The sequence below is a fragment of the Schistocerca gregaria genome, chromosome 2 (genome assembly GCF_023897955.1).
Source record: "Schistocerca gregaria isolate iqSchGreg1 chromosome 2, iqSchGreg1.2, whole genome shotgun sequence".
NCBI lineage: Eukaryota > Metazoa > Arthropoda > Insecta > Orthoptera > Acrididae > Schistocerca > Schistocerca gregaria.
Window position 1 is genome coordinate 929,771,849 of NC_064921.1, and position 288,358 is coordinate 930,060,206.

Sequence of the window (288,358 nt, forward strand, 5' to 3'; positions counted from 1 at the left end):
CTTTTGTACTAATACGTGTAAAGGTTGTGATGTATTTTGATAAGCACTATTGACTAATGCCTGTAATAATAACAAGGCGAACGCGTCCACTCGTCGCCACCTATTTCGTCCAAATTTAGGATAAATGCAGTTCTTGGCCAGAAATGAAATGAAAGTGACACAAATGGAAGCTCCACATAGCCAAGAGGTTCATCATTTTTTTTTAAAAAAAAAGTATCATTTTTAGCACGGGTCGGATAAGGCATGAGCCACTATGTTTGGTTAGTTTCCAGACAGTGGCTGGCGCAGCTTAAAGAGAGCAGAATGGTAATGCGAGGGTTGTGTGTCGACTCCATGTGCCAAACCTTTTTTTTTTCTCTTCAGTTTTTAAGTTACACTGCAAGTAGACCGAAATAATCCTCAGTATATTGCATGTATCATGAAAAAGAATGGCAACGGAAAATATGGAACTGTATACATTTCCGGGAAGAGACAGTAAGGCGGGCACGAGAACTCTGTGTATAAAGTTTTATTATTTTACATTGATAATTTACACATACTGGGATGATATTCATTGTAAAAGTAGGTGAAGCAGAATTACCCTCGCATACAACACACGTTATAAACGCCGCATTTTTACAATTGTGTGTCTGCTTTAAAGTTTCTATAGAAAAATGAACTTGGTTTACATTCATAAAAGGTTCGCTCTAACCGCAGTTTGGTACCAAACCAACAGTAACGCACCATTCCGTCAAATATTGGTGAGGCTAGCTGGCGATGTATATTACAATACAATACAACGGAGTGGAATGTATTTTGATGCATTCTGGGGATGCGATTTATATTTGTCCCTCGACAAGAGCAGATTCCAAACAGTTTGATCAAATTCTTTGCCTGACGACAAAAATAGACATCACGGGGCTGCACAAGCCCAGTGCCTTTGGGGGCGGAGTGGATTGCTTTAAGGATGCGCGATGACAATCCTTCTTCATATTGAAAAATCTCATCGTATTGTTGTGGATTTGTCACTCCGCGACTCAGTTAACGAAGAATATTTGTTCTCCTGCCCGAAGGTCTATATTTTGAATCCTTAATTTTCCTTTGCCTTCTCATTTCATGCCTCTTATGAAAATATTAATAAATACAACACTCTGAGCATCATTTCCTTGCAGTGTAAGTAACGTAAAAATAAAAAAGGTTTCACGTAGGGACACGACCGAATACCCTCAGAGTTCCCACTTCTGTCACTTTTATTTCTGGGCAAGTCCTGCATATATCATAAATCATTCACAAATTTGGAGGAAATGGTGACAACGAGTGGGCCAAACAGTTGGAAACCGGAAAGTAGCAGGTTGTGAGCTCCTCTTGTGTGAGGTCTTACGTTGCCATGGAGAAGGGAAGTTCGTTTGCATCACCTCGAATGAGAGTGCCCACACGTTCAAACATTGCAGGAGTCACAGCTACGTGGGATGATGGTGGTTAGCGTAAAAATTCGGTGTGTGGCTCCGTGAAACAATGTCAGTTATACTGTTGAAAAGAAAAACTGCGACAGTTGTAGGGACGAAATATCAAATCTCAAAGAACGCGTGTCTAATTTACAGTATCAGTTCGTTGAAGGCGGATATCAAGAAAATTGAAGAATGAAGTGTACTGAACACGATAAAATGACTGCATAAATTTCGACATTGTGGGAGAACTGGATGCAAGCAAAATTCAACACACGCAAACAGGTAATTCAGGGAATGGGAAGCTGTGAAGGGAACATACTCGTAAATGTAGTGCACGAAAATCACTTTCAAGTTCTTTCTACTACGGATTGTTATAGTGTTCTCAACAGTTCGATTGTACCACGACTTTGTCAATAAGGTAGAACATGGAATATTTCCGCCGCATTTAAGTAAAAGATCATATGCGAAATTGCTCTCAAAATTTGCCACCGACAAGCTGTTCGCCTGAGACAAAATCATAAGTGCCAAACAAGACCTTGCTCACAAGAAAGATAGGCAAAAAGTTGGTTAGCTCCGAACAGAAAAACACGTAAAATTGAACTGTATGCAGACAGACTAGGGCGAAGTATAGCCACTGAATTTCGGCGGACAAGCAGTCAGAATTTTAATTGCTTAATGAAGCCAGGAGCGAATTTCAGTGCTGTCACGTCAATGAGTCAGGGAAAAATTTCCTCATTGAGCAAATAGTACTTTTCCATTTTCCTGGCAGGATCAAACGATGTCACAAGGAATGAAGAAAAGGATCTTTTAATCTCGTTAAAAAGAAAACTGTATGAGCTGAGAGGAACAAATGTTATTGTTTCTTCAGTGTCACGTCGTTGCGACTTGAGAGAATGGTCTTGTGTAAACAAAGAAGTTGAAAGTGCAAATACAAAGATGCAAAATATTTGCGGGTTGTCTGAAAATATAGCACTTGTGAACGTTAGCAGTTTGGGGAAAATATTCCACACAACACACGAATTTCATCTAAATAAACTTGGAGAAAACATTATAGTAACAAAAATATTGGATTTAGAAAAAAAATCTCAAACGTGCAGTGTCATGATATACTTCTCATGAACAAGAAGTGTGTGTTACCACGAGATGCGAATGTCAAATATGCTGTCAGCGAAACTACACCCCTCCAAGACAAATGTGAGATTATGTTAACGCAGGTGAACATCCCAAATGCAAGCACCTGACGGAAAAGCGCAGTAGTTGTGGAAGAGCAAACACGAGAAATAATTGAAACAGCAGCAGCAACCAACAACAGTAGCAGTAGCAGAAGCGACAACTGGAGCAGCCGTACAGCACAGCTTAAGGAGGAGCAAAAGGCAAAATACATCTGTGTCACTCAATGATAATTTTTTGTGGTTTCAAGGCAGTAACAAAACAAAAATGTGAAAAATCGGCCTGCTAACTCACAGATAAGTCACAGTAACATCTTATTTTTAAACGTTCAGTGTCTTGAAAGTAAAGCTGAAATACTGGAAGGGTCATTTCCACAAAATAAGTATTCTTTCCTACGTTTATCTGAACATTGGCTTAAACCAGGAGAAATAGAATATTATATATGATAAGGTTATAAACATTAAAACAGCTTTTGCAGATCTTAGTAACATAATTTCGTACTGTTATCTATGTTTCAAATGTAATAGTGTTTAGAGCACTAGATTTTAGCTAGGCTGAAATTACTGTAATCATATGTGATGTAACGAAACTTATCTTGGTACGTATTTACACTTCCCCTGAATAAGATGAAAAAACCTTTTTTAGATAATTTAGACAGTGACTCTGCTGCATAACAAACTGAAAACGATATGTAACTATAATTGGGGGAGCCTTTAATTCAAGCCTTGATGAAACATGTAACAAAGCCAGTGTAAACGCGTTACTGCAGATGCTAAGGCAGCACAACTTCCATCATGTAAATTTAGAGCCGACAAGACTAAAAGTGTGCTGAGATAATGATTTTGCCAACTGTGCTCATGATATGTACTCCACCTGTACAATGGAATTTGATTTCTCAGACCACTCCACACTAACAGCAGAGTTAAGACATTTTACGAAAGGGAATGGGAACAAGGCTTACAAAAGTTATAAAAATCTAATACCTTAATACCAACAAGTTAAGACATTTTACGAAAGGGAATGGGAACAAGGCTTACAAAAGTTATAAAAATCTAATACCTTAATACCAACAAAAAACAATCTCAGAAAACTAACACACCAGTTGAGCATAAAAACTGGGGTGAATTATTTCAAAGATGTGATTACAATGCCCAAACAATTTGTGAAACAGTCCAAAACTACTCAATAGCTGTGTTAAAAGCTCATGTTATTCCAAAGAAATATCATAAAACAAGAGAGGGTAAATTGTGGTACGCCAAAGAGTTGGAGAAGTTGAAAAATAAGCTACTGCTGTTAAAGCGCCTCAGCGAAGTAAATAATTTTAATGAAATTAAGGAGCTCGATATAAGCACTAAGAAAATGTATAAGAAAGAGCTACAACTCGCTAAGCAAAGCAACAACACTAATATCATAAAAAGTGTAAAAACCAGTACAAAACAGCAATATCAGGAATTAATACTGTTAAAGGCGAAATAAGAAATTTTGATACGATAGTCCCAATACCAACAGATACGTGCAATAAATATTTTGTAAGCTGTGCTGATGAAACCAAAAAGTTGATCAGTGAACCCAATGTAAAGTTGATCAGTAAAGCCAATGTAAGACGTATAGATTATCTTAAGACTACAAACGTACATCATGATCAGGACAGACCTTCATTGAAACACTTCAAAGAGATATAACAAGCTCAAGTTCTTAAAATTGTCAATGAAATTCATATAGCAGAAATAGTTTTAATATGCCAAACAATCAACTGAAAGAAATAATATATTACATTGCACCACCATTAACATATTCTACAAACTTGTGTCTCATAGAAGGAGTTTTGCTGTCCTCTCAAACTATCCAAGGTGTCTCCAGTCTTTAAGAAGGGTAGCAAATCTGATCCAGCAAACTACAAGCCTGTTTCACTATTTCCAGTGCTAGCCAAAGTCTTTGAAGGCGTAATGTATCAGCAGCAGATGTATGAGTACCTAGAACCAAATGGTATGTTATGTACATCACAGTTTGGTTACAGAAAAGAAAATTCAACTATACTTGCCATAGAACTCTCAGTGGGAGACTTTTTAGCGGCATTCAAAGACCATACTCACATAAAGGTAATTTTATGTGATCTGAGCAAGGCCAGTGACTGTGTTGACCACTCTGTTTTGCTCTCTAAACTTCAGTACTAAGCAGTATGTGACTTAAGTTTAAAACTCGTCAAACAATACCTTAATAAAAGAAAGGAGGTGGTGAGTTCAGGAAGTCATCTGTCAAACACACTTGAAGTTCAACAGAGTGCCACAGGGATCTAAATTAGGACCACTTCTATTCCTTGCCCATATAAACGACTTACCAGAAAACATAGACAAATATGTATGCAGATGATACTACTTTTCCGTCTGTAAATCATATATCTGATAACCTTGTTAATAGTGTGAATTTGGTAAAAGAAAATGCTACATCGTGGTGTAATGCAAAAGGTCTACTATTAAATGAGAAAAAGACGCAGAATATGTGGTTCAATCTATCAAAGACCTGAAAAATAGAAACACAAAATGCAAAATTTTTTAAGTATCGTACTTGACAATAAACTAACACGAAACTCTTGCACTGAACACATAGTGTATAGGCTATCAAGAGTGGCATATTGACTGAAGAGATTGATGTGCTGTGTGACATTTCAATATGTAAGGACGGTCTACTTTACTTTTTTGTTTCAATCCATTTTCAGGTATAATTTAGTACTCTGGGGAAACAGCAAAAAATAAGTGAAATTCTTGTGATCAAGAAGAAAGCAATCACAGTAATGGCAAAGGTAGATGATAGGACACATTGCAAACCATTGTTCATTAAATATAGAGTATTAACAGTTATTAATCTATGTGTTGATAGTATTAACTATATACTTGCTGAACTACCGAATTTAGGTTTAACTACAACACAAAAATCTCTGCTCTTGCCACAAAGTATATTAGCAATAAATAACAGCAGTCGTAAGTACATGGAAATTAAAATATGAGGGTTGTCCAGAAAGTAACTTATGATTGGTCGTGAAATGGACACCACAGTAAAAACCCGACGAAGCTTTGCACAGGTGTATTGGGTAGTGTCTCTAGTATGACCGTCGATCGCATCAAGACGCTCTTTTCAGCTGGGAGTGCACTGTGAGCGAGTAAAGGTGCTTAGAACAACGATGCCTCCTGCCAAGTAGATGGGCCCGCTGAGTCTTCGCCTAAATGAATGCAGCCCACCTAACACAACTGCCACGCACTTCCTTCTTCAGGGCAATCCTCAGCTGCACTCTGCAGGGTCAGTGAAGACGTTCCTGCAGCCTTTTCAGTGGGAAGTGTTTGATCACCCACAACACAGGCCTCATTGGCTCGTCCTTAGTATGATCTCTGTTCACATGAAAAGCTGACTATGAAGACACTTGGGCACAGGCTAAGCGCTCTACACCAGCGTAGAAAGTTATCAGAAAGCACAAGCGGCTGTCTTCTATGACGATGGTGTTGGAAAATTGGTATGACTCTCTGACAAGTGTCTAAGTCGGAGCAGCGACTATGTAGAGAAGTATCTGGAAAGTGTAGGTAACTCTTGCAGATAATATGTTTCTCGTTTTCACTGTGGTTTCCATGTAGCTACCGATCGGAACTTACTTTCTGGACAACCCTCGTATATAACAAATTGTCTAATCATGCCTCAAGAATGCCAGTGAAATTATTTAAGGAAAAGCTATACAACTTCTTGTTAACTAACCCATTCCATTCATCAGAAGAATTTTTAGAAATACCTGAAGTTATAAAAATGTATTTTATAAATTTAATAGGTTAAGTGAACTGATGGAGTCTATTGCATGTAATAAATCTGAATGACCAAAGATGATGACAGACGCCTCGTTCACCAACTCACTATCCTTTTGTTCACTGCCAGGTCTCTGTAGACATCCTACAGGTGCCTGTAAATATCTGTGATGCTCTAGTATTCCGCCAAAAGAAACTCAGTGACTGCTGTCTGCTAGGAATGAATCTCCATTAAGGTACCATCACATGTGTGGTCAGTGTTCCTGTCTGTGAAAGTTGTAAACGTGTACGCTAATTCTCATAACAATGAATTAGAACATAAAGACTTGCTTTAGAGGAAGAAGAAGAAGCAGCAAAGGGAAAAAAGAAGAACTATGTGCTTGGAAAAGAAGGCCACTACACTCAGGGTCTTATGAATATTTTAATATAATGCAGTACACGTTCTGTGGACTTTAGAACAAAATAGAACCAAAACAAAGAAAAAAACGCTTTCTAGAGACTATTGCCTGGCTGTTTTTAAAGGTAAGCTAAAAACAGACTGAACAGAAGAAAAACAAAAGAGAAGGTTTAAGAATAGCATTACTCTTTTATTCTTTTAGCAATTAGAACATGAATACATAATTTAGTAAAAAAAATATACTCAAATTTCTAGAATGAAAAGGAAAACAAATAAGGACAAGTCAGTGAATTACTTTCCACAGGTGGAACAGATGGTCCTGATGAGGATGTGGGGGAGCTTTGAGGATAGTGGCTTTGAGTGTTTATAAAGGAATTGTGTGAATCTCTTTGCTGATGCACAAGCTGCTGAGTAGGGTTTAATGACTCCTTTTACACAAGTGAAGGATATAGTGTTGAAACAGATATTGGTGAGGAATTCAGGGATGATGGAGAGAACTGATGGATTGGCTCGTTATTCATGAGTTGCTTCACTTCAAACTTCTGTATAATTGAAAAATCCTACTTTTAGCTTGATAAAAAGTAGTGGTGCAACGATTTTCAGGTCGGTGTTACACTGGGCAGAAAAGTATCAACTGGGTTTTGTATTTTCCTCTCCATTACCTGTCTTTTAGCTTGTTTTCCAGCTTCTTTTTGTGCCAAAATGTAAACTGGCTTGACGCAGATTATTGTGGTTTAACCTCACGCTGAAGTATGCGTTTCAGTGGCGGTTTCATAAACATGTTCTTCTTATTTGACGTGACAGAATAATCAGCTGAGAGCGTCTGCGAATGCTGAGCGCGATCTAGCACATTTTGTGCTTCACTACCCTGAGTTGCACAGCCTACCGTCGCAGGTCCGTCACGTGAAAAATTAAACAGAACAAATTCCGTACTGCACGCTCGCGGCTCACTGACGTCTTTCGAGCACGGCCCGGTCGCTACATTTACTTTAATGGTACATTTCATCCTCTGGGTGACGGCCGAAACTCGGACTTCACAGACAAGTGTGAGCAGACCCTTACAGACGCCATTTTGAAGGTTACGTGTAGCCCCGCCACCTATTGGGACTTTATGAAACTATAGGAGTTGAAGCGGGAATATTCCACGATGACCCGCAACAAATTTATCATTTTTTTAAGCGAAGTTGCCCTGGCTCACTCTGAATTTGCTTAAGAACATAGGATGACTTCATCATATTCACTCACTCGGTTGCGGTTACAGACAGACTAAATGCTGATTTATTTGCTTTTACCAATACTTGCACCAGTCTTGCATGCTTGAGACCGCTAAAATTCAATCAATTTGTTCGTTGCTTGCGATCTTACTCAAACAGAATTCTTTATGATTGTGACACAGAAGCTAATCAGTTTGAGGCGATCAGTACATCGATTACAACGAAACTTACATATCACCCCCCCCCCCCCCCCCCCCCTACAACCATGTTCTTTGCCATTGGTGGGGAGGCTCGCATGCCTCAGTAATACAGGTAGCTGTACCGTAGGTCCAGCCAAACTGCGGGGGTATCTGTTGGGAGGTCAGACAAACGTGTGGTTCCTGAGGAGGAACAGCAACCTTTTCAGTATTTTCAGGGGCAACAGCCTGGATGATTGACTGATCTGGCCTTGTAACAATAACCAAAGCGGCCTTGGCGTGCTGGTACTGCAAACGGCTGAAAGCAAGGGGAAACTACAGCCGTAATTTTTCCCGAGGGTATGCAGCTTTACTAATGGATAAAATTATGATGGCGTCCTCTTGGGTGAAATATTCCGGAGGTAAAATAGTCCCCCATTCAGATCTCTGGGCAGGGACTACTCGGGAGGACGTCGTTATCAGGAGAAAGAAAACTGGCATTCCTCGGATTGGAGCGTGGAATGTCAGATGCCTGAAGGCGCAGGTAGGTTAGAAAATTTAAAAAGAGAAATTGATAGGTTAAAGTTAGATATAGTGGGAATTAGTGAAGTTCGGTGGAAGGAAGAACAAGATTTCTGGTCAGGTAAATATGCGGTTATAAAGACAAAAACAAATAGGGGTCATGCAGGAGTAGGTTTAATAGTTAATAAAAAAATAGGAGCGCGAATAAGCTACTACGAACAGGATAGTGAACGCATTATTGTAGCCAAGATAGACACGAAGCCCACGCTTACTGCAGTAGTACCAGTTTATATGCTAACTAGCTCCACAGATGATGAAGAGGATGATGAGGTAAAATAAATAATTCAGATAGTTGAGGGAGACAAAAATTTAATAGTTGTGGGGGACTGGAATTCGATAGTAGGGAAATGAAGAAGAGGAATAATAGTAGGTGAAAATGAACTGGGGTAAGGAATGAAAGAGGAAGCCGCCTGGTAGAATTTTGCACAGAGAATAATTTACTCGTAGCTAACAATTGGTTTAAGAATCATGAAAGAAGGTTTTATATGTGGAAGAAACCTGGATACACCGGAAGGTTTCATATTGTTTATATAATGGTAATACAGAGATTTTGGAACCAAATTTTAAATTGTAAGACATTTCCTGGGGCAGATATGGACTCTGACCAAATTTTATTGGTTATGAAATGTAGATTAAAAATGAAGAAACTGCAAAAAGTTAGGAATTTGAGGAGATAGAACCCAGATAAACTGAAAGAGCCAGAGAGTTTCAGAGGAGCATTATGGAAAGATTGCAAATACAGGGGAAAGGAATACAGTTGAAGAAGAATGTGTAGCTTTGAGAGGTGAAATACTGAAGGTGGCAGAGGATCAAGTAGGTAAAATGTCGAGGGCTAGTAGAAATCCTCGGGTAACATAAGATATATTAAATTTAACTGATGAACGAAGAAAATATAAAAAATTGATAACTGAAGTAGGCGAAAGGAAATACAAATGTCTAAAAATGGGACTGACAGGAATTGCAACAAGGCTATGTAGGAATGGCTTGAGGATAAATGTAAGGATTTTGAAGCATATATCACTAGAGAAATGATAGATAGCACATACAGGAAAATTAAAAAGCCCATTGGAGACAAGAGAACCACGTTTATGAATATCAAGAGCATAGATGGAACACCAGTGCTAGGCAAAGAAGGGAAGGCAGAAAGGTGAAAGGGGTATCTAGAGGGTCTATACAAGGGCGATGTGGTTGAGAACAATATTATGGAAATGGAAGAAGACAGAGATGAAGATGAAATGTGAGATATGATTCTGTGTAAAGAATTTGACAGAGCACTGAAAGATCTAAGACAAAAAAAGGCCCCAGGACCAGACAACATTCTATTAGAACTACTGATAGACTTGGGAGAGCCAGCCATGACAAAACTCTACCATCTGGCGAGTTATATGTATGAGATAGCCGAAATACCCTAGGACTTCAAGAAGAATATAGTAATTCCAATCCTGAAGAAAGTAAGTGTTGACAGGTGGAAAATTACCGAACTATGAGTTTAATAGTCACGGTTGCAAAATACTAACACAATTTTTTTTAAAGACGAACGGAGAAACTGTGTAGAAGCCGACCTCGGGAAGATTAGTTTGGATTCCGTAGAAATGTAGGAACACACGAACCAATACTGACCTTACTACTTATCTTAGAAGATAGATTAAGGAAAGGCAAACCTACATTTCTAGCATTTGTAGACCTGGTGAAAGCTTTTGACAATGTCGACTGGAATATTTCCTTTCAAATTCTGAAGGTGGCAGAGATAAAATACAGGGAGCGAAAGGCTATTTACAATTTGTACAGAAACCAGCTGGCAGTTTTAAGAGCCGAGGGGCACGAAACGGAAGCAGTGACTGAAAAGGGAGTGAGACAGGGTTGTAGACTATCCTCGATGTTACTGAATCTGAATACTGAACAAACAGTAAAGGCAGCAAAAGAAAATTTTTGAGTAGGGATTAAAATCCATGGAGAAGAAATAAAAACTTTGAGGTTTGCTGATGACACTGTAATTCTGTCAGAGACAGCAAGGGACTTGGAAGAACAGTTGAATGGAATGGACAGTGTCTTGAAAGGAGAATATAAGATGAACATCAACAAAAGCAAAATGAGGATAATGGAATGTAGTCGAATTAAGTCAGGTGATGCTGAGGGAATTAGATTAGGAAATGAGACACTTAAAGTAGTAGATGAGTTTTACTATCTGCGGAGCAAAATGAATGATGATGCTCGAAGTCGAGAGGATATAAAATGTAGACTGGCTCTGACAAGGGATGCGTTTCTGAAGAAGAGAAATTTGTTAACATCAAGTATAGATTTAAGTGTCAGGAGTCCGGCCCCAGTAGCTGAGTGGTCGGCGTGACGGAATGTCAATCCTAAGGTCACGGGTTCGATTCCCTGCTGCGTCGGAGATTTTCTCCGCTCAGGGACTGGTTGTTGTGTTGTCCTAATCATCATCATTTCATCCCCATCGACGCGCAGGTAGCCGAAGTGGCGTCAACTCGAAAGACCTGCACCAGGCGAACGGTCTACCCGCCGGGAGGCCCTAGCCACCCGACATTTCATTTTTCAGTGTCAGGAAGTCATTTCTGAAAGTATTTGTATGGAAGCGAAACATGGACGATAAATAGTTAAGAAAAGAATAGAATAGAAGCTTTCGAAATGTGGTGCTACAGAAGAATGCTGAAAATTAGATGGGTAGATCACGTAACTAAAGAGGAAGTACTGAATAGAATTAGCTAGAAGAGGAAACTGTCACAACCTCACAAAAAGGAGAGATCAGTTGGCAGGACACGTTCTGAGGCAGCAAGGAATCACCAGTTTAGTGTTGGAGTGAAGCGTGGAGGGTAAAATTCCTAGAGGTAGACCAAGAGACGAATATACTAAGCAGATTCAGAAGGATGTAGGTTGCAGTAGTTACTTGGAGATGAAAAAGCTAGCACAGAATAGAGTAGCATGGAGAGCTGCATCAAACCAGTCTCAGGACTAAAGACCACAACAACAAGAACCACTGTGAGGCTAACAACCCCTACCGCTCGGGGGGGGGGGGGGGGGGGGGGGTGAAAAATGGATCGTAGCTCACGACGCGCAAATAGCCCGGCTATATTCATCCAGTATTTGAGAATGAGAGTACTTAATAACTGGCAACCAATTTTACATATAATTTCAAATATTTACGACACTTTTTTCTCTGTGACACCCCCCACAAAATGATGAAAGTAAAAAGGCTTATTACTAAATACATTTTCGCTGTTCATGCAGTAAAACTGCCTCGTCGTGCATGACGTTTTAAGTTATTACTTCTTTACTATTAACTCCATTTGCAACAAAACATTGTTGACAGTATTTACATATACCACTGAATGTACTTACAAAAATATACCATTGAACGACACACAGTTCAGGAGATATGACGTCTCAAACACTGAGATGAGTGAAAAACTGCCATATCACGCATGAAGTTTTAATGTATTATTTGTTTACTTCTGATGATATCCACATGTAACTGTAAAATTATAACATTGTACAACAAATAGTTCAGGAGATACGACGTCATAAATATTGAGCTACGTTAAACGGAAGTACAGGGCGGAAGTCGCTAGAGATACAGGACAGCGGTGGGACTCCAACCTAACCGTCACCCGCCATACGGCCGACAACCAGGAGTGAAGGTCCGGGGTGCCATTTCTTTTCATAACAGGACACCTCTGATTGTCATCTGCTGCATCCTAACAGCACTACGGTGCATTCTACTACACCCCGTTTTGTTGCCCGCCATCTTGGGCTTACACTTCAGCAAAATGGTTCAAATGGCTCTGAGCACTATGGGACTTAACTTCTGAGGTCATCAGTCCCCTAGAACTTAGAACTACTTAAACCTAACTAACCTAAGGACACCACACACATCCATGCCCGAGGCAGGGCTCGAACCTGCGACGTAGCGGTCGCGCGGCTCCAGACTGTAGCGCCGAGAACCGCTCGGCCACTCTGGCCGGCTACATTTCAGCAAGATAATGCTCGCCCGCACATGGCGAGACTTTCTACTGCTTGTCTCATGATTGCCAAAGCCCACCTTGGTCAGCAAGATCGCCGGATCTCTCCCCGTTGAGAACGTTAGGAGCATTATAGGCACAGACGACCAGCCATCTCCCGATATTGACGATCTAGCACACCTTCTCAGGGGGATATCAAACAACTCCGACAACCACTGCCACGCAGAATAACTGCTTGCATAAGCCAGAGGTGGACGAACGCTTCACTTGCTTTCTCAGTTTACAGTGTTCTTCCTCTTGAATAATCCATCCAATTTTTCTGAAATTATGATCATTTGTTTGTCTGTACACGAACATCACATCTACAGAATTCCGTCCCATTCCGATAATTCCTTCGTGGTGTGTCCTTTTTTGTTTTTTGTTTTTTTTAGAGTGTATTTCTAGTGAATTAGTCGCACTCTTTGTAGATCTAAGGTCAATTGCAATCTCTTGACTTACGCCATAGCAATTGCTTTAGGTGAAAATTCCATCGTAACATATGGCTCAAATGGCTCTGAGCACTATGGGACTCAACTGCTGTGGTCATCAGTCCCCTAGAACTTAGAACTACTTAAACCTAACGACATCACACACATCCATGCCCGAGGCAGGATTCGAACCTGCGACCGTAGCAGTCGCACGGTTCCGGACTGCGCGCCTAGAACCGCGAGACCACCGCGGCCGGCTCGTAACATATAAACTAACATTTGCCGTGGTACAAGTTAATTCCAACAACGCTTTCGGCCACTACATAAAATTGCTCGAAATTGTCTGTCCCTTTCCTTTTCAATCGTTCTACTTACGTTTACTCTATAAGCTTCCTTGGTGTTGTTCATGTCTTCGTATTTGGTTTCTCTTTTAGGAATTATCCTCAGCTTTACAAATATTTGTGGGTAGTCAAAACCATCACTGATTCACAGTGACAGAAATTTTTTGGGGGATGATTCCCATGCACTAACCCTGATATGAGAACGCGGCACATCTTAATTCTGACGGCTTTTTGGGAAAGCATTTTGATGAAGCGAAAATTCTGATCAATCGATTATCCTAGAGAAATTTTCATGTAGCTTTCTGGTAACTGCGGTAACTGCATACGTGACCTCTGTAACTCCAGACGTAACAGGAATGAAACAGACTGAGGACCTGCCGGCACGACAAAAAACAAGTTACACATGTAATTTTAGAGAAAACCACGAAGAAGCACAAGTCGTCGTTTCTCAATGTCATCAACGTATCTACGTATCAGCGCACTGAACCGAATATACAGGGTGTTACAAAAAGGTACGGCCAAACTTTCAGAAAACATTCCTCACGCACAAAGAAAGAAAATATGTTAAGTCTTCAGGTCCAGATTGTATACCGATTAGGTTCCTTTCAGATTACGCTGATACTATAGCTCCCTACTTAGCACTCATATACAACCGCTCGCTCACCGATAGATCTGTACCTACAGATTGGAAAATTGCGCAGGTCGCACCAGTGTTCAAGAAGGGTAGTAGGAGTAATCCATTTAACTACAGACCTATATCATTGACGTCGGTTTGCAGTAGGGTTTTGGAGCATATACTGTATTCAAACATTATGAATCACCTCGAAGGGAACGATCTATTGACACGTAATCAGCATGGCTTCAGAAAACATCGCTCTTGTGCAACGCAGCTAGCTCTATATTCGCACGAAGTAATGGCCGCTATCGACAGGGGATCTCAAGTTGATTCCGTATTTCTAGATTTCCGGAAAGCTTTTGACACCATTCCTCACAAGCGACTTCTAATCAAGCTGCGGAGCTATGGGGTATCGTCTCAGTTGTGCGACTGGATTCGTGATTTCCTGTCAGGAAGGTCGCAGTTCGTAGTAATAGAAAACTGAAGTGATATCAGGTGTTCCCCAGGGAAGCGTCCTGGGACCTCTACTGTTCCTGATCTATATAAATGACCTGGGTGACAATCTGAGCATTCTGTTAGACTGTTCGCAGATGATGCTGTAATTTACCGTCTAGTAAGGTCATCCGAAGACCAGTATCAGCTGCAAAGCGATTTAGAAAAGATTGCTGTATGGTGTGTCAGGTGGCAGTTGACGCTAAATAACGAAAAGTGTGAGATGATCCACATGAGTTCCAAAAGAAATCCGCTGGAATTCGATTACTCGATAAATAGTACAATTCTCAAGGCTGTCAATTCAACTAAGTACCTGGGTGTTAAAATTACGAACAACTTCAGTTGGAAGGACCACATAGATAATATTGTCAGGAAGGCGAGCCAAAGGTTGCGTTTCATTGGCAGGACACTTAGAAGATGCAACAAGTCCACTAAAGAGACAGCTTACACTACACTCGTTCGTCCTCTGTTAGAATATTGCTGCGCGGTGTGGGATCCTTACCAGGTGGGATTGACGGAGGACATCGAGAGGGTGCAAAGAAGGGCAGCTCGTTTTGTATTATCGCGTTATAGGGGAGAGAGTGTGGCAGATATGATACACGAGTTGGGATGGAAGTCATTACAGCATAGACGTTTTTCGTCGCGGCGAGACCTTTTTACGAAATTTCAGTCACCAACTTTCTCTTCCGAATGCGAAAATATTTTGTTGAGCCCAACCTACATAGGTAGGAATGATCATCAAAATAAAATAAGAGAAATCAGAGCTCGAACAGAAAGGTTTAGGTGTTCGTTTTTCCCGCTCGCTGTTCGGGAGTGGAATAGTAGAGAGATAGTATGATTGTGGTTCGATGAACCCTCTGCCAAGCACTTAAATGTGAATTGCAGAGTAGTCATGTAGATGTAGATGTGTCCGGAAACGCTTACTTTCCATGTTAGAGCTCATTTTATTACTTCTCTTCAAAACACATTAATCATGGAATGGAAACACACAGCAACAGAACGTACCAGCGTGACTTGAAACACTTTGTTACAGGAAATCTTCAAAATGTCCTCCGTTAGCGAGGATACATGCATCCACCCTCCGTCGCATGGAATCCCTGATGCGCTGATGCAGCCCTGGAGAATGGCGTATTGTATCACAGCCGTCCACAATACGAGCACGAAGAGTCTCTACATTTGGTACCGGGGTTGCGTAGACAAGAGCTTTCAAATGCCCCCATAAATGAAAGTCAAGAGGGCTGAGGTCAGGAGAGCGCGGAGGCCACGGAATTGGTCCGCCTCTACGCATCCATCGGTCACCGAATCTGTTGTTGAGATGCGTACGAACACTTCGACTGAAATGTGCAGGAGCTCCATCGTGCATGAATCACATGTTGTGTCGTACTTTGTAAAGGCACATGTTCTAGCAGCACAGGTAGAGTTTCCCGTATTAAATCATGATAACGTGCTCCACTGAGCGTAGGTGGAAGAACATGGGGCTCAATCAAGACATCACCAATAATGCCTGCCCAAACGTTCACAGAAAATCTGTGTTGATGACGTGATTGTACAATTGCGTGCGGATTCTTATCAAGCCACACATGTTGATTGTGAAAATTTACAATTTGATCACGTTGGAATGAAGCCTCATCCGTAAAGAGAACATCTGCACTGAAATGAGGATTGACACATTGTTGGATGAACCATTCGCAGAAGTGTACCCATGGAGGCCAATCAGCTGCTGATAGTGCCTGCACACGCTTAAATGGTACGGAAACAACTGGTTCTCCCGTAGCACTCTCCATACAGTGACGTGGTCAAGGTTACCTTGTACAGCAGCAACTTCTCTGACACTGACATTAGGGTTATCGTCAACTGCACGAAGAATTGCCTCGTCCATTGTTAGTGTCCTCGTCGTTCTAGGTCTTCCCCAGTCGCGAGTCATAGGCTGGAATGTTCTTTGCTCCCTAAGACGCCGATGAATTGCTTTGAACGTCTTCCTGTCGGGACACCTTCGTTCTGGAAATCTGTCTCGATACAAACGTACCGCGCCACGGCTATTGCCCGTGCTAATCCATACATCAAATGGGCATTTGCCAACTCCACACTTGTAAACATTGCACTGACTGCAAAACCACGTTCGTGATGAACACTAACCTGTTGATGCTACGTACGGATGTGCTTGATGCTAGTACTGTAGAGCAATGAGTCGCGTGTCAACACAAGCACCGAAGTCAACATTACCTTCCTTCAATTGGGCCAACTGGCGGTGAATCGAGGAAGTACAGTACATACTGACGAAACTAAAATGAGCTCTAACATGGAAATTAAGCGTTTCCGGACACATGTCCACATAACATCTTTTCTTTATTTGTGTGTGAGGAATGTTTCCTGAAAGTTTGGCCGTACCTTTTTGTAACACCCTGTAGTGACACTCCGTCCCAAATGGCTAATAACAGTAGCTTAAAACAATAATAATTATTATTATTGACCACATATAATGAAAGTAAAGGTAAATTGCAATACTGACACTGTCCTTTAACATTTAATAACAAATTAATTACAATTGTGAACATTCGGAGTTTATACCCGTGGATATACGCCAGCTTTTGTCGGCACAGTTGGTATTACTTACAATGAGGAATCCGCGGATTTCCTTTTCCACGCACACCTCAAACGATAACAGTGATTACCACGCACAGTTACCACACATCTGGAAAGCGAAAATGGTTCGGTGATTGATTTGGGGGAAGGGACCTAACAGCGAGGCCATCTGTCCCATTCCTTCGGATTAGGGAAGGATGGGGAAGAAAGTAGGTTGCGGCCTTTCAAAGTGAAAATGGTTTATTTGTGTCTCAGTAATCGGGAGTAATCAAAAACTTGGAAATGATGGCAGAGAGCCACTAACATGTAAACCTAAAATGGCAGATGTCTCATTTTTTTATGATTTTCCCATTTTCACTTATTACGAAAACCCTGAAGGCAGGTCTATCTTTCTATGTTAAAAACGGTTGCGGTATCTTAACTGCAAGTAAGTTTATATTTTCCTTTGTATCTCCTGTGTATTTTGTTAAAAGTTCGAATGTTATGGACATCTGTCTTTTCAACAAAATCCTTAATGTTACCTCGTTATTGAGTTGGCAAAGCATTTAGGCATCTGTTAGCGGAGAGTACAACAATGCATTATAGTTGACAGTACTTGGCCCCAGTTAGTCCAGAGCGCAACAATGCATTATAAAATCTGCATTACTGCGTGCCGAGATTGCTGATCAACTCTCCTCATTAAGTATGGTAATGCTGTGTTCTGGAATGGAAAACACGGAGAAAACTCATGAAATGTAGTAATAAATAAGTGTCTTTCTTCTTTCCCGAAAATTCATTCTGATGGACGCCTAGTCTTCTAACAAATGACTATTCAAATGTTTATTTCATGATACAATCGTGGCAGGAATTGTGCAGCTAACTTTTAGCCCTTGAATGCAAATAATTACGAAATCTACGGTAAACTAGTGTCAGGAATCCTCATAAATGCTACGTAATAATTAAATTAACAAACTAATTTTATAATGTTTTTTGACTTCCTTTTGTCTGTCGCGGAAGCTACCGTGGCGCCGCACGAATTTACACCAAGGCTGCGGCAAGAACCCGTGCGAAATACGACAGACGGGGCCATTGATGAGAAAAACTGCTCCCGGATTTAATGAAGCGGGTTCACTCTCTAGCGTGTCACACTATCCAGATAATCTAAAGTACAAGTCGCCTACTTCGCTTTACCTGTGAGACACGGTTCACCCCCACATTCCCAGAGTCAATAATTAAAAGCTCTATCAATTTTACTAAACGGCTACAATGGAAACCGCGGCACGGACCTGAACCCATTTGGAGGTTGCCTATCTAACCGCTACCAACGGCTAACAAAAATTTGATTTTCAATACGTCGCGTAAATATTGAAGGAATTTAAAATTCTGTCATTATCTCTTCATTAAGAGGTATAACCTTATGTTAAAGGCAAGTATTACAGTTAGAAACTGTGTTTTAGAAAATGTCTGTTAACTTTGCTCTATTGAATTTAACATACTTATTCCGACCGGTTTCGGTTCTCAACCATTACCCAGGGAAAAGCAAAAAACAATATATGGTTTACATTTCATATGTCATGCTTTTCCCCAGATGATAGTTGAAACCCGAAGGCGGTCGAAATTAATGTGTAAAATTCAATAGAACGAAATCAATATGCATTTTCTATAACATATTCATGCTGTAGATTGTCGTCTAAAAGGAATATTAGAAACAGTGTGTTTATCTCGAGGCAATTTAATTGATGGCGCACAAATTCCCGGAATTTTGATCCAGTATTTGAGAACACTTAGCGACTTCCACCAAAATTTGTACAACATTTCAAAACTTTTAGAAACTTTTTCTCCCTTATCTCCCCACAAATTGATGAAAGGAAAAAAGTTTATGGCTTACTACATTTCCGCTGCTGCTGCAGTAAAACGGCAATCTCAGGCATGACGCTACAATTTGTTACTTAAGTATTACCAACTCGATTCGCAACACAGTTTGCAGACATTGTGCTAATATACCACTGAATGATCCTGTACAATTATCTCATTATACGCCACATAATTGAGGAGGCATGAAGTCATAGGCATTTAGATGCGTGAAAAACTACCTTGGCTTGATATGGTGAGCAGTAAAATCTCGCCATAAAACGTTTTAATTTATTACATTTTTACTATTAACTCTATTGGTAACACACTTTGCAGACTATATCAACACAAATCACTGAACGTACCTGCAACATTATATCCTTGTACAACACGTACGAGGCCTGTTCAAAAAATTCCGGGGCATTCGTGATTTTGTGCCAGTATTTTGTTGGAGCGAAATGCTGTTGGCGTGTGCACGCCTTTATTTACTGTGTAACGCCGGAACTTTCATTGTTGTATCTCTATTAGTTATTGTTCAGTGCTGTTTTGAGTAGAAAGTGGTGCCGCACGGTTTGAGACTTTCGAGATGGCAGAGTTAGAGGGGCAACGCCTCTGCATTAAATTTTGCCATGTAACTCCAGATAATGTTTACGGAGACACACCAAATGATGCAGGAAGCCTACAGTGATGAGCGCTTAAACCGCACTCGGTGTTATGAATGGTTCGCACTGTTCAAAAATGGCCAGAGGGAAGGTAAAGATGACCCTATTCAGGACGCCATTCGGCGTCTACCGACGAAGCTAATGCCAGGAACGTCAACAAAATTGTGAAAGTCAGTCGGAAGAAAGACTGTCCGAGAAGCTGTAGAACAATGAATCATTTCAATTGGATCATGTCACGAAATCCTGGCACAGCATCTGGGAATGTATCATGTTGCCGCCATGTTCGTCCCACAGCCCATTAGTCAAGACCGGAAAGACCTTTGCCTCACACTCTTTGAAGAGCTTTTGGATCGCGCAAATGAGAATGAGATGTTCCTTTAACAGAATCATAACTGGTGATGAGACTTGGGTCTACAGTTATGATGTTGGGACCGAGGTTCATTTTTCACGATGGATCGGGGAAGGTTCTCCAAGGCCAAAAAGAGCTCGTCAGATCAAGTTAAATGTCAAACCCATGCTGATAGTTTTCTTTGACTTTGAAGGATTAGTTCATCAAGAACTCGTGCCACAGGGACAAACAGTTAATCGATGGTACTAAGGGGAAGTGTTGCGACTCCTGCCAGAGAATGTGAGAAGGAAACGGCCTGAAGTGTGGCGAAACAATTCATGGCTCTTGCATCACGGTAACTCACTCCCACGTTCATCGCTGTTGGTGCTTGACTGTTGCACAAGAAACGAAATCACTGCGCTGTCTCGTCCTCCTTACTCTCCAGACTTGTACCCTGAAGATTTTCTCTTATTTCCAAAGTTGAAAACTCGATCGAAAGAACTAATATTTGCAACGATAGGCGAGATAAGGAAAAGTCGCAGACAGGGCATCGCGCGATCCAGCAAGAAGCGTACCAAGACTGCTTCCGGAAGTGGAAACGGTGTTGGGAGCGATGCATCAATTGTGGAGAAGAGTATTTCGAATTAGACCATGCACAATAAGTAAACGGTAAGCGTAGGAAAATTTCGTGGGCAAAGTTCCGGTATTTTTTGAACAGACCTCGTAGTAGAGGAGTATGACATCATGAACATTTAGATGCGTGAAAAACTACCTTTAGCTTCAAATGGAGCGCAGATTACCCAGTGTATATACATCCAGTGTTTCATACTTAGTGTCTTCCAACAAACTTGAACTGTACTTTCAAACCTTTTCTAAAATAATAATGCTTAAACTGTTTTTTAAGAGAGGGTCCGATTCTATAAAGAATTGGGGTTTCCCCTTCCAGGTAAGATTCGCAGATTCGATCATCGAACTGGAGTATGTACACCGTTAACAGCCCATTCACCGCTTCCAGCTGGTCCCACACAACATATCGACAGTACAGTTACAAGTCAACAGGGTAAGACACACATAAAAACATCACTCTCAAATTTGCGCCTAAAGCAGTGAAATTTATGCCTAGCGAAATACGTCTCGTTCACTAAAACACTACCGCCCAGCCAGCTACTGCTTCCGAGCTGTTCTGAGGTGTCTGTCTACCAAACAAGACCACGATCGCTAACACGCAACACCCGCAAAAAAAAGACAGAAAGGTGCCTGAGCAGAGCAGTACTTTCGCGCCCAGGAACTGTTGATCACAAAGGATCATCTACTCTCGTTTTCAGAAGTACGCAACGAAAACATCACCTTACCTCAGAGGACACAAGACTTCTACACCTCACTAGGCACCCAAGCCGTCTCCTTGATTTCATGAGCTGCATAATCGGCCTACGTACTTATTTAAAATATCTGTCTTTCAGCCAATCAGGGATCAGGTGCAAAAAGTAAGTATTGTTTTCCATTCCCTTGTCTCTGCTTATAGCGCTCCTGCACCTAGCAGGACATAACAGCCCTTTCTGCAACGGCCAACCCAGTCGGCTCCAAACGGCCACCGCTTAGAGGATTAGGGAAAATCCAGCCGATCCTCTACAAGCCAAATTCAAACCTTCTTCTAGTAGCTGAAAACTGGCTGAGGCGACTACAATACTGAAAGGAGGCTGGAACACCTGGGCAGCTAGGAAATGAGGTGTTACAGTGCTAACGAAGTTGCAAAAAATGAGGCCGAAGTTGCTATTCGCTCATTAAGGAACATCCTATTTCCTTAAAAAATAAATAAATAATTTTGCTGTGGGAACATCACATAGACACGTCCTGGAGCATCAGTTGTGTGTAATTCACGAAATTCTGCGTGTGAATAGGATACTACGTACAACAGTAAAAGAGCATTACCTAAAGACAGAGAATTATACACAGAACTTGGACTTCATCTGAATGGGGCTGGCAAAGAATGAATGGCCAAATACAATGAAGAGCCTAAGAAACTGACACACCTGTCTCATATCGTGAAGGGCACCACGAGCACGCAGAAGTGCCACAACGCGACCTGTCATGGACTGGACTAATGTCTGAAGTAGTGCTGGAAGGAACTGTTACCATGAATCCAGCAGGGCTCTCCATAAATCCGTTAGAGTGCGAGGGGTTGGAGATCTCTTCTGAACACAGGGTGTATAGAACCGGGATATCCGGGGAAAAACCGGGAATTTTTTTATCCGGGAGAATTTTTCATTGTTTTAGTCTCAGCTAAATTTTTGTAATTTTGACTTGTAAGAATTGATAGTCTGACAAAGAATTTTATTGTATCCCACTACTGCAGAATAATCCTGTAGCAATAACACGTAAACGAGAAAATAAAACCAAAATAAAACACAAGTTGCAAAGGAAATGCCCCATTTACAACATCAAAACAGTGCACACACAAGCGCCTGCCAAAAGCAAAATGTGTCAAAGGCCTTAGGTCGAAGACTGTGGAATACTTCAATAACAGCAAACTGTTTGCGATGAGCGTGACGTCATAACCCTTTACTTTAAGTTCGTTTTCAGCAGTTGGCAGCGGGCGCTTGCGCATTTGAGTTGCGCGTATGAGCAGCGTATGGCTGCTTGTTGGGTGGCTGCCGCGGTAACAAGAAGCAAACATGGTACCCAGAAAAAATTTTCTGGCGTGCTCAAGCTAGGGTAACCAACTCTCCCGTATTTAGAGGCATTTTTTCACAATCTCCCGGCTCCTGTATTTTCAGGCTCAGTGGCCGTTTATCTCCCGTTTTTAACTTTATTTTTCTTATCACCTACCGGTATGTAAAAATATTGGTTATATTCCTACTTAGGTAGTAAATTTGATAATAGTTTAAAGAGTTTAATCCCACTATTTCTAAAAACGGAATTGACATTCAATGACATGCATGAAGTTGTAGAACATCTTAAGCTGGATTGCATTAACGAAGATGAATTATATGAGGAGTTTTGTAGTTCTAATGATGCAATGAAATGTGCTGTCTCTTTATATGGTAATGTTAGCCAGAAATGGATACAGTTTTTACAACTTTGAAATCAAATAATGTTAATTTTGAAAACTTCAGTAATCTGGCTTGTTTTGTTATGAGTATACCAGGAAGTAATGCTCACACTGAGAGAGTATTTTCTCTTATGAATAATAAGTGGACTGATGTAAGGAACAGAAGTAGCACAAACTTAATCAAATCTGAACTACAAGTTGGCATGAATTTTCCTTATCCGTGTAGTAAATTTTTTGAATTTGCAAAAAATGGTGTAACACTACTGACTGTAAGTAATTGTGATGTGTAAATAAATAGTCTACTTTTACAAATACTGCTCTTTGATTTTTGGCGAAATTTTCCCGTGCTATTAATCTCCCTTATTTTTTGTCAAGGATATAAGAATCTCCATTATTTTCGTTTAGAAAAGTTGGTCACCCTAGCCCAAACTGCCAGATCGCGCCTGCGCAGAGCAGTTTCGGTTGTAGAGGGAAGAGGGATAGTGACTCGTGTTTGCGTTCAGTGATTTTGCAACTTCTTCTTCGTTCACAGTTCACACATCAAATGGAAACAAAACGGATTTCTGTGGCCGGGAGCTATCAAATGAATTAAAATACATCCACAGAATTGTAGAAGGCTAAAATATGTTATTAGTTTCAGTTTTCTGGTTTTATTTTATTTCCACGTTTTTGATAGTCAACAAAAATGAAGTTATTTTTGTCAGTTTGCTAAATAAATGTGGTTTTTATTAATCTTTTCCACAGATGCAATCAATTTATAAGAGACAAAGTGTTTCATTCCAAACTATTGGCTAGTTTAAACTGTTCACTGGATTTCAAGTGGACATTTTCATATTCTAGTATGTATGGAATTATGCCATAATAAAGAACCGAACTTGGGACAATATAGTATTGGTACTCTAAGGAAATTTGCGTCCAAAAAAGCACACTGGAAAGCTTGATATCAGGTTGGGGCCTACTTCATTGTAAATCTGGACATATGAATGTTCCATTTAAGCCAAAGTATGTATTTTAGTATGGTTTACGAAATTACTATGCTCTTGGAACATACTCTGATGTCCTATTTCTTTTATGACGTAATGTAAGATCTATCAATGCTATATATGTACGAACATACGAGCTTCTTATATGTCATCATAGCTGCTGGCGCGCAGTAACGTCTGTTTTCTGGCGCTCTCTGGCAGATGTTGAAGCGAATGTGTAAGAGGTCGCGGAAAAATATTGCGAATGGTTTTTTGAAAAGCTTTATTTTCAAAGGAAATTTGCTTTTACGCAAGATGAATTATGTTATGTGTGAGAATTGGCAACAAATATCTTAAATCACAAATTGTTTGGCTGTCATTTAAAACTAGCACTTTGAGTACCAGTTACTTAGAATAATTTATTTATTTATTTATTTATTTATTTATTTATTTAACCTGGCAAGATTAGGGCCATCAGGCCCTCTCTTACATCTAACCAGGCATTCTACTTATTTTACAGTCATATGTTTCAGTAGGCATGTTAAACTACATCTAATACAAAAAGTGAGATAAACAATTAGAAAGGTACACCTCGAAAAATACATTATTGAAGAGAAAGATTTAAGATAGGAGTGCTGGCAGCAGGGAGTATGAGGGAGACTCATGGTGAAGCGAGGAGAAGAATAGAGAGACATGATGAAACATAATTAAGGAAAATATAAAGGAAAAGGAGACTGCGTGTCTAATAGAGATAGATGAAGAGGAAGACATCTCAGGAGCAAGATAGGAGACACTAGCTTTGCTATTTGACAGATGAGAGGATTTGCCTTGCACATTAATTTTGTGGAGAATTTTATGCGGATGATAGTAGGAAATGCTTCAACTTCTTCTTAAAAGCAACAGGAGATTGAATTTTCCTCAAGGTAAGGGGCAGTTTGTTCCAGAGGCGGACAGCGGCAACTGAGAAGGAGTTTGCAAAAGTTTTTGTTTTGTGAGTGGGCACAGTTAGGATACCAGATAAGAGTGACCTCGTGTTTCGATTATGATGGTATGACAGGATTTTAATCTCTGAAGCTAGGTACTGGGGTGCTTGCGCGATGAGGAGTCGGTGAAGTAGACATAGAGTGTGGTAGTCACGCAGTTTGTCCGGCCGCAGCCACCCTAGCTCGGAGTATGAAGCACTAACATGATCATATCGGCGAATGTTGCAGGTGTAACGCACACAGGCATTCATGGTTAGCTCTAGCCGTCTTTTGTTTTCACTACTCATGCCTTGTTGAATCACATCACAATAGTGGAGGTTCGGTAGAACGAGTGCTTGCACGAGCTGGCGTTTCAAGTCCTGTGGGAATATGTTCCGAAACTTTTTGAGAGCATAGAGACAAGCAGACGTTTTTCGGCACACTGCGACTGTATTCTCCGCCCAGTTGAGATGCTCGTCCAAAGTTACACCCAAGTTCTTCACTGTTTTCTGATATGGTATTGGAGTACCTTCGAGCAGAATAGGAGGTAGCCGTTCGCGGAAATCTGAACTTATTAATTTCTGATGGGCTATTAAGATTACTTGCGTCTTTTTTGCATTTAATTTAAGCCCCAGGTTTTTCGCCCATGTCACTACTGAAGACAGATCATCATTCATCAGAGCGATTGCAGTGTTTACGTCTTCAGGTCTGACGCTGAGATAGAGCTGGAGGTCGTCGGCATAGAAATGATGTTTACAGGAGGACAAAACCGACGAAATATCGTTGACATATAAAGAAAACAAAAGTGGTCCTAAGACTGATCCTTGTGGCACTCCCGAAGAAACATGTTTCCAGGAAGATTTTTCATTTGCGCAGACAACACATTGCTGTCTGTCTTTTAAGTAGCTTTCAAACCATCTCATTGCACTATCCGAGAAATTAAGCTGTTGCATTTTTCTGAGTAATATGTCAAAGTTGACAGTGTCAAAAGCTTTGCTGAAGTCCAGTAGCGTCAATATTGTTGCCTTTCGATTGTCGATGGCATATTTCAGGTCATCAGTTACTTTAATTAGAGCAGTGTTTGTGCTGTGATGTTTACGGAAACCGGATTGAAATTTGTCATATAGACTGAATTCATGCAAGTGTTCAGTGATTTGGTCATGAACAATATATTCCAGTGCTTTGGAAACAGCAGGCAGTATGCTAATTGGTCGGTAATCACTAGGCAGTTGCGGGTTTTCGACCTTAGGGATGGGTCGAATTATGCTTCTTTTCCATGCAGTGGGGTATATTCCGTTCACGAGGGAAAAATTAAATATGTCAGTTAAGACAGGTACTAAGATATCGGCAACATTCTTAATCATGGTTATACCGATACTGTCGTTGCCTATTGCATCAGAAGAGATTCTCATTATTGCTTTTCTTGCCGTATTTGTTGTTACATGTTTTAGATGAAAGGTATCGTTGTTAGTTATCCTGTTTGGGGATTCTTGTGGACGGAAATCATCAGCCGTGCTGGTATTCAGAGGTGCAGAGAAGAATTCATTTAATTCGTTAGCTGACACATGAAAAGTAGTTTCCGATTTTGCCTTTCCGACCCCCAAGCTACGGAGATTCTTCCATAGAGTCGTGGGTGTCAGATCGCTGCATACGAGGGAGCGAGCGTGCCTGATTTTGGCATTGCGAATGCATTGTTTCACTCTGTTCCGTAGCTTTCTATATTCTTCAAAACGTTCGGGTTTCGGATCTGCCTTGAAACGCCTGTGGGCAGCATCCCTATTAGTCATCATTTGACGTAATTCAGCTGTCAGCCATGGAGCAGGAGATTTTCTTACACGGACTGTGCGCACAGGTGCATGTTTGTCATAGAGGGCAGTGAGTTTATCACCAAGTTCATTAATTTTGCCGTCGATTGTAGGTTCTCTGATTATTTGATGCCATGAGATTTCTGAGCAATCGGCTGTTAGAGCGTCAAGGTCAATACGTTTCATGTTCCTACAAGTTATGTAACGCGATTTGATCCTTGGGGGCTGCACAGAGTAGGCCAGGAATATTACATCATGTGCTGAGAGGCCAGGGGCCGATGATTGACCAACATCTCTTACTTTGTCAGTCTGTTTCGTTGCGATCACGTCTATAAGAGTATGACTGTGCGCCGTATGGTGTGTAGGTTGTAATGGAAGAATGTTCATGCTATTGCAACTAAACAATCTTCTTAGGTTTATTGCGGAGGGAGTGTCTCTTAGCAGGTCTATGTTCAAGTCACCCATTACGATGACATGTTCGTATTGACACTGAAGTGAATATAATTCCGACTGGAAAGAACTCATTGAGCTTATTTTTGGCGGCTTGTACACGACGCCAGTCAAGAATTTCCGACTTTGTATATTTATTTCAATGAACATGAATTCAGCCTCTTTTTCTTCAGCAGGATTTGACGTACATAAGACTTTCGCTTTGAGATCTGTTCGTATATATGCGCCGACCCCGCCACCTCGCTTTTTTGATCTGTCTGCCCTAAGAAATGTGTACCCTGGGAGATGAATAGATGCAGAGGATATGTGTGGTTTCAACCACGTTTCGGATAAGAGGATTACGTGGTAGTTTAGTTGGTGGAAGAGGAGGCTAAGTTCTTCGTAATGCGCAGGTAAAGACTGAATGTTGCAGTGAGCTGCTAAAAGCTCGGACGCGTTCCGCTGAGCAGCCTGGAGTAGGGTGGCAGACTGGTTTGTCCCTTTGTTAGGCACTACCTGCCGCGAGGGGCACTGACCGGTGTTTCCGCCAAGTGACATATTCCAGGGGTGTCCGAGATTTTGCGCGCCCTGTTTGTGACTCCGCGAGAGCCGAAAGAAAAGCGACTGCAAGAGATTTCCTGAGGTTGCGGGAGTATAGAAAATGGATTAGTGGTATTCGGTGCAGGGAGAATATGACCAAAATGGTGACAGCTGTGTGTCACTGAGTATCCTATGTCGTAAGAGGAAAAGTGTAATTAGAGTATTTGAAACAGCTTAGGGTGGAAATAAGGGAAAGAGGAGTGATTTAAGAGGCCGATGCTGCCAGCAGAGAGAAGAAAGCTTAATATTTAATAGAGTATCGTAGGAAGCTAGAATTAAATTGAAATTTGCTAAAGTGATACTGATAGTAATTTTTGTTATGCACAATTTAAACCGAAGAGATGGTTGACTAATGAACTAAAGGAGAGACAAATAATTGCAATAGAACTATTACAGAATGGAAGAGAATAAACTGAGAAAATGAAAAAAGTATTAGCAGTAACTAGAACTAAGCAATGGCTACAGCTAAAGACACAAAAATAGTAAAAAGTTAATACAGTTACAAAAACTAATGGCGATTAGTTGAAGGTACAAATAATTGAAAAGTTAATAAGTTACAAAAACAATTAGTTGAAGGTACAAATAATTAAAAAGTTAATACAATTACAAGACTATATCTGAGTATAGGACTGTTAAAATTTGAAAATGGTGTTAAGTTTGACTTTTGGCTCGAGTAGGTTCACTTAATACTATTTAGTTCTGTCATGTTTGTGACTGTCTTCTTTCCAGCTGCAGTCTTAATGATTACTCTGCCATCCTGAGTCCACACATTCTGAAGACCGAAATGGGATATGGCACTGTTTAAAATCTTTAGCCGCTCGTGTGTCAGATCTTCCCTTATTGTAATCCCTGTCCTTGCTAACTTCTTCTTCTGGGTAAAGATCTCAGCCCTTTTTCGGTACGACACAAATTTAATAATTATTGGACGAGGTTTGGTAGCACCTGGTAGTTTTCGTCCCACCCGGTGGCTCCTGTCAATGTCTGCCTTTGTCACTTCGACGCCTAATTTTTCACGCGCAACCTGTATAAGCAGGTTGTCCGTGTCTTCTTCTTTATTTTCTGCTACTCCAAACAGTCGTAGACTATTTCGCCTTTGGTACTGTTCTAGCTCGTCTGTGGCGGCAGATAGTTTCACTTCCAACTCTCGTGCCTTTTTCTCGTATTCAGACACAGACTTTTTTAGTGCTGTAATTTCGGCAGTATTGGCCTCAACAGTTTCACGCATTTTGGCCAATACTGCTGCCGTTACAGTATCTGATATGGTGCCTGCTATCAGATCGAGATTGTTTTTATCGCGAAGCGCAGCGTTTACCTCAGAGCGAACCAACTCCGCTATACCGGGAGCCGCGGCCGCACCTTCCGCCAGGAGCAGGCCCGCCGCACCTGCTGCTTCCCCGCTGCTGGACGCGCTGCTGTTGATTCTTCTGTTTACCATTTTCTCGCAGATATTGGCGGAGCACAGAAAAAAATAGCACTACTGCACAGAACACTGTTGTTTACACGATTTCCACTTGTACTAGACAACACCACCTGCGAGAACACCTTCGAATTCGACTAAATTTCGCGAGCCGAACTTAACACGTGTTACACTGCAGCCGCCATGTAGAATAATGTCGAGACCAGAAGACCAGACATTGTCATTGTTCAAAAATTTAATGGCACATATGGGTGATGTATCTTAAGGGGTAACACATGCTAAAAAGACCAATATTATATGTAAAAGCTAAGCTTTTCTTGTTGCTTATTAATCTTCAGAATCAACATTATATGTGAAAGGTTAGCTTTTCTTGCAGCTGCACTATGTACATTAATTTAAACCATTAACTGTTCCTGTTTGTGTGTTCACACTAGTTATCAGTGATGTCTGTTTAAATGCTTTGGAAAACTAATGTGCTGTGTTTGATGACATTCGAATTTACACTTCCATAATACGAAAACACACTGCACATCTTAATATGAAAATATGCAGCGCACATGTTGCAACACATCATTGATCTTTTCAATAGGCGTTTCTTTTTTTGTTTTTAGTCCCCTTACCGTGTTTCGTTTTTAAAGTGCCGAGAAATGCTGGTATACAAAACCTCCTCCTCTCAAGGGATTTGCATTTTTACAGCTCCGAGGGAAAGTACACTGTCGCTTATAATGGAAAAAGCGCATTTTCACGTTGGAAGAAGTGTACTTTCACGGGGGAAAAAAGGGAGTTTTAACTGGGAGATTCGGGAAAAATCCAGGAATTTTTTTCTCCTTGTCCATGTGTATACTCTGTATTTAGTTTCATCTGAGTGCTTCGGCAGTTAGGTTTTAGAATCTCTGTGTATTAATCTAATTTTTAGATACAGTTCCTATGTTTTCTTAGGGTCTACAGTAGAGTTCTGCAGCAGACGTGGATGGTTCGTTTATCTGGGTAGTTTAATTTTCCACAGTCTTGAGTATGGATAGGGACTGTGATTGTTGTGTGCGGATGTGAGTCGAGTTGGTGACACTTTGTTCTCAGCTCCAGGCTGTGATGGCTTGAGGCTGCATTAGAGGGGCACCACTGTTGTGGGCTGGCCGAGGGGATCCAGTGGGTGTCCTGCACCTCCGAGTCCTCCAATGTCGCGAAAATAGTATGATATTCAGGCACACAATGTGAAATTACATATGTTCTTGTAATCCCAGAGTCTACAGATGGATGTAGGAAGCAAGCAAGGAAGAAGGTCGGGGCCAGAAACAGGAATGCCTTTGTGCCAAGGGGAACCAACTCTGACTTTGTACAACAGTTCAGAGAGTCACTTCGGTGTATGCAGGGGCAGATGACTTGTGACCGTTGGCTACCATGGATGACTGCCTGACATCACAGGAAATATATAGTGCTACAAGGAGTATATACAGTGCATGTGCTTATGCTGTCTGTCTTCATGGTATATGTAGAAGTATCTTGTGATTGGTAGCTATATGCATGATGTAAAAGGGCGACTTTGTGTGGTGCAGGATACGAACTATATGTTTACTACATCAGTATGGTACGTGGAGATCAGTTTCACATTCAAATATTCAAGCTTCCGTCCTCAGTGACAGAGCAGTGTAATTGAGCGAGAGTCTTTCTGTATCTGGCGATCTGTAGGCCACTTTTGCAGGGCTTAACTGTCAGTGCAATATGGCGATCTATACAAAATAGTTTTGCCAATGAAAGTCTCATTTGCAGAAAGAAAAAGGCGGACAATGCTTCCACACCGACCACATCAGCAACTCGGTGGGCAAATTCAGTAAGAGCCAATCAAAATGCTCCATTCATTCACAAGACATCCTTTGTTCTTGGACATAGGAGTCTCCACATAGCGGTGAGAACGTTTGCTGTTTTGGAGATGTTTGTTGAAAGCAGGACTTAACGATTTACCGGAAGGGTAACACGTGATTTCTGGTTAGGAGCGTCATTTCGTGTTATTCTGGGCTATTTTCGTAAACAGCTCCTGTTAGTGCAAGGATTTCCATGTAGACAAGCTCAGATATCACGAAAGCTCCTACAAAAGCAATTGTTAACTATTTCTGCAACACTTTACTATTTCCATGAGAGACTGGTATGTGATGGACGGGCCTTGCTGTGAGGAGCATCAGGAGTGATGCATCATGTGTTTTCCTGGGGAGACATTGTAAAAGATTTCCATGGTGTGTCCAGAGGGAGACTTGGCTGTTATATACATAGACATAAGACGTGAGTATAACACTGACAACCTTCTAGCTGCACCTGCAAGGTTGAGCCACTATTTAAACATCTCACTGAGGGTGATCCACTATGCGAACATCTCGCTGGACTGCAGGTACAAAGGCCGGCGACGGTGCCTAGGAAGATATATGTTTTGACAGGGATTTCTCAGGTGTCAATTATGAAAGGGATGCAGCCTCCTCATGCTTGCAGAACCCAAATGGATACCTGTGTGTGGCTCAGCAGATGACGGCCGTGTCATCACTTTGAGGAGGCCGCCGGTGCATCCTGACTCCTGGCAGTGTGTGCGGTGGCACTCTGTGTGAACCAGTGGTCAGGGGACGGTGGGCGTTGCGTGTTTCACGATCGAAAGTGACGGGTGTGATGGGTGTTTCATGAAAGTATTCCTTGCGTGATCAGAATAAAAAGAAGGGCGATCGATTTAATTACTTCTTACAAGACCTGCATCTTTCCAAACAGCAGTGAACGATAAGCAAGAGAAATCCAACCCTCGCAAACTGATTTTTAAATAAATAAACAATATACCCTTGAATTTCCCTTCGTGAGATCCCTCCTCTCCTCTGCAGAGCCGCCAATATCCACAGAGGAGGGGAGGGGGAGAGGTGGGGATGGGGTGGCAAGGAGTGGGGGCATCGATTTCCTGAAAAATTCTTTAAGTAAATAAATAAACTATATTCCATACACTTGAATCCCATAAATTGTTTAAATAAATAATTTTCCACACACTGTCTAAAATGTTTAAACAATATTCCATACACTGCAATTTATTTCAAGACAAATTCTTTGACTAAATAAATAAACTATATTCCATACACTGCCATAAATAAAACAACATTCTATACAAGATCTAAATCGTTTAAACAATATTCCAAACACTGCAATCACATTCCCTCCAAATGACCAATCAACTGATCTTTTTCCCACCAGTTTCTGGGAGGGAAGATGGGAGGGGATGGGGTTTACCAGAGGAGGAGAGTCAATTAATTGATCAATTTACTTAAGTAGTCAATCAAATTGTTAAGAGTGAGAGAGCTGTTACAATAACTCAGACCTGAAAGTGTACATGTAGCAGTGAGGGGTAGGGTGTGGGTCGGATATGTCCTGGGTGGCGGGGGGGGGGGGGGGGAGATGGGGGAACAATAGGCTAAGGACCTGTCAATCAAAAGGAAGGATCCTCTTAGCATAACAATAGGTTATGGACCTGTCAATCAAAGGAGGAGAACAATAGATTAATGACCTGTCAATCAAAGGATAACATTAGGTTTTCCCTTGACTGCATACCTGCCCTGATATAGGCAACTTGCAATAACAAAATGTGCTGATGCCCTTGTTGCCCTCCTACTGGCGCAGCAGCCGGCAACGCCTATATAACAACTGTCTAGTGTCGTTGTTACATCGGTTACTGCTGCTACATTGGCAAGTTATTAACATTTAAGTGAGTTTGAACATGGTGTTACAGCTGGCACATGAGCGATAGGACTCAGCATCTCTGAGGTAGCAATGAAATGATGATTTTCCAGTATGAATATTTCATGAGTGTACTGTGAATATCAGGAATCCAGTAGAACATCAAATCTCCAATCTCGCTGCGGCCAGAAAAAGATCCTGCAAGAATGGGATCAATGACGATTGGAGAGAATCATTCAACATGACAGAAGTAGAAACCTTCTCCTAATTTATGCAGATTTCAATGCAGAGCCATCAACAAATATCAGCGTGCAAAACCATTCAATGAAACATCATCGATATGGGTTTCTGAGCCGAAGGTCCGCTGTTGTACCATTGAAGATTGCACAACACAAAGCTTTATGCTTTGCCTCGGCCCACCAACACCGACATTGGACTGTTGATGACTGGAAACATGTTGCCTGGTCGAGCGAGTCTCGTTTCAGATTGTAGTGAGCAGATGGACATGTACAGTTATGGAGACAACCACATGTATCAAAGGTGTTCAAGCTGTTGGAAGCTCTCTAACGGTGTGGGGGGAGTGCAGCTAGAGTGATATGGGACCCCTGATAGTCTAGATACGACTCTGACAGGTGACACGTACGTAAGCATCCTGTTTGATCACCTGCATCCATTCATGTACATTGTGCATTCCGACGGACTTGGAAAACTCTAGCAGGACAATGCGACAACCCATACGTCCAGAATTGCTACAGAGTGGTTCCAGGAACAATAATCTGAGTTTAAACACTTCCGCTGGCCACTAAACTGCCTGGAAATGAACATTATTGAGCATATCTTGGATGTCATGAACGTGCTGTTCAGAAGAGATCTCCAACCCTTCGTAGACTTGCAGATTTATGGACAGCCCTCCTGGATTCATGGTGCCAGTTCCCTCCAACACTACTTTGGACATTAGGTAAGTCCTTGCCATGTCGTATTGCAGCACTTCTGCTTGTCGATACTACATGATATAAGGCAGATGTACCTGTTTCTTTGGCTCTTCAGTGTAGTTAACGCCATAATAACCAATTTTCGTAATATTTAATCATTACATAGTACTGAACGAAAACTTAATTAAATGCACTTCTTTGAGTTCCTTTCTTCATCCCAGAGACCACACTCTGCAGGTTGCTCTTTTCATTAAAAAAAGATATGACGTCTTTTTGATGTCTCTCACAATTTCAACTACCACATGATCGGCTATCGACGAATATAAATATTATTTCTAAACAATTCACTGGAAGCCAATTTAAGCTGTTCTCTTAAGGTCCTGACTAACCGCACACATTCGCTACATATTCGGAAAAAAACGAACAAATATTTGTGAGGAAAAAAATACATATTTCATTGTAGCTCGTTTCAGTCGCAACATTTAAAATTGTGCTGTTAGGTTACAGCCTAACCACATTCTCCCAAAATACTATATATTCCGATATAAAGAGCCAAATATTAGTGAAAAGGCAGAATGTGAATTTTATTGCTGCTCGTTTCAGTCGCAGCTATTACAGCTATACTCTTCAAATTTCACCCTAACCACGCCTTCGAAAAACGCCACACAGTCGTAAATAAGCAGCGAAGTATTTGGGACAAGGAAGATATGAATCTTAATGCCCCTCTTTTCGCTCGCATTAATTTAAACTGTTCTCTTTTGTTCCTGCCTAACCACACAATCGGAGCCAAATATTTGTGAGAAGGAAGACTATGACTTTTATTGCTGCTCGTTTCAGTCGGATAAATTTAAGCTGTCCTCTTAGATTCTTGCCATACCACATACCGGGATCGCTAAATATTTATTTCATACTACGTTCTCAGATCAGACTGAGTGTGAGTAACATCAAATATTACAAAATATGTTTATATTACATTCAATAGAAAGTAAGAGAATGTGTTAACAATGCTAACATGAAAAAAATTGCGTGTAAGAGGATGCGAGCCAACAACTTTCGACATCAGGAACCATGACGTTATTAATTATACTAGCATTGAACCATGCGATGCTTAACTCCCTTTGTGCGGCTGCTCCCAGCGGAGGTTCGAGTCCTCCTTATGGCGTGGGTGTGTGTGTTTGTCCTTAGGATAATTTAGGTTCAGTAGTGTGATGACCTTAGCAGCTAAGTCCCATAAGATTTCACACACATTTGAACATTTTATCTCCCTTCTTCTTACCATATTCTATCTTGAAGCCTTCTGTCGTTGATGCATTATTAAGCGACATTTAATGATAACGGTGATGTGTTTGTGATAAATTTTCAGTGCTCTGTTACACTGAAACGGTTTACCGCAAATTACAAAATAAGTATGTTTCATTCTTAATTTGTAAATTATTGACGATAATAACTCACTCTTAAGAAAGCACTCTCATATGAAGGCATCAACCTTCGATAAATAATTACGTGAAACTTTATTATAGTAATAATTATAATAAATCATTCCAGAATGACGTGATTTTGTGACTCTCCGGTAAGTGCGCATTAAATCTTATGAATGCTAACGAAAGTCGATACCTGAACATGCGGTCGTCGATATTGTGTTCGACGTCAAAATGACAAACACATTGCTGGAATTATTGCCAAGGAGTATTACCCACTCTTTGCAGGGTCCATGGAATGCTACTGAGATAAAAATATAATGGTAGTGAAACATCATAAAGGCAAACAATCGAACGACGATGGCGAGGGTGGATCAGTCAAATAATCATGGCAAATAAAAAACCACAACCAGTTTCATGCAAAATTCTAAAAGTATGCAACATTAACTGTTCTTAAAGTCGTGAGAGTAAATTAACAAAATTCAAAGTTTTAGCTGATCGATTGCGTGTACTTCAAGCTGAGAATGGATCGTGTTTGCATTTCAGATTACTAATTATTTGAACAGGTAACGCCACATTTATTATTTATATTAGGCGGTAATTTTTGTTAGAGACATTTGATGATGTTCTTATGTGATTGCTGCAATATTCTTGAGTTCTTGCTGTTGGTAAATACTGAAACCTAACTTGCAATTCGGATACAGTAACTTTTGAAATATTATCGAATGCTCTGTAATAAACAACTTTTCCATTTTATTCTGAGCTGCACTTTAACAACACTTGAATTCCATTTTGTAACAAAACACCACACATTTTCTGCCAAAACTAAGTACATTAATTACCGTCCATCACTTCAGTTACTTTTACTTAAACACAATTTCCACTGTCATTACACAACTGACAGTACTGCCCACATACGGTCGCATCCGCCATCACACACATAAATTTTAACAGTGTCAGGAGGCTTCGACATTATAAGGAAACAATATTTTAATTAGTTTGCAATAACGAATTATGCGTGTAAAATTTCTTACGAATAAGATTACTCTTGTCAGAAAACTTAAACATAGTTCTTACGATTTTAGCATCAAATACAGACACTTTCACAAGTATTACATCATCAGTATGGTATTTTTAACAATCAATTTATTTCAATATGTTAATTTTGAACATAATTATATTTATGAGTCACTTTCTTACAATTGCCATAGTTCATTAGTACAATTCTAATTATTTTATACAAATTATTGATTACATGTTCTATTTAAGATTATTAATTAATGTGTGTTTATTTTAAGAACAGCTGGCTTGGTCTTCTTGCAAATCCTTGAAGGATATAGTTCTACTGAAGTAATTTTATATATAGGGTACAAACGATAAATGTTTACAACATAGCACAGTGGTGTAGAGGAAGTCGAGATGAACAATTTTATTTACAGCACTTTGTGGTCTATCAAGTACAAAAACTAGCTCAGTTTGGCTTACAAAAACCGTACAGTGCATGTGCGACGAGAGATATTTTCAACATTCTCTGTTTCTTTGTGTAAACTAGTAGCCGTAAAGAAAAAATGAATATGATCTTTTTTGTAGGAATTTTTTTGCAGTGATTTGTTTTCGCTGAAGGTCGTGGTATTTTTGTTACTCAAGAAAAGCAATTAAGAGTGACCTTCAAAAGCATCCTCACTCCCAAAAAACCCCTTCCCCACCACACCAGTCAGAACTTCGAGTATGTTGTTCATATGGCTCTCCTTCCTACCATTGCCTAAAAATTTGCGAAAATACGAATTAATTATCACGTTTAACCTTTTCTTATCTTCATTGACTGTGCTGTTATGCAACTGGCTTGATGATCTACTTTTTTTAACATTATTAATCTTAACTTTCCTGTGAAGGTAATGAAAGAAAAACGACTTCATAAACGTTATGCAAAAGCTATTTAGGTTTGCCATTTGATCTAAACTTAACCCTTACGTACATAGTAGTATCGTGTTAAGAAGGCCAAACAAAACGATTTAATTAATAATTTTTCTACTAAAATTCACAAGATTGTGAGTTAAAATTTTCACAAACGTCATGTCTACAATTTTTATCTGCACAACTAAGCTGATGGCGTATTAGCCCAGTTAATGAAGACTAAAGAAAGGCTGAATGTCTCAAATAATTCGTGCAGTTCTAATACTTTGGATAGCAGTGGGAAGGAATGCTATAGGTAATAACTCTTGAATAACTGAATACCGCAGTCTCTATAGAAAACAAATCTCAGAAAAAAATTAAACTGCATGAAATTTTCTACAAAAAAGACGTTATTCATTTCTTCTCTAATAATATGGACGAACAGATAGAGAGAACACTCAAAATCTCGCGTTAAGCGCTTGAGCCGTAGCTGGCGCCGTTTTTGTAGGCCAAATAGAGGTTTGTAGGCCACTAGGGACGAACTGATCAGGTTATGAGGGTGTAGGGTGAAGACAGTTGGCAAGCTGTGTTAAGGAACAGGGGCCACACAAAGAGAAAAATATCTGACAGTTTCATCATTGGGACAAACAGTAGAATTGCCTTGCTACCTCAGTTAACTAAAAGAAGCTCAGACAGATGTAAGCATAGTTAATACTCAACAAACTTTCACTGGGAAACCAACTGTTTGAAAAAAAAACTAGAAAGAAGGTGGAAAGTTCTGTTGTAGGTAGTAGCCATGGAAGAGTTGGGGCCAGGTCTTTCAGGAAAAATCAGGCGACAGGTACCAGGCCACAAGATTTTTCAAGCCTAGTGCATGTCTTAGCCAAGTGATAGAGGATGTAAGATTATTGCGCAAGGATTTTACAAGTGGAGCAGAAAATAGTATTGTTAGGAATCAGGGTTACAATATTGAGTGTGACCTGGTAAAAATATCATCTGTAACAAACCATACAAATGTTGGTTTTATTCTTGCTTTCATACAGTATGATTGGTCCCAATTGAACAACTCTGTCAGGAGTGTCAATATGGAGCTAGGTCAGCTGCTTCAGGAGGCTACTTTATGGTTGGTTCCTGTTGATGCTACTGGGAGGTGGGACTTCAAAAGGCATGGCCTGAATCTCAGTAGGAAAGGGAAGGATATATTGGCCAGGATAATAGCAAAATCTGTAAATGGGAGGGGGGACTGTAATTCATGGGAGTAGCACTTTTTTAGACTATTGTCAGTGTCCAATGATTCAACATTGAATGAAATTAAGCTTAATGACAAGCTCAGACAGGCAGGTACTAGAAATGTTAAAATATCATAAGATTATCATAAAAGTACATGGAAAAATTATGTCAGTATGCCTATGTCACAAGATTCTCATGAAAGCACATGTAACCAGAGACACTATGTAGAGAGGAGGGGTTTCATATACAATAAAATTTATCATAGTGTGAAAAATTTAGAAACTAAATTTTTGTTGTTCAAACCAGCATATAGAAGCATGGGAATGCGAGCTTAAAATAAAAAATGGTACTTTTAGAATTGTAGCTGTGTATAGGTTGCCATTGGGATTTTTTCATGAAAAACGTGTATTCTTTGTTGTGCTATCTGTTCTACAGAGGGAAGCAAGTTGTTTCTGGGGATTTCAGTTTAGATTTTCTGAAAAAGTCTGACAGAAAGCTTGACTTTGAAGTATTACTTGGTTCTTTCAATTTGATGTCAGTTATTGATTTTACTACTTGACTAGCACAGGAAGGAAGCAAACTGAAGTATAATGTTTTTATAGACCAAGATAAGTTTAATCAATGCAAAACAGTCCTCCAAAATAGTGCAGTCAATTAACAATTTAACAATGGCAAGTTTTAGGGAAAGCTTTCAACAGTTAGTACAGGGAACCTGATGCTAATTTAAAATTTAACCTATTTTATAATATCTTTGTTGTCTATTTGAAAACAATATCCCTAAAAAATAGTGAATCATAATTGTAAGAAACCATCTAAAAAGCTATGGCTTACTAAAGGGATAAAAATATATTGTAAACAGAAAAGTAAAACGTATCTTATACCTAGAAGGAATGATAATCCAGAAATAATCATACATTATAAAAAGTACTGCACTGTATCAATAAAAGTTACTAGAAAGTCCAGGAGTATGTGTATTATGTCTGAGTTTTGCACCTCTGATAATAAAAGTAAAACAATTTGAAATATTGTTGAAATGGAAAGAGGGCATCTGGGAGCACAGAAAGACTAAATTTCTATCAAACTCGATAAAAAGTTTGTTAACAAAACGTCAGAAGCAGAAAAAATTTAATAACCATTTTTAAGTAATGTAGAGAAAATAGGATTCTGTTATTTACTAGAAAATGCAAGGCTGTAATAGAAGAGGCAAGTCCTATGCAATTTAATAAAACTGAAATTCAACCCACCTCGCCTACTGAAATGAGGAAAGTAGAAATTCACTCAAAAGTAAAAGTTCACATGGAGTTTATGACCTTTCCAACATACTAAAAGCTTGTTCTCAACAGATTAGTAGGATTTTCAGCCATAAATATAATAGCTCACTAAAACAGAACATTGTTAAACAATTGCATAAAAATGTGATAGTTCTGATGCTAACAACTACCACCAATCTCACTTCTGACAGCTATATCCAAAATTCTTGAATGAATAATGTATTCAAGAGTAGATTCACATATTTGTAAAAATGAAGTACTAACAAAACGACAATTTCAATAGAATATCCTATATATGCTTTCACTGATCAAATATCAGATGGTCTGAACAACCAAACATCACATACTGGGATATTTTGTGATGTCTCAAAGGCTTTTGACAGCATGAATCATGAAATTCTTCTAGATAAGCTTAAGTGTCGTGGTATGAATGGAATAATACAGAAATAGTTTAGTTCATACGCAGAGCGAGATGGCGCAGTGTTTAGCATATTGGACGCACATTTGGAAGGACTGCTGTTCAAACCAGCGTCCAGTCAACCTGAACTGGTGTCACAGAGCTCAGGTTTGGATCTCTTATTGTTCTTAGTATATATTAATGACTTGCACTGTATGTTCAGGAAGATGCAAAGCTAGTTCTTTTAGCTGATGATACAAGTGTTGTAATCAAGCCCAAAAAACAAGAATAAGCTGAGGAAATTGTAAACAATGTCTTTTAGAAAATTATTAAGTGGATCTCTGCAAATGGACTCTCACTAAATTTTGAGAAAACACAATACATACAATTCTATACAGTGAATGGCATAACCCAATTGATAAATATAGACTTTGAACAGCAGTCTGTTGCTAAGGAAGAATTTCATAATTTTTGGGTGTGTGCATTGACCAGAAATTTAATTGGAAGAAACACATTAATGATCTGCTGAAACGATTAGGTCAAGCTACTTATGCCATTAAGCTTATTGTAAATATAGGCCTACTGTGCCTATTTTCATTCACTGCTTTCATATGGCATCATATTTTGGGGCAATTCATCATTAAGAGAAAGAGCATTAATTGCACAAAAGTGTGTAATCAGAATACTAGCTGGAACCCACCCAAGATCACTTTACAGACATTTACTTAAGGAACTTGGGATATTCACCGTACCTTCGCAATACATATATTCACTCACGAAATTTGTTATTAATAACCCATACCAATTCGAAAATAATAGCAAACTGCATAGGTACAACACTGGAAGATAAGATGATCTTCATTATTCTGGGTTAAATCTGACTTTGGCACAGAAAGGGGTAAATCATGCTGCACAAAAATCTTTGAGAATTTACCAAATAGCATTAAAAGTCTGACAGACAGCCAACCAGCATTTAAAAACAAATTAAAAGAATTTCCAGATGACAACTCCTTCTACTCAATAGATCAATTTTTAGATATGTAGTTGTAGCTGTAAAAAAAAAAAAAAGAAAAAAGAAAAAATTATATTGTGGAAAGGAAACTGTCATTTTCCACATCATTAAGAAATTCAGTATTCATGATCTATGGAACAAGTGCTAAGGTAATGTAATGCAATTGTCTTAGATCAAATTTTTTGATTTGACATCCTCTACACACAGTGGTACATTGTAAATAGTTATCTTTTGCACCCTGTACATAGCATTAAATATCATTTTACAATTATTGGTGTCAATTGAAAGTTAAAATATGACTATTAATGTATGTAATGGAATTGTGATCTATCATATCCTATATGAGACAAATGTATGACAGTATGAGAGTCTCTGTCAGTTACATTTTGAGGAGTGAAAAGTGTTTGACATGGTGTGCCTCCTGCAAAATGGTAAGAAACAATGTGGGATCGGTTGCCAGATATGTGAGTGGTTCAAAGACTCTTAAGTAACACAAGGGGCATTCAGTAAGTAATGAAACACATTTTTTCTGAAAGCAGGAGGTTTTCACTCAGGATTCCAATACACCACATTATTTCCCACTCTTTGGCTACAAAACCTTATTTTTCAATATAATCTATGAAATAGCCTTAAGCCACCTTACTGGGAGGCCTTGTATCCCCTCAGGGTGCCACTCTACTGTTTGATGTAGGAGCCACCATCTTGCTAGATCAAAAACCTCACCATCATCCACTTACTGCTTCCCAAGGGGTGCACCCTTCCTTGGACCAAACACATGGAAGATAGAAGGTACGAGATCTGGGTCGAGGGTGGATGAGGACGAACAGTGCAATCAAGTTTTGTGAGCTCCTCTCAGGTGCACAGACTTGTTTGAGAGCTTGCAGTGGCATGGAAGAGAAGTTCTTTTGCATTTTTGTGGCAATGAACACGTTGAAGCCGTTTCTTATATTTACTGAGGAGGGTGTGTGCAGCCAGTCATCACGTGAGAGATCGGAGAGATTTTCACAGTCTAGATGTGATGATGCCAGGCGCCTCGCCCATCGACTCACCCTGCTTTTGTTCACTGTTAGGTCTCCACAGTCATGCTGCAAGCGCCTATGAACATTTGCGATGCTGAATGACGGTTCTTGCTTGCAATGCACCTTCGTCACAGACGCCAATTTGAAGGTTACGTACAACGCTGCTGGTAACAGGAACTTCGTGAAACTTAGGGGTTGAAGTGGAATTATTCCACGATGTTGCACAACAAATTTTGCTTGTTTACACAGAAATTGGCTGAGAAAAAAAGTGTTGCGTTGCTTATTGAATGCCCCTCGGCGAACCCAGAACGTTTTTCTTGCAGCGAGTGTTCATCAGAGACCAGGGTATCGTCAGGAGTGCCCCAGGGAAGTGTGATAGGACGGCTATTGTTTTTTATGTACACAAATGAGTTGAAGGACTGGGTGAACAACAGTTTGCAGCTGTTTGCTGATAATGGTGTGGTGTAAGTTGAATGACTATAGGGGGATATAAGGTGACTTAGACGAAATTTGTGGTTTGTGTTCTAACTGCAGAAAAATGTAAGTTAATGCAGATGAGTGGTAAATCAATCCCTTAATGTTCGAACAGGCATTAGTAGAGTGGCTGATACAGTGACGCTGGTTAAATGTCAAGATGTAACATTGCAAAGTAATATGAAATGTAACGAGCATATAACGGCGGTAGTAGGGAAGGTGAAGGCAAATTGTCGACTTTGGTTTATTAGGAAAATTTTAGGAAAGTATGATTCATCTCTAAAAGAGACCTCTTATGGAAAATTAGTGCAACCCTGGAATCCCACCAGTTCTGATTAAAGCAAGACATCGAAGTGGGCTGCTAGATTCTTTACCAGTAGGTTCCATCAACACGCAGGTATTACAGAGATACTTCAAAAACTCAAATGGGGCCTATTGTAGAGCAGGCGACGTTCTTTTCGAAGAACGCTATTAAGGAAATAAGAGAACCGGTATTTGGAGCCGACTAACACAACGATTCTACCGCCGCCAACTTACATTTCGCATATGAATCACGAAGCTAAGAGAAATTTGGACTCGCACAGAGGCAAATAGATAGTCGTTTCTCCGTCGCTCTGTTTGCGAATTGAACAGGAAAGAAAATGACTAGTCGTGATACAAGGTATCATCCGTTACGCCCCTTACGGTGGCGTGCGGAGTATGGATGTAGATGTAGAATACAAGGAAAGAAAACGTAAGGAAGACCCCAACTGGCAAACCCATAAATCATGCTGGAATCGATAAGTATGTCAAACGAAGGAGGTAGGCTGTAATAGACAACAATCGAGAATTGCCAGCCATTTAAAGGCTGATCATGAAGAAGATAAAACTCCCTAATGATGACTTGGAAATGTGCTATTCAATGATAAACTGTAAATAGCTTGCGTTAAAACAACGAATTTTTGCCTACAGACAGACATTTGCAAGAGTCGTTGCCCCACAAACTAGCGTTGCAAAAATGTGTCCCTCGACATATTAAATAATGGTTTACACCCTGACAGTGTCGCATACTTTGTAACCGCTGTCGCAACTTCACACGATGTATCAGAATGCAGTATGCAACAAGCAAGAAAATAGCTGCCTCCATAGTAAGCAATCAGCCATTTACTTAACGCAAAAATCACAACCTCCAGATTTTTACTATTTTTGCATTTAAAGTGTGTATCTCACTGCTTTTATGTCAAAATAGGTGAGAGACTCTGAATTAAAATTTTCGTTTTGAGGTATGTTGGAAGATTAGCTTTGAAACCCTGTTTATTTCACCAAAAGTTCTCTAAGAAATTTTTACCTTCTGTTTATTTCTTTTGCTGTTCGTTCAGTAATTGTATTCAGTTAGCCTAATTCCTGAGATTGTTAATGTATGTAATTTTACAATTTTGTTTTTGAAAGAAAAGTAGTTCTCGAGTTCCCAGCCGCGTCCCAAATGCGGTCTCCTTTACATGTGAACCACACTTTCCTAATAAAGCTCCCAATAAACTAAGGTCGGCCATTCTCCTTCCCTACCACACTTCTCACATGCTCGTTCCATTTCATATCGCTTAGCAACGTTGATCCCAGGCATTTAAACGACTTGAATGTGTCAAGTAGGTCAGTAATAATACCGTATCCGAACATTATAGGTTTGTTCTTCCCTCTCATCTGCTTTAAATTATATTTTTACACATTTGGAGCTAGTTACCCTTCATCAGGCCAATTAGAAATTTTGTCTAAGTCGTCTTCTACTTCCTACAGCCACTCAACTTCAGCACCTTACCGTACACCACAGCATCATCAGCAAACAACCGCAGATCTGCCCTCCCCGTCCACCATATCCTTTATGTACATAGAGAACAAAAGCAGTACTATCACACTTCCCTGGGGCACTCCTGACGTTAACCTTGTCTCTGATGCACACTCGCCGTCGAGACAACACAATGGATTATATTGCTTAAGGAGTCTTGATCCAGTCACATATCTGTGAACTTACTCCATATGCTTGTACATTCGTTAACAGCCTGCAATGGGGCACCTTGTCAAATGCTTTCCAGAAGTCAAGAAATATGGAATCAGTCGGTTGTTCTTCATCCATAGTTCGCAGAGTATCACGTGAAAAAAGGATAGGCTGAGTTTCACACGAGAGATGCTTTCTAAAACCATTCTGATTCATGGACATTAGGTTCTCAGTCTCAAGAAAGTTTGTTGTATTCGAACTGAGAATATGTTCAAGGAGTCTGCAGCAAAACTAAATGACCTGGAATTTTGCGGATCCATTCCTTTACGCTTCTTATATATTGTCGACCCCCCCCCCCCCCCCCCCGGCCCCCATGAACCATGGACCTTACCGTTGGTGGGGAGGCTTGCGTGCCTCAGCGATACAGATGGCCGTACCGTAGGTGCAACCACAATGGAGGGGTATCTGTTGAGAGGCCAGACAAACGTGTGGTTCCTGAAGAGGGGCAGCAGCCTTTCCAGTAGTTGCAGGGGCAACAGTCTGGATGATTGGCTGATCTGGTCTTGTAACAATAACCAAAACGGCCTTGCTGTGCTGGTTCTGCGAACGGCTGAAAGCAAGGGGAAACTACAACCGCAATTTTTCCCGAGGTCCTGCAGCTTTACTGTATGGTTAAATGACGATGGCGTCCTCTTGGGTAAAATATTCCGGAGGTAATATAGTCCCCCATTCGGATCTCCAGGCGGGGACTACTCAAGAGGATGCCGTTATCAGGAGAAAGAAAACTGGCGTTCTACGGATTGCAGCATGGAATGTCAGATCCCTTAATCGGGCAGGTAGATTAGAAAATTTAAAAAGGGAAATGGGTAGGTTAAAGTTAGATATAGTGGGAATTAGCGAAGTTCGGTGGCAGAAGGAACAAGACTTTTGGTCAGGTGAATACAGGGTTATAAATACTAAATCAAATAGTGGTAATGCAGGAGCAGGTTTAATAATGAATAAAAGAATAGGGATGCGGGTAAGCTACTACAAACAGCATGGCGAACGCATTATTGTGGCCAAGATAGACACGAAGCCCACGCCTACTACAGTAGTACAAGTTTACATGCCAACTAGCTCTGCAGATGATGAAGAAATTGATGAAATGTATGATGAGATAAAAGAAATTATTCAGATAGTGAAGGGAGACAAAAATTTAATAGTCATGGGTGACTGGAATTCGAGTGTAGGAAAAGGGAGAGAAGGAAACATAGTAGGTGAATATGGTTTGGGGAAAAGAAATGAAAGAGGAAGCCGTCTGGTAGAATTTTGCACAGAGCATAACTTAATCATGGCTAACACTTGGTTCAAGAACCATAAAAGAAGATTGTATGCATGGAAGAATCCCAGAGATAGTAAAAGGTATCAGATAGATTATATAATAGTAAGACAGAGATTTAGGAACCAGGTTTAAAATTGTAAGACATTTCCAGGGGCAGATGTGGACTCTGACCACAATCTATTGGTTATGAACTGCAGATTAAAATTGAAGAAACTGCAAAATGGTGGGAATTTAAGGAGATGGGACCTGGATAAACTGACCAAACCAGAGGTTGTACAGAGTTTCAGGGAGAGTATAAGGAAACAATTGACAGCGGTGGGGGAAAGAAGTACAGTAGAAGAAGAATGGGTAGCACTGAGGGATGAAGTAGTGAAGGCAGCAGAGGATCAAGTAGGTAAAAAACGGGGGCTTCTAAAAATCCTTGGGTAACAGGAGAAATATTGAATTTAATTGATGAAAGGATAAAATATAAAAATGCAGTAAATAAAGCAGGCAAATAGGAATACAAACGTCTCAAAAATGAGATCGACAGGAAGTGAAAAATGGCTAAGCAGGGATGGCTAGAGGACAAATGTAAGGATGTAGAGGCTTATCTCACTAGGGGTAAGATAGATACTGCCTACAGGAAAATTAAAGAGACGTTTGGAGAAAAGAGAACAACTTGTATGAATCAAGAGCTCAGATGGAAACCCAGTTCTAACCACAGAAGGGAAAGCAGAAAGATGGAAGGAGTATATAGAGGGCCTATACAAGGGCTATGTACTTGAGGACTATATTATAGAAATGGAAGAGAATGTAGATGAAGATGAAATGGGAGATACGATATTGCGTGAAGAGTTTGACAGAGCACTGAAAGACCTGAGCCGAAACAAGGCCTCAGGAGTAGACAACATTCCATTAGAACTACTGACAGCCTTGGGAGAGCCAGTCCTGACAAAACTCCACCATCTGGTGAGCAAGATGTATAAGACAGGCGAAATACCCTCAGACATCAAGAAGAATATAACAATTCCAATCCCAAAGAAAGCAAGTGTTGACAGATGTGATAATTACCAAACTATCAGTTTAATAAGTCACAGCTGCAAAATACTAACACGAATTCCTTATAGACGAATGGAAAAACTGGTAGAAGCCGACATCGGGGAAGATCAGTTTGGATTCCGTAGAAATACTGGAACACATGAGGCAATATTGACCTTACAACTTATCTTAGAAGAAAGATTAATGAAAGGCAAACCTACGTTTCTAGCATTTGTAGACTTAGAGAAAGCTTTTGACAATGTTGACTTGAATACTCTCTTCCAAATTCTGAAGGTGGCAGCGGTAAAATACAGGGAGCGAAAGGCTATTTACAATTTGTACAGAAACCAGATGGCAGTTATAAGAGTTGAAGGACATGAAAGGGAAGCAGTGGTTGGGAAGGGAGTGAGACAGGGTTGTAGTCTCTCCCCAATGTTTTTCAATCTGTATATTGAGCAAGCAGTAAAGGAAACAAAAGAAAAATTCGGAGTAGGTATCAAAATCCATGGAGAAGAAATCAAAATGTTGAGGTTCGCCGATGACATCGTAATTCTGTCAGAGACAGCAAAGGACTTGGAAGAGCAGTTGAACGGAATAGATATTGTCTTGAAAGGAGGATATAAGATGAACATCGACAAAAGCAAAACGAGGATAATGGAATGTAGTCGAATTAAGTCGGGTGATGCTGAGGGAATTAGATTATGAACTGAGATACTTAAAGCAGTAAAGGAGTTTTGTTATTTGGGGAGCAAAATAACTGATGATGGTCGAAGTAAAGAGGATATAAAATGTAGACTGGCAATGGCAAGGAAAGCGTTTCTGAAGAAGAGAAATTTGTTAACATCGAGTATAGATTTAAGTGTCAGGAAGACATTTCTGAAAGTATTTGTATGGAGTGTAGCCATGTATGGAAGTGAAACATTGACGATAAATAGTTTGGACAAGAAGAGAATAGAAGCTTTCGAAATGTGATGCTACAGAAGAATGCTGAAGATTAGATGGGTAGATCACATAACTAATGAGGAGGAATTGAATAGGATTGGGGAGAAGATGAGCTTGTGGCACAACTTGACCAGAAGAAGGGATCGGTTGGTAGGACATGTTCTGAGGCATCAAGGGATCACCAATTTAGCTTTGGAGGGCATCGTGGAGGGTAAAAATCGTAGAGGGAGACCAAGAGATGAATACACTAAGCAGATTCAGAAGGATGTAGGTTGCAGTAGGTACTGGCAGATGAAGAAACTTGCACAGGATAGGGTAGCATGGAGAGCTGCATCAAACCAGTCTCAGGACTGAAGACCACAACAACAACAACAATATACTGTCGCTTGGAACTTTGTGCTGGGCATGTGATTCACGATAAATTCAAGATAGGTAAGGGGTCAAAGCCATAGAGTACTCTTGTAAAACTGACTGGGATTCCATCCAGACCTGGTGACTTATTTGCTCTCAAATCCGTAAGTCGTTTCTCTAAGCCATAGATGCTTATTACTGTGTCGTCCATAAAGGAGTCTGTCCGATGGTCAAATGACAGTACGCTTGCACGATTCTCCTGCGTGATAGGTTTCTTGAACGCGAAATTTAAAACCTCGACTTTCTTTTTCCTAACTTCATCTGCCGCACCAGACTAGTCAACAAGGGACTGAATGGAGGCCTCGCACCCGCTTAGCGATTTTATATACGACCAGAATTTTCTCGGGTTCTCTGCCGGATCTTTTGCTAAGGTGTAACGGTGGTAGTTGTTGAATGCTTCGCGCATAGATCTTTTAACAGACGCACGATGCTCTACTTACCTTTGCTGTCGTTATTTGTGCATTCTCTGTTGAACCGTGTGTGCAGAAGTCCCTGATTCCTCATCACGTTCCGAATTTCGTTGTTAAGCCATGGTGGGTACATTCCATCCTTTATCCATTTACTAGGCACATAATTCTCCAGAACACGATTTACAATATGCTCAAACTTTGTCCATAATTCCTCTATATCCATCTCACTGGAACTAAGTGCTGTCAGTTCACTGTCTAAGTAAGATGCTAACAATAGCTAATTTGCTGTATTAGTAGAAACACTCTCCTAGTCTTCCTGACTGATTAACTTCCGTAACCGTAGTTGCTGAATGACACGACGATCGCTAATCCCAGTTTCTACACTGACACTGTCGATAAGCGCTCGCCTACTCGTAGCTATAAGATCTAGGAGATTTCCATTGCGTGTGGGCTACAGAGATAACTGCTCAAGACAGTTTTCAGAAAACGTGTCCAACAGTATTTCGCACGTCTGTCTGTCTGCACTCCCCACAATGCATTCATAGCCATACCAGTCTGCACTCGGTAGGTTTAAGTCGCCTCTAACTAGTATTACATGATCGGGGTATTTACACACTACTGACCGCAACTATGTTTGAAAGACTTAGAACTATCGCAATGAAATCGAGTGGTTGGTAAAAACATTTAACAATTAACTTGGTTTCACGTAGACCTGTTATACGCAACCAGATAACTTCACTGCCACACATAACTTCGACCTCAATAGAGACAATATTTTTGTCAACTGCAATGAACACCTCCCCTCCTATGACCTTCGATCTGTCATTCCGATATGGATTCCACGACTCGCTAAATATCTCAAAGCTTTCCACTTCGGGGTTCAGCCAGCTCACGGTTCCAAGAATGATTTGTGCAAGAATTTTCCTTCGTTACGAGTACTTCGACAGTTTACTGACAGAACTTTGACAGTCGAAGTGTCTATACTTTGAACTGGGTCTGGCTTCCTTTCTTATGTATCGACAGGTGAGTGTTTATCAGAGCACCTCAAACTACCGCCTAGCCTAGAAAACATTCATGTGCACTCCACAAGTACGCTGGTACCTGAGTAGCTGCTTCCTCTGTGTAGTGCACCCCTGGTCTAACAATGGGAGTCCTAAAAATCCCCACACGATAACACAGGTCTACAAATCTGCAGCCAAGGCAGAGTCGACGAAGCCTTTGGTTGTGACTCTCGACTCAGTTCCAAAACAAAAGGACCCCAATCAACTCTGGGAACAATGCTGCAAACCGCGAGCTCTGCTTGCACGCCATGCATGGGCCAACAGTTTTCGCCACCTCCGCCAGCCGCCTTTATGAACTAAGGATGGTCTCAGAACCCATGTGACAGATGTCGTTGGTGCTAACATGAGCCACAACTTACAGACGACTCTACCCTGCATACTCAATAGCTGCATGAAAGATACTTCCATATCTCGGATGAGGCCTCCTGGCAGATATACTCAGCGCCCATTATCTTTCTTTCCAGTCCTGAATGCTATCTGCCTAAGAGGCTCCATAACGCTCCTAACGTTGGAGCTCCTGATAACTAGTAAATCCCCCCCCCCCCCCTCCCATGTGTGTGCTTTGACCTTGCTGAAGGAGGGGCCACTTACCCACTCACAGGCTGAATGGGCGAGGCCCAGCAGCCAGTCTCCAAATTGTCCCTCCACCCCGAGCGACGCGAACGAGTTACCACATGCTACTCACCTTGCTGTAAGGGCAGATCCGCTGCTTTGGGTGCACTAGGAGGTGCCTTGGAAGCAGAGCCCATGGGCAAAACAAGCCACAGCTGAGGTGTTCCACGCGATGCGCTAGATTCCCTGACACTGCCACACCCCAAGGCAGTAGCCTGAAGGGGAATGACCATAGCCAAATGCGCATTTAGCTGTTCTCGAACTGTCGAACTGAGGTCAGTTCCTCCTGTGTTCACACACAGCACTCACACATCCTAACCATCCTAGCAAAACTAACTGAGGAAGTAAACAATGATCCTAGATATGCAACTTGCTACCTTCACAATGTATCACCACTGAGCTATGTAGCTGGTTAATCAGTGAGCAACTATTGCTGAGTGAATTTACCCTGACAAAGACGCGAGACTGAACCTCTTACACAGAAAAACATGCACGAAATTTAATAAATATTCTTCGAGGAAAACACAGAAAAAGATAGACACTTAACTTGCCGCTCTGTAGATGTGAATCTGCTGAGAGCTGCTGCCTGACTCATGAGTCATTTCTACGAGTTGGTCGATTGCAACAGTGACTCATTGATATTATAGTCATAGAATACTTCATTTTTTTCCGTTTTGTGAAGTGCTGAGTTTTACGTTTCTGAACATTTAAAGCAAGCTACCAATCTTTGCACCACTCTAGAATCTTATCAAGATTCGACTGATTAGTTATGCTGTTTTTTCAGATAGTACTTCATTATAGATATAATTGTCTGCAAGGTCATTAACATACAATATGAACAGCAATGGTCCTAACAAACTTCCCTGATATCGCATCAACCAGATCCAAGAGTGCCACTCACTGTATCTGTAACAATATTCACTGCTAGAATGAGATTTTCACTCTGCAGCGGAGTGTGTGCAGATATGAAACTTCCTGGCAGATTAAAACTGTGTGCCGGACCGAGACTCGAACTCGGGACCTTTGACTTTCGCGGGCAAGTGCTCTACCAACTGCGCTACCCAAGCACGACTCACGCCCCCTCCTCACAGCTTTACTTCTGCCAGTACCTCGTCTCCTACTTTCCAAACTTTACAGACGCTCTCCTGCGAACCTTGCAGAACTAGCACTCCTGAAAGAAAGGATATTTCGGGGACATGGCTTAGCCACAACCTGGGGGATGTTTCCAGAATGAGTCGTGCTTGGGTAGCTCAGTTGGTAGAGCACTTGCCCGCGAAATGCAAAGGTCCCGAGTTCGAATCTCGGTCTGGCACACAGTTTTAATCTTCCATGAAGTTTAATATTCACTACAGCAACCTGCTGTACTTTAAATACCTCATCTGCATACAAAAGACCCTTTGCGTGTCTGACAACGTTACAGGTTCTGCTTCCTGGTCGCCTGCAGTAAAATCTTGTGATGCCAGAATTGTTTCAGTCTGGGCTGGGCTAATATTTACGTTGCCCTTATCGTTCATTACTGCCAATTTGAACAGATTAGTCTAATCATGAGGATCCAGATCAAACAAATTACTTACATGTTCATTTGAGGACAACTTTCTTGGCCTGTGTTTGTTGCTCCAGTGCTTTCATGCTACCTCCACTGCCTGCATAACTCTTCAGTGTCCAGCACTGCCTCCATATTAAAAGTCTAGCATCCTTCTTAACATTATGATTATTATTATTCATTTTCTCACCACCATATAGTGCTATTTCTAACATAACTTCACCTCTTCCTTCCACGGACATCACTCGGGAGAAAATCTAATTTCTTGGCCGCTGTCTCTCATGACTATCAATCTGCTGCTGACTGCCGCCTTGCCTACTATTATCTGATTTTTGTTACTCAACTGATTTCCACGAACATGGAAATTCTGCTGATAATCTTTAACATCTCAGTGGAAGTGCACTCGATCACATTTCTGTACTTCCTACAAGTTTATTTCTCCCCTGTTGTTCCCATTGCTTCTCTGAAATCCTTTTCCCCTGTTTGCGGTAGCACATGGTGTTGTCCACACACTCCACAAAATCAAGGAAAACTCCTGTCGTATCTGTGAGACATTCGGTGGAGGATGCAATTGGGGGGGAGGGGGAGTCGCCCCCACCCCCCACCCCCTTGCGGGCCACCGGCATTGCCACTAGAGATGGGGGATCTGCTCCTGAACTGATTCATAGAGTTGAATCTTTCAAAGGAGTGAACAATCAGTGATTCAGAAAAAAAGAACGGTTGCTCCAAACGTTTCCCACAGCAGAGAGAGAGAGAGAGAGAGAGAGTTGGAGCAGACCAGGGGGGCCTCTGCTCTCTGCTGGTCAGAGCACATAGCACACAACATAGCCTGCGCCGGCCTCTGCCCTGCTTGTGCCTTGGCTGCCTGCATTGTGCGTGGCCCATTGGATTTTGTGTTTCACATATGCCGTGCCGTCTCTGTGCTTCCTCTGCCGCGTGCAGTGTCTGGCGCACCGCAACTTAGCATCGAGCTCTGTCGGCGATCGTTTCAGTCGCACGTCCTGCCCTCTGGGCAGTTGATGCGAGCAACAGGACAGAGAGCCTCCTAGCGGAGAACATAAGAACTACTTGCAACAACCTGTTCACAAGAGAACGGACGATTTGTCTCAGAGCGAGTGACTGGTGGCAGTTCACCGCTCCCCCCACCCTCAGAACTCGCCCGCTCAAATCTCACCCCACCGTTGTTGACTCTAACCAGAGCGTTGAGCAAAGCAACTCAGGTGTCACTCTGGTCTCTGCGGTCTTAGCTCACGCAGTAATACAGATCGCGGCTCGACCTGCTTGACTCAGTGCCTCTGCATCAGAGTTCGTCTCTACTGGATACTGTTCTTCGTAGTAATACCGGAATGTATATTACATAATTATGTTATGTATACATCATTTGTTTTTATTTTATTTGAATTTGTTTAAACTGATCAGAATAGATTCCTGACGACTCCTCTGACTATGGGATTTTTTTTATTATGAACACTCGTATTTATGCTTTACTTACGCAAAATGTGATACATCAATATTTTCCTTGTTTTATTCTGTGCAAGGCTATATGCAAGCATCACTTTGGACCAGTCAAATTTATATTTTTTTTTTTCTTATTGTAGTACGGATTTTGCGCTTTTAGGCATCTTCAGAAGGAAACGTTCACTTTAAAAATATATGGCTTGCGATGTATTTGTAAGAGGTTAATGAAATTTTAATACATTATAGCCAAATATATTGTTAATGTAAATCTCAAGTTACAACATTTTCCAATCACCCAAAGAAAGTTCTTATTATTTTCTATTGTGAATGAGTGGTGAGTCATGAAAAAGAGCTAGTTCACTTCAGGGAGTGAACAGCTCTGATCTGATCTCTGAAAAGAACAGTTTTGCCCATCTCTAATTGCCACCCGCGCCGCCCCCGCCAGTCAGCCCGCACGCTGTTCGTTCGTTTCTTTCGTCAGTCGAATGAATCAAGTTATCGATTAGTTGTACTTTTCTATGTAGCACACGCGTCCGCGTCATCGTACTTTATACGTTTCTGTCTGGCACACAGGTAGCTAACACACACTTACGAGAAAAGTCGCTGCCATTCCAGTGATCTCGATACGTTATTCTGTCTGACATTTATTCCAGAGAAGTCGTGGATATTCTGCTGTTCTCTTGTACAGAGAACCTACGATACGTAGCGTTATAAATACGGACTATTCGCGCGAACAGGAAGCTAGTTTACATTCAGAAGCAGAAACGTTAACACTGAGGAATGAATTTAACGAAGAGAACCACAATTGAAACTTTTTTATATCATAAGATGGCATTGTCTTGTGTATGTATCTTATCAGTTTAAATGAAACTTTCTTAAACTTTGCATGTGATTTGATTATTTTTTATTACGATAAAAGTAGAGGTAGCTCAAGATATCTTCAGCGCCCCTGTATCCGCCACAAGAGACAGTGGACAAGGTCCCACAGTAAACAATCTTCAAAGTAGAAATTTCCGTAAGAGTCTCTATCTGCTTGTCCAAGTACATTAACTTCTGCAGTTCATACTGGCAAAACTCTGACATTCTCCCACAATTTCTGCTGTAACAAGGCCCAATCAGATAAGCTATCTACAATTGCAGCTGCTTACCTACCCCTCTCCCCCTCCTTTCCCCACTCAATGCTTGTTCACCAGAAGAGCCTCAAATGCAATGTAATCGCAGAGCTGCTGCACCTTGGTGGTTTTCAGTGTAGTTTTTTCTCATGATCTTGAAGACAGTGCTGATTAGATTTGTTCTGTTCAGCACTCTTCCACCGTATTCTTATTCCTATTTATTTGAAACTGTCGCCTCCTCTTTAATAACTGTCTTTTTTCAGTAAAGATTTTCTTCTTTTTTCCCTTCTTCATGCCTCCAATATCTCAATATATGTACTATTTTGCCTTATTAAATATTTGTCTCTTTCATCTTATGGTACTATCTTTATTTTGTAAGTGCTGAACTTGTTGCTTACTTCGAGATATTTTAATCCTTTCACACCCAATGGGACATACAATTTTATTTCCCTGTGTTCACAGGGAAAAGGAAGTCTGACCTATGTATGGGATTGTGTCCTAGTGTTGAGTGTATCAATTGTTAGGAGCCAGCAGGCTCAATGTTTGGCACCTAATGCGTGAGCTGTCGCTTAATGTTTTGAGTTATGCATTGTGTGTATTGTGTTTTGGCGGTTTTATGTAATTTTTTCCTATCTGCAACAGATAAGCTCAGTAAAGTTATTCATTGTCTCTTTTACACTGTTTTCTAGAAATATATCATTTGTGCACATATTTATTGATAAAACCTTTGAAGTGGTTTAGTGGTTTTGCCTTATGACCATTGTGTTCAGAGAGATTCTGTTTTTGTGCCTTTTCTTCGCATTTTTCTGTCAAAATTTTTACATTTACTGTATGTTTCATTCGGTGCTGTGATATTGTCTTGTTTCGCTCGATTTTATATGAAACGGAAAATTTCACGAACTCCCAGCATTTCGTGATGGATTCTCGCCTTCTCCTCCTCTTTATATTTCTTTCAGCTTGAAAACTGTCTTACAAAATCAAGATGAGAATAAAGTTGGTTACGCTCTCCTCCATTAGTGCAGTTTTACATAATGAAATTGTTTCCTATTGCAACGTTTAAAAGAAAACAGAGACGATGTCAATATTTGAGTGACTTATCACCAACAGTATATCGAACCGCTCCATAGCTTCTAACAAATGTTTATTCTGCAATGGATATAGGGCCGTATACAGCTGAAGTTCTACCAACTATGTTTTTTTCCTTGTGATGAATATTGTCTCTTTCTGGATGTGAAAAGTCGACAGAACTTTAAATGCTTCATTAGTTTGGACTTTGTTTGAAATATCGAAGATATTTACTTAGTTTTTTCTTACAGATCCAAATCTGAAGTAAGTAAATCATTTTAAGTGCGATGTATATGTCTGACTGCAATCTAGGAAAAATAAATTTAGACAATCATTTATTACACCTTTAGTCCAGCTGGGACATATATGTACCACTTAAAATAAATAGAATACTATAAAAAACAATAGAAATTTAGAAACATGGCCCCACTCAGTATCCATTCCAAAAGCAGAAAACCGATTATTACAGTAATACGTGATTTTTAATTAGTGCGATTACGAAAGCGCTAAATAAAGTCTTGTGATCTGCATTTGTGATTTCCTGTGTGATGAATCTGTAGAGTGTTCACATAAATAGGGGGACAGATCGGCTACTGTATGATGACACTGTTGCAAAATCACTTGAGACAGTGACTACCATATCTCCTATCACTTATGACTCGAGAAACGATCAGAACAAGACAGTCCAAGGAATGAGAGCTAATATGGAAGTTGCCAACAAGCATTATCCCCATATGCTATCTGCAAGTGGAACAGGGAAGGTCCCTGCAGAGGTTCGAGTCCTCTCTCGGGCATGGGTGTGTGTGTTTGTCCTTAGTTTAAGCAGTGTGTAAGCTTATGGACTGATGTTCTTAGTAGTTAAGTCCCATAAGATTTCACACACATTTGAACATTTTTTTTAACAGGGAAGGGGAGAACTGACAGTAGTACCTTCTGTCATACGATTTATCGTGGCTTGATCAGTCTTGTTTAATGTCTTCATTACTTGAAGATGGCCACAGTCCGTCCCAATATACATCAATGTATCAAAACCTTAAGGAACAGAAAAGTGAGATGTGCTTTCTATCACACTCATATCAGAACAACATGCTTTTTATTTAATCGAACGGCTAGGCCCCCCTGTCGGGCAGACCGTTCGCCGGGTGCTGGTATTTCAATTTCACGCCACTATGGCGACCTGCAGTCCATGAGAATGACAGGATGATGATGAGGACAGTACAACACCAAGTCCCTGGGCGGAGAAAATTCCCCGACCCAGGTGGAAATCGAACCCAGGCCCAGAGGATTGACAATCCATTACGCTGACCATTCAGCTACCGGGGGCAGACATCAACATCCTTATTCTGTCTTACATTTATCTCTTGTATTTTTCTGACTAAAGCAATAGCCATCTGGAAATCTGGACAGGATGCTTATTCCATATGCCCTATATCTCTCGTATTTTTCTGACTAAAACCATCGCCAATTGTAATAACTAAAATTCAAATGGATATACTCCTTCGATTATTATTACACAGAATGCGCATCCAAAATGACTATGTAAAGTAACAGCAATCACAAGAAAATCATACAAGATAGATACACTACATAATTGTGGAAATGGCAATAACAATACCGTAAATAACTACCAAGTGCCTTAGGAACTAAGCTACCCAAGCACTACTCACGACCTGTCCTCGCAGCTTTACTTCTACCAGTACCTCGTCTCCTATCTTCTAAACTTCACTAAGTGCTCCTGCAAAATTTGCAGGACTAGCAAGCCTGGTAGAAGGGTTTTACTGAGACATGGCTTAGGCACACTGTGGGGGATGTTTATGGAATGAGATTTACACTCTGCAGCGGACTGTGCGCTGATAGGAAACTTCCTGGCATGTTAAAATTGTGTGCCAGGTCGAGACTCGAACTCGGGACCTTCTGTGAAGTTTGGGAAGTAGAAGGAGAGGTAATGGCGAAAGTAAAGCTGTGAGGACGGGGCGTGATGCACTGAGTCAGCTCAGTTGGTAGAGCACTTGCCCACGAAAGACAAAGGTTCTGAGTTCGAGTTTCGGTCTGACACACAGTTTAAATCTGCGAGGAAGTTTCATATCAGCATAAAATCTACTGCAGAGTGAAAATCTCATTCTGAAAACATCCCCAGTATGTGGATAAGCCATGTCTCCGTAATATCCTTTCTTCCAGGAGTATAAGTCTTGCTTAGGTGTACACACTATCAGACAGTGAAAATCTAATTTTGGATGCATAATAGTTTACTTACAAGATAAATTCAGTACATAATTTGGCCAGTTGCTCTAGTGAGCTCTAACTAGATAGTAAAGAATACTTAATTAGAAAAATAAAGATGAAGACATTATATATAAATGCAAAACGAAATGGAAATAGTAATCTTGCAGCCAGGGTGTGTGTGACATATTACACTCCTTACGTCATATTTACTTAGGTTTTCTTTAAAACAGCCATGACAGTTAAATCCACACCAATTAGTCACTCTAAAGTTATATGAAATAATATCTACATGATCCACATGGGCTAAGTCCGCCCCTGGTAGCTGAGTGATCAGCGCGAAGGAATGTCATACCTAACGGCCCGAGTTCGATTCCCAGCTGGGTCGGAGATTTTATCCGCTCAGGGACTGGGTGTTGTGTTGTCCTTATCATCATCCCTTCATCCCCATCGACATGCAAGTCGCCGAAGTGGCGTCATCTCGAAAGACTTACACCAGACGAACCGTCTACCCGACAGAATGCCCTAACCTCATGGCATTTCCATTTTACGTAGGCTAAGTGCTGCAACACACTTGATAATTTTATTTTTATTTTTAAACATAAATTTTGAGCTTCTGGAATTACTCCATAGTAGTCTTCATAACGCTGATGCGAGTAGAAGAATGTGAAACATTATGCAATAAGAGTTCTTTATTGGCAAAGCTCCTCACATTGTACGTAAGTTAGATAACACATACTAGTTTGTCACATAATTTGTCTGTATAATAATACAAGCTGAGTTTTTGGTCTATTTGAAATCCTAATACTTTGACTGAAACATAAAGTATAAAAATTTAGTTTCATTTTTCTGAAACACATTTGCCAGAAATTAAGTGATACATCTCTCTACCACTACACTACGTTGCACGTTTTCATGTGATGAGAATTGTATATAGCACTATATCTAACGCCAAAACTACTGATAAATCATAAAAACTGAACAGGAAAGGTCCAAGAATAGATCCTTGAAGTATACGCATTTTGAACTGCGGGACAATCTGAATTTTGATTATTTATCTTCGCTGACTGTTTCCTATTTTTCATGTAGACCGTATTAAGAGTAAAACAATCTCTTCTACTCCATAGTGGTAGAATTTTCTTATAAGAATAGCAGGATTTTCAAAATTAATATGGAAGTTTAAGAATTGGTAACATTGATTACATTCAACTTACAATTATAAACAATGCACCGAATGAACGAGCAACTCAAACAGTTGCTTTTGAATAGGTGTGCACATCTTTTTATGCGTCTTTCGTTAGAAACTGCTGTTAGCATAGATGGCAACAAGGGAACAGAAAGATTTTTGTGTTTTACAGTTTGCAAGGATTAAATCTGTGGTTACAATGCATAAGTTCCACATAATCCTGCAAGAGATAGTAACATCAATAGATGGTATCATAAGTTTGAAAACGCTAGCTATCTTTGCAAAGGGAAGAGCGTGAGATGACGAAGAGTGACTGAAGAATGTATTGAATGGATGAGAGAGTATTTCTTGCGTAGCCCCATGAAATCAGTTTGTAAGGACTGTTGTGAATCAGTTATTTCAATGATATCTGTGTGGAGACTTTCAAGGAGACACTTACAACTACACCCTTATCATATGCAGTTAACAATGGCTGAAGTGTTTTAATAAAGGGTTCTTGAAGTAGAACTGCTCCAAACACCTTCATGTGTGGATCTGTCACCCTGATGTTGTTCGTAATAAAAGTTACCTTGATGCTGTGGTCCTTCTAAGCAGTGTCACTAATTTAATAGCTGAATTTTGTCTTCATCTGCAGAGGGTTTAGGGCTATAAGATACCTCATGCTTTGTAGTAACTCACAATGAAATCACACAACCACGATTTAAAGAAGTCTTCTGTGTTTTACTAGTCTCAGTACTTATTACAACACAGAGTGTATGGATCACTTATTACAGTGTGCTTGTAATTAGTTTCTACATCAAACTCCATCGCATGACATAGGATGGTGAGTCAGTAAGTCAGACGAAGATTGTTTAACAAGCCTCTTTTGTTCCAGTGTGAAACCATTGTTGTCTGGACCTCTTCCTCTCGAGTTCACAGCATCCCCAATCCGAGACGACAAAGCGTAAACAATTTCTCCATTTCAAGTAAAACCACACACTCAACATTGCGTCTTGTTAATGCACTGTTCTCACATTTCTCCATTTATTTCTGCTGCTTAGCAGAAATACGTTTTCAACTCCCAGAAACATATTTTGTCAGCCTAAGAGGACAACAGTGGAACATGTTATTACAGAAAATCTCATGTTACTCTAAAGATTACCACTTGCACGAAAGATGTCGTGAAACTCAACTTACACAACTAAATTGTTAACTGTAAAGGTCCATCTACATCTACATCTACATGGTTACTCTGCAGTTCACACGTAAGTGACTGGCAGAGGGTTCATCGAACCATTTTCATACTACTTCTCTACCATTCCACTCTCGAATGGCAAGTGGGAAAAAGGAACACCTACATCTTTCCGTTCGAGCTCTGATTTCTCTCACATTATGATGATCATATCTCCCTACGTAGGTGGGTGTCAACAAAATATTTTCGCATTCGGAAGAGAAAGTTGGTGATTAAAATTTCGTAAATAGATCTCGCCGCAAAGAAAACCATCTTTGTTTCAATGACTGCCACACCAACTAGCGTATCATATCAGTGACACTCTCACCCCTATTGCGCGATAACACGAAACGAGCTGCCTGCTTTGCACTTTTTCGATGTCCTCCGTCAATTCTTCCTGGTAAGGATCCCATACCGCGCAGCAATATTCCAGCAGAGGACGGACAAGTGTATTGTAGGGTGTCTCTTTAGTGGGTTTGTTGCATCTTAAGTGTTCTGCCAACAAAGCGCAGTCTTTGTTTCCCTTCCCCACAATATTATCTATGTGGTCTTTCCAATTTAAGTTGCTCGTAATTGTAATTCCTACATATTTAGTAGAATTGGCCGCCCTTAGATTTGTGCGATTTATCGTATACCCAAAATTTATCGGATTTCTTTTAGTACCCATGTAGATGACCTTGCACTTTTCTTTGTTTAGTGCTAATTGCCACTTTTCGCACCACACAGAAATTCTTTCTACATCATTTTGTAATTGAAATTGATCGTCTGATGGTTTTACTAGGCGGTAAATTATAGCGTCATCTGCAAACAGTGTAAGGGGGCTGCTCAGATTATCTTCTAGATCATTTATGTAAATCAGGAACAGTATAGGGCTTATGACACTACCTTGCGGAACGCCAGCTATCACTTCTGTTCTACTTAATGATTTACCGTCTATCATTACGAACTGTGACCTCTCTGAGATGAAATCACGTATCCAGTCACACAACAGAGACGAGACTCCATATGTACGCAATTTGATTAACAGTCGCTTGTGAGGAACGGTATTAAAAGCCTTCTGTAAATCTAGGAATATGGAATCGATCTGAGATCCCTTGTCGACAGCACTCATTACTTCATGGGAATAAAGAGCTATCTGTGTTGCGCAAGAACTATATTTTCTGAATCCGTGTTGGTTATGTATCAATAAGTCATTTTCTTCAAGGTGATTCACAATGTTCAAGTACTGTATATGCTCCAAAATCCTATTGCAAATTTAGGTCAGTGATATGGGTCTGAATTTAATGGGTTACTCTTATTTCCTTTCTTGAATATTGGTGTGACCTGTGCTACTTTCTAGTCTTTAGGAACAGATCTTACGTCATGTGTGTGGTTGTGTATGATTGCTAAGAAAGGTGCTATTGTGTCTGCATACTCTGAAAGGAACGTGATTGGTATATCATATGGGCCGGGAGACCTGCCTTTCTTACCTAATTTGAGTTGTTTCGCAACACCTAAGATATTTACTTTTATGTCACTCATGTCCGCCCCCAGTAGCTGAGTGGCCAGCGCGACAGAATGTCAATCCTAAGGGCCAGGGTACGATTCCCGGTTGGGTCGGAGATTTTATCCGCTCAGGGACTGGGTGTTGTGTTGTGTTGCCCTAATCATCATCATTTCATCCCCATCGACGCGCAAGTCGTCGAAGTGGCGTCACCTCGAAAGACTTGCACCCGGCGAATGGTCTACCCGACGAGAGGCTCTAGTCACACGACACTTACAATTTTATGTCACTCATGCTTACAGCTGTTCTGGTTTCGAATTCTGGAATATTTACTTCGTCTTCTTTCGTGAAGGAATTACGGAAAACTGTATTTAGTAACTCCGCTTTAGTGGTACCATCATTGGTAACATTTCCAACGCTATCGCGCAGTGACGGTGTTGACTGTTTTTTGCCACTGGTGTACTTTAAATACGACCAGAATCTCTTTGGGTTTCCAACCATATTTTGACAATGTTTCATTGTGGAAACTATTAAAAGCATCTCGCATTGACATCCGCACTAAATTTCGAGCTTCTGTGAAACTTAGCCAGTCTTGGGGATTTTGTGTTCTTCTCAATTTGGGATGCTTTTTTCGTTGCTTCTGCAACAGTGTTCTCACGTGTTTTGTGTACCATGGTGGATCACTCCCGTTATTAACTTACGCGGTATGAATCTATCTATTGCTGTCGATACAGGATCTTTGAATTTGAGCCATATCTGGTCTACACTTCCATAATTAGCTCTGGGTGGGATGGAGACTCTCTCTTAGGAAGACATCAAGCGAATTTTTAAGTGCTGTTTTAAATAGATATATTTTGCGTTTATTTTAGTGGTTTTGGTTGATATAGTTTTTTAAGCCTCGCTACAGTGACCTTGTGTTCACTAATCCGTGTATCCATCATGACGCTCCTTATTAGATCAAGATTACTTGTGTTTTCGTAACCACGTACAATTTGTGTGGGCTCATGAACTAATTGTTCAAAGTAATTCTCAGAGAAAGTATTTAGTACAATTTCGGAACATGTTTTCTGTCTACCACCGGCTTTGAACATGTATTTTCACCAACAAATCGAGGGTAGATTGAAGTCTCCACCAATTATAACTCTACTTTGGTCACATAAATTTTACGAGTCACAATCATCAGTTTCTGCTACTGCGATTTTCAGATCTGTTACAAAATAGAAAAACAGTGGTTTAACCATTTAAGTTTAATTAGGTGAAGCAAAATCTATAACATGCCTAGTGATATATAAGAAAAATAAAAAAAATGTTTACATGGTTAACAGTTATGTGTACCAGCCATACACACGATGTAATTAATATTCAGATATATGTATCAATGTCAGAATCTATATTTGTAGGTTCATAGTAAGTGCTGGTGATGGCCTTCATACATCCAGTATTTTTACAAATAACTGACACCAGCAGAGGGCACTATAGCTGGCTACATGACTAACGAGTATTGTAAATTTTATAGTTAAAATGCAGGATGCATAGTCATTAATTAAACTTACTTCATATAGCAAAATGAGCCTCTGACAATAAAACATTAGCTGACATACTAATGCGGAATTAGTTCTGAATTTAAAAATCCAAAGTAAATAACACACTACTGGTTAAAAGCCAGAAAAAAGTGCCTAAGTACCATTTACAAGTCTAAACCTTCAAGCGTGACAAAACAACTAAACACAACTGCAAGTGTTAAGTAATTAAAATATGCTCATTTTGTCATATGAAATAATTTTAATTAACGACAGTACATGCTGCATTTTAACTATTAAATTTACCATATTGATCACTCATTTACCCTAGCAATTGTGCCCTCTGCTGGTCTGACTTATTTGTACAAATACTGGATGTAACCAGGCCATCACAAGCACTTGCTATATACCAAAATACATAGTTGATACCTATATCAAAATACACTCCTGGAAATGGAAAAAAGAACACATTGACACCGGTGTGTCAGACCCACCATACTTGCTCCGGACACTGCGAGAGGGCTGTACAAGCAATGATCACACGCACGGCACAGCGGACACACCAGGAACCGCGGTGTTGGCCGTCGAATGGCGCTAGCTGCGCAGCATTTGTGCACCGCCGCCGTCAGTGTCAGCCAGTTTGCCGTGGCATACGGAGCTCCATCGCAGTCTTTAACACTGGTAGCATGCCGCGACAGCGTGGACGTGAACCGTATGTGCAGTTGACGGACTTTGAGCGAGGGCGTATAGTGGGCATGCGGGAGGCCGGGTGGACGTACCGCCGAATTGCTCAACACTTGGGGCGTGAGGTCTCCACAGTACATCGATGTTGTCGCCAGTGGTCGGCGGAAGGTGCACGTGCCCGGCGACCTGGGACCGGACCGCAACGACGCACGATGCACGCCAAGACCGTAGGATCGTACGCAGTGCCGTAGGGGACCGCACCGCCACTTCCCAGCAAATTAGGGACACTGTTGCTCCTGGGGTATCGGCGAGGACCATTCGCAACCGTCTCCATGAAGCTGGGCTACGGTCCCGCACACCGTTAGGCCGTCTTCCGCTCACGCCCCAACATCGTGCAGCCCGCCTCCAGTGGTGTCGCGACAGGCGTGAATGGAGGGACGAATGGAGGCGTGTCGTCTTCAGCGATGAGAGTCGCTTCTGCCTTGGTGCCAATGATGGTCGTATGCGTGTTTGGCGCCGTGCAGGTGAGCGCCACAATCAGGACTGCATACGACCGAAGCACACAGGGCCAACACCCGGCATCATGGTGTGGGGAGCGATCTTCTACACTGGCCGTACACCTCTGGTGATCGTCGAGGGGACACTGAATAGTGCACGGTACATCCAAACCGTCATCGAACCCATCGTTCTACCATTCCTAGACCGGCAAGGGAACTTGCTGTTCCAACAGGACAATGCACGTCCGCATGTATCCCGTGCCACCCAATGTGCTCTAGAAATTGTAAGTCAACTACCCTGGCCAGCAAGATCTCCGGGTCTGTCCCCCATTGAGCATGTTTGGAACTGGATGAAGCGTTGTCTCACGCGGTCTGCACGTCCAGCACGAACGCTGGTCCAACTGAGGCGCCAGGTGGAAATGGCATGGCAAGCCGTTCCACAGAACTACATCCAGCATCTCTACGATCGTCTCCATGGGAGATAGCAGCCTGCATTGCTGCGAAAGGTGGATATACACTGTATTAGTACCGACATTGTGCATGCTCTGTTGCCTGTGTCTATGTGCCTGTGGTTCTGTCAGTGTGATCATGTGATGTATCTGACCCGAGGAATGTGTCAATAAAGTTTCCCCTTCCTGGGACAATGAATTCACGGTGTTCTTATTTCAATTTCCAGGACTGTATTTTATGGTATGTATGGCTGTCAATCACGTAACTTAATGAATTCTTCTCTGGTTATCAGCCGAATGGTGGCGTCGTCTTGTCGCAACGTTTCAATGAGTTTCATACCCATCATCTTCTGGTGAAGTCAGCTAACTGAACTTGATTTGTTACACCACTGGTTTTCTATTTGTAACAGATCTGAAGATGGGTAGCAGAAACCTTTAATTATGAATTGTAAAATTTGTGTGATCAAGATGGACCATTACAAATAAAATGCCATAACATGATCATGGACTCATTTACAGATTTTATGTCTTCCATTGATAAATTACACAAGTAATTACAATCTGTCTTTGTAGTCTACTAGGTTTGATAAAATATTATCCTTATTAAAATTAATATCTCATGAGACTCCATTTAATTATTTTTTATTTTTACTAAGCAAAAAATGAAAAGAATGATCATACAGATTAGAAAGTGTTGTCCATCACTAACTACACAAAATCCTGGTGGTAAGAGAAAATGTATGTGGACTAACTGTCTCAAAATGGTTGCCTTTTTCTTTTGTATACATGCGAGACATGATCTTTGCAATGAATTAGCTTATACCAACACATACAGACGCTCCATCATCTACGCAACAGAGTCAACCAATCGGAACTTTTGCCACAAAAACGAAGCAGTTTACAATGACTTCTGGCGTCATCAACCACACATTCACACAAATTGAGTTTCAATGTTTTCAGTGTGGAATTCATCTTGCTGGCGAGCGTAATGTAAAACAAAGCTGGTGTTGCTCTGTCATGGGAGCCAGTGTTGTTCCTTTTCTCCAGGTAACGTCCTGGCGTGACGAATATATACTTTCCCTGAGGGGTGCAGTGGCAGCGTGCCTTGAGAGGCGAGCCTGTTGGGCGGCCAACCCTCCTGCATGGCCAGTCTCGAAAAAGCCACTGGTCCCTCTTTACTTTGTGGAGGACACCGTCTTTTATCAGTTTACAGCCTCCTGCATGGCCAGTCTCGAAAAAGCCACTGGTGCCTCTTTACTTTGTGGAGGACGCCGTTTTTTAGCAGTTTACAGGCAGCCTCGACTCAGAGCAGACAGAAATTATTCCTGGCCAGAAAATTAACTCATGCAGTTATGCTTCTTAATCCACACAAACCACAGTGAGCCTCTTATTAAAATGCATTGTTATTACCCTTCTGTGAGGCCATACTGACTGATCAATAGGTGAATAAAAATAGTGCAAATGATGTCTGAGAGGTGATACGGTGGCCGTCAGAAAGAATTTCCGCCTTGCACAACCCGCCAGCTATGTATACCATATATCAGCAAGAATTTTCAAAACATATGTACTCTTTGATAGATAAAATGGAAATCTGGAAATGGAAGAGAAGCCTTTGCCAACTTGAAGGATGTTTTTTAAACTACTCCACAATAAACACACTCTCTAAAGGGAGATAATCATCCATTCACAGTCACACTTATGAGCTGGTTGTTGTCAGAGGACAGGCCTGGATGTTGCTCATAAATACTGGACCATCTGGCCTATATAAGCATCACAGTCTTCCTCATAGATACAAATATGGACTTTTACAACCAGCAGACAAATCATCCACACCATTACCAAGCTCATTTTACAATATCTACTGATCCTAAAGAGTTTTCATCTCATTCATACAAATCGAGTTACAAAGTAAAAACAACAAATTGAACAACCAGTGACAGCAACAACCAAATGTACTACCGATCATACATACATCCTATCAGCACAAAACATATGACAAAAATTCTATGTAGGTGTAGAATTTCAATAACAAGATATTCATAACTTTTTTGTACACTACACTGTGTATAAAGGAAAATAATGATGATATCTAGCTCTGGTTAATGTGACTTGAAACAAATAAGGTAGTGTTTTTAGGTAAGACAGGAATGGTAATCATTGACATTTGACATTTGACGTTTCAAATACCTGATGGTCACTTGTTCTGGTTGAACTTAAGCAAATCGACTAACTACTAAACAAAAAAAAACTCGTGATGAGGAATGACTAATGGAAGTAACAAAAAGCTGCTCTCTCATGGTAGTTGAACAAGTGATGAATGGACAAATAGAACGTTTTTTTTAGAGTGACTTAATACGTCTTATATAAAAACTTACTTTTTATCAATACTGTAACTTATAATTATTAACCTCAGTAAATAACATGTACGAACATTAAGATAGCTTGCACTTTGAATTATAGAAATACGTAAGGGAAAATAGAAAAGCTAAAAATGAGACAAGTTCGTTTACAAAAACATACAAGGTTTTTGGCTCATATATAACAAAAGTTATTTTTTTAAGCGAAGTCGTTTCTTGAAGCACTGGAGTGATTTCTTTTAAACTGAATACGTTTCGATCACATGCATACACACAGTAATTCTTTCATTGATTCACACACACAAGAACACAGAAGAGGGTGGAACTGGCAGTGCAAATGGGGGCAAGCTAATTAAATGTCGGTGGACGATTGTATTATATGTTGGTGGACGATTGTCTGGACAGAGACATCTCGCATAAGCAAAGTCATTGTGAGCAGATGTGACGTCCTCCTGTACAGTTAGCATGTCAGGCCGTTAGATCTACAAAGATCTCACTGAGGTCTTGTAGTTGCAGTTGTCGTGGCAGCAGTAGGGTTAGCTTAGAAAGGTACCTGCAGATCTCTACAGGGTGATTTTTTCCAACGTGTACAGACTCTAGGGACTGATCGATCAGAGGATAGAGAGCAAAAAGTACTAATGAACTTATGTCCAGAAATTCATGGTTTCCATGATAGACACAATTTATTCAATCATACATTGTTACAAAGATGGAGGTCTAATACATGCTGTACCATGCAGCCACAGTTACAGTATATGTTGAAAATGGTTTCCATGTACCTCAATGCATACATGTATGCACTGTAGCATGTTCTGTCTCACACATTCACAATGGCCAGGCTGCATTTGAACAGTGTCAAAGGCAGCATGAATACGCTGCTCCAGTGTCTCCACATTTGGAATGTGCTCTGCATACATGATACTTTTGAGATGGCCCCATAACCAGAAATCGCATAGATTGAGATCAGGTGCACGAGCAGGCCATGCAACTTGGTCCCAAAATACGGTCGCCAATTATCCCAGCCCACACATTCCAGCTGATGATTCACTGTCACTGCACGATGGAGGTTGTGCATACTATCCCACAGATGACTGTTATGAAAGTTGAAGATACCACTCTGTGTAAAGATGGCCTGGATGACACAAATCCCAGAATCGTGGTTGCCTGGTGAAGAAACCAGTGATAAAACTGCTCCAGTTGTGGAAAGTCTGACACTAGTGAGCCCCGTGCACGCTTTAAGTGATAAGTGTAGTAACAATTGTCATGGAGAACGTTCCACACAGGCATCTACCTTACTCTTTAATGGCAGGCCAACTGCCTGATACTGACACTGCAGTCGCCTTCCGCAGTGTTAATCACATTTTCCTCCAAGTCTCGTGTCCGAACATTTTCGGCACATCCTTCATGATTTCCTGCTTCTTGAAACGATTCTGTCTTAGATAAACGGCGAAACACTGTTGCAAACATTGAAATACTGTGGTTGTTGTTGACAGGGATAGGTCTCCTTATACAACCTTACTGACCGCTGCCTCTTGCCATTTACTTTTCTGTAATAAAACACCATGTCGGCAAGCTCTCTGTTTGAATATGGAACCATTGTGTACAACACTGAATCACGTCCACAACAAGGTGAGTCAGCAAGAGAAGGGAATTGGAGACAACATTATCAATTACTATGGCAGGAGTGGGCGCTGGGGTGTGATGTCACCCTCCAGGAGGAAACCATGCATACTGTAACTGTGGCTGCATGGTACAGCACATACCACACAGCAGTCTCTGTAACAAAGTGTGGTTGAATAATTGGTCTCTAACATGGAATCCATGCACTTTCGGACGTAAGTTAATTAGATGCTTTTGTTTTGTATTCTCTTATTGAGCAATTCCTAAAGTTAGTACATGGTGGAAAAATCCTCCTGTATGTTTCCATTTGGTTATTTGTCGAAATAGATCGATGTAGATTTTATTGGTCATTGTACAGCTGAATGTTTGTTAAAAATGGAGTAGCTCGTTGTTATTCGGTGGTCACACAGGAGTATATGTTCAGATTCAACCAATTTGTACAGGTGACCCGAAACAATGTCTTCTGTGAGAAAAAGCTGGTATGTCAGGAAAATTGGAAATAATATAGGACTGCAACTGTGCACAGTGTGTGCTTAGCTGCATGTCAAACTTGTAAATCAAGTAGATTAGATAACAGACAGAAGGGGTCTAATGTGGCTATGAGACAACCCCCTGCATCGTTGTATAAGATTCTCTAACAAGTCATGCCGTTACTTTCCTGTCGCAGCTGTGGGCAATGGGATGGCAATGCCCTCTGATTACTGCTCTGCCACTGGGCTGACTGAGGAAGTCTTGTTTGAGAATATAGGCTGATCTCAGAGTCACTCCTTCCACTTTCCCCATCGACTGCATTCTCAGGTGGCTCAGGGCAAATACAGGCCCCCACTCCTGGCTGGTTCCAGCTGCTCCCTTCCATTCAACAAGGAGGGCGAAGGGCAGCCACAGCATGCACCCCAGTGACAGTACCGCAAGGATGCAAAGTTGCTGCACCCCCGTTGCCAGCTCACACTCTGTACGTGTTGACCCCAAACACCACCTGCACATTACTCACACTTCGCTTGGACACAGGTGTACAATCTTTGATTACAATAATTTTTATGTCAGTCATAATGTTGACTGTTTATAATATACCTAACGAAAATATTTTGTTCTTTTGATTAATAAAATTGTAACAATAAAACTAGTCTTAAGAAGTGGAAGTTGGCATTAAAGAAGTTTCGTTTTTTGGGCTAGGTTTGTGGTTGCACTATAGTTCCAAAATTAGTTAACTAGTAAATAATACTCTACACTGTCACCAAGTACATTTCAAGCTACAGGTGTGAGTGAGCCATAGCATGATTTAAACTACTCTGCCATACAATATTGCTAAGTTTAACTACCCCTTCACCACACCAAAGAAGAAAGTGAGTAAACAAAACGTGCATAAAGTAGCAAAAAAAAAAAATAATAATTTAAAATCAGTTTCCTTACTGCCCTGAAATTGAGGTAATGATGTGGACTCAGTGGTGCTGCTCATAGACAAATGAAGTATCAAGTGACCTGTGAACATGGACTTCACATACATGTACCACAAATCTGACAATGTCGTTAATACCCTCAGTCCTTAAGCACAAAATCGCAATTCTAGCATGACTCGCACTGTAATGCTATAATTGTCTCTGAAGCAAAACTATCGAACGTCACACACATGTACAGTGATGTGTGGCTAAAATACAACTAGAAAAAGTGAACCCAGTCGTTTAAGCAATGACCCTTATACACCAATTAACATCGTCAGACATGCTCCTCCTCAACATAAAACCCAACGAAAAAAACTGTTTGACAGATACGCTATCCCATGTTGCCAAACCTCAGACTCTACGAAAGAAATTTTTTTTTTGCTATTGAAGCAAGAAGAAATGGGTGTGTCCCTCACATACACAAATAATTCCAATATTAATTCTTGGGTGACCAGAACTTTGCACCTCATTACATCTCTACTTGTTGGTGACAGCTTACTCTCACACATTACTGACAATATTCGACAGACATAACTTCCTGTAGGGTCTAGTATAGGAAACAGAATATTTATCATCATCTCCAAAGCCTAGTTACAGAAAAATACCACAAAAGATGACTTATGACATTGACATTTAAGCAAAGAGACAACAACACAAACCACACCATTGTCTCGAATAGACAATGAAATCAAAACCATCGGCTGAAACTGCATAACATCACCGTCCTAAACATAACAACTAAAGCTAACATCATTACTATACACAATAATTTAGAAACTCATGTGGTTATCCTATGTGGGATTTGATGTGGCATACGTAGTGGAAACTCAGAGATTTCTTTCATTTGATAGATTTTAATTCCACATCCGGTCTTCTCACCCATACTGGTCTATTACAGACAGCAAAGAATCTGTGGCGCATCAGTTCCTGTTTACTGGACAGTCTGAATGACTTTACAAGTACTTTTTGCCCCACAGGAATTCTAGTACATGTGCCTTTCTGTCTTACCTTTCTTACCGCGTTCTTCCAGCTTCTCCAATATTCTCAAGTGCCTGACTACTAATCTCTCTTGTTTAACTCTCATTCTCGGGATTGTATTCACCACACCTTGAAAATCTTTGATGACTCTGTACCATGTGGTACGTTTCTTTGCATTTGTCCTCTGTGACAACTATGGCATCTTCCTGCATCTCCTTCTCTTCTAGTACACGAAGCTCTTGTCTGTACTGGTACAATTTTGCATCTACTTCTTCTTGCCTATCGGCGTAGGCCAACTTAAGACACTTCTCCAGAATTTGAGTTTGAATCGCTTGTCCTTCAAACCTGATTTGTCTAATATCATCTTTGCGAAACGTAGCTTCTCTTCTTCCAAGGTCGATCATGGCCTCTTGTAGATTCAAAAATTCTGCGTCGAAAATGTTATCAATAGCCAAATGAGACAAACGAAAAACTATTTTCTAAAGTGTGTCCCTGCCACTGGACATCAAGATTTGTTTTCCTACTAAATCTCCCTTGATTCTCGTCTTGTTGAGAATGAGTACCGACCACTGACGACCTGCTGTGCATCCTTTATAAGCCATCTCCGATATAGCAATAATGTGACTTCCACTATCAAAGAAAAGTTTTACTCCTTGTATCATGACTTGAAACATCAGATGTAAATCTTGGCTAGTAGTCTCTGCGTTTTCCTCTAACAACATCTGCCCTTGTCTTCATAATCCAGCATGTGCATCTGGCTCGATCAGATATCTTTTGTGGGACATTTCTGAATCTGTATCCCATTGACTGACCATCAACGTCTTCATACGTTTTCGTTCTGTTGCTGCTCCGTCGGGTTTGGACCCTGTAACTCAATAAATTCCTCTTGCTGCTGGTATGTGATATGTTCTCTCCGGTTTCTGTTGAATCGGAAATTTTCATCATTTCATCATCTCTGTGCTCCCATTGCGGTCCATTATACTGCTGGTGTCTGTTTCCATAACCTCCAGTGCTAGTGTTCCCCAAATTATTACTCCTGCGATCGTTTGCCCGATTCATTTGTGGATGAAAGTTTCCGCCAGAATTTCCTCTCCTTCCTCTTACGTTATGCCCATAATATGCATATCCAGGTTGTCCTGCTGACACTTGCTGGTAATGGAATGGCACCTTCATATAACAAAATCGAATGATCTTGATTGTGCTGGATGGTTCGTCTAAGAATTGGTTCTTCTTCACGAGACCCTCGAAAAATTGCATAGGGCTTCTAATATTAGACGATTCTAGATCCTTGTACATAATTATTTCAAGTTTTATCCAAGCCTGAGTTTCCCACTACTAGTAGCTCACAAGTAATGCTTCCAGAAATTCTTCATATGATCTGCATGTGGAGGCTACTCCACTCATATTTTCTGCAATTGACCACTCCATGCGGCCACAGATAAACTCTAATTTATACTGCAATGGCCAATCCACCAACAGCGTGCAATCCAGGTGTCCAATCAATGATTCGGGGTGTAATGTACACCTGGAGTTTCTATAATTCTGAAAGTTTTGCTTGGACAAAAAGTGCCTGCCAGCTTGGGGCGAAACTCTTTCTGCAGTTCATCGTCTGTACCAGGACTGACAGGGAGACTTTTGCCACCACCAAACCTCTTTTATTCGTGGAACACACAGAGGGCAAGGTCGGTGAAGTTGAGTCCCTGAGCAGGATGAGATCTGGCTCCCTTCTTATAACGACTTTTTCCAACCAGTCAGTCTCCCTCCACACCTACGACTGCATAGGAGATATCCCAGTAAATATCACTCCTCACAAGTTTCTCAATATGAAACAGGGTGTAATTTTCCATAGGGAACTTCTCCTCCAGTCTGATGATGAACTTATGGCTAGTCTGGAATGTCGTGGCGTTCATTTCGTCCAGTGCATCCAGAGAGGCCCTAAGGACAATCGCATAGACACTGGAGCTTTCATTCTGGCTTTTGAGTGAGAGACCCTGCAAGAAAAAATCAAGGTAATGGTATACAGATGCAATGTCAATCCATTCATTCCACCTCCCATGTGCTGCTTCCCTACAATGCGATGCCGCTCCTGTTTGTGGTGACTGTGGCTGCCCTCTTCATGTGGGGAGCCCTTGCACCCCACTGCCTAAATGTGTAAACTGCTCTGGCCTACATTCTCCCATTCACTGGGGTAGTCAGTGTATACAAAGTAAAAAAGAATCCAGGAAATAAAGGTCCTTGACCGTGTCAGCTACGTTGAGGCCCAGAATAAGTTTGACAAAATGTGCTCTAAGAATCTCTTATCTACCTTTGCCTCATTTATGTCTTCCCTTCCTCCCTCCACCTGCTTACCCCATGTTGTCACCCTTCTCTTTCCTCCCCCACAGTGGCTTCTGCTAGGGACAGGGCTCCTTCTCGGAACAATCCTCCCGAGCGTTCTCAAGACAGGAAGCCTGCAACCTCGGGTTGGACAAGGGACCCACACTCTGAGGGCCCAAAACCTAATCACTCTCTCTCTGATCCGGACATTGCTGTCACCTATTCCTTTACTGATAACACTGCCTCCCTCCCAATGAGGGAGAAGAAGTAGAAGCGCCAGTCCAAGTATGAGGCTTCCCCAGCATATTTGAGGGCTGTGCCCCCTCTTTCTCACTCTGATTCAGACCCAGTTTCTATGGGTGTCACCCCATTCCTGTCGATGACGACCACTGACCTGGTGACATGATCTCCCCTCAGCTTCTTTATGTCTAACCTGGATTTTCGCCACACGATAATCCAGTGGAATTATAATAGATATTACTGTCACCTACGCGATTATGGTGGATACTCGAAACTTGGGGCCTTTTGTGCTCTTATCAGTGTGGCTTCCAGGAAGGACGATCTACAACTGACCATTTACTCGATCAGAAATAGCAATCCGACAGGCCTTTTCTAAATGTCAACTCTTGTCTTCTTTGACCTGCATAAGACATATGACGTGGCTTGGTGCTATCATATTTTAGTTACCCACCATGACTGGGGCTTTCATCGGACCTTCCAATTTTTATCCATGACTTTTTATCCCACTGGCTCTTCCAGATTAGAGCTGACATTTCACTCAGCACCCCTTTGATCAAGGAGAACAGTATCCCACAGGGTTCTGTGTTAAATGTCACACTCTTCCTTGTCTCCATCAATGGGCTTGTAACTTGTGTTAGGCATCTGGTTACTCCAGCATTGTAAATCGACTATTTTTGGGTCTGGTGCAGATCCGCCTCGGTAACATCTGCTGAATGCCAGCTCTATGGTGCCATCCAATGGGCCTCAGTGTGGGCCCTTCCCCATGGTTTCCAGTTTCTTCCCTCCAAAATTCGAGTTATTTAATTTTGCCATTGACCCGCAGTACAACCCAATCCAGAACTTTATTTAGGTACACAGCGACTAGATGTTGCAGCATAGTCCTGTTCCTTGGCCTTCTTTTTGATGAAAAGCTGATGTGGCTGCTCCATATTCGCCACCTGAGAATTACCTGCATGTGGAAACTTAATGCTCTTCACCTCCTGGCCCACACACATTGGGGTACTACAGACTGTGCTACTCTTCTCCATATTTACCATGCTCTGGCTTTGTCCAGACTAAATTATGGTTGTCAGATTTATGGTTCAGCGGCTCCTTCCACTCCAAACTATTTAACCCTGTTCATCATTATGGGGAGTATCTGGCAATTGGTGCCTTTTGCACTACCTCCACTAACAGCCTCCTCACTGAAGCTGGGAATTTCAATCTACAAATACAAGGGAGTCAATATCTGGTTTCTTACACGATTGTCATTCAGCGATTTCCTGACCATCCTGTGAACCTCACCATCTTTACAAACGAGGGACACCCCTCTACTCATACCTGCACATGGGCGGGACTGATGGTTGGAATGTGTCTCACTTTCCCGTGTCAGGGTTTCCATCTCCACTCACTGGAATGTGCCCCATGTATTGCCTCCCACACACTCCCTTGGATGCTGTCTGGACAACGGATTAGCACTGACCTCTTCTAGGGTCCTAAAGTTTCCATCACCTCTATGATATTATGATATTCCGGCATCATGTATGTTCCTTCAAGAGTTCCAGAGTTTTACCGTCTTCTACACTGGTGGTTCTAAAACGATAGAAAAGGTGGGATACGCATTTATATCACCTACTGGCATGGAACAACAATTAATGCCAGGATCATGCAGTGTGTTTACAGCAGAGCTGCTAGCAATTAACAGGGCCTCCATTTTGTTACTCAGGCCTCTCTCCACAGCGTTTTGCCGGCCGGGGTGCTCTAGCGGTTCAGGCACTCAGTCCGGAACCGCGCGACTGCTACGGTCGCAGGTTCGAATCCTGCCTCAGGCATGGATGTGTGTGATGTCCTTAGGTTAGTTAGGTTTAAGTAGTTCTAGGGTTCAAATGGTTCAAATGGCTCTGAGCACTATGGGACCTAACATCTATGGTCATCAGTCCCCTAGAACTTAGAACTACTTAAACCTAACTAACCTAAGGACATCACACAACACCCAGCCATCACGAGGCAGAGAAAATCCCTGACCCCGCCGGGAATCGAACCCGGGAACCCGGGCGTTGGAATCGAGAACGCTACTGCACGACCACGAGATGCGGGCTAAGTTCTAGGGGACTGATGACCACAGATGTTAAGTCCCATAATGCTCAGAGCCATTTGAACCATCCACATCGTTTTAATATGTACCGACTCAGTGGGCAGCCTGAAAGCTATAGGCCGGTGCTATTCTCGTCACCCTTTGGTCTGCTGCTGTCCATGATCTTCTCTCTGACCTTGGCCATGCTGTCTGCTCAGTTGTCTTTCTCTGGATCCCAAGTCAAGTGAACATCCCAGGGAATGAACCGGCTGACTGTTTGACAAGAGAGGCACATACTTGCCCCCCCCCCCCACCATTCCATTCCATTTCATGATTTTAGGCCCAGATATGCGGATACACATCAGATCTCTCTTTGCCAAAAAGTGGAATGACATCTAGTGCACTACTGCTCTCAGTAATAAACTCCACACAATGAAGGAGACTACTGCAGTTTGACGCTCTTCCTTCTGCTCCTCTTGGAAGGAGTCCTCTGTCTTATGCCATCTACAAATCAGTTGTACTAGACCCAACCGCTGTTTTCTCGTGCATAAAGAGCCACACCCAAAATGTGGCTGTGTAGCCAGACTGACAGTACCCCATATCTTGGTGGATTTTCCCCTTCTTTTGGGCCTTCATACTAAGTTTAGCCTTCCAGAAACATTGTCTTTAATATTAGTAGATGATTCAAGGATGGTTAAACTGGTCAGCAGTTTCCTATAATACTTGAAAGTGGTTTTTATTTTCGGATGTAACATTTTGCTTTACTTCTAGAGCAATGGCAGCATGGTTGTGGTTGGGGTAAGGCAAGTTCAAAAAGAGAGAATGAGACGGAGAAATAAGGTGATATATATCTGCATGTGATGAACCCCTTCCCTCAAAATATTTCTCTTCGTCATACCTCCTCTGTATTACCGCAGATGATGTGTCACTGATCTCATATGTATAAAGATTGCAGTACACACGAGGTGCCTATTTGCTCCCACCGCCCTGAGTGGAATGCAAAAGTTCTAATAAATGTTCACCAACCTGCAGTCTTCTACAGTTGTTATCCCCTGTGCAGAAAACAGCACGTAGGTCATGAATCCGTTATCTTGAAGCTGTAAGAAACTCTTAGCGAGAAACTGTTAGTTTAGAAATAATTAAATTTCCAATCAGTTTGTTTAAACGGGTTGCCACTAGCTTCTTATTAGCAGAACACGAGAAACCGCATAATTACATTCCGCTTTAGAATCACAAATAATTTCTATTACTCAACAAATTAAGTAACTGTGCATTTCTGTAATTACAGGTTTCACACTTACAAATTATACATTGCAATTTAAGTCTCAACTCATACCACAGCGGACAACATGACCATCCTCCGAGACTGCCGAACCAGCTCTGATCTTACAGCCAAACCTTTTCGCCCGCTTCAAGTTAGGCACAATCCGAAGATCAAAAATGTGTGTCAAATCTTATGGGACTTAATTGCTAAGGTCATCAGTCCCTAAGCTTACACACTACTTAACCTAAATTATCCTAAGGACAAACACACACACCCATGCCCGAGGGAGGACTCGAACCATCGCCGGGACCAGCCAATCTGAAGATCACTGAAGTGCTTTGTCTGCATATTCAATTAGCAGTTGCTTATTATTCTGATGGTTATTAATACTTCTGCAATAATGGAATGATAGTACGCTATTGAGAGATGCTTTAATTTGAACCGAAGTAAATATGCTATTTGTTTGTCTAATATAATAACATAAGATTATCATTTTGGCTCACAACTTCCGAATACACCATCCAATAGCGGAGAAGGATCACAATTTAGGCGGTCTTACTACGGTACCTATACCGAACAAACTATCTGTCATCGGTACCTCACACCACATTATGTCATCTTGCCACTGCTGCCTTCTCAATTGCTCTAAGAAGAGCTTTTTGTCCCTGAATATGATGGCTGCAAAACCAGAAATATTACACATCCCCATCCTACTGAGATTTCAAGCAATTGGGAGGATCTCGCAGGCAACAAACAATTTTGGAAATAAACAAATTTTGATTTGAATTTTTGTAAATCTTTCAGCTATCATCTCTCAAGAGTCCTACCATTCCACTATACCTGTAATTTCTTATTCTTTATGTTTTTTACTTTCAATAGGTTTAATATTGAGACTTCTTTCTACTCTGAATCATTAACATTGGTTTTATCCATACCCACAGGCAATATGGATAATGCACCATCCACTGTATTGCTTTCCCATGGCAAGTATTTTATTGTGAAGTCATACTTCTGAAGCGCTGAAGCCCATCTCATTAATTTGTTATGACTTATTCTACAATCCATCAGAAATGATAGTGCCTTGTGTTCTGCAAGCATGTTTACTTTCCCCACCATAACATAGTACCTCAATTTCTTAAACTCCCACACCACTGCTAACTTTTCCTTTGCTGTTACTGAATATTTTCTCTCCCATTTGTTTAGTACTCGACTGGAGAAAGCAATGGATTTTATTTACGCTGTATGTCCACTCTCTATGAATTGACAAAGACGAGCTCACAATTCGTATTTTGAACTGACAGTAAAAATGCAAAAAGGTCCAGTTAAGCCTGGATGTGACAAAACAATACAGTTACATAATTCACGTTTAATTTTTTGAAATTCTCGTTTGCACTCTTGGGTCCAGATTAATGTGGCATTCTTCGTTAATTCAAGTAGGGCTTTCACACTAAATGTCTGATTATTCGCAAATTATCGATAGAATCCAGTTAAATCGAGGAAAGCTTTCATTTGCTTTTTGTTCTTAGGTCTTGGAAAGTTCCTTGTTGCATTCGACTTTTCTGGGTCTGGCTTAACACCTTCAGCCGATGTAATATGCCCTAGGAATTTAATTTCCCATCCGGTTAAACCGAAGAAAGCCTTCATTTGCTTTTTGTTCTTAGATCTAGGAAAGTTCCTTGTAGCATTCGACTTTTATGGCTCTGGCACCTTCAGCCGATATAATATGCCCTAGGAATTTAATTCCAACTTTTCCAAATTCGGATTTGTCCAAAACAACACTATTATTCTTCTTCTCAAAGTTACATAACACTTGACTCAATATGTCATTGTGCTTCTTCCATATTTTGGCAGCATTCAAAATATCGTCAATGTACTCTGTAATTTTGTTCAGTAGATGCTCTCCCAGCACTTTATCTAACATTCATGTAATAGCAGCTGTCGAGATCTTCAAGCCAAATGGCAATACTCTATATTGGTAACTCTGTCCTAAATAAACAAATGCTGTAAACTTTCTACAGTTCTTTACTAGTGGGACCTGTTAGAAGCTGTAGGTCAAGTACCTCGATGCGGTGGAAATTCTGTACAACCGCCTCTAGTGCCTCAAGCCTATCCATCTGTGACAATATGACTTTGTTTAAAGCTCTAGTATCCAAAGTTATGGGTACTGAGCCATCTTCCTTTGACGCTATTACAAGGGAATAGCATTAACACCTCTGAGATTGCTCGATAATTCGCCATTCAATCATTTTCTTCATTTATTTATCTATGGTTTTTCTTTTTGCCAACAGAATGCGATACGCCTTAAACCTAAATGGATCATGTGGCTTTACTGGAAACCATACTTATAATCCTTCGTGACACTGGTTTCTTTGAAAATGCTTATTGATGCTGTAGTAGTGTTCTTTCCAATTCGTGTGCCTCTTCCTCACTTAACCCTTCAATACTTGTAACTTTTTCCTTGATTATGAACTCTATACTTACCTCTTCATCTGGGGCCACTCACATGCACAAACATATGCTTTCTTATGGTTCATAGTTCCAGTATATCTATTCCCTTACGATCTGTACTCTCGCATAATCACCTATATTTTGTGTAACCTCAGTTCCACTAAATTTAAATATTTATTGCTCCTGTTCATCTCTTATCCTAAATATAGCCTCTGAAACATCTAGCACTGTCGTGTTAGTAGTTAACAAATCTGTCCTCAAAGTCAAATTGACACACAGTCTGAGAACCACCATGGCATTCACTGAAAATAATGTGTTCTGCGTTTTAAATTTTATTAACATCTGCTTCTTTATCATTTTACTTCTAGACAGACACGCTGTAACCACTTTAAATCGCTATACTGATAACTCGGGAACATCCACATCCTTCTTTATTTCTGCGTATAAATTACTACAGGCAGCACTAATTTTGCTACCTGAATCTAGGATCGCAGTTGTTGCCGTTTTCTGTATTCCAATTTCAATTGTTGGTTGGTACATTTCCTTTAATTCCTGCCTATCTTCATCCATGAGTGCATTTTTTCCTTCATCCCATTCATCATATCCTAAGAATCTTAATAATGGTCCATTACATTCGGCGATTGGACCAGATCCCAACAGCCTACTAATTTTCCGGCTCCGTAGGTTTCTTCTCTCTTACCTGAGTACATTGCCTATTTTGATTATCATAATATTCCCTTTATCCACCGTAATAATCTCCTCTACTCATACCCTTTTGAAAAGTGCCTCTCCATCTTCTGGACGAGCTGTAACTGTGACGCAGTTGTCTGTTTTTCTCCCGGTCACACCGTTCGTCATTTCGATTTGTACCTCTGTTTCGGCTTTGCTCTCTGTCGTTACGGCGGTCTGTGCGCCACCTGTTCTTTCTCCAGACCTCCGGTAGTTACCTGTTGCTGAGAACGTGTCTAATTCCTCCAGCATGTGCATTAGATGACTGACATCACTTTCATTTACACTGATTAACTTCTCTTGTACTGATACTGGGAAGTTAAGTATAATTGTCAGATCAGACTCTCTTAATGAGTCGGTTAAGGATTAGTTCATTTCTCAGTAACGTTGGAAAAATTCTATGTAGTTGCTACAACCGCTACTTGCAAAGCTTCTGCCCTCAAAAATTTCATTTCTAACATTATTTTGTGTGCTAGTAGACCAGTATTGATTCAGAAATGCTTGCACGTATTCTTTATATGTTTTGTATGTGGTAATGACCCTAGTTCCCCACAATATTGCTTCTCTTTCTAACGTACTGGCCAAGAATTTCACGTTTTGCTGTTCTGTCAAGTTTTCAGAAATGACGCCATCAAACTGCCTGATGAGACCTTACTAGAGAAATGGTAGAATTTATAAGTATTAGCCTAATTTACTACGTCACTTAGATGGACAACACCTTTCTTTCGTTCTTGTTCACACTAAATTTCTACTTTTTATTTAAATTCATTTTTTGTTTTGTCTTGCATCTCAGAAAGCACTTCCTGCTCTATTTCTCTCAATTTGCCCTGAATCGCAATTGTGTTACCTTTACAAGAGGGTGCTACATGTGAAATATTACGATTAAGTATTTCATGATCCTTTTTGAAGATTTGTAAGTTATTCTGTATTACTGTGTTCTTATCATGACATGCTTTGATAACTCAGCTTTTCTGTTGTCTTACACAACTAGTTTCATTAACTGCTGTTTCTATCATCCCATTTCGATCCTGCAAATTCTTATTTAACTTTTTGATTGCATCGTCAACATTTTGATTTATTTCTGATGTCAGACTTCTAAATTTTTGCTCCATTCTTTTGTCTCATAATCTATTTTCCTGCAACATGCCTCAGTTTTAACTTCAAGATTTATAAGCTTTTGTTCCATAGCATTGAACTTATTGTTGATTGGCTCTGTTCCTACACTGACTTCTAACCTCTTATCTATTTTATTACTTAATTCCTTCTTATTTTCTTTTAATCCCATATATATTTTATTACTTAATTCCGCCTTATTTTCTTTTAGTGCTTTACTTAATTCCTCCCTATTTTCTTTTAGTGTTTTACTTAACTGTTACTGCAAAATTAATTTTAGTATAGATCTTATATCCCTATCATCATCCTGAGTTGGCTCATTAGTAATGTCAATGTCAGAGTCATTTTCCCTGGCATTGTCATTTTAATGAATCATTTCGTTTTGACTAGTTACTACAAATCCTATTGCCACTAAATCACCATTTCCACTACCCTCATTATTAGTTAACTCTACATTTTCAGTGATATCATTCATGGCTACTTCAGAATTCTCAATGTGATTATTGGCTATTGTATTCACTATCGCTGATTCACCATCAAAGTTCGAGTTTAGATTTTCTTTCACTTTGGTTATTTGTGACTACATTCGACATATCGAAACCCATATCTGACTTTGCTAGTGTTTATTTTTATCTGTGCCACCAGTTCGTCACTACTACAGTGAGACTGTACTCCTTCTCCACTTCTCAGAGCGTATCTTATTTCCTTTCACCCAGGGGTATTAATACTAATGTTCCAATTACAAATCTGTTGCAATTACAAATCTTAAACTGCTATGCGCACCACTTACACTACTTTTCTTCCTCGACGCACTGCCGATGATTCCCGTAGCTTTGAGCTGCACGGCTGGCTACAACTCCGCCATCGTGGTGTGTTGAAGCTGTGGCATCGATAGTTACGATGGCACAGCGTAGGTGCAAGTTCGTAGGTTGGCACTAAGACACCGACACAGTCGACAGCGTCATCTAGCCGGCGCTATGCAACTCTACGAGCGCCGCTCCAGATTCAGCCCATTTGATTCCGGGTAGACGACCAAGCAACATTGCTTCTATTTCATAGTTTTGCCTGTGTAAATTTCATGAGCTTGGATACGTCCGGCTTCGCACCTACATGCTCCTCAGAGCAAAGTTAGGTATTCACGGTATTATGAATTCATGTTCTTCTTAAAGAAAAGGAGATTTAAAGTCAAACGCAGTACCGAAGCATTTCACATTTTCCTGCTCCTACTCACTTCCAACATTCGGCTTACCCTTCAGTTTACAGGAGCAGACCCACGCGCCGCCTACCAGGCGGGATGCAAAAGAAGCTGTCACTTCCAACACGCCGTGTAGTGGTAAATGCGTTGATGGCTGCTTGTCACCGCCGCACCTGTTCAGTGGCTGCTTCACGCTGCGCCGTCTCAAAGCATGGACAATCTTGAAGTGATGACTAATAACGTAATCCCTTTGTCTCCACACACAACATATTCTTTTGTTCTCGTTGCATTTCCGCACATCCCATTCCTAAGTTACCGATACTACTTTCATTGTAATTGGAAATTTTGATTTCGTGGCACCAGATATTACAGTTCAATTAAAATTCAAAAACGAATCAAACACAGTTCATAGCAAACTTATCACACTGCTCGCGCAGTTCTCTAGTCCTTCACAGTACACACTTATCACAGCCCTTATACAGTTCTCAGTTCTCGCTAGGAAAATCTAGCCTCATAATTCTAAAGCATGTCTATTCAACGATTATCCCCACTAGAGATACCATGTACGGCAAGTTGAAAAAGAGAGAGTGAGATGGAGAGATAGAGTGATATATATGTGCAGATGATGAACCCCTTCCCTCAAAATATTTCTCTTCTTCACATCTCCTCTGTATTGCCACAGATGATGTGTCACTGATCTCATATGTACAAAGATTGCAGTACACACGAGATGCCTATTTGCTCCCACCGCCCTGAGTGGAATGCAAAAGTTCTAATAAATGTTCACCAACCTGCAGTCTTCTACAGTTGTTATCCCCTGTGCAGAAAACAGCACGTAGGTCATGAATCCGTTATCTTGAAGCTGTAAGAAACTCTTAGCGAGAAATTGTTAGTTTAGAAATAATTAAATTTCCAATCAGTTTGTTTAAACGGGATGCCACTCGCTTTTTGTTAGCAGATCTCGAGAAAGTGCATAATTATATTCCGCTTTAGGATCATAAATAGTTTCTATTCCTCAACAAATTAATGAACTGCGCATTTCCGTAATTACAGGTTTCACATTTACAAAGTATACATTGCAATTTAAGTCTCAACTCGTACCACGGCAGACAACATGACCGTCCTCCTAGACTGCCGAACCAGTTCTGATGTTGCAGTCAAACCACTTTGCCCGCTTCAAGTTAGGCATGATCCGAAGATCACGGAAGTGCTTGGTCTGCATATTCGTTTTGCAGTTGCTTATTATTCTGCTAGTTATTAATATTTGTGGAAATAATTTGAACTGCAAGAAAATACTCTGATCACGGAAGTGCTTCGTCTGCATATTCGTTTTGCAGTTGCTTATTATTCTGCTAGTTATTAATATTTGTGGAAATAATTTGAACTGCAAGAAAATACTCTGATCACGGAAGTGCTTCGTCTGCATATTCGTTTTGCAGTTGCTTATTATTCTGCTAGTTATTAATATTTGTGGAAATAATTTGAACTGCAAGAAAATACTCTGATCACGGAAGTGCTTCGTCTGCATATTCGTTTTGCAGTTGCTTATTATTCTGCTAGTTATTAATATTTGTGGAAATAATTTGAACTGCAAGAAAATACTCTGATCACGGAAGTGCTTCGTCTGCATATTCGTTTTGCAGTTGCTTATTATTCTGCTAGTTATTAATATTTGTGGAAATAATTTGAACTGCAAGAAAATACTCTGATCACGGAAGTGCTTTGTCTGCATATTCGTTTTGCAGTTGCTTATTATTCTGCTGGTTATTAATATTTGTGGAAATAATTTGAACTGCAAGAAAATACTCTGTTTAGTTCGTCTAACATTAACAACAGAAGAATATCATTTTGACCCACAACTTCCGAATACAGCATCCAATAGCAGAGAACAACCACAATTTAGGCTGTCTTTCTCATGATACCCGTACCGAACAAACCATCTGTTATTGGTACCTCTAACCACATTACATCACCTTGCCACTGCTGCCTCCTCGATTGTTCTAAGATGAGCTTCTTGGGCCTGAATATGATGGCTGCAAAAGCCAGAAATATTACAGAGAATAGAAAAGACCACTCATTTGTCCGTCCGTTTTTCCAGTTTTTAGATTTGACTTTTTCTTTTGTGGCTTTTAGTGTGCGTGTTTTTAGCTTCCTTGCATTATAGTTTCCCTCTGATAGCATACACACACTTTTAGCGGACACCTCTATTTTATGCATCTAACTTTTGAATCGCAAGGCTGATGACCTCGCCGCCTAGCCCCATGACCCCCACCCCTCAACTAATCAAACTCATCTCATTCCTTTTCTTTCCCTTCCTCACTTCCTCTATCTCCCTATGACCCTTTTTTGTCTTTTCCATTGAAATTAATGATTTTCAAATTGTATTCACTATAGACCTTGTTTCACTGACCTGTTCTGGTGACACTGCTCACAAACTGTTTATTATATGATGCTGTAGTGGTGAACTGATTTCTTTAAGAAAATTCTCAACATGAGAAGCGACAGTACTGTCATCTATACTCCTGTCTAATGCATGATCCTCTTCCTTTTTTTGTGACTATACAACTTGAACTGCATCTGTGTCTGCTTGTTTCGTCCAGACAAAAACTGATTTCCGTATCAGTTACATTCATGTTATTCTCATAATTCTGCTCCTTATTGTTTATACTCTCGCGCCTTTCATGCTCTAATTTTGCCAGACTCCTCATAAACATATATAACTTCGTGTTCCTACATGAACCTCCTATGAATCCCTCATAATCCTAAACATTTAACACTTTAATAGTACACACACACACACACACACACACACACACACACACACACATATATATATATATATATATATATATATATATATATATCACCAATATTACACCCCTCCAAAATATTGTCAACGCTGTATTCAGTGCAGCGTACCTCTGCTGGAAGTGGTGCAGAAACTACAGATCCAAAATTGTCATATATTGGTGAGAAAAATTTGCAATGGTAAATATGTTCACACAAGCCTTAAATGTGACTTGACTCTGTTGGTTCACTGTCATATTCATCACTATCATTTTAATACTCAACTGAAAAAACATTAACCATATTTGACAATAGCTAGTCTACAGTAAGTTAAAGTATTCATTTATTGGCATAACAAAGACAACAAGCACAATATACAACTTAGTTATGACTGCAGATCAGAATATACAAAGTTCCAGATCTTGGTAGTCGCCGAAAATGGAAGATGTTGTCCACTAGTAGTTACACAAACGGCCAGTGGGAAGAAAAAATGTAAGTGGACTAGCTGGCTTGAGACCATTATCTTTCATTTTACATATACTGCAAGGTACAGTCTAGCCAACGGCTCCTCATTGTGCGGAGTGTGGTGTTGTAATTGCAGTCAATGTGACCCTGTTACGATTTTCTGAACCAGAATTTACGTTTGCCACAGAAAAACAATCTCCAGGAACCTAATGAGATCAACACACAAGAATAACCCTAACTAGAGAAGGCCTTTACCAGTAAGTAACTGTGGACTTGAAAGAGTTGCGATAATCAACACAAAAAACAACTACTGAAATCAAACATTAGCCAACGTGTAACGAAGGTCTTTATTACCCAAAGGTCAGAATGTATAGCACAAACAAGTAATCAAAAGTACAATGGGTCAGAATAACCCCTGCACATAACAAACATCATAAACAATCATCGACAAAAGCTATGATACGAATGGAAATGAATCCTTTTACTTTCCAAGGACAGAAATTTTGGATAACGTAGTCTGACTTTAAATTCCATTCAGAAGTTGACCATGATTGGGAACTGACAAAATAGCCTAGCAATAATTGTGTGCTCAACTACTAGTGGAAATAAATTCTCCACAGACACTGCACTAATACCCGACATTCCCACACTCCAAAGGTGCAAATATTCTTATCAAAAACACAGCTGTCTGCCAGAAATGACACTGCTGCAGACACTTGCTATTTGTTGTTGTTTTTGTGCTCTTCAGTCCAGAGACTGGTTTGATGCAGCTGGCTATGCTGTTCGATCCTGTGCAAGCTTCTTCATCTTCTAGTACCTACTGCAATTTATATCCTTCTGAATCTGCTTAGTGTATTCATCTCTTGGTCTCCCTCTACGATTTTTACCATCCATACCGCCCTCCAATACTAAATTGGTGATCTCTTGATGCCTCAGAACATGTCCTACCGACTGATCCTTTCTTCTAGTCAACTTGTGCCACAAATTTCGCTTCTCCCCAATTCTGTTCAATACCTCTTCATTAGTTATGTGATCTACCCATCTAATCTTCAGCATCCTTCTGTAGCACCACATTTCGAAAGCTTCTATCCTCTTCTTGTCTAAAATATTTATCGTCCACGTTTCACTTCCATACATGGCTACACTCCATACAAATACTTTCAGAAACGATTTCCTGACACTTAAATCTATAATAACAAATTTCTCTTCCTTACAAACTTTTTCTGTGCCATTCCCAATCACCATTTTCTATCCTATCTACTTCGGCCATTTTGCTCCCCAAATAGCAAAGCTCATCTACTACTTTAAGTGTCTCATTTCCGAATCTAATTCCCTCAGCATCACCCAATTTAATTCGACTACATTTTATTATCCTCATTTTGCTTTTGTTGATGTTCATCTTATACCCTTTTTTCAAGACACTGACCACTCCGTTCAACTGCTATTCCCAGTCTTCTGCTGTCTCTGACAGAATTACAATGTCATCGGCGAACCTCAAAGTTTTTATTTCTTCTCCATGGATTTTATTTCCTACTCGGCATTTTTCTTTTGTTTCTTTTACTGCTTGTTCAATATACAAATTGAATAACATCGGGAATAGGCTACAGCCCTGTCTCACTCCCTTCCCAATCACTGCTTCCCTTTCATGCCCTTAGATTCTTATAACTGCCATCTGGTTTCTTACAAATTGTAAAGAGATTTTACTCCCTGAATTTTACCCTTGCCACCTTCAGAATTTGTAAGAGAGTATTCCAGTCAACATTGTCAAAAGCTTTCCCTAAGTCTACAAATGCTAGAAAAGCAGTTTTGACTTTCCTTAATCTATCTTCTAAGATAAGTCGTACGGTCAGTATTGCCTCACATATTCCAACATTTCTAAGGAATCCAAACTGATCTTCTCGAAGGTCGGCTTCTACTAGTTTCTGCATTTATCTGTAAAGAATTCGCATTAGTATTTTGCAGCCATGAATTATCAAACTTATAATTAGGTAATTTTCACATGTGTCAACACCTGATTTCTTTGGGATTGGAATTATTATATTCTTCTTTAAGTCTGAGGGTATTTTGTCTGTCTCATACATCTTGCTCACCAGATGGTAGAGTTTTGTCAGGGCTGGCTCTCCCAAGGCTATCAGTAGTTCTAATGGAATGTTGTCTACTCCCGGGGACTTCTTTCGACTTAGGTCTTTCAGTGCTCTGTCAAACTCTTCACGCAGTATCGTATCTCCCATTTCATCTTCATCTACATCCTCTTCCATTTCCATAATATTTTCCTCAAGTACATCGCCCTTGTATATACCCTCTATATACTCCTTCCACCTTTATGCTTTCCCTTCTTTGCTTAGAACTGCGTTTCCATCTGAGCTCTTGATGTTGATACAAGTGGTTCTCTTCTCTCCAAATGTCTCTTTAATTTTCCTGTGGGCAGTATCTATCTTACCCCTAGTGATATATGCCTCTACATCCTTACATTTGTCCTCTAGCCACCCTTGCTTAGCTATTTTGCACTTACTGTTGATCTCATTTTTGAGATGTTTGTATTCCTTTTTGTGTGCTTCATTAGTGCATTTCTATATTTCCTCCTTTCACCAATTAAATTCAATGTATCTTCTGTTACCCAAGGATTTCCACTAGCTCTCTTCTATTTACCTACTTGATCCTCTGCTGCATCACTATTTCATCTCTCACAGCTACCCATTCTTCGTCTACTGTATTTCTTCCCCCCATTCTTGTCAATCGTTCCCTAATGCTCTCCCTGAAACACTCTACAGCCTCTGGTTCTGTCAGTTTATCCAGGTCCCATCTCCTTTAATTCCCACCTTTTTGCAGTTTCTTCAGTTTTAATCTACAGTTCATAACCAATAGATTGTGGCCAGAGTCCACATCTTCCCCTGGAAATGTCTTACAATTTAAAACCCAGTTCCTAAATCTCTCTCTTACCATTATATAATCTGTCTGAAACCTTCCAGTGTCTCCAGGCCTCTTCAATGTATGCAACCTTCTTTCCTGATTCTTGAACCAAGTGTTAGCTATGATTAAGTTATGCTCTGTGCAAAATTCTACCAGGCGGCTTCCTCTTTCATTTCTTCCCCCCCAATCCATATTCACCTACTATGTTTCCTTCTCTCCCTTTTCCTACTATCGAATTCCAGTCACCCATGACTATTAAATTTTCGGGTCCCTTCACTATCTGAATAATTTCCTTTATCTCATCATACATTTCGTCAATTTCTTCGTCATCTGTAGAGCTAGTTGGCATATAAACTTGTACTACTGTAGTAGGAGTTGGCTTTGTGTCTATCTCCACAATAATAATGCATTCACTATGCTGTTTGTAGTAGCATACCCATACTCCTATTTTTTATTCATTATTAAATCTCCTAAGCAATACCCCTATTTGATTTTGTATTTATAACCCTGTATTCACCTGACCAGAAGTCTTGTTCTTCCTGCCACTGAACATCACTAATTCCCACTATATAGAACTTTAACCTATCCATTTCCCTTTTTAAATTTTTTAACCTGTCTGCCCAATTAAGGGATCTGACATTCCATTCTCCGATCCGTAGAACACCAGTTTCCTTTCTCCTGATAACGAAGTCCTCCTGAGAAGTGACCGCCCAGAGATCCGAATGGGGGACTATATTGCCTCCAGAATATTTTACCCAAGAGGACGCCATCATCATTTAACCATACAGTAAAGCTGCACACCCTCGAGAAAAATTACAGCTGTTGTTTCCCCTTGCTTTCAGCCATTTACAGTACCAGCACAGCAAGGCCGTTTTGGTTAGTGTTACAATGCCAGATCAGTCAATCATCCAGACCGTTGCCCCTGAAACTCCTGAAAAGGCTGCTTCCCCTCTTCAGGAACCACATGTTTGTCTGGCCTCACAACAGATACCCCTCCATTGTGATTGCACCTAAGGTATGGCAATCTGTATCGCTGAGGACATCACACACATCCATGCTCGAGGCAGGATTCGAACCTGCGACTGTAGTGGTCGTGCGGCTCCAAACTGTAGCGCCTAGAACCGCTTGGCCACCACGGCTGACATAGAATAGATTAACGTCTTTTTAACATTCTCTCTTCCTAAACATAATATGTCTTCCATAATAGCAAATATTTATTTCAATATGTAGTCGATGTCTTTTATTACTTTGGTGCTAACAGCTCAGTAATTCGCTCTTATGTCATTGCATTGCTATGAAAACCTATGCAAAATATTTATCCTAATTCATAAAGCTTGACCACCTTCACACTGTGTATATAACATCACCAGCCTCGTATTTACTTAAGTAGAAAAAGGGGAACAAGTTTTTGTTTACCACAAGGAATTGCATGCTGAAATTTACTGTTTGAAGCTGTGTACCATTCCCCATGGAATATTAGATCAAGTACATGTTATATTTCTCTACAAACAGTGAAAAACCAACATGAGCTTATGAAATATAAATAACGAATTAGGAATTTGTATTTGTTGAAAATGAAAAATGAGTTTTACCTTAAATACTATCCCACAGACCCTGAAAACATGAAACGTAAGTAACTCCTTTTTCACATCCTGCTTGCTCCTGCCACCAGCAGATTGCTGCACTGAAGAAAACGAGAGCTTACTGTGATTAGCAGACATTGTGGGGCGGCGTATGGAATTTATTGTTATTAAAATGAATGTGGAATGTCTTTCCCAACGATGCACCTTATGTGAGGCGGCGGGTGGAAATATTGTATATTAAATGTTTTGTAATGTAGAAAAGACGCATTTTCCGGCTGAGTAGCAACATATGTGGTGCGGCGGGTAGAAATAATTGTTAATGAAATCTTCCTATGATTTATTTAATGCTGTTGTTTGCCGTTCTCAAAACTGGCGCTCTAACTACAATATTGGCAACCAGAAAGTGATTAGCAAAATGTGAAGCCTGTAATTAGAATTCCTAGTGCCCTCTTCAACTGAGAAATACACTTATAGCTACAGCTTATAGCTCTGAGGAATTAGGAGATTGTCTGAGATTCATAATCAAAAACGATTCTTTCTAAAATGTTCACTATATTCTGAAAGTCACAGACCAAAAAGAATCCACACAATCCAACTACCAGAGCAGTTCAGAATCCAATGCGCTGATGCAACTATAACTGTTCAAATTAAATGTTTAAGTGAATACTCGCCATAATTTGATAATAATGTTCAGCAAACGCCACGCTAAATAATGGTGCCAGCCGCGGTGATCTAGCGGTTCTGGCGCTCAGTCCGGAAGCGCGCGACCGCTAAGGTCGCAGGTTCGAATCCTGCCTCAGGCATGGATGTGTGTGACGTCCTTAGGTTAGTTAGGTTTAAGTAGTTCTAAGTTCTAGGGGACTTATGACCACAGATGTTGAGTCCCATAGTGCTCAGAGCCATTTGAAATAATGGTAGAATGTCTGTCAAGCGGCGGCACGTGAAAACACGACATACGCGAACTGAAGATAGATCATTAAAGCCATTCCAGAATTAACACTTCACTCGAAAACGATATCCCGAGTCTTATTACGGCATCCGAGGCTGTTTATAGCAATGATATCGACGCGACGCGACTCCCGGCACAGATGGTGCGCTGATCAGCGTCTGGAAAGAACTGGGGCCTTTTTTCCTCACGCAGCGTTCTTATATATAAAGCCGCGGTGCGGACGGCTAAGAGAACGCCTGATTAAATTCGCTGTCGAGACTAGCCGCTGGGCTAGTAATGCACCACTTTAAGTTATCGAATAAATTATTCCTTCCTTTGCTGATGGCCAATGAAGCTCTCAATTTAAATGTGCAATCAGCACACAGGCAAGTAATCATAATAAAAGTCTGACACGGCTAAGTCCAATATTTTGGGCGAGAGAATTAATTTAATTCCACTACACGCAGTAGACGAGCTCTGAACTTGCCCTTTGGAGACACGCTATCGCTACAGTTATATAGTTATTCAGTTGAAACTTCTCGCATCTTTATGAATATATCGGATCTCCCTTCTACTTAAATTTAAACATCCTAGCCTTATTTATTCACCTACTTAATCTATCTTGCTTCCTTAATTTTTAAGAGAAAAACAGAAAATCATGAATTTCAACTAAAATTTTAATTTATGAGATCCAGAATACTGTTTCTACTAAATTGTTATGCAAAAGGAATCTAAATATAATTTTTTAGTTTCTAGTTCTTTTCAGTTGCGCCAATTATTTTTACAGAAAAACGTCCAAATCTCGAAAATGGTTAAAGTTATTGAACTGATTTTCAACACATATTGATTTAGTATTACTCCTGACATGTTAGAAACGTTTCACATCATTTACTTGATTTTTAAAGTATTGCGCAACATTTATGACGTCAGAGCTAGTTACAGCGGACTGGCTGGCACACAATGGAAAGACTGATGTGAATTTTATAAGGCGTGAGTAGGCTGCTTCCCTACAACGTGTATGCTGTAAAATCGAGCAAAGTTAGTTCTTTGTACTGCAGCATCTTACTACCATCAACAGATTGCTGCATTGTCAAAAAAAGAGTAGTAAATTAATTTTTTCCACATCTAAGATGTCGCAATATCCTAAAATGCCTGCAAAATATATCGGCAGTACGAAATGTTTACTTTTATTATCTAGGACCTGATTGAGGTTAGCTAAAAGAAAAAAAACCTGTAAAGCTGAGGCCACACATGCAAAAAAGTGTTCCCACAAGTAATGGCATATGGCAGTTGGAATGGAGATGCATGTGTGAACTCCCAGGTTTTAGTGGCATAATGTACGAGGCGCAACTTCTATCATGTCACAAAAAGTTCAACTCGGTTGTACTTTGTTGCACCACTCTCCTCCATCACTGCTTCCTGGTGGCAGTATTTCGTAACATAAACATTCCGTTGCAGTTTCCATGGAGTAATCGGTGCTGTGCTCCATTTGATTTTGATGTGATTTATTTTATTACTGAAAAAAGTGAAAACAATGGTCGGCAGGTACACTTTTGCACGCTCTGGAACTACATAAACAACAACAGACATTAAATTTTCTGCAGAAGCGTGTGTTTTTATGTATACTGAGGGGGCAATATTTGCAAACCAAAAAAGTGAGTCATATAAACTTTGTGATTTGTGAGATCAGGCATTGTATAAATCGTGGATTACGAGTAAATGCAGGAAATAGCTGCTGAATGTAATGTGGAAGCTGTTAAACAAAAAATTAGTTATTCGAAATGCCTATATCAATAACACAATAAGATTCTATGGTCTTGGAAGAGTAGCGTGTCTGCAGATGATATTTACATGTCAGTATGCTATTGCTGACAGTATTTTCGTTTCCAAGTGTTATTTCTTTTATAAATGAGTTTCTGGCCCCTGTTTTATCCCTATGTGAAATCTATTTTCAGCTCCAACATTTAGGTTTCGTCCTCCTTGTATTTAGCTCTTGTCACAGCTCTAGTGAGATAACGTTCACTATAACATTCATACCAGCCCGTGTTATTTCAGTTGGCACCATACTGAAAGCTGTGGAACTATATAGAGTTTGTTGCGTCCTGTGTGAACAGTAGGTCATGATGCCACTACAGAAAGCAACAAGCTGCGACGCCACATTAGTTGAATGTGTGAACCTGGCGTAAAGTCGGTTTCACACAAGTAACAAAAGTGTCGCCACAGCTAGTGGCATACCGTATTTGCAAAGCAGTTGCATGTGTGAACTTCCAGTTTCAAAAAGTTCAACTTGGTCATACCTTGTTGCATCACTTTCCTTCTACCTCTGCACCCAGGTGGCAGTATTTCGAAACATGAGCATTCTGTCACAGTTATCATGGAGTAATTGCTGCTGTGTTTTATTTGAATTCAGCGTGTTTTCATTTTATTACATTAAGAAGTGGACACAGTGTTTGGGAGGTACACTTTCGCTGCTTCAGGAACTACAGAAACAGTAACCTACGTTTGATTTTCTGCAACAGTGGGTGTGTGTGTGGGGGGGGGGGGGCTAGATTTATAAACCAGTGACGAATCCCACAATCTTAAAAGATTTTTGGATGAATTAATAAATAAACTTAATATAAATGTAACCTAAAGAAGCGACTCATATGAACTCTGTGATTTGTGATGTCAAGCATTGTATGAATTGTGGATTATGTGCAGCAAATAGCTCCCATGTCTGAGGTGGCAGATGTTAAACAAAAAATTAATTATTAGAAATGCCTGTATCAACAAATGTAATAAGATTCTAAAATCTTGGAAGAGTGGTATGCCTGCAGATGACATTTACATGCTAGCTGTTGGTTAGTTTGCCTTTGCCGACGGCATTTTCGTATCTGAGTGTTATTCCTTCCTGTGCGAATTTTTTTTTTTCAGATCCAACATTTGGGATCTGTCTTCTTCGCTATAGTGCACGTTACAGCATTAGAACTGTGACAAGAGTTAAATATAAGAAAGATAAAACCCAAATGTTGGATCCGAGAATAGATTTTGCAGAGGGGTAAATCAAGGGAAACAAACACATTTATAAAATCAATAACACTCAGAGACAAAAATTCTGTTTGCAATGGCAAACCAACCAACAGCTGGCATATAAATATCATTGGCAGATACGCCATTCTTGCAAGATTTTAGTATCTTATTATATTCGCTGACACAGGCTTTTCAAATAACTATTTTTAGTTTAACAGCTACCACCTCACACTCTGGAACTTGGAACTATTTCATGTGTGTAATCCACAAGTTATACAATGCTTGGTATCACAAATTATGAAATTTATACAACTGTTTTCTTGTTATATATTATGTTTCTTTATTCATTCAAAATTTTTAAGACCATAGAATATGTCATTGGTTTGCACACACACACACACACACACACACACACACACACATACACACACAGGTTGCTGTTCGTGTAGTTCTAGAAGCTGTGAAGGGTCACTGCAGACCATATTTTTCAGTTTTTTCAGAAATAAGATTAAAAAAAGATATTGAAATGGAATAGCATACAGCAGCAATTACACCATGAAAACTGCGACAAAATGCCTTAACTAATCTTGTCAAATATGATTAACCATGCCGACCCTGTGTGACAGCGGAAAACAGGCACAAGCGAAAGAAAGCTCTGCAACAGAATGCTTGTGTCTCGAAATACTGCCACCAGGGAGCAGTGGTGATAGGGAAGTGCTGCAACAAAGTACAACCAAGCTAAACTTTTTGTGGCAAGACAAAAGTTGCGTCTCTTTAAGTTGCTCCACTAAAACATGGTCGTTCACACATGGAACTGCAATGCAACTGCAGTATTCCACTAGCTGTGGCGACATTTTTGTTGTTTGTGTGAACCCAACTTAAGGTTAAAATCAGTTAATGTAATGTCACATACGTCTGCAATGTAAAAGGAAGAGCAAGTTGATTTCCATGTATACGCCAAATTAGTGCCCAAAAATATAATGGTAGGTTTCCGTACGTAACTACAGCTGATATTTTTGAAGGAATCGATGTCATAAAACTAACCTGACGAGGATTACAACAGCAGAAAAAGATGTATGTGCTGAAATACTGCACTAATCAGACAGGCACTTAAGAAAGGATTAGGATGCTTTTATTACGCCATATCACTTAAATTAGAATGTAAAGAGTAACAGTGAGAGATATGTCATTTCCAAAGACAATTTCAGAGCTGATATTATGGAAATGAATAAAACAACTTAACCATTTATTGTGAGATATCTCACACATTGCATCAACAATGAAGCTTGCCACATCAAATTATATTTATTATTCATTAAAATGCGTGCTCATCGTTATATAAGCAAGACCCCTAAGAAAATTCGATTTCGCACAACTTGCAGTCACAAAGAGGTATCGAACATACCTAACACGCTTTAGACTACTCCTCATTGCTATAAATGCTAAACAAATGCCACAACATGTATTAAAGTGACGCTGTTCTCCATGCAGTTAACTTGTGTAGATGTAGATGTGCGAGTAGTTGTGTCCTAAAATTTAGTGATTCACAAGCGAGAATGATTTTAGAAATTTTATCAACCCTTAATTCTGCCTCAGCTGAAACATATGCTTAATATCAAGTCCTCAACCACATTGTTCATGACCGGACCTCAAATAAGCAAAGCTTAAACAAAATGACCGTAAATATTATGAGGTACGATACTTCAATGTTCCGTTGTGATGGCATGACATTACCAGTTTGCAGGGACGATGATATCGCCATCATAATATACAGAAAACAGAGATGAAAAGAAACAACTCATCAAGACCTAAACAGTCTTGCACAGGGATCAAATGCATGATCCATTCTGTAGTTGTTCCCAGTCTGGTAATACCATGCAAAATATAAAAGTTTCCTGTAGTTATTTGTATGGACACCATACATAATCTATAAAGTGGTTACCAGACGAACCATCCAGATCGGGTTTGTACACACTCTGTGGGCCAAGTAGAACCTTCGGCAGAGCTTTTGTGCAAGTTATTTCTGTGTTCCCTTTGCGTTTTGGACTGCGAGCACTGCCATTAATGGCTGTTGAATTTCTGCTGCTTGTGACATGCAGCCCTAGAAACCATCGCAGCTCCTTAACTGTGGTAGGCTTGAGGGTCTTCATAATGGCTTCCAGTTTTTCAGGTAGCAGTATTGAGCCTGATAGGGTAATGCAGTGGCCAAGAACATCAACTTGTGGCACACCAATAACACGTTTTGCGGTGTTCAGAACATTGCTGTATTCGTCCATCCTATGAGATGCTGATGGGGCTGAGAATACCAATATGTCATCAAGGTAAGCGAAACAGAATGGCAGGCCTAGCAACACTGAATAGATTGAAAGACACTAACCTCTCATGGCTTGTCTTCTTCCACTTTTTTTTTGCCTTTATTTAACTTGTCTTTGTTAAGTTCCCAAGTGGTGTCGGTCAATAATGTCACTGCAGTAATGAAACCTGGAATGAGAGCTTTGATTTTCTTCAGATAGCGATGGGTCAATGACACTTTATTAGGTGTGGGATGATGTGCAGCAGCATGGCTGCCTGAGCAACAAGAGCAGAGTATTGCCGCTAGATGCACCACATAAGGTGCCTGGCGTTTTCGCCTTTTGTAACAAGGGAGTAGTGGGTCTGGGATGTGGGCAGCATCAGGGCCGGCACCCTGCAAATCGTTTAGTGGACTGGGTTGCACCACTCACCAACCAGATGATGCCAGATGGCTGCACTGTCTGTATCAGAAAGAGGAGAATTTTAATGTCTGCATTCATGGAAGATCGATTCTATGGCGCCCATGTAGACCACTACTGCCCTTCAGCCAGAGGCAGTTTCAGGCCTATACTTTCCAGCATCTGATTGGTGGATGATGTGTGCTAACACGAAATAGCACACTCTGATTTTGGTGGGATGGCACTTGATAGGAGAAAAAATTGTTGTAATGGTTCAGAGGGGAAAGGAGCGGCAGAATCTGAGAGGTACGATAGACAACTGTTTTTGGGTCCTCCTACAATTGGAGATTTTCCTGCATGGTGGGGACAAGGTGCTATCTATAAATGTGAAGGCGAATGAGGAATTCAGAGATTTGCTTCTGGACAGCCAGAGAGACCGGTTCTCATTTCTGGTCAGCCAGAGTTAAGGTGGTCGCAAGAGTCCAAAGTATTACTGTCATGGTAGCGCAAGCACAACCTGTCTGTTACTACTTGGCGACAACAATCGGAGTTGTTTGTCGTTTCGGCTCGGACTGTTTGGTTTCGATCTTTATCCACAGGCACAGACTATAACTGAGAGCAGCTGCAACATCATTCCTGTGCTCCTAGCTCCCAGCGCATGATCAGTCTTGCAGTTGGTAACATATTCACAGCACCAGCGCATTAGTCTAATTAATTTGACCCCTGTCAGCTTATGCTGTAGCCTTGTCGTCGTACACAGCCATGGCTTACGTGTCTGATCTGTATCAAAGGCTCTCATTTCCAATCAATAGTCAGGGGTAACCTGTTAAGGTGTTCTCTCACTCATAAAGTTTGTAGGGATCTACAGTGTAACAGTTTATCCCAATCCTGTACATGAATTCAGCCAACATGTCATTATCCGAGTTACATTGTCCTTATTTATGTTCCATTCGATATTTATGTCTGGTTATACATTAAGAATTCTCACAATAAATCACTTTGTGATACCAAAGTCTTACTTAGTAGTTGAATTTCACCTTTATTATCAGGACCCCTTGCCGGATAGGACTGATGAGCTATCAAATTATCATAAATGGAATTATGTCGAAAGTGCAACACTTAAACTGACCACAAACAGTGACATATAATACTTTCCTTCCATAAACTGTCTGTTGCTTGATAGGAACTGTGGTACTTAAAAGGGGGTTGAGTGTATTAGCCTAACTAATATGGATTTCTTTAATGAATTTGGGTGACATGGCCACCTCTCAACCTCAGCACCTGTCATAATAAAGTTCAGTTTTTTCTCTCCGTTCATTTATTTTAACTCCACCATAGTGTACGACTCTGATGAGAATTTACTAATCATTGTGTTGTTCTTTTTATTTAGCTTTTCTTTAATCATATGGATGTGGTTTCTGTATCACATTCCATGTTTCATGTGTGTTGATATCTGGTTTTGCTAACAGTGTTTTGGATAAATTTAGGAGAGAATGAGAATTGATGATGCAAATTGATGTGACAAGTTTTATCGAAAGACTAGGTAGTGTAGTATAAATTTTAATTTTTTTACCAGATATTGTGCACTGTATATTTAAGTTTGTTGTTTGATTTTGTGAATGTTAATGTGAATTAATGCTATGTTGAGATATAACGAGAGTCAGTCCAAAAGGTGTAGCATGATGAACAGAGCAGAAGCTATGAACAAAAATGGGTCAGCGTATGAGATGGTTCATATTTTCATGGAACAGGATGATAGACACACTGATGTGAGGTACGAGTCAATAACCGGTCATGAGTGTAGTAATGACTGTAGTAATATGTGGGAAGAACAAGACAAAGGGATCAAAAGGCCAGTCTTGCTAAGCAAATGTGGCAGTGCACAGGAGTCACATGTCATGTTAACACAGTTGGTGCTGAGCACTAGCAGGAGTCAAATTTACTATTCCAGATATTGGAAGAAATATATTGGTACTAAGGCAACTGATGGCGTGGCACAGAGAAGTACAAGCGGAACTGCATATGGCCTTTATCGATCTTGAGAAGGCAAGAGATATGGAGATATCTGAGAAGTGAATACCTGCCAGAAAAATATATCAGGGTGGTAGAAGACATGTATGAAGGTGCAATGACACAAGTCAGGAGCAATGCAGGTGCAACAAAGGCATTTCCAGTGAAAGTAGGACTACATTAGGGATCTGCTCTCAGTCCATATCTCTTTGACTTTGTCATAGATGTACTAGCCAAAGATGTGGAAAAAGAGGCACCTTGGAGCATGATGTTTGCCAATGATGTTGTAATCTGTGAAGCAACCTGGGAGGCACTTCAAGACAAGCTTGAATAGTGGAGAAAAGCTCTAGAGGAAAACGGAATGAGAATTAGCGGGGTGAAAACAGAGTATATGTATACAAAGGATGCCAAAGACCTATATATTAACATGCAAGGAGAATAACTGACACTGGTCAAGAAATTTAAATACCAAGGTTCTTACATGCAAAGTGATACAGGACTGGTGGCCGAAATACAGCACAGGATAAATAGTGGATGGATGAACTCGAGGAAACTGAGTGGAGTACTGTGTGATAAGAAGGTTAGCTGTAGAATGAAAGGAAAGCCTTACAAGTCTGTGGTGAGGCCTGCAATGCTGTATAGTGCAGAAACTTGGCCAATTACAAAAGCCTAAGAGAAACCGATGGAAGTGGCAGAAATGAGAATGCTAAGGTGGATGAGTGGGGTGACACGAAGGGATAGACTAAGGAATGAGTACATAAGGAGAACAGTGGACGTGGGGCCCTTAGGGAAAAAGAGCCAAGAAAGTAGGCTAAAATGGTATGGACATGTGCAGAGAAGAGGGGAGTAGTAGGAGGGGAGAAGAATTGAAGACCTAGAAATCGAAGGACAAAGGAGAGCAGGAAGACCGAAACTGAGATGGAAGGCAATGTAGCAGGCGACCTACGGGAGAAACGATGGCTCAACAAAGAAGCACTGGATAGACATTTATGGAAGAGAAGGATCCAGCAAAGCAGCACCCATCCCACATGGCGTGGGAAAAGGCCGAGATGATGATGATGATTATGATATTGGAAGAAATAAAAATAGCGGAAAGAATCAGAAAAGAGGAAATGCAAGAATGAGAGAGGATGCATGAGAAGATGGAAAAGAGGAGTCAGGAGGCAAGAAGTGGGGAATCAATTTGAGAAAATCGATGACCACATAACAGTAGTAGGGAAGATTAGTAGCGAGGCAAAGTACACGTCGTTAGCAGTGAAGAAGGAGGCTGGCTTAGGTAGGGTAGAAGTGGCAGTCGCCAAAGGAATCGCTTTAACAGGAAACAACTGTGTTTGGTTAGTGAGGCGAACTGCAAAATATTAAACCATCTGTAGAGTATGTTGGAGGGGGGGGGCGGCGAACTCCTGTGGAGTAAGTTTGGACTTCAGTGCTAAGGGGAAATTTTACAATAAGTACATGCAGGAGTGTGTAGAATAATTTTTGACCAACTTATTTGTTGTTGAGTAGAGCGATAAAGTAAACCAGAAGGGCGATGTTATCTTGTGTGTCATCACTGAGTGTGAATGAAATGTAACTGAGTTCCTTTTCATTCACAACAAACAACTCATTGCTGTTGTGGGTGGAGCAATACCATCCATTTGAGGCTCGAGTTATGAGTGTAGTTTCTTGTCTGTGTCGAAACTTGGCCAATTTTGTGACATGGATGGGGATGGGGAGCTGCTCGCCTTGTTTTTCGTTGGAGTATGGGCATGCCACTGGTTGCCTTGCACCATTTTTGGAGCAGTTTTTCTTGGAGTATTGGAATGCCACTTGCTGCATTGCACCATGTTTTTGGAGGAGCTTTTCTTAGGGGTATGGGCAGGCCAACAATTGCTTACACCATTTTTGTAGATGTTCTTCACTAAAGAATGGGCATGCCACTGGTTGTGTTGCACGATTTCATTGGAGATTTTCGTTGGAGTATGGGCATTCCACTGAGTGCATTGCACCACTATTCGATGGAGTTTCGCTGGAGTACGATGCCAAGTTAGCCACCTAGCCATCCCACGCCACTACAGCATTGGGTACATTTTCGTCGAGGTAGTTAGTTTCTCGAAATAATGCCATATTAGTGAATGTGTGGACTCAGCATGGTAACACTGGACAAACAGTGTAAAAGGTGTAAGCAGCATCTCCTCGACCTAATATTGTCTACGAGTAGGTGAAGCCATGAACACATGCGTAATAAAACCACTAACATAAACCACATATGGCCCCCATTAGTAAGTGAAGAAGAATATGTGAGGGGGGGATGATAGAAGATCAAAAATAGTTGTCTAGCCTCAAACAGCATCCTCAGTTATAGTGTTCAACCTGTGAGGGAAGTGTAAAAAACAGCCAATGGTGGCGACTCAATGCTGAGCTGATTGCAACTGCAATGTTGCCTCTGCAGGACAGCCCAGGAGGAAAGGAGTCATAGTAGTGGTAACTGTATCAGTCAGCCTACTACATAGGTACTTCTCAAAATGTTTTTATTATTACTACTTCAAAGTTGTGTATTACGATCACTAAGATGTCTATGAACCATGGACCTTGCCGTTGGTGGGGAGGCTTGCGTGCCTCAATGATACAGATAGCCGTACCGTAGGTGCAACCACAACGGAGGGGTATCTGTTGAGAGGCGAGACAAACATGTGGTATCTGAAAAAGGGCAGCAGCCTTTTCAGTAGTTGCAGGAGCAACAGTCTGGATGATTGACTGATCTGGCCTTGTAACATTAACCAAAATGGCCTTGCTGTTCCGGTACTGTGAACGGCGGAAAGCAAGGGGAAACTACAGCCATAATTTTTCCCGAGGGCATGCAGCTTTACTATATGATTAAATGATGATGGCGTCCTCTTGGGTAAATTATTCTGGGGGTAAAATAGTCCCCCATTGGGATCTCCGGGCGGGGACTACTCAGAAGGACGTTGTTATCAGGAGAAATTAAGCTGGGGTTCTATGGATCGGAGAGTGGAATGTCAGATCCCTTAATCAGGAGGTAGATTAGAAAATTTAAAAAGGGAAATTGATAGGTTAAAGTTATATATAGTGGGAATTAGCGAAGTTCGGTGGCAGGAGGAACAAGACTTTTGCTCAGGTGAATACAGGATTATAAATACAAAATCAAACAGGGGTAATGCAGGAGTAGGTTTAATAATGAATAAAAAAAATAGGAGTGTCGGTAAGCTGCTACAAACAGCATAGTGAACCCATTATTGTGGCCAAGATAGACACGAAGCCCACACCTACTACAGTAGTGCAAGTTTATATGCCACCTAGCTCTGCAGATGATGAAGAAATTGATGAAATGTATGATGAGATAAAAGAAATTATTCATGTAGTGAAGGGAGACGAAAATTTAATAGTCGTGGGTGACTGTAATTCAAGAGCAGGAAAAAGGAGAGAAGGAAACATAGTAGGTGAATATGGATTAGGGCTAAGAAATGAAAGAGGAAGCCGCCTGAGTCGAAACAAGGCCCGGGAGTAGACAACATTCCATTAGAACTACCGACAGCATTGGGAGAGCCAGTCCTGACAAAACTCTACGATCTGGTGAGCAAGATGTACGAGACAAGCGAAATAATTCCAATCCCAAAGAAAGCAGGTGTTGACAGATGTAAAAATTACCGAACAATCAGTTTAATAAGCCACAGCTGCAAAATACTAACACGAATTCTTTACAGACGAATGGAAAAACTAGTAGAAGCTGACCTCTGGGAAGATCAGTTTGGATTCCGTAGAAATGTTGGAACACGTGAGGGAATAATGACCTTACGACTTATCTTAGAAGAAAGATTAAGGAAAGGCAAACTTACATTTCTAGCATTTGTAGACTTAGAGAAAGCTTTTGAAATTGTTGACTGGAATACTCTCTTTCAAATTCTGAAGATGGCAGGGGTAAAATACAGGGAGCGAAAGTCTATTTACAATTTGTACAGAAATCAGATGGCAGTTATAAGAGTTGAGGGGTATGAAAGGGAAGCAGTGGTTGGGAAGGGAGTGAGACAGGGTTGTAGCCTCTCCCCGATGTTATTCAATCTGTATATTGAGCAAGCAATGCAGGAAACAAAAGAAAAGTTGGGAGTAGGTATTAAAATCCATGGAGAAGAAACAAAAACTTTGAGGTTCGCCGATGACTTTGTAATTCTGTTGGAGACAGCAAAGGACTTGGAAGAGCAGTTGAACGGAATGGACAGTGTCTTGAAAGGAGGATATACGATGAACATCAACAAAAGCAAAACGAGGATAATGGAATGTAGTCGTATTAAGTCGGGTGATGCTGAGGGAATTAGATTAGGAAATGAGACACTTAAAGTAGTAAATGAGTTTCGCTATTTGGGCAGCAAAATAACTAATGATGGTCGAAGTAGAGAGGATATAAAATGTAGACTGGCAATGGCAAGGAAAGCGTTTCTGAAGAAGAAAAATTTGTTAACATCGAGTATATTTAAATGTCAAAAAGTCGTTTATGAAAGTATTTGTATGGAGTGTAGCCATGTATGGAAGTGAAACATGGACGATAAATAGTTTGGACAAGAAGAGAATAGAAGCTTTAGAAATGTCGTACTACAGAAGAATGCTGAAGATTCGATAGGTAGATTACATAACTAATGATGAGGAATTGAATAGAATTGGGGAGAAGAGGAGCTTGTGGCACAACTTGACTAGAAGAAGGGATTGGTTGGTAGGACACGTTCTTAGACATCGAGGGATCGCCAGTTTAGCATTGGAGGGCAGTGTGGAGGGTAAAAATCGTAGAGGGAGACCAAGAAATGAATACTCTAAGCAGATTCAGAAGTATGTAGGCTGCAGTAGGTACTGAGAGATGCAGAAGCTTGCACAGTATCGAGTAGCATGGAGAGCTGTATCAAACCAGTCTCAGGACTGAAGAGCACAACAACAACAAGAACTTTATTACACACGGATCATTACTCAGGTTCTTTTTTATGGTGTGTATTATGCTCTGCCTTCAAATGTTATTTTCAGATGTGGCAGAAGTCGTCGTTGAGGACAGTGTCGCTAGCAAGGCATAAAGTTGAAGTTAGTCATGCTGTAGTTAGTATAATGGACAATTAGTCGAATGGTGATGGGTAGATAATATATGGATACCACTGTGTTATTAGAATAATGTATACTAGGAATATGATTTATTATAGCACTAATTTATTTTTTTCTGTGTCTTGAGCTTGAATCTGCTTATTATTTTGGAAGAAGGGTTGTGTGAGCTCGATATTTGTACCACTTAATTTTTTAGTTGGGCCCTGTAGAATTATGTTGCTCACCATTAATGATAGTATGTAAGATGGCCAAAGTCTTGTCAGTAAGTGTAGTTTACTGTACGCTATTCAGCCATGAATTTTTCAGATGTAATAATGGCAACATTACAAATTCAATTGAACATCAGAGATTAATATTGTCAGAGAAAAGACTGTCTTTCATTTTGTTTCTGCATCATGTATTTGTAAAAATGTGTTGTGAAAATATTGGGGACAATGACCCAAGTGAGAATCCATCAGTATTGTGCAGGTGAAGTAAGGCAGACTGCACGATGTAAGCTGAACCCAACTACGGAGTTGCCAGGTCTGAGGCAAAAGCTTTGGGCTGTGTCAATGTGCTGACAGGCATCCCGCTGAGTGAATGTTGGGCTCTTCCAAATTCCACAGCAGCTTATTGGCACATGGTGGAACAAAGCCAGATGTGGGATGGGGTTGCAGTGCTACACCTGGGCACATGCTAGCTGTTGGTGGCAGCAGACTATGTTGCACCCGACCAGAAGATAGCTTCACTGAGACTCCTCTTCGCAACAAAGGAAAACAACTTGTGGCAGATGCACATGTATGGTGAAAACGATATCCACGTGCGGAATCAGTATCTCCAGTTCACGCTGATGATGCACACTGTCGGCACTACTTTTAGTGCTTTAATCTCGCATGCAATCAGCCAAACTGCAAGCGATATGCAGTTCAGGCTAAGGAGTGTGGATACCTTTATTCTAATTCGGTTTCTCCTCTTGTAGAGAGATTAAAACTTGAGCGATTGATGACGAAGGACTCGATCTGTAAACCAGCCTTCATGTGTGACTAACAAATCAGTTGTATCACCCCCTCCAGGTTATCCTATTCCTTGCTCAGCTCTGAACTAACCATTTTCTGTCCTCTCATCAGAAAGCTGTCTGATAATCCTGTCATTAGCTCACACGAGGTGAGGTTCATAGAGGGAATGAGGCACATGCCATGTTTCAATCATGACTGAGATGCCCATGGAGACTCGCTGACCTAATCTTCTGTACAGTAGTATACCTGTGATGAGCTGCCTTGCCATGGCATGAGCCACCTGGTGTGACTGCTGGTACTTTTATCGGCGCAGAAGGATGTTTGGTGTTGCCCACTGGTATCTATCCTGGCTGTATCTTCTGAGGGACATCTGGCTGATGGCCCTTGCCACTAGCCACACTTTCTTGTGAGAGCGTGACCACACTGAAGCCAACTTGCAAACTTGCATCCCTGGACCACTGTTATGGAGGATGACGACCTGTATGAAGTGAGTATAAGTGTGAAGTGTAACTGCGTGATATGGTTCTTATTTTGTACTGCTATTAGCAGACCTCAGTCCTGCAAAATCGCCCCCCCCCCCAGTCTAGATAAGTTGATTGTTCCCTATCTTAGGACCTTAATGTAAGTTGTAAATTTTTGACTGTCTTGGTATTGCCACGCTTATCAGTGTCTTATGTTTTTTGTCTTCTTTAGTTACTATACAACAAATTGTATTGGGCACACGATATCTTTATGTGCCTCTCAAGCTTCTAAACACATTTTTTTTAATTTGACATGTTTTCCTAAATAATTCGATAAGATACTTCTGTTTTTTTAAGTTAAATTTTTGGTAAGTCAGTTATGAAGGATTCCTACAATGGGTAGCCTCCTTCAGAGGACTTCACGTAACACTCGCTGTCACTGACTTTTTATTTCTGAAAAATGAAATCTTTATTGTGTTTCTTTCTGGGAGTGTAAATTACTTATGTACATTTGATGTCTATGTTGCAACATATTCAGTTCTGTTGGGTATTTTGTTGTGATGTTGTTTTGATCTTTAGAATTGTCTCATATAACTTGATACATGATTAAAATTGCTTTTTTTATTTCTTTGTTTATTTACACCTCTAGTTCCGAAGGACCAGATAAGGAGCAAATCCCCAAGGTCATGGAACGTGTCAGTACATGGAATTACTACATAAAAGTAATAACAGATAAAATAAAATGTTTATGAACCAAAAAATCAAGACATAAGTTTAAGTAAAAGCTATCAACAATATAACATAAGAATCAGCTCGATTTTTCCATGAACTCCTCAACAGAATAGGAGTGTCCTATGAGGAAAGCACATGGATCACTGCTAAGATTTATGAAGTCTTGTGGAGGCTTATTAAAAATGGATGCAGCAGTGTACTGCACACCTTTTTGCACAAGAGTTAAGGAAGTGCAATCCTAGTGCATGTTGGATTGATGCCGAGTATTAACTGAGTGAAAGTTGCTAATTCTTGAGAATAAGCTGATATTGTTAACAAGAAACTACAGTAAAGAATATATATGTTGAGAGGACAATATCAAAATACTCAGGCTAGTGAACAAGAGTCGACAAGAGGTTCGTGAACTTACCACTTACAAAGTGTCACATTATGTAGATGCCACACATACAATGATAATGTTTCAATGCGCTGTTAGGTGTATGAGTGCTGAGTATTTGTTGCAAATTTCCTGTATCAAGTGTTGAATGTCAGCTGAAAGGACCATAAACTGCATTCAATGTAGAATCCACGTTTGATAAGGGGTACTGTACGTGTGTAAGTCAACAGAACAACTCTGAAGGTTAAACTATTGCAATCTTCTTGGAAGATGACAAAAGGGTTTGTGTTAGTAACACAAAAAATGATTTTTAATTGTTTAAGAGCGTCTGTGAAGTAGCAGGAAACAGTTGGTCCTATAATTAACAGCAACTTCCAGCACAGCTTTCTTCCAAGTTCCCATCTTTTATTTGTGTGGATGACTTGCTCGTTGAATGTGTGTGCTATCCCTGAGCATAAGTCTGTGTTGGGTGAGGTGTTGCAGTTAATGGGAAAGCCAGGTGGACTTCATTGTTAACTCTTCCACCCATCTTCTTGTCCCTGCCGACTTCCACTGATTTGATTAAGATGTGATGTAAGTCCCAACTTCTCAAATGGCGTACTATTCCAATGCTAAGTGAGCCAATCTCTATACAACAAAAATCTTTTGTGAGAGAGGGACTAGGAAAGACGTCAAGCTCCTGCAGCTTTGCCCTTCCACTTTTTTGATTTGATTAAACTTTTTCTCCTTAAGTTCCCGAGTGGTGACGATCAATTAATGTCATTGGAGTAACGAAATATGGTATGAGAGCTTTGATTTTCTTTTGGATAGTAACTGTATGACAGGGCTGTCACAGTTTATTAGGCGTGGGATTATGTGTGGCGGCACTGCTACCTGAACGACAAGAGCAGAGTATGGCACACTCTTCGCACCACAAGGGGTACCCAGCGTTTTTGCCTTTTGTAGCGAGGCGAGCAAGTTGTCTAGGATGTGAGCAGCATTGGGGCCTGCGCCTTGCACATCGTCTTAGTGCACTGTGGCCTGCCATTCACATACCAGATGACACCAGATGGCAGCACTGTCTGCATCGGATCGGAGAATTTTAATGTCTGTATCCATGGGAGGAGAACAGTATGGCGCTCAAGTAGACCACTGCTGTCCTTGACACAGCGGCAATTTCAGGACTATACTTTCCTATGGATAGAACGAAAAATGCCATCTGATTGGTGGATTGGTATGATGTGTGCAGAGGTAAAAGAGCGCACACCTGGACAATCTTGTTACTGATATTAGTAGTAGCATTTAAACTTAAAAAAAAAAAAAAAAAACATGCTCCTTAGCGGGAAGAATTTAAGTCTCAGTCTCAGCAGTAGGCCTCACACCACTATTGGTTTGGGTCACAGCAATACAAGATATGCCTTTGACAACAACCTGCAAAGAGTACTGCAGGTTTCTAGGGATGGTCATTTACAAATGTTGACACACTGCTGGACTATCGAAGCAACGGAAACTACTCAACACTCTGCTTTCAGGCAAACTTAATTTTGGTAGCTGGAAAGAGACTTGGATTCGAACGAGATAAGTGGCGTTTCACAAAGTCGTCAGACAAGGTTTAGTACAAGATGTACGGTTCACTCATCCATGCATTAACCCACCACTTACTCTCTGGTGGCCACGAGCCAAGCCACTATTGGGCCAGCACTTCACCAGAAGGTGGGCAGCCATTGGCAGCCACTCGCGTTTTATTCAAAAAACCTTATGTCACGACAAAAAATTGGAGTGCTATAGATCGCTAGTTGCTAGCAATTTACGAAATGATAAAGCATTTTCAGTCTTCAGTGGAAGGCAAGCATTTTAGTCTTTACAAGTCACAAACCGCTGACTAGTTTCTTCTAACATGCAACAGATCATGGATCACCACGACAGTGGAGAGAAGCGGAATATATTGCGTAATTTACAATTGATGTGCGTTACACTTTGGGCAGTCATAATGTTCTCAGAGATTGCTTATCTTGAAACTGTGTCGATTTACTGGCAGTGTCGTGTAAAGAAATAGCACCAGATGGCGTTTTTCGATCTGTGTGCAGGAAAGTATAGGACACAACACTACGTGATTTGCTCAGCAGTGAGCATATAGCTTTGCAACTGAAACGGCTTCTGGTGTTATTTTATACAAAGGCTGTTTGGCCTGACACAGAGCGGAATAAGCAAAGCCTGCAGAAACCTGTAGAATGTCAACATGTTGCGTTTCGAACGTTACATAATCTGGCTTATCTGGGAGTGAGGGCAATGGGTAAGTAGTAACAAACGATGTGGTATGGCCAGGAATACAGAAGGACTGCAAAGATTGAGTGCATTCCTGTCTGGAACGTCAATGCGACAAGGTCAGCTGGCAAAGATTCCCTAGAGTGGAGCAGTTCCCAACACCGACGATAAGATTTCCTCACATACATGTTGACATTGTCTGGCCATTACCCGGAAAGGTCACTGTTATTTACTCACAGAAATTGATCATTTCACGAGGTGGCCTGAAGCTTTTCCTATACCATACGTCTCTGCAGCGGGGTTTGGCATCCTCAGACCATTAGAGTCTATCATGCACGTCATTTCAAGTCATATCTATTTTTGGGAGTCCTTTGGCTATGCTGTTGCGCTAACTTCCCACCCCCAGCTACCACCCTGCCAGTAATGGAATACCAGAGGAATTCATTTGACCGGCAACAATTCAGCCAATATTGACAGGAGTAATGACTGAGTTCACATAACAATTGAACTCACACATGTTGTGACTGTATATATGGCCATCACATGTCTGGTTCAGAGTCGACCCCTTGCAACCACCATTACGGACTCCACATACTGGTATATACAAAATGCTGACGAAAGGAAAGAATGCGTTCACAACTGAACAAAATGGTTAGCATGAAACAGTTTCGGTAGAGCAATTTAAACCTGGCTACCTCATTGGGGAAGAATCTCAACAACACGATTCTGGCACTTTTCTGACAATATTCAGTAGCACACTACTCTGAGGGTATCCGGTTTAAAGGAAAAAAAGGGGGCAGCTGGTGTGGCAGCATTAGGTAGTAGATTAGATTAGATTAGATTAAGACTTGTTCCATAGATCATGAATACGACACTTCGTAATGATGTGGAACCTGTCAGGTAAATGAAAGATGTCTGTACAAAATATTACATTACACAAAATATTGCATGACACTAAAGTTTAAGTTAGTTTTTATCCCTCCCTTAATTTATATCTAAAAATTCAGCCAATAAGTAGAAGGAGTTGACATCTAGAAATTCTTTTAAATTTATTTTTAAATGTTGATTCACTATCTGTCAGGCTTTTGATGCTGTTTGGTAGGTGACCAAAGACTTTTGTGGCAGCATAATTTACCCCTTTCTGTGCCAAAGTCAGATTTAACCCTGCATAGTGAAGATCATCCTTTCTTCTGGTGTTATAGCTATGCACACTGCTATTATTTTTGAACTGGGTTGGATTATTAACAACAAATTTCATAAGTGAATATATATACTGTGAGGTTACTGTGAGGATCCCTAGATCCTTAAATAGATGTCTGCAGGATGATCATGGGTGGGCTCCAGCAATTATTCTGATTACACGTTTTTGAGCAATGAATACTTTTTTACTCAACGATGAATTACCCCAGAATATGATACCATACGAAAGCACTGAATGAAAGTAGGCATAGTAAGTTAATTTACTGAGATTCTTATCACCAAAATTTGCAATAACCCTAATAGCATATGTAGCTGAACTCAGATGTTTCAGCAGACCATCAAAGTGTTGCTTCCAGTTTAACCTCTCATCAATGGACACACCTAAAAATTTTGAAAATTCTACCTTAGCTACAGACTTCTGTTCAAAGTCCATATTTATTACTGGAATTTTGCCATTTACTGTACAGAACTGTATATACTGTGTTTTATCAAAATTTAAAGAGAGTCCGTTTGCTGAGAACCACTTAATAATTTTGTGCAAGACATCATTTACAATCACATCACTTAGTTCTTGGTTTTTGGATGTTATTACTATACTTGTATCATCAGCAAAGAGAACTAACTTTGCATCTTCATCAATGAGGAATGGTAAGTCATTAATGTATATCAAGAACAGTAAAGGACCTAAGACCGAACCCTGTGGGACCCCGTAATTGATAGCCCCCCCCCCCCCAATTTGAGGAATCAGCTGTTGTTTTAACATTACATTAACCACTTATTTCAACTTTCTGCATTCTTCTATTAAGTATGAATTAAACCATTTGTGCACAGCCCCCCTCAAACCATAATGATTTAGCTTATCTAAAATAATTTCATGATTTACACACTCAAAGGCCTTTGAGAGATCACAAAAAATACCAATGGGTGATGTCTGGTTATTCAGAGCATTTAATATTTGATCATTGCAAGCGAATATAGCATTTTCTGTTGAAAAGCCTTTCTGAAAACCAAACTGACATTTTGTTAGTACTATATTTTTACAAATATGGGAGGCTACTCTTGAATACATTACTTTCTCAAAAATTTTTGATGGAGCTGTCAGAAGAGAGATTGGGCGATAGTTGTTGACATCTGACGTATCCCCCTTTTTATGCAATGGTTTTACAATGGCATATTTCAGTCTATCAGGGAAAACACCCTGCTTCAAAGCGCTATTACATATGTGGCTGAGAATCCTACTTATCTGTGGGGAACAAGCTTTAAATATCTTGCTGGAAATGCCATCAATTCCGTAAGAGCTTTTACTTTTCAGTGAGTTTATTATTTTACTGATTTCAGAGGGAGAGGTTCGTGGAAATACAGTTGTTTCAAACTGCACAGGTATGGCCTCTTCTATTAGAAGCCTTGCCTCTTCTAGTGAAGATCTAGATCCTATTTTCTCCACAACATTTAAAAAATGATTATTGAAAGTATTTCCAATTTCTGTTTGTTTGTTAGTACACTTGTCATTTAGTTTTATGGTACTAAAGTCTTCCTGTGCTCTTGGTTGCTCTGTTTCCCTTTCAATAATATTCCAAATTGCTTTAATTGCACACAAACAGACTGAAGGACAGAGAAAGGAGCTTTGGTGCTGCAAAGAATGTTTTTTGAACAAAGTAGAATTTATGTTGCTATTACTTGGATGTATAGTAGTCACTGGTTGAGTTTCAATAAAGAGACTCACATGTGTGAGTTTATATTGTAGTTACATCATTCGCAGCATAATTACCCATAAGATAATAAAATTAATTTCAGAACTGAAATCGTGTCTGCGTGGCAATTCCTTCTATGTCAGGGTGAATTTTTGAGTTTATAATTGTATGATTGTATGATATGTGTGTGTGTGTGTGTGTGTGTGTGTGTGTGTGTGTGTGTGTGTTTTAAGAGAGAGAGAGAGAGAGAGAGAGAGAGAGAGAGAGAGAGAGAGAGAGAGAGAAGGAAAAAAATTGCACACAGTTAAGTACAAAACACTATTTAAAAAATTAAAAAATCATTTAAATAGTTGGCCTTTTACCATATTTTTCACTGATGAAAAGTTTTATAATTTCGCAGCAGACTCACACGTCCTAAGGAAAGGTTATTATTGTTAATTGTTATTTATTGAGCATCCATTTTATCATATACAATGATATAGGAGTTGTCATGTTACATTATATGAGTTTGTAATTATACAGTAAAACATATAAATATATATCTCATGCAGCATATAGTAGAGAATAACAAAACAAACAATAATTAATTAATTATAATGTGTACAAGGAGGCTATTTTCAAACATTTGTTCAAATATGAATCATCATTATCATTGACCACTCTGAATACAGAACAAGCAATAATTAATTAATCATAGTGTGTACAGGCAGACAGTTTTCATACAGTGGTTCAAATATGAATTACCATTATCATTGACAACTATGTCACTATGTTCTGAAAATCTATGTACTCTGTGACACCGTAAAAACATCCTCTTAATAACATTTTAAGCTCACTTTTTAAAATGTAAAACTTTTCTATCTTTTTTATGTTTAAGGGAAGAGCACTAAAAAGGATTTTTGGGGTGATATATTGCACTTTTGTGATATTCGGCTGTTTTGTGTGTTTCTCTGTGGATATCATTTCTGTATCTTTGCTGGGTAGTCATGGCACTTATTATTTAAAGAAGAAAATTGGGGGTGAGATTAGAAAAAAACAAATACTTTAGTAGATATATAAAGGTGGAAGCGACATTTTTCCTGCAGGGCTCTCTTGGTGCAGCCCCTTTCATTATTCTTAATGCTCGTTTTTGAATAATGAATGACCGTTTTGCTAGACTTGAATTACCCTAAAATAAGACACTATACCGCAATAGACTATGCATAAGAGCATAATAAGCACATATTACTGTTTTTTCACTGCAGCAGTTTTTCAGCATTCTGAGTATGTAGCAGCATTTACTTAGCTTTTTATTGAGCATTTCAATATGTTTATCCCACTTTAGATGCTTGTTTAACCAGATCCCTAAAAATTTTGTGTTTGAAGTTTATTAAATCTTCTGGTCACCAAGTTTCAAAACTATATTGGGGTTTACTTTATCCGGTACGTGGCTGAAATTCATCCATACTTTGTTTTTCTCATTTACAAATAAACAGTTATCTTCAAACCATTTGCCTGCTTGCAACATGCAAATAATTACGATAACTAACACTGTTAATGACTATACCGTGATTAGCTATAGCTGTATCTGTTGTATGTATATGAATTTGTTTCCCCATTCAAAGCCAAATAATAATAAAGCAAAGTAGTAAGGTCATATTTTTGGAAATAAAGGAATATCGATTAGTACGATTAAGATCGATAATGTTAGTTATGCCGTTATCGATAAACAAACAGCTGTTTTAGCAGCGGCATTTGACATGTTGTTGTTATTATTTGGCTTATGTAATTTAGAAAATGTACAACTTACTACGAATGTCGGAAACCGCCTCGGTTTCTGTTTCAATCAATGGAAAGAATGAAAATTGATATTACCTTTGCTGTTATTCATTGCAGCTTGGCAGTAAGTAGCTTATTTTGTTGTTCTGTGTAGCCACTGTCTTATCGCAAATCAACGTGCCTTGGGTAGATTCCTAGACAGAAGATCATGAGGAAGGTTTGTAAATATGTCACAAGAAATAAATGTTAACCCTCCGGTGGCAAGCGAGGATCATGCTGACAATGACAACGATCAAGAAAATATTGTTTCAAACGAGGTTGATGACAACTTAGTCGTTCCAACGAGCGTAAGTGGTGCAGTTGATGAACAAACTTCGAATGAAGACGGCGAACCTGTGCCAGTTGATGAACAAACTACGAATGAAGACGACAACCATGTGCAGGATATTGCCCCCGGTGACGATGACGAGCAGGAACTTACATTCGAAGAAGGTAATCCACTATATTTATAATCCCTTGTCAGTTCATCGGTGTGTATTGTTCCGTTGTGTGTGACAGTGTGCCACGAAAGCTTGTGCAACCAGTACTTACTTTATGTCAAGCAATTTTTTATATGTATAATTACTGAAGTACTTCTTTTATTACCAGAAAATTCAGGAAATTTTTCAGAAATTGTCCAATAGGGGCAATACTTAACTATCATTTGATCATGTTCGAAATGGTATAGTTTGCATGAATATACATGTAAACATATAAGCAAACTACATACATTATAACATCCAGTTCTACATTATTTTCAGTAAGTGCTTCATGTAGATATAGTTTTGCACAGTATAACTTGTTGCTTTTCACACAGTGTTCACTCCACTGTATTAACATTGAAGTAAACAATTTTGTTTGAGATGTTATTATTAATTGGCTTACAGAATTAAGTACAACTTACTACAAAACTGTGTGATGTGATTCTGAATATGATTTTCGCGATGTAGATACACTGAAACTTAGTAACATTTTGATTAATTTCTATTTCATGTGCTTTTTATACTGTATGGTAGCTGTATAAAATTCGTTCAGTATTTATGGGATAATTTTCAGTTGCTATAAGGCATGTTATTAATTTTGGTAATCATTTGTAATGTGACTTTGTGTCTATTTACAAAAATTCAGCATACTAAACTTAATATGTTGAGTGTTCTGTTTGAGATTTTCTTTTATTGTTTAACTATGTTCATTATATAGTTATGTCTTACATCTATGTTTGTACTTCATTTGTGAGCTGCAGAAGTTGTCGCTTAATTTAATCTGGTATGAAGTTCCATTCTTAAATTTACATGATTACATTTATTAGTTCCTGCATGATGAGAAGGTCAACTTTCTAGCTATGCATCAATTTTTACTAGCATCTAGACGGAGTACAATCACTCGGCTTGTTTCCCACATTGTGTTCTGTAAATCATATTGCAAGGGAGAACCTTTAGGAAGCAGAATGAATGAAATTATACATTAACAGGCTTAAGCAGAAACTGTAGGCTGCTTTCTAAAATTTTAATGATTGCTAAGCAAATGGAACACAGCATGTCTTGGGAAAGACACCTTCAGATATGAAAATAATAGGCATACTCCACAGGAGCATTGTAAGACCATTACTTTTAGCAGTATATATAAATGACCTACTAGCCAACATTAGAAGTGGCATGAGGATTTTTGTGGATGATGCTGTTGTTTCCAGAGAAGTTGCAATGCTAGAAAATTGTAGTGAATTGCAGGAAGACCTGCAGATAATTGATGCTTGGTGCAGGAAGTAGCAACTGACCCTCACTGTAAACAAATGTCACACATGTATACAGAGACAGAAAGACTCATTATTGTGTGATTATATGATTGCAGAACAATTCCTGGAAGCAGTTACTTCCATAACATATCTAAGAGTATGTATACAAAATGATTTAAAGTGGAGTGACCACGTAAAATTAATTGCAGGTAAGGCAGATGTCAGAACGTGATTCGTTGAAAGAATCCACTGGAAATGTAGTCCCTTAAAAACGGATATAGCTTACAAAACACTCGTTCAACCAATAGTTGAATATTGCACATAAGTTTCCTATCTGTACCAGATAGGATTTATTAGAAAATATGGAAGTTCCAAAGAAGAGCAACCTGTTTGGTTACAGGTTCATTTATTAAGCATGGAAGTGTCACAGAGGTGCTCAGCCAACTCCAGTGGCTGATGCTGCATGAGAGATGGTCTCCGTCAGTGTAGTTTACTTTTAAAGTTCTGGGAGCCTACGTTCATAGAAGAGTTAACCAATATATTGCTTCCACCTGCATGTATTTTGTGAAAGACGGGTGGCTTGCAGAGTATAGATGTAGTTGTCGATCGTAGACTGTGTTGTTGGCATTCGCTCTGGGCTTCGAACGAATAAATTTATATACTGATGTTCTTTTTGCAGCTTACAGTCACTCAGTGTAGTTAACTACTATTTGTTATGTCAAATAAGTTGCATTGTCACATGACATTTGGTGACTAATTTTCTGAATCATGTGTGAGAACAATTGTACATTGAACATTGTGCTGAAACAATAAAATATGTCCTACATAAATTTTATGTCAATCATGCCTTGCAGGACTCCTCATGAATAACAGCATGTGCTCAATGCCTACCATACCAAACATACAGAATCTTGCAAGCATTGGCTTACCAATGACAAACGTAATCCTTAGTCTGATTGTGGTGAAAGACTCACCATTTTGATCAGACAGTAGAATATTTTTTGTTGACCCAGCTGCCTTGTTTGCGTTTGCTGCTCCTTATATTAAATTTGAGACAAGAAAAGACAAACAAATTATACAAGGGGGTTCAAACTACATATAGCAATATACAGCTGTGTTCAAGTCTCCAGATTTACTTCCTGCACTACTTACATATCATTCTAGCTTCACCAGTATTGATAACTTAGCACTGTTCTGTCCTTAGCCCCATGCACCACAGCAATTAACTTTTCCAGTGATTAGATGTAGAAGTTTGCTCATTGAAGGTTCCTGGTGAAACCTAAATAATTTAAAGAGATAACAACTCACCAATCTATGTAATATATAGGCCCATAAACAAGAAAGAGAACTTTGCTGGATTTTGTTGAGAGGTTTGTGGTTGTGCGAAGGGACCAGGGAAAGGAGGGCTAGACCAAGATGGAGGTAAGGAACTCCTTGAAAGGTAGTAGTTTGCGCGGGGGGGGGGGGGGGGGGTTGATAGATGGGAGTGGGGAAGATTCACGCTTGGATGGAGATGTGGACTATCAGAGGCAGTGATTGTTGCTGAATTTTATTCCTTTCCTATGCACCTGCTGCTTTTCCCTCCCAGCTGTCGCAGCCATCCCTGTACAACTGTCCCACTCACTCCTGGTATCATCTCTCCCTTGATCTGTTCCACCTATCTCAACCCCTCATTGCAGTGGTGGCCCAATGTAGTCAGCTTTGACAAAGTAGCCATGGAATGTCTGACCATTACTCCATAAAACATAAATTACTTGTAGAAGTTTGTGTCTCTTTGTGCTGAGTTTAAATGGGCTTTCCACAAAGATTCGCTTGGTTATTTTAGTAGATAATTCTGAATAGAGCACGCAGTTGAAATGAGCTTGTTTATTACTAATGTCTGAGGTTCAGTCTGACACTACTGATAGTAATTACAGATGTTGCATTTTTTTTTTTTTTTTTTTCAGTTCCTGTTTCACCTGTTATGCAAGAGAAAATTAAGAGAATTGAAGCTGTTTTAGAGACATCACGTGATCCTAAAAGTCTAAAACAGTTTGCTTTGTCTGAAGGCGGTCTCGTCACTGGTAAAACTAAAAAATAATTAATAAATATGTCTATGGATAAATTAATGTCAGAGTTGCAGATAATTCCTTAAGTGTATGATTATATTCACTTTTGATAGTGTGGCTCCATTATTTATTGAAAGTTGGAAGCATGAAATTGGTGGAAAAAATATTTTATTGAGGTATGGTAAGTTTTTGTAAGTGATATGTTTACATTACTGCTTTACATGCTCCACAAAGATGTAGATATGTATACACTGAAGTGCATAAAATAACTTCCCAACATTTGCATAAACAAACCACATTATTGCAGTGAAGAAGTCAGATTTTTGTAACATTCACATTCTTTGATATTATTGATAATATAGAAATTGGTTGGTTCTATTATGAAGACATTGTAACATTGTGTAAATAGTAACCATGTGAGATTAGTCGCACACTATCAGACTTTGTCTGTGAAATAAACAGAATATTAACATCCGGGACAAAATAATAAAAAAAACATGATTTATTCACTGGCATACCAGTGAAGAATACACCTGTATCCAAAATACAATGGTCGTTTCTGGTAGTAAAAATTCAGATCTAATTCATGAAGCAATCACTGCAATTAAATAGTCAAATGGGGAAATACGTTCTGGAGTGTACTTTACTACAGATAAGTTGGAAAAGGTATCATTGTGGAGCCTAAGGGAGACTTTATCTTCGTTCCACAAAGCTTCATGATAGACACTGAAGTTGAGGTCAGTGGCACCTACAGCATAATAGACTGAGGCAGTCACTTCTATGAACAAAGAGATTACAGGAAAGTATGCATACACACTCAACTACCACACTCTTTCCCCTTACCTGTGAAATTATCTTTAACCACCATTGCAATAATAAGAATCACACTGCACTTACTGTTATTTTGAACACAATGGCATTTATAAGTAGGTAGATGTACTTTTCATTTCATAAATCCACAGCAAAGGATGCATGTCGTAAAAAGGGAGGGGGGAAATACATACAAAATAAGAAATATGATAATGTTCCTTCCACGGTAAAATGTTGCTGGTGGTGGTGGTGGTGGTCGTCGTCTCCTCCTCCTCCTCCACGCTACTCTATCCTGTGCAAGCTTCTTCCTCTCCCAGTACCTACTGCAGCCTACATCCTTCTGAATCTGCTTAGTGTATTCATCTCTTAGTCTCCCTCTACGATTTGTACCTTCCACACCACCCTCCAATACTAAATTGGTGATTCCTTCATGCCTCAGAACATGTCCTACCAACCGATCCCTTCTTCTGGTCACGTTGTTCCACAAACTCCTCTTCTCCCCAATTCTATTCAATACCTCCTCAGGAAGTGCAAAATGGCTAAGCAGGGATGGCTAGAGGAAAAATGTAAGGATGTAGAGGCTTATCTCACTAGGGGTAAGATAGATACTGCCTACAGGAAAATTAAAGAGACCTTTGGAGAAAAGAGAACCACTTGTATCAACATCAAGAGCTCAGATGGAAACCCAGTTCTAAGCAAAGAAGGGAAAGCAGAAAGGTGGAAGGAGTATATAGAGGGTCTATACAAGGGTGATGTACTTGAGGACAATATTATGGAAATGGAAGAGGATGTAGATGAAGATGAAATGGGAAATACGATACTGCGTGAAGAGTTTGACAGAGCACTGAAAGACTTGAGCCGAAACAAGGCACCCGGAGTAGACAACATTCCATTGGAACTACTGACGGCCTTGGGAGAGCCAGTCCTGACAAAACTCTACCATCTGGTGAGCAAGATGTATGAGACAGGCGAAATACCCTCAGACCGCAAGAAGAATATAATAATTCCAATACCAAAGAAAGCAGGTGTTGACAGATGTGAAAATTGCCGAACTATCAGTTTAATAAGCCACAGCTGCAAAATACTAACACGAATTCTTTACAGACGAATGGAAAATCTAGTAGAAGCCGACCTCAGGGAAGATCAGTTTGGATTCCGTAGAAATGTTGGAACACGTGAGGCATACTGACCTTACGACTTATCTTAGAAGAAAGATTAAGGAAAGGCAAACCTACGTTTCTAGCATTCGTAGGCTTAGAGAAAGCTTTTGACAATGTTGACTGGAATACTCTCTTTCAAATTCTAAAGGTGGCAGGGGTAAAATACAGGAAGCGAAAGGCTATTTACAATTTGTACAGAAACCAAATGGCAGTTATAAGAGTCGCGGGACATGAAAGGGAAGCAGTTGTTGGGAAGGGAGTAAGACAGGGTTGTAGCCTCTCCCCGATGTTATTCAATCTCTATATAGAGCAAGCAGTAAAGGAAAGAAAAGAAAAATTCTGGGTAGGTATTAAAATCCATGGAGAAGAAATAAAAAGTTTGAGGTTTGCCGATGACATCGTAATTCTGTCAGAGACAGCAAAGGACTTGGAAGAGCAGTTGAATGGAATGGATAGTGTCTTGAAAGGAGGATATAAGATGAACATCAACAAAAGCAAAAAGAGGATAATGGAATGTAGTCAAATTAAATCGGGTGATGCTGAGAGAATTAGATTAGGAAATGAGACAATTAAAGTAGTAAAGGAGTTTTGCTATTTGGGGAGCAAAATAACTGATGATGGTCGAAGTACAGAGGATATAAAATGTAGACTGGCAATGGCATGGAAAGCGTTTCTGAAGAAGAGAAATTTGTTAACATCGAGTTTTGATTCAAGTTTCAGGAAGTCGTTTGTGAAAGTACTTGTATGGACTGAAACATGGACGATAAATAGTTTGGACGAGAAGAGAATAGAAGCTTTCGAAATGTGGTGCTACAGAAGAATGCTGAAGATTAGATGGGTAGATCACATAACTACCCCCTCCTCTTCCCAGACCCACCCCATTCGCCCCACATCTTCTGCTTCACCCTCACTCTCCCACTCCCCATCAGTACCCATGCCCGTCCCTTCGGGTGCTGCTCCCCTTCCCCCTCCGGAGAAGTGTCCCCCTTCTTCAGCAACTGCCAGTACTGGAGCTTGCTCCTGGGACTCCTCTTCCTGGCACCCTACTGAAAGGTGATCTGCAGCTCCATATTGGCTGCGCGATCCACAGCCGATGGGTGCCAAGATTGCCAGGTGTAATTCTGTGCCCAACCTCGCTGCAGTCTGCCCTTCTCTTCATTCACAAGAGAAGAAAGAAACAAAAGAACAAGGGCAAGGCCTTTCCTGTACCCCCCTGAGTTGCCATCTTCCCCTCCTCCAGCCAAGGAACCAATCAAGTCTAACCCTATCTATATGGACATTACCCCATCCTTACTGGTGATGGATGGTGACTCAGTGGCGTGACTGGCTCCGGTCAGTTCCCTTCTCATTTGGACTCCAGCTTGAGAATCCTCCAGTGGAACTGTAATGGATATTTGAGTCACCTCCTGAGTTGCAGCCCCTTCTTTCCTCCTACTCTGCTGCTTGCATTGCTCTCCAGCAGACCCATTTTGTCAATGATTGCTCACCCACCCTTCGGGGTTACGTGTTTTGTCAGAACCACATTGGCCCCTTGCAGGCTTCTGGTGGTGGTGTTTGCAGCTTGGTCTGCAAGGACAATGTTAGTAAATGGGTTCTCCTCCATACCGCTCTGGAAGCGATTGCTGTCAGGGTCCATCTGGTGACTCCAATCACAATCTGTAATCTCTACTTCCCACTTGACAGGCCGCCCACATCCCTTTCTCTAACCACCCTTCTTCAACAACTCCCTTCTCCCTTCCTGCTTCTAGGGGACTTTAATGCCCACAACCCTCTCTGGGGTAGTCACACGACTACTACCCTGGGCAGGATAGTAGAAGCTGTTCTGGCAGGGCTTGACCTCTGTCTACTAAACAACGGCACTCCCATACACTTTAGTGTGGCACATGGCACTTTCTCTGCCATTGGCCTCTCCATGTGCAATGCCAATCTTCTTCCCTCCATTCAGTGGGGTGTCCACGATGACTTATGTGACAGCCATTGTTACCCAATTGTTTTGACCTTCCTTAAGTGTTTCTCACTCCGTCACCCTCCCAGGTGGGCCTTCTCTAAAGCTGACTGGGGTGCCTTCTACTCTGCTACCATCCCCCTGTACTACCACACAGCGGTATTGGTGAGTCTACTCAGACTTTGACTGCCACCATTCTTTCCAATGCTGTTTCAGCCATCCCTTCTTCCTCGGGTTTCTCCCATCGGAAGATGGTCCTTTGGTGGACTCCGAAAATTGCTGTTTCCATAGATGACTGCCACCGTGCTCTTCATCGCTTCAAGTGGCACCCTTCTACTGCTCTCCTTCTGATATTTAAATGATTCTGCACCTGGGCCTGTTACCTAATCAAATTTCAGTAATGGATTTGCTGGGAATGATATGTGGCTACCATAGGACCACAAACACCCTCTTCACAAATCTGGGCAAAACTCAGGCGAATTTTTGGCCATCATCCTCCCACCAGCATTGCAGGAATTTCCGTGCATAGTGTTGTCCTTACCCATCCGGACTTTGTCGCAGAGCATTTTGCTCAACACTTTGCTCAACACTTTGCTCAAGCCTCCGCATCGACTCAATATCCACCCATATTCCTCCTCCTGAAAGAATGCTCAGAAAGACTACCTTTGTCTTTTGTTTCTCACTGCTTGGAGCCTTATAATGCCCCATTTAGTAAGTGTGAATTCGCCAGTGCCCTCGCCCTTTGTCCCGACGCGGCTCCTGGACCGGAGTGGATACATAACCAAATGCTCCAACACTTATCAGTGGCTGGCCACCGTTGTATACTGACCCTTTTCAACTGTCTGTGCAGTGAGGGGTATTTCCTACCCAGTGGCAGGAAAGCATCGTTATTGTGGTTTTGAAGCCTGGGAAGCCACCACTTCAGCTATCGTCCAATTAGCCATACCAAAACCCTCTGCAAGCTCCTTGAATGCCTGGTGAGTTGGCGGCTGTTTTAGACCCTTGAATCCCACGACCTTTTGTCATCGACTCAAGGTGGTTTTTGCTGTGGCTACTCTACAGTGGATAACTTGGTCCACCTGGAGTCTGCTATCCAGTCGGCTTTTGCCCATCAGAACACCTCATTGTGATCTTCTCTGACCTGCATAAAGCCTATGACACCACCTGGCACCACCACATCCTCACCACCCTTCACGAATGTGGCTTTCATGGCACTCTGCCCGTTTTTTATTTGTAACTTTCTTTCTTGTCGCTCTTTCCGGGTCCAAGTTGGTTCCTCTTACAGCACTACCCATTGGCAAGAAAATGGGGTTCCACAGGGTTCTGTGCTGAACATCCCTCTTTCTCGTAACCATTAATAGACTGGTGGCAGCTGCTGGGTTGACAGTGTCCCCCTCTTTGTATGCTGACGATTTTTGTATCTCCGTTGCTTCCTCTGCCAAGTATGCTGCAGAACGTCGTCTACAGGGGGCAATCTACCGGGCACAATCTTGGGCTCTCTCCCATGGCTTTCAGTTTCCGGTGGCCAAGTCATGTGTCATGCATTTTTGCCGTCACCGTACAGTCCATCCCCATCCAGACCTGTTCCTCAATAGCCAATCGCTCAAGGTGGTGGACACCCATTGCTTCTTGGGTCTGGTCTTCAGTGGCCGGTTGACATTGCTCCTGCATCTTCGCCAGCTGAAGAGGACATGCTGGCTACACCTCAATGTTCTTAGATGTCTGTGCAATACCACCTGGGGTGCAGACCACTCTATTCTACTGCGATTGTACAAAGTGTTGGTTGTTGGTCCAGTCTCATTTAGACTATGGGAGTCTTGTCTATGGTTCTGCATCACCTTCGACATTGCAGATACTAGACCCCATCCACTATTGTGGGGTACGACTTGCGACTGGTGCCTTCTGGACCAGCCCTGTGATTAGCCTTCTCGCAGAGGTGGGGATTTCACCGCTGCGAGTTTTGTGCCAACAAGAGCTGATATCTTACGTGCTCTGCAATTGGTGCACCCCAAAGCACCCTAATTATGGTCTCCTTTATCCAGACACGGAGATCAACCTCCCATGACGGTGGCCACAAAGTGGGCTTACCGTGGCTGCCAGCATTCAGTTGCTCTTTTATGAGCTCCAGCACTTCCCTTTACCGCCTCTTTTCTCTGGTCACACACATACCCCTCTATGGTGCGTCTCTCGGCCACAGCTCTGTCTTGATCTCTCCATCAATTCAAAGGATTCTGTCCCTCTGGAGGCCCTTCACCACCAATTCTACTGTCTCCTCAATTCATTACAGGGTTCAGAATTGATATATACTGATGGCTTCATGGTAGCTGGTCACACTGGTTATGCTTACACTTATGCGAGACACACGGAACTTCGTTCCTTGCCAGATGGCTGTAGTGTTTTTACTGCAGAATTGGTAGCCATCTTCCGTGCACTGGACCATGTCCACTTGTGCTCAGGACTGTCCTTCACTATCTGTAATGACTCCTTGAGCAGTTTGCAAGCTATCGGCCAATGCTTCCCTCATTACCCATTGGTCATAGCTATCCAGGACTCCCTTTCTCTCCTTGATCAACGTGGATGCTCAGTGGTTTTCCTTTGGAATCCAGGCCATGTTGCGATCCCTGGCAATGAACTTACAGATTGACTGGCGAAATTGGCTACTAACATACCACCTCTTGCTATTAGCATTCCGGAAATAGGCCTTTGCTCGGCATTAGAACATAAGGTTTTGGGACTTTGGAATGCAGAATGGCACACTATTTCTTCGCCAAACAAGCTCAGGGCAATAAAGGTTTCTACAACTATGTGGTGGTCCTCCTTACGGGCCTCTCGTAAGGCCTTTGTCGTCCTTTGCTGGCTTTGCATCGGCTGTACTTGGCTGACTCATGGTTATCTCCTCCGTCGTGAGGACCCACTCTCTGTCTGCTGACTGTGGTTCACCTCTTACTGGACTGTCGCAACTTAGCCACCCTGCAACGAACTTTTAGCTTTCATGACTCACTACTCGTTGCATTAGCCGACACTGCGTCAGTGGCTGATCTAGTTTTATGATTTCTGCATTCTGGGGGTTTTTATTGCTTCATTTAAGTGATAATTAATTGAAACCCTCAGCTGCCAACAGGTGTTGTTGATATACCTCGATGGGGTCAGCTGAAAATGTGTGCCCCAACCGGGACTCGAACCTGAGATCTCCTGCTTACATGGCAGATACTCTATCCATCTGAGCCACCGAGGACACAGATGAATAGCGCAACTGCAGGGACTTATCCCTTGCATGCTTCCCGTGAGACCCACATTCCCAACTGTCCACATCTACATACGTAATGCGCCTAATAGATATTTGCCCATCCACTCATTACTCGTGCACACTACGGTGATGATTCCCATAAGAGTTCGGGCAAACTGTGCACATTCGCACAGACGAAGGTCAATGGCCGGGTAGCCTTTAACTATATATGAAGATAATAACTGCTCTCGAAAGAACAGATACCATTGATGACCGTGCAGCTTCTCTAGAATAAATGATAATTAATTGAAAGCCTCAGCTGCCAACAGGTGTTGTTGATATACCTCAATGGGGACAACTGGAAATGTGTGCCCCGACCGGGACTCGAACCCGGGATCTGTATTTAAGGATGGGACCTTCAACTTATCGGTGGGTGGAGGGGATAGCTGGCCGTCTTGCTCCCCCCTTTGCCCCGATTGGACTGGCTTCAACTGGACTTGGTGGTTTACCCCTGCCCTCTGCCTTCCCACTTCTTTCCTTATGGGTCTGTTTTATCTTGAGTGTCTATCGTGTCTACCTGTTCTTCTTCCTGCATGCTCGTCATTAGTCACTTTCTTTCCCTCTTCTTCTTGCCTTCTTCCTTCCTTCTTTGTCAATAATTCATAATTTTATAGCCATTGTAGTTCCCTCTTATAGTGTGAGGTTTTATCGGTTTTAGTTATTCCAAGATCGGAAGGACTGATGACCACGTAATTTGGTCCCTTCTCCAATCCAACCAACCAACCTATATTTGACAATATCAGCATTGTGATAATCTTTATAGATTTCAGGCCTGCATTATCCATATAGTAGGGAAAGGAAAAGGAAGATCTAAGTTACTAACATAAAATCTATGAAACTCCTTGCCAATTCTTTTTGCAGTTAAAGTAAAGTAAAAATAAAAATACATGCTGTTTGTTCCTGTAAATCATAGATGTCATTTGGTGAAGAAAGCAATATCATACTAAAGTAAGAACATCGCCAGAGAACTAGGTGATATACATAGAAGTTACAATGAATTAGAACTTTAAAAAACAATTCTAGTGTGCTGTGCGCGCTTTGATTGTTTCTTACATTTTACTGAAAATTTAAAAACAAAATTATATTCTACAATATATAAAAGCAATGAAAAACACATTTATAGGTAGAAAGGATTTATTTCTACAAAACAAAAATGAGGAATGATTTAGTAGAATATACACGCTGTCAGCTGCTGATGGGACTTTTATTTCAGGTTGTGAGGTATTTACATTACTGACCGCATGCTCAACAGAGACAACATGACCCAGACAGCACAGGGCTGTATCCTGCTGTAGATTGATGTCACATGTCTTCTAGCTATGCTGTGACTGTGTTAACTTTATTCCCTGCTGTCCTTACATTTAGTACGACAACTTTCTGGTCAGCAGATGTCACCTGTGACATATGTATACGAAGTTTGTGGATGCTGATTTTTTTTTTTTTTTTTTTCATTAATCTATATAAACAAACATGTAAATGTTCATTTGTACAAAATTGTAAATCTCTGAAAGTTTTTCTTCGATTTCTTTGAAATTTTGGCACAATGTTGCATTTGAGTACATGCATTTTTTATGTACCTTCTGGAGTGCCATTTGGCATATAATTATATACATAGTGTGTGTATAATTAAATTTCCACTTTAAAAATGCTGTGGGAAGAGAACCACTGCTCAGAATGATGTCAAATTTGAACAGCATGTTATTGACACAGGGAGAAACACCATGGAACAAAAAATAAAACCATGGAAATTTGACCAAACACTATTGTCGGAATATGTGTGCCTATACACAGGTGGCACATGGCTGTTCCTCAGTTTGCATTCAAGACACCGAACATGACTGTCTCCATAAAGGATCGTATGCTGTTGGTAAAGTCCTTTTACAAAAACAGTGACTGTGCACCAGTAGCTCTGCAGAGTAAGAAAAAAGGCATTGGCCCAATGTCTGCTAAGAGTCTAGGGAAAATGATTGCAACATTCTAGAAGACATGTTCTTTTGAAGTGCAGTGAGTTAGAGGGAGGAAAGCAATTGATCAGATATCTGTGGAAGACGTGGCCACAGCGTTGCAAAAGGAGTTGAGCGATGGTGCGCCAGCATTCAGTGCGTGGGGAATTACCTGAGCATTGGACACGCGTGCAACAATGGTGCATAAAATCCTATGAAACACCCTGTATTATTATCCATACAAAACAACTCATGTTCAAGAGATACTTCCTGCTGACCTGTCAGCAAGACAAACATTTGCTCTGAAATTTCTTGCTCACCTCGAAGTGGAAAATGAATGCCCATGGAGCATTCTGTGGAGAGATGAAGCCCATTTCCATCTCCAAGGACATGTCAATAAGCAGAATAGCAGGATGCAGGCAACGGTAAATCCCCATACACATCAACCAGTACCACTTCATTATGCGAAGATGACCTTGTGGTGTGGGATTGTCTTGTTTGCTTGCTTTATTTCTTCATTTGTTTTCCTTGGTGTCAACGTACTGCATTGCTACACTGGCTGAAAAATGGGGTTGGAAGATCAACACTGACTACTTGAAATGATGTAGCTGACAGGTGCACATTTGCGTTTCACAGTTCTTTACTTTCAATTGTTCATAACCCCCAATAATACACAGTTGTATGGCCAGTGCACTATTGTTTAACTTTCGATAAGTGTCCTTAATGGGTTGCAAGTAAAGATCCACACACTGCTTCAATAGTTTACTGTTGAACATCAAAAAGCAGGAAAAACCTAACCACACAGTTTACAACTCTTGCAGAATATTGCGCTGTGTATTGAACAGACACTGTTATTGTTTTAACACATGGCCTAATTGTGTTAAACTTATTTCACAGTTAAGTTGATGCATTGTTATTCTAACCAACACAGGTTTCTTGTCTGAAACTCGGCCGTGGGCTGACTCACTTGGGACCAAAAATCAGGCCCTTATATATCCCCACAATAATAGGTACTGAAACTACACATTGTTTGAAGTTCAATTTACAGGAACTGCAATTAAAACTTAACTATTAGATTAACTTTTTAACAGTTTCTTCTACCACAAGAGTTAGGCTGAATTATTTATTTAAATCATGAAATTAACAAATATCATTACACAAACACTAATTTTGACAAAACTGTTAATAACTTAGGAATAAATTAAGGGCTGACTTTGCTGACATGTTTTTAGATGGAGCGAAATAGATACTTTATGATTACTAGTATTTCATTTGTCAAATGTTTATAATTTGTACAGAATTTATATTTGTTTATAAGTCAACACTAGAATTTAAGTTATGAAACAATTACTGATTTTGCCCTATAATGAAAGTTACTAACTAGGAATAGTGAAAATAAATTAGAAAATCAATTACATACATAAAACGAAGCACAAAATTAATCTGGTGGTATATTCTTTATGACTAAGGGCCAACCTTTTTCTTTTTTGAAAATGCAGATTATACTCACAGATGTTAATTAGTAAAGAGTGAAAAAAATGAATTTCAAGGAGGCAGATGGCATAACAAGTCGGAGCCAGAAGTAGTACACGTATTGTTAGGAAAGGTAGCATGACTAACAGCAGATAACACAGAGCTGTATGGGTTGGTAGAATCGCAGCCATCACAAAGGATTGTAGATTTGTCAATCACAAGTTTAATTTCCCCTTTTTCTGGCAAGGCAACCAAAAACATGCAGACTTTTGTGGGAGACCTCAGAAATAGGGATCTGATGGAAGGCTGGTCTGATAAGGAATTATTGAATGTTGCAAAGTTGAGACTAACAGGGGAAGATAAAACTTATGTATGACATACAGAAGCTCTTAAGGGAGCCAGACACTATTGGGAACAATTAGGGGTTGCTGTTGTTGTTGTGGTCTTCAGTCCAGAGACTGGTTTGATGCAGCTCTCCATGCTAATCTATCCTGTGCAAGGTCCTTCATCTCCCAGTACCTACTGCAACCTACATCCTTCTGAATCTGCTTAGTGTATTCATCTCTTGCTCTCCCTCTAAGATTTTTACCCTCCACGCTGCCCTCCAATGCTAAATTTGTGATCCCTTGATGCTTCAAAACATGTCCTACCAACCAATCCCTTCTTCTATTCAAGTTGTGACACAAACTTCTCTTCTCCCCAATCCTATTCAATACCTCCTCATTAGTTACGTGATGTACCCACCTAATCTTTAGCATTCTTCTGTACCACCACATTTCGAAAGCTTCTGTTCTCTTCTTGTCCAAACTATTTATTGTCCATGTTTCACTTCCATACATGGCTACACTCCATAAAAATACTTTCGGAAACGACTTCCTGACACTTAAATCTATACTCGATGTTAACAAATTTCTCCTCTTCAGAAACACTTTCCTTGCCATTGCCAGTCTACATTTTATATCCTCTCTACTTCGACCATCATCAGTTATTTTGCTCCCCAAATAGCAAAACTCCTTTACTACTTTAAGTGTCTCTTTTTGTAATCTAATTCCCTCAGCATCACCCGACTTAATTCGACTACATTCCATTATCCTTGTTTTGCTTTTGTTGATGTTCATCTTATATAGTCCTTTCAAGACACTGTCCATTCCATTCAACTGCTCTTCCAGGTCCTTTGCTGTCTCTGACCGAATTACAATGTTTCTATTTCTTCTCCCTGGATTTTAATACCTACTCCAAATTTTTCTTTTGTTTCCTTTACTGCTTGCCCAATATACAGATTGAATAACATCGGGGAGAGGCTACAACCCTGTCTTACTCCCTTCCCAACCTCTGCTTCCCTTTCATGTCTCTCGACTCTTATAACTGCCATCTGGTTTCTGTACAAATTGTAAATAGCCTTTTGCTCCCTGTATTTGACCCCTGCCGCCTTTAGAATTTGAAAGAGAGTATTCCAGTCAACAATTTCAAAAGCTTTCTCTAAGTCTACAAATGCTAGAAATGTAGGTTTGCCTTTCCTTAATCTTTCTTCTAAGATAAGTCGTAAGGTCAGCATTGCCTCACGTGTTCCAACATTTTTATGGAATCCAAACTGATCTTTTCCCCAAGGTCTGCTTCTACCAGTTTTTCCACTCGTCTGTAAAGAATTCGTGTTTGTATTTTGCAGCTGTGACTTATTAAACTGATAGTTCGGTAATTTTCACATCTGTCAACACCTGCTTTCTTTGGGATTGGAATTATTATATTCTTCTTGAAGTCTGAGGGTATTCCGCCTGTCTCGTACATCTTGCTACCAGATGGTAGTTTTGTCAGGACCGGCTCTTCCAAGGCGGTCAGTAGTTCTAATGGAATGTTGTCTATTCCCGGGGCCTTGTTTCGACTCAGGTCTTTCAGTGCTCTGTCAAACTCTTCACGTAGTATCGTATCTCTCATTCCATCTTCATGTACATCCTCTTCTATTTCCATAATATTGTCCTCAAGTACATCACCCTTGTATACACCTTCTACATACTCCTTCCACCATTCTGCTTTCACCTCTTTGCTTAGAACTGGGTTTCCATCTGAGCTCTTGATAATCATTAGTGGTAATAACTAAGAAAAATATGGGAACTGTGAAACAATTTTTTTAAAGTGGTTTTATGCGGAAATCGCAGGACAGGAGGTCTCATGGATTTGTGCACAGCAGTGTGGTGAGCTATAGAGTGTGAGGATATTGATTTGTCAACTAGAATACAGGGTAAGCGGATAGTGTTTGCAGCTAGTATAAATGTTTCAGATGTAGATGAACGGGCATTTAAGGAGGCATGTCATCAGCTTCAGGCTGTTGTGGATTAAGTGAGAGGAAGTAATAGTTTTAGAAGTAGAGCAATGGGGAAGAATAAGGCATTAGTTACCAGGGGTAACTCCAGGTCCATTACAGTCATTCCCAATAAGGTTGGATGCTATGAAATCATGTGAAGAGGAGGATTATGTGATAGGTAGAATAGTAGGAAAACTGGGTTGAGGTTTTTATTGGACATATGGGGATGCATGTGTCAGTCACCAGTAGTGATCTGGTGAAACGTAAGCAATGGGACTCACCACGATACATGTATCTTGGAATGAGGGATAAAGATCTCACTCCGCGAGGATTGATGGACACAAACTTTTGCTAGATACAGTTCAATTTAAACAGTGTGGAGAGATTTTGCCACACATGAGTGAAGGCTATGACATGTTTGTGGGATTAGATTTCTTATGTCAGAATTGTGCCATTATCGATCTTCGCAACATAGTGTGGAACATGGTGGAAAAATGTTTCAGTTGGGTTTGGTGTAGCGATGTCACCATGAATGACCACACTAAGACTTGACTCACACGGTTGTGTACCTAAGGATACTGGGAAATCTCTTGAGATCATTGTTGATTCTAGTTTGCCAATAGGGGATGGAACCATTAGAAGAAAGTATTACATCATACGATTTGCTTAGTTAAAAGAGGTATTGTATGCATAAAGAAATAAACGGTACCTGCTTATGTAGAGCAGAGGACATAGTATTAACAAAGGGGTTGTTAATCGCTAATATGGATATCCTGGAGGAAGAAGAATGGGACATAGAGAGGTGTCAGCCACAGACAGTTGCCAGACACCATTGAAACCGGATTAAGAGAAAAATTGAAGTGCCTAATGGGAAGCAATATGGAACGTATGGAAAAATTACTTTTGGAATTTAAGGATTTATTTTTTTCAAAAGGACCATTGCCAGGAATAAATGTTACACAGCACCCCATATCAACCGGGAACGAATCACCAGTCTACTACAAACTATACAGAATACCTAGGTTCTTGCTGCCAATTTTGCAGGACTTTCTCAACTGACAGCTGAAAGAAGGGATTATTGAAGAAAGTAATAGTGCATTGGGGGGGCAGGAATACCCATCGTGCCAAAAGAAAGTCAATGGATGGAACACAAAAATGCAGGTTTTGTTGTGACTACAGACACCTAAATGTGAAAACCATAAAAGTCACCTACCCTTTGCCAAACATCACAGAAACTTTGGACCATTCAGGGCAATGCGAATATGTTTCAGCAATGGATTGCAGGAGTGGTTATCATTAGATAGAGGTTGCATTGCAGGATTGCCACAAACAGCATTTTCGACAATGTGAGGACATTTCCAAATCAAAACAATGCCATTTGGATTAAAAAATGCAACTGCAACATTTCAGTGATTGTTGGACGGAGTACTCAGAAGTTTAAAACGATGGTAGTGCCTAGTATCTCTCAATTACGTGATCGTTTATGAGAGTGGTACGGAACACTGTACTCAATGATTAAGGGAAGTATTCATAAGATTGAAAGCAGCAAAGTTAACTTTGAGTGGAGAAATGTGTAATTTTGTGATGGAAGAGGTAGCATACGTAGGTCATATTATAGGTAAAGATGGAGTAAATACATACTGCAAGATTAATTAGAGCTGTATGTGAATTTATCATACCAGAATATGTAAAGGAGTTGCAATCGTTCTTGTTGTTGTTGTTGTTGTCTTCAGTCCTGAGACTGGTTTGATGCAGCTCTCCATGCTACTCTATCCTGTGCAAGCTGCTTCATCTCCCAGTACCTACTGCAACCTTCATCCTTCTGAATCTGCTTAGTGTACTCATCTCTCGGTCTCCCTCTACGATTTTTACCCTCCACGCTGCCCTCCAATGCTAAATTTGTGATCCCTTGATGCCTCAAAACATGTCCTACCAACCGATCCCTTCTTCTAGTCAAGTTGTGCCACAAACTTCTCTTCTCCCCAATCCTATTCAATACCTCCTCATTAGTTACGTGATCTATCCACCTTATCTTCAGTATTCTTCTGTAGCACCACATTTCGAAAGCTTCTATTCTCTTCTTGTCCAAACTAGTTATCGTCCATGTTTCACTTCCATACATGGCTACACTCCAAACAAATACTTTCAGAAACGACTTCCTGATACATAAATCTATATTCGATGTTAACAAATTTCTCTTCTTCAGAAACGCTTTCCTTGCCATTGCCAGTCTACATTTTATATCCTCTCTACTTCGACCATCATCAGTTATTTTACTTCCTAAATAGCAAAACTCCTTTACTACTTTAAGTGTCTCATTTCCTAATCTAATTCCCTCAGCATCACCCGATTTAATTTGACTACATTCCATTATCCTCGTTTTGCTTTTGTTAATGTTCATCTTATATCCTCCTTTCAAGACACTGTCCATTCCGTTCAACTGCTCTTCCAAGTCCTTTGCCGTCTCTGACAGAATTACAATGTCATCGGCGAACCTCAAGGTTTTTACTTCGTCTCCATGAATTTTAATACCTACTCCAAATTTTTCTTTTGTTTCCTTTACTGCTTGCTCAATATACAGATTGAATAACATTGGGGAGAGGCTACAACCCTGTCTCACTCCTTTCCCAACCACTGCTTCCCTTTCATGCCCCTCGACTCTTATTACTGCCATCTGGTTTCTGTACAAATTATAAATAGCCTTTCGCTCCCTGTATTTTACCCCTGCCACCTTTAGAATTTGAAAAAGAGTATTCCAGTCAACATTGTCAAAAGCTTTCTCTAAGTCTACAAATGCTAGAAACGTAGGTTTGCCTTTTCTTAATCTTTTTTCTAAGATAAGTCGTAAGGTCAGTATTGCCTCACGTGTTCCAACATTTCGACGGAATCCAAACTGATCCTCCCCGAGGTCTGCATCTACCAGTTTTTCCATTCGTCTGTAAAGAATTCGCGTTAGTATTTTGCAGCCGTGGCTTATTAAACTGATAGTTCGGTAATTTTCACATCTGTCAGCACGTGCTTTCTTTGGGATTGGAATTATTATATTCTTCTTGAAGTCTGAGGGTATTTCGCCTGTCTCATACATCTTGCTCACCAGCTGGTAGAGTTTTGTCATGACTGGCTCTCCCAAGGCCGTCAGTAGTTCTAATGGAATGTTGTCTACTCCGGGGGCCTTGTTTCGACTCAGGTCTTTCAGTGCTCTGTCAAACTCTTCACGCAGTATCGTATCTCCCATTTCGTCTTCATCTACATCCTCTTCTATTTCCATAATACTGTCCTCAAGTACATCGCCCTTGTATAAACCTTCTATATACTCCTTCCACCTTTCTGCCTTCCCTTCTTTGCTTAGAACTGGGCTGCCATCTGAGCTCTTGATATTCATACACGTGGTTCTCTTCTCTCCAAAGGTCTCTTTAATTTTCCTGTAGGCAGTATCTATCTTACCCCTAGTGAGATAAGCTTCTACATCCTTACATTTGTCCTCTAGCCATCCCTGTTTAGCCATTTTGCACTTCCTTCTTAGGAGTCACAAACTACTACTCCCACTCCGTAAAATGATTCCGGTATTGTCACACCATTGACACAATTGTTGAGAAAGGGACTAAAATTGTGTGGTTAGAATAGTGCTAGCATGCTTTTGAGGAGCTAAAAGAAGTTTTAAGATGGAGTCCAATATTGGTCTTATCCGGATTTTAATAGAGAATTTGTTGTATCATGTGATGCATCAGCACTTGGCTGTGTGCTGTCACAGGAGGTAGAAGGCATAGAACATCCAGTAGCTTACACACCAAGACAACTAAATTCTGCAGAATGAAATTATCGCACAATGGAGAAAGAGATTTTAAGCCTTATTTATGGAATCACATATTTCAGATGTTATCTGTACAGTAAAAAGTGTAGAGTAATAGCAGATCATGTGGCATTAAAATGGTTGTTGATGTTAAAGAATCCTTCTAATAGATAGAAGCAATGGGCAGTAATACCAAGTGAATTTGATATTAAAGTCACACATAAACTTGGGAAGAAGCACAGAAATGCGGATGGCTTAAATTGACAAGTAGCAGTATTACTTATTTTCGGTAATGAACATAAGGAATGGCCAACTGCACAGAAAGCAGGTGATGAATGTAAGCAGTATTTTAAGCAGTCAGTCTTGTATGCTGTGTCATCAGAACAAGACATAGCCAGGGAAAAAGCACAGGTGCCAAGATTTGAGCTGGTGCCAGTGCCATTAGAGACTTGCCACTTGCGCGAGTTTTTGCTAGTGCCGTAGGTGGTGCTGAGTATGAAGAAATCAACTTCACCTCAGCCAATTTCCAGCAGAGTACAATACGCCAGTGACCGACAACAGTGGACAGAAGCCTGCTCGGAAGATAGAAAAGCAGCTCTCACCCCCTTGGTTATAGATCATTATCCAGGGCTGAATTAGACAGGGAACATCATTTAGTGAACTCTTAGAAGTGAACAGACAGTTTTTGTAAATTGCATTTGCTATGTACTGAGAAATTTGCCAAAGGTTATTTGCACTTAGCCATTGAGGGGCGTTTTTTATTATAATACGTGCAGTGTTGGAGGCCTTGTTATTCAACAAGTGACAAATAGAAGTAAACCCTTTTAACTCATTGGTGTGGCTTTGTCACTAATTTGTTGGAGTGTTGTAGAACCTTCATTCTCCTATCTTATTACCTGACCCTGCAGCATAGCTGTGCGGTAGTGGCAGGGAGAAATTGTCTTAGTGGTGTACTGCACCAGAAGCCATTTCACACACACTCAAACTTGGCCTACCATAACAGCAGCTTATCGTAAGGATTCTACTACCATAGGATCTGAACTTACAGTAACAATAAACAAGGTTTAATGCCAGAGAAAGAAAGAAGAGGATATGGACAGAGGGGTGGGAGTAAATGTACATAGAGAGAGGCAGGGGGAGATAGAAGAGGGGAGAGGGGAAGAGCGAGAGAGAGAGAGAGAGAGAGAGAGAGAGAGAGAGAGAGAGTACAGCTAGTTACAAATAAAATTGATGAATTTTTTTCAGATTTTAAATTTGTGATGTAGATTGTTCTTTTCATATTGTAGAGACTAGAGATGGGCGGTGTGTGGCTGAAACTGGCGATTATTTTTGTAATCATGGCTGCTCTAAAATGAAAAGAAGTGTACAATATGTCAGTCACTCTTCTCCTTAGACAAGCATGTAAAGAATGTTGACAAGATGCACTAGAATCTGAAAAAAATTGTCTCAGAAGTATGAAAACAGTGTGTGTGTGTGTGTGTGTGTGTGTGTGTGTGTGTGTGTGTGTCCGAGTCCAATACATAATGAACTATATCTCCTTTCACAGTTACTTCCTTCTCCTAGATCTGTTCTGCCAAGGAACCCCATTTGAACATCCAGTAAAGTAACTCCAGTTATAACTAAACAAAATTGTTTCTATAATCACAGATTATATTTTGTTAAGAGGTAGTTTTCAATTGTGAGAATGGAAAAAATGTTATCATTTGAAACAACATAGTGTTTTGAAGATTATAAATACATTTCTACTTACGTAACAAAAAATTTCATGCTTTCTGAATTACACTTCTACAGAAAATTCCATTCTTATGAACATATTAGATACTTAATATTACAGTACAGTTTCATCAGTCAACTGTGTCCACTTAAGAAAATGCATCAGTTAAAAGATTTGATTCTGAGTTTTTATAGTCACAAAAATCACTTCCCCTTAGTCGAATATTACATTCCACATCCAGATGTCCTGATTATTTCATTACAAAACAGACTACATAATAGTTGTTCTTACTTCACCTGTACAATGTCTGGAAATGAGGGTGTGAGTTAGTTGTCTGCAGTCCTTGTGTATGCTCATCAAAAATAAAATTTCAAATAGATATGTTTATATATAAAAAGTTTTTATGATCACCTATTTCCCAAAAAATTATACAGGCACTGACTATTGCATCTCTAATTAGAACATTTCCACAAGCCACCTCCTTTACATCGACGTGTCTTTCCAAAAATGGGCTGTGCTGTCAATTGCGAGATCGCACTAATAGTGTTTTCTCAACTGTACTCAGTTGTGATTGTATTAATATGAGAACAAAACAAATAGCGGAGGTTAATTGCTGGCCCTTGAATTTATACTTAGCTCGAAGGAGGAGTGTTTAGTTTTAATGATACATTTTCATATCTATAGATCTGTGTACAGTACAATAAAATACCTATAGATTGCAACTGAATGTGCAGATCCTCTTCAAGAAAGACCACAAATACTTCAACCGTGTGCCATTATGTGCAGTTTGCTAGTTACCTCCACGTTTTGATACTTGTTTCTTGGGAGGGGAACATAATTACACGATTGGGTGTATCAGATTTTGGTGTGTCAGATGTGGGTAGTGACTGCCCACTGCTGAAAACAGTTCCTATTTGAAAAAATGACAAGTTGATAAATTCTTTACAGACTTGTTAACATTGGTTTAAGTAAAATAATATAGGGAGTTTTTACATCAAATAAGTAACGCAACAAATTGAATGTCTTTGAACTTCAATTATTTATTGATTAAAATCACGACTGTACTAGTGGCATAAGTCATATTAGAAAACCTTAGCAGACAGCCAAATTCATAAAGCAGACCCAAAGTATCTTCTGCAATAGAAAATTAATGATTCAGACTGTTAATGTGTATTAGCACTTTTCCTTATAAAACTTAGCAGTCCGTCTGCGTTTGGGGTGTATTTTTCCCATTTTCTCCTGCTGATGTATTTTGTAGGGTTTTTGGTGGGTCTTATACCAGCTCTAGTGGTAAGTTGCGTCCCTGGCTGATACAGCTGGGCAGTATTTTGCCGACCCTAATACACTGCCAGATGAAAGTAGTATTACCTTTATACTGTCTTCTCAGAGTAGTTGTTTATTGGTTCGGATCTTTCCGTGCCACCTCCCTGTCGATCCAACTGCGGTGAAGATTTCTGAAATGCTTGCACAAGTTCTCTCTATTGCACTACTAAATAAATAGCCACACTTCTCACAAACAGGGGTATATTTTGCCCATCTTTTTTACTATTTCTTTTAACAACACAACAAGCAATTGATAAGGTAATACCACTCTCTTGAGTACATTCAAATATGTCCGTACATGCATACTTTAGGACCTGAGAGAGCAGAGACAGATAAACAACTACTGCTGTTCAAATGTTCATTACACCCTTGTTGGTGCGTCATTTACTCCATGGCTCTTGGATTCAGGCACTTGCTGCACCATGGCACAAATGACTCCCAGACAACCAGTGGTTGTAATACAATTTTTTACTGGTCCCCTTCTCGCTGGGTCCACCACTGCTCCACATTCACCGTATACAAGAAAGGAAAACACACAGTTTCCATTTCCCACTACATTTATCCTTATTCAACTTACTCGAGAGCACCTCTTTTCGACGGCTTTCAAATGCTGTGTTGGGATGTTTACAAATATCCTGAAACACTACACATTCACTCTCACTGAACTCAACTCTATGCAGCCATTTGCTGCCCAACTGTCAGTCACAAACTTTATTACTCACATCGTCGAGACAGACCACCTTACCCTTTTGTCACTAGAAACAGTCTCTTCTCAATCCTTGCAACTGACTCTGCAAGCTACTCTATCTTCCACCAATAAAACCAGCCTACCGTGGCTTGCCCTCACAATTTTTTCATTTTATGTTCCACTGACTGTCGCTGTTGTCTCTTCCATGTCTTGCAATTACATTCTAGTGATGTGCATTATTATTGTAATATTTTTTACAACTTTCAGCCACCTGTAATTAAAAAGGTTACTTAATAGATCACATGCCAGTGCTAATAATGAAGACATCAAACTCAATTATACTAAAAACAAATAATGTCCCGTGAAATATTATGCTAACATGAATTAATTTGTAATTGCCTGATGCATAAATATTCTACACATTTTGATATTAAGAACTACTGATTAAATTTTGGAAGAGAAAAAGAAACGCTTTAGCATGCTGTGGTGTGTACATTATCATTGAGACTCACCACTGCCTGCTTGCTAGGGCATTTGGAGCCTTCTGGATTATTTAACACTCCCTGCTCCGGGTGCTAAGCTCCTCAGCCAATGTTAATGTCATACCAGAGCACTCCAAACTATAGCAACTGTTTTCAGCTTTCTGAACTGCAAATACCTCATCACATGTACATATAACCTTTGCCATGTCTTGCAATATTTTTAAAGGGTGTGGGTATCCACTCTATTGTCTTTCATTATCTGTACATTATGCCACGTACCATCATATGTAGTGGCAATAATTGCAGAATAGTTGTTTAAGTGATACATGTTCTCTCTCTCTCTCTCTCTCTCTCTCTCTCTCTCTCACACACACACACACACACACACACACACACACACACATAATGATGTTCACATAAGAAGGCGCATGGAAGGGTGAAGCAATGTAGGGAGGAGCAATGTACCACATGAAGCTCCAGTCAAAAGCATCATTCTGCAACACTGCCTGAAGAATGCTCTTCAGGCTGCGCATGAATATTTAGCACTCCATTTTCATATTAGTTTAGGTGCGGTGAAATTTCGTAGCTAATATAGTGCCCATTATGGATGGCATGAAGCAAAGAAGACAAGTAGTAAGTTATGAAGTGACAGCAGTAGTTTTCATAGCATATAAGGTCTACTGCGTAGAGTCTAAAGCAGAAATAGTGGCCCAGTGTAGTGGTCACCATAGTGTTGCCGGTTACCAGGAGAGGTAACATCTGGATCATGAGGTGTGAGATAGAGACAGAGCGCTTACTGAGGACATTGTGGGTTATTTTCTGTCTGTGCACAGAATGTAGCACGCTGGCGCATTCTTATGTACGCATCACTATAGTGTTGAAACTAGTAAAGAAATAGTGTTTCTTAGGGTCTTTGTGATTACCCTTTGCAATCAGTTTGTGATATTCAGAAGTTTCCTACAAACTAAGACATAAGTTACTGTTTTATTACTCATAAGTTTCTTCCATATAGATGAAATTCGAAGAAAAGTTTGGCCAATACTTGTCGGAATTGATGCACCATCAGATACTGAACTTCCCAGCCAAGCTGAATTAGAAAGTCATGCAGAATATCAGCAAGTAGTGCTGGATGTTAATAGATCTCTCAAAAGATTTCCACCAGGTATGTCCAGATCATTTGTGTTATTACAGAAATCACAATATCAAGTAGCAATTTTCCCTTTCGTTACAGTTGGCCATATCTTTATTTGAATGCAATGAAGGTAACTTGGTTTGAATTGTCTATCATTTGTTTTTGCCATCACTGGACTCTAAGTAATTCTAATTTTTCATGACTTGCTTTTTCAGCTTTCAGTACTTTACTTTGATTTGCTCAACAGGGAAAAATGACATGTTGTTTACATTCTATTGATATTGTAAAAATTCACTTCCATTAATCTCACTGATAATTATTTGACAGGTATTCCATATGAACAGCGAGTGGCTTTGCAAGACCAGTTAACAAGGCTTATACTGAGGGTAATAATCAGATATCCTCATTTGCGGTACTACCAGGTAAGGTACATTTGTAAAAGTATTTGCAAGATCTGAAGTAGTTAAAATTTCACATTTAAAAGGAATGATATAATGCTAAGAACTGAGTTTGCCTGATTGGTGTTGGGAAAGTATTACTACTATTGTATGGCTGCAAACTAGTGAAACGCATTCCTCCATAAAAAACTGTTTCCAAGATAGAATGATACATTTGAACTGTTTTGTATTTGCTGTGACAAAGAGACTTTTTAAGTTGCTATGAAGTACTTTAAAGTTAATTTTCAGGCAAACTTTATAACAGGGTGGCAGTTGATTAGATTGGGTCTACTTTGCTCTTGGCTGCAGTCTGGAAGTGGCCATTCTTTTTGATGGGCAGCTGGCTGGTAGTCATAACAGTGTAAGAAGCTGTGCAATGATTGCAGCAGAGCTGGTAAATGGCGTAGCTGCTTTCACAGGTTGCCTGGCCCATGATGGAATAGGATAAACCTGTGACAGGACTGGAGTAGAAAGTGTCGGGTGGGGGGGAGAGAAAGGTGTGGGGTGCGTTTGAACAGGTCTTGCACCTGCCTTTTGACAGGGATATAATTCTTGTGGTGAGGGGTTGGGATTGTCATAGGTATTGTGGAGGTTGGATGGGTGATGTAACACCACTTTAGGAGGAGGTGCAAAGTATCTTGGGTAGGATGTCCCTCATTTCATGGCATGATGATAGGTAGTCAAAGCCCCGGCAAATGGTGTGGTTCAGTTGTTCCGGTCCAGGGTGATTCTGGGTGACAAAGGTGACACTACTCTGTGGCTGGTTCTTGGGATTGGTGGGAGGATTGGGGGTCTGAGGGCATAAATTTCATGGGAGATCTGTTTGCAGACTAGGTCTGGAAAATAGTGCCTGTGTGGTAAGACTGTCAGCATACTGAGAAGGGGATTCCTTGTTACTGCGTATACAGGCTGTATGGGAGGAAGTTTCTGGTTGAAAGGGATGACAGGTGTTGAAACGCAGGTACTGTTTGTGGTTGGTAGGTTTAATGTGGCCAGAAGTGAGGGTGGAGCCATCAGTGAAGAGCAGATCAACAATTAGGAAGGTGGCACATTGGGTTTAGGAGAGGTGATGCGGTTGGGAGAGGTGGTGTTGAGGTTGTGAAATAACACATTGGGTGTCTTGACCCTGAGTCCAGATTATGAAGATATCATCAATGAACCTGAACCAGGCTTAGGGTTTGGCCTCTTGGGAGCCTAGGAAAGTCTCCTCTAAAAGGCTCATAAACAAGTTGACATAGGATGGTGCCTTACGGGTGCCCATAGCTGTGCCGCAGATTTGTTTCCAAGCCTTCCCTTCAAAGAACTACTAGTTGTGGGTTAGGTTAAAGTTAGCAAGGCATATGAGGAATGAGGTGATGGGTTTGGAGTCTGAAGGATGTTGGGAAATGTAGTGTTAAATAATGGTAAGACCATGGGCGTGAGGGATGTTGGTGTATAGGGAGGTGATTTTAACAGTTACAAGTAGGAATCCAGGAAGTAAATGGTTGGGGATGGCGGAGAGTTGGTGAAGGAAGTAGTTGGTGTCTTTGACATGGGAGGCTATATTATAGGCAGTTGGATGGAGGTGTTGGTCAGTGAGGGCCAAGATTCTTTCAGTGGTGACACAACAACCAGCCATAATGGTGTGTCCAGGACTATTGGGTTTGTGGAATTCAGGGAGCATGTAGATGGTGGGTATGCAGGATGTCATAGGGCGAGGAGGGAAATGGATTCAGGGGTGAGGTCCTGAGAAGGGCCTAAATACGTAAGCAGTGATGGGACCACTATTGCAGAATTTGTAGGTGGACGAGTCAGATTATTGATGGAGGTCTTCTGCCAGGTAGTCATTGCGATTCATAACAACAGTGTTGTAACCTGTGTCTGCAGGGGGGATGATCAGGTCAGAATTTGCTTTTAGGTTGTGTAAGGCTATTTTTTCTTTTTGCTGAAGGTTGGTTTCCTGTGAAAGGGACCTAGGGAAGGATGGTGAGGTTAAGTTGGAGGTAAGGAATTCCTGGAAGGTGACCAGCCAGTGGTTAGGTAGGGGGGGAGGGGGGATTGAGGTTGGACGGTGGTGTAAACTAGAAAAGACAAGGTTCAATGATGAAATTAGGATGCTTTCACTTGGAGGGATCGGCGGCAAAGATGCGCTTCCATTTCAGGGATCTGGAGGAGGAGAGTAGGTCTTTTGAAAGTCCAGGGTCTTGGTGGAAAAGTCAACAGCCTAACACAACCTTATTTCTCGTACATCTTACTAATTTTGTCCTAACTCGTGACCACTTCTCATATGAAGGGAAGATTACAAACAAATCGGCGGCGCAGCTATGGGCACCCGCATGGCACCATCTTATGCCAACCTGTTTATAGACCATCAGAGTAGACCTTTGTAGCTTCCCAAAATGCCACTCTCTTATCTTAGTTCAGGTTCATTAATGATATCTTCATGACCTGGACTTGGGGGCCAAGACCCTCTATATTCGTTCCTTCACAACCTCAACACATTTTCTCCCATCCACTTCTTGTAGCCCTCCTCAACCCGATGTGCCGCCTACCTAGACGTTTACCTCTTCCTCTCTGATGGCTCCGTCCTCCATCCTCCTGATTGCTAATTGCATCCTACATAATAGTTGCCGGCCTGAGATGCTGGAGTCGGCATTTGTGTGTGCATGAAGCGTGCTTGCTTGTGTGTGAATGGTGTGTGTTTCTCCTTTGCTGATGAAGGCTTTTGCCAAAAGCTCTATGTAAATGTCTCTTAATTGTGCCTGTGTACAGCTTAATGTGCCTTCTTTACAGTTGGTTGCATTTTACATTTTTAAATTAACATCTATGGGAAAAACTCTTCATTTTGCAATTCTGATTTTAATTGCCTGTTTTTCACTTTTTAAGTTAGAATTGTCACTCAGGTATTTAACGTTGTTTTCTTGATGTTGTGTACTTGTGAGCTACTTTGATTCCCATTTGTCATGTCTTTTCAGAAGTTATCTGCAGCCCTGCATTTTCATCTGCCTCCTTCAAAAGTTATAGTCTTTTCTTTGTATTCTCTTAAGGTTATGTTATGAGGTTGTCTGCAAAGGCCAAACAATTTATTGTTTCTTTTAGTCTGCCCAGCAGTATGTAGTTATCATCTTTTGATTTTTCTTCCTCCATTTTCCATGCTCTTGTAACTTTTTGAGCACACAGCCGGATAACAATGGTGTAAAAATGTCTCTGTGTCTAACTTCTAATACAATGTGGAAGGGACTGGAAGTTGTTCAAAGAAATTTAGCTTTATATGCTGTGTTTTTAACAGCTTGTGTAGGTATTTAAAGTTTTTTTCCTTTCTACTGTATATTACTTCATGGTTTTGAGGACGGAACCTGTAATCTACACTTTCCTTCCTATTTCCATCTATTGTCCACATTAGTATTTCTTGAAGATTTGAGGGGAGCAAAGATTACAATAAACTTTCTAATTTACTTAGCTTTTCACGTATAGTTGGCTCCAGTTCTTCTTGTCTAGGGGTCTGATTGTTGAAGCTGAAAATTCAAATTTTAGGTCCTCTGGTTGGATTGATCTAAATACATTCGAAGATTGTTGTTGCAAAATTTTTGTTTTTTGGTTAATATATTTTCCCACATTTTAGTATATCATACAGTCTTCTGATTTTTTACGTTAATAAAGGCAACATTACATTGTTCATACAATATACAAAACTACTTCTGATAACATCAGAGGGTTGCTTATGACACACACACTCTACAGAAATAATCTTATTCCAAAGGGCTTACAATGTTTCTTAACAAATGAATTTCGATTAGTTTGTTACATTATTACTTTTGAATATTATTTCATGAATGAATCCAGAAATAAACATAGTAACTAGTAAGGTACTGCATGCTTAATAATAGAAATTTTAATTGTGCCAATAATTCGTAATTTTTTAAAATGTTTCAAAAAACTGTACATTCAGAACTAGTACTTAACGATTATAGCATAGAGAGTAAAACATTTTATAAAACAATAAATTTTCATAAATTTTAACTTGAAATATAACATACTGTGTGTAAAATTATATGAAAATTTTCAAAAAAAGCAACTGAGATAATACTGACCTGTCCAAAATTCGAAAAATAATACTGGTATCCAGAATGAGATTCTCACTGTGCAGTGGAGTGTGCACTGATATGAAACTTCCTGGCAGATTAAAACTGTGTTTTGGACCGAGACTCGAACTCGGGACCTTTGCCTTTCGCAGGTAAGTGGTCTACCATCTGAGCTACCCAAGCACGGCTCATACCCTGTCCTCACAACGTTACTTCCACCAGTAATGGTATCGACAACTATTGTTGAGGAAAAGTAATTATCCTCTTACAACATCCCCTCAAATAATATGGAAACAATGTGTTTACAATATTTTGTGACCTACTATAAGGTTTGCCAAAAGGTGTACAAAATGGTACCTAAAGATAGAATACACATGTATAAAAGTATCTGATACATAACATTTTACAGAAAAGTAAGATAAATATCTATTATACAAGCCATAATCTATAAATATAGGAGGACATGGCATTCAGATATTTAGATCTGTGAGACATTCTGTCACAAGACAAATGATACAAAGTCAAAATACGACATTACAACACTAAACTAAAGAAATAAGTGCAGAGGCAATGTAAGGTACTAGAATTACAAATCACAAGTTTACATCTATAAAGTCACACCTTCAAAATCCTCAAAAGAGAAAAAAAAAAAATCAGAGCGTAAGTGTACGGTGAGTGAGCTGACTCGAAAAACTGAAGATGACAGGTACTGACCAGAAGAATATACTCAGTCACAAGTAGGAGTATAGCACACAGTCAATTAGTGACATAAACCAGAGTATGTAAGAGTGTGTTGACTCATGAAAATAGAAAATAATGAAAAAAATATTAGAACCTGTTCTTATCATGTGGGGACTGACCCATGAATCCCAACCACACTAGGTACACACCAGCAGAAATGTTTTCACCGAACAAAATGAATTACATTTGTAATCATTTATCAAACAGTTCAATCATATGTAAAGAATAATTAGAGGAAGCATCTGCCTCAACAAATAGTTGCACATGCCCCTTAAGTACACACGCGTGCGTGCAATCACGCGCGCGCCCACCCACCCACACACACACACACACACACACACACACACACACACACACACACACACACAATTTAATGTTTACAAGCTTTTGGAGCCAATGGCTCCTCCTTCTGGCAGAAGACTTGAAGGGGAAGGAAGAGGGGTGAAGGAAAAGGACTGGAGAGGTTTAGGGAAAGGGGTACAGTTTAGAAAAGTCACCCAGAACCCCTGGTCGGGGGAAACTTACCGGGCTGGATGAGAAGGAAAGCTTGATTGTTGGGGACTGCACCAGACAAGAGAGATTAAAGGTGGAATACAAGGTAATATGCAAGGCAGAGATTACTGCTAAAACATCATGCGTGAGCTAATAAGAGTGAAAAGCTAATTGCATTGCATGTAACAGAGGTGGGAGGGAGGACAGTGAAAAATAGACGAGAAAGACAATGAAAGATGTAGAAAACTAAATTGGCATGAAGAAAGTAGTAGTTACTGTGAATAAATGCTGAGGTGAAATGAATTAAAATAAATTGAGGCCAGTTGGGTTGTAAGAACCAAGGACATGTTGTGTTGCTAGTTCCCATCTGTGGAGTTTCTCAAAATTGGTGTCTGGGGGAAGAATCCAGGTCATGCATGTGGTGAAACAGGCACCAAGGTCATTACCGTCTTGTTGTACAGCATGTTCTGCAACTGGATATTGTGTGTTGTCTGTATACGCTCTCTGCCTATGCCCATTCATCCTGACTGATACTGTTACATTCTGGTGTGCTTGTTGTGGAGCACACTTCCCACTTGGGTGCTCTCATGCTGGCCTACAGTTCCAGAGTGGGTCACCAAATTGAGTGTGAAACCAGCAGAGCTGTGACCTTGAAATTCCTCCTGCACGCAGTGTCTCATAGCCGACTGCCCAAGTGTTTGTTTTGATTGTCTGAAGGTCACCACTTAGTGAGGTGGTGTTGACATGCTCAGTTACAGTCTTTGAGTATGTTGATGTAAAGTGCTGAACACATTCATATGAGTGTTACTATCTTGTCATAAAAATATCAGTACACTGTATTTTCAAGACGGCTCCATTGTTGATGTGCAATAGCTGGTTCACAGAATGCTAAAGAGTTTGAATTTGCTGCACATTGTTATCACAGGTCACCAATGTGAATTTCACTCTGGGAAAGGATAAAAACAGACTAATAACAGCACAATTTCAGATAAAATGCATTTTGTTGTTTACAGTGGTACAACCAGATATGTATCCATACAGGTGTAAAGTTCAGAGTACACCACTCTCCTCTCAAGATATTCCATTTGTGGCTGCTGCAGTGCTGGTCAGATAGTCTTATCTTCTCTACTCCTGCCAGTTGGAAGTCTTCATATGTCTTTGGATTTTAATTTCTAACTTTTATGTTAGCCCTAGGTCTGCCTCTTCCACCAGTTCCTCCATACCGATTAACATCATTTGTGCCTTCACTGTTAAGATTTATTAACAACTGATGTTCATAGTTTTTCCCTTTTCTGATGTGTTTTACTTAACTGAAAGTGAGGTAGTCGGACGTTGTAGAGAAACCACAAGAAGGTGAAATGATTAATATTTTGCGTCAGTGGTCATTGACAACTGTAAGATATTTGAGAAATTTATTATATGTACAAGTACAACTGATTTTTGGTTATTATTGAGCAGCTAGTGTTGGTCTCTGTTGAACCATCTTCAGACATGAAGATGATCCAGTATAGATCAAAATCAGTTCTAAAATTTTTTATGCAGCAATTTTACAAACAATGAAATTCATAAGATGTGAAATGGGTCAAGGAATACCTTGGCTGAAAGAACAGCTATAACGTGCATCCACATGTTACACCACAGATTAGCTAATGTTATTTACAGTCCTTTCTGTGTGGTATTGGTCAATGATATTTACCATTTATATTTAAAATAACATTAAAAAAGTATTCATCTCAGTATATAGAAAAGGCAAAGCAATTTATTTCATGTTGAGTTCCATGCATCCTTGATAAGAATATTACTACTAAAATATACATAGAGACAATAACAGTAAGAATAATGCATAATGATTTATTAGACTTGCAAATCAAAAATAGTCATCTGAGTAGCAAAGTAAAAGTGCTCCAATAATGTTTATATCTATGCTTAAAATTCAGGACATGCAACAAGGTGTAAAAAATTACCACAAAGAGTAAAGATATTTATCCAAAACATGGAAATGCAGATATTTTCTCTTTTTATCCTTTCTTTTGGTGCAGATTTATTGTGCTGTTTCACTGTTTAGCTTCTGTTTAGTGTACTTACAAATTGCATCACTGAAATGCAAGAAACTGTATACAGCTTTGCTGAAAGAAAATGATTTTCTGTCTGCAGTAAATGTGGGTGCTTATATTACTATTAAGCTCTCTCACTCACCACAGTTTACTAGCCTAAAATCTAGATATTATTGTAAGAAGAAATTTTTCTGCTTGTCTGCAGACAACCAAGCAAATATATTTTGAAAGGGTTCATAATTATTTGATAAGATAATATGTTTGATGATTGATAAATTCAAATGCTACTTTCTTCACTGCAGATATTATGCTTTAGTACGAACAGTATTCGTAATTCACAACGTTATTTATTAAATTTTTCACTTTGTATTACTTCTTGAACTGATGTTGTTTTTTCTTGTTTTCTTCATATTTTTAGACTTATAAATATGTCCTTCAATCTCTTTTATTGCCTTTATAGGCCTCATTTTTTTTTCTCCATGGTGACCAATGATCTAGCTCTGGTTCACTCCACCATATATCTTGTGATATAAAATATGTTTGCTCCTTCATGATATATTTACGACTATCATCGATCAGTCAAGTGGATCATTTTTTCTGAAATAACTTTTATCATATTGAAATTGGTTTGTATTTAGATATCTGCTTTTCAGTCCCATTTTATCTGTTTGTGGATTGTATGTGATTTAATGTGTTACACATTACCTGTGCAGTCATCAACATTTTTGAGACACGGAAACACTGTGCTCTACTTAGGTTATTGTAGATTAAGTCCAGGAGATAGGTGGGATGAAATTAGATTTTGCTAAGGAAATTCCATCTCTGGAATGTAATAAACTAGTCTGGATGGGTGATTGAAATCACCCTTGTTGTACGATAATCACTCTGTTCTCTTGAGTTGTGCTTTAGATAATCCTCAGCAACTGGATCGGGGACATTCCCATATTAAACTACTTCTGTCATCAACCCCTGCACAATCCTCCCTCCTCTCCCTCCCCATTCCCCCCCCCCCCCCCCCCCCACCCGCACTCCAATCCCAGATATATATATATATACACACACAAGTGTATGCATATGACATCCAACATTTTTTCTATTCCTTCTCCGCTCCCCAGTCTTTCTTATTAGTTATTTGCACTTTTTGTTTTCTTTGCCTCTTCTAATCCATCTTTACTTCTCACTTTGTGTCATCTACTATTTCTTAACTGAATCTGGCTTGCTAATGCACTGTCTTTGACCCCCTACTCTTTTTCCTTCATATTTGTGTACCTTATTCCTCATAATAGGTCTGTTCATTGCAGCCTGGGACATGAGTGACTTGAGTCCCCATCTTCCAAAATTGCAACCTCTATCAGTCTAATCCTTTTTCCTCCAAAAGGAAGGATCATGTCGTCCTGATAGTTAAGTGTTGTGTTGTATTAAAATGATTCTATTGACAGTACTGTGAATTGCACATTCTAAAGGTAAGTGTTGACAAAACTTCAGTTGTTGTTTTAATGATGTAGTTGATGTTTTAAAAATTAACTTGATGTTCACTTCTGATGATACTTTGTGAATGAATATAAAAAATTCCAGTTCTTCTATGGTTAAGATTCCGCAGTAAACATGACACCCTTCTGAAACTAGTTTAATGGAAAACGTTCTCACATTTGAGTAAGGCAAAGGCAATTGCACACATAACAACACCATCACTAGTAGAGGAAGGTTTCGTTCAAACTAACTTTGAGGTTTATGATAGCTTTTACTTAATACTGTGGAAACTCATTGGAAGATGGGTGTAACAGATACTGCTTATAAAAATGTTCAGGTATTCAGACACAGGGAAATCTCTCTTCATGAACAATTTATTGAGCACCAGCTACAATCCCGAAGTTCCAATGAGCTGAAAGAATTGTAATTTATGCAGTATATTAGAGATATAATCATAAACAATGATATGTTTGTTTCAGGGTTATCATGATGTTGCAGTGACATTCCTTCTTGTTGTGGGAGAATCTGTTGCATTTAAAATAATGGAGAAGCTCTCTACTACTCATCTCAAAGATTGTATGGCAGCAACTATGGAAAAAACTTCCTATTTGCTCAATTACATATATCCTCTAATCCAGAGGTTGCACCCGTCACTATGTGATTATTTGGAGAGGTACATTTGCTTTATATAAATTTATCTATATGCACAGAGTTAAGAATGCAGTTTGATACATATGTTTTTTGTTAGAGTATTTGTTGTATACATTTTCACCTATTGTAGTTACTAAATACTATGAAATCACATGGAAATTTTACAAAATTCCAGTGTAGATTGATAAAGATTATGATTAACTTTCAAATCTTTCAGTGGGTTCAGATTTCCTTATTAGTACTAAATGATAAAGACAATAATATTTTTACTTTTCCACTTACTTCTCCTACTTCCCTTACAATCTGTGGAATATATTTGAAGCATTGTATGTTTTTATATACACACCTCTACGGTGGCTGCTTCAGAACTAATATTCATTAAAACTGCATACAGTAATTAACATAGCAAATCTAATATTTTAAAATTTGACTAGCTGTTACCTGTGGTGCTTCGCTTGCATATCAGTAGTTTTGTTATGATGAGTGATTGTAAGTAATCTAAGAATTTTACAAGATGTCTGTGTGTATAGTGATGTAGAGATGTGTCTGAAAAAGCTTGGCAGTGCCAGTATGTAGGTACATAATGAATGTGTTTCTGTTTGCTGTATGTGGAGTCTGAAAGCATGCATTATGTTTCCTAATTATATTTACAAAAAGTGCCTCAATTCTTTACACTCATGCAGAAGTAGAATTTTTAGGGGTTTCTCTTTCTCACCTAGTACTGAATGTGACATTTTGCCTCCAGAGAAACACTACCAACCGTTTCTCCCTTCCATTTTAATGTGTTGTGTTCCCTACATTTATGATCCACCCCCATGACTAATTTCTGATTAAGATAGTCTCTCAATATATCATAATCAAACATAGCCTAATGAAAAGCCTTTCACATTCTACAAGTAAAGGTATGACTCTGTCATACAACCTTTAAATGACACCATCGTTGTGAGTCTTCAAGCATCTTAGAAGTTGTAAGAGACACCGGACACTCAGCTGTAAAATGTGACAGGTTTGTGACTACATCTCTGTAGCTCTTAAGACAATCTGATGTTCTGCATCCAAGTTCCAAGCAGACAGGAGGCTGCTCTGAGCTTTGTTGGATTCGAGTAACTATCACAGCTTGAGCTCTGTTAAAAGTACACACCAAATGAGACTTGAAGTCTGTGTGGCTTATAGTAACAGTTTTAAATATGGCTCTTGGGCTTACCATCCAGTTTTATTGTTGTATCTCCATCACATATACAATATTTAAAAATGTTAATAATACTCGAAAAGATTTTTAAGTAGCCATTGCTCTTCCTTGGGATTCAAGCTTTCTTCATAGCAAATATCATAGGTATCGGTTCAATGGTAACAGAGTGAGGTACTTTCCCAATTAATAATTCTAGCGTTAATATGGAAGTGTGGATTACACATGTTGGGAATTGAATAAGCATTGTGCTGATTGTGTTGAATAATATTACATCGACATTTCAACAAAAAATTTTTTTCACGAGTATGATAATATCAAAAGTGTAGATTAAATAGCTTTCTCAATGAGTAAATACTTTTCCTTAATTTGCTTAATATTCTTCAAATCAATAAATATGTTGTAATGCAGACTTCATAAAGTAATCTTTCTTCTTCATCAGAGTTCAAGCTGTATCATACCAAATTTCATGGATATCTGTGTAGTCATGAAAAAATAAGAGACAGAGTTACTTTCGCATTTATAATATTAGTATAGAAGTATGGATTTACATGGATTAAACATGCTGAGGATTGTAAAGTATTGTGTTCTAGCTGTTACCCATGGCTCTCATATCAGTAAAGTGAAGTGAAATGAAATGTGTATTCTGTGTCCCTTTATTGGTTGGGAAACCCTGGTTGCTTGGTGCATGTCTTTTTTTATTTATGCCAGTGCGGTGACTTGCACATTGATGATGATGATGATAAAATGTTGATGAGGACAACGTACGCATCCCGACATGAGCAAAAAAAGAAAGTGTTGTGAATTGCAACTGGGAACCAGCGATCATTAAACAGAATTCCTGATCACATGACCACTAACTGTTCTTGCAAAATAGAGCACAACAAAGAAGTTATGTGAGACGTGTGATGCTCAGTGGTTAGAATGTCATGGATTTGTGATTGATATTGGTATGGGAGTATAGATTAAATACATAAAAGTTTGTATAAATATTGTATTTGTTACTTTGAATTGTATGATGTAGAACATATCAAACAATAAAAGTGTTTTCAAAAATAGATAAAATTCAAAAGTCAAAGAGTTAGTAGCTTTTTCAAAGAGTAATTATTGTTCCATATTTTGTGTTATAATTTACAAATCAATGACTGTTATACTACACACTTTTTAAGGTCACCTGTGTTCTTCATCAGTGTTCAAGCTATCTTAATACCAAATTTTATCAAAATCAGGTCAGCAGTTTTGTCATGAAATCATAACAGACAGAGTTACTTTTGTATTTAGAATATTTGTATGGATGGTCTGGGAATGAATAAACAGGTAACTCACTAACCAAATAAAATATTTTATACAGTTTTTGTGTCAGGGCAGTGAATCTGTTGTTGAATGCTTGACATTATTTCAAGGAGAAGAAACTCTCAAGAAATGAATTATTACATCTGTCATTACAGTCTGCTGTCACACTAATTTTCTCACTGTGAAAATGAGTGACAGTAAACTGCAATAAAATACAGTCATGGCCCTTAGTCTCTCTTTTGTTTTGGACTCTTTATGACACAAATCACTTTTTTATTTTTAAATTAGTGTTAAACATCATTTTAATATTTAGTTTAATACTTTGCCCAATGAATATCAAGTTCAGAGTGATGTAGGGAAATACTGGGATCTCACACCAAATGATTTCAAAATATTCATCCCAAGACTTAATCTTGATGTGATACAAATTAACATCCACCATGCTGATTTGATATGTCACACAGAGCAAGGTGGCATTCAGGAGGATGATGGTTCGAACCCATGTCAGGCCATTCAGTTTTACGTTTTCCATGATTTGTCTAGATCACTTCATGCAAATGCCGGGATGGTTCCTTTGAAAGGGCACGGCTGATTTCTTTTTCCTTCTCTAATTTGAGCTTGTGCTCAGTTTCTAATGACCACATTGTTATGATGATTAACATTAAGCTCCTCCTCCTCCAATGTGTCACTAATCACTTAATACATCAATAGCAGGTTTTTGTGGAAACATGACTCACCAGCAAAGCAGCTTCCAGAAAACACCATTGAATTTCTTCATTACAGAGCTTGAATTTACTTGTGACTTAATATCAGACTTGGAAAAAATGTTTATCAGTAAATGGTCTCTAGTTTGATTAGTAACAGTTTTTACTCATTGAAGTTAATTTAAATTTTTACTACCAGGTATAGTTCACCACAGTTTGACGTTGCAAGAAAATATTGGCTACTGAAGCATTTTGTAATGTTGATACGGAACTCTCTGGTGGATGTTATAATGTCGTCTTGTTGCCTATTTACATATTTAATATCAAAAAAGATAAAATTGGCCCCTCAACAGGACCAGCATTTGGTATACTGGTTTGAAGTTTTGTGTACTGAAGAAAAGAGAAATAAGGAATAAAAAGGGCAGTGGGTCAACCATTGTAATATTTGAGAATGCAGGCTTTCTTGGTGAACTCTGTTGATTGAGATCTTCTCAAGTTATCAGCTGAATGGCAGTGTCCTCTTTAAGCAATGTAAAAGCACTGTATGAATGTTTCCTTCTCTTTCTCTTTAGGGCAAACTTTGCCTGAACTTGATGAGTAGAAAGTGCATTAAAACATTGCTTCAAGGTGACACTGCTTCAGATTACCTGATTTGTATGACTGCGACATTGTTACACAGAAGAGCAGTGCTGAATTATAGTTCACTTACTATTTTCAGGTCAGAAGTAGGAACAATGTTTTGCTTGCCATGGTTTCTAACTTGGTATGGCCACAATTTAAATAAATATCAAGATGTGGTTCGGCTGTATGATTTCTTCCTTGCATCACCACCACTAACACCATTATATCTGGCAGCAGAGATTGTAGTATATCGGCAAGATGAGATATTTGCAGTGGACTGTGAAATGGCCAGTATCCACTCACTTTTGTCACAGGTATGCTATCATGTCTTTCAAGGCAAAATTATGTATTCCAAATTGAAAGTGTAAATATTTATTCTTCATTTCCTTAAGCAATAACTCTAACGTAATATAAAAGGGATTAATAGAAGATAACTTGCTCTTCATCCTTGTTCAGACTGCTCTAAGTAATACACTGAAATGAGTCACTTAAAACTTATTTTGCAATTAATATTAGCTGCAGGAAAAATGTTACCATATCCTTTGTTCTTTTCTTAGTTGACTGATTAAATCTGACTAAAATATTTAGTATTTTCTCTCCATTAACATACGGCTTGGACGTCCAACTCTGCCCTTCTCGGCGGGAGGAGGTCGTTTTGGCCCGGTTACGAATTGGACACTGCCTGTTCAGCCATCGTCATCTGCTGATGGTTGCGTTGGTGCCATTCTGCACATGTGGACAATTGCTGGTGGTCTGCCACATTTTAACGTCCTGTCTGGATTTTAATACACTGCGTCTTGATCTGGGCCTGCCATGTACTCTGGATGCCATTTTAGCGGATGACCTAGGAGCAGCTGCTCACGTTCTTCGTTTCATCAACTTGAAAAATCTGTCTAAGGACATTTGATTATGCTGTTTTATTTTTTAAATCCTATGCCTGTCTGTCTCTTATAGTGTTGTCCCTTTACATTGCTGTTTTAACCTTGTGCCTCACGGTGCATTCCTAACTTAGTATGGGGACTAATGACCGTTGTAGTCATGTGCCCCCCCCCCCCCCAAAAAAAAAAAGACTGTAAGACATTTCCAGAGGCAGATGTGGACTACGGTCATAATTTATTAATTTATTTGTTATAAACTGTGTGATGAAACTTAAGAAACAGCAAAAAAAAAAAAAAATAAATAAAGATGATATCTGGGTAAGTTGAAAGAACCAAAGATCATTGAGAGTTTGAGAAGGAGCAGTAGGCAATGTCTGACTGAAATAGGGAAAGGAGATGAATGATTAATGTTGACAGATGAAATAATGAAGGTAGCAGAGGATTGTGTAGGTAAAAAGACAAAGCCTGATAGAAAATGTTGGATAAATTGGAAAATACTGAATTTAATCGACAAATGGAGAAAATATAAAAATGCAGCAAATGACACTGGCAAAAAGGAATACAGATACCTATACATGAAATTGACAGGAAGTGTGAAATGGCTAAACAGGAATGGCTGTAGAACCATGGATATGTAGAGGAAAGATAGATGCTACCTATAGGAAGATTTAAGAGACTTTTGAGAAAAAAGAAGCATCGTGTGAATATCAAGAGCTCAGCTGGAAAGTCAATACTAAAACAAAAGAAATCTTAAAGATGGAAGGAATATATGTAGGTCTACATAAGGGGAATAAACTTCAGCACAATATTATAGAAAGAAAAGTAGTAGTAGGTGAATGTGAAATTGTAGATATGATACTGCAAAGATGATTTAATAGAGCACTGAAAGATCTACGTTGAAACAAAGCCCCTGGAGTAGACAACATTTCCTCAGTATTATTGAGATCCTTGGGAGAGCCAGCCATGACAAAACCATTCCACCTGGTGTATAAGATACTTGAGATGGACGAAATACCTGCAGACTTCAAAATGATTGTAATAATTCCAGTTCCAAAGAAAGCAGGTGCTGATAGGTGTGGATTTTACCAAACTATCAGTTAATAAGTCATGATTTTGGAACACCAACTTGAATTATTTATAGAAGTCTGGAGAATCCGCTGGAAGCCATCCTCAGTGAGAGTCAGATTAGCTTTTGGAGAAATGTAAGACTCAAGAAGCTGTGCTGACCCTATGACTGAAAGAAAGGCAAACCTATGTTATAGCATATGTAGACTTAGAGGCACCTTTTGGCAATTTAGATTGGAATACACTGTTTACACTGTTTGAAATTCTGAAGATAGCAGTAATAAAACGCGTGGAGCAAAATGTTGAAGTCTGTACAGAAACAAGACTGCAGTTACTTTAGTCAAAGGACGTGAAAGGGATAGTTGATGGGTTGGTCCCTGCTTGCTATGTTATACTGTTTCAATCCCTTCTCAATCTTACAAGTGCACAAGTCAGCACTACAAAGTATTTCTATCTGCTGAAACGACATGCAAACTGCTCCATGCTCTCCAAGTCTTTCCTGCGACCGTATGTCCGTCGCGTCCTCACATCCAGCACCTCTCGAGTCCTGTCCCGTACTGTTTAGAACTGTCTGTGTCCTCTCTGAAAACAATCCTTCTCCCCCATTTCCATACAGTCTCTCCAAGTGTCCTTTTTGGGAAGATCGCTGTGATTAGCTAAAGCACTCCCGCCCTGTCTCCAAGCCAATGTACACTCACAAACATAATGAAACACATACGAAATACTGGGTTTGCATTTAAATAACTTGCAATTAAATAAATATTTCTATGGCTGGACCATAAACACACTCTAACACACATTATTAAATACATAAACAAATTAAATAAACATACATCAAAGGAATAGCAAGCAAAAGTAAGCCAGTAGCCTAATGTCTCTTTGCTTTCCAAAACACAGTAAATATTTGACCAATTTCTTCGTGAATAGTATATATCGAATACAAACAAAGACATAGATGAATAAATATATTTATAAGCATGCTGCTACCGTTTTTTCGTGTAACTGTGGAGTACTTATGGCCTGACACGATCGGTAGTAATCGGCCACTTCGACCTCCAATAACTCATGCACTATTCAAGTTACATGTCTGTAATTTGTACCAATTTAGGTTCACACTAATAGCTTTCTAAAGGCACGTTTATCAACAAAATCGTATGAACCGTTTAGATTTTGGAAATTCGTTGCTGGGTGTTACTTACATAATTTATTGTAAGATCCTAAACTTTAAACTAATAAAGATACTGAAAATCTGATTACACCATCAGAATTGTCGCGTGAATAATGGTAATGTACATGTTTCTTTTTGAGGTATCGTGACTCACCTGGCTACTATTAATTTCTATACAAACTGTGAAATGTGTGCCATGCTGGTTTCACAATGCCACCTCTGGCACTCTCGGCACACAAGTCTCTTTCATCGACATAGTGTCACCAAGGAATTCCTAGCCACATGCTACCTGGACCCCGGCTAACATTTGGCACCGCGTGGCTGCTGACGTGCCGCAGCCCGCCGAGAGCCCCAGCGTGGACACGTCAACTCCGAACTTAGAATATTTCCAGGGCGCCACCAATTATTATGGTACTGCTGTATATCAAATATAATTATCAATTAAAAGTTACACTATTAGTCGGAAACTTTCTAGAGCTGCCCTACCGTGGACTAGTCTTTTTGTAACGAGTTGTGTAGAATGGGTATAAGGAAGAATACCTCGTGCAGGGTATCTGTGCTCACTGCAAGGTGAGTGGTGGCTTGTTATGTGGTCACATCACTCGAGGTAAGAGTCAGTGTGGATCCTGGCAAACTAATGTTGGCACCTTTCACTTGGTTTCTAATGATGTTCTCAGTTCATATGTTGGCTGGTGGAAATAGTGAAAACTGCTGGCTTCACTCATGAGGTGCAAACAGAGCTTACAATTTGCAGTGTCGTACCCTGAGTTGATAGGGATCCTATGGTTTGGAGCTGAGTGGAGGGTCTCAGCTGGAGGGTCCATTGATTCTACGATAGTGATGGCTGCAGATTTCTGGACCTCTGTTATGGGGCTGACAGTTACAGGACACACCTTGATAGGTCAATGGTGCATTACAACAAGGAAGCAGCTACTTTTGTAGTGGAGTACTTGTCCATTTTTTAGGTCCTCTGGTGAAGGCTCACCAGTCAATATACAAAGAGTGAAATCAGATCGCATACAAAGTAGACACTTCAGCTGTCAAAATTTTACAGTTAATTGTTGAAGCACCTGAATTACTGTCCTCCATGAAAGTTATCAACCTGAAATTATTCTTGGAATTGAGAGCTGGCTGAAACCTGAAGCAGAAACTTTCAAAACATTTAGTGAGGCATGGAACGTATATCAGAAAGACAGATTACACACTATAGGGAGGGGACTGTTTATTGCTGTCAACAAAAATATTGTGTCTCTTGAGGTTGAATTTGAGTCTGACTGTGAAGTCATCTGGAATAGAGGAATAGGCTAGGTGAATTAAAGTTATTTATCATATGTTTTTACAAGCCACCTGATTTCTCCATAACAGGTGTAGAATCATCCAAGGAAAGTCCTGCTCAGTAGTGCGGAAATATCCAGATCCTACAGTATTACTTGAGTTGACTTTTATCTACCAAGTGTAGAATCGGAGGTAGTATGAACAGACAGTCTTGTTGAAGTACTTTTGAATATGTTTCCTGAAAACTGCCTTGAACAGTTAGACAACCCATTCACAGTGGAAATATTGTAGACCTTGTAACTACAAAAAGGACTGACTTTTTATCAACAGTGCCAGTATAGAGACAGGCATTAGTGATTACTATGTCCTCATAGTGATGATGATTTCTGAAAGTAATAAATCCACCAAGAAGGCTAGGAAAGTATTCATACTAGAAAAATCACATAAGCAGTTGTTAGCACCCGATTTAGACAATGAATGAACATCATTTAGTTCTAATATGACAGAGACAGAGGAATTATGGCCAATGTTTAAAATGATTGTAAAGCACGGTCTTGAGGGTGTATGCAAAGGTAGTGGATTTCAATTGGAAAGGACACTCTGTGGTTTAATAATCAAATTTGGGAAATTCTGAAGAAACATTGTAGCACTCTTGGTTCAAAAAAGATTGCATAAATTTTGACAGGCAGAAGTTAGTAGAAATTTGTGTGTCTGTAACGAGATCAGTGCGCAAAGCATACAACTTCCATTGTGATATCTTTGCAAAAGAAATTTCTGCTCATACATAATCACTAAGTGAATTAAAGGCTTCTATACAATCACTTGGTGACCAATCTGGGGTGACGTTAGAAGAGAGCAAAAGGATAGCTGAATTTTTAAATTTCACGTTTAAGAAATCATTCATGCAGGAGGATCGTACAAAAACAATGTCAGTTGACTGCCATACGGACTCCCACGTGGAGGTCATAGAGAAGCAACTGATAGAGTTTAAAACAAAAAGCCACCAGGATCAGATGGAATTCGAATTTGGTTTTGCAGACAGCACTCTACTGTATTGGCCCCTTAGTTAGCTTGCAGTTATGACTCTCTCACCCAGTGCAAAGTCCCAGGCAACTGGAAAAAAGTGCAGGTGGATCCTGTATACAGAGGGGCCCAGAAAAAATGTAGACACTCGTTGATAGTTAATATCTGTGGAATAAAATGACATAATTGCAGTTTTGTGCAATAGCATACCCTGTTGTTTTCTCAACAGATCTTGACCCGTTTTCAAGCAGATGACAGTGCAACAATGAATGAAGTAAGATTGTCATTTTACTAACACAAGGCCGTATTGACGTAGTACTGGAAGTATGAAAACATGGTGGAAGTACAACAGCAGTGGTGTAATGTGTATGGAACTCAGCCACCAACAATTACAACAGCTTATCATATTCAGATTGAATTTGAAGATGACAGTACTGTTCAGGATATGCATAAGGAAAGGTCTGGGCAACCAGAAACATCAACAGATCCAGCTTCCAGTGCTGCTGTGTTGCAACATTTTACTAGCTCACCCCAGAAATCTGTGAAACAGGCTGCACATGGATGTGGGGTAAGCCAATCAAGTGTACAATCAATCCTGAAAGTAAGTGGAAAGTGTGCATTCCAAGATTCCTGTACCTCCATCATGTTTTTTTATATCCATTACCACTTCAATATGACTATGTGTAGCTCAGCCAACAATCTTTCTGCATTCAGTACTGCACTGTCAGCTAGCGGGAAGTGCACACCAAGATTTGTTGAGAAAACAATAGACAATGTTACTATGCAAAACTAAAACGATGTCATATTTGTCCAAAGATATTAAATATTAAAGAGTGTCTACACTTTTCTGGGCCCCTCTGTATCATTCTCTACGCTCCTCGGATTATGGGACCCCATCATCATCATCAACAACAACATTGATTTGTTTTAGAATTAATACAGTATGTGTGTGAATATAAAAAATTTCATTGAGTCATAAAAATTTCCATCCACAAATCAGCACATACCTTCTTCTCGCATGATGCACTATAAACTGGAGGTGGAAGACAACAGGCAGATTCTGTATTCCAGATTTCTGGAAAGAGTTTGACATGGTGTCACATGGTACACTGTTTATGAAGGTCCGAGCATATGGTTTAGGTTCCCAGATAAGTGAGTGGCTCGGGACATTTTAAGTAACGAAACCCAGTACATTGTCCTTGATGGCGAGTTTTCATCAGAGACAAGGGTATCGTCAGGAGTGCTCCAGGGAAGTGTGACAGGACCATTCTCGTTATATATGTATATAAATGATCTGATGGACAGGGTGATCAATAATTTACAGCTGTTTGCTAATGGTGCTGTTGTGTGCAGAAAGGTGTCATAATTGAGTAGCCTTTGGAAGATACAATGTGACTTAGGCAAATTTTCTACTTGGCATGATGAATAACAGCCTGTTCTAAATATGGAAAATTGTATGTTAATGCGGATGAGTAGCGAAAACAGTCCTATAACATTTGAATACAGCATTAGCTGGGTGCTGCTGGACTCAGTTACATTGATTAAATCTCTAGGTGATATGAAATTGAATGAGTTTATCAGATTGGCATTAGGGGAGGTGAATGCTTGACTTCGTTTCAGTGAGAGAATTTTGGGAAAGTGTAATGCATCCATAAAGGAGCTTATCAGATTGGTAGTAGGGAAGATGAATGCTGGACTTCGTTTTACTGGTAGAATATTGGAAAAGTGTAGCTCGTCCGTAAAGGAGATGGCATATAGAACACTATTGCGTTTCATTCTTGAGCACTGTTAGTTTGTTTGGGTTCCCCACCAGGTCAGATTAAAGGAAGCCTTCAAAGCAATTCAGAGGCATCGTGCTAGATTTGTTATCAGTAAGTTTAATCAACCTGCAAGTATTACAGAGATGCTTTGTGAACTCAAATGTGAATCCCTGGAGGGAAGACGATGCTCATTTCAAGAGGCACTTTTGCTGAAATTTAGAGAACCATTAGAACATTTCTGCTGCCACCAACATACATTTCACATAAGAACCAAGAATGTAAGTAAGGTGCTAGAAGTTAGGGCTCATATAAAGACATTTATACAGTTGTTTTTCTCTCACTCTATTTGCAAATGGAGCAAGAAAGAAAATGACTAGTTGTCATACGTGGTACCACCCACCATCACCCTATGGTGGCTCTTGGAGTATATATGTAGATATACGAGGGTGGTCTGAAAAATTCTTGGCCTGGTAGTGAAAATGACAATTTATGCATTCAAAGAAGTTCTATTTCTTAATCATAATCTCCTCTAATATCAATACATTTCATCCAGCAGTATTCCAATGCCATTATCCCACCTTTGTAGTGTTACTCTGGAAGTGTTACAGAGTACCTATCTATAGTCCTGACCTCTTTCCTTCAGTTTTGACAAAAGATGGAAGTCCAAGGGAGCCAAATCTGGGAACTAGAGTGAATATACCAGCTTATCATAGCGCAAATCCCTCAATTCCCCATTACCAAGGCACTGTTGTGGGCAGGTGCATCGTCCTGATGGAAGATTATTTTTTCATTCTGTAAGCTGAGTCTGCTTTCACAAATGCATGCATCCAGTTTTGCTAGGAGTTGGTAGTAGTATTCTCCAGTTATGGTTTTACCTTTTTCAGAGTAGTCAATCAACAAAATCCCTTTTGCATCCCAAAACATGACGCCATGATCTTTCCCTTTCTTTGGAGCTAAAGAACTGCCTTCTATCCACTGCATAGACTGCTGTTTGCACTCAGTTGTGTGGTGGCGAATCCATGTTTCATGCACTGTAATGTATCAGTGCAAGAAAGTCACTTCTGTTCTGTTCTTCTTAAAACACAACAAGCTAATTTTGGAAGGTGTGTAGCAAATATATTTGTGATCTGGAGTGAGCACACCTGGCACTCATCTTGTGCTTTCTCATGTTCAATTTCTGGTGCAAGATATGACTAACACATTCCTTTAATATCCACAGAGCATTAGCAATTTAATGCACCTTTGTATGCTGATATTCCAAAATCATGTTGTGCGCTTTGTTGATGATGTCTAGTGTGTGTGTGTGTGCTTTTTGAGTGTTCTTTGTGGGTATTGTTTTGGATGCTTTCATGGCCATGTTTAAACTTGGCTACCCATTTTGTCACAGTGGAAATTGAAGGTGAAGAGCTGCTGTACATATCTGCAAGCTGCAAATGAATTACTGTATGTGTTAAACTTTCTTTTATGAAGAATTTAATCACTGCACAATATTCGGTTTTTTCCATTCTCAACAGCACACTCACCACATCTGTTTCAAACTACTGCCTAAAGTCATCTGCTGCCTCGAATGACTTGAAATTTTATTTGGCGGCTACTAACATGTGTACCAATGTAAGGGAGAAAAGAGCATGTGAGTAGTGTTGCAGTCTCTGGGCAGGCCATCATAGAAGTAGATGTAGAAAGGTTCATGTGATGAAACTATTGCATAGGGACAGAGGGATGGAATTTGTATCCCAATAGGTGTAGAATGAAAGGAAAAGGAAGATCTGAGAATGTAAGGACCTAATAAAGACAGAGGAGAGACCCAAAAGACTGGTACCCTTCCCGCCCCCAGCCAACAGCTGACTACCTACCAGTGTGGTGTTCTTCACTGGTGGGCCAGAAAATAGTGGTGTTCATCAATCCTTGAGAATGTTCACCACCAGTTTCACCCCCTCGACCCCCCCCCCCCCCCCCCCATAGGTCCTGAAAAATGGTCCCTACTATGGAATGCCGACGGAAGGTGTAGTGCAGTTACATACTTTGATTTCCAAAGAGAAACAGAATAAAAGTAAACTTAAGACAGCAATACTAGGATCGTATGCTTGATTATTCTAAGAAAAAGATAACTATTCTTTTCTCTAAAATGATAATGATTTCTACTTAACAACTAAGTGAAACTCCCCACTCACAAAAAAAAAAAAAAAAAAAAAAAAAAAAAAAAAAAAAAAAAAAAAAAAAAAAATTGACAACCCATTACACTCATTCAAAAATAAATAAATAAAACAAAGAAAGAAAATAAATAAAGAGAAAGAGGAATACAGCACCTTTCCTATAAAACTAACTCAAACTACAGCTACCTTCCTGTTAATCAGATGCTTTCTTTTTTTGAAATTATTACCAATAAATTAGTGGAAAATCTCTTACTCTGTCAGTTTCTTAACTGTCCATATCACATAGCATGATTATGTTGCAATTCTCTCTTAAGTGATTATTATAAGGTGCATGGAACCACTTGGACTATTGCTCTATTAACATGAAAGATTTCTGTGTATGGAACTATGTCACTTTGTAAATATAAGGGGGCAGACAGTTGAAAACGAGACAGGATGTACAAGGAGCATGACATTGTGGTTGATAATGTAGTTGTAGGTGTGTGTGTAGAAGTGCCCTCTATTGGGAGTCAGGAAGGAACAGTGCAAATGTTTCCCACTGTACCATTTGTCTGTTAGATATGCTCTACACGAGATCAGTGAGATGTGTGTGCATTTGACATCTCTGTGGAGGCTGGGACAGAGGAACAGTGAGATGATGTATGGTTTCTGATTGCGGAAACTGAAATTCATGCCTGAATCTCTGCCGAGTATAGTGATTACAGTATGTCGTGCGTGTGTGTGCGCGATAAACTATTTTGAGGTCATGGGTTATTGAAAGAAAGCAGTGGGCCAGGACTAGCTCATTATGTCATTACCCCTCCTGCTGTTGCTGTGAAAATCTATGCACAGTGGGTTCTCCACAGTCCGATGGAGGAGCAGAAGTTGAACAGGACGTTGACATCTCTGTAGCATCTGGAACAGTATGACAATGAAGAATGTCATTTCCTGTTTCGTATTGTTGGTGTAGATGAAACATGGTGTCATCATTTCGAGCAAGTGTCAGAGCCAGCAGTGGATTCATTCCCACTGCAAAAATCCAAAGCCATGCATGCCAGCTCTGGGAAAATCTTAGTGACCTTTTTCTTTGACTGCAAGGGCCTGCTGCTCATTGACTTTCTGGAAAACTGTGCAACAGTTAATGCACAGCAATCCGGGGAAAGGGCGCCGTCAAGTCTGAACCGCCAGGACAGCCTCATTCTGGTGCAGGAGACTGACTGTCCACATTACCAAGCTTTATTAAACTAGCAGCAGAAGTTTTACTGGGAAGCCCTTATACAGCCTCCATATAGTCCTGACATCTCCCCATGTGAATTCCATATTTGTAAAGCCCTAGAGAAAGACATTCATGGATGTCAACTGCTTTCAGTTGAAGAGGTGCATGTCTGGATAGAATCTTGGTTACATAGGTACCTGCAAACATTTTGCCATGAAGGCACTGACCATCTTGCCTTACAATGGGTAAATGTATTACCAGTTATAGTGATTACTTTAAAATAATAAACAGTTTATGGGTATATTGAGGAAGTAAGTGTACTGTGACCATAATTTGTTGTAGCTTTTATGTTTTCTGAGGACAGACAAAACTGAGTGGTAGAGAGGGAGTCCCTGACTGAGTGAGCATCACAGGAACATAGTAGCAGATAAACTCACATTGTAGTGTCCAGATGTATGAAAGATATAAGAAATCCTGCCAGGTGCAAGCCATGTACTGTGAACCATTCTCTACTCTTGCAAGGAATAATGCTTACTGAATTTTTTTCACGTATCAAAACAGTTTATAGTGAAGGTATTATGAACAGAATGAGTGTGCGTAAGTGGTGTAGGGAGTTTAGTGGAGGCAGGACAAATGTTCATGATGAACAGAGGAGCCGAAGACCTTCCATTTTGATTGATGAGTTGGTGCAAAAAACTGAGGAAGCTGTTCAGTAAGAGTGCTGATTGACATTGGGTGAAATTTTTGTGATGTCTCCAAAACTCTTACTTGAGACACCAATACTGAGATACTGGAAACTGTGTGCAGTATGGGTCTCTAAAAAGCTGACAGAGCAGCACAAGAAAAATTGGATTAGTAACACCTGTGAATTTCTTAAGCAAGATGAATTGTAAAGTGAAGATTTACTGAGCTCTATTGTGACTGAAGGTGAAATGGGGTGAGTCTCTATATGCCTGATACAAAAATACAGTCTCACAGCTGGCGTCACACACATTCCCCATATACTAAAAAATTCAGAACTGCTTGTTCAGGCAAAAAGATCATGACTTCAGTGTTTTGGGGCCAAAAAGGCAACAATTCGATCAAATTTCTGTATCAGGGGGAGACCATTACTGTACAACAATATTGCAAGATGCTGAAAAAACTCTAAATGAGCATTCAAAACAAAACAAGGGGAATGTTGACAAGAGAAATATGCTTGTTGAACGACAATGCCTAACCTCATGAAGCTGTAGTTACCAAAGCCTCTTGAACTCACTTGTTTGGGATGTTTTGAACTATCGCGCATATTCCTCTCCCTTGGCGCCTTCATATTATCATCTTTCCACCTCCCTGAAGGCACACATGAGTGGAATTAAATTTTCAAGCAACAAGCAGATGCAGAAAGAGGTCCTTGCCTTCTTCTCCTTGCCTTCTCTGGTCTCTGCCTCGGCGTTTGAGACAGTCTGTCCTTTCTCTCCCTCTCTCCTTTCTTTTTCCTCTTCTTCCTTCCTCCCTGTGCGTACCTGAAGACCGACCAACGCGTTCACACGCATAGCTCGTGACGGGGTAACGCGTAATTCCCCGCCCTGGGTAGACAAGTAAGGCACGCACGTACCCCCTGGTAAAGGCCAGTCCAGGGAGGGGTGATTGCCTGAGCTGACACCTTCCGACCATGCCGATTGGTCCCTCCGTCCGTTTCTCGGGAGGTGTGACCTGAGATGTGAACAATCACCTAAAGTGGGAGTGCCCTCTGAGAGGGTCCCCACAAGGAAGGAGCGCGCCATCGGAGACGCTGGCAATCATGAGGGATTCCTGTGCAATGGATCTCTCTTCTTCTTCTCTCTCGACTTCTGCCCACAAACGGAAACTTGACCAGCCACCAGTGACAAAAGTACTACCGCCTGCCCCCACGGTTCCTCGTAGTTTCTCAATCTGAGGACGGAAAGGATTTTTCCTCTGTCAACCCTTTCGTTATCCAGAAGGGCATAGATGCCATAGCCGGATCGGTCAAGTCTTGTACCAGGTTGCGTAATGGTACCTTGTTACTAGAAACTGAGAGCACCTTTCAGGCACAAAAACTGCTTCGGGCCACACTCCTGTACACGTTCCCTATCCGGGTGGAGGCTCACCGCACTTTGAATTCGTCTCGTAGTGTGGTATATACTAGATCACTCGATGGATTGACTGACGAGAGGATTCAGTCTTTCCTCACTGAGCAGGGCGTGACGGCTGTCCATAGGGTCATGAAAAAGGTCAACAATGACCTTGTACAGACCCGGACACTTTTCTTGACCTTTGATAGTGTTCAGCTGTCGTCGTGCATCCAAGCGGGCTATGAGGTTATTTCTATTCACCCCTATGCCCCGACACCTACGCGCTGCTACCAGTGTCAGCATTTTAATCACACTCGCCAGTCTTGTTCCAATGCAGCTAAATGTGTCACTTATGGCAGGGGTGCCCATGAGGGTGACTGTCCACCTCTGTCTCCTTGTTGTGTGATCTGGCAGGGTGACCATGCTACGTCCTCCCACGACTGTTCCATCTACAAGGAAGAACGCTGTATACAGGAAATTCGGGTCAAAGAGAAAGTGTCCACCGTGGCTGCTCGCAAGCTATTTGCAAGTAGGAATCCCACGCTGCTCCCAGCGGGGAAATACATTACTATCCTCGCCTCTCCTCGGACTACCAGGGAGATGGTGATGCAGACATGCGATCTGACCTTTAGCACTACAGTCATCCGTTCAGCCAGTGCTAAGATTGCCCGGTCGACGTCTCCTCTTCCTCCCGTCACCCCTCAGACACAAGCATCTTCATCAGCTTCTGCCAAGACGAAGACCCAGAAGTCAGAAGCATGGGGCTTCAAGAATGAACCGTCCCGTGCAGACTTCCTACGTACCTCGAACTCCCAGCTATCGACCAGTCCTTCCACAAAATGACCTTCCAAGAAGGCTCATAGGAAGCACAGTTCTCCTCCGCCACGGCGCATTTCTTCTCCTGTGCCACCCAGCGGTTGCCGCCCCAGGCCGTCATCCGTTTTGCCTGGCCGCACCGCTGGTAGCCGAACTTCTGGCCGTTCACCAGCGGAGGAAACTCGCCCTCCCCACCACCCCCAGCCCCCAACCTCCCCACCCCCCCTCCCCCGCGGGCCATGAACCTATAGAACCAATGGACGACGACTGTCCGCCTACTGATAGCAGCGGCAGTGCTCGCTTGAAGCCAGGCCCTCAGCGGCCTTCGAAGTGACCCCTTCTTGCATCTTCTTTTTTTATCTCACGATGGCACTTAGTCACTGGAATATTCGCAGCGTTTGCTCCAACTGAGAGGACTTGAAGTTGCTGCTCCGCTTGCATCGTCTGCTCGTCGTAGCTCTCCAGGAAACAGAAGCTACGCCCATGCGATCAAATTGCCTTGGTGCACTACACCTCTGTGCGTTTTGACCTACCCCCTGTGGCAGGTATTCCGGCTCATGGAAGGGTTATGTTGCTGGTCCAGGATGATATTTACTACGATCCCATCACATTGCACACCGGCCTGCAGACAGTTGTCGTCCGAATTACTCTCCCCACTTTTACATTTTCCATTTGTACTGTTTACACTTCATCGTCTGCTGTTACCAGGGCAGACATGATGCAAATTATTGCTCAGCTACCTGCACCATTTTTGTTAACTGGTGACTTCAATGCCCACCATCCTCTTTGGGGCTCTTCAGCATCCTGCCCGAGGGGCTCCCTGTTAGCAGACGTTTTCAACCAGCTCAATCTTGTCTGCCTCAATACAGGCGCCCCTACTTTTCTTTCGGACACATCTCACACCTATTCACATTTAGACCCCTCTGTATGTACTACCCAACTTGCATGCCGGTTTGAGTGGTATGCACTTTCTGATACATATTCGAGCGACCACTTCCCGTGTGTTATCTATCTCCTGCATCATACCCCCTCTCCGTGCTCAACTAGTTGGAACATCTCCAAAGTAGACTGGGGGTTCTTCTCTTCCAGGGCGACCTTTCAGAATCAAACCTTCACAAGCTGGGATAGTCAGGTCGCACATCTCACGGAAGTCATTCTCACTGCTGCTGAATATTCCATCCCTCACCCTACTTCTTCTCCACGTTGCGTACCGATCCCCTGGTGGACTGCAGCATGTAGAGAAGCTTTACGTGCTCGTCAACGTGCTTTACGCACCTTTAAACACCACCCTACAGTGACGAATTGTATCAATTATGAACGATTATGTGCGCAGTGTCATTGTATTATTAAAGAATTCCAAAAAAGCCAGCTGGGCTGCTCTCAACACGCACCTTCAACAGTTTTACTCCTTCTTCTGTTGTCTGTGGTAGCCTGCACCGGCTATCTGGCAGCCAGTATTGTGCAATCCTAAGGCCATTCCTTTTAATCATGTTGTTAGGATCTTTTAATAGTTCATTGCCCTCTGACCTTACCTGTCACCATCCCATGCTTCTTGATGAGTATGCAAGTTTAATACAATTTTATTTTCTTGCCATATTATTTGAGGCATTTGGCCATGACAGGTTTGTTGTACTGCCCAAGTGGAACATACGAGGATGGTTTGAAAACTTCTCAGAGCGGAGTAGGAAAAACCTACTTACATTACTGAAACTTTTTTATTTTTTAGTGCAGTCTCCTTGTAGATTAATGCATTTGGTCCAACGATGTTCCAGTGTCATGATTCCATCTCAAAAATGAGTTTCCTGCAAAGTAGTTGTCAACTCTGGCTATCAGTTCTTCATTTGAAGTGAATCTTCATCCACCAAGAAAAATTTCAGTTTTGGGAAGAGATGGAAGTCTGACAGAGCCATATCAGGTGAATAAGGTGGGTGTGGCAACAATTCATTCCCTAGTTTGTGAAATTTTGCCATTGCGACAGCACATGTGTGTGTCAAGAGTTGCAACACCCATCTTGCAGATAATTTATTTATTTCTAATTCTTCAGTTAAAATGTGGGGTACCTTTTCAGCTGACATCTGGCAAGCATGAGAAATTTCACACACTTTCAATCGGCAATCCTCCATGACCATTTTCTGCACTTTTACAATAATTTCTGGAGTAGTGACACTGCGTGGATCATCATGTAAGCTCTCCCGACCAAATTTAAATTCATGTCTCCACTTGGCAACTGTTGAATATGAAGGAACAGAGTCCCCCAGTGTATTCTGGGAATCTGCATGAATGTCCTTTGCTTTCATACCTTTCTTTATGAAGTACTTAATCACTGCTCGAATCTCAATAGCCCCCCCCCCCCCCCCCCCCCCCCCCCCGTCTTTGAAAAATCACTATATGAGAACAACAGAGCCACATCACTGCCACAGCTTTCTTCCAAGAGCACTGATGTGACGCTGGCCGGGGTGACCGAGCGGTTTTAGGCGCTACAGTCTGTAACAGCGCAACTGCTACGGTCGCTGATTCGAATCCTGCCTCGGGCATGGATGTGTGTGATGTCCTTAGGTTAGTTAGGTTTAAGTAGTTCTAAGTTCTAGGGGACTCATGACATCAGAAGTTAAGTCCCATAGTGCTCAGAGCCATTTGAACCACTGATGTGGCACATGTTTACAGGCACCAGTCTAACGAATATCATGTGAACAACTCGTTGCACCAACACTGACCTCTTGTGGTATTCCGAGGACTTTTCAAACCACCATTGCAGAAATTGTGCACCTACATGCACATTATTACTGAGTTGCCAATATCTCCAATATAGATTCCTCCAGATACTCAGTCCACCTTCTATGTGCCTACAGTGTCCAAAGCATCTTTCTTGTCCTTGGTGGAGCCTGTCACATCCAGACTCTGCAGGTGTTTTAGAAGACTGGCTGGATTGTTTTGGGGTTGTAACCATTAGCCAAGAAAGCTGGTCGCAGCCTTTTAAGGTTTTATATTGTGAGCATCACTTGGGTGCTGTTTGTGAGTAGTCAGAAAACAGATGACCAAGTTGTTCTACCGTGAGTAGTGGTGTGATTACACATCTAAATATCTGTGGTCCGTATGTTTTGGCTCTGTGTCATCCATTGTCCTGTATTCTTCTGTAGCTACTTTAAAGTGTGAACTGGATCGTCTTGTGTATTTTGATCAGATATTTTTGAAAACTGAAGCACCGCGGGGCCACATAGGGAATGAATATGGATATGAAATACACCAGTAGACCCAGGCAGAGGCCATTGCAACCATGGCCAAAATGTTTCTTTCATCAGTGGTAGTTACCTTAGAGTATGATGTGGTATGATAACCAGAAAACTTTCATGTTGACTGACTCCAGCTGCAGAAGCCTGCACTACTATATTACTCTACTGTTCCATCCTCAAATAGCCAGTGGAAAAAGTGACCATCTAAATCTGCCCATGAAAGCTTTGATTTTCATTCTATCATGATAATCATTACTCCCCGTGTGGGTGGGAGTCAACAAAATGTTTTGGCTTTTGGAAGAGGAAGTTGGTGATGGTAATTTTGTGAAAATACCTTGTTGTAAAGAACACCACCTTTGTTTTAATGATTATCTTCCTGTCTTGCATGTCACTTGCATAAAACTGTCTCCCTTACCTCTTGGTAATCCAAAATGAGCTGCCCTTCTTTGAACTTTTTTAATGCCCTTCATCACTCTTACCTGATACGTATCCTGTACCACACACCAATATTCCAGAAGAGGGTGTAAAAGTGTAATGTGGTCTCTTCAATAGGTTTGATGCATCACTAAGTGTTATGCCAGTAAAATACAAAGTCAGTCAAGAATCCGAGAAACCACCTGGATGTAGCTGCTTGTGCTGTGAATCCTCAACCAAGTAATCTAGCACAGCTGGCTACAACTTTGGAGTTCGCTGGCTCCACATACCTGTTGGTATCTTCTGGAACTTAGCAAGAGGTGATTACTCAGGCTTTTGACATGTGGTCTCATGGCAATTTGATAGTGTAGTATGGATAAATAAGAGGGTGAAAAGCCATATCCTTGTCCTGCATTTATTCTACCAAACTGATAATTTGTCATCGTTCTTGATGCAGATTTAATCTGTTGTTTAAAGAAATGTATCTAGTATCAAACAGTTGCTGGGACATAATCATTTGCCAGAACCTAAAATAATTTACGTTGACTGTATAAAAAGCTTTTTTGAGGTTGATGAAGGCAATATGTGCCTTTACATTAAATTCTGTTTTTCTGGTAGCAATTTCAGTGAAAAACATCCTTTCCATCATGATCTTTCTTTTTGAAAGTCATTTGGCTCCTCACATATGATGGGTTCGTAGTGTCTTTATAATTTCTTTTTGATGATGATGGCAAAAATTTTATATGCCCAGCTCGATAACCTTATTTCGAGGTAGTTGCCACAGTTTTTTGGCTGTGGGCATGTGTGTTTGGGAACTTGTGTGCTTGGTTGTGCTTGTACTAGAGGAAGAGCAAGAGCTTAGAACTTAGTATATGTAGTCTCAGTTGCATGTTTCTATGCACCACACATCAGTCAGCTATAGGTGAGTGCTTGCCTTTATTTTATGTATCATATGTAACAAGTTTAGGGATCTGTCTTATAAATGAATTGCTTGTATGTTGAAACAGCCATAGATTGACTGAATCTAATAAGAGGTTCTCATGTCCCAGAATTTATTTTCTGAAAGTACTGCAGCCATTTAGGTAAAGGAATGATATTTACTTTCACTATTTACCTTCCTATAATTTTGAATGTTTGTTGTTGGAGTCTGTAAGTATCATGTTTTAAATGGGCCACAAATCCTTCCCAGTCTGCCTGTGTCTTCCGTGTGTTTCTCTTTTAGCAGTTGCTCTCTTTGTATAAAATTCTGTTTTGCCTTCCTGCTCCCTTGTTGACGGATATTTCACAAATGCTTTTAGTCCTTCATAGCTTTGTTGGCATTATCATTTCTTTTTCTCACTCCTGTCTTTCTATGACATTTTACTTTCTGGCAAGGCTTTGATTGGCAGCTTCTCTCTTAGAGTTTATTGGAGAGCCTTCCAATCATCCTTTGACTATTCTTTTGTAGATGAGATTCTCACTAGCTCATAAAGTTATTTTTGCTGTAACAAAGTATTCTGTGATCTCTCAAAAGGCTTACGTGGTGGGCAAATTCTTTATTCATAGTCAGTTTGTTGTACTTCTTGTTATGCCTTCTTGGCCTAATTAGTATGGAGCTTACTAGAAGGTAGCGATCAGATTCTGTTTCAGGACCTCTAAACACTCTTGCATATAATACCACATCAGCCACTTTGTTTTAGAATTTAATCTTTTATTGACCTGAGGTTCCTGGCTTCCCAAGTGAATTTGTAGCTTTCTTCATATTGAACATTGTGTTCATAATTCTGAGCTGGTTATATAGCACAAAATTAATTATCTGTACTCGTTACTATTGCAAATTTCTTCCCCATGAGGGTTTACTTACTGCTCAGTTTTGGTTTCACCTACCCGATTACTGCGATCATATCAGACTTACTGATTTTGCTAATGCTCTTCTGTAAATAACAATGGAATTTGTCACTTTTTTCTTTCACTTTTTCGACCAGAGTGTAGATACCAATCACTAGGTGTAGTCTCGTAATAGATTTAGTCAAAGTTGAATGATCATTCACTCCAGAAACTGTAGCTGTCAGTTGTTGATGTGAAGCATTTATGTACCACAAGCACGACTCCAGCTATTGCTGTTGGTTTCTGATCAACTCCATTGTAGAACTGTAAGTGATATGGAATCTAATTCAAATCTCTCAATTTCTTCTTTGTTCCCATTATCACTGCTATTGAAATTGCTTTTTTGCCAATATGTCATCAAGCTAGTCTGTTTTATGGGGTATACCTTTTCATTATTTCGAATAATCTGCTTTTTCCATGCATTATCCTTTTTCATAGCTGAATCGTCATCATGTTGGCCAATTCAATATTTTCCAGTCGAGACTTGAAAGCATGAAGTTGTGTCCTTACAGGCAGTTGCTGGCAGATAGTGAGTCCAGTGATTGGGCTGCCATCTTGTAGTTTCTGGACCAGTTTTGAAAGTTATTTCAGCCTCCCTGCAGATTGAGAATAACACTGTTGGTTGCCACCTTTAAGCTGAGGGACAGATACTACCCAGGGGATTTGAGATACTTTCTCCACTTCATCCATAATTGGGGTGCATGGTTCTCTTCTGGCTTCAGAATTGTTGACTATCTTCACCTGTAATCCTGATAAGGGCCATTACAAAGTACCACCATTGAGGCCAACTGGACAAAGACTTAAAAAATTTGTACAGGCACGATTTAGTCAACCTGTGTTGCTTGCTATCACATTTGACAAGAAAGTGCCTCTATTTTTGTCAGTCATACCTCACTTCTTCTCTGTTTCATCAAGAGCCAGTGCTTGCTCTTCTCCTGAAGATGCTGGGATTTCAGGGGCTCCCAGCAATTGCTCCTTGCCTTGAAACATTACTGTTTTCGCCAATTTTCAACACCTTTGAGTGCTTGGAGCAGTTTTTCATCCCACTGCAACACTAGTTTTTGGCAGTCACTAAGTTTAAATCTATACTATGTTTCTGTGTATCTTGCTTCTCTCAGCTTCATGAGGCATTGAATAGAAGTGTGTGATATTGCTAGGTTCCACAAATAGATCTTTTTCTAGTCATTGTAGAGTTTTAGTAGTTTATCAACACTGGTCAGCTCATTCATCATGAATTTGTGCTTTTCTATAAAAAATTAAAACATTTTGAGTCATCAGTGCTACAAATTACTTTGGTGTAAGCTTTACAGTTTTTAGATTGAAGAAATAATCATTAGAAAGTTGCTCATTTGAGGGCAGTTTTGCTCAGATGAATTGATTAGGAATGTAACAAACAATGCTGATGTAAAAATGATTCCTTAATTTGTGTTTCAAACTGTGGGAGGAATCTTATATTATTTTATAAGTCTAGGAAGAACAGGTCATAACAGGCCCTTTACATGAGTGGCACACATTGAATTTAAAAAATCGTGCATCTTCAATTCCAAAACAAATAAACCAAGAATAACATAATAAAATTACAGTAGTTATACTATATTAATAACATTGATAATGGAGTGTCTAATAACAACAGTATAATGTCTATTAACAACAGTATAAGTTTAATTATATTTATGAAAAGTTGTGTAATTCACAAGGAAACGTTGTGTTTTTTGACAGCAAATTTACAGTAGCAACTCAGATGCTACTGGAAATAAGAAAATGGTTAGATAAATTAAATAAAGCATACATTACTTACTATTAAGGGTCTCTGAAAGTGATTGCAAATGAAAAACCTAAAAGAAATTATCCAAAGGAATGACTTGGGTGAAATGTTTCAAACTGTATGGTCATTTTGGGCTGCAATCTGCCATTCAGTTGTTTAATTAAACAAAAATTTTGCACAAATTGTTTCTTTCTTGATTGGAACAAGATTATTATTATTATTATTTTTATTTTTTTATTATTTTTTTTAACGAGGTGTGCGGGATGAGCTTTTAATAAATAGAAAAATAAAGACCATCCTAATGAACAAGTATGATCTTACACTTGCAGGGCCAGAAGATCTGAATTTATTCTTTGTGGATACTGTATAAGTACAAGAATAAAATTTAGGAATAGTACTTTTACGAAAAGAGTGCTAGTGAAATAATTGAAAGCAAAGGAAATTGGATCATCGTGAAATATTGAGAAACTAAAGAAGTATTTCCACAGAAAATGGTAAAGTTAAATAGCAATAAGGGGGACAAGAACTGAACTACAACAGCTATGCAAACCTCCTGCAGAAATAAGAGAATACTCCATAACTTCCATAAACAAAGTAATGACTCCCTCAATTATGGAAACACTATGAAAGCTACACATGTATCCTGAAAAGAGTAATCAATGCAGACTAAAAGAATGCACAATGATCAGTATGTTGTCAAATCTAACAACAAACTAAAAGCGATCTGGAATTTTATAAAAAGGAAAGAGGGAAAAACAGACTAATGCACACGAACATAGAAATTACACACGACAATGAAATGATAATTAATCCTGAAGCTGTAGTGACCATTTTCTACAAATTCTTTGCAACTGTAGCTTATGAATTGATTAAACATAACCCAAACAAAAAATATCAACCAGTAAATCATAAAAAAACATTTGTCAGTATTTATTACTACCATCTCTAAAGATGGTGATGAGCCCTCAGACTGCCAAAAAAATTTATATTTGGTTGACACTGATGACTTCCAACAACTTCAGTCAAGAATTGTGCACACATTACTGCTGAACCACTAACTCAACTCTGTGACTGTTCTTCCAGTCAGGTGCCTTCCAAGAGTCACTGAAAATCTCAACAGTAATTCCTATTCTCAAAGTGATAATAAAGACATGGACAGATGGAGACCTATCACAATTTCATGCTGGTTCTCTAAAGTACTAGGAAAAATTATACACAAAAAACTAACTTCATTGACAAAAAAGGAATGCCGAGTGTATCTCAACATGGGATTAGAAACAACATATCTACGGAAATGGCTGTGTATGACTGCATTAATATGTTAGATCTGTTTCACTACAGGCATATTTATTGATCTTTCAAAAGCTTCTGTCACATTGTATCACAAAAATGGCAGATAAAAATTAAATGCAGTGTTATCAAGGACTTGCAGATAAATGGATTGCATCATAGCAACCACACACACAAGACCACTATGAAGTACACCAACAAACAACTCAATTCAATAACTGAAATCCTATCTGATAGTAAAACTGTTAATCAAAATGTGCTTCATGATTCAATAATGGGACCTCTGCTATTCCTTGTTTATGTCAGTAGCTTGAGCCTGAATTTTAATGCTTACAGGACCATTATTTTCACAGATGATACAACCTATATTCTTCAAGGGGAACAGCGCAGAGGCAATACTGAAAGCTGTGAGCTTGATGGCTACTGAAAAATTCAGTAAATGGGCTGCAAACAACAAATTAACCAGCAACACCATAAATCTATTTTAATGAACCCTCATACCCCACAAAACATTTCTCAACCATTTGTAACAGTAAATAACCAACCATTTCAAATTTCTGGGTCTGCAGTTACAAGATAACGTGGAATGGAATGGACATACTAAACAGCTAAACACTACAATAAGTACTGGCTGCTATGCATTGACACTGCTTGTAAGCATGCACTAGCCAGAGAAGAGTAATAAGTGCATGCTATGCACATACAGACCGAGCTATGATACGGTGTGACTTTCTAAGGAAAATATCAAGCTACCCTTAGTACTTGTAGAACCCAGAAGAGAACGATAGGGATAATTAATGGAAGCAAAACTAGAGACTCCTACAAATACATTTTCATGAAGATTGTGATCCTAACACTGCCTTGTTTATATGTTCTTGAGATTGTAATTTAAAAACACACACACACACACACACACACACACACACAGTGACAGCTGAATGCAGACTTACGAAAAACAGAAAAATTCATTTATTTTTATTTATTTATTTATTGTTCCATGGGACCAAATTAAGGAGAAGTCTCCATGGTCATGGGACGAGTCAATACATGAAATTATAACACGATATTAGAAACAGATAAAATGAAATATAAAAAAAACATATTCAGGTTACAAGTCATAAATTTAAATAAAGAAAATCAACAATCTAACACGGGAATTTGCTTAATTTTTTAGCTCTTCCAGGAGGTCCTCGACAGAATAGGAGGAGTGAGCTGTGAGGAAACTCTTCAGTTTAGACTTAAGAGTTTGGGCTACTGCTAAGATTTTTGAGTTCTTGTGGTAGCTTATTGAAAATGGATGCAGCAGAATACTGCACTCCTTTCTGCACAAGAGTCAAGGAAGTGCATTCCACATGTGTATTGGATTTCTGCCTAGTATTAACTGAGTGAAAGCTGCTAACTCTTGGGTATAGGCTAATATTGCTAACAACAACAAACAACATTAAAGAAAATATATACTGTGAGGGCATGTCAGAATTCCCAGACTATTGAATAGGGGTCGACAAGAGGTTCTCGAACTTACACCACATATAGCTCGAACAGCCCGTTTTTTTAGCCAAAAATACCCATTTTTAATCAGAAGAATTACCCCAAAAAATAATACCATACGACATAAGCGTATGAAAATATGTGAAGTAGACTACTTTTCGTGTTGAAGTGTCACTTATTTCAGGTACTGTTCTAATGGTAAATAAAGCAGCATTTAGTTTCTGAACAAGATCCTGAACACGGGCTTTCCACAACAGCTTACTATCTATCCGAATGCCTAGGAACTAGAACTGTTCCGTCTTACTTATAATATGCCCATTCTGTCTGATCAAAATGTCGGTTCTTGTTGAATTGTGAGTTAGAAACTGTAAAACCTGAGTCTTACCGTGATTTATCATCAAATTATTTTCCAGAAGCCACGAACTTATTTCATTAACTACATTATTTGATACTGTTTCAGTATTACACACAAGATCCTTCACTATCAAACTGGTATCATCAGCAAACAAATATTTTTTAATCACCTGTAATATCATTTATATAAATAAGAAATTTATTTATTTATTTATTATTTATTATTTATATTTATTTATTTACTTATTTATTATTTATATTTATTTATTATTTATTATTTATATTTACTTATTTATTATTTATATTTATTTATTATTTATTATTTATATTTACTTATTTATTATTTATATTTATTTATTTATTTATTTATTTATTATTTATTTATTACTTATATAAATAAGAAACAGCAGTGGCCCCCAGCTCCGACCCTTGGGGAATGCCCCACTTAACAATGCCCCATTGGGACTGAACATCACTACCACTCTCAATATTGTGGAGAGTTACCTTCTGCTTTCTGTTCTTAAAGTAAGAGGCGAACCAATTGTAAGCTACTCCCCGTACTCCATAATGGTCCAACTTCTGCAGTAATATTTTGTGGTCAACACAGTCAAAAGCCTTTGTTAAATCAAAGAAAACTCCTAGCGTTCGCAACCTTTTATTTAATCCGTCCAAAACCTCACAGAAAAAAGAGAATATAGCATTTTCAGTTGTTATACCATTTCTAAAACCAAACTGAACATTTGACAGCAAATTATGTGAATTTAAATGCTCCAGTAGCCTTGTATATACAACCTTCTCGATAACTTTAGCAAACACCAATGGCATAGAAATAGGTCTATAATTGTCAGCATTATCCCTGTCTCCCTTTTTATAAAGTGGCTTCACTACCGAGTACTTTAATCGGTCAGGAAACCGACCACTGCTAAAGGAAAAGTTACAGATATGGCTAAGTACTGGGCTAACAAACATGGAACAATACTTCAGTATTGTCACATCCATGAGAGTTCTTGGTCTTTAGTGATTTAATTATTAACTCAATCTCCCTCTTGTCAGTATCATGGAGGAGCATTTCAGGTAACAGTCTTGGAACACTTTTTTCTACGAGCGCTATATGATTCCCTGTTGGGAGTAGGTTTCTATTCAGTTCACCTGCTATATTCAGAAAGTGATTATTAAATACTGTACATATATGCTACTTATCAGTAACACGGACATTCCCACTACGCTCTGATTCTATATCCTCGACCTGTCTCTGCAGACCAGCCACTTCCTTTATGTCTGACCATATGGTTTTAATTTTATCCTGGGACTTAGCTATTCTGTCTGCATACCACATACTTTTTGCCTTCCTAATAACATTTTTAAGCACATTACAATACTGTTTGTAATGGGCTGCTGCATTTAGATTTTGACTGTTTCTAATGTTTTGATATAATTGCCACTTTGTTCTACAAGATATTCTTATCCCTCTAGTCAGCCACCCAGGCTGCCTGTTTGTTCTAGTACCCTGTTTTGAACATTCCAATGGAAAGCAACTTTCAAAGAGCACGAGAAAAGACTTGAGAAAAGCATTATATTTATTGTCTACTGTATCAGCGCTATAAACATCTTGCCACTCTCGTTCCTTGATAAGGTTTACAAAGGTCTCTACAGCAACTGGATCAGCTTTCCTAAACAGCTGATGACTATATTTAACACGTGTTGCAGCACAAAAATCTTTTATAGTTAAAATTTGTACATCATGATCTGAAAGGCCATTCACCTTTTTGCTAACAGAATGCCCTTCTAGTAATGAGGAATGAACAAAAATGTTGTCTATGGTTGTTCTACTGTTCCCTTTGCACTCTTGTTGGAAAGAATATGGTTTGCATAAGATTGTATGAATTAAGGTGGTCTACCAGCATCCTCTTCCTTGCACAATCACTTATGCAATGAATATTGAAGTCACCACATATAACTAACTTTTTGTATTTCCTATAAAGTGAACCAAGAACCTCCTCTAGCTTTAGCAAAAATGTTGTGAAATCGGAGTCTGGGGATCTATAAATAACAACAGTTAAAATTTTAGCTGTGTTAAATTTAACCACACCTGCACAACATTCAAACACCTTTTCAGTGCAGTACTTTGAAACACCAATTGGCTCAAATGGGATGCCATTTTTCACATACATGGCTACTCCCCCACACCACAAAGAGCTCCTTCAAAAGCTGCCAGCCAACCTGTATCCTGGAAAAGGAAGCCTCTGAATTATCTCCTTATTTAAGAAGTGTTCAGATATACCAATAATTTCAGAGTCAACATTTATAAGCAGTTCACTAACTTTATCCCTAATACCTTGTATATTTTGATGAAATATACTAATTCCCTCATTACTCGGATACCTAAGCTGTGTCAAAAGTGGTTCCTTTGTTAGAGAGACTTCCCTTAAGCAGGAATACCCATCAGCTGACTTCAATCTAAGAAAGGTGCAGCTCTAACACCCACTACTGTAGGAATTTTCGCATGAGTGATCTCACCAACCCCACCTATGCTGTCACCTATAAGCTTTGCCAAACTCCCCTTCCCATACCTGTTGAGGTGCAGGCCATGTCTAGTGAAACCCGTCCTGCTGATAGACTCCACCGACACCACTGAAATGTGACCCATGCTTTCTGTCATCAGCGCACCCCCAAGTCTCATGTTATTATGCCTGTTGGCTGTATTATAATGAGGCCGATCATGACGCTGAAACAGTTCCACGAAATGCACATTCGTGTCGCCAGTCTGAGTGGCTATCTTTTCCAGGTCACCATCTATGTCATACTCCCCATCCCTATCAATACTATTACCAGCCCCACCCACAATCACTACCTGATCCTCTTTAATTTTCCTGTATGCAGTATCTATCTTACCCCTCATGAGATAAGCCTCTAAATCCTTACATTTGTCCTCCAACCATCCCTGCTTAGCCGTTTTGCACTTTCTGTCGATCTCATTTTTGAGACGTTTGTATTCCTTTTTGCCTGTTTCATTTACTGCATTTTTATATTTTCTCCTTTCATCAATTAAATTCAGTATTTCTTCTGTCACCCAAGGATTTCTACTAGCCCTCGTCTTTTTACCTACTTGATCCTCTGCTGCCTTCACTACTTCATCCCTCAGTGCTACCCATTCTTCTTCTACTGTGTTTCTTTCCCCCATTCCTGTCAATTGTTCCCTTATGCTCTCCTTGAAACTCTGTACAATCTCTGGTTCTTTCAGCTTATCCAGATCCCATGTCCTTAAATTCCCACCTTTTTGCAGTTTCTTCAGTTTTAATCTACAGGTCATAACCAATAGATTGTGGTCAGAGTCCACATCTGCCCCTGGAAATGTCTTATAATTTAAAACCTGGTTCCTAAATCTCTGTCTTACCATTATATAATCTATCTGAAACCTGTCAGTATCTCCAGGTTTTATTCATGTACACAACCTCCTTTTATGATTCTTGAACAAAGTGTTAGCTATGATTAAGTTGTACTTTGTGCAAAACTTTACCAGGCGGCTTCCTCTTTCATTTCTTCCTCCCAATACATATTCACCTACTAAGTTTCCTTCTCTCCCTTTTCCTACTATTGAATTCCAGTCACCCATGACTATTAAATTTTCATCTCCTTTCACTATCTGGATAATTTCTTTTATCTCATCATTCCTTTCTTCAATTTGAAACTTCCTGGCAGATTAAAACTGTGTACCCGTCCAAGACTCGAACTCGGGACCTTTGCCTTTCGCGAGCAAATGCTCTACCATCTGAGCTACCGAAGCACAACTCACGCCCGGTACTCACAGCTTTACTTCTGCCAGTATCTCGTCTCCTACATTCCAAACTTTACAGAAGCTCCTGCGAACCTTGCAGAACTAGCACTTCTGAAAGAAAGGATATTGCGGAAACATGGCTTAGCCACAGCCTGGAGGATGTTTCCAGAATGAGATTCTCACTCTGCAGCAGAGTGTGCGCTGATATGAAACTTCTTGGCAGATTAAAACTGTGTGACCGACCGAGACTCGAACTCGGGACCTTTGTCTTTTGCGGGAAATCTGTGAGTACCGGGTGTGAGTCCTGCTTTGGTAGCTCAGATGGTAGAACACTTGCCCGCGAAAGGCAAAGGTGCCGAGTTCGAGTCTTGGTCGGGCACACAGTTTTAATCTGCCAGGAAGTTCCATATCAGTGCACTTTCCACTGCAGAGTGAAAATCTCATTCTGGAAACATCCTTTCTTCAATTTCTTCGGCATCTGCAGAGCTAGTTGGCATATGGGACTTGTACTACTGTCGTAGGTGTGGGATTCGTGTCTGTCTTGGCCACAATAATGCGTTCACTAAGTTGTTTGTAGTAGCTTACCCAAACTCCTATTTTTTTTATATTCATTATTAAACCTATGCCTGCATTACCCCTATTTGATTTTGTGTTTATAACCCTGTATTCACCTGACCATAAGTCTTGTTCCTCGTGGCACCGAACTTCACTAATTCCCACTATATCTAACTTTAACCTGTCCATTTCCCTTTTTAAATTTTCTAACCCACCTGCCTGATTAAGGGATCTGACATTCCACACTTTGATCCGTAGAACTCCAGTTTTCTTTCTCCTGATAACGACATCCTGCTGTGTAGTCCCCGCCCGGAGATCCGAATGAGGGGCTATTTTACTCTGGGAATATTTTACCCAAGAGGACGCCATCATCATTTATCCATACAGCAAAGCTGCATGCCCTCGGGAAAAATTACGGCTGTAGTTTCCCCCTTGCTTTCAGCCGTTCACAGTTCCAGCACAGCGAGGCCGTTTTGGTTAGTGTTACAAGGCCAGATCAGTCAATCATCCAGACTGTTGCACCTGCAACTACTGAAAAGGCTGCTGCCCCTCTGCAGGAACCATATGTTTGCCTGGCCTCTCAACAGATACCCCTCTGTTGTGGTTGCACCTACGGTATGGCTATCAGTATCACTGATGCATGCAAGCCTCCCCACCAATGACAAGATCTATGGTTCATGAGGCTTATCGAAAGTTAAACTATAGTGCACTGGCCATATTAAATGTGTGTATGGGAAGTTGTGAACAGTGAAAGTAAACAACTGTGAAATGCAAATGTGTACCTGTTGGCTACATCATTTAAAGTATTCTGTTTTTGTGCTTCACCTCCCATTTTTCAGGCAGTATAGCAACCAAGTATGTCGACACTGAGGACAACAAACAATTCATGATGTTGCTGTACATACTGAAAGGTTTGTTCCACTGTGATCCTTCCCTTTTGTGAGGCTATGAATTTGTCTAATGAATGTAGGATGTCTGTTTTCAGGGCATCATTTTAAAAAGCTAGGTTTTGGGTTGGCAACACTTCTAGTAACTTCTCTGGCCAATATAACAAAGATTGTGTCAATTTACTAGTCATTCCAGTGGTAGTAGTTAGGAGATGGAATGTTGTGTCCTTCAGCTTTTCTTACTTGTAGCAGTTTCCTGTCACTCTCTCTGGAGGAAATACGAAATAAACCCATATGCATACCTACTTTCTGGGAATAAGGGTGTGTTGATAGCACTTTCCCCTGCCATTCGCCTTCTTCCGTCATATGCAGCAGCAGTCATACTTTACATGCCTGCTTACTACTTTCAACATTCCTACTCAGACACACTCTCTGACACTGTTGTCAGTCTTCTTCTGATATCATTATGAAATTTCTGTTTGGGTCCTAGCAAGACTTTTTGTGTTTTCACGCGTACCAATTTTCCTGGAGTTTTCTTCTTCACTGAGTAGGTAGGAAACGTGAAGCATTGTAATTGTGTTCATACTCATCACTGGTATCACACTAACACATTTAGTATCACTACATCCATGTTACATCAAATTGTTGTCATGTGGTAAAATAGGGACAAACTCCATTCTGTTGGTTCCAATATGTGCTGCAGCTCTGCTGGTATCACTCGCTGTACATTTTAGTCTATCTATGAACTGTTGTAGTGGCAACAACTTAGGATTTGATTATCCATGTACCACATTATAGACTGCTTCGTGCAATGTTGCTACTTCCATACTTGGGTCATTGAAACTGCCTGCCGGTGAGATTAGTAACCTCGCTACAGTCATTCTTCCATTCAGAAATTTAATCGAGTCTACACTCTAGGCAACTCATTATTTATTGTTCACATACTATTCCTCATATACTGCACCAATTCCACAGTCAATTCTTGTTGTTCCATGCTGCAGGAAGTGAATCAGGAGGAGGCCATCTTGGTCAAAGAAGAATGTCAGCATAGCCTTTCCTACATTTGTGAACTGTGTGGTAGGTAAATTTGTCAGTTGTGTGGTATAACACTCCACAATTGCCCTATTAACATCTGCAACTACCTGTACTTGCCCTAGTGTAATTGTTCGCTGTCCCAAACACTGTTTTTTGTAATTTCCCGCCTGCATCTAAGCAATCCCTCTTCCTCTGTATCAATGTTTGCAGTGTCAAGTCAATTACTGTTCTCCCAACATCTAGTATGAAAGTCGTAATTCCCAACCTTGTCCTTGCACTTCTGTTAACACTTCTCCCTTCTCTGCTTCTTCGTGCAACTCCACATATATCTCCTGCCACCCCTCCCTCCCTCTCTCCCCTCACCTAGCACATGATATAGGTCAACTTTAATGTCCACTGCTAAGTGTTTTTTGTACACTTGTAACATTCATCGATGAATGTCCATTCCTCCTACTCTCTGCGCTGTCAGAAAACAAACAATACCTCTTTGCTCTTCTTTTGAGGCAGCCATGTCACTGTTTGCAAAGCGGCTGGCAGTGTTGGACAATTGATGCATGCTGCTGGTAGCTTTTTATAGTCACATGATGTGCACGCGTACCCCTAGAGACGGGCTGTGAACTTCCATGCTCTGGTCGGAACCACACCTCATTACACACACCACGATATTACACTCCTGGTACCAGTTTGTGTATTCAAGACTCCAGCTTGTTCTTTTTGAACACCTCTTATAAAATTATACAGAGGATGGATGGGAATACATCATTGGCCACCCCATACTGAGGTAATTTACCAAAATGTCGTCCTGTCTGCTCTTGATGCTTGAGCACTTTTGTATTTGTGTTTATTTGCTTTTTTTACCTACTGCAAAACATCCCATAACATTTTTAAAAACTTCATTACTGAGTCCCCATATTTTCTGAATTTAGGCTTAATTTTTCCTCAAAAGGTAAAGGCTCCTTTGTATCGTATACTTCTTAGTGAAGCCTGACATTGTCAGGGAGGAGACGGCAGTCTTAATATAATGTAGTAAATAAGAAATTAATGTAAAAAAGTTGTTTATGCCTAGTCTGCAATTTTCAGTATACAATTACAACACAATGACTAGTTTCAGTTGTTTTCTGCAACCACCTTTGGATCTGTAAACAAATTAAGGAAAAATAGCTTAAGAAAATATTTTAGAAAAGAGTAGAATATAAAACAATGTGCAATAGCTGAACAAAATATATAAGGAGAGCCAACTCTAAAAGTAAAAGTGAACATGTAACAGTTTCACTTAACAGTAGTCTGTCAGTAATATATTAATGCTTTTAAGATAACACTCCATTGATATAATAAAAAAGAAGTGAACATGGATTGAAAACCATCATCATTAACTGTAGCTGTGCAACAAGAATTACCTGTATTATGAACCGAGACTATGACAGTATATAGTTAAAAATTTCATCATGAGTGAGCCACTTTTTAAACCTGTCAAAAGAATTTAAAATCGGAAATTATTGAAAAGCTTATACCCAAATTCAAGAAAATTTCAGAATTGTAAAATATCAAAGGAATTAAGTTAAAATTACAAGACTGGGCAGCTGTGTTATGTAGTTAACTGTCAACATGCCACATGTAAAAGACAGCCCCTATATCACTGTCAGATGATAAAGAACATCAAAGTATAACATAACACCAAAAAATATGAGTAACACATCATAATCTTCCAAGATGATGCTAATAAGAAAAGAAAATCACCAGTTACATTACTAAAACTTGGATAACACTCATGATTGCATTTGTGCAGCAGGTATTATAGTGAGAATAGTATGTGCAACAGCATAAGAATTGTTAGCTATTCCATAGCTATAAACAGACATACTAAAAAGTACATAATGATTTTATGAAAAAGCTATGTGATTAAGGTCATAAAATGAGAAATAGCATACCATGGCTTACAAAAGGAGTGATCCAGCACGTTGTATAAAATAGTCATGTTTATAAAATGTGTAAAGTTGAAGAGTAAAATTAAAATGCCACAAGTCCAGCTCTCCTGGCAAAACATGTCAAAAATAACTGAATTATGCAGGGGCTTCCACTGGCCAACTGAAGTAGCCAACAAGGCCAATGGGTGGTGCAGGACTGACACAGCAAATGTAATTATATAATTATACTGAAAATTTTGCTCCAAACATCATGTTTTTGCATAAATTTTTTTTTATCTAGTAAATACAGTAGTACTTCGTATTGTGAGGGCTGACATTTTGTATGGGAGGTACACATCCCAGTGTTGAGATGTACACATAGTAACTCATCGTACAGAGGATGCATTAGTTCTTCCAGTTGACTGAGGATTGAAAGGGCTAGTCCTAAGCTCCCATTGTGTAGAAAATGGCATGGCTGATTCATCAGATCAGATATAAAATTATTGTCCACATCTGTAATTATAGTGTGGGGAATGCCAAACTTAGAAACCAATTGTTTACTGTAGCCTGTGCCACTGTACTTGCTTGCTGATCTGAGATTACTACCATTTTGACAAAACATGAAAAGTTATCTATCATGTTTAATATACAGTGCTTACTAACTGGTGTCCAGAATTTCCATTCCCACATTTTCAAATGGTTTGGATGCTTCTGGTAACCCCTGCAATGGCTCCCATTAATGACTAGGATCAACATGTTGCAAATAATGTACAACTTTTGGCATAATGCTCAATGTCCTATCTCCTTGTTCTCTATCAAAACTTTTGAGCCACACCCTGATGAGTTGCTCTTTGCCCTCTATGAGCTGTTAAAACTTGGTCATATGCTTGCTTTAACACTTCATCCATGGAAGCTGCATTTACCAACAAGTGCGGTGTACACTTTACTGTTCTACACAATAAGCCCTCACGTGTTGCAATCTGTGTCTGTTCCCTAAATACTTGGCAGTCAGTGCTTCTTGCCAGTTGGCAATGGTCCTAGTCAGTGCTCACAAGACTCCAATCATCTTACTCAAGCCATAGACAGTGTTGTGCTTTTGTGTGGTTTATGTGCCATTTCATAATCAGATTCATTTACTTTTAGAGCCCATCATGTTAACCTATTTGAAAAATCCTTTAACCCTAGTAACCACTTCAAGGCACCATTGTCTGTTACAACTTTAAATTTTCTCCCAGACAGGTAACAACAGAAATATGTAATACCACAAATGACAGCTGATGTCTACTTCCCTGTTGTTGAATAACTCTCTTCCACTTTAACTGCATCAGTGCATATCTGGAGTCTTTGTTATTCTTGGTATAATGCATGCACTTGTAATAATTCTCGCATTCAGGTGTCAGTTACCACAACAAAATCTCTACTTCTTTGTACCATCTGATGATTTATTTGGAACAGTTACAATGGCAGCTTCCCATGGACTATCATTTTGTTCAGTAATACTCTCAGGTAACAGCTTCTCAATAAATTCTTCCATTATAGGCTGTTGGTGCTTAGGGATTCTATACATCCTGTACATGGGGCGTTGTTATCTGTTGGAATCCTACATAGTGTTGCTGGTAATTGTCTGCCAGAATTAAACAGATCTGTGAATCATAGTAACAAAACCCCCTTAGCTTATTTGCCTCTTACCTCTAAATGTTCTACCTTATTGTGGAAATCAGTTTATGTGATGGTTTGCTTGTGGCAAAAGTCTCCACACGACCTATCCAGATCACCACCACCTAGGATGTCCAAGTTGGCAATCAATAAACTCTTTGGCGGTCTCACCTTGTCATAACTAAAGTTATCCACATTTAGTGGAACCATATATTCCTTTCTCACACAACACACTTCTACACACACAACAATGTGACATATCCATCTCATCATTGTATTCTTACGGCTCTACAGCTGCACACCAAGGGAGCTACAGCACATAATGTCTCACATGGAAAGTCTGTATCCCTACTTACACAGACTATCTTTCCTGTACCTCTCAGTACTTTATCAGGTGAACTGAGCTTTCGTGCATGCAGCTGCAGTTTCTCTTATACCACCTTCATGACTGGTGAAACTTGCTGTGATGTAACATTTTTAGTGGCTTTCCAAGCTGAAACAATGTCCCATTGAGTTTCTCAGTTTACTGAGAAAGGTAATTTTCTGCAGAATGCTTATCAGAAAAATAAAGCGCCAGGATTGCACAGTACCCCTCACCGACACGTGGAAACACTTCCATATATACCTGAAAAGTTCTTGTTGCAAACATTGAAACTGAAGGTGATGACCCCCATGTAACCTATATTGCGAAGATTTTAGTCTCTTCTTACACAGATGGTCCAGACTAACAATTGACATATGAGGTCGTGCACTAAAAATCAATATTCTATTCTGTTTACTATGCCCAACAAGCAGCATTCCACCTCTGTATATACTTTTGCTGCACTTTGTTTTACCATTGATTAATTCCATTGGCATTCTGGAAAATGAAGAAACCACACAATAATTTCTTAATCAATGCTCTTTTATTGTATACACAGCTGGTTTTGGAACACTTAATTCCATCATCTTGTGTAAAAAATAAATCAATTAACACTTTGGGTCCTGAGTCATTGCGCGCCGGTGTCTACCATGAAGACTGGCTGATTTTAACGTATATTAAACTACTACAACTCAAGAAAGGTTTCAGTTACAGCAATAAAATTACTCTTATTGAAAAAACCTAGACTTTCTTGTTGAAAACCATGTATAATACCTTTCTCTTGAATTAATACATACTTTTGACAAGTGTTATTATTATAACTTTGTTTTTGAAAAAAGGAAAAATTATTCAAAGGTATATTCACTGTATTTTATAGAAGGAAATTTTTTATTTTACACAAAAATTGTAATTATGGTGGAACGGCATGTCTTATCTACAGTAACCTCCTGTAACTATTTTAGGACGCAATTTTGCTCTTTGTGTGGTAAATTTTTAAGCACAGCACTTTGCACAGTGCTACTTTACATTCACTACACTGCTAGCTTGTGTCTTTTCGCCACACTTATCCAGTCAGTTTTTTTTTTTTTTTTTCCTCTCGAGAACACACTACACACGGTTTTTGTTTCTGTTTCTTACCTACTTCTGTCTCAATCTTTTCCAGGAAATGTTTTCCAGTTGATAGTCTTGAGAGTCCAGATGGACCAAGTTGGGGTTAAAGATCTTTGCTTTGTGCAAGATCTGCACAGATAACTGTCATGAAGTGAGATGCTGCAAGGCGTTTTCCAGTAACCTGTATAATATGCAGGAATTTACAATCGCCATTAGTATAACATGGAATGCCAACTTTCTCCACCACTTCACAGTTCGATGTTCAAATGCGCCGTATGACAATCGCTGATCTGATAAGTCAACACCAAACTTGTTTTTATTGTAGTCCACTACACAGGCTGGCTTTGACTTCTCTCTTCCTCTCTGATCTGTGAAAGTGACCATCTCAGCAGTGTGCCTTGTACTTATCATATGCACATTTCTTTTCTCCTTCCAACACAGTGCTAACATATTTCCTTTACGCCTGAAAATAAGTTCACCTCGCTGAAGGTTCGGTTCTTTTATAGCATGAGGCAATCCCTGCCGAGATTTTGTTGTTGTTCACACAAGAGCAGTTTTTGCAGCTTCCAGTTCTGAAGCAAGTATTGGACTTGAGTAGAATTTGTCCGTAAACAAAGTGTAGCCTTTTCCTCACAGATTTGCAAGCAATGTCTTTACCGGAGTCACTGTGTCAGACCTTCCACCCGCGTAAACAGAGAAATTTCAGGTGTAACCTGTATCAGATTGATAACATGTACAGTTTCATACTGTATTTATTTGGTTTTTGTGGCATGTACTGTTTGAAATACACACGACCTCGAAATTTACACATGCCTTCATCTATTGTAATTTTTTGAGATGATATATACGCACGCTGGAAATTAGCACACACATTATCTAGGAGGGGGCTCACCTTGTGCAGTGGGTCATAGCCAGTTTCTCATTTCCTCTTAGCTACAGAATTATCACTAATGTGGAAGTTTCTCAAAATAGAAAGAAATCTGTTACGGCTCAAGATGTTTGGACAGAAATTACACGACACAACAGGGTTCTTGGATCAGTGCTCTCGTATACGTGGCCCCACACTTACACACATTTGGACTACAATTGCCAGAAACTTGCTTATTTCCATAAGTGTAACTCCTTTCCACTTTGATAATGAGCAGGTGGGTGAAAGGGAATTTGTGCTTCGTAATTTTCTGATGCATTGTTGAGCATACAGATTAGTTTGTTCCTTTATATGATTCATCACACTGTCTGTAAGGAAATATGAAAAAAATTCTAGGGGTGCACTGTTCTGGTCTAAACTGACATCATTGCATATTCCGGAGTGTCCTGAGAATAGATCGATATCTGGTGCACGATCAGTAGTCGTCCAACCTTTCTCAGAATTGGTGCAGTGCACAGGTCTCGGCTTCCCCCTCGCTGTCAGTCTCACTCGTTCTTCAGGTGCTTGGGCAGTTGCTCTCCTCTTCTGAATCTATCAGAAGAGTAGTATTTGCAAATAAAATCATAATTACGTACTGAGAGTTTTTTCAGTGAAAATCTGAACAAAAATTATACGTGTTTTGTTGTCAGAATTCTTTACCTGAACTACTTCTTGAACATAGTCCATATCATCATCAGAGTCATCTACAATATCTTCCTCTGACAAATCACTTTCTTCTAAATCACGATATAACTCGCGAGCAATTTCTTCGTCTGTCAAGCCAAGCTTCGCCATGTCGACTCTACTGAGACCACGTGGGAAAAAAATCGCCGCTCACAAAACCCCACAAATAAAAAGGGAAGAACACCCTTCCACAGCATGCCCGCACCATCTAGTGACCAATACTTGAAATACAGTCCATGAAGCGCCTCCCAGACAAGCGGGAGCCGTAAGAACACACAAAGGAAGGACGGGAACACGCGCCCGTAAAATTACGGGCACCGCACTTTCGGGCAGGCCATGCACGCCCGTATTTTTACGGGCGTCAGCGCCTATGTGTTAGCTTCGAAGGTTATCTTCACTCCAGTATTGTCATGGAATCAAAAGTTCTGTGTCAGACTGATAAAATGGGGGCATAAATTCCATAAAAACTGTTCATCCATGCTGTGAGACCAGGCACACATGCAGGAAAACTATGTAAATGTTTCCCTTTGCAAAAGTTTTCTATTTGTGTTCGCAGTCGCATGGTGGTTGTTATGGAATTTGTCACCCCCTTTCATCCTTTGAAATGGAACTTTTGGTTCTGTTATGACACTGGGGTGAGATGGTTACATGATTATATCTTTTACACCAGATGATGAAATTTAGTGTTCCAAAACTAGCTGTGTATACAGTAAAAGATTGTTGATTAAGGAACCGTTGTGCACTTTCTTCATTTTACAAAGTGGATTTTCACACAAGCTGGGGTGCTGATCAGTCTACCCTTCTACAGCTGTACCAGGCATTAATTCAGTCCCATCTAGATTATTTGAGCCTGGCTTACGGTTCGGCACTCCCTTCCGCATTGTGGTTGCTGGACCCCATCCTTCACAGTGGGATCCGGTTTTCCATCTTCCACCTCTTTTCCGGGCCCTTCTGCATATACCCCATGGTGTGTGCCCCACCTGTGCCCTCGGCTCAATTTGGCACAGGGCCCAAATGACTCAGTCCGTCCTGAGGCCCTTCGCATCCACTTTATTTCAATCCTTGCCATGTTTCAAGGCTCTGACGTTGTCTATACTGACAGTTTGATGGTTGATGGTTGCTGGTTGTGTTGGATCATTATGAACAACACTCATTGCCGGCTGGCTGCAGTGTTTTCGGTGCCATACTGGTTGCCATCTCTCGCGTCCTAGAGTATATCCGCTCCTGCTCAGGTGAGTCCTTCGTTATCTGTAGTGACTCCCTGAGCAGTTTGCGAGCTAACGGCCAGTGTTTCCCTCGCTCTCGTCTGGTGATGGGTATCCAGGAGTCCCTCTTGCCTGTTGCGGCTGCTCTGTGGTCTTTGTGTCGACCCCGGGTCATGTAGGCATCCTGGGGAATGAATGTGTTGACACGCTGGCCAAACAGGCTGTTGGTGCACCAGCCTTGGAGATTGGCCTTTCGGAGTGTGACTTCAGGTCAGTTTTGTGGCAGAAGGTATTTCGCACCTGGGGTGAAGAATGGCGCACCCTGCCTTCACCCAACAAACTTCGGGCCATCAAGGAGGCTACCGGTGTATGGCGCTCCTCCTTGTGGGTCTCTCACAAGGACTCTGTTGTCCTCTGCCAGCTGCACATTGGCCACACCTGGATAACGCACAGCTATTTATTGTGCTCCGAGGACCTTTATGTATGTCGCAGTGGGTCAGCTTTGACTGTGGTCCACATCTTGGACTGCCCACTTCTAACTCCATTCAGGCAGACGTTTGCGCTGTCTGATATGCTTCCTGCACTTTTATCAGATGACATTGCGATGACAGATTTAGTTTTGAGTTTTATTCATGCAGGGGTTTTTTATCGCTTGATCTAGTGTTTGTCCCGCTTTTGTGTTGAGTCTGGCCTTTGGTCTATGATTTTATACTGGGGTGTTTAGTGCGTTTCTTGGTGGTTGGCTTTTCCTTTTTTGTTTCTATGGTCGGCCAACCACTGTCACACTCGGTGTGATTTTGATTCCTTTTGTGTGGTCTCTGTCTGTGTCTTTCTTCTCCTGTGTCATCTCTTGTCATTTCCATTGTTTGTTTTTATTTGTTGTGGGGGTTTAAAGTTCATGGAAAAAGGGACCGAAGGCCCTAGTAGTCTGGTCTTTTCAATCACACAAACCAACCAACCAACCAACAAAGTGGATTTATAAAGTTCCGGCTGCCCCGTAAGAACAACTCTTTGTCCATTGTCATTTAACAAATGCTTGCTCTGACACTATTTCGCTCCTTAGACAGTCGTGTACCTGATGCCTCACTTCTGCACACTCAAAGCATTGCGGCTGAAGGAATTGCTTCTGACTGTGACCCGAGTGTCCACATCTACAGCATTTCACCTCAGAGGAACAAAAATTTGTTTATCGTGTCCTTGGTCGCAATGTCAACTACTTCAAGTTGTGTATCAACCATAATAATGGCAACAAGTCCATTGGTTTTTCCAGTTGTACCCTCCTCAACATGTCCATTGGAAGCTCTGCAAAAATACATCCAGGGCCCTGTTCTGTCACGTGCAGAATGATTGTCCATTTTCCCTTTCTGTGACAACTTGTAGCACTGTGCATTGAGTTTCTAATTCTGTCCAAAACTACTACTACTAAGTTTTGTTTTTTTTTCATTTCTGTGACAAACCATTAAGTTCTTCTCAATAAATAAATAAATAAATAATAAAAAAACAACTCATGATGTTTTGATTGTGGTAACATTGATAAAACCCCTGTGAAAGCTGTTCAAATGGCATAATTTTTGTGTCACTGATCAATCATAACTTGGCCATGTGCATGTATATCTCATCTGACAAACAACTAACTTAGCAACAGCTTCAGATCACTAATAAACACAGACACATCTTTAGGTGATATACCTGAAAAGGAGTTAACAGATTACCTGCAACAGGGTCTGTAGGAGAAATACATGCATTAACCAAAGCTTTATGGCTCCATTGCCTCAGCTTGTCTACACTTTTTGATGGCTTCCAAATTGCCCACTTGTCTTAGTAATGCAGAATTGTTTTCCTAAAACTTTGCTACTTGTCACCTAAAAGTTTCAGGCACTTCTTGCATCAACCCTGTTCATGTTTACAGCATTTGTATAGCCTACATTTAACAATACAATAAGAAATGATGAATATCAACTTAAAAGTTACTGTCAAAGAAAAATTACAGTAATCTTTACAATGTGTCATGACCCAATGTTATTCAGGATTCTGATGTGCTTCATGTGCCAATCTTCTGCATGTGCTACATGTAGGTGGCACTGCCTGCACACACATGAACTCGTGCCCAGCTAAGTTACAATACAGGCATCTCACTGGTCGCAAAGAGTACTCCTTATAATTACCCCTAAATTGCTACAGGTCCACAGGTGCATGTGGCTTCACAAGTGTCACTTGTGAATGTTCTGCTTACCAAACAAGGCCATACAATAACAAAAAAACAACAACAAAAAAGGTCAAAACAAGTCACCAAACCCATACTGCTGCATTGCATCCTGCAGCTGAAGATGTGTCTCTGGACCCAGCTCCATCACTAGATGTAATGGTGCCAGACAGTGACACTCCTGATGCCAGATGCTATGATCAAGGAGTTGAACATTATTTTGGGTGGTAGTTGTGGTTAGGTCAAGGTCAGGATGCTCATCGACCACCACCCTTTGGCATGGGAGAGTAGTGGTTTGCTGATCAGATGCCTGTCCGTTGCCCAATAGGTGTAACTAAAACAGCATTAAAGAAAAAACATTTGTTGGTAGCAGTACACAGATGATGTAATGACATTCCAATCCACCTGTGGCAGCAGGGCAGTACCAGAGAATGCCCAGCTAGGAAGGTGCTGATGTCACCGTGTGGCTCACATTGTCGTCGCTGAGATGGTGAGACTTGAACCAAGCATCGGTTACTCTGCCCAGTGGCAGCTGAACAACATTGCGTGGGACGCACAAAGGCAAGGTGAATCACATTGCAGCCCCCGGATGGGAGAAGCAGCCAGCGGTATTTGAATCTGCCCACCAGAACAGCGGGTGACAATAGTGTATGCTGGCTCTCGTGATTTGCAGAAGAGGTTCTGTACATCCAGGGTCATGCTGAAGGCCACCAACTGGCCTGATGGTTGAAGGCACCAGCAGCACTACAGCTAACAGGATCAAAATCTCCAGGGTGGAACTAAGCAGCAGTATGGGATTGTGTAGGCTGCTAGATGAGCAGATCAGCACAAGCCCCTCCTCACTGCAGGCCGCTCTCAGACTGTGCAGACCTCTAATTAAAATGACCAAATGTTTGTATAGGCCTGGCCCGAGCTTGTTATGCCATCTTAATGTTTTCCTCATGTCAGTCTACAACAGAGTTGTGACGTGGACATGGAGGTACCAGGCCATCAAAATCGTGGATGCTCTGCCTGTCTGCTGTGTCAGTAATTTGGTGCCTCGGACTGCCTGGTCTGGTCTGGCCTGGTTATGGTGTGAAGGAACATATTTGGTGGTGTGCCTACAATAACTCAATTTCAGTGGCCAATCCATGTTGAAATTCTGTCCTACTGTTACGGCTTAATCTACTGTCCTCAGCTCCTTGCGTTACCAGGGAGGGCAAATGAATTTTGCTTGGCTGCATCCAGTACATTACTTCATGGTGCAACAATAGTAATAAATTTGAACAGAGCTTTTGCGTGTGTGTGTGTGTGTGTGTGTGTGTGTGTGTGTGTGTGTGTGTGTGTGTGTGTGTGTGTGTGTGTGCGCGCGCGCGCGCGCACAGTGAGTGTATACCTGTCCTTTTTTCCCCCTAAGGTAAGTCTTTCCACTCCCGGGATTGGAATGATTCCTTACCCTCTCCCTTAAAGCCCATATCCTTTCGTCCTTCCCTCTTTCCTGATGAGGCAACCGTTGATTGTGAAAGCTTGAATTTTGTGTGTGTGTTTGTGTGTCTATCGACCTGCCAGCGCTTTCGTTTGGTAAGTCACATCATCTTTGTTTTTCGATATATTTTTCCCACGTGGGATGTTTCCCTCTATTATTTCTAATATTATAATTTGGGGATTGCTGGTACTTTGTTTTTAGTGTGATTCATGCTTCTGTGTTTACTTATCTTATAAATGATTAGTTCCTCTATATTTACCTCTTTTAAAAAGGTGCAGAGATTACTTTTTAGAATATTATTTTATTGGCAATGTTAAAACCACTATACATTTGCATTTATGCATCAGCCCTGCCCACAACCATCTCTTACTTATTACTGTTGTTGAGTTGTGTTGTTGTATAGTTACCATTCAGACTAAGTAGGATAGAATAATTGGTATACTGCAGAACAGGAAAAATATTAGTTTTAGAGTTTGACAGACATTGTACAGAAATGTAGATTTGGAGTGAAAATGAGTGAGGAAGTATTCTGTATCTAATAAATTAAAAGGAATTGTTACTACCTGTACATGAGCTGTAAGGAAAAATGTCCATGAATCAAATGTAAGTTGCCATACTTTCTGGCATAAGGTTAAAAGACAGGAAACTTAGAAAAAGGGTAGATAGGATTAACAACAGATGGTTTCAGAGAGATTGCCAACAGGTTATGTAGTTTAGTTTGTTGAGAAAGGGGGAGGGGGAGAGAGACTCTCAGAGCTGTTGTGAATTTATTTTGTTGGCATTGTACACTTTATCAAAAATTTGACATTTCAACAACCACATTAAATTTCAAGAGATTTTTAAGAGCATATTTCAATATTATTTGCTGTAGGCTACAAAATGAAAATGGTTTTTAATATAATATGCCCTGTTTAGTATTTTATTGTAATTATGTACAGAGACAAATTTTGTGCCCATATATTTTAAACCTCCAAGAAAGTAGAACTTAATCAGCAACTCGTGTTGTAGATATGTTTTGTAATAAAAATCTCAATTAGATTCCAGATGATTTACCATTTGAAGAACTATTAAAAAAGACAAGTGACCTATATCTACAGTACCCACCAGAAAGTATTGAAGCAGAAGTTTCTGAGAGGTCACGTAGAGAGTGAGTACAATTATTTGTTACATCTCTATAGAAAATTAAATTTCTAAGACTCGTATTTAACCACTTCATTAACTGAGAGAATTTCGAGGATTAATTTGGTCATATGAAGTATACTTCTTTCCATTCTGGGTTTAAATAGATACGTATTTAGGATCTTGTTGTATTGATAATTGCATAGAATGTCAGGATGAGAGAAATTTGCATTGGTAACATATGAGTAACTGTAACATATGAGTAACTGTAACATATGCGGCATGCTAAAGAACAAGCATAAATACTTTGTAACTTGTTGCTAGTACGAATTGTACAATTACTATCAAATTAGGGAAATATTATTCAAAGGGAGAATACATTGTAGTATTGTCTTCCAATTATTCTGGAAAGCTATATTACTATCCTCAGCATTTTATTTTCCTTCTTATTGCAACACATCTTTTCTTGCATTTTTTGTGAACCCTTTGTATCATTAAGAGATCGAACTGTGCGATCTCTTTATGGTGATGCTCTCATACTCCTATTAATAGTACAATATAAGGAGCAATTCAGCTAAGGTGTTCACCTCAAATACTGTATTTGCTGTACCACTTAAGATATCATTATTCTGTTTTCATCCAAATGAACTTGAAAAAACTCCTCATGAAATAATGTATTTCACAGATATATTAATTACAGAGATTCTGGTATCAACTTCACCTTTTCAAATTGAACTATAGTAATTTCTGCTTTTAGTATTGTAGGAGACAGATTTAATTATGATATGCTCTTCAAATCCTGACTGGTAGTTTTGGAAAAAATTACAATATTTAGAACTTAGGATTTATCTGTTTTGAACATAAACCAACTGTGGTCTTACATGGAAGTTCTTATTGTTACACAGAACTGCTGTGTCAGGCATTGGGTGCTAAGCCTGATACAGCTAAGAAGGTCTACTTACAAAAGTGGAATAAAAGAGAAAAGTTTAATTTAAAACTGATACTAATCACATATAACAATGAAAATAATCAATTATTGACAACATAATGTGATTGGATGGATAAAAAACTACTCACCAAGTTGCGGCTGGAAAATGCACATACAAAAAGGTTTTACTTGTCGAAGCTTTCAGAGCCAGTGGCTCCTCCTTCCAGCAGAAGAGTTGAAGGAGAAGAAAGAACAGTGAAGGAAAAGGGGTGAAGTTCGGGAAAGTGACCCAGAATCCTGGGTCAAGAGGGACTTATCAGACAGCATTAGTTAGATTCCTTCTCATCCTGTCTGGTAAGTCTGCCCTGAACCAGGGTTCTGGGTGACTTTTCTAAAGTGTATCCCTTTTCCTAACCCTCCAGTCCTTTCCCTTCACCCCTCTTCCTTCCCCTTCAACTCTTTTGGTGGAAGGAGGAACTGCTGGCTCTGAAAGCTTGCGTAAGTTAAACCTTTTTCTGTGTGTGTTCTCCTGGGTGAGTAGACTTTTTAATCTATCAAATTACATTATACAAACAATGGAAAATCCAGGATGGAATGTAACAATATTGTGAAAAGATAGTGACTAATCACCATATAGCAGAGATGCTGAATCGCAGGTAAGCACAACAAAAGACTATCACAAAAGCTTTCAGCCAACAAGGCCCTTGTGAAAAATACACACACACACACACACACACACACACACACACACACACACACACACGCTACTCTGCAGTCGTGCGTGCGTGCGCACACCACCATTTGGTGTGTAGATTTTCTTATCTATCAAATTACATGATACAAACAGTGGAAAATCCAGGATGGAATGTAACAAAGGTCTTGTTGGCCAAAAACTTATTTAGTGACAGTCTTTTTTTCATGACTATCTGCAACTCTATATTTCCACTATATGGTTAGTAACAACTATCCTTTTCATAATATTGACAGAATTACATGATACTAATCACAGTTCGTCACATGAGGTTGCAACATAAATTGAGGTATACACATTATTAAGCAATATATGTGTGTCGTAAGTTTAATCTGCCTCTCATGGCCTCGTCATAGTCCCTAATTTTCCTTCCTTTATGAGTTTGTCAAGATAAACATTTACATTGAAGAATAACACAACCAACAGCAATCAACAGAAAACTATGAAAGAATATGGTTGTAAACATTAACTTAAAACTCCGTTTATGTTCCTCATGTGCTAGAAATGCCCACTGTCTACTGCAATGTGTGTTTGAAATTGATGGTGCAGGGACAGCGAGATAGATTGAAGAAATTCCTTAGATATCATTGCTGTGACAGTGTAATGTTTTAAATCCTCTTGAATACTCAGAACTTGTGCATAGACTTCATCTATGAGTTTATCCCAGAGCAAAAAAGTACAATGATGTCAAACTGGGTGGACATCCAGGCCAACTGGTAACATCTCCACATCCAGTCTGACCAGTAAAGAGCTGGATGAACACTTCCCTGCAGGTACCACCACATACATGTATGAATTTCAAATGGTATCTGCTCAATGAGTCAGTAGAAATTGAGTAATGAATTGTGCGTATCTTTTACTTGTTAAAGTTTCTTCAGTGGAGTAATGAGCAGCCACATGGTCTCCAGTAATCCTGCACACTCTGCTGCCTCTGGTATTCAAATTGCCTCAGTCATTGTGGCCCAGTAACACGTATTTCTTATTATTTGTACTCTAGCTCATCAAAGGATTTCCTCCAAAACCTAATAAAGTTTTCATTCTATTTTGTGTGTGCCTGTTGACTAAACACTTCTGCTCTCCAATGAGCGTGATTTCCTATACTCTAAAATTATTTGCACTCAGCATTCCATGATCTGTATGGTACCTTCGGTAGCAAAGAGAATTCTTTGAAGAAAGAACCTGTTGTCTCAATGTCACATGAGAACTGAGTGACAAAACCCAATGTGTCTTCTGCAGTCTCACTGTTTAATCTGTTGATAAAGTGACACATGAAACAGATGGAAGCTGTTTGCATGCAGTGTGAACAACATTGGGCTAACTTATTCCAGAGGCACACAAAATTTCTCGGGGGCTAACACATGGATTATGAACAGCAGTTAGTAAACCATCTACTACATAGTATTGTGCTGTCCTTCCAATAACAATGTTTTGCACATTAGCTGAATTATCATTCTTGTTGGATATTGTCTGTCATGATACCTTTGTACATACAGCTCTTTGCATTTCTTCTGCATTCTCTGTAATGAAGTGTCTTAGCCAGCTTCTTGTGGTTTGTGAAAAAAATTTATTTTTTCAAATTAACCAGCACATGACTCTTTTAATGACACCGACAGATTGAAAAATAAATGTCTTCTGTACCCCTCTTATACTGGTATCACAATGGTGCAGCATTGATTTTCCTCATCATCATATGTGACCTATTTCATTATTTAAGACCATAATCAGTTTCATGTTCATAACAGATACATTCTAAGATCTAAATATTGTAATTGCTCTAAACTACTAATTGCATTTTGAAGAGTGAAATACCATTGAATTTCTCTCTTTTAGAACTAAGATACTAGCAGCAGAAATTACTATAGTTCCATGTGAAAAAGTAAAATTAATATCAACATCTCTGCAATTTGTATAAGTATTAAGAGACTATACATCATTTAATGGGGGCTTTGTAAAAATTCATATATATGAAAACAGAATTAAAATATAGTAACAGTTCTGGAAATATTTGAGGCAAACTGCTTAGCCGAATCGCTGTTTATATTAATTCATTAGTTGGTCTGAGGGATACAATGAGTTATAGTCTCCAGCACAACTATTCTTCATGAAGTTAGTTTTGCTTTTCAAAACTAGTTTTTGGTTTCCTAACCACCGTACTCACACTTCATGGGCCAGTTGAAAAGTAGGTACTTAATTACATCATTAAATATGTAAGGTGGCTGTGTGTAGTGTCCCTAAATACTCATGTAAAGGTTACAGTTTCCACAAGTACAAATTTGTAATTATCTCTTAAGGCCAAATAATTAAAAATGATAAACAGCATTTGGTAGCAAGAGGCAATGGAAATCACTACATTATAGCAACTAAATTCTGTCCACGACATGTGCAGATGTTTCATGAAAGAGCTTTCATAGAAAGGGGAAGTAAGTTCTATCATTTAAAATGCCTCTATGTGAGTAATGGTCTGGGAGGGAATGAATAAGTCTATTGGGCGGAATTATTAAAAAGTTCAATGTTTGTGGAGAAAATAGGAAAATTGAAGAGAGGCAGAAATAGGAAGTTAATGTTAGTAGAGATTAGTGAAGTGAAATGACGATAGTGTAATTGACTGTTGATCATGTGAATGTGGGCAGCGTCATCAGTGAGAATTCTTACAAACAACTCAATGACTGGGTTGAAAACTCAAACCAATGCTAGCCACAGTTGTAAAGATTGACACATCAGTGTCACCATACACACTCAAGTAATAGATGGATGATGATAAAGAAAGGAGAATATTGACTTTATTTGATTACTGGAGGGAGGCAGAAAACAACTGTGGTCTTAGCCCACTGTTGCTCATACCAAAACTAAGTTTATTGTCCAGTTTTGTTCCACAGGGACATGATTTCTTCAGGATGTAAAGAAACCAATATTCTGCGTCTTTTACCGTCCAACATTTTGCATTGGAAAGTTAGGTCTGGTACAGTTTCGTCCTCCTTATCACATAGTTGATACTTAGGGGCTTCTTTCTCTGTACTAATTGTGAGTGGGTGTTTATTAAAGGCCCAGTGGCTATTCATAGATAGTAAAAGTTTGATGTGTCTCCTGTTCAAGTCATAGATTACAGAACTTCTCTTGAAATATGGCTTTGGCGTCATTAGTTCGCCAGATTTTTATTTTTGGATCATAGTCCAGTATTCTACGTGCTGCCTCCTGATCCAGCTAAGTAGTTTTTATTTTACCGTTGCTTTAGTGATGATTAGGACAGGTTCTGGTCCAATAAACGGAGTAGTCGCACCTGTCCTGGCTAGTCTATTAGCTTGTTCATTGCCCTGAGTGACCAGGGTCCCACAGCAGATTGCTTTCCCACAGTCTCACAATAGAGATTTCAGAGCTGCTTGGTTGTCTTGACAAATGTAAATGCTATGGTCCTTGAAGCAAATACACTAATTCTGGTCCACTCACTATTTGCTAGCTGGTATCTCCATCAGGAATACTGTGGCCAGCTTTCCTAGAAAGATTGCTCTCTTTAGTGTAGGTTGTCCTAACCCCAGTGCCTTTCATTTCCCCCCCCACCCCCCACCCCCCCACCCCCCGTCCCAAACAATAAATGTTTTTTCCGGTTGTTATGCTGAAAGGTCTATTGGTGCAATTAGAAGTTATTGTGTGGTCAGCTGACATTTCCCCCAACCATTTCTATATTTGTCACACTCATTATATTGGTGTGGGATTCTGGATATACCCATTTTAACCCATATGCCCTTCCCACAGCCTCTATTGTAACCCTGAGGTGTAATGAGGGTGTGACCAGCATGGTATCCATGCCAGCAATGGGTGTACTGCTAACTCTACCTGTTACAGCTAAGCAGGCCAGTCTATGCCCCTTAACAAGCTCCTTAGCAGCCACTTTCTGCTCTGCTTTATTCCAGCATACTATAGCCCCATAAATAATTATAGGTCTTCCTACAGTGGTGTGCATGAAGTATACGCTCCTGGGGTTTAGACCTCAGTTTTTACCACAGGTCCTTCTAGTGTTTATAAGAGTATCTTCCGCCTTGGAACATGTATGGCATATATGAGGAGTCTGTGGTACTTACAAATCCAGTGCTACCCCCAGAGGCTTCAGTACCCCCTCTACTGGTAGAGTTTTGTTAAGGAGATTGAAATTTCAGTGCATATGCTGGATTTGCCTCCTCGTAAAAGGTATTACAACAGTTTTCTTTGGGAGAGACCATCATATCCTGTTATCTGCATGAGTTTTGCACAATGCTCAGTGGAAATTGTGCCATTTTTTAACAGTACTAGCAAATTTCGGAAATATTACAATGACTTAATCATCCATGTATCGTTGGCAGAAGTTGTCTCTAGTATGTAACTCTTCAACGAGTTTATTCACCACTAGGTTCGACAGTAGTAGGGACAGAACCCCTCCTTGTGGACACATCCGGTGGAGTTGATCATGATTTTTTCTTCCATCACGGTGGCTTCTACCTTTCTTCTGCTTAACATGTCTTAATCCACCTGCATATGATGGTCCCAGTGACATGCTTTTCTGCAACTCTAACCATGTATTTAAAGATTGTATTGCGAAAAGCCCTCTCAATATCCAGGAAGATGCAGAGAGTAATGTCATGAAAGTATAGAGCTTTTTCCACCTTTCCAGAAAGTTGGTGAGATGGTGTTTAGCATGATTTGTGTGGTTGATATGTGTGTTGGTTTTCCTGCGAAGAAACCTCAGTTAACCTTCTTTCCCTAATATGCACATTAATCAGTTTTTCTAATATCATTAGGAGAAAGGACAACAGGTTGGTCAATATCGTCTCCTAAGCCTTGGTATGATCAGTTCCGTCTTGATTTTGGAATGAAAACAACTCTACTGGCCTTCAGGCATGAGAAATGAGTCCATTCGATAGGCTGATTCTAAACACGCTACATACGAATCGAATTAAACCCTTCCCTGCTTGTTGTAGTAAAGCTGAAAAAAATTGTCTGGGTCTTGTGACCTGAATTGTCAAAAAATTCCCACCACCCATTGTATCTTTTGAAATCAACACATTCTCTGGCAGATTTCCAGTTCTCCATTTGATCACCTGTTTTGCCCTGCCTCTCAGGGACTGACCGCTTGTGTTATATGCCAGAGAGCATTGAGGGAAGTGAACCTTGAGAAGTATATCCAGTGTTTCATTTGCTTTTTTTTGTGTATCCATCATCATCCTTGCTTAGAATACCTCCTGGATTAGTCTGTGTACCCCGAGTAGCTGTACTGTACAATTCCTCACATAATATCTGTCAGGCTGATAACTTCGCCTGCTTGATCACACGGTTGTTTTTTACAAGACTGTCCCAGTATTTTGCCCATTGTCCTTTCTTGTATGGTTGAATAGTCTTATTACCTACTTCCTTTGCAATTTCAGATTTTTGTTCCACCAAGGTACATTACTGTTTGTGCACTTTTGGTGATCAGGCAGTTTTCTAAATATGAGGCCGTAATGGCATATTTCACTGCAGTAGTGTAAGTGTGTTTCCCAGTTTCTTGTGTCTGCTTTTTCTGGGTCTGTTTATCCACAGAAATGGGAGTAGTAGACTCCTCCATTATTCTCTTGTTCTTTGTCTTTGAGGTAGGAATGTAATTACCCCCTTCACTCTGAGACAGACACTTTTTTGGAGGTCTTAGGTTCAAGACCTTTTCGTTCTCTTCATTCATGTTTAGGAAGCTCTTCTTTATCTGCCTTTTCCCTTTGTTCTTTGAGAAGTTTTCTCTTCTGAGCTCCAGACAAGGATTTGATCTTGACTTGGTCCAACTTCTCAGTAACATTTTCCACTTCTTGGACTGGTCTGTCACCTAATCCAATGAAAGAAACAGCTTCTATTGATTACAGCCTTATTGCTTGGTTGTATAATCTCATAGGTCCTTCAGTTTTTGTTTTGTTATGTGTTCTCCATTTTGCTCACACGAGAACTGGGAATTTATTTGGTCAACACCACAGAATCCTATGCGGTGCAAGGCTGATTACTGGGGGATTTCACCTGGTACCCTGAGGCTCCATTAATGCTACATCTTCCCATGTATCACACACCCTTTGACAAGGATCACATCACACCTTGAGTTGGATATCGCGGGAGTTGTGGAAAGACTGGGGGAGTGGATGTGGGAGAGATGGAGTATTGTGGGACACTCTTTGGCTGGTTCATCCACTGAGGCCTTTCCGGCATGGGTGGTGATGGTTCAGAAGAAGCAAAGCTCTCAGCTTTTCCAGAACATACAAGCGTCTCCACCCACAGAGTCAGTACTTCGACAATGCAGGTTCCTGTAGAGAGGAAACAAGAAGAAATACAAGAAACTGTCAAATGCTTGAAAAAATAATTTTTTATGGAGTTTGGTACACTGTGGTAGAGGTAAGAAAAGAAGGCTGAATGACGGCGAATAAAGGCTGGATGAAATATATTAATTCTACAATATAGTGGAAATAGTTCTTTCAAACATGCCATTCCAAAATCACAAGTGTTTTTTCCATGTAAAGACCAGACACTTCTACAGTACACTAAAAACACCATATCATGGTTACATAAAGATTAAAGAACCATACAGTAGGTAACAAAGCATAGGCCTACTTGAGTATGGATGTGGATTCAGATAAAAGCCTGTTGGTAATGAAAATAAGACCATGATAGTACTGACATGTTGTAGTAGGTGTTTTAATACTAATTTCTGGAGGCGAAAGTTGTCCAAAGGACTGGCACTAAAACACATCAGTAACAGTCGATGAGATGCACTTAGAATTACTAAAACTGGTGAGAAGTGCAGGGACTAGATGCTTATCTAGGTATCACTTATTTATAAAAAGGGATTTTCCATCAAATTTGTAGAACAATATTGTCGCAACATTAGTTTATAACACAGTGGATGGAGATGATTTTGGTTTCACGTAGTTTAAGGTACCTGTGAGACAATTTTAATCGTGCACCTTATGACATTTTTGGACCAACGGAATAAAGAGGGGAATGTGCTGTTAGAAATCATGAGAAGCATGAGGATTGAATACAGCCAACAATCTATAATCTAGAAAACTTGATGTGTTTCAGAAGAAATGAATAAAAAAAATATTTCAGAAAAGGGATAAAAGTGCAGGCACAGAATGTGGCAGTGTTAATCAACACACATCAGGCCAAAAAACACGGAAGACGTAGAACTGTTGAATGGAACTTTGATGGAACATGGACTGGGGATAAACAAGGGAAATGTGAAAGTGATGAACACACATAAAAAGGATATTGACTTAGTCACTATCAAAGCTGAGTATTTTGAAAATACAGGAAGTTATGAAACTGTGCTGCACAGGAAGCAGTGTAACACCAGGTGGCCGAAACAAGAGCATCAGAAGCAGATTGTCACAGGTGAAGAAAGATTTCTTCAGTGAAAATAGTCTGCTTTTATAAACATTTATGTTGTTACTTGACATAAGTCAAACTGGCTATCTGTAATTGATTACATTTATTGGTTTCAGAAAAATAGCTTTACTAGTCAATACCACAGTTAATTATTTTTATTGATTACTAGCTTCAGCTAAAGTTTTTAGCCGTCTTCAGATATGTAATTAAACAGAAAAATGCAGATAAGGAAAAATCGTATGGTATAGTACAAACTGCCAGTAGAATAGTTTCGCACAGGATATTCCCCGATATTCCCTGTCGGACCCCCTTTTCCCCCTCCTGTGTACAATTGTCAACCAGTTGGACACATCATCATAAATTTTTTGAAGTGGCATTGCTCAATCCTACTATATAGCTAGATGAAACATAAAAGTAAAACTGCATAAGAATATATTTACATAATGTAGTAGTATTAGGATACACTACGCCATCACTTCAGGAGAAAAGTTGAGACTACATAATGCTTACCCAAGACTAAGATTGTCACATCTACTGTCTAGTAACATTATATTAAATAATCTCACATCTGAAGAATGAAATCGCAATCAACGTACTATGTTACTGTAGAGACATAGCATCAGAAACAACATATAATTTTCACTCAGTTATTTGAGGGTGTCGTATGTTACCCATAAGACATAGCATCAGTAAACAGTAAGGAAAATGCTTAGGTGACACACCATTTATTAAATATGAATAAATCGTATAAGGTTTACAAGAACTGTATCTACAAAATGTTTATCAATGGACACTGCTGCTAAGAATGTTGATGTAAAACCCACGACACGCTTCCAAACTGTGTGAGGCATCTTATTACTATGGAACAAGTAGTTACAGAGTTCATATTAATTTTACTCTTTCATATGATTCTGTATTTTTCTATACCTGAATAGTTTTGGTTACTTGCATATTGTTACGTAGATAATACAAATGTTGTTACAGGTATTTTGAAATATATTTATGTGCCACTGACAGTAATGGGTTTTAATTATATGAATTTTTCATATTCTTTCTTGTTATTGAAATAATTTTCATAGTAATTGCTATACATAGTAAATTGTTCAGTAGTTTTTCACTTCAGTGAATATTCTACCAGTAGTGCCATCTTGCAAAATGTTGCTTTCTTGCAAGCCCTGACACACATCATCATTTAGTATTGTCCGTGCTATGAGGCAGGCATTGTTTTTTACCAATGCTACATTTCATGTGTAACTCATTCTGTAAACTGTGTTGTTCATACTTCACATGTGGAATCTATGTACAGTGAAACCTCTATATAACATTTTTCAAGGGACCACAAATTCTGAACACTGTATAGAGGAAAACACTATAAAGAGGAAGGCTTCCAACTAATAATTATAGAGCATTACTGAAGATCTGGATACCACTAATCAGCTTTGATAAATGGTGCCATAGATGACATTTTAAATTTTCGCAACACTGTAATATGATATTCATTGCAAATGATCAATGTATCAAATGATCAGTTTATTGTAATTAAAACATGGGGCCCGGTGCGTGGATGGGTGAAAGTAAATGGCACCAAAAAGATCGCAAGCAGAATGTGCGTCACATGTGACGTGACCAGGTCCTGCCACTGACATATGAAACACACTGAGCACGGGCTTTCCGAGCCGGTGCAAACTGTGAATCCACAGAACGGAAAATGATGCGCCTACATCCAGTCACTTAAACGTTATAAACAGGTAAATAATTGACCAGGGTTCCAAAAATATGAGTGTTACATGGAGGAAATTGTAATATAGAGGAAATGCAGTAAAGAGGAAAATTCAACATTGTTTATATGGGCTTTTAGTCGGGACTGAAGAAAACCAGATGTAACACAGAAGAAAACATTATATGGAGGAACGTTATAAAGAGGTTTCACTGTAGTACAATACTTGCACAAGCAATAAGACATCCTCGTATAACTGAATGAAAATAATGTATTGTTTTCTGATGCAACATAACATATTGTGTTAGTTCTAACTTCACTGTGCACATGTGGAGATTATTTGCTACAATGTTGTTATGCAGTGGATGCAATGATTTCTTAGTCTTGAGTAAGTTCCAGTCTTGTTTTTGTTATGACAACACACTGCGTCATAATAGTTGCTCATGAAGTAAATATGTATTTTTAGGTGTTTTTACAGTAATGTTGGATTGAGCTACGCAGCTTGCATAAAATTTATGATGGCAGGTCCTAGCAATGAGTGATGGTATACAAGGGAGGGGGCGAATGCTGTAGTATATACACATGATTATGCTGTGGAATGATTGTATTAGCAGTTCGTGTCAGACCATTTTTCCTTACGTGCAATTTTCTGTGGAATTACAGTACTGAACAATTTTAGCCAAAACTAGTAATCAACAGAAATGACAAATTGTGATCCACACCAATAAAGGATTTTTTCTGATCACAGTAAATGCATTAATATTTACATAGAACTGAGCAAAAATTTCTAAGGCATTGTGTCTAAAGCACAGCACAGCATTGTGTGGAAGTGAAAAAAATGAGTTGTAGGAAAATTACAGAAAAGAACTGGAAGCATTTGAAATATGATGATATTGGAAAATGATACAAGTTAGAGTGAAGAGGTATTAATTAGAAAGAAAAAGGAACCAATGGAATTATTGTGACACGCACTCATCATGGTTTGGCTGTATGTCAGTAGGTATCTTGCCGATGATGATGATGATGATGATCATGTCACTGTAAAGAATCCACTGCATGCGGTGTTCTCGCGTTGTCCACATTGCTTGTATTGAATGTCTGAAGTAAAAACATCTCCACCCTATTCTTTACTTATCATCATGTTCTTCTTCTTCTTGTTCTTGTTCTTGTTCCCTTTCTCAGACCTTAGGTCTGGTTAAAAATGGAAAGTGACGTGGACCTTGATCAAGCGTGACTTCCTTCTAACTGTACGGTATATGTTACGTTGCATTTAGGAACTTTCAGGTAATTGAACATGTATCAATAACTACAGATTTCTGTAGTTGTATATATAAGTTTGGATGTAGCTGTATTGGATTGATGTACTGGTGGATATTGTGTGGTATGACTCCTTTAGTTAATAGTATGATTGGTACAATGTCAACTTTAACCTGATGCCACATGTCCTTGTCTTCCTCAGCCACTTGGATGTATTTTTCAATTTTTTCTTCTGTATATTTGTTGTATTGGGTATGGATATTTTGATTAATTGTGTTAATTTCTTCTTTTTATTGGTGAGCATGATGTCAGGTTTGTTATGTGGTGGTGTTTTATCTGTTATAATGGTTCTGTTCCAGTATAATTTGTACTCATCATTCTCCAGTACATTTTGTGGTACATACTTGTTTGTGGGAACGTGTTGTTTTATTAGTTCGTGTTGTATGGCAAGTTGTTGATGTATTATTTTTGCTGCATTGTCATGTCTTCTGGGGTATTCTGTATTTGCTAGTATTGTACATCCGCTTGTGATGTGATCTACTGTTTCTATTTGTTATTTGCAAAGTGTGCATTTATCTGTTGTGGTGTTGGGATCTTTAATAATATGCTTGCTGTAATATCTGGTGTTTATTGTTTGATCCTGTATTGTAATCATGAATCCTTCCATCTCACTGTATATATTGCCTTTCTTAGCCATGTGTTGGATGCGTCTTGATCGATGTATGGTTGTGTTAGATGATACGGGTGCTTGTCATGTAGTGTTTTCTTTTTCCAATTTACTTTCTTCGTATCTGTTGATATTATGTGATCTAAAGGGTTGTAGAAGTGGTTATGAAATTGCAGTGGTGTAGCCGATGTATTTATATGAGTGATTGCTTTGTGTATTTGCTAGTTTCTGCTCGTTCTAGAAAGAATTTTCTTAAATTGTCTACCTGTCCATAATGTAGGTTTTTTATGTCGATAAATCCCCTTCCTCCTTCCTTTCTGCTTAATGTGAATCTTTCTCTTGCTGAATGTATGTGATGTATTCTATATTTGTGGCATTGTGATCGTGTAAGTGCATTGAGTGCTTCTAGGTCTGTGTTACTCCATTTCACTACTCCAAAAGAGTAGGTCAATATTGGTATAGCATAAGTATTTTTAGCTTTTGTCTTGTTTCTTGCTGTCAATTCTGTTTTCAGTATTTTTGTTAGTCTTTGTCTATATTTTTCTTTTAGTTCTTCCTTAATATTTGTATTATCTATTCCTATTTTTTGTCTGTATCCTAAATATTCATAGGCATCTGTTTTGTCCATCGCTTCTATGCAGTCGCTGTGGTTATCCAATAAGTAATCTTCTTGTTTAGTGTGTTTTCCTTTGACTGTGCTGTTTTTCTTACATTTGTCTGTTCCAAAAGCCATATTTATATCATTGCTGAATACTTCTGTTATCTTTAGTAATTGGTTGAGTTGTTGATTTATTGCTGCCAGTAGTTTTAGATCATCCATGTATAGCAAATGTGTGATTTTGTGTGGGTATGTTCCAGTAATATTGTATCCATAATTTGTATTATTTAGCATGTTGGATAGTGGGTTCAGAGCAAAGCAGAACCAGAAAGGACTTAATGAGTCTCCTTGGTATATTCCACACTTAATCTGTATTGGCTGTGATGTGATATTATTTGAATTTGTTTGGATATAAGTTTGGTTTTCCAATTTCTCATTACTATGTTTGGGAACTGTATCAATTTAGGATCTACTTTGTATATTTCCAATGTTTGTAGTACCCATGAGTGGGGTACACTATCAAAAGCTTTTTGGTAATCAATGTATGCGTAGTGTAGCGACCTTTGTTTAGTTTTAGCTTGATAAGTCACCTCTGCATCTATTATCAGTTGCTCTTCACATTCTTGTGCTTCTTTGCAAAAGCCTTTTTGTTCTTCATTTATAATTTTGTTCTGTGTTGTATGTGTCATTAATTTCTGTGTAATGACTGAAGTTAATATTTTGTATATTGTTGGTAGGCATGTTATGGGGCAGTATTTAGCTGGGTTTGCTGTGTCTGCTTGATCTTTAGGTTTCATATAAGTTATTCCACGTGTAAGTGTTTCAGGGAATGTGTATGGGTCTGCAGTGTAACTGTTAAATAATGTAAATTAATGATATGGATATAATAGAGGGAAACATTCCACGTGGGAAAAATATATCTAAAAACAAAGATGTAAATAAAATAGAAAGAAACTTCCACATGGGAAAAATATATTAAAAACAAAGATTCCAAGACTTATGTTCGAGTATGTCTTTTCTGGAGACTAGAAATCTACTCTGTAGGAATCAGCATGGGTTTCGAAAAAGACGGTCGTGTGAAACCCAGCTCGCGCTATTCGTCCACGAGACTCAGAGGGCCTTAGACACGGGTTCACAGGTAGATGCTGTGTTTCTTGACTTCCGCAAGGCGTTTGACACAGTTCCCCACAGTCGTTTAATGAACAAAGTAAGAGCATACGGACTATCAAATCAATTGTGTGATTGGATTGAGGAGTTCCTAGATAACAGAACGCAGCATGTCATTCTCAATGAAGAGAAGTCTTCCGAAGTAAGAGTGAATTCAGGTGTGCCGCAGGGGAGTGTCATAGGACCGTTGCTATTCACAATATACATGAATGACCTGGTGGATGACATCTGAAGTTCACTGAGGCTTTTTGCAGATGATGCTGTGGTGTATCGAGAGGTTGCAACAATGGAAAATTGTACTGAAATGCAGGAGGATCTGCAGCGAATTGACGCATGGTGCACGGAATGGCAATTGAATCTCAATGTAGACAAGTGTAATGTGATGCGAATGCAAAGAAAGATAGGTCCCTTATCATTTAGCTACAAAATAGCAGGTCAGCAACTGGAAGCAGTTAATTCCATAAATTATCTGGGAGTACGCATTAGGAGTGATTTAAAATGGAATGATCATATAAAGTTGATCGTCGGTAAAGCAGATGCCAGACTGAGATTCATTGGAAGAATCCTAAGGAAATGCAATCCGACAACAAAGGAAGTAGGTTACAGTACACTTGTTCGCCCAATGCTTGAATACTGCTCAGCAGTGTGGGATCCGCACCAGGTAGGGTTGATAGAAGAGATAGAGAAGATCCAACGGAGAGCAGCGTGCTTCATTACAGGATCATTTAGTAATTGCGAAAGCGTTACGGAGATGATAGATAAACTCCAGTGGAAGACTCTACAGGAGAGATGCTCAGTAGCTCGGTACGGGCTTTTGTTAAAGTTTCGAGAACATACCTTCACCGAAGAGTCAAGCAGTATATTGCTCCCTCCTATGTATATCTCGCGAAGAGACCATGAGGATAAAATCAGAGAGATTAGAGCCCACACAGAAGCATACCGACAATCCTTCTTTCCACGTACAATACGAGACTGGAATAGAAGGGAGAACCGATAGAGGTACTCAGGGTACCCTCCGCCACACACGGTCAGGTGGCTTGCGGAGTATGGATGTAGATGTAGATGAGGATGTAGATGTACCAAGCGGGAAAGCGCCGGTAGATAGGCACAATAAATAAAACAGACAAACACACACACAGAATTTCTAGCTTTCGCAACCGACGGTTGCTTCTTCAGGAAAGAGGGAAGGAGAGGAAAAGACGAAGGATGTGGGTTTTAAGGGAGAGGGTAAGGAGTCATTCCAATCCCGGGAGCGGAAAGACTTCCCTTAGGGGCGAAAAAGGACAGGTGTACGCACACACACACACACACAAGCAGACATTTGTAAAGGCACGGGCAGAGATGTCAGTGGAGGCGGAAGTACAGAGGCAAAGAAGTTGTTGAAAGACAGGTGAGGTATGAGCAGCGGCAACTTGAAATTAGTGGAGGTTGAGCGAGCGAGGGCGCGCGCGAGTGTACACCTGTCCTTTTTTCCCCCTAAGGGAAGTCTTTCCGCTCCCGGGATTGGAATGACTCCTTACCCTCTCCATTAAAACCCACATCTTTCGGCTTTCCCTCTCCTTCCCTCTTTCCTGAATAAGCAACCGTCGGTTGCGAAAGCTAGAAATTCTGTGTGTGTGTTTGTGTGTTTTATTTATTGCGCCTATCTACCGGCACTTTCCCGCTTGGTAAGTCTTGGAATCTTTGTTTTTAATATAAAAACAAAGATGATGTGACTTACCAAACGAAAGCGCTGGCAGGTCGATAGACACACAAACAAACACAAACGTGTGTCGATAGACACACAAACATACACATGTTTTTAGATATATGTTAAATAATTTAGTTAGCTGTGAATGTGTTGAGGTGAACTTCTCTAGCCGGAAATTTGCTATTTTATCTTTTCCAGGGGCTTTCCAATTGTGCGTAGAATTAATTGCTCTGGTTACTTCATGTTGAAAAATTATCACTTCAGGCATTTGTGGTATCATCTTGTATGTGTCTGTTTCTGCTTCTATCCACCGTGCATGTCTGTTATGTTGTACCGGGTTTGGCCATATGTTGCTCCAGAAGTGTTCCATGTCTGTTATGTCTGGTGAATTGTCTATTTTAATGTGTGTGTTATCTATTGTCTGGTAAAATTTCTTTTGGTTTGTGTTGAATGTTTGGTTTTGTTTCCTTCTATTTTCACTTTTTTTGTATCTTCTAAGTCGTTTGGTCAATGCTTGTAATTTCTGCTTCTTTTCCTCTAATTGCTCTATCGCTTCTTGTTGTGAGGTTTTCCCTAACCTTTTTTGTTTTTTTTTCCGGACATTTGATGTCTTATAAATTGTGTTAGCTGTCCAATGTCTTTTCTCAGTTTTTCTATTCTGATCTGTAGCCTGTGTTGCCATGCTGGTTTCGTGGGTTTCTTCTGTGTGTTGGTTGGTTCTGATCTCTGCCTAGTGTGTATATTTAGTGTAGCGAGTGCTCCTATATAAACCAGTAGTTGTAACTCTTCCATAGTTGTATTTTCATTTATTTTGTTGTGTATGATTGTGTTGATAGTTATTGTTGTTTTGAATCGTGGGTTATTTGGTGGTCTATGCAAGAATGGTCTAATGTCTGTATTTGTGTCTTTGTATTCTATATATGTCAGCTGAAATTATTATTATTATTATTATTATTATTATTATTATTATTATTATTATTATTATGGAAATACCAGAATAGAATTAGTATGTTAGGGAAGGTTGACTACTGACCTGTGATTTACTGATGCACTATGAAAGATGTAGGTGACAGCACAAAGGCATTTCTAGATTTTGAATTATCATCCCTTTTCTATTTTAAGTACACACTCTTACACCAACATCCATGAAGGCAACCACACACTGACCCCCATAGTCACGGCAATATTCACTGATTGAGGAGTGTGTCTGCTTCTCATATGATGCTTATTATATTAGTTATTTCATAAAGATCTTATTTTTTAATTTACATTTTGATTCCCACAGTTTTATTACATATAGATTTTGAGTGATCTATGATTTACTTTTTATACTTTTTCACTTGCTTCAGTAGTTAAGAGAACTTACATGGTAATTTCAGTTACAAGTAAGAAATACTGTGTTGTTGCAGTGTTACATAAATCATATGCTTCAGTATGTGATATCCACAATAGTTGTTTTTAACAAGTATTTTATTAATTAACAAACTTTCTTCCACAGGTTGAGACCAAGGAGATCTGTTGTTCCACAGAGACCTTTGCCACCACAACAGTTCAGCACACTCTGGAGGTGGTTGGAGTGGAGTGGAGTAGTTCATCAAGGAGCACCTCGCCGAAAATTCACAATGCTTGTTGTTCCAGTTGTTACCACATTAGTTGTCATTTACGCCTATTGTAAAGCAGCTGAGGCATACACTTTTGATCTCGTCACATCAATAAGATAGTAAAAGTAGAATCAAGGACAACTGAAACTATATACAGTGTTAGATTCATTACAGATTATTTGTTGGGCATTTTAGCAGAATCATGCCTTTTACCCGTGCAATACTCCAACAATACTGTTTTTCAATGTTACAGTCATTGTACCTGATGGCATGATCTGCATCTGTGGGTTGCTAGAACATTACTGTATTCTGACAGATGGTATATATGGTGCTAAACATGGAGTACCATGATTGATGCTAGTGAAATGAATTAACAGGCACGTTTGTGTGCTGAGGCTACATTCGTATCAAACTTGTCAACATATATAAAGAGCAACTTATTTTTCAATAATTATAGGGTGTAAAGAATATTTGTGAGATTTGTGAGAAATACAGAAATGTCTTTACTTGAGAGTGTTGCATCAGTTTAATAGAATGTGCGAATAGTCTGCCTGAAAAAGGCCCCAATAGTTCAGAAAGAATGCTAATATTTTTATATGATTCCTTTAGCAATATATATCACTACTGTTTCTTTTGTGATCAGGGACTAGTGTACAGCTATAGTTATGATTGATTCCTCAAAAAATGGTATGTTCTGCACATGTTCAACCCTGCAACAGTGGTTTGGACACAGATCTGAAGAATGATGAAACTCTTATCTTCAAATGATGGATACTGCATTTATCTGCTTCTGTAAAACAGCAGAGGACTGAAGAAATAAGCATATATCATGATTGTTACATAATACTTGTTGATATATATATATACATGCAGACCAGTGCCCATATTTTTCACAAGTGAGAAATAACGTGTTCACAGTATGTGGCTTTTGTCATTACAATACTGCAGATTTGTACTGTACTCGTTTCCAAGTAAAAAGTTGAGCCTTCAATAACAGCAAACATTAGAAAGTAATGACTTAATGAGTGACTATAATGCACATTCAAAAACGCCATACTACTAAACAAATGAAGCAAAGTTGTGATTGACAGTGATGTTTGGAAATACACATTCCTTGGTGTGGTATCTTTGATCATGAAAGATCTGTATTACTACCAGTTGCCTCACATTATTAAGAAGAAAACTTGCTTATGTTAATTAAGGGTCTAAAAGTTTTCCACCATAATATCCATAATAGGTACCGTTAAAATTAACAGAATTGTGAAGACTGATTAGTTACTGTTTTTTTATTGATATTGCTTTAATCAAGTGATTTTGCATAGAAAGAAATTACAGTCTGCAATGGCACTAAGCCACATTTATCAGGTGCTTTGAATGTTTCTGAACGCGTATGTCAGTTTATGCCAATTTTGTTATATTTATTCTATACAAATACTTAATTCGGTGCAAGGAGTAAGCTTTGAGATAAACAACATACTTGTGAAGACTGGCTCAAGTTACTATCCTCTTCTAACTTCATGCAGTAATTTCTATACCATTACAAGTGTCTGTTCCTGTAACTTCAGTGCACATCATCATTAGAACCATTACTTATGTATCTGAAAGTGATGAATTTACTTCTAGACTATGAAGTAAACCAAAATAATAGTAGTTTAGTGAATGAACATGTTTTTAAACAAATATGGCTTTTAATCATAGGATGAGTATTTTTTCTTATAGTATTCCCATCCACATTATAACTTACAGTCCTATTTTGAACAATGTATCAAATTTGGTCCTGTGGCACCTATGTATTGCATTTTACCTTCAGTTTGATTTGATATCTCAATCAACAGCAGAGTTTTGAATAGTCAGTACATTATGCTGGAACTTCCAGTAGCTGTAGATTTCTGAAAGCAGATGCATAGAGATTGTTTCAGGCAGAATGTATATCTATGTAGAGAATATTGATTTGTCTCTCTGCCCATTCAGTGATTTTAAATATACTTTTACATTTCTTTTAAGGCCATTTGCAAACTAAGTAGTGCCTGTTTTTTTTACATTTTCATATTATTATTATTATTATTATTGTTATTATTGTTATTGTTTGTTACTTCATGCTTTTCTTGTTGAAGATACTATTTCATGACACTTTGCTGTATTATTACAATTTTTACCCCCCACCCCCTACCCTTTTTTTCAAGAACACTGAGTATTAATCACGTTAAAGACCTGGAGAAGATAGAAAATTATGTCAGAAATGGGACACAATGTATAGCTTTTGAATGATTTTCGATGTTTGATCTCTTGTGAAATAACAAAAAAATAGCATAGCACATGTAAAGCTGAACTTGTGGAAAAAATTGTCTATCAGCAAGAGACACAAAGAGACACCTATAATATTACTGTATTAGATGTTGGAGTGACACAAGTCATGCTCTATGGACAAACACTGCTTCTTGTTAAGAAATCATGTACCTGCGGACCTCACTTCATTCATGGTGTAATATATCAATGAAAATAATCAGTTTTTGGGAATATAAGTAACAGACAAAAGTTTATTCAACCGGTGGTAGCAGGAGAGCACACGCATAAAAGGCATTACAGTTTGCTGGCTTTCAGAGCTAGTGGGTCCTGCTTCTGGCAGAAGGGTTGCAGGGGAAGGAAGAGGGGTGATGGAAAAGGGCTGGTGAGTTTTAGAAAAAGTCATCCAGATCCCCAGGTCAGGGGAGACTTACCAGACAGAATGAGAAGGAAAGACCAATTTTGGGGACTGCTTTGGATGAGATTTGAAAATCTCAGAGCTTAAAGGTGGAAGATAGGGTAATATGCCAGGCAGAAATTAGTGTTAAAACATCATTCATTAGTTTTTATTTATTTGTTTATCTACAAATTCCATAGATCCTGTTACGCGTATGACACTAGGATGTAGAATGACTTGAGTAATATATGTTTACAGACAATGGTATCAGTTAGTTTACAAGAGCAGAACTATACATAAATTACTAAGACTTGCAAGAATAATAATGAACTAAAATAAAGTCATAGGAATAATACATTATGCATAGTTTATAACATTGCAAAAGCCTATTTGTCACAGTAAGTATATGGTTACAAATATATCAGTGAGCTGTTTGTTACTAATCAAAATGCTGGTGTCGTCAGCAAACATGGTGAACTTGCACGTATTGCATGAAAAAGGTAGGTCATTTAAGAAGAGTAAAGATCTAAGTGCATTACATGTGATAAAGGTGGGAGGGGACAGTGAAAAATAGACAGGGCAGAAAATGAAAGATGTAGAAAACTAAAAGGGAATGAAGAAAGGAATAGTTACTGTGAAGAAATGCTGAGACTGAGGAAGTAATATCTGTCTTGCATATTGCCCTATCTCCCACCTTCAAATTCCCAGATTTTCAAATCTCATACACAGTCCCCAACAATCAGTTTTTCCTTCCCATCCCATCTGGTAAGTCTCCCCTGGTAGCAAACTGTAATACCTTTTATACGTATTTTCTCCTGTCACCACCTGATGACTACATTTTTTTATATATTTGATTACTTATGTTCATTGATGGTGTATTTTGTTTTGGTTTAGTGTTTCTTTTATTTGACTAAAATCTTGGATGCTGGACCAACAAAACTGTATTTTTTGTCTGAAGACTGTACAGTACTGCTATACAGTACTGCTATCAGTAATTGTGATCTATTTAAAATTATAAGTTTTTATCTAAATTTTGCTCATAAAATTCTTGTAACTTATCCATGTTACTTTAGAAGACCGTTTCACACATGTACTTGCTTTCATTTTTTGAACAGTAGCCTACTGATTTCATGTGTATTGCTAGCTAAATAACAGAGGTAATGGTTACATTTTGTACAGAGGAGGAAGTAGTATTGTACAGCTAATCATACTGCTGGTTGGGTATTTGCCTTTTAAGCTTCAACACTCCAACAAGATTTAAAGTACTGCTTATTTCATTCCACGTGAAAATTCTGATTTTCTTTTGTTTACTCATCCTTCTGAACAGTATTCACATGCAAGAACGAACTTCGTCTTTCATGATTTCTCAAATGTCTTTTATGTGCACGTAATATGCTTGCCATTCCCTGCCACTTCTCCTGTTTTCTGTATTACTGTTTAATATTAAATCAGAATGAGGTGGAGACATATGCAGTTGAGAATTAAAAACAGTCAGCATTTTATATAGAATTTGCACTGAGAGAAAAAAAAGTTCACTCACTAAAAAATTATGCGTTTATTTGCTGTAATTATAGATTTCTGTTGCAACATCATTATCCGGACTGAATATGCACTGGCAAAAGAAAGAAGTAAAGAATATGAAACATAGTTCAAGATAGTGAAACGTTTAACTTCACAACTGAAATAGTATTAGCCTCAAGTGCTTATTACTTTCTGCAAATTATTTGGTTCCAAAGCCTTATGATGACCCAATAATTTACAAGTGTGATAAATGGGAATTTAATGACTAAATATTTCGTTTTATTCTTTTAAAGGATTACATGATGTTTCACTTATTCCAGTTGTTTGGTTGTGAACTGCTACTATAACTGGATAAGAAATTTAGACATTCTAAAAAGAAGTTATTAATAATGAAACATTAACAAGTGGTAAAACAAGAGATTATTCCCAATATTCTTTCTTTCTTCTTTTAATCAAAATAGCTGAAATATTGTGGACTCTGTAGGGAGAACCCTAACATATTTATGATTTTGTGGATTATCAAGTGTACAAGTATGAAATGTGAATTTTTTGTCAAATAAAAGTAGAATTCAGAAGAATGGTAAGTAGTGCTTTATTCAAAGTATGCTTCATCATTTGTTACACATTTATCCCATCTTTCAGGCCATGGTGACTGCTACGCCAGTAAAATTTTTCCCCTTTTGCTGCAACCCTTTTGTCGAGCCATTTTTTTCCACACCTTCATATGAACCAAACCACTGCTCAGCATCTGTGTGAGCCATCGATGCACACAAATGGTAACCAGAAGGAGCCAAGCCTGATGAGTAAGCTGCATGGAGTAGAACTTCCCAGACAAGTACTTCCAGCGTGTCACAAACCAGTTTTGCTGTATGTGAAGGACCAGTGGCAGGAAGAAAATTGCTTAGGCTACTGTGGCATTTTTTTTCAAGCACCAAATGGTTCATACAAGTCCATTGTTGTTGGTAACACCTAGTATTAACAGTTTTGCTAGGCTTTAACAGCTTATAATAGACTGTGCCTTTCTGGTCCCACCAAACACAGAGTATTGCCTTCTTGCCAAAGTGATTCAGACTGGTATGCTTGGATTTAATCATGATTTTTGCACTTGAGCTTCTCAAAATAAATCCACTTTTCATCCCCGTAACTATACACTGCAAAAATTTTTTTGGCTGTTTTCCATGTTCCTTGTTTACAACATTGAAGCCACTAGTTTTGAAATACCAAAACCACTGTTCATGGGTAACTTGCAATGGAGCATCTTCACCATAAGCTTCTTGGAGTAATTGGTATGATTCAGCAGCTGTTTTCTTCAAATGAAAACAAAAAATTAATGCTGTCCATGAATGCTCTTTGTTAGATATAAATATTGACATATTGAACACAACACTGTACATGTACTTTTCCAGTTTATAACTCATGCATGTCTGACGCATGACAACACAGTAAAATCAAATCTTTATAGCAAAAGTTGCATTGATGCTACATCTGTTGTCTGAAATCCGCATTTCATACTTGTATACCTGGTACATTTCAGTGCGTAGTCATTTTACTGTTTCATTGTCAGTTCATAACATATTGTACAAGATTTGACAATGTATCTGGCATTTTAATTGAGAAGATCAATAGTTAATTCAGACACTCTGCCTTATTTCAACAGAAAACAGAATAACATTGTTTACATGTATATATAACCCAAGAACAAACTGTAAAAAAATTATTACTTTCACTCTATTTGCTTACATGGCATATCCCAATTAAATCTGATCATTTTATTTTTTGTTTTTAAAGCTTGTTTGTCTATATTTCTTATTGAAAACTTGAATTCATTATTTTATGTAATTAAAGCCATTCTAGTCATTTACCATAAGGGTTTCAGGTAGTTTCGTTACTGTGATTTTATTGTTAATTAAACTATAATAATCAGATTTTTAGAATATCAGCAGTGGAAGTCTGGAATTTGTTTAATTCAAATATTAGAATTTGTGGTTACTTTTTCATATCCATACATGATGGCACATGTGATATTTTGGTTTATACATTAGAAAGACCAGTATGAAACAGTTACTGATGTATGATATGAGTAAGAAATAAGTTCTGCAGTGATCCTGTGTTCTGCTTGGTGTTGGCTGTTAAAATTCATGACAGATTTTGTAATTTGAAATGTGACAGTATAAATAATTTGCTTTTCTAGTAAAATGAATATTTTACACTGTTTTAATGTGCACCTCTCTTTGTATTTATGAAATTGATTCAAAAACTGATACCAAAAAAGTGAAAATCAACATTATCTGGGACATGTCATTTTCCAAAACTGAAAAACCAGAACAAATGCAACAGAACCACAGTTCTAAAAGTAAGCAGCTAATTCCTATATTTTATAAATATGTAAGAAGACTTTGATTAGACTGAGGAGACCAATGGGCAATAGGTAGAGGAAGTTTCACCTCATCAGTGGGCATTCCTGTGGTGGATGCAGGAGATTTCTGTGGCCATTAAATGCCAAAGGAGGACATTCCAGCAATATAAGTGCCCTCCATTGAGAGATACTGTTACCTTCAATATCTCTGAGCTGGAACTCGTCATTATAAAAACACAAAAGGAAGAACACTGTTAATGTTTTGTATCCATCTTTAGAAGCTGTAACTCCCTCACATAGGCATGGATCAACTTACAGCATATTTGTTGTCAACAACAGGAAATGATATACCAGGCATCTCTAAGGGTGGAATAGTGTAATCTGCCTACTGTCATCACCAACTTTCTGGTGATGTATTTCACCCAAGCTTCAGCATGTAACAACCACCCTCCTGCCTTATGTCTCCACAAAAGATGAGCAGAGAGCATCACCCCTGGCTTTCAACACAGAAAATTTGGAATCTATAATATTCTTGTTTGTGAGAGAAAACTCCTCACTGTACTTACAATTTACCGAAATACCGTTCCAGTCCCTGATAAAATAAGTAGTCAAACATTAAACCATCTACTTATAAAATCTGAGCACCACATCCTTGCTATTCTGGGATCCAGATGGGGAATTTTAAGATTTTCTGACCTACAAGACTATTGACATACCACACAAGACAGATGTTACAGTAGTTTTTGTTTATTTATGGAGAAATTATGTTCACAGATAGCATGAGAGTTATATTGTGTTGTTCTTTGTGTTCATGTATTGGTGGCATTTGTATTGGTGAAAGAAATAAATTGTTTGTTTGAAAGTTGGAACTGGTGTTTCTTCTACAAGCTTTGAGGGTTCTGCTACAATGAAGTGAATAAGTGGTCATGCAGTTTTCACCATAAAATGCATGTTGTTTACAGTGAACTATTCTGAGTGCCATTTTGCCTACAATGCTGTAGCAGTATGTGATTGTGGATTCTGGATCCACAATGAGGATCCATATTTTTATGATTAGCAACAGCAGAAAAACCACAAGGAGAAATGTTATACATAACGATGTAAGGAGATATATCCAACAAAATAAAAACATATTAGATCAAACAGATCTGAACATGGTACACTAAGTTGTAACTAACTACGGGTGGTTTATCTATGTGTTAATTTAGAGATGATGTAACAGAATTGCTTGGTCTACTTTGGAACATTGTGAACAGTGAAAGAAATCAACAAAATATCTAAAAATGGCAATGGCGGGCAAAATCGAAAAAGTAAATAAAAATATTACCTTTGCTCTGCTTAAAGACTTTAAATCTTTATATAGTTAATTTTCAAAATGAATTAATGTGGCAGAAAACCTAGAAATGTTTGAGAGAAATTTCTGGCTTTGCTTTTCGAACAAAAGTTGGTGAACTTAAAGCTAAGAAGTCATTTACTGAAGATTTATTTCCAAATGTGGAATTGTAAGCAATATTTAATATATTGTGTATAGACAGTGAGACAAAAGCTGAAATGACTTCCAAAATTTTTGTTATTTATCCAATATAGACAAATTTCTGTAGAAAGTAATAACAACATAGAAGTTGAAAGAGAGACTCGCTTTACTTCTCAGGAATTCAAGCATACTGCAGGATAAAAGGAACTGGGTACATTTTAATGATGACTACTTCCTAGAGCCAGTGAACAGATTGAGATCAGTTTTGCTTTGCCTACAGTCATCTTTAAACTTAGTGTTGACAACCCTATCAAATGGGACAAAGTGGCACCATCAGTTCAACATGTGAATTCAAAATACCACAGATCTAGGGGGGAAATGTCATTTTAACTTTTGATAGGATTTAGAATGTACACACAGACTGATCTACACACACAATACTATTAGTAAGTGAGAGGGGAAGCTGTGTCGTTTGTTCATGTAGCAGACAAACCAGAGCTGGGCTTGAAAGCTCTGTTAGTGATCAAGTGAAGGAAGATACTGAAGATTTAGTGCTAATTATGCCCCCAACAAGGACAAACAGAATGGAGACAATTGAAAGAGGAGAGCAGCCAACACATAGCAGACCTGGAAGATTGTTGCCAGAATAGGAGGAAATTGTTAGTAACAAAGTCCATGTTTGGCTTGATCAAGGAATAATAGAATCAAGTTCATCTGAATCTGCTAGCAGTTAAAAACAAAGAAAGAGGGTAAATTTCTGTGATCTATATGGAGTCAGTGCTTAAAATTACTGTGGAAGGTGGTTACCCATTATCTATTATAGATCATCTTGTACATAAAATACAGTAGTTCCCATGGCAGAGGTGTTGGTGAACATTTGCAGGATGAACTAGGATCAGAATACCAGGCCACCAATTTTTAAAACCTAGTGCTGGGCTGGAGCAGGTGACAGAGGATTTAGGATCACTTTGTAAAAATTTCACTAAGGAAGACACCATGGTTATAGAGGGTGGGGCAGGTAATAGTATTTATTGACAGAGATCCTGGGTACAGTATAGTGTCACCAGGCAAAGATTGCATCAGCATCGAAGATACTAGTGTTGAGTTTGTACCGGTTCGTGGCCACCATGACTGACCTCATTTGAACTCTTCCGTCAAGAGAGTTAATTTGGAGTTGGAACGGTTGCTTGTGTTGGATGCAGGGTCACACATTGGTGCAGTTCCTGTTGATTCTCTCAATAGGTGGGGTTATACTAGGTGTGGCCTGCACCTCAACAGGAAGGGGAAGCGTAAACTGGCTGGGAAAATAGCAGGAAAGTTAAAGGGGGGAGGCACTGTCACAAACGATAAAATACCAGTGGTTATAGGGTTCAGAAAAGACCCTTTTTTTAGGGTAGCAAGGACAGAATTTTAAGAGAGGTTAGGACTGAGACAAACCTTCAGTATGAGAAAGAAAGCAAAAGACATAATTCTAGCTTATTTCATCAGCATAAACAGCCATTGGTTAAGAATTTTCAGCAGTCAGCAGATATTTTAACTTTACCCAATTTTAACTCAGTCAATGTCAAACGTCAGCTATCTTTATTGCATCAAAATATTCGAGGACTGCGAAATAAAATTAATGAATTAATTATCTACATAGATGAATTAGAGTCTTTAAAGCCAGCTGACATAATCTGCCTCTCTGAACATCATGTATAGAACTGGTATAGAACTTTTAAGTGTTACAGGGTTTAGGTTAGCATCTCACTTTTGTAGATCAGAAATGGAGAAAGGAGGAGTTGCCACATTCATCAGGAACCGTCATAAATTTAAGAACATAGACATTCATAAATTTTGCATAGAACAGCATATGGAAGCATGTGCAGCAGAAGTAGAGTTTCACAAAAAATCCTTCATAATATTAAGTGTATATCGAGCACCTGCAGGTAATTTTAATCTGTTCGTAAACCACCTTGAAGCTGTACAGGCCCATTTAACAACCAAAAACAAAGAAATAGTGTTTGCTGGTGATTTCAATGTAGATTTCCTTAAAGACTCCCAATAAGAACTTATTTGAGTTAGTAACACTATCATTCAACTTAATTCCCACTGTAAAGTTCCCCACTAGGGTAGCCAATTGCTCACAAACAGCCATTGATAATATCTTTATAGAAAAGTCCAATGAACAAAATTATATTACAAAACCAATAGTCAATGGCCTCTCAGACCATGACATGCAGTTCCTTCTGTTAAATGTTAATACTGAACAGGATATAAAATCTGTTAAATCTGAGCTCAAGAGGGTAATCAATAAGCCAAAAACTGATTATTTTAGGACACTCCTCAGAGACATTCACTGGACTGATGTTTACTGTGCTCGTGGCATGAATGAAAAATTTAACACTTTTGCTAATAAAGTGCTTACCTTATTCGAACACTGTTTCCGCCAAAAACTTATCAAGGTTAGAGGAAAGTCTACAAAGAAGCCATGGATTACTCAAGGAATAGGGGTATCTTGTAAAACAAAAAGAAAACTCTATCTGTCAATCCGAAAGAATTCTGATGTTGATACTATAGCACATTACAAGAAATACTGCATAATATTAAGGACTGTAATACGGACATCAAAGCAAATATTTTACAAGGAAAAGATAGTCATATCAGATAACAAACTAAAGACAATATGGGATATAGTGAAGGAGGAGACCAGACATAAGAGGGACAAATAGCATTAAGAGTAAATGACACATTGGTGACTGATGTGTATAGTGTTGCAGAACTTTTTAACAAACATTTTATAACTGTTACTGAAAAGATGGAGTTGTCAGGTTATGTAGATGCTGCTAAGGAATACCTCAGACCAGACATTTCAAGTAACTTTCATAACATGAATTTGACCCTCACTACCCCAGCAGAAGTAATGTCCATCATGAAATCATTAAAATCAAGAACATCTAGTGAGTATGATGAAATATCAACAAAGTTAATTAAAGAATGTGATTCTGAGTTAGGTGACATATTAAGCTACCTGTGTAACCAGTCATTTTTCAGTGGAATATTTCCTGAATGGTTAAAATATGCTGAAGTTAAGCCACAGTTTAAGAAGGGAGGTAAAGAAATAGCATCAAATTTCCATCCAATTTCACTTTTGCCAGCATTCTCAAAAAATTTTAGAAAAAGTAATGTACATTCGGCTTTATAACCATTTATCTCAGATAACATACTGTCAAAGTCACAGTTTGGATTTCTATAGGGTTCTGATATTGAGAAGGCTATCTACACTTACAGTGATAATGTGCTTAATTCATTAGACAAAAAATTGCAGGTAACTGGTATATTTTGTGATCTTTCAAAGGCATTTGACTGTGTAAATCACAATATCCTTTTAAATAAATTAAAATATTATAGTGTAACAGGAAATTCTGCAAAATGGTTCAAATCTTATATCTCTGGCAGGAAACAAAGGGTGTTATTAGGAAAGAGACACATATAAAGCTATCAGGCATCATCCAACTGGGCATTAATTACATGTGGGGTCCCACAAGGTTCCATTTTAGGGTCCTTACTTTTTTCTTGTGTATATCAATGACCTTTCATCAGTAATATTACCAAAAGCCAAGTTCGTTTTGTTTGCTGACGATACAGACATTTCAATAAATAGAATATCAGGTGTAGTCTTGGAAAGATCAGCTAATAAAATATTTGTGAACATAATCACTGGTTCCTAGCCAATTCTTTGTCACTAAACTTTGAGAAAACACAAACATGCAGTTCAGAACTTGTAAGGGGTGTCCCACGAGTATATGCCTAACATACGATGACAAGCAGATAAAAGAAGTGAACAGTGTTAATTTCTTGGGATTACAGCTTGATAATAAATTAAATTGGGAAAAGCACACCACAAAACTGCTGAAGTGTCTTAACAAATCTCTATTTGTAATGCGTATTGTGTCAGACATAGGGGATGTAAAAATGAAAAAGCTGGCATACTATGATTACTTTCATTCAATAATGTCATGTGGGATTATTTTTTGGGGTAATTCATCAAGCCAAGCTAAAGTTTTCCGGGCACAAAAATGTGCAGTAAGAGTTATATGTAGTGTGAACTCAAGAACATCCTGCAGAAGCCTGTTTAGAGAACTAGGGATACTAACTATTGCTTTCTAATATATTTATTCCTTAATGAAATTTGTCATTAAAAATATATCACTTTTTCAAACCAACAGCTCAATTTTGGAATCAGTACTAGAAATCACAACCAATGAAATTCAGTTTAAGAGAAGTCTGAAGGATTTATTGGTGGCCAGCTCCTCCTACTCCGTTGATGAATTTTTCAATAGAACCAACTGATCTGTCTGTGTGTCTGTGCAGTAATGTGTTCATTGTAAATAAGTATTATAGTAGTTTTATTACACGTTTGTTACTTATAAATAAATAAAACAACTTTTTTTATTTTAAATTCATTGCATTAGTATTTGTAAAATGATCCTTTCATATAGTGTTCATTAAAAAATGACGATCATTCCACTTTGGACCTGTGGAATAGTACATTAGATTATTTGTTTGAGTTGTAAATATTTGTCATGTATTGTTGTTTTTCTGACATGTTCTACATCCTGGAGGACCTCCTCCCTACGTATCAATTGGAATGAAAGTAAATCTAATCTAATGTAATCAAGATGCCTGTGTGTTTTACACACTGTACCTCGAGTATTGATTTTTTCAAGTTGATGTTTAAGAGGAAAGTTGAAAGTATACTTTGTGACACACACAGGGCAGTTCCAACTCAAGAATGTTCCATTTGTATTGTCAAATTTGCCTGCAATGTTCCAGCACTTTAACCTTCTGGCAACTATTTAGAGAGAGATGGAATGTTTTTCAAATAATTTATTAGTTAACATGCCATTAGTGGTAACCATAACTGAATGGGACTAGATTCCATTTTCCCACATCAAGGTTTCTTTCTGGCCTGGAATATATTAATTCTGAAACTGTGCAACATTGAGGAATGAATGAGGAGACAGTAATGGAACAGTAATGGAATACTCCCCAGTGGGGGGAAATATAATTATCTCAGTTTTGAATATTCTGAAGATCCCTAAAAGAAGTGTAGATCTACAGATCAGTTTCTCACCAATTTCCTTTGTAAACTATGTGAGCACATGGCAAGCTGATGACTGTGCTGGGCCCTTGAAATGAAGGACCTCTTGTATAACTCAGTGTGGATCATGAGTGTGCCAGTCTACCAACTCCATCCAGTGTCTATAAGGATGCTTTTATACCTTCATCAGCATCTCATCAGTCCCTGCTTTGACGTGCATAAAACCTATGACAAAACATGATGGCACCATATCCTCACCACCTTATGAGAGTAGAGTGCAGTTTTCTTTCTCAGTGGTCCTTCAGAGCTGAAGTCAGTATTTCCTAGAGTGCTTGCACAGGCAGGAAAACAGAGTGCAAAAAGGCTCTGTCCTGAATGTGATCCTCTTCTCAACTAGTCTCATATGTTAATGACTTCTGCATCTACTATAGTTGTTCCAACATGAGGGTTGCTAAAGAGCAGCTACAGGACCTTAAAGGTGGGTCCACACTGAGCGCGCCGCACCGCTCCATGCTGCGCCGCTCTGCTGCAGCCTGCGCACAGCTGTAACAGAGAGGAGTGCTCCGTCCGCGGCCAGCCGCCCCGCTCCGAGGCATGCGCTGTGTTCCAGTTGGATCGCGCACACGGTCTGAAGATTGAGCGAGCGAAGCCCCGACTAAACTGAGCGTGTGCAAACGCACCACTTCCTTTGATGTACTGACAACAGCCGGAAAACTGCATGACACGGCACAGTGCGGTTCGCCGTCCACACTGAGCGTGCACAGCCATTTTGTGCAGCGTGGCAAGGCGTGCTCAGTGTGGACCGCCTTTATGAGGATAGCAAAATATTGGGCACACACACATTACTTCCAGTTATTGCAACTTGCATCATGCATTTTTGTCAATGTAGAACAGCTGATCACCACCTAGAAACCTACCTATATGAGATGCTTGAGGTGGTTGACACATCACTTCTTATGGCTCACATTTGATGTAAAGTTAATTTGATTGATATATAACAGCTTGAGCAAACACACCACTTAAATCTTCATATTCTTCACGGTCTGGGGTGCAGTAGAGAGCTCTCATTTTATCACACTACGATCATGAAAAACTGGTGTATGGATCAGCAATGTCATTGGCACTGTGACAGCCAGACTGGCTCTACCATTGTGGAATCAGGCTTGTGATTTGATGCCTTTTAAATGAGCCCTCTGGGTAGCTTTCTTGTAGGGGCAAGGATTCCCCTCCTCCTCCTACACCACCCCCTCCCCTTATGGATCAGCCTCTACCAGTTATTCCTCAACTATGACATACACATCCATAGCCATCCAGAACATCTAAATCTATCCTTCTGTTTCCTGACCCTTAAGTACGAGTTCCAGAAATTGACGTCAATGGGAAATGTGAAATTGACCAGTTGCAATCTATCAGTTCCAACTTTTGCTTAACTTCTCTCACTATTTTACACGTGTGAGCATTCACATGTGTTTCCTTGTCCACAATTTTGCTTGTATCTTTCTCCTAGGTCAAACAAAGTGATACACCGCTTAGTTTTCTTGCCAGTTTTTCCTCTCAATACTGGGTGAGTACCCCAATTCAGATACCATTTTTATGGATAACTCAAGACCAGGCAAGCTACATCTTAACACATGCAAGGGCCAGTGAGCAACATCCCTACCTAGTGGATGCTCTTTACAGAAGAACTGGTGGCAACTGTGCTTGCCCTTTACTACATCAGTACCCAATCACACAAGTCTTTCCTCATTTACAGTGACTCCATGAGACGCCTACGGGCTATAGTCCACTATTATTCCCAGCAACTGCAAGGCCTTTATGGTAATGGAAAGAGCATAGCATTCCTCCAGTCCCCCATTCACTTAGAGATCTTAAGGAATGAACCCATGCATCAGTCTGCTGTAGCTACCAGGAAGGGTGCTCTGGAAATAAATGTATCAAGATCCAAAATGCGGATAACATAATATTGCCGACTCTTAGTGTGATGAAACTGTAATGGAGTGTCAAGGTAACAACTTATAAGTAATGAACTATTAAAAAGTCCACAACTTTGAGGCAGTCTTCTCTTGAATCACTCACATAAACCCACAATCCTCTGCTAACTCTATATTGGTCACACCAGTCCAATTCGTGGATACACCCTAGACAAGCTGCCCCAGCCCACTGTATTTGTTGTGCTACCATATCTTGTTGGAGTCACCCCCCCCCCCCCCCCCCCCCCCATCCCTATTGTTATATGGTGAGCTTTGGAGGTGCCTGAGGCTCTCCCTGAAATCCTAGCTGATAATATCAAGACAACAAATACAAGTTTTAGATTTTATCCAAACAGTTGTATCTGAAACCTTCATTGTTAAGGTCCCCAGGCTGCCAGACGGGGGGAGAACGTTCATCTACTGTCACCTTAACATTGGGGAACTCTGGTTGCCCCCAGATGGAATACTGGTTAGATCCCCAACATCTCAACTGTGTTTCGATGTTATCCTGAGTCATAATTTCTCCTTAAAAATCTTTCAAAGCTTTGCCTATTAGATAGCTGATTGGTCAATTCTGTTGATCTGGTACTGTTGTTAGGAGAGCATGGTTTGGTGGGAGTGCACAGTCCGCCATATGACAGGCGGGGGTGGGCTTTCAATCATACCCAACTGATGTCTGCCGCACCCTATTATCTTTTAAACCCTGACCATTTTTAATAATTTATTCTTAATACTGCCTTTCTTTTACACCCTTTGTGGTTTGAAATTGAATGTCTTTCTTCTAAGCATCTTTCATGCGCAGTATGGAGGGACCAATAACCCTAATAATTAGGTCTCTTAAAGCTCCATAATCCATTCATCCTCCGAAGATTAGAGATGGAAACTGGAAAACTTTTCCTTCGCCTGTTTCCTATCTACTTTTGCCAAAACTATTGAACAGTTAACATATTACAGGTAAGAAATTTGAGTTCTCTCTCTCTCTCTCTCTCTCTCTGTCTCTCTCTCATTTTGCATAGAATCTTTTTGAAACTTAGACTACAATAAATTTTGTCAGAACCCATGTGATGGATTACCATGCTATTGATTTACCTATCACAGTAAAAAAAAGTTTACAATTTAACATACGGAAAAAAATTACTTATCTATAATGAATCTGACTTCTTGTTCTAGGACAAAACAAAATATTAAAATGTACAAGGTGTCTTCTTTATTTTGACCTCTCCAAATACATGTAATTGTCTGTTGAGAAGCAAAATCTTAAGTGTATCAAGCAAATGTCATTTAGGTATCACGGGAACATTAACCAGTATGACAGCATTTCTTGTAACTTTGTTTGTTACAAAGATAATACAAAGGTACCAACAATAGTACATCTTTTTTGAACAGCACTCTATATTTTTTATTCAATGATCCACTTCATCTCCACATGACCCGTTCAAAACTGTATGAGGATAGTTTGAAAAGTTCTCAGAATCACTACAAGAGGTCAGCACTAGCGCAAAAAGTTGTTCATATGATATTCATTGGATTGTTGCCTGTAAACATGTGCCATGCCAGTGCTCTTGGAAGAGAGCTATGGCAGTGACAAGGTTCTGTTGTTGTTCCTGCATTGTTATTTGCATAGAGGGGAAAAAATCGAGATTTAAGCAGTGATTAAGTACTTCCTAAAGAAAGGTATGAAAACAAAGGACATTCATGGTGACTAGGTGACTCTGCTCCTTCATATTCAACTGTTGCCAAGTGGAGAAATGAATTTAAATTTGCTCGGGAGAGCTTAGATGATGAACTGCACAGTGGTTGGCCAACACGTGTCACTACTCCAGAAATCATTGCATAAATACACAAAATGGTCATGGAGAATCACCGATTGAAAGTGCATGAAATTGCTCACGCTTGCCAGATGTCATCTGAAAAGGTATATCACATTTTAACTGAAGAATTAGAAATGAAAAAATTACCTGCAAGTTGGGTGCCATCACCATGGCAAAATTACATGAACTAAGGTATTAATTGTTGTGACAGCTGCCTTATTCATCTGGTACGTCTCCATCAGACTTACATCTCTTCCCAAAATTGAAAATTTTTCTTGGTGGATAAAGATTCACTTCAAACGAAGAACTGATAGCCGGAGTTGACAACTATTTTGCAGACCTGGAGGTAACTCATTTTGGAGACAGGATGAAGGCACTGGAACATCATTGGACCAAGTGCATTAAACTACCAGGAGACTACATTGAAAAATAAAAAATGTTTCAGTGATGTAAGAACTTTTTTTCTATTCTGTTCCAAGAACTTTTCAAACCACAGTGTACCATTCATGTAAACATGTTGTTAAAAGTGTAACTCGAAATTTACTCTTCTGTACTAGCTCACAATGCAAAGTGCCTGGGGTAACATAAACTTGCTGGAGTAGACAAACAATAGAAACACAAGGAAAATCTGCACTCCATACAATTAGCCATTTTCTACTGAAGGCTTGTGTGACTACAATGTACACCACTGAAGAGGAGGTAGAAGTACTATTTATCTATGGAGGATATGTGTTAGCAGGTCAGGAACTGTAAAAATATTTTCTGTATACAATACATGTACATCTAGTTCTTTTAAATGGTATGTTGTGCACAATAAAGGTAGTTGTTGATTAAAAACTACATCATCATTCCTTATTTTAACTGTGGTTGAAAGTATGCGTGATGTTTCTCAGACTGAGGATCTATACAGAGAGTGATATTCTGACAATACCCTACCTTCCCAATGAATGTTTCCTAATCTTGTTGTGCCACTTGCGGAAATGTAATTTAACAAAATCGTTGTAAAACTCGCATAGACAAGCTTCTGAAGTTACTGTTGTCACTTCTGTTGCTGTGAATCCACACTTGAAAACATTACAGTTTGAACAGTAGATTGACATTTGTAAAAGAAGTATATGTAGTGTTCTAACATCACCATTCCATCCTTGTCACATACATTGACACCAGATGTTCCACATGAATGATTTCCAAAATATTTTACAGTTGTCAGTGGGCACAGCAGCAAATCCTCACCAACTAGAACTACTTCTCTAATGTTCTGTTTAGCGATGAATGTTCTTGGTCAAACAAAAATCAGGTGAATGCAAAATGCATTTGTTATTGGTCTAATGAAAACACGTGATGGCTTATGTAGGTGGAACATTAGCATGAAAGGAAAGTTTGTGTCTGAGATGAGACACTAGGTACAACAATTATTGACCCTAGTTTCATCAATGGTAACCTAAACAGCAAAGCATCTATCAACTTTCTTGCATGCAATGTTCCACATCTTCTGGATGAAATACTGCTAAGAGCCCGAATGTGTCATGTTACTAATACAATGACAGGCTAGCACAGAATGCCCTTCGTTTCCTGAACCGAAGGTATCCCGCCAGTTGGATTGGTCATGGAGGAACACTGGATTGGCCTACTTGATCTCCTAACTTAACTTTTGACAGGATGCTTAGAAGATCTTGTCAATTACAATATTCCAATGACTCCAGATAAGAAGCATCCTGTATCGTAAATCACTTCATCAGGCAACAGTAGACGCAGTGATGAATTCTTTCATCAAACACATGGACCAGCATATTGCTGTTCCTGATCACTACTTTGGGCATCCCTTAATTTTCTACCCCTTCTTCTGGACTCAGTGGATTACAGTACTATAAAATGGTATTGAAGATCCCCTTTTCTGTTTCTTATTATGTTGACTTGTATTTATGTGACTACATGATACATTTTTGAACAGATCTGGAAGAGGAAGTGGATTACCAAATAAAGACCCACTGCTGCTGTTTACCTTCATAATCAACAAAGATAAAAGAAAGGCAAGCATGTTGGTTAATGTCCTCCTGCTAAATAACCATCATTTGCTTGATACATTTTGTTTTTATTTTGCCTCTGGACAAAATGTTATCTGGAGTGCTCAAGATAAATTGGACAAGCTGTTTATGACATTGAAGGTAGCTAGCAAATAATTACTTTAAAAATATTAAACTTTATTAGTTTTTTGTTTAAAAGATATCTGTTGCCATGAATATAACGTTACAACTGTGCAATAAATTTATAAATCTATTATCTTAAAATAATTGGTGCCTTTAAAACTTAATTAGTTAAAGGTTCCAGGAATTACTGCAACCAATCACCATTTTTTCTTCAATTTTTATTTATTCATGACTGGTTTCGAATCACCTGGCAATTCATCATCAGATGATACAATTTAGTTTGGAGTATTGTGAGGGTCGTTCTGGCAGTGTTGTGAGTGCATGCATTTTCGTGAAGGGGGTTATGCCAGACAACAGTTTCCCACGGCATTTATTTTGGATTCCACATCGCAGTTTCATCAGCATTTTAAAGCATTGTTGTTGTTGTTGTTGTTGTTGTTGTGGTCTTCAGTCCTGAGACTAGTTTGATGCAGCTCTCCATGCTACTCTATCCTGTGCAAGCCTCTTCATCTCCCAGTACCCACTGCAACCTACATCCTTCTGAATCTGCGGAGTGTAGTCATCTCTTGGTCTCCCTCTACGAATTTTAACCCCCATGCTGCCCTCCAATACTAAATTGGTGATCCCTTGATGCCTCAGAACATGTCCTACCAACCGATCCCTTCTTCTGGTCAAGTTGTGCCACAAACTTCTCTTCTCCCCAATCCTATTCAATACTTCCTCATTAGTTATGTGATCTACCCATCTAATCTTCAGCATTCTTCTGTAGCACCACATTTCGAAAGCTTCTATTCTCTTCTTGTCCAAACTATTTATCATCCATTTTTCACTTCCATACATGGCTACACTCCACACAAATACTTTCAGAAACGACTTCCTGATACATAAATCTATATTCAATGTTAACAAATTTCTCTTGTTCAGAAACGCTTTCCTTGCCATTGCCAATCTACATTTTATATCCTCTCTACTTCGACCATCATCAGTTATTTTGCTCCCCAAATAGCAAAACTCCTTTACTACTTTAAGGGTCTCATTTCCCAATCTAAATCCCTCAGCATCACTTGACTTAATTCGACTACATTCCATTATCCTCGGTTTGCTTTTGTTGATGTTCATCTTATATCCTCCTTTCAAGACACTATCCATTCCGTTCAACTGCTCTTCCAAGTCCTTTGCTGTCTCCAACAGAATTACAATGTCATCGGCGAACCTCAAAGTTTTTATTTCTTCTCCATGGATTTTAATACCTACTCCGAACTTTTCTTTTGTTTCCTTCACTGCTTGCTCAATATACAAATTGAATAACATCGGGGATAGACTACAACCCTGTCTCACTCCCTTCCCAACCACTGCTTCCCTTTCATGGCCCTCGACTCTTATAACTGCCATCTGGTTTCTGTACAAATTGTAAATAGCCTTTCGCTCCCTGTATTTTACCCCTGCCACCTTCAGAATTTGAAAGAGAGTATTCCAGTCAACATTGTCAAAAGCTTTCTCTAAGTCTACAAATGCTAGAAACGTAGGTTTGCCCTTCCTTAATCTAGCTTCTAAGATAAGTCATAGGGTCAGTATTGCCTCATGTGTTCCAACATTTCTACGGAATTTAAACTGATCTTCCCCGAGGTCGGATTCTACTAGTTTTTGCATTCGCCTGTAAAGAATTCGCGTTTGTATTTTGCAGCTGTGACTTATTAAACTGACAGTTTGGTAATTTTCACATCTGTCAACACCTGCTTTCTTTGGGATTGGAATTATTATATTCTTCTTGAAGTCTGAGGGTATTTCACCTGTCTCATACATCTTGCTCACCAGATGGTAGAGTTTTGTCAGGACTGGCTCTCCCAAGGCCGTCAGTAGTTCCAATGAAATGTTGTCTACTCCGGGGGCCTTGTTTCGACTCAGGTCTTTCAGTGCTCTGTCAAACTCTTCACGCAGTATCGTATCTCCCATTTCATCTTCATCTACATCCTCTTCCATTTCCATAATATTGTCCTCAAGTACATCACCCTTGTATAGACCCTCTATATATTCCTTCCACCTTTCTGCTTTCCCTTCTTTGCTTAGAACTGGGTTTCCATCTGAGCTCTTGATGTTCGTACAAGTGGTTCTCTTATCTCCAAAGGTCTCTTTAATTTTCCTGTAGGCAGTATCTATCTTACCTCTAGTGAGATAAGCCTCTACATCCTTACATTTGTCCTCTAGCCATCCCTGCTTAGCCATTTTGCACTTCCTGTCGATCTCATTTTTGAGACGTCTGTATTCCTTTTTGCCTGCTTCATTTACTGCATTTTTATATTTTCTCCTTTTATCAATTAAATTCAATATTTCTTCTGTTACTCAAGGATTTCTACTAGCCCTCATCTTTTTACCTACTTGATCCTCTGCTGCCTTCACTACTTCATCCCTCAAAGCTACCCATTCTTCTTCTACTGTATTTCTTTCCCCAATTCCTGTCAGTTGCTCCCTTATGCTCTCCCTGAAACTCTGTACAACCTCTGGTTCTTTTAGTTTATCCAGGTCCCATCTCCTTAAATTTCCACCTTTTTGCAGTTTCTTCAGTTTGTATGTCAGCTGTAATTGTCGACACATGGTCCATGAAATCAATAAAATGGTGCTCCTTTGGCCACAAAAAGTGGTAGCCATAATTTTTCAATTCAAGAATGGAGATTGGTTAAACTGCTTTTGTTTGGGTGAACTTGAATGGCACCACTGCACTGACTATTGTTTCACTTCTGCATTGATGTGTGATATCCACATCTCATCACCTGTAACAGTCTGGGAAAACAAATCATCTCCATCTTATCTATTGCATTGCAAAGAATGTTGTGCACTGTGCATTCTCTGCTCCTTGTGCTACTCATTGAGCATTTTTGGAACCTACATCATACACACACATGATATACAAGCTGTTCAGTGACAGTCCTGTATGTTGAGGTTCAAGCAACATTTTGCAATTCATTAGCCAGACCACTAATCACCAATCACCAATCATTTCAGAGTTTTTGGTTCACTTGATCAGTGATGTCTTTAGTCTGAATACTGGGCATACCACTGTGACGTTTATCATGAACATTTGTGTGGCAATTTTTAGTGTGTCAACACCATTTTAGAACTTGTTTGTCCCTCATTATTTCAGGTCCATACATTAGCAACTAAAGATCCTTTTGCCATCAAAAATCTAATCGCACCAAGCACTACACAGCTGTTGGGATCTATGATTGTCTTGGCCATTGCAGTCTGCTCTCACCAACTGGCATACAACTACTGAATCAAACCGACATTGCAGTAGTTTCCTAAAGAGTCGATAGGCATTGCTGCATACATGAAACGTCATTCAGGCCTACCATTAGTTTAATATTGGTCACCAGTCCTTAATTTTGGAATTTGCCTCATATATCTTGCTGGAAATGGACAAATAAAACAATTGAGACATTACAAGTAGTGCTTCAAGGTAAATGTAATCGATAATGTACAACTAAGGCTTCATTGTACACAGTCTATTGAATCACTCCCTTGATATTTGCCTTACCTACATATTCTAAGGCAGTAGACACTTGTACTCAAATGTCACTAGAGATCATTTTCTCATACTGCACACAGTTGATGATGTGGTGTAATGCTAATTATCATGTGATGAGCACCTACCAATCTGAAATGGTGCTCTCAATAGCTTACTCAAGGTCATCAATTTTTTTAAATTCATATATTCTGTCTTTATACCATGTTATCAACTATTATTTCTTATGAACACACATTTTTTTAAAGAAGTGGTTTGTAATCGTTCTAATGATTGATATACTTTGTTGTAAAAAGGCTGGAAAAAGAGCAGATAACCACCCACTGTATAACAAAGAAGTCAAAGACTGCTAAGGCACAACTAAATAACTTTCTTACAGTAATTAAACTCTCACTTACATTCTTCTTAAGAAAGCAGAGAGGATGAGACAGCAGTAGAGATGGTATGTGACATGGCTGCTTTCACAACTGGCCTGTGCCTAAGACGATACAAATACTAGTGACAGGGCTCAGATATGGTGTACTGGTTGGGTATATAGGTCTGGTATCCCATATTTTACTTTGATATGTTGCAAGTGTTCAGATGTAGTTGTGGCATAAGCGTGGACACAGGATGTTTTCTAAGTTGTGTTTTAACACTGAAATCTGAATTCAGCATTGAGGTCCTTTGACAAACACATTGTAACAACACTCACTCCTTTTTAATTTAGTGAGTGAAGTAAATGATTGTGACAGAAACACAAATATGAATTGCCCGAAAAATATACTATATTCGCTCACCAAACTGTGAAGGGATTCTTACCCATTTCCAGGCATTACTCTTGCATGAAACTTGGGAACATTCCTGTCAGCACAACATCCCATAAGAGCCTGAACTGGGTGCAAGGCTTAATATTTCACCAGGATTTAACATTAGAACATATTCTTAGCTCAAACATAGTTATCTCAAACAGAATGACCCCCTACATTTGAAAACATTTATCATGTGAAACCCAACTTGCCCAACAACACCACACATACTGAAACTTTTTGATCAAAACAGTCCAATAGATACAGTATTTGTTGATTCCCAAAAACCATTTGACTCAGTACTACATCTACACTTACTGTCAAAAGCACATTTGTTCATGGTATCAAGCCAAATTTTTGGCCAGGTTGAGGAATTTTTGGTAGGGAGTACACTGCAAATTATCTAGGATGGAGGCTCATCAACAGATGTTAAATAACTATGGATGTGCCCTGGGAAAGTGTGTGGGGACTCTTGGTGTTAATATTGTATATTAATGATCTTGTGGACACTATTACTAGTAACCTCAAACATTTTGCAGATGATGCAGTTATCTATAATGAAGCACTGTCTGAAAGAACTAACTCTGCCCAAACAGGCATTGGAAGGACCAATGCTACTGACCAGCTGCCATGTAATCCTCAGCTGGATGCAGAGGACACATGGTCAGCACACAGCCATGCCAGTCATAGTCAGTTTTCATTACCAGAGTCATTACTTCTCAATCAAGTAGCTCCTCAGCTGTCCTTACAAAGGCTGAGTGCACCCTGCTTTCCAACAAAACTCTGCAGACTTGGATAGTCACCCATCCAAGTATTAGACAAGCCTGATAGTGCTTAACTTCAGTGACCTGTTGGGGAACGGTGTTACCACTGTGGCAAGACCATTGGCACTGTTGAGAGGAACTGCATAAATACTGATCCAGTCCTTGATGAGGTTTCAAAGTAGTGCAAAGATTGGCAGATTGCTTTGAATATATAGGAATGTATAATTGTGCAAGTCACAAAATGAAAAAAAAAAATGTGGTATCCTGTGACTACAATATCAGAGAGTCATGATTGGAATCTACACTACTAGCCATTAAAATTGCTACACCAAGAAGAAATGCAGATGATAAACGGGTATTCATTGGGCAAATATGTTATACTAGAACTGACATGTGATTACATTTTCACGTAATTTGGGTGCATAGATCCTGAGATATCAGTACCCAGAACAGCCACCTCTGGCTGTAATAACGTCCTTGATATGTCTGGGCATTGAGTCAAACAGACCTTGGATGGCGTGTACAGGTACAGCTGCCCATGCAGCTTCAACACGATATCACAGTTAATCAAGAGTAGTGACTGGAGTATTGTGATGAGCCAGTTGCTCTGCCACCGTTGACCAGACGTTTTCAATTGGTGAGAGATCTGGAGAATGTGCTGGCCAGGGCAGCAGTCGAACATTTTCTGTATCCAGAAAGGCCCGTACAGGACCTGCAACATGCGGTCGTGCATTGTCTTGCTGAAATGTAGGGTTTCACAGGGATCGAATGAAGGGTAGAGCCACAGGTCGTAACACATCTGAAATGTAACGTCCACTGTTCAGAGTGCTCTCAATGCAAAAAAGAGGTGACCAAGATGTGTAACCAATAGCACCCCATACCATCACGCTGGGTGATACACCAGTATGGCAATGACGAATACACGCTTCCAATATGTGTTCACCGCGATGTCGCCAAACACAGATGCAGCCATCATGATGCTGTAAACAGAACCTGGATTCATCCGAAAAAATGACATTTTGCCATTCTTGCACCCAGGTTCATCATTTAGTACACCATTGCAGGCGCTCCTGTCAGTGATGAAGCATCAAGGGTAACCGCAGCCATGGTCCCCGAACTGATAGTCCATGCTGTTGCAAATGTCGTCGAACTGTTCGTGCACTTGGTTGTTGTCTTGCAAATGTTCCCATCTGTTAACTTAGGGATCTAGACGTGGCTGCACGAACCATTACAGCCATGCAGATAAGGTGACTGTCATCTCGACTGCTAGTGATACGAGGCCGTTGGGATCCGGCACAGTGTTCTGTATTACCCTCCTGAACCCACTGATTCCATATTCTGCTAACAGTCATTGGATCTCGACCAATGTGAGCAGCAATATCACGATATGATAAACCGCAACTGTGATAGGCTACAATCTGACATTTATCATAGTCGGTAACGTGATGGTACGCATTTCTCCTCCTTACACGAAGCATCACAACAACGTTTCACCAGGCAATGCCGGTCAACTGCTGTTTGTGTATGAGAAATCGGATGGAAACTTTCCTCATGTCAGCATGCTGTGGGTGTCGCCACCGGCGCCAACCTTGTGTGAATGCTCTGAAAAGCTAATGATTTGCATATCACAACATCTTCTTCGTGTTGGTTAAATTTCACGTCTGTAGCACTTCATCTTCATGGTCTAGCAATTTTAATGACCAGTAGTGTATAAACTCATATAAATATCTGGGTGTAACACTTTGTAGGGATGTGAAATGTAGTGATCATACTAGCTCAGTTGTGAGAAAAGGAGAGAGCAATTGATAGACTTCAGTTTATTGCTAGAATACTGGGGAAATGTAATCAGTCTACAAAAGGAGGTTGCTTACAAATTTCTCAAATGATCAATCCTAAAATCCTGCTCAAGAATGTGGGACACCTACTAAATAGGACTAATATGAGATATTGAACATATACAGAGAAGTGCAGCACAAATGGTAACAGGTTTGTTTGATCTGTGGGAGAGTCTCACGGAGATGATAAAGAAACTGAACTGGCAGACTCTAAAAAATAGACATAAACTATCCCGTGAAATCCTACTTACAAAGTTTCAGGAACTGACTTTAAATGGTTACTTTAGGAACATACTACAACACCCTGTCTATTACCCCCCTAGGGCTCGTGAGGACAAGATTATCTTAATTACAGCACTCACTGAGGCATGTAAACAGTCACTCTTGCTGCTCTCCCTGATCACCTTTCATGCTTTAAAGTTTGGAAAATGTTTAATCGCAAATATGTCATCCCTAATAACTGGTACAATGGGATGTACCCTCTGCCATGAGCTTTCAGAGTGGTTTGCAGATTATAGATATAGATGTTAACATAGGTGAAAAGAGATGAGGAATTGCACGAAAACCTGAAAGATCCACTATGTACATTGTGTACCTAATGGCCCACCAAATAACAAGTTTGACTCTAGAGCATTTGCCATTCCTCTTACGGGAAAGTCATTTCCTGAGTATGTGAAATTTACATCTGCTGTCATGATTTGAAACTGTATTTCCCACTTCCAATGCAGTACTTTAAATGTCAATTCTTCAGGCGCGTCTTCCAGTTGTACAAACAATCCAATTTTTTAAGATTGGTTGGCTGCTTCATAAAAATTTCCCCTGTGAACAGCCAACATTCTGTACGTTTTGTGTCAGTTGCAGTGAACGTAGTCTGACCCTTCCTCCTCCTCCTCCTCCTCCTCCTCCTCTCCTCCTCCTCCTCCTCCTCCTCCACAACCCCAATCCCTGAAGTAAGCTACCTTAGTCAAGGTACTTATAATCCATGAAAGTAATGTCCCTGATCACCTTTCATGCTTTAAAGTTTGGAAAATGTTTAATCGCAAATATGTCATCCCTACGGTATTGAATTTTGGCTCTACCATAGTCAAGTCACTGGCAGTATCTCAAGCATGTACTCTCTCCACTTCCTCAGCATTGACTCCTGGTAGTCACATAAGTAAATCAGGCCATGGGGGAGGTTGGGCCACCTTTCTCTTCTGGTTTCCTTCACCCATCCAGAGAAGCAGCATCCTCCTTCGGCCTCTTTTGGTGAAAGGCTCTCTTAGAGAGCCTGCTACCTGGAAACCTGCAGACCAGTGAACCAACATCAGCCAGTGGCTGAAGGGTCACAGGCTAGTTGTCCCAAGATTGCCTGTTTCTCTTTGTGTCTCAGCCTCACAGCAGAAAACCCGTTGCAAGGGTCCTAACCCTTTAAAGCAGTTAACAAAGAAAATAAGAAATCTTGGGTGAAGGCTGCACTTGGAACCTCGGTGGCACTGGACCCTTCCCATGCCATCAGACTCTGAAACTGTGTTCTTCATTGTTCTTCTACACCAACAGTGACAGACAGTGATCCTGGGACATGACCTGGAAACAACAAGCTGGAATTTTTCCAGCTGCTCTTATTGTACTCCTGCTAAGTTTCATACAGATTTAATAGCCCTATAATAGTTTTTGATCCACTGATTGCAATGGTATAATTAGTCTTTCTGGAAACTTTATTAGTTAATTAATGAATAACTGAATTTAAACTACAATACAAAATTAAAAGCTATACTGACCTATTTAACAGCAAAAAAAGTAGAGATAAATAGTGATTGTAGGTGATTTTAATGTATGTTTTCATAAACACTCTTTCAGTAAGAATTTTGTACACTCAGTAATACTATCATTCATCTTAATTCCTTCCATAAACTTCTCAATTAGATTAGCTAATGTGGACATCAAAGCAAATGCATTACAATAAAAAGATGATCACCTTAGATAAAAAAAATAAAGACAATATGGGATATTTATTTATTTCAAGTTTCTGCTACCAGTCACTGGTAGCAGAAACTTGAAATAAATAATTATCCCACACAGTCACAGTTCACAAACATAGCCATTATGGCTGAAAATAAAAATAAATATGGTATATAGTGAAGGAGGAGACTGCTAGAATGAGACCTGAAGAGGGGGAGAGAGCATTAGGAGTAAATTATACATTCTTAACAGACGTGTGCAGTGTTGCAAAACTTTGTAGCAAGGATTTCATTACTGTTACTAAAAGAATGGGGATTTCAGGTTCAGTAGACTCTGCCATTGAATATATATTCAATTACAAATAATTTCCAGAATACAAACATGACCCTCACTGCACCATTAGTCCCCTATAAATGCTTAAAATAAAAGTTCTAGTTGTTATGATAAAATATCAGTGAAGGTAATTAAAAAGTGTTCTTCTGAGTTTAGTAACATATTAAGTTATCTGTGTAACCAGTCATTTGCCAGTTGTACATTTCCTGAATGGTTGAAATATGCTGATGTTGAGCCTTTGTTTAATAAAGGAGAGAAACAAGTACCATCAAACTTCCGTCCAATTTCACTTTTGTCAGCAGTCTCAAAAATTTTAGAAAAGGTAGTATACAATTGGCTTCTTAATCATCAGACAACAAATAATGTATTGCCAAAATCACTGTTCAGAATTTTGAAGGGTTCTGATACTAAGAAGGCTATCTACTGTACAGCAAGCATGTACGTAAATCATTAGACATTACATTACAGGCTACTGGTATATTTTATGACATATCAATCACATTTTAATGCATGAATCACAATATCCTTTTAAGTGAATTGGAATATTATTCTGTAACAACAAATGTTACCAAATGGTTCCAGTCATACAAAAACAAAGGGTGTCACTAGGAAACAGACATGTCTCATGTGTCGGTCATCATACATCTGGAAGCTAATCACATGTGGTGTAACACAAGGTTTCATCTTAACGCCCTCACTTCTTTTCCATAGATCAATGACCTTTCATCTGAAACTCACCAGATGCAGATGACTCAAACATTTGCAGTAAATAATAAATCAGTTATCATCTTAGACCAGTTAATAACGCTAGTAAATGGTTCCTAGCCAAGTCTATGTCACTAAGCTTTGAAAGGTGGGAGAAGAGAGGAAGGGTGGGGGGGTGGGGGGTGGGGGTGGGGGGGGGGTCACTGGTGTAGTGAGGGTCACATTTGGTGTGTGTGTGTGTGTGTGTGTGTGTGTGTGTGTGTGTGTGTGTGTGTGTGTGTGTAGGGGGGGGGGGGGAGAAGAAGAAGAAATGCTGTACACACAGTTTAGAATTTGTAAGAGGTTTCCCACTGGTATATGCCTAAAATATTATGACAAAGAGATAGGACACATTGACAACATTAAATTCTGGGAATTACAGGTTAATGGTAGATGGTTAACGATAAATTCATCTGGAAGTGGAATACCACAGAACTGCTGAAGAACCTAAAAAAATCTTGATTTCCAATGTAAATATTGTCAGACATAGGTGATGTAAAAATAAATATACTGGAATACTATGCTCATTTTCATACCATATGCTGTTACTTACCAAATGAGAAAGCGCTGAGAGATAGACACAGACCATTGGCGCCACTTTCTTATACACAAATATCCCGCACGTCCAGGGCCTTGCTGCGATGGAGCACTTCCTTTCACACCGATCATCTGCAACCCTACCTAAAACCTCTTTCCTAACACACGACTTCTTCACTTTTGAAGGCCAGACATACCAACAATTAAAGGGAACAGCCATGGGTACCAGGATGGCCCCCTTGTACACCAACTTATTTATGGGTCACTTAGAGGAAGCCTTCTTGGTTACCCAGGCATGCCAACCCTAAGTTTGGTACAGATTTATTGATGACATCTTCATGATCTGTACTCAAAGTGAAGAAGAACTCCAGAATTTCCTCTCCAACCACAACTCCTTTGGTTCCATCAGATTCACCTGGTCCTACTCCAAACCCCATGCCACTTTCCTCATCGTTGACCTCCATCTGTCCAATGGCCAGCTTCACACATCCCACCACATCAAACCCACCAACAAGCAACAGTACCTCCATTATGACAGCTGCCACCCATTCCACATCAAATGGTCCCATCCCTACACCTAGGCCTTCGTGGCAAACGAATCTGCTCCAGTCCCTGAACGATTACACCAATAACCTGAAAACAGCTTTCACATCCTGCAACTACCCTCCTGACCTGGTAGAGAAGCAAATAACCAGAGCCACTCCTCATCCCCTCAAACCCAGAACCTCCCTTCAGAAGAACCCCAAAAGTGCCCCACTTGTGACAGGATACTTTCCGGGACTGGATCAGACTCTGAATGTGGCTCTCCAGCAGGGAAATGACTTCCTCAAATCCTGCCCTGAAATGAAATCCATCCTTCATGAAATCCTCCCCACTCCACCAAGAGTGTCTTTCCGCTGTCCACCTAACCTTCGTAACCTCTTGGTTCATCCCTATAAAATCCACAAACTGTCCATTCGCATGAATGGACACAGGCAGACAGCGTTTGTTAGTAATGAGGATCACCCTATGACTAAACATGCCTTGGTGCACGACTAGCACATCTTGGCACAGTGTTACACCGTCCTGGTTATCTGGATACTTCCCACTGACACCAACCTATCAGAACTCCAGAGATGGGAACTTGCCCTTCAATATATTCTCTCTTCCCGTTTCCCACCAGGCCTCAACCTCCACTAATTACAAGTTGCCGCCCCTCGTACATCACCTGTCATTCAACAACATCTTTGCCTGTGTACTTCCACCTCGACTGACATCTCTGCCCAACCTCTCTGCATTTACACATGTCTGCCTTTGTCTGTATATGTGCACTGCATTTACACATGTCTGCCTTTGTCTGTATATGTGCAGATGGATATATGTGTGTGTGTGTGTGTGTGTGTGTGTGTGTGTGTGTGTGTGAGCGTGGGCGCGCGTGTGGGCGCGCGTGTGGGCGCGCGTGTGGGCGCGCGTGTGGGCGCGCGTGTGTGCGCGAGTGTATACCTGTCCCTTTTTCCCCCTAAGGTAAGTCTTTCTTCTCCCGGGATTGGAATGACTCCTTACCCTCTCCCTTATAACCCACATCCTTTCGTCTTTCCCTCTTCTTCCCTCTTTCCTGACGAAGCAACCTTGGGTTGTGCAAGCTTCAAATTTGTGTGTATGTTTTTGTGTTTGTTATTGTGTCTATCTACCAGCGCTTTCTCATTTGGTAAGTTACAGCGTCATTGTTTTTTATATATATTTTTCCCACATGGAATGTTTCCCTCTAATATATATGTAATTTTTTTTGGGACAATCCAAGCTGAGGTTTCCCAGGTACAAAAACATCTACATGGAATTATTTGTGGTATGAACTCAAGAACATTCTGCACAGGCCTGTTAGGGAACAAGGGATGCTAACTTCTTCTTCCCCATACCTTTATTCCTTAATGAAATTTGCCATTAGCAAGTATCCCTGTTTTGAACCAACAGTCCAGTTTGTTGAATCACTATTAGAAATAAGGATGATTTTCATGTAGACTTAGTCATTTACTTTGGCCCAGAAAAGTGTCCATTATTCAGGAACACACAATTTCAATAACTTACCGGCAGCTGTAAAAAGTCATATCTATAAACAAAAGTGTGATACTGCCATGTGTACTCACATGGCACCACCACCTGCTTACATGTATACAAGCCATCTGAAGGAATCCTTCCTATCAGTCATTACCTAAAACCTGTTATCTGGTTCAAATTTTTTGACAACATTCTCATGACTTTGACTCATGGCAAAGACAATCTTTGCCTATTCCTCCATAGTCCCAAGACCTGCTCCCAAACCCATTTCATCTGGTCCTTATCAATTCAACAAACCACCTCCCTTAATATTGATTTCCATCTCTCGTTTGGCTCCATAAATACGTCTGTTCATATGAAGCACACCAACCACCACTAGTACATCTACTTTGAGAGCTGTCACCCATGGATGCCACATCTGCCGATCCCCCGTGCCATCTTCTCCTCTTACACCATGACCCTGTTAGCCAGCCTCTGACCAGAACTCCTTTAATCACCCAGTGTCCCCCTGGCCTTGAAAAGCTCAACCACATCCTTCACAAGACTTTTGACTACCTCTTGTCATGCATTGAAATGATGGATATCCTTGCCAAAAGTCTACACACACCACCCAAATTAGTGCACCACCACCCACCGACGCTACAGTATATTCTTGTCCATCCCTGCTCCTGTTTTGTTTCCAATATCACACCCCATGGGTCATTGCCTTGAGGTTGACCTAGATGTAAGGCCTGTCCTATCATCAACCCACTGCTTCTCACCACAGTCAAGCCACATGTATTTTCTACCCCATGTGAAGGCAGTCATGTTATACATCAGCTATGCTGTAATTACTATGTAGCATGTTATATGAAGATGGACAGGTAACCAAATGACTACTCACTTGATGGCCAAGCCAAACTGTGACAAATGACAGACCGATTGCCGAACATGCTGTGCACCACAGCAAAAGTGACTTCAACAAGTTCTTCATTATTCGGATCATTTCAGTACTCCCCTCCAGCACAAGTTTGTCTGAGCTATTTAGGTGAGAGTTGTTTCTCCAGCATAACCTGTCTTCCTGCAATCCCCCTGTCCTAACCCCCATTAACCTGTTTCCCACAGCCACAACCTCTTTCATTTTCTCCTCTGTCGCAGTCCATGCCACTCCTTCCCTGTCCAGATCATACATAGCCTTCTCCCATTATTTTTCCTCCCCTGCCCCCACATCTTCCTCTCTCTCTCCATCTCCCTATCTCTCTCCCTCCATCCCTCCCTTCCTATCCCTCTCCCACTCTCTCTAGCCTCCCTGCTTCCCACTTTGTCCCCATGTTCCTCTCTTCCTCCCTCCCTTGCTCCCCCCTCTCCCTCTCACTATATCTCTTTAAGCTTTTCTAACCACATATCTCCTTTTTTCCTCTTCTTGTGCAGGTGCTAAATTATCTGCCTTTTCTGTACCTGTACACCCCTAGCCCCTCCCTGCCTTGTCCTTTCCTTCCCTACTCCTCCTCACATCCATGAGCACAAGACAACTGCTCTCTAATAATTGGTTTTCCTGTAGCCGTGATAGTGTGCCTTTGGGTGCCTGTGTGGCTCTGTGCGTGAATGTGTATACTTCTTGCCAAAAGAAGTGCCAGAGTTGGAAAGCTAGTTAATACTGTGTCTTGTTGCTCGTGTCTATGCACCACACATCAGTCCACTATAGGTGAGTGGTTGCCTTTCTTGTATTTCCTGTGTGTATGTATATTGATATACAATATTTACAAAACCATCTTTGACATATTCTGATAAAATTCCATGCTAATATAAGTATAAATGTGTCTATTTCCTCAAGATCACCACTCACGCGTTTCAATATTTTGAATCACCAATAAAGTGATATAGACAGTATGATGTTATTTCATGAGAAAGCATAAAATTGCATTAATGACAGTGAATACTTCTCACTATTAATGCAGGATCCCTTTTCAACAATCAGACAGTAAGATTCCTGTATCATTAGAAGTAATCCCCATTCATTGCTTCTAAGCATCCTCACAAGAGATTATTTCCATCATCTATCTGAAATTTGCCACGTTGGAACATGTAATGCAGCACCTTGAGTAGATTTTGCATGCTCATATCATATAATCAGTGTATATCAGTCATATTGCAACTCATCATTACATGTGGCCCTTTTTAGTATTTTGAGCATGACATGCCAACTATTTTGGTTGCTCTGGTTGCAGGAGTGTTCTCTATCCAATAAAGCAGCTAGCTGTAATTCAATGTTTATTTTTAACTTTTTTTTTACTTTTTTATTGTAACAGTTATTTATGACACACTTGTAAGTACAATGCTATGTGAAACTGAAGTCAATAAGCTCACAAAAAAAATTAAAAAATCATCATCCTGAGCCACAATAAAATCCATGCATCTAATGTACTGTGCATATATGTTAAAGTCGGTGCAGACCAGTAGCTGTATGGTAACACAGGTGTGGTGATACTAATAGACTCTGGAGTAAACCATGAATTACTTAGTTTGCTTGACTGAATAAGTAATCAGTCTGTAGGCATCAAAGTGTACCGTATTTACTCGAATCTAAGCCGCACCTCAAAAATGAGATTTGAAATCAAGGAAATAAAATTTCCTGAATCTAAGCCGCACCTGAAATTTGAGACTCGAAATTCAATGGGAGAGAAAAGTTTGTGGCAGCGATATTTTTCATGTCTGGTGCAAACTGATATCAAATGTGGTTGTTTTTTATCTTTGTCGTAAGACTATTGAGTCTCCTAGTTTTTGGTACTTCTCTGTGGATTTTTGTTTAGTTTCTTCTCATTGTGAGTTTTTGCGAATAAATATTTTTTCGTTAACTCATTATACTGGACGGCTATGCAATTATTTGTTGTAGGCAAGTCGCCTACAAGTTTTAGGCCGCACCTCCAAATCGAAACAACATTGTAATAGGAGACACAATGCAGGTCAAATGAATGATGATACAGCTATAGTAGTTTGGTTTGAGTCTCAAGCTTAGCAGTTAAGCTTTACCAGGTAGACATTGCCATGCGTCAGGTGCTCCATCCTTATTTATACGAGTACCCTTCCTTTTTCATGCGCTTCATCTGGTTTGAATTGATTGTTTATTTTTCTTTGATCAGATAAGTGCCGTTTTCCTTGTTATAGGTGTTTACGTCAATCTAAGCTGAAAATGCATTACCTTACTGGTCATGCATTGTTTGTCGCATTCTGATAATGAGTGTTTACAGCCTGTTGCCACTCGCGGCATGGCTTGCTTTTGTGCGCGCTAGTGCGGCTTACAATAAAAAAAAGAAGAGGGGAATTGTCTCATTATCGAAACAATGGCAAGAGACTGCTGTTTGTTGTTACTTACACTGCTGCTTTCTTTGATAATGATCAAATAATGATCAACAAGAACCAAATAATAGACTGCGTATGATAGAAGATGTTCTGAACGAGAGTTTAGCGAAAATTTTTATCCGTTTAATTTCTGCACAGAATGTAATGTATTGAAGAGGCATCTGCAAAGATTTTCAGAGTCCTCTCAGATTTAAAAATCTAGTCAGCTGCTGTGCACTATTAGGCATAAGAATAATATGAATATAAACATGACATGATATTTATATTCTTCTGTGTTTACAGTTGTCTCACTCTTAGTTTTGTAGTTTATTAGGCAGACAGGATTTAAATGAGGTAGCAGCAAACATGAGAGAATACATGGCAAAATGTTTATATTCATATTATTCTTATGGTGAAGAGAATACTGCATGTGATTCACAACTCATAAAAGTTCCTATTAGCAACCATCTCTTCTCACAGGCGGGAAAAACTTCAGAATGTAGAGTTGGTCATATTGACAAACATCCCAAACAGCCTTGCCAGTCGAATTTTCGTAGTACATTGAAATGCTGCTACATTCGAAGATGAACAATACGGAATTTGTATTTACTTTGTTGGATAATGTATGAAAAAGCAGTGGTAGAAACTCGGGGCAAAGAAAAAAAAGCTCATCTTCCACCTTTTTTTAAAATTTATTTACTGGCGCAGAGGTTTTGGTGCCAACATTTATCTTTGTGCCTGCAAAGCATGCCTGTGTAGCGCTACATATATTCGACGGCAGAAGTTAGTTGTGGCGGCACCTACCAACATTTTTCAGAACTTCCACTTACTTTGCACTCGATTCTAAGCCGCAGGCGGTTGTTTGGATTAAAAAAGCTGGAAAAAAAGTGTGGCTTAGAATTGAGTAAATACGGTAACTACACTATAGCAATCTCACACGCAAGTGCATTTGACTTGCTCAACAATAAGAACATTCCACTATACTATATGACAGAGTCTGTAAATATAGTGTTGTAGACTAGAGAAGCATTGATTTGTTCAGAAAACAGCATGGGCTGACATGCAGAGAATGAGAGCAAGCAAATGGCCACTTGGGCTTAAATTGGCTAGCTAGCTGGTTCCATGTGATCTGTCAACCAGAGATCCTGGCAGCACCCAGGTCCATATCTTGCATCAGTAAATCTGCTGTGTTTACAAAATCCCTCACTTCTGTAATTGACACACAGGGCCAAAATTATCTGTGCTGATACAGAGGAGGCTGGTGAGATAGCATCAGATGGTTGAGGAAGTCACTGTGGTCACTTCCGACGATGGTGCTAGAACCGGAGCTATGGACTCTGGAGCCAGTGTGGGAGCTTCAGAAGCAGGCTGCACTGATGCTGTTTCTGGCAGACCTGGTGGTTCATCCAGTGGATGAGCCACATTGAGGGGACTGATGACCACAGATGTTAAGTCCCATAGTGCTTAGAGCCATCTGAACCATTTTTTATGCCTTATTGATGTCGATGCGGATCCCCTGTAATGGGTGAGATGGTAGGATCTGATTCTGTCATCTGCAATAAATGTTGAAGCAATCAGTGCAGGGCTGTCATTATTGCAGAGGTGCTCTATTGTGGTGGCGCTCTCGATAATTAAGACATCTGTGTGGAGTGCTGCAACCAAAGCTGGTTGCTGTGCCTGTGCATCATCTTGTGCCCTATTGAGCTGCAGTGGACTGCCAAATCCAACCAGGAGTCCACCCAAAAAAGCATGCTCACACCAGAGCACCCACACAACTGTGTTGCACCCTTTTCAGCTTGCTCCTTTGCTATGAAGAGATGATCCAGTACCATCAAATGAGGGTGCCTGTGCAGTAATTCTGCCAGGCTATGACCGCATATGAGTGCTAGCTTGTAAGAAGAAAAATGTATTAAGATCCGAGTCTAACCCCATAGCTTTTGCCATTTGTGTTTTAATAGTACGAATGAAATATTCTGCTAAGCCATTAAAATAAATAAAAGAGAGCAGGGACTTTAAATGCTTAATGCTACTGCATGTGCAGAATCACTGGAACACTCAGATGCTGTGAACTGAGATCCATTGTTCGTAACCAAGGTGCAGGGTGCCCCTTCGATGGCAAAAATTGCTACAACTTTAGAAACAGCCATCTTACCTTCAACTGCATGTTGTTAACACCTGCCATGAGTGATCTGGGGAAACAAATATGAGACAGCAGTTGATTTGTATTGTCAATGACAACGAGTTTCTAGTTTTGATCACAGGACAATCAAACATTGCACTTTTGCATTGCACAGTATTAGCATACTACATGTGACAGTGCAATAAAATTTAATTTTTGCAGGAAAGCACAGATACACACAAACACACAATAAATTACTTAATACTGGATTTTTATCAATATTATATCATATCAAGTGTGGTCTGTCTATGCAACTAAGCAAAAGAGTTTTTTCATGCCATATGCATTTTGCTTCCATTTATTTATGCATGTATAAATGCCACTGATAGTGCTTTGCAAATAAAAGGAATTGAAACCTATAGGGTATAAAACAAAACAAACAACTTTTTATTTAGTTGTGTAGATGGACCACATGTCAAAGTATGATATCAGGTGCAAATTTTTTTTTTTTTTTTTTTTTTTTTTTTGCAGATGTCGTAAAGTGCATAAACATGTCTTACTCCTCACTCCATCTTCCCTACCACATATATTTAAACAAATAACCATCAAATATGTTTGTGCACTGTATAGACCCATGCAGCCAACTCCTTATTGATAACCAGGTGTCTTCAGTACCATTTATATGTGTAGCCATTTCAGTTCCTTGAATGTCACTTTGTGATTCACAGTCATAGGCTTCAAGCTTTCATGATTAAAATAGTTATATGATCTGAAACAGAAATTACTGCAGTTCCCAAAGGATATATTCTTATATGACATTTAGTAGCACCACGTTCATATGCCATGGGACAACTTTCAAAAAACACATGTGGCTTCTTCATTCTATTCTTCCAAATACCCACTTTCCTTTCACTTTATATCCTTCGTTTTCCCATATATTTTCATAAGATTCCATGAGAATACATTTGCCACCAACTTTTCACTCAGTTTCAAACACATTTCTATACACTCTTCTCTTTTATACTTTACAAATTATTATAAGGACTGAGTCACTTCCCACAATCAGGAGTTCTTTTGAATGCTGAAAATAACTTTATGGTTGCAGCTCCACTTTGCTTCATCAGCTCCTTTTAAGAGGTCTTTGATTGATGTTAAAAGATAATCATTTGAGATATTAGATAAAGTGGGTAATTCAGATGACAAAGGAATCACAAATGAACTTTCAGGTAGAAAAAACATAGGTAAATGGGCATGAATACTGATAGAGTAAGCCATCTGGCATGAAAAGTTATAAGTAGTATGATAACATCACAATAACAACTGTTTGGTCTAAATCCACTGTTTGAGATTTCTATGTCGTAGGTCTGTGACTGGAAATTGTGTTCATAGCAATGAATTGTTAATATCGTGATAGCACTAGTAATGCAGGTATTGGCCAATGCAGCAGCTATGTCAGAGAGGCACGTGGCAGATGACTCCAGGGTCAGCGTGGCAGCTACGTCAGAGCGGCTTGCGGCAGATGACTTCAAGGCTGCTTCTCTACGTCACTGTACTACACAAGAAGTAAGCAGCGGGTCTAAGAATGAGAGGCAATAAGGCATACCGATGCTGTTTACTGGGCTGACTGTACTTTGCACTCTTGATTACTTGCAGGATGGAAACTTCATGTTTTTGGGCTTCTGCACCTGATGAATGTATTTATGTGATTCAGAATGAGAAAACTGACTCAGTTGCAGGGGAGAAAGATATGAGATCGAACACACATGTCCACTGGGTGATCGGACACTTGCTCTGATAACTAGCTGAAATGCAGATTTTTCCAAATGGTAATACCTCAGGAAGTAGTTAATGGGCCACTGCAATCAAGGAATGAGTGATACCTCTATAAAATGGCTGGAAAAGCATGTCTAATACACAGTGTTACATTAGTTCTCGTGATCTGCTGGAAGGCATATCCAAGCTACCCTTTCCTGACAGGAGAAAGTAGAAAGACAGAATACAAACATTGACCCAGCAATAGGATAAGAAAAAGAAGGGAGGGAAGCAAGGGGGGGGGGGGCAAAAAAACCTGCAGTGACCAATACGGCAGTAGGGCGTACCATCCCCAGCCTAGCAGGAGAGTAAGGAACCAAGTCAATGGAATTTGGCCTCTACTAAACTGGGTTTACTGTGGATCAAAACAGGTCTGGTCTTAGTTAATCAGCATTGAATCGACTACTTAGCAACTTGGGGAACATATATGATGTCCTTAAAAACAAGATAGATGGGGCACAGGTGTGAGTCTGCTGCAATGTAACGATCATGTAGCAAATTGCTCATGGGTGCAGGTAATTACTAATACTATCTGAAGATGGGTGGTGGAATTTCGAGAAAATTTCTTGGGCGGTTCGTGAGCCATACAGTAAAATCAGTCACAAACCACGTGCTAGCTGGCTTAGGAGTGGGGCATCTCTTTGCCCGGGACTATGAAAGTTGCATAGCCTTGACAGTAGGAAGTGTTAGTGTGGGAGGACAGTGTCAAATATTCGGGTCTACTAGTGTGTGAATTATGTTTGTGTTGTTGGTTGAGAAACAGCTCTGCTTAACTCTGATGTCAGGAAAAAAAGTAGAAGGTAGCAGTGCTGTGAAATAATTCTGCTTAACCCTCTTGCCAGGGAAAAGAGGGGGAGGGGGAGGGGGAGCACAAGGGCTATAAGCCGCAAAATTGAAAAGTGAAGGAACAGCATAGACAGCTAGGGATCCACACAATTGCCGGTTGCATCATGCAAGGTGTGTGCCCTTGCGGGTAGTGTTCTCTGGTTTGCCCTGTGGGAGTTAGTCACTCCGTTTATGTTATCTACAGTGGGAAGGCATGTGGCATGTCCCTCCAAATAAGCATTCAGACACAAATGAGATAAGGCATGATTACATCTTAAGTTTCTCTTTCAAAATAGTTTCTTACCTAGAACATGATTATTAAACACACAAATAATGGGTGACACTCGGGAACTTACTCTGGTAACAAATTATCACATAGACACACTAGGTTCATAGATACACATACTAAATTACTGGCGCTGGCAAAACTCTAGCAAAACTCTCAAAATAACTGATAGTAAAACATAGAAAAATGAATAATTAAAATAGTACATAGACTTAAGTAGTTGGTAAACCATCACAGTGACACACGCAATGGCAAAACCGCAATACAAGCGAAAGTACAAAATATCATTTCCCTTACACAAAACTCCCTTATTCTCCAGTTACCTTTCGTAGCCTCCCCCCATGAACCATGGACCTTGCCGTTGGTGAGGAGGCTTGCGTGCCTCAGCGATACAGATGGCTGTACCGTAGGTACAACCACAACGGAGGGGTATCTGTTGAGAGGCCAGACAAACGTGTGGTTCCTGAAGAGGGGCAGCAGCCTTTTCAGTAGTTGCAGGGGCAACAGTCTGGATGATTGACTGATCTGGCCTTGCAACATTAACCAAAACGGCCTTGCTGTGCTGGTACTGCGAACGGCTGAAAGCAAGGGGAAACTACAGCCGTAATTTTTCCCGAGGACATGCAGCTTTACTGTATGATTAAATGATGATGGCATCCTCTTGGGTAAAATATTCCGGGGGTAAAATAGTCCCCCATTCGGATCTCCGGGCGGGGACTACTCAGGAGGATGTCGTTATCAGGAGAAAGAAAACTGGCGTTCTACGGATCGGAGCGTGGAATGTCAGATCCCTTAATCGGGCAGGTAGGTTAGAAAATTTAAAAAGGGAAATGGATAGGTTAAAGTTAGATATAGTGGGAATTAGTGAAGTTCGGTGGCAGGAGGAACAAGACTTCTGGTCAGGTGACTACAGGGTTATAAACACAAAATCAAATAGGGGTAATGCAGGAGTAGGTTTAATAATGAATAGGAAAATAGGAATGCGGGTAAGCTACTACAAACAGCATAGTGAACGCATTATTGTGGCCAAGATAGATACGAAGCCCACACCTACTACAGTAGTACAAGTTTATATGCCAACTAGCTCTGCAGATGACGAAGAAATTGAAGAAATGTACGATGAAATAAAAGAAATTATTCAGATAGTGAAGGGAGACGAAAATTTAATAGTAATGGGTGACTGGAATTCGAGTGTAGGAAAAGGGAGAGAAGGAAACATAATAGGTGAATATGGATTGGGGCTAAGAAATGAAAGAGGAAGCCGCCTAATAGAATTTTGCACAGAGCACAACTTAATCATAGGTAACACTTGGTTTAAGAATCATGAAAGAAGGTTGTATACGTGGAAGAACCCTGGAGATACTAAAAGGTATCAGATAGATTATATAATGGTAAGACAGAGATTTAGGAACCAGGTTTTAAGTTGTAAGACATTTCCAGGGGCAGATGTGGACTCTGACCACAATCTATTGGTTATGACCTGTAGATTAAAACTGAAGAAACTGCAAAAATGTGGGAAATTAAGGAGATGGGACCTGGATAAACTGAAAGAACCAGAGGTTGTACAGAGTTTCAGAGAGAGCATAAGGGAACAATTGACAGGAATAGGGGAAAGAAATACAGTAGAAGAAGAATGGGTAGCTCTGAGGGATGTAGTAGTGAAGGCAGCAGAGGATAAAGTAGGTACAAAGACGAGGGCTGCTAGAAATCCTTGGGTAACAGAAGAAATATTGAATTTAATTGATGAAAGGAGAAAATATAAAAATGCAGTAAATGAAGCAGGCAAAAAGGAATACAAACGTCTCAAAAATGAGATCGACAGGAAGTGCAAAATGGCTAAACAGGGATGGCTAGAGGACAAATGTAAGGATGTAGAAGCTTATCTCACTAGGGGTAAGATAGATACTGCCTACAGGAAAATTAAAGAGACCTTTGGAGAGAAGAGAACCACGTGTATGAATATCAAGAGCTCAGATGGCAGCCCAGTTCTAAGCAAAGAAGGGAAGGCAGAAAGGTGGAAGGAGTATATAGAAGGTTTATACAAGGGCGATGTACTTGAGGACAATATTATGGAAATAGAAGAGGATGTAGATGAAGACGAAATGGGAGATACGATACTGCGTGAAGAGTTTGACAGAGCACTGAAAGACCTGAGTCGAAACAAGGCCCCCGGAGTAGACAACATTCCATTAGAACTACTGACGGCCTTGGGAGAGCCAGTCATGACAAAACTTTACCAGCTGGTGAGCAAGATGTATGAGACAGGCGAAATACCCTCAGACTTCAAGAAGAATATAATAATTCCAATCCCAAAGAAAGCAGGTGTTGACAGATGTGAAAATTACCGAACTATCAGTTTAATAAGCCACGGCTGCAAAATACTAACGCGAATTCTTTACAGACGAATGGAAAAACTGGTAGATGCAGACCTCGGGGAGGATCAGTTTGGATTCCGTCGAAATGTTGGAACACGTGAGGCAATACTGACCTTACGACTTATCTTAGAAGAAAGATTAAGAAAAGGCAAACCTACGTTTCTAGCATTTGTAGACTTAGAGAAAGCTTTTGACAATGTTGACTGGAATACTCTTTTTCAAATTCTAAAGGTGGCAGGGCTAAAATACAGGGAGCGAAAAGCTATTTATAATTTGTACAGAAACCAGATGGCAGTAATAAGAGTCGAGGGGCATGAAAGGGAAGCAGTGGTTGGGAAAGGAGTGAGACAGGGTTGTAGCCTCTCCCCGATGTTATTCAATCTGTATATTGAGCAAGCAGTAAAGGAAACAAAAGAAAAATTTGGAGTAGGTATTAAAATTCATGGAGACGAAGTAAAAACCTTGAGGTTCGCCGATGACATTGTAATTCTGTCAGAGACGGCAAAGGACTTGGAAGAGCAGTTGAACGGAATGGACAGTGTCTTGAAAGGAGGATATAAGATGAACATTAACAAAAGCAAAACGAGGATAATGGAATGTAGTCAAATTAAATCGGGTGATGCTGAGGGAATTAGATTAGGAAATGAGACACTTAAAGTAGTAAAGGAGTTTTGCTATTTAGGAAGTAAAATAACTGATGATGGTCGAAGTAGAGAGGATATAAAATGTAGACTGGCAATGGCAAGGAAAGCGTTTCTGAAGAAGAGAAATTTGTTAACATCGAATATAGATTTATGTATCAGGAAGTCGTTTCTGAAAGTATTTGTTTGGAGTGTAGCCATGTATGGAAGTGAAACATGGACGATAACTAGTTTGGACAAGAAGAGAATAGAAGCTTTCGAAATGTGGTGCTACAGAAGAATACTGAAGATAAGGTGGATAGATCACGTAACTAATGAGGAGGTATTGAATAGGATTGAGGAGAAGAGAAGTTTGTGGCACAACTTGACTAGAAGAAGGGATCGGTTGGTAGGACATGTTTTGAGGCATCAAGGGATCACAAATTTAGCATTGGAGGGCAGCGTGGAGGGTAAAAATCGTAGAGGGAGACCGAGAGATGAGTACACTAAGCAGATTCAGAAGGATGTAGGTTGCAGTAGGTACTGGGAGATGAAGCAGCTTGCACAGGATAGAGTAGCATGGAGAGCTGCATCAAACCAGTCTCAGGACTGAAGACAACAACAACAACAACAACCTTTCGTAGCAAAATAAGTGTAAGTATTCTCTGTTATCCTTGTTATACTCTTGTTTGTATCTCCATATCAATTGACATGTCTTTGGTATATCTACCTACAGGTGTGCTGTCGTTAAGGTGTGCCAATGTTATGAGTAATACAGTGTAATAGCACAGAGTCACGTTAATACTCCCTCTAACAAAGTTTTAGTTTAAGGCAGTTTCACGTCTCCTTTAGTCTTCAGATCAATAATTGACATTACCCTCCTTGATATTATTAAACTTTTTGCAAGATATTTCCTGCATTATTTGTATATCTTGCCTTGTAACTACATAATGTGGGTTGTTGGCAGCCTCCTATCCAATTGTGGTGAGTTATTGTTGTTGTTCCTTTTATTAACTCTCTCACCTACCTGGTTCCTAACACTCATTAACACTGGTTCAACAATACTGGTTCCGTCCCTATGACATCAACAAAACTTACCTGTCGGCGTTTTGGTTTTTGAATAAAATTAGAGTCCATTTACCATATGTAGAGTGTATAGGAAGGAAGGTAATTCCCTTTGTGATGAAAAAGTGCGTAAAGTTATTCAAAATATTCGTCGTATAGTGGTTAAGAAATCCATGTTGAGAAGTGCTACTTGGGGCGCTGGAGATGCAGCAGGTGACACGCTCATATGATTGCAGAGTGCTAACATTACAGATAGGACCGGCTCTAACTGGTGTGAGAGCAAAGCTGGTAGCTGTGACCACAGGATCTGTCCTACTGGCAGAGTGTAAAATGCTAAATAACTCTAGAATAATTCTCTGTGAAAGGTGGGATATTCAAAGAGTTGATTTTCTTAACAGCAAAGGTCTCAGTCACAATTAGGCAACCTAATTAATACCCAAAAGACTCTGCAGATAGAAAGAAAAGCAGAACAACAAATATTGGGTGATCATTGCATAATGCAGTAGCTTGAAAAGAGTAAACACAAATTAGCACACTATTGATGGTTTGTGTTCAACATTGGCCGTGCGTCTGAATTCTGTGCATGAGACCTAACTGGAAACAACAACCAGCATGGGCTGTACACTGACAACAGCTTCTATAACACACATAAAACCAACATTAATATCCTATGCACTTTAAGTATATCACCACAACGGTGAAATACAGGATCATCAAAGTTGAAAACAAATGGAGATAATATTCAGTTCAAAGTTTCTTAAATCCAGCATTGCATAATAAACTGCAGCTACATTGATGTTAAGTCTGCCATTAAGACAGCTTGAATCAAATTAACCTCATAAAAGGTAATCTGTAGAGCCACTCAGGACTTCAATCTTGTAAAGAATAAACTACTAAAAATACTACCCTTTGATGGCACAAGATATTCAACAAGTTACAACTGTCCACAGGCAGAAAGTGGTACAGCAAACTCCAAAATGAGTTGGAAGTTAACATATAGCATGCAGGCGAGGACAAACTGTGAAAGTAGAAATTCACTCAAATATGATATAAATTCACCAAGTATCGGCCACAATTGACAGCAATCAAGAACTGACAGAAAAATCAACCAGAGCACAAGTCTGTTAATTCCACTCCTGATCAACAGTGATGTGTGTTCAACACTTAAGCAATTTAGAAGAACAGCCCTTGGAACACGTATTATGTTCGAGTATAATGTCTTTTCTGGAGACTAGAAATCTACTCTGTAGGAATTAGCATGGGTTTCGAAAAAGACGATCGTGTGAAACCCAGCTCGCGCTATTCGTCCACGAGACTCAGAGGGCCTTAGACACGGGTTCACAGGTGGATGCCGTGTTTCTTGACTTCCGCAAGGCGTTTGACACAGTTCCCCACAGTCGTTTAATGAACAAAGTAAGAGCATACGGACTATCAGATCAATTGTGTGATTGGATTGAGGAGTTCCTAGATAACAGAACGCAGCACGTCATTCTCAATAGAGAGAAGTCTTCCGAAGTAAGAGTGATTTCAGGTGTGCCGCAGGGGAGTGTCATAGGACCGTTGCTGTTCACAATATACATAAATGACCTGGTGGATGACATCGGAAGTTCACTGAGGCTTTTTGCAGATGATGCTGTGGTGTATCGAGAGGTTGCAACAATGGAAAATTGTACTGAAATGCAGGAGGATCTGCAGCGAATTGACGCATGGTGCAGGGAATGGCAATTGAATCTCAATGTAGCAAAGTGTAATGTGATGCGAATACATAGAAAGATAGGTCCCTTATCATTTAGCTACAAAATAGCAGGTCAGCAACTGGAAGCAGTTAATTCTATAAATTATCTGGGAGTACGCATAAGGAGTGATTTAAAATGGAATGATCATATAAAGTTGATCGTCGGTAAAGCAGATGCCAGACTGAGATTCATTGGAAGAATCCTAAGGAAATGCAATCCGACAACAAAGGAAGTAGGTTACAGTACACTTGTTCGCCCAATGCTTGAATACTGCTCAGCAGTGTGGGATCCGCACCAGGTAGGGTTGATAGAAGAGATAGAGAAGATCCAACGGAGAGCAGCGCGCTTCGTTACAGGATCATTTAGTAATTGCGAAAGCGTTACAGAGATGATAGATAAACTCCAGTGGAAGACTCTGCAGGAGAGACGCTCAGTAGCTCGGTACGGGCTTTTGTTAAAGTTTCGAGAACATACCTTCACCGAAGAGTCAAGCAGTATATTGCTCCCTCCTACGTATATCTCGCGAAGAGACCATGAGGATAAAATCAGAGAGATTAGAGCCCACACAGAAGCATACCGACAATCCTTCTTTCCACGTACAATACGAGACTGGAATAGAAGGGAGAACCGATAGAGGTAGTCAGGGTACCCTCCGCCACACACCGTCAGGTGGCTTGCGGAGTACGGATGTAGATGTAGATGTAGATGAACAGAGTGGCCACATTGAGCAATCATGGTTTGGAAACAATCCACCACACAATTAGCTCACCATTTGAAAATTAATCCATGAAACTGCTGTAGATGTGCAAGCCAGGCCAAACGCCATGGGTCTCATCACAGTGCAAAGGTGGAACACTCTTGAACAGAGCCTATGTTTAATGGTCACGGCAGCCACACGGCAGCACAGCAGCACATCATGCACCAAGTGACCCTCTTTGCAGACTTGTTCCATACTCCTTCCCCCCTGCAGAGAGCTGGGCCTCATAAATTTAGGGCGGCTCACCAACCAGCACACTGCAAAGCATATAATTTAGATAGAGAAAACTCCATGAAAGCAAGAGCATTGCAGGAGGTCATGGCAGAACTTCCCTTCCCTCCCCCTCGCCCCCTTAATGTGGAACTTGAGAGGAGTGATTTTCATTCATACCACCCTACACCTTATATGCGTCAACTGCACAAGCTACTTTAATTTGGCTCTGAGATGTGCCCTCATTTGATTCCCTCATTTTTGATTCCTGAGTAGGCAGTTCATGGGTGATAGCTTTCTTACAACCACATGTGGTCCCACAAACCTTGGCAATAATTTCTCAGTAATGCCTTAGCTCCGTTGAACTTGCCTGTCGAAGTCTCTGTCTCCCACCTTCAATCCTACTGACCACCTGCCTCTATTATATCTACATACATACTCTGCAATCCACCATACAGTGTGTGGTGGAGGGTACCTTGTACCACAACTAGCATCTTCTCTCCCTGTTCCACTCCCAAACAGAATTAGGGAAATATGACTGCCTATATGCCTCTGTATGAGCCCTAATCTCTCTTATCTTATCTTTGTGGTCTTTCTATGAAATACGAGTTGGCAGCAGTAAAATTGTACTGCAGTCAGCCTCAAATGCTGGTTCTCTAAATTTCCTCAGTAGCGATTCACAAAAAGAATGCCTCCTTTCCTCCAGAGACTCCCACCCAAGTTCCTGAAGCATTTCCGTAACACTTGCATGATGATCAAACCTACCAGTAACAAATCTAGCAGCTCGCCGCTGAATTGCTTCTATGTCCTCCCTCAATCTGACCTGATAGGGATCCCAAATGCTTGAGCAGTTCTCAAGAATAGGTCGTATTAGTGTTTTATAAGCAGTCTCCTTTACAGATGAACCACATCTTCTCAAAATTCTACCCATGAACTGAAGACGACTATCCGCCTTCCCCACAACTTCCATTACATGCTTGTCCCACTTCATATCGCTCTGCAATGTTACGCCCAAATATTTAATCGACGTGACTGTGTCAAGTGCTACACAACTAATGGAGCACTCAAACATTATGGGATTATTTTTCCTATTCATCTGCATTAATTTACATATACCTATATTTAGAGTTAGCTGCCATTCTTTACACCAATCACAAATCCCGTCCAAGTCAACTTGTTTCCTCCTACAGTCACTCAATGACGACACCTTCCTGTACACCACAGCATCATCAGCAAATAGCCACACATTGCTATCCACCCTATCCAAAAGATCATTTATGTGGATAGAAAACAGCAGCGGACCTACCACACTTCCCTGGGGCACTCCAGATGATACCCTCACCTCTGCTGAATACTCACCATCGAGGACAACATACTGGGTTCTATTACTTAAGAAGTCTTCGAGCCACTCACATATTTGGGAACCAATCCCATATGCTCTTACCTTAGTTAGGAGTCTGCAGTGGGGCACCGAGTCAAACGATATCTGGACGTCAGGGAATATGGCATCCGTCTGATACCCTTCATCCATGGTTCGCAAGATATCAGGTGGAAAAAGGGTGAGTTGCGTTTTGCAGGAGCAATGCTTTCTAAAGCCATGCTGATGCATGGACAGCAACTTGTCTGTCCCAAGGAAATTCATTATATTCGAACTGAGAATATGTTTGAGAATCCTGCAACAAACCGATGTTAAGGATATTGATCTGTAATTTTGAGGATCCGTCCTTCTACCCTTCTTACATGCAGGCATCACCTGTGCTTTTTTCCAGTCACTTGGGACTTTACATTGGGCAAGAGATTCGTGACAAATGCAAGCTAAGTAAGGAGCCAATGCAGTAGAGTACTCTCTGTAAAACCGAATTGGAATCCCATCAGAACCTGGCGATTTATTTATTTTCAACTCATTCAGCTGCTGCACGACCCCAGGGACGTCTATCACTATGTCCTCCATATGGGGATCTGTACGAGACTCAAATGGCAGTATGTTTGTAAGATCCTCCTGCGTGAAAGATTTCTCAAATGCTAAATTTAAAATTTCAGCTTTCGTTTTGCTGTTTTCCATTGCCAGGCCAGACTGATCAGTGAGTGACTGGATGGAAGCCTTTGACCTACTTACCGACCAGAATTTCCTTGGGCATTCAGCAAGATCTTTTTGCTAAGGTATGACAGTGGTAGTGGTTGTATGCTTCGGGCATCACTCTTTTTACAGCAGCACAAATCTCTACTAACTTTTGCCTGTCCTCATTCTCCTGATCTTTCTTGTACTGCGAGTGCAACTGTCTTTGCTTCCTGAGCATTGTCCGAATTGCGCTGTTAAACCATAGTGGGTCTTTTCCGTCTGTAACCCACTTTTTCAGCACATACTTGTCCAATGCATGATTTAGAATGTGTTTAGACTGAGCGCGTCCTGATTTCCCTGCCTACGTGTCGACTGGTGAGTGCTCATCAGGACACCTCGCACTACTGTCTAGCCTATAAAACCCCCATGTGCATGCCACAAGTACTCTGCTACCCGAGTAGCCGCTTCCTTTGTGTAGTGCACCCCTGACCTACCTAGGGGCGTCCTACAATTCCCCACCCAATAGTGCAAGTCTAGAAATCTGCAGCCAAGACTGTCACAGAGTCGACGAAGCCTCTGGTTGAGACCCTCCACTTGGCTCCAAACCAAAGGACCCCGACCCACTCCGGAAACAATGCTGCAAATAGAGAGCTCTGCTTACATCCCACGCGTGAGGCCAGTGGGCTTCACCATATCTTTCTTTCTCGCAGCAATGTGCTATCCTGATGTTATTCTCAGGTGCCTCCCATGACCATTTGATATTATCAGGACTAAACTGTTCTAGTAATAGATCACTGAGCGGCCACATATTAGCCAAAGGTGAATTCCAGCTGAAGAAAAACATCAATCTGGCAGGAGTTGTCCCATGTGCCTCATGACTGGTGATGTTGAATGTGAAGGCCAACCAACTGAGGAATAAATTATCTCTCTTCTGCAAGCCCCGAGCGATATGCCTTCTTAAGACTGTGACTAATAATAATAGGGTGTTGTCATCACACATTTTATGCCCTGATCAAAACAGAACTTCTGGAATTTTCTAGATGTGAAAGCCGAAGCATTGTCTATCACAAATGCCTTGGGTGGCCCAAAACTGGCACATATTCTTTCCAAATGCTGGATATTTATGGTACTGACATTTGGAATGAGCCACACAAATCTGGTAAGAGCAGCTACAAGACAAATATGAAACAGTTCCCCCTTTGAGTGTGAGGCAACAGTCACAGGTAATCAACGTATAATTTCTCCATAGGTTGAAATTCTCTAGTGGACTGCAAGAACCCTCACCTAGACCCAGTATCTGGCTTGGCAGCTTTACACAGCTCGCACTTGGCAACCATCACAGCTCACACTTGGCTACCATCTTATGTCTGTATCCCTGTCCATGTGTCTATCAATTGCACTCTGATTTTAAGGTGAGTTTTATTAAAACCCTGAGGCCCTCCCCACAAGGGCTGATGAAAATAGCTAAACACACCAGAAATTAAGCTCTTGGGCACATACAGTTTCGGCCTTCTTTATCTCCAGGTGCCTGATAGTACAAGAAACCTTTCTGCAAGGAATATCCAGGCACAACTCCACTGGTGTTTAGTTGGATCTGGACAGACTGTAATTCTGGGTCCTGCCATTGTTCTGCTTTAAGATTAATAAACAAGGAAAGCATTTGGTTAAGACCCCTATGACATGACCTACTTCCACCTGGTGCTCCATGCTATATTACTCCTCAGACTTGTGGAACATCTGACTCAGTGCACCAGCAATTTGATTCTGCCCCCCTCTTATATGACAAACTTCAAACTGAAAGGCCAATATTCTAAAAACTCATCATGCTGTCCATACTGTTTTGTGGAGGGGAGCCAGTACCCCACTTAGGGCCTGATTGTCTGTCTCAAGATAAAACTTTTCCAGTGTGAACAAGGTGACTAATGCTTCGAGCTCATATACCAAATATTTAGATTCGGTTGCTGACAATGCACATGAGGCATATGGTAGAGGACATCTTTCTCCATTCTGCTCTTGTAATAGAACCACCACTACCCCCACACTACACACATCAGTGTGGACAACAAAGAGAAAATTGAAGTCAGGTATACCTAACACCTGTAAATTTGAGCCAGATAGTAGGGGATTCTTTCATTATTTTATTTTGAAAGGTTCATTTCATTCTCTTATTATGGTTAAGCATTAGCCATCAGCTTTGGCTGCCTGCAATTTTCTTGTCCCACGGTCTGGCAACAGCAAGTCAGCACCGGGGTCGGCAATCTCGATCATGCGCCTCCCTCATGTGCTGACGAGGTAATGCCGCCTAGGCGACGCTGACCAGGCCACACTTCGGAACTTTCCATGCCCCACCGGCAATGCATCTGCCACTGCCTGAGAGTCCAGTAGCCACCCATGCATATCTATGATGGCCACCGATGATTCTGCTGACCCCTGTTCCACTATGCCATTGCTGTCACCAACACGTTGCACTGACTCAACCTCCATGTAAGTCACAGTGTCACTTCAAACTTTAACATCACGAGCCATCCACCAATGGATTAGGCAATTTTGTGATCTCTCTTTTTGTAACATTCACTTTTGGGTCACTAGCGCCCCCTGATTTTGTAGGCATGCCGATGGGAACTCGAGTAATGGAATGGGATACTCCCAAAGAGGCAGCTGCCTCGCAAGACCTGCTCGAAGCTATTAATACTAGAATGAACCAAATGTTCATCCAAAATGAAGAGTTAATTGAGCAAAATTGTGTCATGAAACAGATGCTGGAAGCCAGTGTGCGAACTTCTGTACCTGTGGCTAGCTCCACACCTGTAACAAATGTACAGTGATGACTAATACTAATTCTGTCACTAATGCAACTCTGACAATCTCAGATAACATGGCAACTGTAAGTAATTGTCCTGTAGCTTCTTTCATTTCCACCTTTTCTGGAAAGTCCCATGAAAATGTGGTTAGTTCATACAGAATATTCTTGACGTGGGTCATATTGTGCTTGGATGGATGATCTATTGGTCAACATAGCCAGATTGAAGTTGACAGGGGAAGCAAGAATGTTTACAGAGACAGTGCAGCAGAGCCTGTTACACCAGTAGCCCCAGCCAGGAAGGTAAGAAAGAAAGTAGAAAACTGCCTAGAGTGCAACCTAGGTATGCTCTAAGGTCAAAACATCTCTATGGGTTATGGGCCAGAGACTGGGTCCTGCACGCCATGTACTCAATTTGAAAAGTCTTTAGTGAAGTAAGAGAATTAATTTAAGGGAAACTGCCATCATTGGTATGTATTCATTTAAGTTGTACATGTTATTTGTAAGTACTCATAAGTGTTGGCAACCATCTGTAATAGAATTTGGGATGCCACATGTTAATGGAAGGGATTGGAGTTTTTGTAATCATTCTGTCTTACATCATGTCTCCAGTAACGTTGTTGTAGCAGTAGAGAACTGGAAACACAAACACTCATCAGTGATGGAGTTAAGGAGAAAAGTTGTCCTTATCAGTGGAACGCACAGAGCTAAGAATTAGTTAATTTTTTATATGTCAAATAGAATGACACATCACCTGTTGATTTAGTGAATGATAAACAGAAACAGCTGTTAAAGCTTTACCATAAAAACATATTAGTAACACGTATTCATAACTGCCATTGGCATAGAATCAGTGACAACATGATGCCCTCTACCTACCATTTGAAATACACTATGCTACATGTATGTTTAGGCTAAACATTCACACACCGATAATAACATTGTTACAAGGGAAAGAACACCAGGCTAGAGAGACAGTAGTTTTGGTTAATAAGAATACATATGTCTAAGCTAACCAGCCAATACGTTACTTTGAAAGTAAAAGGAGCCCTCCCTAAGTGCTATTTTATTGTTTTCTTAATATGCCGCTGGAGAAACAACAAGGTAAGTTTTCATGATACTACGTGTTTCTGAATACCAAATGCGTGATGAAATATTATTTCTCATACACAAATGCATACTCAATAATCAAAATACATCACCAACTACCCTTCAGCTTGGTGTATGAACAATGGCAGCTTTCCGCCAAAGAGGAAATATCAAATGAAAAGAGAAAGTTACATGGTTAATGTCAGGCAAGACTGCCGCCCACAGTTTGTTTACAGATTGCAAGCCTCCCCTGCCTGTCGTCTGGTGACGCGACAACTCTCACTCCCACTCCCCTCCCTTCTCCCCGCAGGCCTCTCTACCAAGTGAGTGACCATTAGAATTCCCCCCCCCCCCCCCCCCCCCCCCCTGCCGTCCCCCAATTGGCCCGCTGCCTTGTGACACGTACCCAGCTCTCACTGCTGCCGCTGGTGCAAGCAGTGTCTGCAGCTCTCCCCACCACCCTGTCTTAGCTGCTTGGACTGACCTCTCATCTTCCTCCTGCACAGAGACACTCCAGCCCCCACCCCCTCACTCCCCCTCTTCCTCCTCATGGGCCAAATGTCTCTGACGCATAGATAAGCTCTCACACTACGCTTTCATACACTCATACTGTTGCAGCGTAACCAGCAAATCCAAGAAGATAGTTATGAAAATAAATGCACCAGCCTAATATTACCCTACAGATTGTACTAGATTTACCCAGGGATAGAAATCTATCCACGTCATATATTTGAATTCTCAGTAAAGAACAAGAAAGAGAAAAAAAGTTTTTTCTGTAAACACTGCCTAATCCACCGAAATAGGAGGCGCTGGAATCTCAAATCGGTCTCCAACTACATTGTTTTGCCATGCTTGTGGTTAATAAACAGATCTCTATGGCATCAAGGAAGCAGACCCTTGCCGTGATATTTACTCTGTATGTGGCTGCCGAGTGGAAAACAAGTCAGCCAAAAGGATCGAGTTTGAAATGCCATCATACAATAAAGTAAAGTAGAGTAAAAACCGAGTTAATATCAATCCAGAATAACAGTTCTAACTGCAGACCCCACTGCCAGTCTCAGAAGCTATTAGCCCCAAGTTTCAAGTAAACAATATTTGAGAGAGCCAAGTCATCATCACAACTCATGAAGAAGTACAAAAGTTTATAAATTATGTACATTTTAGAAGAACCGAGTATCTAAGTGAATAAATGGTTCACGATAGTTCCACGAACTTCAACGATTGAGTTATTTGAGTCCCTTGAAAAGAAGATCCTTCATGAATAAATGTTGTGAACAACATAAGCTAAGTCTGGGAGAAATTTAGTGACCACCCAGAGGAACTTGACTCAGCATACAGCAAGGAAGGCTGCTCAGCCCCCACATACAAAGGCCCTATTCTACCGTCCACCACCGCCCTCCCCCCTATTGGGACCAGGTCCAGCCATATGTTTTGTATCCAGCTCAGGCAAAATAAATGACTGCTGAGAAAGTCCACATCCCTGCACCCGTGAAGTGTCTGAGCTGTGTCGCCTAATGCAGTATATGACGTTAGCAAAATCAAGGAGTACCCGAAACATCTACACCTTATATGCGACCATTTTTACCTTCACTAATACTACTACTACTACTACTACTACTACTACTGAAATTAATTTTTAATCTGTTGCCACAGTAATAATCGGGTGTTGTAAGGAAAGGAAAGATAAAAGCCCCAATTGAACACCATGCAAGAAAACTTCAACAGAGTAATAATCAGAGTAAAATATAGAATTACCATATACTTCAGTTTGGAAAGAGACAGCCCCTACTAGCATCAAATCCATGACCTGCAAAGAGATTATTGAGACGTCATCTATGCCTCTATCTGTGACATTAGGCATACAAGTTACATTGACAATATCTCCTGACCTCAACAACATATGACCTCACCTCACACATTTACAATGACCTTAGAGGTTGCAGCATCGTCACCATCATCAGCAGTATCCACACCAGCAGAACCAGCCAACTTTTCATTGGTCCACATGGACCTCTATGCATTTTCAACAACTTCAAGAGCAGCATCTTTTGCCAACTGCTGAGCAACAGAAACAGAAATGGTGACACCCACATCACCAGATGCATAGGTCAGAATGGTGTACAACACTCCCAGTGTGCTTGTTACTGGTGAAGTGATACCACTGCCACTAACATATAATATGCACAAACGAATCAAAATGGAATGAATCTCAATACTGTTTATTGAATCAGTACCATGTCAGGGCTGGCAGTCCATTACAAAGCGTGGGGTCTGGTGCCACATAGACTACATGCTGCTAAAAAAAATTAAATGACAAAATGCTATGGGCCAAGATCATCAGGCCCTCAGAAACTTTATGGGCCTCACTGATCCATTTGGTGCCAAAGGAAGACAGTTCTTGTACACTTTGTGGCGACAGCCATTTCTTGGTTGCACCCAGTTGGTACCCCATATCTAACTGTAGGATTTTTTGCACACCTTTGCTGGCACTACCACCTTTAGCCTCATATACTATAAGAAAGCATATCTATAGATTCCCACACTGAGTGAAAATGCACCCAAAACTATTATAACAACACCTTTTGGACTATGTGAATGTCTGTTCATGCTTTATGGCTTAAAAATGCCTCCCATACATGGCAATGTTTTATTGACAAAGTGCTGTTACGATTCTCATATCTTGATGACATTTTGGTTTTCTTGCCATCACCCCAAGAACACAAGAAATGTCTTAGCTGTATTTCCAACACACTAAAAAAGCTCAGTGTTGTGATCAACAACAACTAATGTCATTTCTGATGGAGAGAAGTTATATTCCTTAGTCACTCAGTCAGTCCATCATACACACAGCAGAAAGGATCAAACTATTATACTCACTCTCATGTCCCAGCAACTGCCTTGAATTAAGGAGATTTCTTGGTGCTATTAACTGTTATAGAAGAGATTTTTCCCAACCTGTGGTGATACAAGTTCTGCTTACTGATACAATGGCAGGAAAAAACAAACATGGCAAGAAAACTCTTACATGGATGACAGAAATGCAAACAGCATTTGACAATATTAAACTGAATCTGCAGGAGGCTGTAGTGTCATTACACAGTCTTAAGTGATAGTTGTAAGAAACATCCATGGAGCATTGCATTAGCTACAGCTGGCTGATAAGTGTAAGTGTAGAAACATGTAGTTTATAGCAAAATGAACACCAAAGGTTTGCGAGAATGGCTAACCATGCTCTGTGAATCCTCCACTGGGCAGCGGTAATAGCTGGAGAGGGCAGATCAGTGTCACCAAGTGAGGGACAGAACAATGTTATGTGTTATGTGAGTGGGAGCTGGGCTATGGTGCAGCAATTGTGCCTGAAGCACTATAAATAACTGTGATATTTGAGACAGATTCATTTGGAACCCAGCAGTATTAACTCAACATCAGGGCTGTGCCAGACAGTGAGATGAATTGATACTACCAGCTGCAGCCACAGGTTTGAGACTGGGTCAGCCACAGAAGGTCAATGTTAGTATGAGTACATAAAACTTTCGCTGGTCAGTACCATTAAGTTAGCATCTTAATGCTCACTGTGTCTGTGACATACAGCAACTGACATGTTTCTCCCAAATCTGGGAGCTCAGACTTCATTGGCTACGTATATTTTTGGCAAACATGGACTTTCTGAGTTGGAGTCTGGTGAGCACTGTCAGCTCTCTGTAACTGTGAGCTTTGGACATGCTTCAGCAAACACAGTATGGCATGCCAAGAAACATTTAATGCCACAGGAAGCGGAGGTCTTGGCTTAACTGCATGGTTTGTGAGGATGATACAAATGTCTATGAAGTGTGCTTCTGCACTAAGGAGATGGATGTCTGTTGAGGTGAAATAGTAACTAGCAGCACCCTCTGGGCAATCTGCTGCACCTCACTTGTACAAAGCTTACCTAGACAAGCAGTGCCCATTTCCCTAGTTGATATGGAACATCCAAGAAGTCCGCATCCACATCAAACATTCTCTGCAGTTTGGATGGACCATTGGGTATAATTAGCACCAAGACCCTTACAAGGCCTTGTATGGTTAGTCCATCTGAGACATTAGCCAATATCACAGAGAGCACTAGCACCAACAGACCACATTTTCATTCTTAGTATATGTGTGGGAGATCCATTTGAGAAATTATTATCTTTCTAAATACGTAAATCTTTAAAGAGACTTGCAGGGCAACTTAAATCTATTAAGAGGCTGCATAATAGTATACTTCCGGTCAAGACAAAGAAACCTCCACCTGTAAACAAGTTAGTAAATTCCATATTACTTGGAGAATATGTCAACAACAGTGAGCTGCACTTTGTGCTCTGTTAGTGAGTTATAACATGCCAGGACACCATAGATATAAATGCCAAAGAAGTACAACAGAAAAGGGCAATTGAAAATATAACTGAAGTTAAAAATGATATAAAAGAAGTAATTGCTGAGCTCGAGATTACATGATGTTTCATTGCTATGTTTTATGACAGTGCCAAGGGTTGTTCCCCTGCACTATTGGTTTTTGGTTTTCCAGGGTGGCGAGTTGTGGGCTGAAAGTCACTGCTGATGGGGATGATGTGTGCAGCCATAGAAGTTCCAGTCATAGGTACAATAACTTTTTTATTGCAGCTTGTTTACAATAATAGGCTTAGAATTGCAAATAACAATATGGGGCAAGGTGAATATCGAGGTGTTCCACAGCACGTTAGCCCCTGCTACTCACCACACATCCCGCTGCTGCTGCTGCTGCTGCATTGCCAGATTCTAGAATTCTTCAGTTGAGGAAGGTGTGACTGGTGATTGCTGTTGTGAGAACATCTGGCTGCATCAAGCCCCAGGGCACAGAGGGCAGTGTTTGTGTGTCACATGAAATTATCTGGAATAGAGACAATGACCTGTTGTCAAAACAAGCTGTGGGTTGGACTATAGTACTTCCCAGTGACTGGTCTGGTTTTGTCAGGTGGAATACTGTGACACATAAGAGGTGTTGTCCACTCAGTACGTGGGTTGCTGATTGGTGCTTGGGTAATTCCAGTGTGGCCTGATTACACTCCTGGTGTTTTATCTCTGGCTCTGAGCCCCATCATAATTTTTTTCCTTTACAATTCCTCTCCTGAACAGAAAAAAATCTGCCCCCAGATTTTGCTGAAACATAAACACAAGTTTATTTACAATTATTTCCACTTCACCTTTCAAACTTCATGTGCAGTGTCACTTTGTCCTTTGCATTATTTACATTTTCTGTCCAACTTCATAAGCACTTGGCTCTATAAACAAGTCCTTTTTCATGGTTCACTATGTCTTTTATCAAATTGCTTCTTTTTGGTGCCATTATGAGTGAACTGAATATGTACACTGAAGGATGGCAGGGATGGGATTAGGGCTACTTTTCACATGAACTGGTAGTGTGCAATTCCTGTTACTGCTAAAATCAAACATTCAGCTAAAGTTGAGGCTCCTATAGTTAGTGGTTTTTGGTGTTCAGTGCAGAACTTCTGTATATGATCTAAAAGGTGCTCCAATGACATGTGAGCATGTTGCACAGTGAACGTCTGACCTAGAGAGGCAGGTAGAGTTTGGTCTAATTCATGATTTAGATAAGTTAGGTTTTCTGCAGGTAGAAGAATTTTGAGGGGCAGGTTGGGTACATAAATCATTGTATGAGTTATATTCAGGGTGGCGGTTCCTGTTATTGTCGTCAGTGATTGGAATTTTGGTCCAGATATATCACACTGGATGCCATTGAATATCAATCTCTGACCTTTTAATTCTGTTTGGTGTAAGCCACTTTGTCAACCTCACTCATAATAAGCACAAGTAATCAATGTTTGGTTTGCTACAAAGTACAAAAAGTGTAAACCTATTATACGGAAAAAAATCTGTTTTGTCTGTAATTATATTTTTCATGCATCCTGTCACAGATGTCTGGGGCTAAACAAGATGAACTCATATGAACTGAAAACGTTATATGCCTTTTTAAAGATCTGACTGCCTACATCTACTCAACATCTTTATTGTTGCACTCGTGGAATTAATTCTGTAGTTGTGCAAAACCTGATTTCAGCAACTGATACTCTCCTTGTGTATCAGTGGATCTTGTCTAGTTATTTACCTACCACTGAAACTTACTAAAAGTGAATCTTAAGCACCAATTTTTTTTTTGCAAATATTGCAATCTAATCTTTGGATCCACTGATGGTCTGCCATTATCACATACGGTTGTTTTGTAAACAAGGCACCACCAGTTAGAGGATGTACCTTCAGGGCTTCTGTCACCTTGGAACAGCATAGAAGACTTATTATGGTGAAGCTTCCTGTGTTCCTTTTCGAATTCGTCCACAGCCTAATGCCTGATACTGGAACTGCTTCTTCTCATCCTGGAGTAGAACTGTGTGCCCTGAAAGAAGAGGAAATAACGTTGTTAGTTTATTACTGTTGCCTGTAGCCTAAGTGTGCAGCAACTGCAGAACTGTCTTACTTCTCTTGTCCAATCTTTCCCTTTTCATCCTTTTTCAAAGGCATTCCCCTCTCCTCTGCTGAAGACGCTGCTGGCAGTAGAGGCAGTACCTAAATGGGTTCCTTGAAAGGATGACTGACATGGGCTGTCTTCGGGCAAGTTGGGAGTTGCAAATTGACATTAACAGGTGAGGGAATTTTTATTACCTGAAAGGGACCCTGATAATGTAGCACAAACCTTTTGTCTTTCATTTCCTTTCCAGTCATCGTAACTAGTTGGCCTGTCTTCTTATTTCAAACCTTTTTTGTTCATCTTTTCACCTGTTGTCAAGTAGTTTTTAACATTATGAGAAATCTTTCACCGACAAAATATTACTTCCTAGGTCAAGCTTACAAAACTCAAAAGGGGAAGAAGGTATCTTCTGGCCAAAAACTGCCTCATATGGGGACAGCTCTGTGCTTTCATTGATTATGAATTATAAGCCCTTGTGACATACTGAAGTAGAGCATCCCAATTAATATCATGCGAGTTAACATAGTAGCTTATCATTTTTGGAGTCATATGGTGAATTCTTTCCATTTGACCATCTGCCTGTCAGTGTAAAACAGTGACCTGTGCAATAACTGGCATAAACACTTCATTCAATTTAACAAAAATTTTGTTCCTTGATTGGTTACTACTGTTTCAATCATTCAGAATTTTAGTATCCACAGATTCACTACCACATATGCTACTGTATCTGCCTACTGGTCTGGTATGGCTAAAACAGATGAAAAATCTTCTATTATTATCTGTGCATAACAGTTTCCTGCTGGTGTTTGTGTAAATGTCCTGAGGATATCGATTCCAGTCATTCAAAATGGCTGGTATCCCTGTCTGACAATTTTGACAGCCCACCGGGTGGCACAGACGTAGATGACAGCCACTACACAGCACCCCTATAATCTGTGGGTGCTGCTGTCACCACCACAGTGCTATGTGCAGGCCACACCTGAAATGCTGGCCTATCAGTGTTCACGATAGTCCTGTAAAGCCAGCATTGTAGGGGGCTCAGACCGCAGTCATGTTCTGACAATGATCGTGATCGTTTATCTTTCCATTGTTGCTCTGCTTGCTGATAATTGCTACATTTGGTATTTGATCTGGTTTTGGTTACTTTTCTTTGTATTTCACCATGTCCTCTGTGTTGTCTGTTTTCCCTGTCATATGTGTGCGTGCATTGTACTGGTGATTCCCTGTTGACACTAACGGCCCGTCAACTGGTGCGTTCTGATTTCGCTTGGTTCCAGTTACTAGATTATCTACCTTGGGTAAACTTTGTATTCCAATCTATTGGTGACTGAGCTTTGCCCTTTGCATGCAAGGAATACAATTCTTAATGAAACAATCAATGTCGTGCCTACATGTTACCCACCACCAATGTTGCACTACTCTGCTGTTCTGTTGCCATTCAATCAACATGTCTGTCTATAATTGAATCATGGTCCTGCCTCATACCCCATTTCTTAACTTTGTTGCTACTACATGCATAATTTGCATCTTTCCTTTAGTACAACACTCCACCTTCTGTGCTGAATTATGTCTCTCTGTTGAACTGCTGACAATCTGGGTCATTGGTCTGAGCTTCCTTCCATCCATCCTCATTTATACCAGAGCATTCCACACTGCACATTTTGCAGCTGAGCTTGCCTGTGTTTGTGTGTGCTTTCTCTGGGTGGTATATTACTTTGAAATCAGACGTACTGAGATGCAACACCCATCTACTAGTTGGCTCTTCAAGTTCGAATAGCCATTTGAGTGCTGCAAGATCGGTTATTTTTTTAAAACATCATCCATATAAATAACATTGGAAATTAGTTATTCCTCATGTTAATACAATTATTTATTTCACATATGTCAAATAATTCTTTCCTGCTGTATTAAGCTGTCTGGGTGAATGTGCTGTGAGTGGTCTTGTCCATCTATCTCCTGACTTTAAGTACAATCTAAGGCAAAATTGCTAGAGCCACATGATAGTATAACTCTTTCTGGTAATCTAGACAAGCATGAGCTGGACTAGATGTTAATAAATCTTTTAGTTTTAGAAATGTTGCTTCACAATTTAGCAATCAATGAAACATTTTCCTTTTGTTTTCATTAACTGAGTGAGTGGTCTGGCAGTTCCAGAGAATTTTGGAATGAATTTTCGATACAACAAATTTGTGAGGCCAAAAATGACTGTAATTGAAGGATCTGGTGTAAGAGGGGTGTAACTCCAATTTAGGATTCTCTCTCTCTCTCTCTCTCTCTCTCTCTCTCTCTCTCTCGCTCTTTTTTTTTTTTTTTTTTTTTTTTTTTAAGGGAAGATGTGAAACTGAATGATGTATGAAGGCAGTAATGCATGGGTACCATTTGAAAGTTCAGACTAGTTAGTATTATTTATATTAATATGTTGTTGTTGGGATGTTTAAGGGGGACTAAACAGCTAAGGTCATCAGTCCCCCATTCCAAAAACAGGCGAAACAAAATTTACGGAACAAGTAAAACCCCAAGGGGGGAGGAGACGCCCCTCCCCCCAGTCACTGAAAGAACACCAATGTGGCAGCGAACACTAGAGACAAGAAGAGTACAGACGAACACCGGACAGAAAGAAACGGAAGAAAAGAAGAGGGCCGAAGACTGGTTGACTGACCATGGGAACAAAAATTGGGAAAGAGTCAACCATCCGAATACACACATCAAAATCTGCAACCAATGAGACACTCGAGGACAAGATACACAGAAAGGGAAAGGGACAGGTCCCTCCTAAATGGAACCATAAAAAGGACTACCACGGATAAAATTTAAAACGTTGTCAGCCATGGAGGCATCGTCGCATAAAACCAAAGGTAAGGTGCCCGGGAGATTAAAAGTCTGCCGGAGGGTGCGCAGGCGGGGACACTCCAACAAAATGGGGGCGACCGTCAACCGGGACCCACACTGACACAGGGGGGGTTCCTCCTGACGCAATAGATGTCCGTGTGTCAGGTAGGTATGGCCGATGCGGAGCCGACACAGGATGACAGAGTCCCTGCGAGAAGCCCGCAGGGAGGACTGCCACACATCGGTCGTCTCCTTAACAGCCCGCAGTTTATTCGACGAAGTCAGGCTACACCACTCGTCACGCCACATCTGAAGCACCTTAGGCGCAACGCCAGCTGCAAATCATGAGCCGGGAGGCCGATCGCCAAAGTGGGGGCATCGACCGCCCCTTTGGCCAGCCTATCGACACGTTCATTCCCCAGAATGCCAACGTGACCTGGCGTCCAAACAAAGACCACCGAACGACCAGAGCGGGTAATGGCAAAAACAGACTCCTGAATAAAGGACACCAGAGGAGAAGAGGTATAGCAGCGGTCGATAGCCTGGAGGCTGCTCAGGGAGTCACTGCAGATGACGATGGACGTACCTGAGCAGGAACGCATGTGCTCAAGAGCGCGCAATATGGCCACCAGCTCTGCAGTAAAAATACTGCAGCCAGCCGGCAAGGAGCGCTGTTCAACATGGGCAGCGTGAGCAAAAGCATAGGCAGGACGACCATCCACCAGGGAACCATCAGTGTAGACAGGCTCACAGCCTGAAAATGAGGCGAGGAGTGCAAGAAAACGGTGACGGAGGGCCACATTCGGAACCGAGTCCTTGGGTTCTCGTGCCAAGTCCAGGCAGATGGACGGCCGGGGCATACACCAGGGAGGCGTGGGTGCACGGACCCGGAAGGGTGGCAGAAGAGGGAACGACCCCAGTTCCAACAGCAGGGACTGGACGCGGACAGCAATGGAAAGCCCAGACCTTGGTCGCCGGTCGGACAGAGGGAGGACCCTGGCAGGGAAAAGCAGGTGATGATTGGGATGGCCCGGTGAGCAATGCACGTGGACAGCATAGTCGGCGAGCAGTCGGTGGCGGCGAATCCGCAGCGGGGGAACCTCGGCCTCCACCAGCAGACTATCCACAGAGCTCGTACGGAAAGCGCCAGTTGCAAGCCGAACCCCACAGTGGTGTATGGGGTCCAACAACGTCAACACTGAGGGTGATGCAGACCCATACGCCAGGCTCCCATAATCAAGCCTGGACTGCACAAGGGCTCTGTACAATCGCAACAGCGTGCTGCGATCTGCACCCCAAGATGCATGGCTCAGGCAGTGGAGGGCGTTGAGGTGCTGCCAGCACTTTTGCTTCAGCTGAGTAATATGAGGAACCCATGTGAGCCGGGCATCAAAGACGAGTCCTAAGAAGCGGCTAGTGTCCACCACTTCAAGTAGGTGACCGTCGAGGTAAAGTTCCGGATGAGGGTGGACCGTCCGATGCCTGCAGAAGTGCATAACTCGAGTCTTGGCCGCAGAGAACTGAAATCCATGAGTCAGAGCCCATGATGCCGCCTTGCGAACGGCTGCTTGCAGCCTGCGTTCAGCGACTCCTGTAGTCGTTGAGCTGAATTAGATGCAGAAGTCGTCGGCATACAAAGGAGGAGACACCGATGACCCCAAGGCTGCAGCCAGACCATTAATGGCCACTATAAATAAGGAAACGCTCAACACCAAGCCCTGCGGGACCTCATTTTCCTGTATATAAGATGAACTAGAGGCGGCACCGACTTGCACCCGGAAAGAGCGGCGCAATAAAAAGTTTTGAAGAAAAGCTGGGAGCTGACCACGAAGACCCCACTCGCGCAACGTAGCAAGGATGTGATTCCTCCATGTTGTGTCATATGCCTTCCGCAGATCACAAACTACAGCAACGAGATGCTGACAGCGGGAAAAGGCCGTATGGATAGCAGATTCCAGCCGCACCAAATTGTCCGCCGCAGACCGGCCCTGACGGAAGCCACCCTGGGATGGAGCGAGGAGACCACGCGATTCAAGGACCCAACACAAACGCCGCCCCACCATACATTAAAGCAATTTGCACAAAATGTTGGTGAGGGTAATGGGACGATAGCTGTCCACCGCCAGAGGGTCCGCACCGGGCTTCAAGATGGGGACGATAACACCCTCTCGCCATTGCGATGGGAACACGCCCTCGCTCCAAATGCGGTTAAAGATGGTGAGGATGTGTCCCTGGCAGTCCCCGGAGAGATGCTTCAGCATCTGCGCGTGGATGCAGTCCGGTCCTTGCGCTGTATCAGGGCAATAGGCGAGGGCAGCGAGGAATTCCCTCTCGCTAAAAGGAGCATTGTATTTTTCAGAACGACGTGTGTGGAATGATAACGGCGTCCGCTTGGCGCGCTCCTTTAGAGAGCGAAAGGCAGGAGGGTAAGTTGCAGTCGCAGAGCTCGTAGCAAAGTGCATGGCAAGGTGGTCAGCAATGGTGGCAGCGTCCGTGCAGACAGCGCTGTCCAGGGAGATTCCAGGGACGCTCATAGGGGTCTGGTATCCATAAATCCGCCGGATGCGGGACCACACGAGCGACGGGGAGACACGAAAGCCCAAGGATGAAATGTACGTCTCCCAGCACTCCTGCTTACGCCGTGCAATAAGACGATGGGCCAAGGCACGGAGCTTCTTAAAGGCGATGAGGGTCTCCAGAGACGGGTGCCGCTTATGACGCTGGAGAGCCCGCCTACGGTCGCGAATAGCCTCAGCAATCTCCGGCGACCACCACGGGAGAGCCTTCCTCCGAGGGAGTCCAGAAGAGCGGGGGATGGCAGTCTCAGCCGCAGAAATAATTGACGAGGTCAAGACACGGACCATCTCGTCAATGTCACCCTGTGGGGGAGAAGCAATGGTGGCAGCGGAAGTAAAAGCCGGCCAGTCAGCCCTGTTGAGAGCCCAGCGGGGCAGGCGCCCAGAAGAATGACACTGGGGCAGTGACAAATAGATGGGAAAATGGTCACTACCACACAGGTCAGGATGCACTCTCCAGTGAAGGGATGGGACAAGTCCGGGGCTGCAAAGAGAGAGATCGATGGCCGAGAACGAGCCATGGGCCACACTAAAATGCGTGGGAGCACTGGTGTTCAAGAGGCTAAGGTTGAGCTGAGCCAACACATGCTCCACAGCGCGACCGCAGTCATCGGAGACAGTCCCACCCCATAGAGGGTTGTGGGCATTGAAATCGCCCAGAAGCAGTAATGGCGGCGGGAGTTGAGCCAGCAGCGCAGCCAAGACATGTCGGTGGAGCTGCCCATATGGAGAAACGTAAACAGAGCAAACAGTGATAGCCGGCGAGAGCTCAATCCTGACAGCGACTGCCTCTAAAGGCGTCAGAAGGGGTACTGGCGAGCTACAGACAGAGTGGTGAACAAAGAGGCAAACTCCACCTGAAGCTCATTGACAGTCAGCGCGGTTCTTATAGTATCCCCGATAACCGCGAAGGGCAGGGGTCCGCATTGCTGGAAACCAAGTTTCCTGAAGAGCAATGCAGAGAACAGGGGAAACACTCAGAAGCATCCGGAGCTCAGGCAGGTGGCGGCAATAACCGCCGCAATTCCACTGGAGAATGGAAGCAGGAAGGGACTGGGAGGGTGTGAAGGCGACTAAGAGGCAGACGGCGCCGCAGAGTCAATGGCCGCCACTGGGCGAGAGTCAGCTGTGTCCATAGGAGAGGCCCCCGAGGGTTCCGTGAGGGCGAGATCCGCGGCAGAGGCGAGGATCTCCACCTCATCCCCAGAGCCAGAACTATTGACAGCAGGCGGTACTGAAACTGCCGGAGCGTCCTTCTTCTTGGACACCTTCCGTTCCTTCTTCTCGCGTCTGTCCTTTGGCTTAGAGGGCTGGGAGAGTTTCTCTGAAGGAGCGTCTGAGGCTGACGATGACGCAGAAGCCCTACGACCAGCAGGTGGAGGAACCTTCAGCCACTGGCTGACATCCGGCGGGGTAGCAGAAGAAACAGAAGAAGGGAGGGCCCCGAGGGACCCCTTCCGCGAGAGAGCTGGCAGAGACAACGCCAGCGGAGAAGGAGGGGGAGGGGGAGGGATCGAGCCCCCTGGTTTTGGAGCAGATGTCACTCCCGAAGCATGTGCGGGGGGAGTGACAGAAGGGGGTTTGCCCCCAACTGCTAAGGGGGCAATAGAGGAAGGCTTGCCCCTAGACACGAGGGGGGCAGACAGAGATGTACGGCCCCGAGGGCCCACTGAAGGCGGCACAGATGAGGCGACAACTGCTGCCCGCGAGGGCGACGATAACGTGGCTGCAGCATAAGAAGTTTGAAGAGGGACAGGATGCAACCTTTCAAATTTCAGTTTTGCCTCACGATATGTAAGCCGGTCCAGGGTCTTAAATTCCATAATCTTCCGCTCCTTATGAAGAACAGGGCAGTCCAGCGAGCATGGAGAGTGGTGTTCCCCACAGTTGACACAAACAGGCGGAGGCGCACATGGAGAATCGGGATGAGAGGGGCGTCCGCAATCTCGACATGTGGCGCTGGATGGGCAACGGGAGGACATATGCCCAAACTTCCAGCACTGGAAGCATCGCATCAGGGGAGGGACGTATGGCTTGACATCACAACGGTAAACCATTACCTTGACCTTCTCAGGCAATACAGCACCCGCGAAGGCCAAGATAAAGGCACCGGTGCCCACCCTGTTGGTCTTGGGTCCTCTGTGCACACGACGGACAAAATGCACACCACGTCGTTCCAAGTCAGCTCTCAGCTCGTCATCGGACTGTAACAAGAGGTCGCGATGGTAAATAATCCCCTGGACCATATTTAAGCTACTGTGGGGAGTGACGCTAACAGGGATGTCTCCTAGCTTATCACACAAGAGCAACGCCTGTGACTGGGCTGGGGAGGACGTCTTGAGGAGGATGGACCCATTCCTCATTTTAGACAACCCCGCCACTTCCCCAAACTTATCCTCCAGGTGTTCCACAAAAAACATAGGCTTTGTCGAAAGAAAGGAGTCACCATCAGTCCTGCTGCAGACAAGGTATTGTGGTACATAAGGCTCCTGCTCGGCACTAGATCTGCGTCCCTCCCACGGCGCAGCCAACGAGGGGAACGACTGAGGATCATATTGTGCAGCATCGAATTCAATTCTGCCTCGCTTAGAGATGCTGGTGGCAGTGCGACCACCAGCTTGGTGAGATTTATTGCGCTTCATTGTGCCACATCCGCCCAGATGCCACCTACTCCGAATGAGGGCTCTCCCCAAGGGCGCCACCCAGCCAAAGCAACGGGTACCTGGCCGATATCCCATTGCCCGGAGTCCCCGTGCCCCAGACAAGATGGGCACATACTCCTTGGCATGCATGGGGAGGAAACAGCTCTGGCATTTGTAGTGCGATCCCTGCGTGGTCAGGGGGCTACCACCAAGAGGGTACATGACGACCCCACCACAACAGACTGGCTACCATGCTGGATTTTAGGTGTTGAAAGGGTCCACAGTTGTCGTGGGCGCTAAGAAAGGGATTGCGCACAAGACGAGGAGGCAACCCAGAAGAAATGGGGTGTAAATCCCTCCACACAACAATAGATAGCATGCAAGATGGAGGTGCACAATGGACCAATAGAAAAACACCACGTAAGGCGTCCTTCCCCAAATCGCACGCACTAACAACGGAAATTTTGAAAATGGCAGGTCAAACCCAAGAGGGGACCATCAAATAAGGCCGAAACTTTGGAGACTCCTTTTAGTCACCTCTTATGACAGGCAGGAATACCGTGGGCCTATTCTTACCCCCGAACCCGCAGGGGGATTTATATTAATATAAATTTAAAATGGGGTTACCTCTGTCTTGCACCAAAATATTAAATATATGTTTAAATATTTGAGAATGTCACTTTACTTAAATCATTAACATGGAAGATGACAAAGCAAATGCAGAATAAAGACCTGTACTCTTTGATTCTAATATATACAAACCAAATAAAAGAAGTGAGGTACTGGCAGAAGTAAAGCTGTGATAATTGGTCTTGTCATGCTAGGGTAGCTTAGTCAGTAGAGCACTTGTCAGCGAGAGGCAGAGGTCCTGAGTTTCAGTCCAGCACACAGTTTTAATCAGCCAGGAAATTCCACATCAGTGCACACTCCACTGAAGAGTGAAAATTTCATTCTGAAAACAAAAATAGTCACCAAACAAGTGGAATGTCCAATATTTAAATGCTGTCTTCGTCTTCTGTACTGAGAGTGTCAATACAGTCTCCACTTCCCTCACATAAAGTACATTTCAGTTCCTCATAGAAAATGTCATTATGTGGTACTCACCGCTCCACCAGTACCATTGTGTCTTTTAGTTCCACAAGTCTTAATGGCAGCTTTTCTTGGTATGCACTTGAAACAGTGAGGGTAATATTCTGATTTCGTTTTAGCAGCCTGAACTTGCAGAAGATATGCATGCTCAGAGATATGCTACATTCCATGACATCACTATTGTGAATGTAACAAAAACACTCAATAAATAGACACTAGAAATCCATCTTTGATATCGCTTTTAAAGGTTTTTAGGGATTAGGGTTTTAGATGATCCACGAAGTCTCTAATCATAGCAGTGATCACACTGATTACATGGAACTTTGATGGTGACGTCTTTTTCACTATTTTCTCATATTCCTGTGGCGGAAAAATCCTCTGTGCTCTGCACATGTCCTCCTTAATTAGAACAAAACATCTATTGCAGGGCATAAAATTATGACTTGGTTCAGGAAACCAGTGGGCAATAGTTTCCACTCTACCACATTATCAAATGCAAATAATAACTGCACTAGTGCTGTATTCTTATTTTGGGCACAACAGTTGTCTGAAATATGTGTAGATGTCTAATATCTCCAGTCAGTATATTCTTAAAGTAGTGATTCCTAAATCTGATTACTTCATTTGCACCTTAAATAAAGAAATAAATAATTTCTTTCCAGTTGATTCATCATACACATAAAAGTGTGCTATCTTATTCTTGGTTTCATAGACACAGAAGTTACACAACTGAAGTTGACTATTGTAAAATGCATCAGGAGGAGGCTTCTGTTCTCTCAGTTCATTGTATAAACATCCAACTTTTCTGAGATGGAAATGTTTCTCAGTTGCAAGTTTCTTCTTTTCTTCCTCAGATGCAGTGCTTTTCATTGGATGTGCTATGTCCTTCAGTTCCAAGTTCCTTCCTCAGGTGTAACGCTTTTCATTGGATGTGCTGTTGTGTCACAGATTCTGCAGGTGTCTGTTCAAGGGCTCCCAAATGCATAATTAAAGTTCTTTTGTGTTGGACATGTAAGAATTTTGAGTATTCCAAGAGGAATACTAATCACAGAAATTCAAAGATAGAGGGAAGGTGGTCTCAGGTTGAACCTCATACCCCACTGTTAAATTGTGCAGGTGTGGTATTTCCACTGTACAGCACTCCCAATAAGAGTAAGACAAGTCACATCTGTGCAGAATCAGTGGCAGACTTTTTTCTGATCAGTTACATGAAAGGAAGTTGTGTAAATTCTTATTAGGTACTGGACTTGCGGTATCTGTAGCAATTAAGGGTGTACTTAGTAATGTAGAATTAAATTCATCACAATGGGCATTAAGTGTAATTGGAGGGGGTTGTGTAGATATGTTCATTTCAAGTGAAGAAAATTCTAAGTGATGGAAGTAACTTTAAGGTAAATGAAGGAGTCCTTCCCATAGTTGGCAGTGGCTATTAAATCATTCTCAGATTAGATATCCTGGTTGCGCATCATACCAAACTTGAGATGGAGAGGCGTTGGTGGAACTAGATAAAGCACCATTTCACTTTGGCTCTACAGTAGGAAATCCATTATTGTTGCAAAGAAATCAAAAGACACTGAGTAGGTCATCTACACTGCATACAAGGTTCCTTAAAGTCAACTTCTAGGATATCATACTGTTAGGTATTGGAAAGGTAATCTGGACTGATGTAGGAGCTGATCTGCTGGTGAATTCTTTATTTATAATTGAACCTTTGTCTGAAAATGAAGAATTGGATAAAGTGAAATGTGTGTACAGAAAATAATTGGAGGAAACAAAGTAGCACCTGTCAGTACTGATAACTTTAGTATGGAAGAAGGATAGCTGTCATGTAGTACCCTGGTAGCTGATTCAGAATTATTATATGAAGATGAATTGGACAGGAAAAATACGTTTGTTTGCACTAAGGTGAAAAGTAGAGCACCTAGAGGGACCAGGCAAGGAGGACATGAAAAACTGTTAGAAGAACACACAGTGTTATTTGACCCTTCTGGACCATTGGCTATCATACCACTAACTCAACATTATATTCCCGCTGGAAATGAAGCACGTATGCATAATAAAAACCATATAGAGTCCAAAGCAACTACAGCCTGGAAGGCTTTATAAGACAGCAACTTCAAGATGGAATCATGGAAACAAATAATAGCTCCCAGTCAGCATCTGCTGTCATCATACGAAAAAGATCACCAGATGGCAGCATAGTGTATGGGTTATGTTGTAATTATCACTATTTAAACCAAAAGACAATATCAGAAACCTACCTCATGCCAAATATTAAGTTGGTACATAAGTTCATAGCATTTTTGTTTTGCATGTTGGTATTCCTGTTGCTAAGATTTATTTATCAATTGTTATTTTTTATTTGTAGTTCACTGTTGCTGTTTAAGTTTATATATAATCTTTTGTCATTTGGAGATAGTGACTGAAGTTATTGATGCTATTAAATGGTGGTGCAAATGGAGAAATCAGAACATCTCCAACATATTCTTCTGTTTGAGTTCAATAGAGGCACAATAGCAGCAAAGGCAGCCAGAAACATTTGCACCATGTCTTGAAATAATCCCATTGGATGCAGCGTAACAAGAAAATTTCTCGTTTTGACATTAGTGACTCTCCCCAATCAAGAAGATCTTTGGTTACATGCTAAATTAATCAAATCTAAAGGCTATAAATTCAACTAGATATCTAGGAATTACTGTTATGAACAACATAAATTGGAAAGAACACATAGAAATTGTTGTGGGGAAGGCAAACCAAAGACTGCATTTTATTGGCAGAACACATAAAATGTAACAGATCTACAAAAAAGACTGCTTGCATTATGCTTGACTGTCCTCTTTTGGAATACTGCTGCCTGGTGTGGGTTCTTACCAGACAGGATTAATGCAGTACTTTGAGAAAGTTCAAAGAAGACCAGCACATTGTGTATTATCACAGAATGGGGAGAGAGTATTACTAACGTGATGCATGATTAGGGGTGGACATCGTTAAAGGAAAGGTGTTATTCAATGCAATGGAATCTTCTCACAAAATTTCAGTCACCAACTTTCTTTTCCATATGTGAAAATACTTTGTCGATGCTGACCTACACAGAAAGAAATAATTGTTATAATAAAATAAGGGAAATCGGAACTCAGACAGAAATATATAGGTGTTTATTTTTTCTAACCACTGTTCGAGATTGGAACAATAGAGAATTGTTATGAATGTGGTCTGAAAGACACTTAAGTGTGATTTGCAGAGTATCCATGTAGATGTAGATGTAAAGCTCATTTAACTGCGTTAACTCACAATGATCCATGTCAGTGTACTAGGGAACTGGCAAACGTGATGAACTGTGATCATTCCACCATCATATGACTTTTGTGCATGCTGTGAGGAAGGTTAAAAAATCAGGGGAATGGTTATTTCGTGCTCTAAGCCAAAATCACAAAAATCAGTGAGTAGCCATATGTGCATCTTTGCTTGTTTGTAATCAATTGGCAAGTGAACAACACTGATCATTCCTATCCTGTATTTTTACTGGTGATGAGAAACGGAATCTGTACACAAATGTAATAAAACGAAAGGCATGGCAGAGCACAAACAAAGCAGCAGCTCCCTCTACAAAGACATGCATGAATCCACAAAAGATAATATTTTGCATTTGGAGGAACAGCAGCAGTGTGGTGTATGATAAATTGCTTCCCTGTGGTGTATCCATCATTGCTGACATTTATTCTCAACAACTGACATGTCTTGCAGATGGAACCCAAGAACAATGACAAGAAAGACAGCATGAAGTGATGCTACTCCATGATAATGCTGATACATATTCTATATATTAAAAACAAAGATTCCAAGACTTACCAAGCGGGAAAGCGCCGGCAGACAGGCACATGAACAAAACACACAAACACACACACAGAATTACGAGCTTTCGCAACTGGCAGTTGCTTCGTCAGGAAAGAGGGAAGGAGAGGGAAAAATGAAAGGATGTGGGTTTTAAGGGAGAGGGTAAGGAGTCATTCCAATCCCGGGAGCGGAAAGACTTCCCTTAGGGGAAAAAAAGGACAGGTGTACACTCGCGCGCACACACACACACATATCCATCCGTACATACACACTGCTTGTGTCTGTGTATGTACGGATGGATATGTGTGTGTGTGTGTGCGCGCGAGTGTACACCTGTCCTTTTTTCCCCTAAGGGAAGTCTTTCCGCTCCCGGAATGACTCCTTACCCTCCTTAAAACCCACATCCTTTCATTTTTCCCTCTCCTTCCCTCTTTCCTGACGAAGCAACTGCCAGTTGCGAAAGCTCGTAATTCTGTGTGTGTGTTTGTGTGTTTTGTTCATGTGCCTGTCTGCCGGCGCTTTCCCGCTTGGTAAGTCTTGGAATCTTTGTTTCTGATACATATTCTGCTAGACTGACAAGAACACTATATAGGAGTTTAATTGGACTTATCCATTCGATCTAATGCCCTCAGATTTTCACATTTTCCATTCTCTATCAAAGTGAAGGAGAGTATATTATTCATGATTAAAGTCTCTGTTATGTGAATCTGTTGTGCTTATTACACTTATAAAAAATGCTATGAACTTGAGCACCAGCACAGATTTAAGGGAGAGGGTAAGGAGTCATTCCAATCTCAATGGAAAGACTTACCTTAAGGGGAAAAAAGGACAGGTATACACTCACACACATGCACATATCCATCCACACATACACAGACACAAGCAGACATTTGTAAAGGCAAAGAGTTTGGGCAGAGATGTCAGTCGAGGTGGAAGTACAGAGGCAAAGATGTTGTTGAAAGACAGGTGAGGTATGAGTGGCGGCAACTTGAAATTAGCGGAGGTTGGGGCCTGGCGGATAACGAGAAGAGAGGATATACTGAGGGCAAGTTGCCATCTCTGGAGTTCTGACAAGTTGTTGTTAGTGGGAAGTATCCAGATAACCCGGACAGTGTAACACTGTGCCAAGATGTGCTGGCCATGCACCAAGGCATGTTTAACCACAGGGTGATCCTCATTACTAACAAACACTGTCTGCCTGTGTCCTTTCATGCGAATGGACAGTTTGTTGCTGGTCATTCCCACAAAGAAAGCTTCACAGTGTAGGCAGGTCAGTTGGTAAATCACGTGGGTGCTTTCACACGTGGCTCTGCCTTTGATCGTGTACACCTTCCGGGTTACAGGACTGGAGTAGGTGGTGGTGGGAGGGTGCATGGGACAGGTTTTACACAGAGGGTGGTTACAAACTCACTTGCATCCAGTTTAGTATAGATTTCATTAAGAAATTCAAATATTGCACTTTCAGTTGAATAGCCTTTCCTGAAGCTGTGAGGGAGAGAGAATTTTATTTCTATTTAGGAAATTAGGCAATCTCTTATAAAAAAAATTCTAAAATTTTTGAAAATACAGGCAAGAGGGCTATTGGTCTATAATATGAAACAAATTCTGGGTTTTCTTTTTTGAGCAGTGGTTTCAGTTTTGCTGTTTTTAATCATGAAGGGGAGGTTCCTGATGCCAGTGAGTTGTTGCACAAGGGTGTCAAGGGTTCAGCTAAGGCAAGACAGAATTTTTTAATAATTGCATCTGGTATTCCATCAATTCCACATGAGTATTCTTCAGTATTTGTGGGTGAAAGGAACAATGATGTAGACACATTTCTTACACTATTGGATGATTGAGGTGATATTTTGTTGTGTTCTTCCAGTCCACTCAACAACTGTTCACTTACATTTGCAAAATATTTGTTGAAGGTCCTTGCAATTTTTGTTGGGCAAGAAATCATTTGTCCTTCATAACGTAATTTTATATTTTTGTATTGTTTAGTTTCACTTGTTGTTTGATTTTTATAACTTCCCATATAACTTTAGATTTGTTTTTTGAATTTTCATTATATTTGTCATTTGCCATTGTTGTAGCTGTCCTTACAACATTTTTGAGGATCCTCTTGTAAGTCTTCAGGTACAAATGAAATTCATGAGGCATGTTCTGTGTCTTTGCTATAATGTGTAACCTTCTTTTCTCTGCACATGAGATTCTAATACCTGTTGTAATCCATTTGTTCTTTTTGAAGTTAGGTTGACATTTTATTTATTTATTTTAATGGAAATGCAGCTTCAAAGTATGACATGAAGATTTCCATGAATTTTTCAATCTTTTTGTTAGTATTTTCATGAGTATACACTTCATACCAGGTTTCTTCACTTAGTCTCTGTATAAAAAAGTTTATTTGTTTGTTAGTGAATTTTCTTGTTTCTTTTACAAGTTCCTCTTTCTTAGTTGTTTCACTTGGGGTATGTAAAGCAATAAACTGTGCATAGTGGTCACTGAAGCCAGCATTAAGATTTCCGGCACAGAAATTGTGATTTACATTTGTGTTTATTAACATCTGATCAATTGTTGAGATAGTTGTTGGTGTAACTCTGGTAGGGGAGCCTATGGTGGCTTTTATGTTATATGTTTCCAGTACAGCCATTATGCTTTGCTGGTCTTTTAAGATTTCTTGAAAATCAATATTAAAATTTCCACATATGATCACTGTTTTGTTGAAGTTCTTATAGTATTTAAAGCTGCTTCTAGTCGATGACAGAAATCATTTAAGTCCCCATCAGGGCTCCTGTATACACAGATGATTGTTAATCTTAAGGCAGAGAGTTCAACTGCGGATACTTCAAAAACTTTCTCTTCAGCTA

At 40.2% G+C, this 288,358-nt stretch overlaps 1 protein-coding gene across 2 annotated transcripts; it reads left to right on the forward strand.

Annotated features, from left to right (window-relative positions):
* The first annotated feature begins 35,550 nt into the window (after positions 1-35,550).
* On the forward strand, positions 35,551-220,875 carry LOC126335366 (TBC1 domain family member 20). 2 transcript variants are annotated; one of them, XM_049998570.1, is made up of 9 exons: positions 35,551-35,877; positions 113,605-113,942; positions 117,168-117,284; positions 139,195-139,344; positions 139,642-139,736; positions 149,049-149,242; positions 153,122-153,338; positions 195,624-195,733; positions 213,347-220,875. In XM_049998570.1, the coding sequence occupies exons 2-9, from the start codon at positions 113,678-113,680 to the stop codon at positions 213,567-213,569; spliced, it is 1,371 nt and encodes a 456-aa protein (XP_049854527.1). In that variant the 5' UTR covers positions 35,551-35,877; positions 113,605-113,677; the 3' UTR covers positions 213,570-220,875. The 2 variants fall into 2 exon arrangements, with proteins under 2 accessions (XP_049854527.1, XP_049854528.1); XM_049998571.1 differs by lacking the exon at positions 35,551-35,877 and having other exon boundaries at positions 113,391-113,942.
* Positions 220,876-288,358: the final 67,483 nt, after the last annotated feature.

Excerpts from the sequence above, each read along its gene's own strand:
- LOC126335366 (XM_049998570.1), top strand. The coding sequence starts at position 113,678 with ATGTCACAAGAAATAAATGTTAACCCTCCGGTGGCAAGCGAGGATCAT. Across the intron at positions 139,345-139,641 it reads TCTCAAAAGATTTCCACCAG|GTATTCCATATGAACAGCGA; the intron begins GTATGTCCAGAT and ends ATTATTTGACAG. Across the intron at positions 153,339-195,623 it reads TCCACTCACTTTTGTCACAG|ATTCCAGATGATTTACCATT; the intron begins GTATGCTATCAT and ends AATCTCAATTAG.